Source organism: Schistocerca serialis, chromosome 1, assembly GCF_023864345.2.
Source record: "Schistocerca serialis cubense isolate TAMUIC-IGC-003099 chromosome 1, iqSchSeri2.2, whole genome shotgun sequence".
Lineage (NCBI taxonomy): Eukaryota > Metazoa > Arthropoda > Insecta > Orthoptera > Acrididae > Schistocerca > Schistocerca serialis.
The window spans coordinates 568,544,705-568,788,497 of record NC_064638.1 but is presented as its reverse complement, the minus strand read 5'-3'; the positions used below and the strand labels follow the sequence as shown (position 1 = coordinate 568,788,497).

At 43.4% G+C, this 243,793-nt stretch overlaps 1 protein-coding gene across 1 annotated transcript; it reads right to left on the bottom strand.

Moving 5' to 3' along the window:
• Window positions 1–518: 518 nt before the first annotated feature.
• LOC126416272 (peroxidase-like) lies at window positions 519–181,825 on the bottom strand. Its single transcript, XM_050083951.1, has 13 exons — window positions 181,762–181,825; window positions 167,488–167,707; window positions 152,493–152,707; window positions 141,749–141,934; window positions 130,120–130,301; window positions 116,513–116,717; window positions 64,727–64,924; window positions 53,714–53,861; window positions 26,954–27,110; window positions 21,190–21,363; window positions 10,657–10,855; window positions 2,920–3,025; window positions 519–2,563 (listed from the first exon to the last, which is right to left on the bottom strand). The coding sequence occupies exons 1-13, from the start codon at window positions 181,817–181,819 to the stop codon at window positions 2,497–2,499; spliced, it is 2,115 nt and encodes a 704-aa protein (XP_049939908.1). The 5' UTR covers window positions 181,820–181,825; the 3' UTR covers window positions 519–2,496.
• Between the last annotated feature and the right edge of the window lie 61,968 nt (window positions 181,826–243,793).

The following is a 243,793-nucleotide window of genomic DNA, read 5'->3' as shown; positions in this document are numbered from 1 at the left end:
TGTCTGTCAGCAAAACGTTCATGGTAGAATTGCTGAATATTCCAGGTTTCATCAAAATACCAAAAGTTTAGTACGAAAACCAAGGAAAGATTAGTGCGAAAATGTCTGTCAATATCAGGGTTACTAAAGATGAAAAAACGGGAAGGGGAGGAGTAATTGTTTGTGGTGCAATTGAAGGAATCATAAAGGTAGGAAGCCTCCTGAAACTATCAGAATAGCAATCCAGAAGAACAATGCGAAATGAAAATCAAGATCACAGCAGTGATTTAGATCCTGTTCCTACTCAATATGAGTAATCACTGCACCATTCCCCTCTGTAAGGATTCTCATCTTCATAAAAACTAAGTGACATTGATTTAATCCAATACTTTCAAATAAGTTATCATAAAACTTATAGTGTAAAAAAACAGAAAGAAACATTTATTGAAAAATGATCATTTTACATATTTGGTAATATAAAAGTAGCCTCTTTAGAACCCAGTCTTAAATAAAAATAAATAACTACAAACATAGTGATTCATTACTCTAACAGATACAAAGATCTGACATCTGGTTGTTCAAGAAATGAACATACATAAAAACTTAGTTTAAAAATCACAAATATCACATAAATTTATTTCAATAAATTAATGATTAATTGTTCCATAGCTATGAACAGTGACAAGTACAAAGTGTTGCCTCTTAGTATCAACTTAATATTCATGACATATCTAGTACAAAGTACAGCTACAAAATAACCTATCTGCATTTATTTCCTGAGAATTGGCAAAAATGTCAAATGATATGACTGTCAGTTGTGATGTTTATCTATAATACTTTTCCATCATTATTTTAGTTTCACAGTGCAGTCGATTGTGCAGTCTTTGGAAGACAGGCATTTATATATAGAGTATATGCATTACAAATGTGGAACCCACATGCACATACTATTTTTGCAACTTATCTTGATCACTGAGATTCCCACTTATTAAGTTGTATAAGCTATAAGGCCTCAAAAAAAAAGCTTCAGAACATTAGTGTTTTGTGTCCAGCCACTGCCAATCTTACATATCTAATAGTAGCAGTACTGCGTTTGTAGCATCGTAGGTGGATGAAATGTATGTTGTGCTATGCTGTCAGTTTATTTGTTTAAAAATGAGAGATGAAGCAATTTCAGGTCCACGTGGGCACCACTTACAACTCTTTTGAGAAGAGGGTTATAGTAATTAGTGAAACATAGGTTAACTTCTGTTTTTGTAGGTGCTTGGCACAAAATACAAATTGACAGCTTATGTGCTGGGTGCAGATTACATTCTCTGGTTACCCTAGCTCCTTTGAAAGAAATCAATAAAAATGCAACAAACACCTAAATAATCAGTTCTATGGGCTCTTCTGACGCAAATCAAGGCAATGTTTAAAATTTAGAGCAACACCTTTTGTTACATAGATTGCTTAGATGATGGATCCTTATACTCTTTCATGCTGAAAAAGTTTGCACTAACAAGCGAAAGTTATGATTAGATATCTGTACAATTTTCTTTTAAATACTGCATTAAATGTCATATATAGTATGCATGTTCCTGTAAACTGAGTCTGATTGATGGGATGAAAAAAATTCAAAAATATTTCGCTATGACTCAAAGTGTCAAATTTAGTAAGGGAAATGTAGTATAGAGGTGTGCAGAACAATTACATGAAAATCGTGGGAAGAAAGGTAACTCGCTTTTGTTATCAATTTATGGAACACTGAGTTGGAGATTTGTGTGAAAACCCTAGAAATGTACCTCTTCTTCTATTTGCTTACAATCACATGATGTAAAAATGCAGCCCAGCAAACAAACGCCATAGTACTCCAACAACAAAAATTACAAAGGTGATACAGAAACTGGAAGATGCACTTGCAGAGCTAAAGGCCTTTCAAAGGTACTTGCTAGAATCCTAAGAGGAGAAGGCATGGCTGTTACCAGGGCTTATCACAAAAGAAGTCCACTACAGAGATATTATCTGTAATGTGGAATGAATCCATAAATACATTTTTAAATGATGTGCATGGTTACACCCATCCTCACTTTGCAGTAAACAAAATGGTTATGATCTAAAAAACTCTTCTGAAATGCTGATGAGTAGCTGTTTCATCACTTCAGAGAAGTTCTGCGGGAATGAAAGTTAGTGTAAAGGGCTGCACTTGTGGCTCACTACTAAGTTAAAAACTTATTTCTGTAGGTGCAGTCTAGTATGTCAGCATGATTAAAGGCCTTGGCCTTTATTACATGAAAACAATCTGGCATTTTTCGTTTCTTAAAACTGAATTAAATATGCCTCACAACTACAGTACAAAAATTGTATTCTGTTCCCAAATTATTACGATTTCTGTACCAACATATGCTGCTTATTACCTAAGAAGATGAAAATGTGGACATTTTTAATTGACATAGAGCTTTTAGGTAAATCACAAGATTTCCTTTGGTGACAAATTTTCATATGAAAGTAATATAATAAATTTCTTGTGATAGTGAATCACTGTTTCCATGGGCCAAGATCTAGCTCTGGAATTGCTGGACTATCACATGGTTTCAGTGGGTTCCTGCAAAAATACAAACATCATGATAATACAAAGTTACACACTAAAACTGGGTGAGTAACATGAAAAACAACATAAAATACTGCAAATATAAAGAATACTGCTAACTTTACAGATAATTAAGTTACAGAAGACAGATAAAAGCAAAAGAACTGTTCAATCCTTTCAAAATATTTACCAATATCTCAAAAAACTTCAAATTTCTCTAAAAAGAGGGCCAGGGGGTACAAAACAATAGGAAGGGAGCCCCAAGAATTAAAACAGTCACATTATTGGAATACGAAGTGATACACCACTACAACAAAGAGAGGGCTATTAAACAGATAGAATTCTACATTATTCAGAGAAATACAACTTACTTATCAGAAACAAGGCGGAAAGCATCAGGTTGAACCATAGTGATATTGTCACCATTGTCACATAACATCCGAGAAAGTGATGATTTTCGTATCTGCTTCAATTGGGCTGCAACATACAGACAATTACGTAAGCTCATGTTGCTCAGAAACAAATTTACAAAAGAATACATTGTGAGATAATCCACAGCTCAACCTGCTAGAGCATAGACAAGAGAAGGTTTTGTAGGCACTATTGTATAGGCATATCTTACTACAATCTTTCTAATGTATTTCAGTCTGTAATCCACTTTTCCCACATGCATACTTGATCACTTTTCATCCTTTGCCAGTTTATCCTATCCATAAACATTTCATTGGTTTGAGACTACTACAATTTAATTCATGCCTTTTTTCTTCAATATATACATATTACTCGAGTTTACTTGTGCTCAATAAAACATTATATTTCCTTATTTTCAAATGTTTGTGAGTGATTTTGGATTTTAGTCTCAGTTTATCACAATATTTCTTTCCTAACTGCAGCAATATTACATATAAAACAGTCAGGATAAGGAGATGCAGCAATGAATGCTAGCCTCTTAATGGAAACATTAGTAACTGTAATTTACTCAGGCACTTACATGGATGTTTTGAGTGCTTCCAACGTGTGCTGATAGGGCTACCAAATTTTCACCAAAATAATTGAATACCAGATATTCAGTGACAAACTGAACAGCTTGTAATGGGGGAAACTGCAGGATATGCTTAGCACATTTCCTTCATACACGATTAAATCATCCTGCACTTGTGAATTCAGTGTTAGAGAGCCCTATTTTATTGAACCTATTTCAGAGTGGTTAAGGAAGTACACTAGGTGTTTCTTTCACGATTCTTTTACGGTTTTGGGTGGGAGAGAGCGAGGCTTTAAGTTTTTGTGGTGGCCCTAACTCATTCCTGGACCGATTCCTTAAATAGACCATGTTTGCTTCGTTTCCTGATCCAGCATGTACTCCAACATCACTGACGTAAGTGTCAATGAGGTGCTGAACTCCAGTTTCTTCCTCACTGTTGATACACATTTTTCACATACATGAGCTTTAAAGCAGTATCTCCTGATGTCAACACCTGGTATCAGACCTTGTAAACGCAACACACAACACTGAGTTATCTTCTGTATAAGGCAATTGTCACTCTGGAACAAGAGCCGGAAGGGAGACATGAGTCTCCCTTCCAGCTTATCACTGATCCATGAGAATTGTCCAGGCTATGCACACTGTTGTCAAATTCATTACTTTAATACCCTAAGTTTGAAAATCACATGAGCTCCAGTCTATCTACCTGTACATATTGTTGTTAGTCATAGTTACAATATTATTTTTTATTTGGTAATGGAAAGTCCTTAGTGAAATATAAATTTTAGAAGTAGTGTAAGCAAAAATTAGATAAGTGTTGAGGTGTGGATTCATTGACAGGGACATAAACACCACTGAATACCTTTTCAGTTTTCGGATGAATCCTAATTCAGAGCTATAAGGTACACATAAATACATATGCACAGCTACATTGTCCAGCTACCTACATTGTGCATTCACAGCAGCTCACGTTTGAAACAGTTCAGTTTCTTTTCCTGCAGGTGTGTGATACATCTGGTGTAATACATTCGTGAGACAGAGCTTGAAATTGGAGTCCCCTGCCCACCTGAACTATTGATTGGGGTAACAGATTGATCTGATATGAAACTTCCTGGCAGATTAAAACTGTGTGCCAGACTGACACTCGAACTTGGCACCTTAGCCTTTTACAGGCAAGTGCCCCACCGACCGAGTTATCCAATCACGACTCACGAGCTGTTCCCGCAGCTTCAATTCCACCAGTACCTCGTGTCCTACCTTCCAAACTTAAAAGAAGCTCTCCTGCGAACCATGCAGAACTAACACTCTGGGAAGAAAGGATATTGCAGAGCTCACGGCCCGAGATCGAGTTTCTTTCCGGCACACAGTTTTAATCTGCCAGGCAATTTCATATCAGTGCACACTCCGCTACAGAGTGAAAATTCCATTCAAGAAACATGCCCCGGGCTGTGGCTAAGCCATGTCTCCGCAATATCCTTTGTCCCAGGACTGGTATTTCTGCTACGTTAGCAGAACTCCTGTGAAGTTTGGAAGGTAGGATATCCTTTGTTCCAGGATTGCCATTTCTGTTACGTTTGGAGAAGAGGTCCTGTGAAGTTTGGAAGGTGGGAGATGAGGTACTGCTGGAGTTGAAGGTGTAGTGACGGGTCGTGAGTTGTGCTTGTGTAACTGACTCCTTACAGCACTTGCCTGCCACAGGCAAAGCTCTCGAGTTCGAGTCTCGGTCCGACACACAGTTTTAATCTGTAAGGTTGTTTCAGATTGATCTGTAGTAAAGGGCGAGGTCTACGTTTTGTTGGACGGCGATAATTTGGTGCAAGTTGGTGAAACAAATGAAAGCGAATGCAAAATAAAGGTTGCAGTTTGGGACTAAGTGGAAGCATAGCATAACGTTTACGTTAGGGTCATCTTTAAATTCACTTTGTCCTATTTTATGCACTTTACGTCATGAAAATTAAAACTTCAAGGGAAATTCAATTGGATACGTCTCCGACGAGTATTTTGATGCATATTATACAGGGCGTTACAAAAAGGTACGGCCAAACTTTCAGGAAACATGCCTCACACACAAAGAAAGAAAATATTGAAAGGTCTCTGTTGGATTCCTTTCATGTTTAATTTCTTAAATCTGTTGCCATTTATGGAATAAATTCCTCTTCTAAATGTACTGTGGCGTTTCTGACTATCTGGGAGGAGACTAAGCAGTGGAACGTGTTACTTTTACACATAAACAAGAACGATCTGTCACACTACTACACTTTAAAACACAGTTTATATGTAATTTATGTCACACAGTCTCATACGGAACCTACATCCGCTTTCTTTTATATACTGTATATGATAAGATACTGTCATCCCCCTTCCCTTCTGTGTGAGAGTATGAATGAGCAAATGTATTTGTAGTTGCATGCTTGAGGGTAGCAGACAAGCCTGTCTGCTAGAGAACAGTAGGACCAACGTCGGAACAGGTAGCTACGCTTCCTAAAAGCAAAGAGGTTTCTATCCTTAGTATGGTCCTGTCCGTCCGTTGTCATGTTGGTATAGGAAGCTGCCCCTCTGGCCACTTCCGTTGGTCTTTGTGAGCCACCCTCAGGAAGCACGCTCGGCTGTAGGGCAGTTGCTGTGGGACCGTGGCGAGCGTCTGAAGTGGTAAGATCTCCAGCTAAGCGCGTGTCTGCTAAGTCCATAGGACAATGGATTTGTTAAGTTCAGCCTAACTGAAAATTTAATCATCTTTATTTCGGGTTTAACTCTAAAATATCCAAGGTTATCTTAAATTGCAGCGTAGTGTAATTCTCGTGTGAAGTTCATATTATTTTGCGGTAGTTGCTTTGTCATTACTTTGTGAGTAAAGTGGAACCACGTGTTGATCAGTAACTCTAAGTTCATCAATCTTAAATGTGAATGCTTGTGTGATTATAACGTCTCGTCTTGACAATATTTTACAAGATAGCAACTTTTCTTTATGTTCAACCCACGTGGAGTGTACTTTGCGAGACCAGTACCACGTGCTTATATAACTGTTTGACCCATCAGGTTAATAGTAAGACGTTAGTAACCAGTTCAAGGTTTTCCTTTTGTCAATTGCTTTTCGATCGAATTTATTTTAATTATCAAAATTACTGTGGAGTTATACGCTTTCTGTAAACCAAGTTGACCACGTGGAGCATGTGGTGTAATCATCAAAGTAGCCTTCAGCTATTCCTTTTGGGAAGATTTTACAAAGAGTTAATATGAATTTAGTATACCAGTGTGTGTTAATTACATGACGGACAGGATTGTGTTACGAACGTAATTTCTTTGGGTGAAAACTGAATCTGTTGGTTGTGGTTAATTTCTCCTTGCTTATGTTTCAACGTTCTTTGGGTGTTGTTTTGTGAATGCAGTGTTGTAGGCAGTCTCCCAATCTTGGCTCCATATTTGATGTGTTCCGTAAGATTAAAATCTCACATTTTTACAATCCTTAAACAAGGCACCAGCTCAGTTATAACTCACGTATAATATGCTGAAATTTCAATGAACAATCTTAAAATAAATTTCCAAATATAAAGTGATTTCTTTCTTTTTATTTAAATTCTCCTTTTTATATATAGATATATTACCGGTTGTTGTATGACTGTAAAAGATTATAATCAATGTTAGTCTGATTGGTAATATGGTAAACCTAGACTAGTTACCTGGTGAAACAGTTGGGCAGTAATGCACGGTTAACTTCTCCCCAGACAGCTCACAGCTTGTAATCCGGTTTTGTTGTCAGTCAGTACCGCTTTCATCATAGCGAAATTATGTAGCTATATTACAATATGTTATGTGGACATGTGTCCAGAAACGCTTACTTTCCATGTTAGAGCTCATTTTATTACTTCTCTTCAAATCACATTAATCATGGAATGGAAACACACAGCAACAGAACTTACCAGCGTGACTTCAAACACTTTGTTACAGGAAATGTTCAAAATGTCCTCCGTTAGCGAGGATACATGCATCCACCCTCCGTCGCATGGAATCCCTGATGCGCTGATGCAGCCCTGGAGAATGGCGTATTGTATCACAGCCGTCCACAATACGAGCACGAAGAGTCTCTACATTTGATTTGGTACCGGGGTTGCGTAGACAAGAGCTTTCAAATGCCCCCATAAATGAAAGTCAAGAGGGTTGAGGTCAGGAGAGCGTGGAGGCCATGGAATTGGTCCGCCTCTACCAATCCATCGGTCACCGAATCTGTTGTTGAGAAGCGTACGAACACTTCGACTGAAATGTGCAGGAGCTCCATCGTGCATGAACCACATGTTGTTCCGTACTTGTAAAGGCACATGTTCTAGCAGCACAGGTGGAGTATCCCGTATGAAATCATGATAACGTGCTCCATTGAGCGTAGGTGGAAGAACATGGGGCCCAATCAAGACATCACCAACAATGCCTGCCCAAACGTTCACAGAAAATCTGTGTTGATGACGTGATCGCACAATTGCGTGCGGATTCTCGTCAGCCCACACATGTTGATTGTGAAAATTTACCATTTGATCACGCTGGAATGAAGCCTCATCCGTAAAGAGAACATTTGCACTGAAATGAGGATTGACACTTTGTTGGGTGAACCATTCGCAGAAGTGTACCCGTGGAGGCCAATCAGCTGCTGATAGTGCCTGCACACGCTGTACATGGTACGGAAACAACTGGTTCTCCCGCAGCACTCTCCATACAGTGACGTGGTCAACGTTACCTTGTACAGCAGCAACTTCTCTGACGTTTACATTAGGGTTATCGTCAACTGCACGAAAAATTGCCTCGTCCATTGCAGCACCGAAGTCAACATTACCTTCCTTCAATTGGGCCAACTGGCGGTGAATCGAGGAAGTACAGTACATACTGACGAAACTAAAATGAGCTCTAACATGGAAATTAAGCGTTTGCGGACACATTTCCACATAACATCTTTTCTTTATTTGTGTGTGAGGAATGTTTCCTGAAAGTTTGGCCATACCTTTTTGTAACACCCTGTATACATACGACCTACATAGACAACAAAAAATACAAGGGGGGGGGGGCACTAGGTAACTTTTATCCATTCATGATCGTGGAGACAGCAGAAAAGTTCTTTTTCTTCTAGAGATACTTCACTTTTAAACTAACTATGAAAGCCATTACGTATGAGAGTATCTAAGTGTGTGACTATGCAGAAAATATTAATGGTAGAAGTATTTGTATTTTAAATATGTCAGTTTACAAATTTCGAACTAACCTAAATTTCGTAAAGGAGTATGAAAACTAAGAGTCTCTAAAACGTCAGGAATTCTAGGAATTAGAAGCTATGCTTAACACAGGATACTTCTCCGTTTGCTGCGGGAGGGACTGTACTTATGGGTGGGCTTGTGGCTTGCCAGTTAACATTCCAGCCAGCTAAAAGCGCCCATTTGCAATCTTACTGTACCTCCTCTTAGCAACATATCCGTTTTCTTGAGTCTACTAGCAAGAACTGGCAAATCACAGGAAGATGAGTAAAGAAAGACAGGAGGGGAAGCATTATATACTAAGAAAAACGAAACATAAACTGATATCCTGAACACAGGTGAAACTTCAATTTTATATATTGTCAATTATGGTGTTGTCAAAATTGTGAGAGTTTGTTGCTACTATGGGACATGTACTTGTCAAATATAGTGGTGATGCTTCTCAAATGCTGTATCTCTGAAGTGTAAATTATAGCCGGCCGGTGTGGCCGTGCGGTTCTAGGCGCTACAGTCTGGAACCGAGCGACCGCTACAGTCACAGGTTCGAATCCTACCTCGGGCATTGATGTTTGTGATGTCCTCAGGTTAGTTAGGTTTAATTAGTTCTAAGTTCGTGGCGACTGATGACCTCAGAAGTTAAGTCGATCAGAGCCATTTGTAAATTAATCGCTAAAGTGAAACTATTATTATTATTATTATTATTATTTTACAATCGTATTGACCAGCTAGGATCACGTTAACAACTTCAGTTCCTCTTCTTCTTTTGTTGTTGTTTCCTATTTTTCCAGTATTCCCTCATTTGCTCCCCATGAAGTCACTTCCTTTCTTCTGTCCATGTTGTTCCCGATTTTTTATTTCTTCTGCTTTGAAAGCCTTCCAAATTTAGTATTTTGTTTTTAAAACGGTTTCTTTCTGCTGTTTCTGATTCTTTGGTGTTGCTTCTTTCAAGACCTTTTCTTACTTCTGTAATCCACGCTATTGTCGATTTCTTCTTCCAGAAATATAGGAGCATTTGTTTTGTTAGTCTATTTCCATCCATTCGGTAGAGATGTCCAAAAAAGGTTAATTTCGTTTGGCCATTAGTTCAGATATTTTCTCTATATTTTTGTAGATCTCCTCATTACTTCTTATTTTCCAACCATCTGCAGTTTTCATTGCACCCGTTATTTTTTTAATAATCCTTCTTTCCAGTACCTTTATTTATCCATCTTATAGTTCATCGTTAGGCATTCAGATCCATATAAACATTGTGGTCTTACCACTGTGGTGTAGTGTTTTAGTTTTGTTTTTATAAATATACATTTACAACAAGAAATTATTATTATTATTAATATTGTATTAAAATACTGTATATATTCTACTATATTTAAACAAGTTATTATTACATATTTCTTTTCGCCCTCTGTGGAGCGTGTGCAACAATTACTTAGCACTGGCCATCTTGTTCTTCTTATCTTCAGAAAAATTCCACAACTTTTCACTTCGGGCCTGTCTTCTTTCTTGAGTCTCAAATTCATTCTTGTTGGGTATAAAGTTATGTTATTCATTTTCTGCATGTAGACTATGTAATTACCAGTGGGTCAATACTGATTTCTGTGAGATCACTTTGGGCATCTACCAGCCGCTATGTTTTGGATTGCTTATTATTAATAAATATGAACTTTTTAGTATTTTACTGTTTATATTTGTTAAACCATAAGCATCTGTGGCGTGTTAAATGTAAGGGTAGCGGCGAGAATATTTGGAGGGACGAGAGGGGAGGGGGAGTAGACAGTGACAACGTGTGACCCTTCTGGAACGAAACGTCCATCAGTGCCTGCTCAGCCAGCTGCTGTTCAGCCTGAGGTCAGGCAGCTGGTCAGGTGTGAGTAAAGCAGCTCGTGGTTTGGCGTTACCTGGGCTGAAGGAGTGCGGCAGCTGTCCCATCTCGTAGTAGAAGCGGTCTCCGCGCTTCCAGCGGTGGAACTGCTCGGCCACCAGGCAGCGGAACGTGGGCCCCAGCAGGCTGCCGGTCACTGGAGGCTCCAGCAGGCCGCCCACGAACACGTCCACGTCCTGAGGGCTGTCGTACAGCTGCGACAGCCGCCGCGCCGACTGTGGAAAACCACGCAAAAAAGTGTAACACGCTCTTACATCTTACATTGCACTATTCATATATTCACTGTCTCTCAAAGGATCTGGGATATCTTAAGGTCGGTTCACACTGTACGCAGCCATCAAAACACTTAACAATGCATTTAGAATTGTGGCATTCACATAAGCCGTTAAGGGCAGGTGATAGGAACGAGACGGTACAGAATTGGGTGCCAATATCACGGTTTCGAGCCATAAACACTTTCGCACAATGAAGTATAGTTCAGGCGTGTCTGCAAGTATTCATTACAGGCTTACGTCAGGTAAACTGATTGAAGATAACACCACGCTGAGGACACACTGACCTGCTCATCCAGTACCCCCGAGGAACCGAATCGGGTGTGACGAACTACAAGTATCAGATAACAGTTAGGAAGGACACATAACGAATCATCCGTTTTCCACCTAAGCACATCAGTTTGTATTAACACTTAAACATTAGGTATTCACATTATTCCAAATCAAAAAAGAACCCAGTACATTGTACGTACAAACAGCACTGATACATTACAACAGCGGCTACATATGGCGACCATCAACATTGTTACAGACATTGTACCTACGAAGCATGTTCTGTACGCATTCTCCGTCATAGCCGATGTCTCTTCCATTTCTTGTACAGCAACCATAATTCGTGCCAGCAGATCTTCCTATGACGCTGCGGGAGTCTCGCAAATTACACTTTGCATACGAGCCCAATTATGAGACTTTTCTCTTTCCCTCCAGCAGGAGTGGGCGTGTTACACACCTGAATTGAAACCTTCGTATAATGGAAACGGTAAGTATGCGGACATGGAGTCCCATTCAAAGCATTGTGTACTCATACACCTCTACAAGCCCTAGAAGTTTGTACCGGGAATTTCCGAACACCTTATACACAACAAATAGTTGAGCATCGTAAGTGCTACTCTGAAATGAAAAGACTGCAACAGGAAAGGACATTGTGGTGAGATGCAGCAGGTAACTGAAAAGGAACTTATCTTTCCAGACAGATGGGAAGATAGAAAGTGCACAACAAAAAGGCAAGACTATCGTCATGGTACGGCTTTCAGTAGTGGGAAGGAGCGCCTGGGCCCCAGCAAGAATCCGCCCCGCGGACTTGTGTCGAGGTCCGGTGAGCTGGCCATTCTGATATTGGTTTTTAAGCGGTTTTCCATCTGCCTCGGCGAATGGCGGCTTGTTTCCCTTATTCCGCCTCAGCTACATTATGTCGGTGATTGCTGCGCATTCAAGTTCTCCACTTACGCGTTCACCACCATTACTCTACCACGCAAACATAGGGGTTACACTCGTCTGGTGTGAGGCGTACCCTCGGGGGGTCCACCGGGGGCAGAACCGCACAACAACCCTGAAAGAGTGGTTCGGTGTGGGGCGGCGAAGGGGTCAAGTAGACTGCGGTACTCGTCGTGGGGTTGTGGACTGCTGCGGCTGCGGCGGGGACGCAGCCTCTCCGTCGTTTCTAGCCCCCCGGTTAACATACAATACAATACAATCGTCATGGTCCTAATGTTGCATGAAAATGTGTGTGTGTAATTTAGGGTATGTGTACTGTGTGTGGTGCATAAAGCGTTTGTGTAAAATAGCGATCACTGAAGCAATGTGAACTCTGTGTGTTAACTATAAGTTGGCTAATGCCTCAGAGGATTGCAGGAAGCAGTGGAAGAAAGCCTGCCCCACACAGACTGCTACACCGTAAGAATCTGTGCGGTGAGGGGGTGGGGAGGAAGGGGGGACAAGACACACTTGCCTTCTTGTCGCCTGCAGTACTGGCACCTTAACCCTATGCTTCATGCATTCTCAAAAGCAGAAGCCACGCAAGGTGGTAAGAAACGCTTAAATGGTGTCATGATCAAAATTGAAATCGTCTCATGTTTTGAGATCCGCACATGTGATAATGATGGATGTGTGTGTGTGTGTGTGTGTGTGTGTGTGTGTGTGTGTGTGTGTGTGTGTGAGCAGTTTCATATCTCCTCCTAACCGACTTCAAGACTTGGTACACATGTCTCTTACTGTTACGCAACAATCGCTGTGGGGGTTGGTTGGTTCGGGGGAAGGGACCAGACAGCGAGGTCATCGGTTTCATTGGATGAGGGAGGGATGGGGAAGGAAGTCGGCCGTGCCCTTTCAAAGAAACCATCCCGGGATTTGTCTGAAGCGATTGAGGGAAATCACGGAAATCTTAAATCAGGATGGCCGGACGCGGGTTTGGACCGTCGTCCTCCCGAATGCGAGTCCAGTGTGCTAACCACTGCGCCACCTCGCTCCGTCGCTGTGGGCGTAAGAACCACTTACCTATCACAGTTTAGGAGATACGACATCATAAACAATGAAATGTGTGAAAAGCTGTCGCTCCATGCGTGACGGTTAAATGTATTACTTCTGTACTAATAATTTTTATTCGTATTAAATTTCAAGACGGTATCCACATATGCTGCTAAATGCACCTACAAAATTACGAGGGCGAGTCAAATGAAAACCTTAAATTTGTAATAACAAATCGAAATTTCGCGCCGTTATCCTGTAAGTTGGTATGCGTGCTACAAACAATGTGCAAAATGGCCTGTGGGTGGCAGCATAGTGCAGATGCACACATACCGTCGCAGAAACAGTATAAAGATGGCCGCCCCACTTGCGACTTCCACCAGGGAAGAACAGCGTTCTGTTATTCGGATTTTGCGTAGTGAAGGTGTGAAACCTATTGAAATTCATCGACGAATGAAGGTTCAGTACGGTGATGCATGTTTGTCACAACAGCAAGTCTACGAATGGAGTAGGAAGTTCGCAAATGGTGTGACTTCAGTGGAAGATGCCCCTCGTCCAGGTCAGGCACAACGAGTTGTGATTCCACAGAACATTGCAGCAGTTGAAGCCATAGTGAAGGAAAACCGCCGAGTGATACAGAATGACATTGCAGCATGTTTACAGATTAGTCATGGGTCAGCACACCACATTGTGCATGATGTGCTCCAGTTTCACAAAGCGTCTGCAAGATGGGTGCCACGGCAGTTGATTCCTGAAATGAGAGAACGACGTGTTGATGCTTATGAAGAACTTCCTTGGCGCTTTGAAAGGGAAGGTGATGGCTTCCTTGCAAGAATCGTTACTGGGGACGAAACCTGGGTTCACTTCCACCAACCGGAAACGAAGAGAGCGAACTAGGAATGGCACTATTCCTCATCACCAAAACCAAAGAAGTTTCGAACAGAACCATCAGCAGGGAAGGTTATGCTGACTCTCTTTTGGGACGGAGAAGGCGTCATTTTGGAGAATTACATGCCTAGAGGGACCACTGTCACCAGTACATCATACACAAGATCTCCTAAAAAAATCATCTTCGGCTTGCAGTCAAATGAAAGCGACGTAGATTGTTGTCAGCAGGTGTCCTTTTGCAACATGACAATGCAAGGCCCCACACTGCCCGTCCAACAGTGGTAACAATCACAGACCTACATTTCGAGTGTCTTCCTCATCCACCATACTCACTAGAACTTGCCCCAAGTGATTTCCATATGTTTGGACCACTCAAAGACGCAATCGGAGGAGAGAAGTTCCGTTCTGATGAAGAGGTACGCCACGCGGTGCATGAGTGTCTGTGCGGACTACCAAAAGAATTTTTTTCCAAAGGAATTTATGCACTTTGTAAGCGCTGGAGGACTTGCATTGAGCGTGGGGGATTATGTACCACTTCTGCACAATAAATAACATTTTAAAATATTTAAGGTTTTCATTTGAGTCGCCCTCGTATGTCATGACGCCACACATAGTTCAGGAGATATGACATTCTAAACACTGAGATGCGTGAAAAACTGCCGTATTGTGCATGTAATTTAAATGTGTTACTTCTTTGCTACCAACTCTAGCGGCAACACATTTTGCAGACAGTATTCACATATGCCGCTATATGTACTTATAAAATTATGCCATTGTATGACATATATGTCAGGAGACATGACATCATAATCAGAGACGCTTGAGAAAATACCGCATCATGCATGAAGTTTTAGTACATTTATCTTCATTACTAAGACACTCCTGTCATCGAGTCAATCTAAGAAAATCCCTGACACGTTGCAGCGCTTTTTACAGCTTTCAACTGCGAAGCGCAAACGGCTGCAGGCGAAAATAATAGCTGTCTGTGAGCTATGAAGGGGCGTTACCATAGAGGCACTGTAGACAAGCGGAACAGCTGCTCCCAGCGTACAGAAACTGTTTCATAATTTAAAAGATGTTTCCACGAATGTATGTAAATGAAATTCTTTCGAAATTACCATTTCTAGTACAAAATTGGCAAAATGACTACCTGGACAATGTTGAGCTTGTCAGCTAATGTTTAACGAAGATCCTAACTGCAACAATTCTCTACACTTATCACGAGGAAAAGAAACTCCATGTCACTATGAAATACAGCCAAGTTCAATGCAGTAACATGACAGTCAACAATGGCTGGCTGACACAGTGCTATCTGATCAGCTAACCAAAAATAAATGACTACTGGTCGAACCCTTCCAACTCCTGACGATTTTTACCTTTTCACTATTAGGGAGATGACCGGCCAACTTAAATTTGTATGAATTAGTTCACTTTTTAGTTGTTGATCACTTTGCTCTAAGATGATATTTAAGCATCATTGTTTAACACGTTGAGCGAGGAGCCGATTTTATTGCGCTCTTCATTGAGGCGGCAGTCCCGCGTGCCGGTGACCACTTGACATGTGTTGAGCTAAACGATCGCGTAATGTTGCGCCTGCAGGCCTGCAACCCGTCTTACGGACGCGCAGTATGTGCCACCTGGCGCACAGGCGTTGCCCTCGAAAAAATTCGCTCGGCAGCTGCCGCCGAACAGGGCAAGTAAACAAAATGTAAGTGCACCACTCGACGATTGTTCAGCTGGAGTATAAATGGGCGTGGCATGGTAAGAAGACAACCTCCAAGGGACGTCCAGTTTGAGAAAGGGACCAGTTCACATGGATTACTTTCAAAAAGCTTTGTTGCCCGTAATGGCAAAAATATCGCAAAGAGCATACAGTGATTAATCGAATGCGTTATTTTTACCACGTAAACGTCACTGTGTAATACGATTGCCATCATCCGAAAGTGAGACTTCAGCTGATGTTCGATCAAAGTACGTGGTTTGACCCTTGAGGCAAGAAGCCGAACCTTGTGCGTTTTATGAGTACCAACGTGCCAAAGTGATGAAAATGTGCAGAAACAAAGTCGAAGATTTTTATGGACTTTTTGTCACATGAAATATTTCAACAAATCAATGGACAAACAAGTATTAATGCTACACAAACGACAATGGATTCCAAACGTTTGAATCAATGGATGCCAACAAGCAAGGACGAAATAAAGCGGTTGTTTGGATTGATTTTGTGGATGTGATTGGTGAAACTCCCACGGATAAATTTCTACCGGTCCTACGATTCACCGTTTTTCGAACATTCCTACGAAAGGTAATGAGTAGACATCGTTCTGAAATTATGTAGAGAATGCAGCACTTCGCAGACAATTCAAAAGTTGATACTTTATATCATCTGTCAGAAGTTCAATTTATCATCGACGCCACTTGGACGAAATGACACTGTGGCAACAGCGTGCGTTTCCATCGCGGGCCGAGGGTAAAGGTTCTTCTAGTAGGTTTTTCTTTCTTGACTGTCCTTTTCAGTCAGTTTTTGCGCCCCCTCTGTCGCTGCGCCTTCACCGGAGGCGCATATCTCACCCTGCCCGCGATATGGTACTGCTTACATAATTGGAATATCGATTTTTTTGTGAATATTTTCCAACCGTATTTCGTAAGATACTTCTTACTCTGTGTGTAATATTATGACGATAGAATTTCAGGTTGCTGATTATGAAAAGATTGTATGCAATATTGAAATACGCAAATCATTTAGGTATCAAAGTGATAAATCGTAAAAGTACTAAATGGATAGTTATCCATCGGTGGAGGTACAGAAAACGTTGTAAGTGTCATTGTTTTCATAAAACGCGTCTTCAGTGCTATTGTGTTCTTGGTACTCTGTTGTATGTTCCAAAACTTCATGTGGGGCTAAACCATGAAGAAAGTGTTTGAAACATGTGTTAGTAGATGGCACATGATATTCGAGTCACAGTGTGCGTCTATCTACAGCTCCAAAATATAAAATACATGAGAAGTGGTGCTTGTTGATTACAGTTCTGCTAGTTAAGAACCTAATGTTATGTGTCTGTGCTCGTATCATCACAAATGAAACGTTGTGCGTCAGTATTAATGGTATTTGTATCGTAGCAAAGTCTTTCTTCCTGCTATTTTGTGGAAAAATGACATTTTTGAGGCAGTTGCTGTATAGAAAATACAAGTTGATCCTTGCAAAGAAGAAAACAGCAACTAGCCACCGTTAATAATGGCATTTATTCGTACAAATAGCACTGCTATCAGTCTCGAACCGAAAGGTTTATCGTCAGAGGGTGTTCACGTTTATATTACATCTGATGTTGTTTACATTAGTTGTTGAAAAAACCAGCCAACAACTAATGCAAACAACAACAAATCTAATACACAGCCCTTTGATGGTGAACTTGGCGGTACGTAACTGGTAACGGCCCTGTTTGTGTAAATAAATAAAGTTACTGACAGTAGCTGGTTGATGTTTCCTTCTCTGCGAGGATCAACTTCTAAATACTTTTTTAGTGTCACATAGAAGGACTGACAGTGCCTATTCATAAATCGAATGGTGGGTCTCATGTCTATGATTGCCTGCTCTTGACGCTGCTGAATAGTGACATAAAATTTTTCACCGGATTGGTGGCTACACGTTTCAAGAGGACAATACAGTACGGTGTTTCGCAGATTCAAGCATTGTTGGCGGGTCCCCAAAACATACGTGTAGCTCTCTGTCGATATAGGGACGTAATAACGCTCGCGAAGGTTCGATGAATACCAAGTGCGCAGGCATCTATCGACGTTATCAACCGTTTGACCTAGTTGATTACTCATTCTTCATTGCTGTTCTCCGGAGCATGTGTTACCTGGACCGCTTTATCGAAGTGATGATCCGCTTACTTTGCGATGCGTCATCGAGGGTGCTCTTGCCATACAGCCTTTTAAATTCGAGCACTTCGTTCTTCGTCGTTAACTCTTATTATTCCTTCTTGGCTCTTGTATATACTGTATATTACCCGTCTATTCCTATACGTTAACCCCTATTTATCTAAGAATTTGGAACATCTTGCACCATTGTACATTGTCGGACGCTTTTTCCAGGTCGACAAATCCTATGAACGTTCTCTACAACATCACTGAAACTCTTCAGAACATTAACAGGCCTGATGGTACCTTGTAAGTGCCAACTCCGACATTTGTCGTCATAGACGTAGTGTCTGATGGCCAAGACCAATGCCTTCACGTGGATACGAGGCCATGCAGTCCATTACTTATTCAGTGACGGTCCAAAGAATGTACTCGATTTTTGAAAATACGTGCAGGAATGGCATTGCGCGATAGTTAGGAACCACAAATATAGACAATATTTTTCGAACTACATCTGGAGTGCACTACACAACCCGCTGCGCAGCTGCATCATCCATGGCGAGCAGTAATTCAACAAAAGACACTAGAAAATACTCGAGAATGATCCGGCAACGCGAGGACTCTACTTAGCAATTATTAGGAGAGTGAATGTTTATTTTAGTCAATCGGAGGATGGACCTCTCTTTCCTTTTCTTTCTTCATAGCACAACGTGAATTTGTATACGTGCAAATAAAATAAATAAAAAAATCCTACTTGTGGATAGCGTTTAGTTTGTTCTTTTTCTCCTGAACCTACCTTTCCCTCCTTTTTCCCTTCGGTGCGAAGTCACCGTAGCCAGGCCTCGAGACGACCCCTGCACATTGTGCCCTCCGACCCAATCCTTCCACAAAAAAGTCGGTAGAGCACTTTCCCGGGAAGGGTAAAGGTCTCCTGTTCGAGTCCCGGTCCAGCACATAGTTTTAATCTGCCAGGGAGTTTCATACAAGCACACACTCCGTTGCACAATGAAAAATTCACTCTGCAGATACATTGTTGATCATTCTGGTGACAAATGTCGGATTTGGCACTGTTAAGGGGACCATCAGGCCTGTTAATCTCGGATTCTGTAGAGTCTTAGTAGTGGACCTGTCCAGTACCTGGGAAGCAGCTTTTCGTACGAAGGCCCCCAGTTTCCGAGAAAATCGATACTGAAGTTTTATGCGTGTCTCCTATCTGTGCAGCTTTGGTCATGTTTCGACCAAGCGAGCGTAGGCCAGCGGCTAAGTTTCATGGCTACCATGCTGGCTATAAGGCTTCAAATCCTGCCCCCGTATACTATATTTTTTCAAGTTCATCGAACAGAATATCATTAAATACTATAAGTCATGCAAAATTATTCAAAAATAACCTTTATCGCCGTCGGGCGGTTACGGATTTCCCGGACGGTGTAAACCGCCATCAGGCATCTTTCGTTAGCATCAGGTGTTCGCAATGCATCGTCAGTGCAGTGCGTGTCGAAACAGTACAGTGAAATGGAACACGCAAGCGTTTCTACAGCAGGACAGCAACAAGAAAATCCGTCAGAAGTAGAGAATTGTGACGAGCAATCGATGGGCGGACTCATTAACGTCACCAGATGTACCGATCTACGTGACATGTACTGTATAACGATATTATCTACGATTAAATTGAAAAAAAAGTATTTGATCAGGATTGAACCAGTACCGCCAGCATAGTAGCTACACTACTGGCCACTAAAATTGCTACACCACGAAGATGACGTGCTACAGACGCGAAATTTAACCGACAGGAAGAAGATGCTCTGATATGCAAATGACTAGCTTTTCATAGCATTCACACAAGGTTGGCGCCGGTGGCGACACCTACAACGCGCTGACATGAGGAAAGTTTCCAGCCGATTTCTCATACACAAACAGCAGTTGACCGGCGTTGCCTGGTGAAACGTTGTTGTGATGCCTCGTGTAAGGAGGAGAAATGCGTACCATCATGTTTCCGATTTTGATAAAGGTCGGATTGTAGCCTATCGCGATTGCGGTTTATCGTATCGCGACATTGCTGCTCGCGTTGGTCGAGATCCAATGATTGTTAGCAGAATATGGAATCGGTGGGTTCAGGAGGGTAATACGGAACGCCGTACTGGATCCCAACGGCCTCGTATGGCTAGCAGTCGAGATGACAGACATCTTATCCGAATGGCTGTAACGGATCGTGCAGCCACGTCTCGATCCCTGAGTCAACAGGTGGGGACGTTTGCAAGACAACAACCATCTGCACGAACAGTTCGACGACGTTTGCAGCAGCATGGACTATCAGCTCGGAGACCATGGCTGCTTTTACCCTTGACGCTGCATCACAGACAGGAGCGGCTGCGATGGTGTACTCAACGACGAACCTGGGTGCACGAATGGCAAAACGTCATTTTCTCGGATGAATCCAGGTTCTGTTTACAGCATCATGATGGTCGCAACCGTGTTTGGCGACATTGCGGTGAACGCACATTAAAAGTGTGTATTCGTCATCCCCATACTGGCGTATCACCCGGCGTGACGGTATGGGGTGCCATTGGTTACAAGTCTCGGTTACCTCTTGTTCGCACTGACGGGACTTTGAACAATGGACGTTACATTTCAGATGTGTTACGACCCGTGGCTGTACCCTTCATTCGATCCCTGCGAAACCCTACATTTCGGCAGGATAATACACGACCGCATGTTGCAGGTCCTGTACGGGCCTTTCTGGATACAGAAAATGTTCGACTGCTGCCCTAGCCAGCACATTCTCCAGATCTCTCCCCAACTGAAAACGTCTGTCAATGGTGGCCGAGCAACTGGCTCGTCACAATACGCCAGTCACTACTCTTGATGAACTGTGGTATCGTGTTGAAGCTGCATGGGCAGCTGTACCTGTACACGCCATCCAAGATCTGTTTAACTCAATGCCCGGGCATATCAAGGTCGTTATTACGGCCAGAGGTGGTTGTTCTGGGTACTGATTTCTCAGGATCTATGCACCCAAATTGCGTGAAAATGTAATCACATGTCTGTTCTAGTATAATATATTTGTCCAATGAATACCCGTTTATCATCTGCATTTCTTCTTGGTGTAGCAATTTTAATGGCCAGTAGTTTACATATAAAACTCATGAAAATCCGTGATTTAAAGGTCTAATGGTCCTCTCGTTATAGCGTTATCCACTTGCGCTCTTCAGATGTTCGACACGTAAAATATACTGGAGAAAATGGGCCAGGAACTCAGCTGGGATAATGTCCCAGTAAATGCGACTCACGTTGTGGCCCAGCGTGTTGGCGAGGTCCCTCCAGGTGTTGGCGGGTGGCAGGCCGCACAGCTCGCGGAAGGCGGGGTACGGCGGCAGCCCGTGGTCGCGGCCGCGCGTGATGTCCAGGCTCTCGCCGTCCATGCCGAACGCAGCGTCCTCGGCGCGGAACAGCTGCTGCGTCACCTGCACACGCCCACAACTCACCACTGTCCAGACACCAGCACACGAGCTCTAACACGGGCAGGCACAATACTACTCTGCAGACTACTCCCACACTAGAGGTACAACAAATGGCGTCTCGTGTAGATGGATCATCACCATACTGTGTTACATGACTGCTTTTTCCAAACTGCCTCGTAACTTATACAAAAAAGGGAGATTAAATGTAATTCTAATAAATTAATCCTCGCCGGATAATGAAGTGTGAATCAGTACCAGTGATTGCCAATACTTAACTACTTCGATTAAAATTTCCTGTTTAAATTGGATCCACAGGCAAATGAGAAGTCACTATGAAAGCACGATGGACTCCGCAGAGAACGTGGAATAACGCAGTAGGGGCCTAATCTGCAGGGAGACAATCCCCCACCCCTACTCACAGAACACGCGCTGGCCCGCGTGCGGCGGAAAGCGCCAGGCAGGTATAGAGACAGGCAGGGCTGTGTTTTGAAAGGAGGCTGCCCTGGCACCAACCGTCCGAAGTCAAATGGCTCTGAGCACTATGGGTCTTAACATCTGAGGTCATCAGTCCCCTAGAACGTAGCACTACTTAAACCTAAGGACATCAAACACATTCATGCCAGAGGCAGGATTCGAACCTGCGACCGTAGCTGTCGCGCGGTTCCAGACTGAAGCGCCTAGAATCGCTCGGCCACACCGGCCGGCGTCCGAAGCCAAGCAATGCACATTACATCTCCAGTACATGCAGGGACAACAGAGATTACTTTGAGCAAGCTATGAAGTCACAGAATGCATGCCACTTAACGGCAGAATCCAGGAAGAACCGCCATTGTCGAGAGTAACAGCCAGCAAAATTCGTTGAAAAACACGGGATGTTAAGGTAATATCTTAGAAAGAGGAATGAGAACAGAAAGTTTAGGGCCACATTGAAGGCCAACACTGCGTCCAGATGCCGCCAAACCAAAATATTAAGGAAATTAAAAATTCTTTGTGATGACAGGTTCAATCTGCTTTCAAATCCGCCAATAGATGCACACACCTCTCCTTCTGCACTATTTTCTGTCTATATGCACTAATCTTCGGCATACACATTACGACTCTCGCAAATGTAGATGTATTGTCCAGATAGGTTTTCACTTGAATCACATTCAAGATCTCCTATCCAATTGCCACGGCATTAGCCTTCCCACTTTTAACGTTCATTCCATTTCTTTATTATCAATTTAATTATGTACATATGCAATAAAATGAGTTTATTGAGGTCTTTCCCTCATTTCATAGTCGATGAATTCCTTTATCATTGTTTTGATGTAATGATTTGCTCGTGTCACACATAAAGGGCGAAATTCAGATATTTAATTAAAGATTCCAATTAAGGTACTCCAACCACGCTTCTGCGATATGGGATAAACTGACAGCTGCATCCACAACAGATGTGAGGGTAGTCATAAAGTTCCGTCAGTTTGAAAAATCGAGCTGTGACCATGAGATCTCGTGATAGAGTTACTCCTCTACATGGAGACCTGAAGACCACAAAAACAACATGGATGAGTTGAAAGAGACCTCGGTTTTACAAGTATGCCTTTTGACCAAAACATGTTCAGCCAGCCGCTGTGGCCGAGCGGTTCTAGGAGCTTCAGTCCGGAACCACGTGGCTGCTACGGTCGCAGGTTCGAATCCTGCCTCGGGCATGGATGTGTGTGATATGTCCTTAGGTTAGTTAGGTTTAAGTAGTTCTGGGTCTAGGGGACTGATGACCTCTGATGTAAGTCCCATAGTGCTTAGAGCCATTTCAACCATTTTTTGATAGTGCCCTACGCGAATCTGATGGCCAAAGCACGAACATGATTTCACTACCGTGCTTCTCAGTCTACTTAAGTACGATGGCCTAGTGACATGGCCAGTTATCCTGCTGGAAGATACCGTAGCCGTTGGAGAAGACTGCAAGCATAAAGTGATGAAGAGGGTCCGCAACAGTGTTCACGTAGTGCACAGCTCGTGGTGCCTTGGACTACTACCGCAAGTCTCATGAAGGTCCAGATGAATGTTCCCATAGCATAACACTACCCTCATGACTTGCGTCTGTGGGCTAGTGGATCTTTCGAGCAAACTTTTGCTTGGATGACGGAGCATCCCGACACGACCACAGACCTCGAGTAACAAGGAACGTGATTCATCGCACAAGTTGAAACGTTTCCACAGATCCACGGTCAAATTAGATGCCCTCTTGTCCAGTTCAGTCGTAATTTAAGGTGTTGAGTGTGCTCTGAAAGGTGTGCTCCGAAACAGTTGTGCTTGCACTCAACACCTGCACCAGCCTCTGTCGTCAAATCTGCCACAAATGACCGCTTTCCTGTTTTAAGGATCGGGCACGCTTCCTCTCCCCCCCCCCCCCCCCCCCCCTCCCCCCGCTGTCCCCCTCCTCCACGTATTGCGATGACGCGTGTGCGTTCTGCCTACTCGTAGTTCCACCGTTCCCAGGCGTCGGGTCATAAGTAACTGACCCTTTTCTAAGTCGTTTATCTGAGTGGATTTACCGATTTGAGGCCAGTATCGTCGCTAGAGTGGTTCCCCACTCGTCTCTCCTCTGTTTATACTCTTTCCTTACCGCGTCACGTACCCAAAAATTGATATTCAGTATCGCGGTGGACAGCGGTCATGATGTTTTGTCTCATCAGCATCTGTTGTGAACAGAGCAGTGGTCCATTGTGGTAAGTGCAGAGTTAGTACTACGCCTGATGATTACTTAAACTATTCCCTATGATCTCTTCAGCCCAAGCTCATAGTTGGTCTGACATTCGCTACTGTCGTATATTGTCGATTAGCTGACAGTTGGCAACTGCATAGGACACCTCCGGAAGTCAAAGAACGCGACATTAACGTTGGCGTCCGTATGTTTGCTTTCTGTGTCTAGTGGCCGAACAGCACGAGCTGGAGTCTGAGATACTCTTATTTCCAAAATCCATGTAGTTCCTGCAGACTGTGTTTCGTTCTCTATAAAGTTTATAACTTGTGAGCATGAGCTTTAGATCGGAAGGTGCCACATAGCCATACAAAACAAATAAAGTGCGACGAGAGTCATTCTCAAAATTAAAAAAAAAATTGATCTGACGGGCTGCGCAATGTCCACTCCTCACCCCTTCCCCCTCCCCTCCACCACCCCCCTCCCGCCCACTTACGTCGCCGTGTCGTAGATGTAAATAAGCGTTGGAGCAAGCATAATGAACAACGGTAACAGTGGCCACGAACGGTCGTATACAGTTTATTTGTGAGAGTTTAAAATATGTGATAAAATTAGAGATTCCGTCACGTGTGAGGTACCTAGTGTAATACGGTTTCTCAATGCAAGAAAAGTCCCCCCCCCCCCCCCCCCCACTCTATCGGAACTTCAGATAGCAAAAGCTTATGGAAATAAAGATCATTTACTTGAGGAACGAATATTCTTGAATGATCAGATCGACTATCTACTGAAGGAGTGATGAAAAAATTCAGCATTTCACTATTCATAGATTGGCCTCGTGCTTCTCTAAAATTTGACGGTCAGTTCTTTATGAAATTATTGGTGAATATTTGGGCTATATAAAAGTGTGGAATTCTCGACTTTAAACAGAACACAAAAAACTGCAAATGGGAACTCCACTGCCTTTTCTCACTCGGCACGACAGCAATGGCAAGCATTTTTTGAACTACATTGTTACTGACAATGAGACCTGGGTTTCGCATAAAAGCACTGAAATAGAGCGCCAGTCACTGGAATGACATCACCATGCCCAACAAAACCGAAAAGAGCCAAATAAATTCTGAGCACCAAAAACGTTATGGCCATAGTGTTTTAGGATCGAAAGGACATCCTACTTATCGGCTTTACACCTACCGGAGAGACAATAACGCGGTGGTCAGCTGCCAGACCCTTCACCGTCTACGTAGCGTCGTTCAAAACAAAAGGCGTGTGTTGTCGTCCAGCGGCATTAGCCTTCTTCGCCATAAGGCTCGCCTGTATTCTACTGTGTTAACGGCAGATTTTCTACGACAGTATAAGTGAGACATTTTTGAACATCCACCTTATAGCCCCGATTTGACTGAGTGATTACCATGTTTGTTCCTAAACTGAAGGCTTTTTTGAACGGAAGTGACAACGAACTGAAAGAGGGCGTCAGTGACTGTTTCAACAACTTGGTAGCAACTGAGTATGGAGGAGGCACAGGAAAACTTGTTGAACGGTACGACAGATGTTTGAATTTGAACGGCGACTCCGTAGAAAAATAACCAAGATATCAATATAAATTGTAGAATAATTGTGTGAAATCTTATGGGACTTAGCTGCTAAGGTCATCAGTCCCTAAGCTTCCACACTACTTAACCTAAATTATCCTAAGGACAAACACACACACACACACACCCATGCCCGAGGGAGGACTCGAACCTTCGCCGGGACCAGCCGCACAGTCCATGTAGAATAATTTTATTACTTGCTTTTGAATACATTGTGGGAGTGAACAGTGATCAAAGTGTTACAAGTATTTACTATCAAAAACAGTCTTGATCACAATTTATTTATTACGGTGACCGGTTTCGACCACTACTGTGGTCATCTTCAGACCTACAAGTCGTATACAAATATTTAATTAGAGGGCTACATACATTAAATAAAATACATAAAGTTATAAAGCTATAAAACGATGAATTACCAATCAGTAAGGACTTCCTTCCGCTGGAGAATCACTACTGGAGAAACCAGTGCACGTCTTACTGTATGTAAAGGAGGCTCCGCCCATTTCTGACGGAATGATGTCATTACTAACCAATGGGTTACAGGTCGAATAACAATGTAAAATTTCTTGGTTAAAAAAACATTGTCACGAAAGGAAAATAAACACACACTAAACTTAGCTTAATTAACAGTTATTGTCAATTAAGAAGCGTTAAAAATATTTAAACATGTAGGATAAATGAACTTCGTTTTGACAGTACATGGGTTGCCCTCTCAAGGCCTGTTAGTGAACCATTTGGAACCACTGGTTGCCAAGGCGAAGTTGGACGCCGTTCCAAAGATGTAGCAGCAGGCTTCTTTCCACTGTAGTTGTTGTAAAGTCGATAGGCAAACTAGTGCTTGCCATGGTAAGGATAAACGCCAGTGCAAAGATGTGGCAGCAGGCTTCTTTCTAACGAAGTTGTTGCGAAAGTGGAATGGCAAAGACTGTCACGTCAGACGATGTACAATTAAGCAGCAACATGTCTTTACTGAAACGATTTTCAATGAGTAGGCTGCAATATTGTTAACTAACATGTATAGTACATGCTGCACAGATACGATTTACTGGTGTAGTAAGAGACCTCCATTTACATAGATTACATAATAATTCTTACAGATCAACACTCAGAGAAAAAAATTAAAGCTTTGTATACGACTTGTAGGTCTGAGGATGATCACAGTAGTGGTCGAAACCGGTCACTGTAATAAATAAATTGTGATCAAGACTGTTTTAGATAGTAAAAAATTTTGTTACGATATGTTAAAGTCCGGAGTAACAAACGCTCTTTACTTTTTAGAGTCGTTGTCGCTAGAGGATTAGTGTGGATGGCTGGGGAGTACCTCTGTGGTGAAGGAGTCATCGAGCTTCTGCGCCGGCTGGTGGGCCATGCCGTTGAGCAGCAGGTCCAGGTTGTCCTCGCGCTGCACGGCCGCCGGCCGGAAGTAGCCGTCGCTGTACCGGTAGTGGCGAACCGGGCACCGCGCCCCGTCCACCAGCCTGTCGGCAAAAACACCGGCGCTCGTCACTAAGCGCCGCACTGATCTGCATTAAGGTCATACAAACTTTGCATACATTAATGCACTAAAAACACCAGATTTATGTATTAGAGTTCAGCAAACTTCAACTGCAGTATAGGAAGTACGGCTACTCGCGGGCATGCATTCTAAATGGCAGTCTACTTGATATACGTTGTTTCATATTCAACGAAAGCACGGTCCCCGGCGCTGAGAGGGAAACTGTACTCCCATAAACCGGCACCAATCACCACACGACGCTCTGCCTCGTTGCTCAGACAGTGTGGCAGGTGGTATATCGATTGCAATCAAAAAATAAACTAAACTAGTTCAATCTTCCTAGTACATTAAAACTTTGTGCCGGTCAGGACTCCATCTTGCAACCTTTGCCTTTCGCGGGGAAGGGTGGCTACCGTCTAAGTAGGCTGTTTAGGTTTTTATGTTGGTGAAGCCACGTAGGGCTCTGTATGAACATCGCTGACTGCGCTGTGTGCAGTCTGTGGCTGGCCGGACTCATTGTTGGAATATTCGCCAGTTTAGTGTTGGGCAGTTGGATGCGAACAGCGCGTAGCGTTGGGCAGTTGGAGGTGAGCCTCCAGCAGTGGTGGGTGTGGATAGAGAAATGGCAGAGTTTTGAGAGGTTACTATGAGCGGACGATCTGGATGTGTGTCCGTCAGAAAAAGGAAATGTCACGAACTGATATATATATATATATATATATATATATATACTTTTGAACACTATTAAGGTAAATACATTGTTTGTTCTCTATCAAAATCTTTCATTTGCTAACTATGCCTATCAGTAGTTAGTGCCTTCAGTAGTTAGAATCTTTTATTTAGCTGGCAGTATTGGCGCTAGCTGTACTGCAGTAGTTCGAGTAACGAAGATTTTTGTGAGGTAAGTGATTCATGTAAGGTATAGGTCAGGGCTTATCCTTTGGTAGGGATTATTGAAAGTCAGATTGCGTTCCGCTAAAATATTGTGTGCCAGTTTAGTGATGATCAGAATAAGCAAAGACAAAACTGTCTGAGTACGTTGAGTTTTACTCAGCTGTTTCTGTATCAAATAACGTAGTGGTTTACCAGCAGAGTCATTCTTAATTTTCAAAGGGGACGTTACAACCGGCTCACGACCTACGACCCAACCTCAACGCTTTACATCCGCCAGTACCTCTTCTCCTGCCTTTGAAACTTCAGAAAAGTCCTTCTGCATACCTTGCAGGACTATCACACCTGGAAGAAAGGATATTGTGAAGAAATGACATTGCCGCAGGGGATTATTTCCCGAATGAAACGGTGTAACTAATTAATTTCTCCACAATATCCATTCTTCCGGGAGAGATGCCATTCCGATGACTGGTACTTCATTTCCGGACTTGTATGCAAATGTGGAAGAACGTGGAAGAAAGCATACTACCGGAAGTAAAGCTGCGAGGGCAGATCGTAAGTCGTGCTTCGATAGTTCAGTCGCCAGTACACTTGGCCGTGAAAAGCAACTGTATGGGTTCGAGTCCCATCCGGCACACGGTTTTAATCTGCCACTAAGTGTCAAATCAGCGCTCACTCAGCTGCAGACTGAAAATTCATTCTGCAAATTAGGCCTTGCGCTGTCTGGCACTTCAGACTCCTGAAGCAGAATGGTTCCTATACTCAAAAAGAGCTGTATTATAGTCACAAAGGCAATGGCGAAGAGTGTTCTTGCTTTGTCCTCACGAAATAACTGTATAGCTTCATTCATTGTAAGCACTCAAGATAGATTGCAGCACGTTGTTCATATACAGGGCTATTACAAATGATTGAAGCGATTTCATAAATTCACTGTAGCTCCATTCATTGACATATGGTCACGACACACTACAGATACGTAGAAAAACTCATAAAATTTTGTTCGGCTGAAGCCGCACTGCAGGTTTCTGCCGCCAGAGCGCTCGAGAGCGCAGTGAGACAAAATGGCGACAGGAGACGAGAAAGCGTATGTCGTGCTTGAAATGCACTCACATCAGTCAGTCATAACAGTGCAACGACACTTCAGGACGAAGTTCAACAAATATCCACCAACTGCTAACTCCATTCGGCGATGGTATGCGCAGTTTAAAGCTTCTGGATGCCTCTGTAAGGGGAAATCAACGGGTCGGCCTGCAGTGAGCGAAGAAACGGTTGAACGCGTGCGGGCAAGTTTCATGCGTAGCCCGCGGAAGTCGACGAATAAAGCAAGCAGGGAGCTAAACGTACCACAGCCGACGGTTTGGAAAATCTTACGGAAAAGGCTAAAGCAGAAGCCTTACCGTTTCGAACTCATTGATGGGGACATGCTGCGCCGAGTGTGGGAGGAACTTGATTATCGGCTTGATGTCTGCCGAATCACTAAAGGGGCACATATCGAACATTTGTGAATGCCTAAAAAAACTTTTTGAGTTTTTGTATGTGTGTGCAAAGCATTGTGAAAATATCTCAAATAATAAAGTTATTGTAGAGCTGTGAAATCGCTTCAATCATTTGTAATAACCCTGTACTTACCAGAGTTTACAGTTTGGTGGAAAAAGATCGGTGCAGTAATCTGTGCTCCACCAACTCCACCCCATACTCTTATTTTCACATCATGCAGAGTCTGCTGATGTAAATGACGGTGATTTTCCGAACTCCATTGTCGATTATCCTGCCCCACATATCGCAACAAAAGGGACCGTGTTTCATAAAAAGAAAAGGGCATTTCCGTATCAGCCTCTCCATCATGCACGGACTGCAATAGCCAGTTGCCGCGCTGATACTGAGCGAGGTGGTGCAGTGGTTAGCACACTGGACTCGCAGTCGGGAGGACTTTTCAAAAACCCTCTTCCGGCCATCCTGATTGAGGTTTTCCGTGATTTCCCTAAATCGCTTTAGGCAAATGCTGGGTTGGTTCCTTTGAAAGGGCACAGCCGACTTCTTTCCCCATCCTTCCCTAATCTGATGGGACCGATGACATCGTTGTTTGGTTCCTCCCCCAAACCAACTAACCAACCAAGCAGTGCTGATGTGGAGTAATGCTACCTCAATTGCTCAGTCGGTGCTCTAACGCTACTTCGTTATATTTCAGTTTAACTCCATCCACATCTCTGTTTACACATAATACTGATAGAGCAATGGGAAGTATTAAGTGCCGAACCGATTTTCTCTGACTTCCTTACTAGGTAGCTCCTAACTCATCTCTTTTTTTAGCACCTTTTCTTCCCACCCTCCCTTCTCTCTCTCTCTCTCTCTCTCTCTCTCTCTCCCTCTCTCTCTCTCTCTCTCTCTCTCTCTCTCTCTCTCTCTCTCTGTGTGTGTGTGTGTGTGTGTGTGTGTGTGTGTGTGTGTGTGTGTGTGTGAGTGAGTGAGTGAGTGTGTGTGTGTGTGTGTGTGTGTGTGTGAGTGAGTGAGTGAGTGTGTGTGTGTGCGTGTGTGTGTCAGGCAGTGCATGTGATACCGATGAACATATGTAATAATGAACCATCTACTCATCACAGACATACAAAAATACTTTGGGCACACTACACCATATAAACGTTTAAACATAAGTATAGTTGTAAAAATACGGTGGGCTATCGTAAGTAAGTGTAGACTACGGCACTCTTCCAACTAACTTCGGTCAGTTAAGTTTGTACCCGCGTTACCTATATGGTAGGTGTGTTGCATGCCTATCGGTAGTTACCTGGATCAAATGGCTCTGAGCACTATGGGACTTAACATCTGAGGTCATCAGCCCCAAGAACTTAGAACTACTTAAACCTAACTAACCTAAGGACATCACACACATCCATGCCCGAGGCAGGATTCGAACCTGCGACCGTAGCGGTCGCGCGGTTCCAGAGTGAAGCGCCTAGAACAGTCGGTCACTCTGGCCGGCTTACCTCGGATCGCTTTCTTTACGTTTACGATCAGTGTCTTACCAGATTCCCCTAGAAACCGGAACCGCTCAACTGTCTAGAAACTGAATGCGGATATGTAAATGGCCGCGTAACCAACAGAACATTTTTGTTCTACATATTAACCCTCTTTTCTGATACTTAAAAATAAATAGTATTTATATCAAAATTGAAATTGTCGATGTTTAATTCAAATTTCATTCGGAAACTGTTGAAATGTAAAGTGAAATAGAGGGATGTTTCAGTAAGAATAAATAAAATCATACAGATGTATCATATAGCACTTCAAAATGCAATTTTCTATTAAAAATGGTAAAATAAATGACCCACAAAACAAAAATATATGAAACAGTGATCCAATACTTCGTTGAACTTTCGTAAAAAATGTTTCTGTTATTCATAAAAAAACTTTCACATTATCACTAATAACAGGAAACTCTTTCCTTTGATCATGATGAAGAACGTTCTATTGAATACAAAATAAAAACAGTGATATATAGGGTATAATAATAATGGCGTGTGACGAGGGCCTCCCGTCGGGTAGACCGCTCACCTGGTGCAAGTCTTTCGATTTGACGCCACTTCGGCGACTTGCGCGTCGATGGGGATGAAATGATGATGATGATTAGGACAACACAACACCCAGTCCCTGAGCGAAGAAAATGTCCGACCCAGGCGGGAATCGAACCCGGGCCCTTAGGATTGACAGTCGGACGCGCTGACCATTTTTTTTTTTTTTTTTTTTTTTTTTTTTGCTATGAAAATTTATGCCGGACCGTGACTCGAATCCGGATTTCCCGCTTATTTTTTTAAGTGCTCTACCATCTTTTTTATGGGGTAACAATAGCAAACATAAACTGCTGCTAGCATTTTTTTTATATAAGACGATGACCTTTAGAAAATAAAATATTTCTGGGAAACGTAAATAAGTGGATTTTTTTTTACATAATAGTAAAAAATATCCTACTTCTGTGAGTACAAAACAATAACGGTCTACATTCCTCTTTTGGGCGCGTACCTCGCTAATCCAGTTATACCTCGCGTTGGTGTCGGGTACGTCTTCACGTGTGGTTGTGGATCCTCTCCACTGTCCTGGTCCTTTCTTGTTCTGCTACTTATAATCAATAATTACATTCTCCTACCCGGGACACCCCAACTGGGTGGGGGATCAAGCAAGGCATTCCCTAAAAAATTTGCGTAATATGTTCGATATCTCGGATGTCTCATAAGCTGTGAGTGATGATCTTGTAGTAAGGCCCAAAAGTCGAGCACATTCTTACTGCCGTCTCGGAAAAGATAACGCACAGTCAAACCTCGAATCCAGGTCACTGCGTTTGTCTTTGTTCGGGGATAATATGTCCTATCTGGGAGAAGTAGTGTGCGTGGTTCTATTGCCTGCGGCCTCACCCGAAGGAGGAAGGCTATCATTTTTTTGACCAAACACCATACGTCCGCCGAAGGTCCGCATATCAGGCGATGGTCCTCTGTGTCTATAACATTGCACTGCGGACACAGTGGCTCGTCCGCCATATGAATTGTATGCAACCTGGGACGAGTCACGTATTTCCCATTTACCACCTGATACCACAGTGCGCGCGTTCCCGTATCAAGGTGTGAGTGGTGCACTGTACGCCATACCACTGACCACGTAACTGTTGGTTGGCGGCGCTCTACGGCATTATTTGGCCGTCGTCGAGTCAAGATGTGATATATATCACGTGCCGTTGCCGTCCTGGTAGTCGGTAGTTCCATATGTATATAACTGTGTTCCACAGAAAAGGTTTGCATGTGGGCAAGCGATGGTGAGATGTGAGACACCGCTACCGGAGCCGAACGTGAAGGTGGAGCGAGTTCGTCCATCAAGGTGCCCGTCAGACTTGTCTGGTGTCGTGTCCACATCTTTATCATTGTGGTTACATAAATAGCCACTGCTCGGTCGCGTACGTGGACTAGTCCAAGACCTCCACGACTGCGAAGAAGGGTGAGGGTTTCGTATCCGACCTTAAAAAGCAGACCTGTGCTCACAAAATATCCTAGTGCCGCCAGGATTCGGCGGGCCAACACCACCGGCATAGGAAGAACTTGTGCCAGGTGGGGGATGCGAGAAGCTAGATAAGTGTTGGAAAAGGTGACCTGTTGTATCATATCCAGTGCCCTTAACCTGTGACTTCGGACACTCGCACGAATTGTTTGCAGACGATGTCTGTAACTCAGTGCCGCCATGCGTCGAACGTCTGTAGTGAAGATAATTCCTAGGCATTTCATCTTGTTAATCGGCTGTAATGGTGCTACACTTCCTGGCGGGAGTCCTCTCCCGATGTTCATCGCTCCCGTCTTTGCCATGTGCAGGCGACTTCCCGTAGCCATATAATACAAATTAATCCAATGCAAGGCCACTCTTGCCTCGTCGCCTGACCGTGCTAAAAACACTAGGTCATCCGCGTATGTTCTGCATATAAACTTGTTGTGTATTATGGTCATTCCTTGGAGTCGATTCCGGAGCCCGCAGAGCAGCGGCTCGACAGCGATGGCATATAATATCGTTGCAGCGGGCACCCTTGTCTGACCGATCGTGAGATGGTGATGGGCCCCACCAAGCGTCCATTGATGAGCACTTTGGATGTGGCGCCGTGGAGTAGTCTCATGACGACGGTGACAAAACTTTCCGGAAACTTCATTTGCGTCATCACGTCCGTGAGATAAGCATGGCTCAGCCTGTCAAATGCGCGATCGAAGTCTATCGATACCAATTCTCCCCGGAGACGACATGTTGCTGCCAGTGCGATAACATCGCGGTAGTCGCTGAGTGCCGTTTGTATATTGCTATCTCCTCCTAGCTGGCTTTGGTCGAGTGATATAACTTGGCGTATTACGCGTTTAAAGCGTGCTGCGAGTATCCTGGTGTAGATCTTGTAGTCGCAATTAAGAAGGGTCAGTGGCCGGTAGGCCTGTATCCCTGTGCCGCCGGATGGTTTGTGGATGGGGATGATCATTCCTTCCACGAAGGCGGGTGGAAGAGGCACGTTCGGAGACATCAGTTCGCACAGTACATGGCAGTCCATCGTGGAGTCATGCGATCTTTAAATGTACGATAAAACTCCAACGGAAACCCGTCGGGCCCCGGCGATTTGTGCGACGCTCCCTTATTAATCGCTTCCATTACGTTGTCAACTGTGACTTCACCTGTTAACTCCAGGTTGGCCGTCTCGTCGAGACACGCGGAGATCGTTCGTCGGACATCATGAAAGGCTGCCTGATCGTGTTCCGCTTCGTCATAGAGATGACCGTAGTGTTCCACAAAAGCGTTGGCAATGTCTTTTTGCGTTGTCATACGGCGACCATCTGGCAGTACGACCGTCTGTATTAAGGTTCTGCGGCTACATTGTTTTTCTCTGATAATGTGATACATCGACGGTGATTCTCCACGGACTCGTTCAAGGGCCCTTGCACGGATTGCGACACCCTCCAGACGGCGGCGCGTTATGGAAATTATTTGGGCCTGTGCTCGTTTTATACCGGCACGACGCTCCTGTGAAGGTGCTTGTACAGAAAGTTCGCGGAGTATCGTGAAATAAAATTCCGTTGTGTGTCGCTCCACATCATCTGCTCTCTTCCGTATGCAATTAACGCTCGGCGCAATGCAGGCTTAACGCATTCCAGCCACCACTGCAATGTCGTCGGATATGTCGGGATGCGTCGTTCACACACGTGCCAAGTGTCTTCGATTAAGCGTCTGCACTCAGGTTCCCTGAGGTGTGCTGTATTCAGTTTCCAAACACTGCGACTCCTCCACACTTGTTGACGACTCAGGGAGACCGTGCATATATATGCTATGTGATCTGAAAAGGCGACAGGCCACAATTCCGCATCGAGGATCGCAGGTTCGAGACGACGTGTTACGTAAATGCGATCGAGACGACTTGCAGAGTGACTCGTGACGTAGGTGTATCCACGTCTGTCGCCATGTATCGTCTCCCATGTATCAATGAGATTCATGTCCTGTATGAGTTGCCGCAGCTCCGGGCATGAAGTGTAACGTGGGTGGTGATCTCTCTGTGCGACCACGCAGTTGAAGTCGCCTCCAAATAAGACACGTTCATACCGACCTAAGAATAGTATTACAATCTCCTCTGCGTAAAATCGGGATCGATCGCGCCGTCTGTCGGACCCCGACGGTGCGTAAATGTTAACGACCCGTACTCCTAGCACTGTGAGCGCCAGTCCTCGCGCTGACGGCAGGTACACCACGTCCTCGGCTACTATGCCACTACGTAGAAGTATCGCTGTTCCGCTTCCGCCGTCGGTAGTAGGTGTAATGTATCGTACTCATATAGGTCGGGGAAGCTCTCAACACATACTTCCTGCAGAAGAACGATGTCGAAGTCCGACGCATGCAACGTAATAATTGCAATTTGACAGGCGTTCTGATCGTATTAATATTAATAAAGGCTGTTCGAATTACCTGTTCCTCAGTGCGTAAAGCACACATGAACGCTTATGTTAATTTGTGTGCCGCTGCTCGGCGACATGCTGTCTGTGCGGCAGTCTGCATCTTCTGCGTGGTTAACATCCGGTGGACGCAGCACTCGCCATTGCGGGTGCGTCGTCGGTCTGTGGGTCAGTATCGGATTCGTCGGCCCAGTTCTTGTACTGGAGGTCCAGCTCCCGCCGTGTTTCTCCGGCATGGCTGACCGATGGCGGTGGCGTTGCTCCGGTGGGTGGAGGGACTCCTTCCGTCGGCTTTCCGTCCGGTGTGTCTGTATTCAACCCCTGTCTAGCATGATTCGCGTCGTACTGCTGTGTGGGAGGTAGAACCTCTCGTTGCACATCCGGATGCACTGTATCGGCGTCACACCCAAGTCCGTCTGACGTGGACTGCAGTAAGCAGGTATCCGACGGCGCTAGTCGTCGTTTCTTGTGGCGCTTCGGCGATCGTTGTTTGCGCGTGTACGCCTCCGTATCCGAGTGCGGAAGTGACTCCCGGTGCTCAGGGACGAAAGCAGCTGTCGGCACAACCGCAGGATCAATTTCCGTACCTCCTACCGATCCTTTCCGTCCAGTTAAGGTCGTCATCGTCTCCGGAGCGGTAGAAGTGTGCGTCGTTTCGTCACTGGAGGCGGTCTCTGCTGCAGTCGGTTGCCGTAAACTGTCAGGATTCTGTAGCTGGTCATTCTTCGGGATGGGATCTATTCGAAATGCGTCCACATACGTTAGTGTCAGCGGCGTCAACGTGGACTGAGGCAAGGGTTCGCCGGTTGGAACTTGCACTATCCTCCGCTGCATACATTCGGAACGGACGTGGCCCTCTTTCTCGCAGCCTGAGCATGTTTTGGGTTGTCCATCGTAGATGACTATAGCTCTACATCCGCCGATGAACAAGTAAGAGGGTACATGTTGTGTCAGTTCTATTCTGATTTGACGCACCCCATTGAGAACGGGGTAAGTCGTGAAGTTGGACCATTTTCCCTCAACGTGGCTAAGCACTCTTCCATATGGGCGTAAGGCGTCAATGACCAAGTCAGAAGGAACCTCGAAGGGAAGTTCGAAAATACGTATGTCTCGTAAGCCCAGTCCTGCGTGATCAATAGTTACTTCTCCAACATGTCCATCAGAGTGACGAAATTTGAGTCCATGTTTAGTATCTCGGATGATTCTGTCACATACTGCATCGTTAATCAGCTTGACGTAAAGGACACTGCTCACTATGGAGAGGTGTATTCCGACAAGTTCGTTGTAGTCAAGTTTAACTTCGTCTCGTAGGAACATTTCGATTTCGTAGGCTTTCGGTCTCGCATATTCATTCGAAAAACTGATCTTGAGAGTCGACTTTCGGTATGCATGTGCCATTCTATATCGAGTCGTCTAAACGCGCGAGTACGCCGAAGAGGTAAACAACTGCGCGAGCGCGAACGTCTCCAGCAGGGACGTAAACAGATGCCCGTGCCGTAGCACCGCCGAAGGCAGACTGTGACCCACTAAACAAAAATATATGAAACAGTGCTCCAATACTTCGTCGAACTTACATAAAAAATGTTTCTGTTATTCATAAAAAACTTTCACATTATCACTAATAACAGGAAACTCTTTCCTTTGATCATGATGAAGAACGTTCTACTGAATACAAAATAAAAATAGTGATATATAGGGTATAATAATAATGGCGTGCAACGAGGGCCTCCCGTCGGGTAGACCGCTCGTCTGGTGCAAGTCTTTCGATTCGACGCCACTTCGGCGACTTGCGCGTCGATGGGGATGAAATGATGATGATGATTAGGACAACACAACACCCAGTCCCTGAGCGGAGAAAATCTCCGACCCAGGCGGGAATCGAACCCGTGCCCTTAGGATTGACTGTCTGACGCGCTGACCACTCAGCTACCGCGGGGCGGACATACATAGGGTGATTCACGAAGATATTAAGATATTTCAGTATGCTACTCTACAAGTAAAACTAAAGAAAAAAGTCCATATAAACATAGGTCTGCAAATGTTTGGTTGCGGAGTTACGGCTAATAAAAGATTTTGCTTGAAATTTAGCAACTTCGCTAATATGAAGCCATCGCAAAACTGTACGAGGTTAAAGTAAAGCACGATATCCATTTATTTTGTTGTTATTGGTCTGGTGAATCTAATGCAATAGTTTTCCAGAAGCAAAGATTATTGTACAAGCAAATTTAATTACTTTCCATTAAGAATGTAAAAACGTTTATGTCATTGTCGGCAACCGATAGTGAGTTGTTTTAGTCGGTTCCTAACCTTGAAACGTGTTAGTTTTCCGGTTTAACATGAATTCACGTGTGCTATGCTATTAATAAAAGCAGATTATCTGACACTTTCATACAATTTCAGTTCACGTAATTACTATCATATTTCCAAAATTAAATTCTCTACAACTTCTTTTGAAAACTTTGCGCAATTGTCTGGAATCTAAAAAAGAAATTGGGCGAAGTAGTTAATAAATTAAAAATTTTACGACATTACGTCTTTGCTTCTCTGGATGTTCTGGAAAACTATTGCAGATACACGTCTGGGACATGTTCTATTAGATTCACCAGATCAATAACAACAAAATTAATGAAATCGTGCTTTACTTTAAGTTTTGCGATGCCTTTATTTTAGCGAAGTTGCTAAATGTCAAGCAAAATCCTTTATTAGCCGTAACTCGGTAACCAAACATTTGCAGACCTATGTTTATATGAACTCTTTTCTTTCCTTTTACTTGTAGAATAACATATTGAAATATTTGCGAATCTTCGTGAATATATATCGTTGCTGTGTAGGGAAGCAGCCTACTCACGCTGTAGTAAATTCACATCAGTTTCCATTGTGTGCCAGCCAGTCTGCTGTAACTAGCTCTGACGTCATAAATGTTGCGCAATACCTTAAAAATCAAGCAAATGAACTAAAACTTTTCTAGCATGTCAGGAATAATACTAAATTAATGTGTGTTAAATATCAGTTCGATAACTTCAGCCAATTTCGAAATTTGGACGTTTTTCTAAAAAAATCATTGGCGCAACAGAAAAGAGCTAGAGACTTCAAAAGTTATATTTAGATTCATCTTTTATAATGATTTAATAAAAACAGTACTTTGGATTTCACAAATTAAGATTTTAGTGGAAATTCATGATTTTGTGGTTTTCGTCTCAAAACTGAAGGAAGCAAGATAGATTAAGTAGGCTAGTAAATAAGGCTAGGATGTTTAGATTTAAATAGGTTGGAGGTCCGCTATGACTATGAAGATGTGAAAAGTTTCTTTTGAATACCTAATAAATTATAGCGATAGCGGATCTCAAAAGGGCCATTTCAGAGCTCATCTACTGCGTGCAGTGTAATTAAATTAATTCTCTCGCCCAAAATATTTAACTTAGCCACGTCAAAATTTTATTATCAATACTTACCTGCGTGCTGAATGCACGTTCAAATTAAGAGCTTCTTCGGCCATCAGCAAAAGAAGCTATAAATTATTATGTAACTTGAAGTGGTGCGTTACTAGCCCAGCGGCTAGTCGGGAGAGCCGAAAAGATCAGGCGTTCCCTTAGCCGTCCGCACCGCGGCTTTATATATAAGAACGCTGCGCGAGGAAGCAAGGCCCCAGTTCTCTCCAGACGCTGAATGACACGCCATCTGTGTCGGGAGCCGCGTCGCATCAGTGTCACTGCTACAAACAGCCTCGGGTGCCGTATTAAGTTACTAGAGATACGCGGAATCATGAAAACATTTCAAGTGAAGTGTTAATTGTGGGATGATTTTCATTATCTAGCTTCAGTTTGCGTATTGTCGTATTTTCACGTGCCGTCGTGGGACAGACATTCTACCAAATATTTAGCGTGGCGTTTGATGAAGTATTTTCATCAAATTATGGCGAGCATTCTTTTTTTTTTTTTACATTTAATTCGGACATTTATAGTTGCATCAGCGCATTAGACTCTGAACTGCTCTGTTAGTTAGGTTGTAGGGATACTTGGGTTTTGTTATCAGTGAATTTCAGAATATACTCAACTATTTTGGAAAACCGTTTTTGATTAGAAATCCCGGACAATCTCCTAATTCCTCAGAGCTATAAGCTGCAGCTATAATAACATTCTCAGATAAAGTGGGCACTAGGATCTCTAATTACTGGTTCCATGTTTTATTAAATCACTTTCTGGGTGCCAAAAAAGTAAATAAAGAGCCAGTGTTGAGAACGGCGAAAGACAGCATTAACAACATTCTAAAAGCCAGAAACTGATTCAACATGCAAGCATTTATACAGCAATGCAATTTAATTGTTTTTACAAACTTAACCGCCGCCCCACATATGGTGCATCGGCCGGGAAATCAACTAAGTGAAAATGATTTTTAACTATTCGGATTCGCGAGTGAAATGCGACACGCAACTGAGTATAGAACAGTGAATGTGTTACGTGTGCATGTGGACGACGCAATTGGATTAACAACGCATCTGGATTGACGGAGCTGGCACTGAGTCTAGCGGTGCTGCCGGCATCGCGAGAAGCCAGTCTCGCCGCACCGCAGTCGTCCGCTGGAGCAGCCGGCGCAGAGCCTGCAATTGCGGGCCACGCAAACACACAACAGCCGTCCGAGAGCCGTCTGCAGTTCAACGTGCCACGTCGCATCAGGAATCCTGGTACGCCGCGCCGGCAACGCCATACGTCGTGCAGAAGGAACTAAGTTGAGTGAAAAGCTGTTAAAAATTTTACTAACCTGCACTAAAAGACTGTTGGCGATGGAACCGCCAAAAGAAACTGAGTTTAAACTTAAATTAGAACCTATGTCTGTTGAGGGAACTGTAAATTCAGACAACGTTTCAAGTATAAACATGCATGAAAGTAGTAATGTTAAAGTGAAAAATGAAGTATTGTCTCCTGACAATAGTGTGCGAAGGGGCAATGATTCAATAATAGAGACCCCTGTAGTAAAGCAGAAAGTAGAAATTGTAAATTTATTGGATGATAGTTTCTCTGATGAATTAAAAATGAAACAGTCATCAGAGATGGTAGAGTTTAAGAAGGAGCAGTTAGATATGACTAATCAATCAGAAGTTTCATTTAGTTTTGATGATTCTGGCATTGGAGCTAGTTTTTCGTCACCTGAGTGTGATAAAAAGCCAGCTAGTGAGCAAACCAAAGATGCTGGGGCTGTTGATCTAAATGTTATATTACAAGTAATAGCTGCCAGTAATGCAAAAATAGCCGCCAGTAATGCTAGAATGACAGCTGAATTAAAGTCTGAAATAACTGAGGTCAATAGCAGTAATGCTGAATTAAAATCTGATATAATTGAGGTAAATAATAGGATTACGGCCAGTCAAACTAATTTTAATAAACGATTGGAGGTAATGGACGATACCTTCAAGGCTGGTTGCAATAAGTTGAAAGAGGATCTAGACAGTTTGAATTGTAAAATTGATTACAATCATGAGGATATTAAGAAAAAGGTTGCTCAACAGTTTTCTGAAATGTATAAAACAGTTAAATCTGAAGTTGCTGAGGTTCGCAAAGACTTCCAAATGGAAGATGCGAAGCTGGAGCACAAGTTAACAGAAAAGATCGAGGCGGAATCTGAACTGTGCTTAGATAGATTTAAGGATGTTAATATTAAAGTAAACATATGTCAAGCAGAAGTAGAAGCAATCAAAACTGACACTACTCATATTGTACAAAGAGTAGATAATGTTGAAATGAAAGTAGAAAATATCAGTACTAACATTGCTAACATTGAGAGTAAAGTAGCTTCAGTAACTTCTGGTAATGGTAATGTACAACAAGTTGTAGCTGCAAACGCCGCTTTTATCGGGTGTCGGCAGTTCTTGCGGTTCGATCCAGATAAAAATATCCATCCGCTAGATTTCTGGAACGATTTTGAAGATGTGATTCCACCAACTTGGTCTGAACGAGAGAAAATCTCGTTTGTTAGAAGCCATTTAGCAGGTGACGCCATGCGTTGGTCAGCTGATGTTATGTTGAAATGTAAAACATTAGCGGAATTTAAAACAGCTTTTATTAATGAGTATTGGTCTACCAATAAGCAAAATGAAGTGTTGAGAGAATTTTGGAGTTGGAAACGCTTCAATGCAGGCAAGGAATCAATTAAAGAGTTTCCTAGGTCATGGATTTCACGTTTATCACATTTGGACGAAAAGCTAAAACCTGAAATGATAATACTGGGTCTTGAAGCCAAACTGCCATGGTACTGGCAAACTAGAATTATATCAGCCCCTAGAGACAATCTTGATCGTTTCATTGAATATTTGGAACGTGTAGAACGTGTTGCTGCCAATGAGGAGCAAGCACGTAATAACAGAAATGCCAATAACAATAATAGTAATTTTAGGAACGAGCAAAATGGCAATGTAAATATCAGAACAGTAGGTATTCGTAATCCTAAGAGAGGTAGGAATTGGGGAAATAATTATCAGAACCAACAATGGCGTCCTAGGGTTAATAATTTTGTTCCAAACAGAAATATGCATGTAAACAACAGTACGGAAAGTAAGGCTATGCCAGCTAACTATAATGAAACTAAAGGAAACAGTAGTATGCCGAGGCAGGAAAACTAGTTCCCGTCTATGAGGACACTGGCGCTCACCAGGCGGTTACTTTTCCTATGCCAGTAGTTAAGGGAATTGGTAAGACAGATCAGAATACTCAAACTGAACATTTGGATGAAGAGTCGGTAGCACCTAAGGATACAACAGAAATATTAGATCACTCCCAGTATTTGATAGATACCGTGTTAGAGACGCTTTCTAAGTGGGAAGAGAAAGAGAAGGCGCAGCAGTGTAACGATAGGGACGAGCTACAAAATACTGAATTGACAGGTGAAGAAGCAGAAGAAATTCATGCTTATATTTACGATGAGAATGATGTGCTCTTATCTAAAGTGCCTGTGCAGGATGTTGATAATGTACTAATAGATTTAGGACAGGAGATAAGTGGGGATGTAGAGGATAGGCTGTTTGGGGTCAATGAACCCAGTAGCTGTGACCAGTTGTCACTTGAGAAGGAAACCGACGATAATGGTGAAAGTGGTTTAGCTGTAACTAATGTTATGCCCGGTCTGGAGGCGCAGAACCGCTCAGACTGCAGTAATTTGGGTTATGTTCAGCAAACTAAATGTAATGAAGTCGTGCGGTGTTTCGATTTAAAATTAATAGACCGACTGGAAAAGGCAGCTGAAAATGTAATTCAGGAAACCCCTACACACTGTGACCTAAATGTAATGAAAACAGATGTCGACCACTTTAGTTGGAGACAAATCCAAAAGGAACTACTAGATGAATTAGAGGAACCACCTGTACAACCTAGAATAAGCCACCCTATAATAATAGTGAATATGTTGGGTATCAATGTACGTTGTCTCTTAGACAGTGGAAGTGAGGTGAGTGCAATATCTCAGTCCTTCTTTGATGCATTACCTGGTAAAGACAAGCTTACAGTAATGAGGGTATCAGGACTAAGAATAATTGGTGCTACTGGCAAGGTGTCAAAAACGGTAAAGCAAGAAGCTTTGCTGCCCTTTAACATTAATGGTAATTTAATTGATCATCCATGTTTAATTGTAAACAATCTCAGTATTGAGGTTTTAATTGGCATAGATTTCTTGTCAAAATATCAGAGTGTTGTTGACTTTGAAAGAAGCCAGTTAAAAATGGTCTTGCCAATAACCGGAGTAATTATAGTACCTTTTAGTGATAAACATGTAGTAACTGATCATGAAACTTGGGAGCTGCCTATACGAGTTCTGAAAACTAGGAGGTATTGGGACGAGGATGTTGATCTTAGTACAAGTAAGCTGAACACAGAAGAAGAAGAAGAAGAAGCAATTATTTTGGACAAAATAGAAGCTAAATTGCAGGAAATCGATAAGATTTCAGCCAATCAGAAGGAAGAACTGAGACAGGTTCTAAAAAGGCATCATAAGGTATTTTCAGATCGACCTGGCATAGTCAAAGGTTATGAATGTCAATTAAAGGTGAAACCTGGCCAAGTGTTTTTCAGGAAGCCATACCAAATACATGTAGCTAGGAAGAAGGCAGTTCGAAAGGAAATACAGAGAATGCTAGAATGGGGTGTGATTGAAAAAGCGGTCAGTGAGTACAATAATCCTCTTGTTGCTGTACCAAAAAGAGACGGGAGTGTCAGATTGGTCTTGGACGCTCGTTGGTTGAATGAAATAGTGGTTAGGGAAAGTGATAGACCACAGAACATGGACGAGTTATTGCAAAAGTTCCGGGGAGTAAAATTCTTAACTTCTATGGACATCACGTGTGGATATTGGAATTTGCCACTGGCAGAAAGTTCAAGGAAGTACACAGCTTTCTTGTACGAAGGAGTTTGTTACCAATACCGTGTGGTACCTTTCGGACTTAATATCTCTGTTTGTGCCTTCGTACGTGTGATGTGCCATGTTTTAGGACCAGCTTTAAGTAATAAAATAACAGTTTACGTAGATGATCTGTTAATAGCAACTCCTACCTGGGAAGAACACATAGCTTTATTAGAGGAAGTGTTAGAGGCTATTCAGAGAGGTGGCATGAAGCTAAAGATCGAAAAGACAGAGTGTGTTAAAGAGGAAATAGGTTTCTTGGGATATAGGATAAGTGGAAAAGGTATTCTGCCTGACCCAGGCAAGCTAGCAGTCATTGAAAAATTTGAGGCTCCCAGAAACAAGAAGCAGTTGAGATCAATGTTCGGTCTTTTCGGCTTCTATAGGCGTTTTGTTAGTGATCAGGCTTTTAATGCTCCCTGTCTTCACCTCCTGCTGAAAAAGAATACCCCTTGGGTTTGGACAGCTGAATGTCATCAGGCGTTTGAGGTGCTTAAACAATCTTTAATTAATAGTCCCATTTTACATCATCCTGATTTTGAAAAACCATTCTGTATGTCTGTTGATGCTAGTGGCTATGGTATAGCTGTGGAGATATTCCAAGTAGAAATAGAGAACGAACAAGAAGTGCACAAGACTATAGCTTTCGCAAGTCGATCTTTACAGGCAGCTGAGAGAAATTATGGCATCTCAGAACTGGAAGCATTAGCAATTGTATTTGGGGTACAGAAGTTTGAGCAGTATTTATTAGGTCACAAGATAATTGTTTACAGTGACCATAAGGCGTTGACCTTTTTAAAGACCTGTAAGTTGAGGAATTCTCGTTTGGTAAGATGGTCATTGTATCTCCAGCAGTTTGACCTTGAGGTTAGATATATTCAAGGGAAAGACAATCTGGTAGCTGATGGGTTATCTAGAAGTGCGGAGCTCTGTGATGACGCGGGAATAACAGCAACAGACCTAAATGAAGTTCGAATGTTTGCATTGCACGAAGTAAAGGAAGAAAGTGCGTTAAAGAGAGTGATTAAGAACTTGAGACGTGAGCAGAATGCAGATGACCAACTGAAATTAGTGAAGAGCTATTTAGGAAATGCGAACTATCCTAAGGTTTCGCAATACTATGGTTTGCATAAAGGTATTCTGTTTAGGAGGAAAAAGATAGGTGTTTCTGAGTGGCAGCTGTGCAGTCCCAGCTGTGTGAGATCTTCTTTCCCTTTCAGGTCTCACTCATTCTTCCTCTTTCCTATCCACCTAAAATTTGTAACTCTTCTTTACAGCATTAAACCAATGAATGCTGTAGGGAGGAGGTTGTTCTGTAACCTCTACACAGTGTGGCAGCTGTGCAGTCCCAGCTGTGTGAGATCTTCTTTCCTTTTCAGGTCTCACTCACTCTTCATCTTTCCTATCCACCAAAAATTTTCTAACTCTTCTTTACAGCATTAAGCTAATGAATGCTGTAGGGAGGAGGTTGTTCTGTAACCTCTACACAGTGTGGCAGCTGTGCAGTCCCAGCTGTGTGAGATCTTCTTTCCTTTTCAGGTCTCACTCACTCTTCATCTTTCCTATCCACCTAAAATTTTCTAACTCTTCTTTACAGCATTAAGCTAATGAATGCTGTAGGGAGGAGGTTGTTCTGTAACCTCTACACAGTGTGGCAGCTGTGCAGTCCCAGCTGTGTGAGATCTTCTTTCCATTTCAGGTCTCACTCACTCTTCATCTTTCATGTCCTCAAAAATTTCGACCTTTTCTTTCCAAACATGAAAATTTTCTGTCATGGCTATCAAGCCATGAGTTATGTAACCATTCTATCTACCGATTAGTGAAGAAAAATACCTAATGTGACAAACCTAATAGTGACAAACAATAGAGAAGTATGACGTAATTAAGATACAAATGTATTTGAGTAACAATTATGTATAGTACCCTGGTAATATAGTAAGTACAAAGTGTTGTTTTATTGGAAATGGTCCACCAACAGTAATTTAAAAAGATATATGAATTCATGTACAAGCAGGATCTGAAGTGGTAGTGAAACCTAGTGTATGCATTAGAGCTAACTAATTAATAGTAAAAGAGAGTGCTTAGTGTTATGAAAAATATGCAGACAAGTTGTAAGAATAAACTCACCTTGTGTAGCAAGGAAGGGCAGTGTAATAGAATTGAACAGTGTTTGTGGTTGAGACGTGAAGGACACGTCCCTGAAGTATTTATAAGGTTGGAGCTGGCCGTTATTTGGTGTAGTGTGTGACAGGACACACCTACGCATTTTGAGGTTATGAGTTGGAGGTGTGAATGCGACCATAGGTACCCTTATGTTATATGAGACAGAGCAGCTCATGGTGTCCTATAGGTTTAAGGAATTAGCATTACGCTCGTCCATTATTACTTGATGCACCTTAGTGGTAGGTCTGAGAGAGACTACCTGTGGTTTCAGCATCCGATCGAGTGGAAATGGATTGCCACGTGAGCAAACTAATCAGCTGCAGTACACTATGAATATGAAATGAATGTGCTATCCTATGCTTTAAATATTAATTGAGTGAGTATTACTTAAATTCATACACTAGCAAAGTAAGTAAGTACATAATATCAGATGTGAAACATTATTTTAGCTCCGCATAAATACACTTCAAAGTAAGTAAGTACCTAATTGCAGATGTGGAACTGACAACAGCAGAGGACCAATTAGTGGATTTAGTAGTCAACTAAACGTAGTGTGTTTTGAACACTCACAACTGTACTATTACCAAAAGTTACTCACATGTACAAAGAAGCTGAGAAAACAACCACTAATCATACTCATACTATCTCTAAGAATAAGGTAATCAAAGATGAGTCAGTAAGTGCTTAAAATATAAATGTATCAGGAATGTACCGAGCATTGGTTCAGTGTTCCAGCCCAGAAATAATAAATTCAGATTAAATATTGTTTAAAAGGCAGTGAACATGCCCACAATTTAAATAATTAATGTAGGTAATCAGTTTTCTTTAATGTTTCTACAGGTTTATATTTCAATTTTGATTTTTTTTATAGGGAGTTAGACTGTACTCTTGCTTCCCTTTTTGTAATTAAATTTTTTTTCATTCATTAACATTCATAAACAAAAAATTTAAGTAGAGGGTGATGTAGGGAAGCAGCCTACTCACGCTGTAGTAAATTCACATCAGTTTCCATTGTGTGCCAGCCAGTCTGCTGTAACTAGCTCTGACGTCATAAATGTTGCGCAATACCTTAAAAATCAAGCAAATGAACTAAAACTTTTCTAGCATGTCAGGAATAATACTAAATTAATGTGTGTTAAATATCAGTTCGATAACTTCAGCCAATTTCGAAATTTGGACGTTTTTCTAAAAAAATCATTGGCGCAACAGAAAAGAGCTAGAGACTTCAAAAGTTATATTTAGATTCATCTTTTATAATGATTTAATAAAAACAGTACTTTGGATTTCACAAATTAAGATTTTAGTGGAAATTCATGATTTTGTGGTTTTCGTCTCAAAACTGAAGGAAGCAAGATAGATTAAGTAGGCTAGTAAATAAGGCTAGGATGTTTAGATTTAAATAGGTTGGAGGTCCGCTATGACTATGAAGATGTGAAAAGTTTCTTTTGAATACCTAATAAATTATAGCGATAGCGGATCTCAAAAGGGCCATTTCAGAGCTCATCTACTGCGTGCAGTGTAATTAAATTAATTCTCTCGCCCAAAATATTTAACTTAGCCACGTCAAAATTTTATTATCAATACTTACCTGCGTGCTGAATGCACGTTCAAATTAAGAGCTTCTTCGGCCATCAGCAAAAGAAGCTATAAATTATTATGTAACTTGAAGTGGTGCGTTACTAGCCCAGCGGCTAGTCGGGAGAGCCGAAAAGATCAGGCGTTCCCTTAGCCGTCCGCACCGCGGCTTTATATATAAGAACGCTGCGCGAGGAAGCAAGGCCCCAGTTCTCTCCAGACGCTGAATGACACGCCATCTGTGTCGGGAGCCGCGTCGCATCAGTGTCACTGCTACAAACAGCCTCGGGTGCCGTATTAAGTTACTAGAGATACGCGGAACCATGAAAACATTTCAAGTGAAGTGTTAATTGTGGGATGATTTTCATTATCTAGCTTCAGTTTGCGTATTGTCGTATTTTCACGTGCCGTCGCGGGACAGACATTCTACCAAATATTTAGCGTGGCGTTTGATGAAGTATTTTCATCAAATTATGGCGAGCATTCTTTTTTTTTTACATTTAATTCGGACATTTATAGTTGCATCAGTGCATTAGACTCTGAACTGCTCTGTTAGTTAGGTTGTAGGGATACTTGGGTTTTATTATCAGTGAATTTCAGAATATACTCAACTATTTTGGAAAACCGTTTTTGATTAGAAATCCCGGACAATCTCCTAATTCCTCAGAGCTATAAGCTGCAGCTATAATAACATTCTCAGATAAAGTGGGCACTAGGATCTCTAATTACTGGTTCCATGTTTTATTAAATCACTTTCTGGGTGCCAAAAAAGTAAATAAAGAGCCAGTGTTGAGAACGGCGAAAGACAGCATTAACAACATTCTAAAAGCCAGAAACTGATTCAACATGCAAGCATTTATACAGCAATGCAATTTAATTGTTTTTACAAACTTAACCGCCGCCCCACAGCTGGGTGCATCCGAAAACCAAACTGCTGCTGCTGCTGTTGCTCATGCGTACGCTGTACGGCATCTTAAAGGCGACATACCGATAAGAATGTTTTTCGTCGCCTGGAGCAACGCCTTCTACAAAACGGTAATCTTTGTCCATAAGTAGTGTACAGAGGTCGTCCAAGAACTTGACGTATTTCACAAACAGAGGACGCGTTTCTTGAAATCATTCACATCGGCGACGTATCCACGATATTGCAAGGCAGTTTCAAATATCTCAAAGATTAGTTGTTGAAGCGTTGCACGATGAAGGACTGCATCTGTATCATTACACGGTAACACCAATGGCCAGAAGACCACATTCGACAAGTACAGTTTTGTGAATGGCTTTTGCACCAAGTGGAAGATAACGAACATCTTATAAATAACGTGACATGGACTGACAAACCTAGCTTCACTCATGGAGGAATTTTCAACCTCCATAACAGCCATTATTAATCAGAACACAAACCACATGTCCCCTTGAAAGTGGATTGACCGGAACATAACTCACACGTCACCCATGAACGTGGGTTTCATGCTTGCTTTGGCGTAGACCTATTGGCTGCAGTCGTAGGAGGAGTGTTTTTGGGCTCTTACCTATCGCCGGAGAAGTTGAATGCGCCCCTGTATCGTATGTTTCTTTGCAAAAATTCTTTGCCTGACGCAATAGAAAACGTTCCACGTGGTGTTCAGCGGCAGCTATGGTTTCAGCATAATGATGCACCACCACATTTTGGAACGAATGTGCACAACTATTTAAATATAGCCTTTACAGGGAAACGGATTGGTCGTGGAGTTCCAATGTTCTGGCCTCCACGTTCCCCGGACCTTAATCCTCTATATTTTTATTTGTGGGGCCATCAGTTTATAGCACTCCACCCATATATGCATAGGACCTGATAACTCGTGTGCCTGCGTAGAAGGCTCCAGCAAAGTACGATACAGCGAACGGCGAAGTGTTTGCATATGCAAGACGTCGCTTTGAATATCTTTAAACTGAATGTTGCTCGTACTTTAAGTAGCGGAAAATGTACATAATGGAATTATGAACATAATGGAATAATGCTATCTAGTGCTGTCTACCTATTGTGTTTCTTCGTACCTTATTCGATACCGACAATCTTTGTGAATCCACTATTATTTTCTGTTACCTGTATTTCTGTCTTTGACGAAACAAAGTGATCGTTTACGTCTGTAATAAGTTCGTATCATTTCCTAATGTTTAAATAAAAGTAACAGTAATAGAAAGAAATATACAAGATACGGCATTGTGGAGGTGTAAACTAGATACAGTTTGGTGCTTTGACTGAAAAGAAAAGCCGGCCGAAGTGGCCGTGCGGTTAAAGGCGCTGCAGTCTGGAACCGCAAGACCGCTACGGTCGCAGGTTCGAATCCTGCCTCGGGCATGGATGTTTGTGATGTCCTTAGGTTAGTTAGGTTTAACTAGTTCTAAGTTCTAGGGGACTAATGACCTCAGCAGTTGAGTCCCATAGTGCTCAGAGCCATTTTTTTGAAAAGAAAAAGTCTGGCGCGAGCGCGACTCGAACATCCGCGAGTCTGCTTATCCGTTTTCGACGGCGTTGCTTCGTCTCACTAATCTAATGGTACAGCTCCTGTACAGCACATAGTTCATGCTACCTCTTCTTGGCAACGCTGCACGCAGTTACAACGATGCCAGAACCTCGTTTTGTAAATTACATTTCTATTAAACCTATTGGCAGGACTAGGTTTTGATACAAACACTTTTGTCTTGAACTTGGATGAGGCATCACATGCCATCGGCCAAGTAATAATATACACAGGGTATCCCAGAAACGTTGCGACAGCCTTAGAAGGGTTGTAGAAGGTATCTTTGGACACAAATAGAGGTAGGAACTCATATCAAGAAACGTCTTCCAACGACGGCACAGAGCTTAGAAGTTACAGGCGCTGGCCTTTGTACACTGACGGGCGGAGGAAGGGACGTTTCGCAATGTTGTTTGTTATTCTGCGATCTCGACTGATTGCCACGATCACCAGTGGAGAAGATGGAGCTAGTTGCTGCGTAGACAGGCCTTATCTCCTACGAATGCGACGCTCTGTTGCCTTGGTGGATGACAGCTCCGGACACGGATTTCCGTCTGCGGTTTATTTTTCTCGTGTATACCCAGAAACAATGGAAATTTTAGAGGTTTCCGGGAGAAAAATAAACTGCGTATGGAAACCCATGTCCGAAACCAACAACCACCAAGGCAACAGAGTATCGCATTCGTAGGAGGTAAGGAGTTTCTACGCAGCAGATAGCTCCGTCTTCTCCACTGGCGACTGTAGTACTCACTCGCGATCACTGATTAACAGACAAAACTGCGAGACGTTCCGCCTCTGGTCCTTTCGCGAACAGAGACATGGTTGCTGGAGAAGGGGCTGATATTGTGATCATTGGTACTCACTTCAGTGTGTTCGTTATTTTTTCTCTGGATTTAACAGTCTTCTCATAAACGCGTCACATAATTTACTACCTGATGCTTTCACAGTGTAACTGCACCACTAAGTGGACTACGGCTGTCGGTGTAGACTGTTTTGCGGCCACGTGATCACAGTTCAACACCTGACCTGCTGCCCACGAGAAAATAAGCATTAATGGCTTGCTCTTGCCACATGTCTTTGGAAGTACAAACCAATCTAAAAACATAGTATTCCTAATAGCTATAGTTATTAGTGTAAATGAAGTAATGTTTTTCAGTACTCTGCTCTCAGTCACTAGTAAAAAATACCTGCTTTTATACCCCTAAAAACCTGCGTGGCCGGCCGCTGCGGCCGAGCAGTTCTAGGCGCTTCAGTCCGGAACCATGTCCTTAGGCTAGTTAGGTTTAAGTAGTTCTAAGTTCTAGGGCTCTGATGACATCTGATGTTAAGTCCCATAGTGCTCAGAGCCATTTGAACAAAAACCTGCGTGTATTCGAAACTCCATAATTGTCTCCTATTGCGAAGCGTAAGTTTGAAATTTAGTTCAAAGGTGCCTACAACCTTCCGCTCTGATGGTACAAAAGCATGGCGTCCTGCGACGTCACCCTTGGGCACGGTGACGCTTCAAACAACAAGATCAGAGTTCAGAAGTTTGCGTGAGCTGCCCTGACGTCACATTGGCAGTAAATTACACCACAATTCTCCCCAAAGCCACCGTGGACGTGTCACACGATGGGAAGGGCGTCACACCCGCTGTTACCCGCATGTCATCCCTTCTTTCGATGCCTTTGCAGTGTAGGTCGGAACTGCGACAACCAGCGTTGAAATCAAGCCGTTTTCTTATGGGTGGGCGAGAAAAACATTAGAGACATATCGTCACTTAGAATCGACACGAGAATGCCTCAGAGGGTGGCACAAAGGACGTCAATTGAACGACCCCTTCCCTTAGGAGTTTGATTCCCATACATTTCGCAGTCGAAAATGGCAGTTCGCAGTGCTATGAGCACCAGGACGAAATTCTTGATAACGTTCGCACTGCTGCCACCCCCTAGGTGTTTCACCGTCTAAGAACGTCGTAGGGCTGCAACCCCCTTGAATGTGATCTGACGCCTTTGGAGTGTAGTGCGACCACAGTTTTTGCTCTGGCATGCAGCATGGAACCACTAGATGGCCGTTCAGAACGATTCTACGAAATTCGAACATGATCCGAAGAAGCAAAGGGAGTACATGGTTTTACAGCTCTCCTGTTTCGAGGCCTCCTGTGCCACGACCACCTGGGGGGGGGGGGGGGAGGGGGGAGAGAGGAGGGGCGGCGCAGAATTAACACCCTCGTTAATGAGCCTGTTAAAAACATTGCTGTCAGAAATTTCGAACAAAATCAGCGTTGTGGCTGCTCTGGCGCCTGAAAGTAGGCAAACTCCACCTACAGGGTTTCGAAGGGGTTGCCTAACCCTCAAGCGCTACAGTAGAATTGGTATCGGGGTTCCTGACAAGTGCTGAACAATGCTGTGTTGGTGACATCAACAATGTTCATGAACTGAGGGCTCTTAGAGGCTCTTTGCCGTTTTATTCACGCACATGTAAATTTTGTAACACAATTTCCTCATTACGTTCTTGTTGAATTTGGGTAGTGACACACAGCTAAAGGAAAAGTTAGACGCAGTATAGAAGGAATTAATGTGTACATGAAGTGGCCTATTCATAGGTAGAGTAAGAAATGATAGGATAAAGATCAGCAGATGAGGTGGAAAGAAGAAAACAGAAATAGAAAAGGATGCGAAAACTATAGATAGTTTACATTGTGACACAGAAAGAAAATAGGTGAAATATACCAAGTGTGAAGCTAGTGATAATAGATAAAGTAGATAAAGTTTTAATATCTTCTAGGGAGCTAAGTGGTATTCAATAACAAGTAGGGTGCTGTTCAAAGGTTGAAGCAATATATTGGACGTATCCGATCTGGCATCGCAGTTATGAAATGATGATAGGTATTTGAATGGCTTGAAAGGTTTGAAATGATGCTAGTGAGGAAATCAGCTAGATTCATGGAAAAGGTAGCGATAATTCTTGGTATAATGCTCTTTCGGCCTGACACGGATACTTCTTTACTCGATGCTTTTCAGTTGGTACTATTACGCATCTCAGTAATATACACTGTAGAGCCAAAGAAACTGTTACACCTGCCTAACATCGTCTAGGGCCCCCGCGTGCACGCAGAAGTGCTGCAACACGACGTGCAGGGACTCGGCTAATGTTTGAATTAGTCCTGGAGGGAACTGACACCGTGAATCCTGCAGGGCTGTTCATAAATCCGTAAGAGACGAAGGGATGGAGATCTCTTTTGAGCAGCACGTTGCAAGGCAACCAAGATATGCTCAACTATGTTCATGTCTGTGGAGCTTGGTGGCCAGTGAAAGTGAATAAGTTCATAAGATTGTTCCTGGAACCACTCTGTAGCAATTCTGGACGTGTGGGGTGTCTCATTGTCCTGCTGGAATTGCCCAAGTCCGTCGGAATGTAAAATGGACATGAATGGATGCAGGTGATCAGACAAGATGCTTATGTACGAGTCATCGGTCAGCAGCCGCATCTAGACGTGCCAGTGGTCATATCGCTCCACTACACACGCCCCACACCATTAAAGAGCCCCCACCAGTTTGAACAGTCCCCTGCTGACATGCAGGGTTCATGGATTCATGAGGTTGCTGACTGGCTCTAGCAACTTTGATACGTGGGAAGATGTGCGTACTCACGTGAGGTTGCCCTCGATCATGCTGTGGAAGGCGCGGAAGGCGGCGGCGTTGAAGCCGTTGATGGTGGCGGGGTGCAGCGACACGTCGTAGTCGTACGTGTAGCCCTGCCGCTGAGGGCGCAGGCCCAGCTGCCGCATCGCGCGCTCTCCTGCAACACAGGGCCCTCCGTGTACAGAAGCATGAACTACAGGGTATAAACAAACATACACCGACACACTTTGACGAGTTTAGAGAATTTATTGAGGAACAAAATGATTATAGGGACGTGCGTTATCTTACCACAAGGACCTGGATATTCTTATGTAATTCGCAATGGAAAGCATTGTGGCTAGAAGCCGCTTGTGAGGAATTATATCAAAAGCCTTTTTGGAACTCTATAAATACGGAATCAATTTGAGAGCCCCTGTACTCAGTACGTCTTGCGAATAAAGTGCCAGCTGTCTCTCACAAGAGTGATGCTTTCCAAATCGATGTTGGTTTGATGTCGATAGGTAATGTATTTCGGGGTATTTCACAACGTTGAAACAAAGTATTTGTTCACATGTCCTGCTAAATGTCGCCGTCAATAAAATGAATCTGAACTCAGTGGATTACGATTGTTTCCTTTCCTATGTATTATGACACTAGGGAAGCAAGATTCCAAGTTACTTTCTCAGTGAACCTCTGGTGTGATGTGATTGATGACCTGCAACCTGGTAGTCTGTGCAACCTTCCATCCCCTTTTATCACCATAAATACGAGAAAACTCCTCACGCCATCGTAGGAAAAGTAATTAAGCCGTTGCAACATTGATGCATAAGATGCACTCCTAAATTGTCGGCCCATTCAAGAAAGACATTGCCTGTAGAAATATAATCGTCCTACTACGACTACAATAGGATGGTGATAACATAGTGGAACATGTCTGGTGACGCTGTGATAGTTTTCTTACGTCTTGGGATGATAGAGACTTAGCTCGCAAGCTTCACTTGATATATTCGTGATATACCAATCAAAGATGCTGAATGATTTCCACTCAGTTTGGTGTGTCATCGACTTATGAAATATATGTTTGTAGACAAAAGACATTACTTTCACGCAGCAACTACAACTAAACTCGTTGTCTACATTGTGAATTATCTGTATCAGCCGTCACAGGGGCAATGAGGAGGCGATGAACGCTTTCAGCTCTGAACTGGCGTGAGGGTATCATTTTACCTGCTTTGTGATAGAGCTACAAACAGCTATATCGAACTCAGAACATCTTTAGAAATTTTGACATCATACGACATCTCGCTACGTTCAGTAACCAGTAGATCTAGAGGTAAGAAACATAAAGACTACGGAATTGGTTCAAATGGCTCTGAGCACTATGGGACTTAACTTCTGAGGTCATCACTCCCCTAGAACTTAGAACTACTTAAACCTAACTAACCTAAGGACATCACACACATCCATGCCCGAGGCAGGATTCGAACCTGCTACCGTAGCAGTCGCGCGGTTCCAGACTGTAGCGCCTAGAGCCGCTCGGCCACTCCGGCCGGCACTGCGGAATTGTTACTGAAAATAAACAAATATGTTAATCAAATCGTATCACTGATTACTCTGTTAACTGCGTTTCATTCAGCAACTACTTTCACAGCCACAATGTTGCATTTACGTGGTATTCCGGTAAAGATACTTGAGTATAATAAAAGACTTCACGTGTAATTAAGACAGCGATTCGTTGTATGATATATGATGAGACACTAGACGAGACTAAAGCTCAATCGCTGAAACAAAACAAGCAAACAAACAACAGAAAACAAAACCACCTTTCTTGGTGGTTGGATAAGGGACGAGCAAGGTAAACATATGCGGGTGCCAGATCAGAAGCAGTGCAGTAGGCATGTTTCCCAGCCAAGCTCCTTGATGCTGTCTTCCAGGTCGAATTTGTTACTCAGAGACTGCAGGGCATTTCACTTGTTGGTACAACTTGTCAACTGCAAAGGACACATCCCCGTGAAGAAGTCAGTAGCAGACAACACGTCCTTTGCGCCACCAGATGTATACCAGTAACAATATATTTTGTGGACGTAAACAGGCTATCGTCTGAGATAATGTTTGTTGTGGCTTTCCCACTGTTTTCTCCTTATGAAGTTACCATACAGCACTTCAAACTGTCATCAGGCTGCTCTGATTAAGGTTAACGATGACCTTCTTAAATTTATTACGTAAATGACAGGAGTAATCCTTTGAGGGGGCACAGATGACTTCATTCCCTATCCTTCCCAGTTCGAGATTCTGCTTCACGTTCAATTTCGCTTACGACGAGACGTTGTAACGTAATCCTCCTTCCTCCCTTTTAATCTCAATATGACTACTGAAGGCAAAATAGCACAAAGGTTAATTGATCATCACACTTGCCAATTACCGGATACACTATCATTGACCATAGTAGTAAGTCGCAGAAATGGAATAAAGATTTTCTTTAAAAATAAAATAAAAACAAAAAGTTCTCCCTCTGCCGACGGTGACTGGGCGTAGCCTTCAGGCGGCCTTTGGCTATTATCTCACGGCTGGTTCCATGTTTAAAGTCCGTTATGAGACACTTACCCTGCTCCTAAAGGATCGTGGCCTCGGGCTCGTCAGTGTCGGTATGCGAACTGTGGCCTTGTATATGAGTACCATGAGAAGACAGTGGACCAGACGGGGCACACCACTAACACGCAGCTTGCTTGACGTCCTCCTGCCTGCTTCCACCTCACCACCGGTGTCTGTCGGTCACATCATGCCTCATTTGTCTCACATTTCGACCTTTTTCGTCGACTACAGTCACACTCATACCAGTCTACCGGATACGCGCCCGCCCAGGACTAAGGATTTTTACAGTATACTATTGCGCCATGTTCCTCGGAATGTGATGGAGACCAAGCATCCCTCCAACCAGTGGCCCGTAGTGTGGACTACCACCCACCAGCCCTTCCTCCCTACGGACGTCCGGGCACTGTGCTATCACATAGTCAACAGGAAGTTTGCCACGAAACAGCGGCTGCAAAACATTGGTTTGTCCAAGTCCCTTCTTTGTCTCCTTTGCCAGCAACTCGACACTGATGACTACTGTCAGACACGCGCCTCTTCGCAAAATGTCTGGCACTTCGTGCAGCAAATCATTGGTTGCTATCTCCGAGTGTCCGCCCCCGGTAGCTGAGTGGTCAGCGGGACAGAAATGTCAATATTAAGGGCCCGGGTTCGATTCCCGGCTGGGTTGGACACTTTTTCCGCTCAGGAACTAGGTTTTGTGTTGTCATAATCATCATAATTTCATCCCCACTGACGTACAAGTCGCCGAAGTGGCGTCAAATCGAACGGCGAACAGTCTACCCGACGGGAGGCCCTAGTCACAAGACATTTACATTTTTTATCTCCGAGTGCCACCAGACTCGATCGAACCGCGAATGTTTCTATTCCCGGGGACAAACATTTTCTGCCGCCAAATGTCATGCAATTACGTGGATCTTATCTCTTTCATGAGGGACCTGAATCCCACCTCGACTTCTGGAACTATTTACGAACAGCCCATGCAGCTCTCAGAAACAGGCTACGTTACCGAACATTATTTGCTAATTATCTTCGAGTGATCTTTGTTAAGCCTCCACTAAGTTGGGGGTGCCTGGAGCTGAGGGCACCTACCCCCTCCCCCCCCCCCCCCCCCTCCCTCAGGCTGTGTCGGAGTTTAAGCCACGTATGATCGATTGATCAATTCTACCTCCGACCTCTGCGGATGGGAGAGCGCGTCGTAGATTTGCACGGATTTTTTTTTTTTTTTCTTTTCTTTTTCTTGCTCAGCATTTATATTTTATTCTCTGTCACTGGTCAATATTCCACATAAATTCATAATAATAATGAATATTACAAAGACCAAATGCAAATAAATAAACAACAACAACGCCTTCCACTTCTGTTGATTCCTGTGTCTGCCACTTTTCTGTGCCCCACAGGGTCGGTGGTGATGAGGGGACACTGCAGTCAGGCCTCGGGTTTCGACCCCTGCCCACTTTGTACCCTCAGCCCCCACCGGTCCACTATCCCTTAAAAAAAAAAAAAAAGGAAGCAGGAGATCACGGATTCGAACCCCGGTCCCGTACACAATTTCACTCGTCGCCGCCGATTCCGCGTAATGTCCCAAAGCAGCTCACAACAGCGATCCCTCACCTTTCCTGTTCTTTCTTTCCCTCGCCACCTTCAATTTACTGACAATTACCCACACCCGTCAGCAGCATCACGAAATAGCCGCAAGTTGATGCTCACCCTGTCCATCAGACCATTTACACGGGGTGCAAGTGCAGATATTTTCATTTGTGGCACCTTAAGATGTTCGTACATCAGCGTGTTGGTTGTTTTTTCTTGATTTCGAACAGTCTTCCCACAAACGCTTCACAGTCTTTACGACCTGATGTTCTCTGCACAGTCGTAACTTCACCAAACTTCAACATCTGACCTGCTTCCCAGGGGAAAATAAGCAATAATGGCTTGCTCTTGTCATGTGTACTTAGAGGTACTAAAGAACCTAAAGTCATAGAGTCCTAATAACTCATTATTAGTCTGAAAATGACGTAAATGCTAATGTAATGTTGTTGAGCACACCGTCCTTAGTCACCAATAGAAGTATCTGCACTTACCCGTCACACCCCCAATGTATGGAGAATAAGACCTATCCTACCACATTACCCTGAGGCGTTCTTGATGATAGCCTTGTCTCTGGTGAACACTCACCGTCAAGCACAACATACTGGTTTCAATTACTTAAGAAGTCTTCGAGCCACTGACATATCTGGAAGCCTAATACTAATTCCCTGACCTTCGTTAACAGTTTGCAGTGGGGCACCGTATCAAGACAGTAACCCAGTAACAGTATTAATTTAATAGTTACACTAAACGTATCACATCCCTAGGAATTGTCTACGGATTTTTAGAAGTGTTCACCCTTAACTGAAACATCCTCTATTCTTCCCCACCCCTATCTCATCTGGCTAAGAAGGCTCGACGTCAGTGCAGAAAATCTGTTACTCTGGTAATGAGTTTGAAAGGCGTCTACTGGGGCACACTTGTATGTGGCACCAGAATAAGATAAGAATATTAATAAATTAAAATGAAACTAGTATACTATAAACGATGAATGCCTCTGATAGACTCGATAACGTGGATCGCTGACTGCGCGCGACTGCAAAGCCAAAGATACTGCTTTGTTGGAGTAAGAGATCGCTGGGCGCTCAGTCGTAGGTAGCTGTCTGTGATGGAAGGACGATGGAGTAGGCAGTTTTTGTGGTGTGCTGTGTGGAGCCACCAAGAGTTAGATTAATGTAGGTATGTCAATATTGTTGAACAAGGAAGCAGAAATCTTCAGGCAAATAAGGATGTTCAATAATTATTATTTCTGTTTTTTCCAGCCCGTTAGTATAAGTGATTCGGCTGATAATTTGTAATTGTTGAGTAACCCCAGAATGTACGTAAACGGTTTTGATAAAAAGTCTAGTTAGATATTTCATTTTTGTAGTGTTTTTAAGATTTGCTGACAGAGCTATGTGTAATTTGATGATTTGCATTTATGTTGGATTAATGAAGTTATATAATACTTGCTGTTTAAATTTCATTGTTTGTGAATCAGTTGTGAGTAATGTAGTTTCAATTGTCAGATTTTTTTGAAAAGCCAAACTTAACTTGCAATATAATTTTGCTAAAAAACTGAGTGTTAGTAATTCTCCATAATCAGTAATCAGTACCGCCTCCCAGTCGAGGTCATATATATTTAAAGAAGCTGAATTTTCTTTCAACCAGTAGAATTGTATGTGCATTTCAAGTATTATGGCCAGCATTGCACACTGCTGAGTCTGTAGCTAGAATTCATATTTTTTTGTGAGAGACCAGAATATGTCGCGTTCCACCGTTGCTGCTTTAGAGGTAAGACAATTTAATTTATTTGTTATATGCACAGGGACCAAACTTATTAGTTTTGAACAGGGCCTTAGGATTCACTGGTTAAGGGGCTGAAAGTATTTTGCAGTGACTTTATTTCTTTATTGGTATTGAGAGTTGCATTGCCCAACCGATTCGTGTAAAGTTTTGAAAGCAATAACATAGAGTAAGAACGCCAATTGCAGTTACATCACGTCACACGACAGTTCGAGTTTTCTATCCATTCTACATTTCAGACAACATTCAACATAACATTTAAGCCATTTATTTTTTAAAAGAACGTTACACTTGGCGACAGCTCTGCCAGTCATTCGCTTTGAGAATTCTTTCATATTATAATAGTCATATATATATTTTTATTCTGTTCCCTCAACCACTCTGTAGCAATAATAGTAGTTACATTTCTTTTTTTCGCAACGCAGATTACTAACTTGTATAAAAATTCTTCCACAGTTCATCGGCATTCTTATGCTCCGCCTTGTTTTCCATTGATCTCATAGTTCAGTGTTTTTTCTCTTTGATTTTGTACCCTGTATGTGATTTACGTTCCCGTTGCACTCTCTTAGAGGTAGGATGTAAGACTTTAAGCCAGTGGCTAGCTGTGAGAATTTAGCTGTTGGCCTATGGACGCAGCATAATACAGTTTTGTAAGGTAATGAAATTTTGTATATTTAGTTTTCAGTAAGCAGCAACGCAATGTGGCTTTTGTTAATTCTAACAGTACCGTCCCTTTAATGTAGAACCCAAGTATTTGCCATCAGATTTAATGTATAGGTTAATTAGGTATACCCGATTCGTAATACTTTGTGCGTTTTTTAACCCTGATACAGACAAGTTAAATTTTGTACTTTGTTTTGTCAAACGATGTTAGACCTTTTGTCATGTAACAATCCAAGTATTGTTAACTACGTCAGTAAGTGAGAATTGTAGAACAATTGAGAAGTTCACTGATTTTGAAGTTAACGTAAAATGTTTCATGTTAGATTTTGTGAAGAAGAAACTTTATTTTGAATACAATTTTCGAAATGAAGAATTCGGTTTTAGTGTGTGTGTGTGTGTGTGTGTGTGTGTGTGTGTGAAATCTTATGGGACTTAACTGCTAAGGTCATAAGTCCCTAAGCTTACACACTACTTAACCTAAATTATCCTAAGGACAAACACACACACCCATGCCCGAGGGAGGACTCGAACCGCCGTCGGAACCAGCCGCACAATCCCTGACTGCGGTGCCTTAGACCGCTCGGCTAATCCCGCGCGGCAATTCGGTCTTAGCATATCCTGTTATCAGTACCTCGTCCTCTAAGATTTCGTTGACATTCTTTGCATGAAGCTGTTTTACGGCCGGCATTGCACTTCGTTGAGCCAAGATTGAATGTTTTGTATGCCTACTGTGGAGAGAACAGAATACCAAGATTACATCCGTTGCGACTCAAGAGCTAAGAAAATTGTATTTCATTGTTTTTTTGGATAGGGAATTTTATCAGTTTATTGCACAGGGCCATGAACTCGGTGCTCACGAGACTGAGTAAATTTCAGAGGGATTGATTTCATTATAAGCGTTACATGCTGCTTTTCCAGATTAAGTTGTTTAATTTTTCTTTGGATTACAATAAAACTGATTAAGCACACCATTTTGTCAACAGCACATCACTCAGTAAATTTGGATAACACAAAGTTATATTATTAAAGAGAGTTACAAGTTTTATTAATGAGGGAGTTTGCGTAATCCCTTTTAAGGTTTCGTCAATGAAATAATGAGTAATGAGTGCTGTCGACAGGAAAGCTTAAGCTGATTCCATTTTTCTAGGTTTTCAGAAGTTTTTGTCACCGCTCCTCACCAATGTTCTCTATAGAAATTGCGTGGCCACAGAGTGTCGTCTTAGTTGTTCGAGTGCGAGTGGATTCGTGATTTCCTGTCACAAAGGTCACACTTCGGAGTAATGGGCTGGAAATCACACAGTGAAATAGAAATGACATCTGGGGTTCTCCAAGAAGGTATTATAGGCCATATGCTATTCTTGAACCACGAGGTGCGTCTGAAAAGTTCGGTGAATGGTTACAGAAAATAAACCAGGCTTAAATACAAAATAGATTTACTGACTTTCAAAGTGATCACCATGAGCTGCAGCAAACTTCTGACATCGGTTGTAGCGCTGTTGGAAACTTACTGCGAACCACTCTGTGGAATCGCTCGTGGTCACGCTTTGCTGGAGATGGGCATCATTACAGGAGACGTGACGGGGTGCTACCAATACGATATGGGGACCAATCGACAGTCAGTGGCACAGTGTTCATCGTATTCTTCACTTTCCTCGAATAGAAATCATTACGGATTAAGTCGTTGTCTAAAAAGACAATCAACATCTTCTTGATTTTGGATTTTGTCAGCCGTCTTTTTATGAGAGGCGGGGAAGACGATGAACACCACGCCACTCACTGTCGCTTGGTCGCCAGATCGTATTAGTAGTACCCGGTCCCATTTCTTGTAATGATGCGGATATTTCAAAATGCGTGGCCGCGGTGCTTCGAGCGGTTGCACAGAAAGCGTTTTGCTAACAGTTTGCAACAGAAATACAATCGGTGTCAGAAGTGTACTGTAATTAACGATGATTCTTTTGAAGGCCACTAAAGGCGTTTTGTTTTTAGTTTTTGGTTCAAATGGCTCTGAGCACTATGGGACTTAACTTCTGAGGTCATCAGTCCCCTAGAACTGAGAACTACTTAAACCTAACTAACCTAAGGACATCACACACAGCCATGCCCGAGGCAGGATTCGAACCTGCGACCGTAGCGGTCGCGCGGTTACAGACTGTAGCGCCTAGAACCGCTCGGCCACTCCGACCGGCTTAGTTTTTGGTTCCTTTATTTTCTGCGACCATTTACGAAATTTTTCAGACACACCTTGTATATACATGATTTAGGGGACGATACGAGCAGTCCTCTAAGACTGTTTACAGATGATGCTATCGTTTACCGCCTAGTCAATTCGTCTGAATATCAAAATGGCTCTGAGCATTATGGGACTTAACTGCTGAGGTCATCAGTCCCCTAGAACTTAGAACAATTTAAACCTAACTAACCTAAGAATATGACACACATCCATGTCCGAGGCAGGATTCGAACCTGCGACCGTAGCGGTGGCGCGCTTCCAGACTGTAGCGCCTAGAGCCGCTCGGCCACCCCGGCCGGCGTCTGAATATCGATAGGAATTACAAAATGATTTACACAAGACATATGCATGATGCGAAAAGTGGCAACTGACGCTGAGCAATAAAAAGTAAGATCTGCTCCACACCAGTACTAAAAAAAAAAATAATAATTTTCGATTAGACGATAAATCACTCGAATTTAAAGAACGTCGATTCAACTAAATACCTAGGGATTACAATTACGGACAACTTGGAACGATCACATATATAATGTTGTGGGGCAGGCGAACCAAAGACTGAGTTTTATTGGCAGAACGCTCTGAAGATGCAACAGATCTACTAAAGGAACTACCCACATTACATTTTTTGTGTCCTTTTCTAGAGTATTGCTGCGTGCTATGGGATCATCACAGATACGAGTGAAGAAGCACACTGAAAAACTTCAAAGAAGAGCGGCTCGTATTTGTGTTATTGCGAAATAGCGGTGAGAGTGTTATGGATGTGAGACGCGATTTTTAGTGGCTGTCTTTAAAAGAAAAGCGTATTTCGCTGCAGCCAGATCTTTTCACGAAATTTCAATTACCAACTTTCTACCCCGAATGCGTAAATATTTCTTTGGCTCCCACCTACACAGGGAGAAGTGATCACGGACATAAGAGGAAACAGAGCTCCCACGGAAAAATGTAGGTGCTATTCGAGAGTATAGCGGTCATGAAAAGCCTGAAAGCGGTTCAAAGGACCTTGTTACGTAGGTACCTCTCTTAGGTGCTAGGTGTTTTAACTGCTTCGTCAGAATACATATATTAGCCCGCCCGATTAGCCGTGTAGTCTAACGCACGGCTTTCCAGACTGGGAAGGAGCGCCTGGTCCCCGGCACGAATCCGCCAGGCGGACTTGTGTCCAGGTCCGGTGAGCAGGGCAGTCTTTGGATGGTTTTTAGGCGGTTTTCCATCTGCCTCGGCGAATGCGAGTTGGTTCCCCTTGTTCTGCCTCAGCTACACTAGGTCGGCGATTTCTGCGTAAACAAGATCTTCACGTAGGCGTACATCCCCATTACTGTACCACGCAAACATAAGGGCTACACTTGTCTGGTGTGAGATGTTCCCTTGGGGGGGGGGGGGGGAGGGGGGAGGTGTCCACCGGGGACCGAACTGCACAATAACCCCGAAAGAGTGGTTTGGTGTGGGGAGGCGGAGGGGTGAAGTGGACTGCGGTAGTCGTCGTGGGGCTTGTGGACCACTGCGGCTGCGGCGGGGACGGAGCCTCTCCGTCGTTTCTAGGCTCCCGGTTAACATACAATACAATACCATTAATATATTGCAATAAAATTCGTCATAAACGGTTCATGACAATTTAAGAGAGAACAGTGAGGTCCGTAAGCACAACTCTAGAAGAAAATATAACCTTCACTACCCACTATTAAATCTGTCAGAGGTTCAGAAGCTGGTTCACTTTGCAGCCCAGTAACAAGAAACTTTAAATCCAACCTAACATAAAATCATTTGTCCTGCACAATTACTTCTACTCCGTGGACGAATTTCGATTTAAAAACTGTTGGCGCTCTTTTTTTTTCTAAAAGAGACTGAGTGAGAATAAAGAGTGAGACCGAGAGAGAGAGAGAGAGAGAGATACGAGTAGAGAAAGAGAGAAAGGAGCTACTTTTTCGTTTAGTTGCTTGAGTAGAACTAAAAATGACATGTGCTTATTAATGTTGCCACTAATCACTAGTGCATATTTTGTAAACTGACTCGTTCCACGTAATTTCGATAAAAGAATCGTGGAAACGATATGTGGAACATGTATATAACTAACTAACTAATCTTCTCCAAGCACTTAAATGTGAAATGCAAAGTCGTCATGTAGATGTAATAGTGTAGAGCTGCAGTAGACAGCTGTGTGACTGACAGCTGCCAGACCTGTTGCTACGCACCCAGTATGGGCGGCAGGTAGTGGGCGTACGAGATGTGCTGGTACTGGGCGATGAGTATGCGGCGGGCCTCCTGGAAGAGCCTCTCGTCGTCCCAGCGCGGGTTCAGCTCAGCCAGCCCCCTGGCCAGGCGGTTGTGCTCGCGGATCAGCACCGTGTGCAGCGAGGCCAGCTGCACGTTCTGGTTCAGCCGCAGGTCCGCTGCAACACGCGCACACAGACGACCGCGTTACGCTCTCGGCGAAGCAAATCAGCACGTCACACTTCCAGGCACACTAAAACATTGTGCCGCACGCAGACTCGAATCCGAACTCCAATTCATTCGGAAAACAATTTACACGAATTTCTTTCCAAACGAATTAGAGATAAATTACGGGTAGGGATACGGTTGCGGCTCCATTATGGCGTTTGAGACTATTACGACCGCACCATCGCAGACAGAGTCATGCGCTCCGAGGCGCCTCATCAATTTTTTCAGTGCCACATCTTTCAGTCGCTCCGTGTACTTAATGGTGGATCAAAGTCAAAGCGTTCCCACACACTTGAATTGATTGTAGGGGAACAGATGCAGGAATACTGCATCGTCGTCCTAGGCAACGTCCTAGTCGAAGTACGAGGGTGAGTCAAATGAAAACCTTAAATTTGTAATAACAAATCGAAATTTCGCGCCGTTATCCCGTAAGTTGGTAAGCGTGCTACAAAAAGTGTGCAGAATGGCCTGTAGGTGGCAGCATGGTGCAGATGCACACCTACCGTCGCAGTATCAGTATACAGACGGCCGCCCCACTTGTGACTTGCACCAGGGAAGAACAGCGTTCTGTTATTCGGTTTTTGCGTAGTGAAGGTGTGAAACCTATTGAAATTCATCGACGAATGAAGGTTCAGTACGGTGATGCATGTTTGTCACAGCAGCAAGTCTACGAATGGTGTAGGAAGTTCGCAAATGGTGTGACTTCAGTGGAAGATGCTTCTCATCCAGATCAGGCACAACGAGTTGTGACTTCGCAGAACATTCCAGCAGTTGAAGCCATAGTGAAGGGAAACCGTCGAGTGACACTGAATGACGTTGCAGCATGTTTACAGATTACTCATGGGTCAGCACACCACATTGCGCATGATGTGCTCCAGTTTCACAAAGTGTCTGCAAGATGGGTGCCACGGCAGCTGACTCCTGAAATGAGAGAACGACGTGTTGATCCTTGTGAAGAACTTCTTCGGCTCTTTGAACGAGAAGCTGATGGCTTCCTTGTAAGAATCGCTACTGGGTACGAAACCTGGGTTCATTTCCACCAACCGGATACGAAGAGAGCGAACTAGGAATGGCGCTATTCCTCATCACCAAAACCAAAGAAGTTTCGAACAGAACCATCAGCAGGGAAGGTTATGCTGACACTCTTTTGGGACGGAAAAGGCGTCATTTTGGAGAATTACATGCCTAGAGGGACCACTGTCACCAGTACATCATACACAGATCTCCTAAAAAATCATCTTCGGCTTGCAGTCAAATGAAAGCGACGTGGATTGTTGTCAGCAGGTGTCCTTTTGCAACATGACAATGCAAGGCCCCACACTGCCCGTCCAACAGTGGCAACAATCACAGACCTACATTTCGAGTGTCTTCCTCATCCACCATACTCACTAGAACTTGCCCCAAGTGATTTCCATATGTTTGGACCACTCAGAGACGCAATCGGAGGAAAGAAGTTCCGTTCTGATGAAGAGGTACGCCACACGGTGCATGAGTGGTTGAGCGGACTACCAAAAGTGTCTGGAACCGCAAGACCGCTACGGTCGCAGGTTCGAATCCTGCCTCGGGCATGGACGTTTGTGATGTCCTTAGGTTAGTTAGGTTTAACTAGTTCTAAGTTCTAGGGGACTAATGACCTGAGCAGTTGAGACCCATAGTGCTCAGAGCCATTTGAACTACCAAAAGAATTTTTTTCCAAAGGAATTTATGCACTTTGTAAGCACTGGAGGACTTGCATTGCGCGTGGGGGATTATGTTGAAAAGTGATACAGCTTTGTACCACTTCAGCACAATAAATAATATTTAAAAAAATATTTAAGATTTTCATTTGACTCACCCTCGTAGTTTGCCGTTGCCTTCCTCTGACTTGTGTGTGTGAGATCTGTGTCCTGTGGATGACTGTGATGAGTGGCTATACAGTGTAGTGTTGGGTTTCTATTGTTATGGATGAAGGGACAGGGTGAGACCGAGTGCTGGCACACAACCTGTTCCTTTCACGTAGCACCAATAAGGCTGCCGAGCTTAAGGTCGCCATCCGATGGATGGATCACCATCAACTGTGTCACACACTGAGGGGATTAAAGTCTTGGGACTGCGATATGCACATATAGAGATGACAGTAGTATCGCGTACACAAAGCACAAAAGGGCAGTCAACTGGCAGAGCTGTCATTTGCACTCAGGTGGTTTATGTGAAGAGGTTTCCGAAGTGATTATGACCGCACGACGGGAATTAACCAATTTAGAATAGATGGAGATGTACTAGATGTGTGGAACATTCCATTTCGAAATCGTTAGGAAAGTCGATTTTTCAAGGTCCACAGTATCAAGAGTGTGCCGAGAGTACCACATTTCAGGCATTACCTCTGATCACAGACAACACAGTGACCGACGACCGTCACTTAACTACCGAAAGCATTGACGTTTGCGTAGAGTTTCAGTGGAAATGGAAGTGAGCGTTTGGCGTCATTGGCCGGGAGGCCCCTTACGGGGTAGGTCCGGCCGCCGTGGTACAGGTCTTATTACATTCGACGCCACATTGGGCGACCTGCGAGCCGAGTGCAGATGAACTGATGATGAAGACCACACAGCACCCAGTCCCTGTGCGGAGAAAATCCCCGACCCAGCCGGGATTCGAACCCGGGCCCGTAGGACGGCAATCCGTCACGTTGACCACTCAGCTATCGGGGCGGACAGAGTTTTCAGTGCTAACAGACAGGCAACACTGCGAGAAATAACCACAGAAATTAATGTGGGACGTACGACGAACGTATCAGTAAGGACAGTGCGGTGAAATTTGGCATTAACGGGCAATGGCAGCAGAAGACCGACGCGAGTGCCTTTGCTAACAGCACCACTTCGCCTGCAGCGTTTCTTCTAGGCTCGTGGCCACATCGCTGGGGCCATAGATAAATGGAAAGCCGTCACCTGGTCGAAGGAGTGCCGATTTCAGGTGGTAAGAGCTGGTACGGTGAGAGTGTGGCGCAGACCCCACAAAGCCGTGGACCCAAGTTGTCAACAAGACAATGTGCAAGCTGTTGGTGTCTCCATAACGGTGTGGGCTGTGTTTACAGAGAATGGGCTGGGCCAACTCAGCCGATCATTCACTGGAAATGGTTATGTTCGTCTGCTTGGAGACCATATCCAGCCGTTCATAGACTTCATGTACCCAAACAACAATGCAACTTTTATAGATGACGTGCGCCATGACACTGGGTCATAACTGTTAGCGGTTGGTTTGAAGAACGTTATGGACAGTTAGTGCGATTGATTTGGCCACCAATATCACCCGACGTGAATCCCATTGACCATTAATGGTAAATAATGGAGAGGTGTGTTCGTTCACAAAATTCTGCACCGGCAACATTTTTGCACTTTTATATGGTTATAGAGACAGCATTCTCAATATTTCTGCAGGGGACTGCCAACGACTTGTTGAGCCCTTGCTATGGCAAGATGCTGCGCTACGGCGAGCAAAAGGAGATCTGACACGATATTACGAGGTATGCCACGACTATTGTCACGTCTTTCTATGCCTTCACTTCACAAGACGCTACGGAGAGGTTTGGCATTTAATCCACTATACTGGCACAAAGACTGGTGATGAGGTATTGTACGCCACCACCTCTTCTCTCGTTGATGAGCAAACACTAGCACTGAAGGGTTTCCACCACCAGTATTCGAATCGCTGTTTCTCCGAGTCGAGCGCCACTACACAAGCCTGAATTGAAGGCCTCGACTACGAAAGCGGGATACTGATGAGTGAAGTGGCGGCAAATGCAAATGGCTCTGAGCACTATGGGACTTAACTTCCGAGGTCATCAGTCCCCTGGAACTTTGAACTACTTAAACCTAACTAACCTAAGGACGTCACACACATACATGCCCGAGGGAGGATTCGAACCTGCGACCGTAGCGTTCGCTCGATTCCAGACTGTAGCGCCTAGAACCGCTCGGCCACCTGGGCCGGCTTGAGTGAAGTGGTAATGTTTTAGTTATACACGAGCTGTAGTCATAAAGTTTTAATTACGACCTCGAAAAAGTAAGGCTACACAATTAATATTTTGATTGTTTACTGGTACATTTCAGCAGTCCTGGCAAATACTGAAATCTCTGTGCCACAGTACCGTGGCACGTCGCTGGAGGAAGGAAAACAAAATGACGGATACCATGAAAGAGTGGAGTATCATACGGAAATTCGTTTTCGGCCGCAGCTGTGTCACGCAAATCCAGATGATTTTTTTAACCTCGTGGATTGTCTTGACACAGCTGTGACACTTCCGTCGCTGCGGAAAACGAATTTCCACAGGATACACCACTGTTTCAGTGGTCTCCGTTATTTTGTTTTGCGTCCTCTAGCAGCTTGCTACGGTACTCTGGCGCCGGGATTTCAGTGTTTGCCAGAGCTGCACGTATGTACCAATAAACAAACAAAATATTAATTACGTAGCTTCACTCTTTTGAGGTGATAATTAAATCTTCATGACCTTCCCTCCTGAAAAGTGACGCGCTGGCTCACAAGTAGCGATTGCCCACTGGGTGGGTGAGGGTGTTTATCAGCAGACTGCACGTTGAAATGAGAGGGCAGTGCAGTGACGTGCAGGACGGTCGTAGTGGTTCCTTGCCAGAACGTTTAGAGCCTGGAAAGCCACAGTCACAGTTATCAGTTTCATAAACCAACTGTTGTCGCTGCATGTTTTGCTAACGAAATCCGGCGATCAGCAGGTACTCCAGTTACCATGGGGACGTCACCAACAGTTTCTTAATGTTGATGTGTTCCTTCCTTACAAACAAGGGACTTGGCACAAACTATCGTTGTAACCCTGTAGTTAATAGGATTTGTAGATTTAGAGAATGCTTCCGACATGGTTGACTGGAACGTGGGCTCTTAAACCCTTATGGTAGCAGGTGTAAAACATAAGGAGCGGAAGCTTATCCACAGTTTGTAGGGAAACCAGACTGCCTTTTTAGGTGTCGAAGGACATGAAAGGGAAGCATTGGTTGAGAAGGGAGAGAGACAGGGTTGCAGCCTATCCTCGATATCATTCAATCTGTCCTCTGTTTCAGCCTATCCTCGATATCATTCAATCTGTCCTCTGAACAACCAGTAAAAGAAAGAAAGCGGATATGTGGAAAGGGAATCAAACTTTACGGTGAAGAACTAAAAGCTTTGACATTTCCCGGTGACATTGTAATTCTAACACAAAGGGAAATGACCTGGAAGAGCAGCTGAATGGAGTGGGCAATGTCTTGGAAAGATATTATCAGATGAACATAAAGAAAATAAAACGAAGCAATTGACTGTAGCCGAATTAAGTGAGACGGTGCTGAGGAAAATTAGATTTGGAGATGAGACACTAAAAGTAACATTTGGGCAGAAAAATAATTGACGATGGTCGAAACAGATAGAATATAGAATGCAGATTGGCAATTAGCAGGAATAGCTTACAGAAGAAGAGAAGTTTGTTAATTTTTAAAATACATTTAAAGGTTACAAAGTCTTTTCTGAAGGTATTTCTCTATAGCGTATCTTGTACAGAAGTAATTCGTTGACGACAGATACTACGGAGAAGAAGAGTACAGAAGCTTATGAAATGTGTTGCTGCAGGAGAACACTGAAGATTAGCTGGTTGGATCGAATAACTAATGAAGACGTACTGAATCGAACTGGGGAGTAAAGAAATTTATGGCGTAATATGATTAAAAAGAGGGTTCGACCGACAGGACACACTTTGAGCTTCAAAGAATCACCAATTCGCTGATTCAATTAGGTGTAGTTTGCAATAGTTATGCAGAAATGAAGAGACTTGCACGGAATAGAATAGCGTGCGGAGTTTTGTCAAACCGTCGGATGGAAGATCACAACAACAACAATAAACCTAATGAGTCTCTAATCATCGGGAGCTGCGTGGAGGCTAATATAGGCCGATGTTTCTGAGTGTCTTGTTGCCTGTTTCAAAGACCATTCCTAGATAAAGGGTTTTCTTATAAAGGCCTCCAAACATTCTGGAACCAGTTGCCTTCTGTTTTAGTCCTCAATTTTTATTTTCCATTACCGGTTTCGGATCGTCTGGCGATTCATCTTTGGGTAGTACATATTTACTGCATGCATGCAGCACTGTGGGGTCGTTCATCCGTGGCGAGATGTAAACAAGAAACATGTAAGTACAGAATGTGGCGGGATATATTCACATTATGAGATCTGTTTAGTGGAATCACTTACAGTTATAAGTGGCTATCGGTTTGTTCTTAGTGCACACATTATTCTGGGAAACATAACGAATGTTTTCCAGTGAAGTTAATTTTACAGCACTTCACGAACTTAGCCACAGCTATAGTATTGATTATTCGGAGAGTTTCTGTTATGGATATGTTGGTGTAGAGGTTAACAGTGTCAAGGGATGTAAACTTCGCTGTACTGCTTATTGTAATATCTATGATTCTATCAGTCAGCTCATTTTTTTTTTTTTTTTTCAAAGTAGTTGGTTGTAAATATCTACGATTTATAAGAACTTCATGAAGTATTTTAGTCATTTTTGATCCACTGCTGCTACTGAGTTGACTAATGAACATATAAGATGCCCTTGTTTGTGAATTGTGGACTATGATCTGGGATATGGAGTTGTAGCGTTCATTGTTATGCAGTGTTTGGTTCCTTGGATGTTACGAGAAAATTGTAGCTTTCCATCAGTTTTTTTCTTATTTTAGCTTGGTATTTTGGGGTAGAATCAGATTCTATTTTAATCAAAATATCCACGGGTGTACTGCCGGTCTACAGTGTCCAACGGGCACAATATTTCGGCGATCATACATGTCGCCATCATCAGGTGAACTGACGGACTGAGCTCCTGTGAACGTGCCGGTACGGCAATAAATATGCACCTTCTGATGATGAATCGCTAGGTGATTCGAAACCAGTAATAGGAAACAAACATTGAAGACTAACACAAAAAACGACTTGGTACATTAATTTCTGGAAACCTTTATTCATCACAGTCGCAGTGTTCCACGTCGATAATGGATAAAAGTTTTATTTTGTTATGTATCTGCAGGTAATGCTAGGCAACACCAAACAATTCAGTCAATTGAATTAAGGATATGCGCAGATGCTGTATCCTAGAGCACTGGTAACACCATGGGTTTAGGGCCGTACGAATATACACAAAGAGGGAGAACCACCCCGTCCGATAGTGTTGAACACTTTAAGTATGTAGCGCCAAGGCGACGCCACGACACCGGTGACAACATGGAAAAATTTCATCAAGTTAATTAAACAAGACAATATTTTCGTAAAATTTTTTGTAGGGAGCACATTGTGCTCATGTGGGAGCGATCTAGATGGTTGTAAAACAATAAACTGGTAGCCAAGATCGCAGGAATTCTTTTTATTCCATGATTACCGGTTTCGGCGAAACTAAGGCCGCCATCATCGGATCTTCGGACACATACAGGTTACAACATCAAGGCAAACAATGGTGATATTAATAGTCGCCTATAATACGCAGGCCTTACAAAATTATCGAAGTAGCACATCTCTCATGGACGCCTATATGCTACTCACGACAATTTTGTAAGGCCTACGTGTTATAGGCAGCTAATAATATCACCATTGTTTGCCCTAATGTTGTAACCTGTATGTGTCCTAAGATCCGATGATGGCAGCTTTAGTTTCGCCGAAACCGATAATCATGGAATAAAAAGAATTCCTGCGATCTTGACTACCAGTTTATTGTTTTACAAAAATTTTTTGTTTTACGTGTTTCATCTTTTCATGTCAATATGTATTTTATACGTATATAGTATTTCGATTTAGCCTCTGACCATTTGTATTCCTAGTGCTCCTGTTGTTTTCGTTTTGTTTATTAACTTACGTTGGCAGAACAATTAACTCTGGTAAATAGCAGTGTAAATTTTTTCCACAGCTTGTCTAAATCATTGTTAAATGCATATGTGTATATTTTTAAGAGTATTTGTCCCCCTACAACACTGATAATTGTTAATGTTGTAATATTGTTCTTCCATTTTTTCCTTTAAAATACGAAAACCTATTCTAAAATATATTACGTGCATGTTAATCACAGTTAGCTTCTAAAGTCCTCTGTTATAATTGTACCGCTACTATGTGATCAGTTTATGTTTTGTAACATACGTCAACTATTTGCCTTTTAAGTTGCTAAATGGCTGTATGTTGGCGAGAACCAAATAATTAAATAATCTTAACAGTAATAGACAGTGAGGAAAATGATACCATCCAGAGTAGCAAAAGTAGTAGCTGAAACGAGACACTGCCCAACGTCAGCCAGCTGCGATCAAATAAATCGTAATAGCACGTTTCGTTTCCATGTAAATAGAGCTCCATTACAGATTCAAGAGAAGGCAAAACCTAGTTGACAAACAAAATCTGAAAAAGTGAAAATGAGTGTAAGGAGAGCAATGAGAGAGGCGTTAAATGACTTTGAAAGTAAAAGTTTGTCAGTCGATCTGACTAAAAACGCTAAGACGTTTTGGTTTTACGTAAAATCGTAACTGGTTCGAAATCACCCCTTGAATCACTCAGTAATCGTACTGGCACCGAAAGGCAAGGTAACAAACAGAAGGCCCAAATACCGAATTCGGTTTTTCACCGCGGAAAATCTTAATACGGTCCCTTCATTCAATAATCGTACAAATGTCGAAATGGCAGATATTTAGATAATCGGTCGCGGAATAGAAAATCAGCTATAACCGCTTAGTAGTGGAAAGGCATCAGTACCAGATGAGATACCTGTAAGATTCTACAAAGATTATGCGAAAGTACTTGCTGCCCGTCTGCCAGCAGTTTATCGTAGTTCGCTCGAGCAACGAAGTGTATCTAGCGACTGAAAAAAAAGCGCAGGTCATTCCCGTTTTCAAGACGACTCGTATGAGAGATGAACATAACTATAGGCCATTAACGTTGACGTTAGTCTGTTGCAGAATTATGGTACATGTTTTATGCTCAAGAATTTGACGGTTTAGGAGAACGAAAATCTCGTCTATAAAAGTAAACATGGTTACTGCAAACAGAGATTTTTGCGAAACTCATCTCGCTCTGTTCCTTCATGAGATCTGTGGCGCCGTAGACAACGGCGCTCAGCTTGATGCCGTGTTCCTTGAGTTCAGGAAGACATTTGACTGGCGTTTACTGAAAAAATACGAGCTTATTCAGTATCGGTCCAAATTTGCAGGTAGATTCAAGACTTACTTGCAGACAGAACTCAACACATCGACCTTAACGGAACAAAAACGACAGACGTATAGATAATTTCCAGGGCACTTTAAGAAAGTGAGTAGAACTGTGACTGTTTACAGTGTATTTAAATGATCTAGCAGAAAGCTTCGAAAGCTCGTTAAGACTGTTCATATCTACATCTACATGGATACTCTGCAAATCACATTTAAGTGCCTGGCAGAGAGTTCATCGAACCATCTTCACAATTCTCTATTATTCCAATCTCGTATAGCGCGCGGAAAGAATGAACACCTATATCTTTCCGTACGAGCTCTGATTTCCCTTATTTTATCGTGGTGATCGTTCCTCCCTATGTAGGTCGGTGTCAACAAAATATTTTTGCATTCGGAGGAGAAAGTTGGTGATTGGAATTTCGTGAGAAGATTCCGTCGCAACGAAAAACGCATTTGTTTTAATGATTTCCAGCCCAAATCCTGTATCATTTCTGCCACACTCTCTCCCATATTTCGCGATAATACAAAACGTGCTGCCTTTCTTTCCACTTTTTCGATGTACTCCGTCAGTCCTATCTGGTATGGATCCCACACCGCGCAGCAGTATTCTAAAAGAGGACTCATTAGTAGGTCTGTTACATTTTCTAAGTGTCCTTCCAATAAAACCCAGTCTTTGCTTAGCCTTCCCCACAACATTTTCTATGTGTTTTTTCCAATTTAAGTTGTTCTTCATTGTAATACCTAGGTACTTAGTTGAATTTACGGCTTTTAGATTAGACTGATTTATCGTGTAACCGAAGTTTAACGAGTTGCTTTTATCACTCATGTGGATGACCTCACACTTTTCGTTAATTAGGGTCAACTGCCAATTTTCGCACCATTCAGATATTTTTTCTAAATCGTTTTGCAGTTTGTTTTGATCTTCTAATGACTTTATTAGTCGATAAACGACAGCGTCATCTGCAAACAACCTAAGACGGCTTCTCAGATTGTCTCCCAAATCGTTTATATAGATAAGGAACAGCAAAGGGCCTGTAACACTACCTTGGGGAACGCCTGAAATCACTCCTGTTTTATTCGATGACTTTCCGTCAATTACTACGAACTGTGACCTCTCTGACAGGAAATCGCAAATCCAGTCACATAACTGAGACGATATTACATAAGCAGGCAATTTCACTACGAGCCGCTTTTCTGGTACAGTGTGAAAAGCCTTCCGGAAATCCAAGAATACGGAATCGATGTGAAACCCCTTGTCAATAGCACTGAACACTTCATGTGAATAAAGAGCTAGAACAGATGATATTATGGTTCATAAGAAAGTAGAAACGCCAGAAGACAATATGAGTTTGTAGCACGACCTGCAGAGGATTTATGAACGTTACAGGCTCCGGCTATTGATCCTAAATGTAAATAAATGTAACGCACTAAGCTTACATAGAAAAAGAAATCCAGTAATGTACAAGTACACTACTGATGAAAAATTACTGAGGACTGTACCTGCCGTAAAATATCTAGGAGCAACTATAGAAAATGGCTCTGAGCACTATGGCACCTAACATCTGAGGTCATCAGTCCCCTAGAACTTAGAACTACTTAAACCTAACTAACCTAAGGAGATCACACACAGCCATGCCCGAGGCAGGATTCGAACCTGCGACCGTAGCGGTCACGCGCTTCCAGACTGAAACGCCTAGAACCGCTCGGCCACACCGGCCGGCAGCAACTATAGAGAGCGACCTTATGAGGAATGACTGCATAAAACGAATAGTAAGAAAAGCAGATGCCAGACCTAGAGCCATAGGAAGAATCTTAAGGAAACGTAACTCATCCATTGCAGAAGTGGCTTATAGGGCGCTTGTTCCAGTGATTCTTGAGTGTTGTTCATCAATATGGGATCCTTACCAGTTAAGACTGATACAGAGAAGGTCCAGTGAAGAGCGGGGCGATTCGGCACGAGGTCGTTTGGTCGGCACGAGAGCGTTACAGAGATACCTAACAAACTCCAGTGGCAGACGTCACGAAGCGGTTTACTATTGAAACTTCGAGAGAGCAATTCAAGGGGAAGAGTGGTACAACATATTACTTCCTCCCACGTACATCTCGCGAAATAGTCACGACCAAAAAATTATAGCTAATTCAGAGGCTTACCGACAATCATTCTTCCCAGGTTCTATTCGCGAGTGGAACAGGGTAGCGGGGATCAGTTAGCGGTACCAGAAGTACCTTCCGCTGGACATCGTCAGGTGGGTTGCAGAGTATTGAAGTAGATTTCCAGACAGGTTATAAAATCACCAAGTGATCACTTGTTGAGATGTTGCTACCCTTCGTTCCAAAGCAAAGACTGTCGTTACATAAACGGGAAGTGATAACGGCTGTCGTTCTGTTGACTAGAATTCCCGTGTGAACCTGCCAAAACAGTCGAGAGCTTCTGAACGACTGCTGGTTAGATTGAAGCACGCGCACCTAGTGCCAACGGAGCGGGAACTCCGCAGCCTCCTCAAGGTGACCGCCGCGCTCTCTGTGGGAATGAAAGGGCGTCGCTGATCCGGCAAGGAAGGGCAGCCGTATTTACGGTCCGGGGAACTCGAGAATATACGGAGAGACCGGCAAGACTCGTGGTAATTCCCAGTGCTGCGATTACAACACGGCGCGCCCTGTTTACAGCTTTACGGGCTCCTTGAATGATGCCGAGTAATCAACAAAACCGTCAGGGGGTCACGATTTGTGTGAAGGTCCGACAATAAAGCGTAGGATCCAAGCAAGCGGTCTCGGCCGCTCAGTGTTGCCATCAACAACAGGCTGCGCTGCCTGTGGATAGCGACCACTGGTAGATTCTGTACCGATATTTCCAAGCTTATAATTTTTCTTTGAAGTAGATGAGTCTGCTCTAAAAATACAATGGCTGGCAAAAAGAATGAAGCATCCAGAAGCCACTGCCGGTCGTCAATATGACTACGACTTGTGGCAAGCAGAACGGCCACCAGAATGCGTTATTGATGTTGATGTTTAGTGTTGTTTTCAGGACTGACAGGGCATACAAGGAGAGTGAACAGCTTCAGATATTAAATGATCACCGTGAAGAACACAGAGATGCTGCTTACTCGCGTCAGACAGCGTCATCAGTCCTGAGAGGGATTGAAAGGGGCGCCATTGTGGCTCTCCATTTGACCGGCTGGTCGAATAGGGCAATACCCAGATTTATGGGGCATTCAGATGTGACGATGACTCCATATTAGAACGTATGGGAATGTGTGAGCAGGCTTATTATTCGTCAAGATTGCGGTCAATCACATTGGACCATCACAGGGGAGGATCGCCTTATCTACATCTACATAGATACTATACAAGCCACCGTGTGGTGTATGGCGGAGGGTACCGCGTACCAATACTATTCATTTCCTTTCCTGTTCCATTCGCACATAGAGAGAGGGGCCTGTCTAAAAGCCTTCGTACGAGCCCTAAATTCTCGTATCTTTACTTTGTGGTTCTTACGCGAAAAGTACGCTGGCGGCAGTAGAATCGCTCTGCAGTCGGCCTCAAATGCCGATTTTCTAAATTTCCGCAAATAGTACCATGCGAAAAGAGCGTCGTCTTCCCACCAGCGTTTACCATTTGAGTTCACGAGGCATATCCGGAATACTTGCGTGCTTATGGAACCTACTGGTAACAAATCTGCCTGCACACCTCTGAGTTGCTCCGATGTTTTCCTCTAATCTTACTGCAACAGTACTCCAGAAAGGGTCGCACTAGCATTCTATAAGCCATCTCCTACATGGATGGGCAACATATCCCAAAATTCTTCCAATCATACGAAGTCGAGCACTCATTTTTCCTATTACCAACCTGACGTGCTCATTCCTTTTCATATCGCTTTGCAGTGCTATGCATAGACATTTAATCCATCTGATTGTGTCAAGTAGCACCCTACTAATGCTTTATTCGAACGTCACAGGTTTGGTTTTTCTATTCGTCTGCCTTAACTCTACTTTTTTTTTTTTTTTTGCTTTTAGAGATATCTGTCATTTAGCAAACCAATTAGAAATTTTGTTTAAGTCATCTTCTGTACTCTTCCAGACACTCAGCGACGATACCTTTCCATACATCACAGCGTCATCAGCAAACAGCAGCAAATTGCTGCCGTCTCTGTCCGTCAGATCATTTGTGTATGCAGGGCGAATTTCCTACAACTTGCATCGCAAATATTGCGGAAATGGAAAGTTCTATTGATGTGCCGTTTTCACGGAATGGACTGCTAGTCAGGGGCTCGTATTGTTAGCCAATAAACAGACCGTAATAATACTTAGAAAGTGTATTTTTTGTGCAAACATACGCTTTTTAAATGGAGAAATGCCTATTGACAATAACAAACTTAAAGTAGGGTAAATTAGAATGTCAGTGATGTTTCTTGCAGGACTCTAATGCCAGGCATTTACAAGCTCTCGTATTTTGAAAAGTTCCCACGCTGACATTTGTACAATACGTAGCACATACTAAGGAACAACACAAGTGCATATCTAGTTATGTGGAGTCTCACGAGTAAGAAGACAATTGACCGTCGCAGGCTGTGTTCAAAATGACCACTGACTGCGGAAATAAGCGCTTCCAGTCTGGTATGGAACGACTGGCGCATACGTGCTAGCATTGCAGCGGATATGACCGAGCAGGCTGCAGTAACATGTCATTGCATACTACAGGGAGCAGTTGGTATGTCCTTTTATAGAGCGTCTTTTAGCTTCCCCCACAGAAAAAAAACTCTACATGCGTCAAATTCGGGGAACGTGCCAGCCAAGGTACAGGTCCTCTGTGCCCAATACAACGATTTGGAAGCAATTCGTGAAGACACGCTGTAGTACTTCATGCACTATGGGGCTGCACAGCCACATGTTGGTGCAACAGGTTCCTCCTATTAAGCGGAGGAATGTCTTCTAGTATCCGTGGAAGATGATCGGTTAGGAGACTGCGATACTTGTGGGCGTTCAGTGTTCCGTCTAGGAAAAACGGGCCTATGAGCTATTAGTTCACTACCCCACACCACATATTTACATTACATGAACGCTGAGGTTCCACCCGACGAAGCCAAAGGTGACTGTCAGCAGATACATGATGTATCTGGAGTATCCTGTCTTAACGCTTATGACAAAAGTTAACACGATTCTCATAATCGTATCCATGCAGCTCTTGATAGAGAGAAATGTGATAGGGATGGAACCTATATCGATGGACAATGCATAGACATCTGCATGAACCATGCCACTTTGTCGTGCGGTTCCGCGGGCGCTAACGTGCGAATCAACTGTTACAACAGCAAGAACATTAATTTCCTCTCTTCCCCTCTCCTGTCGTCAGTTGTTTCTTTCTGTTACGTTGTTTAGGTGTTGCACTGCCACTCTCACGTAACTGTTTGAAGAGACTGATGAACAATTGCCAAGATGGTTGACGTCTATTGGGATACCTTGCCGCATACGCCGTACAAGGATGAACAGCATTCTTCCTACGCTCTCCGTACACCATGAACATGTATGCTTCTTGTGCATTGATAAATCCCATCGCCCAGTCACGACCTACTGCTTGGACTGTTACATGTAATTGACTGGCAAGTCGCAATGCTCTCACAGAACATACAAGCACACCGCAAACAAACAAACGAGTGTCGGTGCTGCAGATTTTCGAAATACGATATCTCGTAAACGATGCGCACTATAATCCTGCAGCAAATACCACTGACATTCTGCGTTCCCCTACTTTTAGTCTGTTAATGTCAACGGGCATTGTTACGTTTGAAAAAAAGTGTATGTTTGCACAAAATACACTTTCTAAGTCTTATTAGAATCTGTTTATTGGCTAAAAATACGAACCACTGACTGTCAATTCATTATGTAGCACTTCCCATTTTCGTAATATTTGCGGTAAAAGTTTTAGGTGATTCAGCCTGTATGGTCAGTAAGAGTGGTCCTATCACATTTCTTTGGGGCACTGTTAACAATAAGCTTGTCTCTGACGTACAGTCGCCGTCGAGGACAAGGAACTGGGTTCTATCACGTAAAAAGTCTTCGAGTGACTCACATATAAGGGAATCTGAACCGTATGCTCGGATCTTCGTCAAAAGGTTGCAGTGGGGCACCGTTTCAAACGCACTCCGGAAATGTAGGAATATGTAATCTGCCTGTTTACCTCCATCCATCGTTTGTAGCATATCACGTGAGAAAAGAGTATTCTGAGTTTTGCACGAGCGATGATTTCTAAATCCGTGCTGATTTGTGGACACAAACTTTTCTCTTTCAAGAAAATTTTTTACATTCAAACTCAAAATTTGTTCAAGAATTCTGCTGGAAACCGATGTTAAGGATATTGGTCTGCAATTACGTAGGTCAATTCTCTGGCCTTTCTTGTGTACACGAATCACGTGCGATTTTTTCCATTCGCTTGGGACTTTCCGCTGGGCGAGAGATTCGCGATAAATACAGGCTAGATAAGTGGCCAATGTTGCAGCGTACTACTCTCTGTAAAACCAAACTGGGATTCCATCTGGACCTGGCAGTTTATTTGTTTTCAGCTTTTACTCTGCGCCACGGATGCCTATTTCTGTGTCATCCACGTGGGAATCTGCACGACAGTCAAACGACGGTATGTTTGTACGATCCTCCTACGAGAATGGTTTCTTAAACGTGAAATTTTAAGACTTCTCCTTTCCTTCTGCTGTCTTTTATTGCATTCCCAGACTGGTTGAAAAGTAAGTGGATGAAGACCTTCGACGCACTTAATGAGTTTGGGTGCGATAGAATTTTTCGGGCTCTCAGTAAGACCTTTCGCTAAGGTTTGGTGGTGGAAGTTGTTGCAAACCGTTCTGTGCATCAAGTACAGCTTTTTGTCTGCCCCTGCCATCCGAGAACAAGTAATGGACCCCCCCGGATAATTTCGTGTTCTCCCACACTATTAGTCGGAGACTAGCAGAAGGCGGACTAGAGAATTGCTGACCCATGCCTATGCTGCCGGTAACGCGACCATACAAAAACAGCTGCGTTTGCAGGGGTGCCTTAATCGAGGTGCATTGACTGCTGATGAATGTCCTCGTACAGTGTTCAGCGATGAACCGCGGTTCTCCACTACCCCAGGTGACCATAGCGGGCGAGTATGGCGGGGACATGGAGAGACGTCCCATTCTTCAAATCTTTTGAAGAGGCGCAGCGATGTTACTCCTGGCGTGTCGGTATGGAAGGCCATAAGGTATGATTTCAGGTAACAGCTGGTAGTGAGTGATGGAACGCTCAAATGGCTCTGAGCACTATGGGACTTAACATCTGAGGTCATCAGTCCCCTAGAACTTAGAACTACTTAAACCTAATTAACGTAAGGACATCACACACATCCATGCCCGGGGCAGGATTCGAACCTGCGACCGTAGCGGTCGCGTGGTAGGGAACGCTCACGACACAATGATACGTCATGGGCATCGTGTGTCGTCATGTGTTACCTCCCATACGACAAAACTGTGGTTGAGCGTTGAAGCGCCCACTTCCAGAACGGGTAGGCCCGGCGGTCCCAGTTCGGATTTACGACGAGAGCCGGTGTGCCGGCCAGTCTGGATGATGGCTTCAGGCAGTTTCCTACATCACACTAGATTAATACCAGGCTGGAACACACGTCCCGCCTAAGATATACGTTACGAAAACAGTTACAACACTACGGTCGCAGGTTCGAATCCTACCTCGGGCTTGGATGTGTGTGATGTCCTTAGGGTAGTTAGGTTTAAGTAGTTCTAAGTTCTAGGGGACTGATGACCTCCGATGTTAAGTCCCATAGTGCTCAGAGCCATTTGAACCATTTTGAACTTGCATTTTACTCTAAACGCAAACATACGGGTTACAGTGATTCCGTCCTGGAGGGGGGCGGCGGGGAGTGAATAGGAGACTGATGGCATTAGATGTTTAGTATCCTTAAACGCATAGCGAGCTGCAGCGGCAACATTGTCGTGGTGCCATTTTTCGATAGGTTAATGCTCGTCTACCATAGCACTTGTTTCTATGACCTGACTGCATGATGGTAATGTTCTCGCGCGGCCAGCAAGATCCAAGATCTGTCCCAAATGTGGGCGACCAGTCCGGACATCATCTCCATTCAAGCACCAGTATCCAGGATATTAAGAACCAGTTGTGGGTCAACTTGCCTCATGAGAGGATACAACAGCTTTCTGGTATCCTTCCCAAACGAAACAGGGCCAGGGGAAGCGCAACGTCATACTGATAAGTAGTCTCATATTGATAAGTAGTTCTTCGTGAATTAGACTCGGTTCTGTAGTGATCGAAATATCACCATATGCCCTCTCACACCGTGAAGTTTCGTTTCATTTATTGTTCCCTTGCTGACAGCTTCATTTCATATTTTCAGGCAGTGTTTTAGAAACAAAATTGGTGCTTTGTAGCGAACCTTCTTGAAATTAAATCCATGAAAGAATTGGTACTTGAATCTTATACCGGCTGGTCACATTCCTATCTCCCCTCGTGCACACTGAACACATCTACATATCCTAGAATTATGCTATGCACTCTCCCTTACTACAACAATACTATTCTCTCGTCCGTTTTTCAGTCCTAACACGCTTCCACGTCTGTACCGACAGATTCTACCAACCCTAAACCTACACACATTCCATATCCTCCTCCCCCCCCCCCCCCCCCCCGAAAACTCCATCTCGACAATGTAATCTGGCCCTACATCCTATTTGCTATAACTCTATCCCTATCTGTCGCACCCCACATCAAGGTTCGTCCTTCCCTCTAAATCCTTTCCTGCTCCTTTCCTCTTCATACTCTGGCCCTGTCTCAACCTCTTATTACCTTTCTGTATTATCGGCGTCCACACCAGCAGCTACCCTCATCGCCACAGATACAACCCAATACACCTATGCGTAAAACATCACTCCACCTAATGCTTCTCTCCCCTAAATATTCTCACCCCACCTTTAGTGAGGCTTGTCGGTCGGTCGCTCCGTATAATCACGAGCCTCCTGAGCGCACATAAATGACTGCCGTTCCTTGGCGGATCAGTGTTGCCCTTCAAGCAGAGAGTGGAGCGGTCACCTTGAGGAGGATGCACAGTGTCCACTGCAGCTGCCCGCCGGACTTCCGTACTTACTAGCTGTACACGAATCTAACAAAAAGCAGTTCACACGTTTTATTCCATCCTGGCGGGAGCGGAGAGGAATGGGGAATCATTCTAACGGCCAATAAGAGACGCAGATGAGGACTGGCATAAGCAACTTTGACAAAGGATCGAGTGTTATGCGACGGCGTACTCGGAACATCTCGGAAATGGCGAAGCTGATCGTGTGTTCGCGTACTACTGTCGTGAGCATCTACGGAAATTTGTTGTAGAACGGTGGAACCACGAGTAGGAAAGGTGTTGGATGTCAACTCTTCACACACAACATGAAAGACGAAAGCTTTCCCTCCCTTTGGCAGAACTGACGACCGAATTCAGTGCTCGTGCAGGCACATTTGTTGGGGAGTACATCTTTCAGTAGGCATTGCCGAGCATGAAGGTCCGCAGCAGAAGACGCCTACGTGTACCTTCATTGACCCAACAAAATGGTTCAAATGGCTCTGAGAACTATGGGACTTAACATCTGAGGTCATCAGTTCGCTAGAACTTAGAACTACTTAAACCTATCGAGCCCAAGGACATCACACACATCCATGCCCGAGGCAGGGTTCGAACCTGCCACGGTAGCGGTCGCGCGGTTCCGGACTGAAGCGCCTAGAAGCGCTCGACCACCGCGGCCGGCTGGCCCAACAATTTCGTCGATTACGATCGAGATTTGACTACAGATAATCTGGCCGTATCAATCGATGGTCGTGTACGTATACTCCGTCATCCAGCGAATGGCTGCAAGAGACATCCGCAATGCCACGGACGCAGGCTGGCGGGAGAGTGTTATTCTATGGGAGACATATCCTCCGGGGCCTCGTGGGACCTGTGGTAGTAACCGCAGGCGCCATAATAACTGTGGACTACGTGAACATTATTGCGGACCACCTGCATCGCCACGGGTCTGACGTCTTTCCCGACGGCGATGACATACTTCAGCAGGATAACTGTCCGTATCACAAGGCCGCAATCGCAATTTGTGGAGAGGGACAGTGAAGCCATGCTGATGTAATTGCCATCAGACTCGCCTCATCTGAACGCAGTGGAACACACCCAGGTCGCTCTCAGGCGCCACAGGGGAGGGGGTGGAGGGGGAGGGGGGGGCAGAGGATGTTCCCCAGAGTATAATACTGCGCCCACAAACCATCGGTCCGTAATTTAAGGGAATTGCGTGACCTGGCGTAGACATGTGGCGCTACATACATCTGGAAAACTGCCATGGACTTGTCGAATCCATGCCACACGAATCCAAAGATGAACCAGCACGCTAGTAAGCATGTGGTGATAATGTTTTGGCTCATCGATGAACAATCTGCCAGGGTCTTTCAAAATAGTGCATCTTATATTAGTTCTGTGCAAAGGGGAGGAAATCGGGATAGAAGAATCGAAGCACAATTTCTTACAAAATAAAATTCAAAACTATTGAGCTACTATGTTTATCAAATGAATCACGAAAGCAAACCAATGTTGCCACTTGGCAATAAGTACCTACTGTGTAAAATGTACTTAACTGAGAGAATATAGTTTCTATGGGATTTGTCCATGTTATTCTTCTGCGAGGCAGAAGTCGTTAAGACACATACGAATACTTTATATATTAACATTTTTGAACTTTTTGATATTGACTTGTTTAACCAAAAATTATCGATAGTTGATGTCTCGCTAGTGGAAGCTTTTAGAATCCAGACCCATCTCGCATTTCCAGTTACATGGAGAATTCTGGCGAAATAGCTTCGAGATTTCACGCTAAATTGCGCTACGTACACTTGCTTCTAGACAATATCCATTACGTTTCTGGCCTTCTCGAGATTGCTACTATGATGATAAATAGATCTATCTGTGTGCAATGCTATTTGTGAACTTTCTTGGGACGGTGCGGGTGGGGGCATTGCCCTGCCCTGACTCCTCGCTAGATACGAGCATGTATTTTTGGAGTGAACAGTAAGTAGGTACTGATGGCAGTATGACCGATCGAAAGAAATGATTCTTTGAAAGAAATTGGTTGATGCTTCTTTGATTACAACATACAGGTAACATCACGTTATTTGAATGGTTTGGCAGTAAGGTAACTCACGTTATATCAAAGCATTACAGTAAAGAGCCCATCGAAAATGGCCGACGATTATCTGTTGCTAGTAAACAAGACAGGGTTACTGTTTATAACGTACCACAGCGGTGTGAGAAAAGTCCACACAAACAATTTTATGCAAGACATTTGGAGCGAGAAACCATCTGAAATCGGCTTACAAAAACTGCTTGAGATTTTCTAAATCCTTTCCCTCTCTAATGCCTATGCCTTGGTTATTTTGTTAACATTATTGCTTTAAACTTTTCGATTAGCGTAATGGAAGAAAAAAGACTTTTACAAACGTTATGCAGAAACTAGTTACGTTTACAATTCGATCTAAACTTGTCCCCTACAAACGCAGTAATTTCGTACTAGGTCTAAGACGGCCAGGCAAACAAAATTTTTAATTGCCAATTAAATGCTCTTAAAGTGGCAGTAATTTAGGTCAGATTTACATAAACGTCAAATTTAGATTTTTTGGGTGCAAGAACAAGAGATTTTTAACATTCAAAGACGATTTGAAACAAAATCTCGGGCGGTGGGCATGCGCTGCAGCTTAGGTGGCTTTTGCAGGCCAACCTGAGGCTGTTTCGCGACTTGCCAGTCCACAAACGTCCTGTGTCAATTTGTTCGTCTCAACTTCAGCTACACCACTCAGGTACGGTGTGAACAGGTATCGTTTATAGCTTATGTCCCTCGGTCTGTAATAGTAAAATAATAGTGTTTGGGAGGTTTCTTGCTTTCCCAAACACGTTACCCTGTCGCTATGAAGTCTTCTGGAATTATTTTTGGATTTCTAATCTGAAATGGATTTTCCTGGAGATATTTCATTCTTCTCTTTTCAGACGTAAACACAACATAATTTATAAGAAAATAAATTTTTCACTCCGAAAAAAGTAAAAGATCTGAAAGGGTTACGCACAGGCAGTCAGATGCAATACGCGAAACGCGTAGCTTTGTGTTGGCATTGCTTCACTGTGTGCTGTATGGCGATGACGCAAATAAAGCAGTCAAAAGGAAATACAGACGCCTAAAACATAAAATTATCAGGAAATGCAAAGTTACAGCATGAATGGCTAGAGGACAAATGCAACGCTGTAGAAACGTACATGGCTAGCGGAAAGATTGATACCGCCTGCAGGAAATTTGAAGAGCTCTTCGAAAATAAGAGAAGTAGCTGTACGAATAGTAAGGGTTGAGATGGAAAACCGATACTAACTAAAGAAGATAAAACTGAAAGGTGAAAAGAATATATCGAGAGTCTATACAAGCCAAACAAACCTGAGGACAATATGATACAAGAAGAAGAGGAAGTAGGTGACGATAAGATGGAAAGTACGTTGGTAGGAGAAGAATTTGACAGCAAACAGAAAGGAATTTGTGAAAACAAGGCCCCTGGAGTAGGCGACATTCCCTCAGAAAAATGGAGAGCTCGAATGACCTGGAAGGGAAGTTGAACGGAAATAATAGTGTCTTGTTATAATATTATATGATAAACATCTACAAAAGTAGAACAATGGTAAAGGAATGTAGTCGTTTAAATCAGGCGATGCTGAGGGAATTATATTATATTAGGAAATTAGAGACCAAAAGTCGTTGATGAGTTCTGCTGTTTGGGCAGCAGAGTAAATGACAATAGTGAAAATAGAGAGGATATAAAATCTAGAGTAGCAACAGCAAGAACAGAGTTCTGAAAAACAGGAATTTGTTAACACCTAATATAAATTTAAGTGCAAGAAAGTCTCTACTGAAAGTACTTGCATGGAGTATAGCCTTGTACGGAAATGGGTCGTGGACGATAAGCTGTTGAGACAAAAAGACAACAGTAGCTTTTGAAATGTGGTGCTACAGAAGAATCATGAAGATCAGATGGACACATCAAATAAATAATACGGAAGTAATGAGTGGAACTGAAGAGAAAAGAAATTTATTGCATAACTTCACTAAAGGAAGGAATTGGTTGATAGGACACAAACTGAGGAATCAAGGACGATGACGCAGGGAAATGTGTGCCTGGCGAGCGCGAAGGAGGGAGGTGAGTAAAAAATTGTAGTGTGTGATGTAAACAGCCGGCCGGAGTGGCCGTGCGGTTCTAGGCGCTGCAGTCTGGAACCGAGCAGCCGCTACGGTCGCAGGTTCGAATCCTGCCTCGGGCATGGACGTGTGTGATGTCCTTAGGTTAGTTAGGTTTATGTAGTTCTAAGTTCTAGGTGACTGATGACCTCAGAAGTTAAGTCCCATAGTGCTCAGAGCCATTTTTTTGTGATGTAAATACTGGCCGCGCGGCGTAGCCGCGCGCTCTCAGGCGCCTTGTCACGGTCCGCGCGGCTCCCCCCGTCGGAGTTTCGAGTCCTCTCTCGGCCATGGGTGTGTGTGTGTCGTCCATAGCGTAAATTAGTTTGTTATATTAAGTAGTGCGTAAGTTTAGGGGCCGATGACCTCAGCAGTTTGGTCCCATTAGACCTTACCACAAATTTTCAAAATGTAAATACTTCAAGCAGGTGAAAGTAGATATAGGTTGCAGTAGCTACTCATAAATGAACAGGCTTAAACAAGATTGACCAGCGTGGAGGGCATCCGTCTTCGGTCTAAAAATCACAACAAAAAGAACGCACTGAATAAATGCATGAGATTTAAAAACTTTATCCGGTTTCACAATACTAACACTTCCAAACGAATGGAGATCTGAGTTTGGAAGAGTTTTAACTTACGCATCGAAACAAAAAGTTTAGCTTGGCTCCATTGCAAGTTGTCAGTTCATTTGATTGCCGGTATAAGGATCCCACTGGTGCACGCAGCGTTTTCGCTAGTTCATTACCCACCGGAGGTCGAGTCGTGATGGCAATAACACAGCTGTGAAAGGTATTTTACATTCTACGTTTCAACAGGTGCAGCTCAGATTCAGTTGCGCGACGTGATTTTCGTCTAGATTGCTGCACCCTACCTTGTGGAGCCCAAATCACTCGACGATGACACTGGTTGCCTCCTCAGTGCCTAAGGCCGCTTGACCTCATGATATGTGAATATTTACAATGAAATGAACGCCCTTAGCTGCTTACAGGCGTTGACATACGTCAACGGGGACAGATGAAAATGTGTGCCCCGACTGGGACTCGGACCCGGGATCTCCTGCTTACATGGCAGACGCTCTATCCATCTAAGCCGCCGAGGACACAGAGGATAGCGCGACTGCAGGGATTTATCTCTGGCACGCCTCCCGCGAAACCCACATTCTCAACGTATTGTCCCGCACTACATTCATAGTGCATGGTCACCGAAAGAACAGATACCATCATAGTATATATATAGTTAAGGCTCACCGGCCACTTGACCATCTTCTTCTTCTGTGCGGATGCACAAACAGTGCCCGAACTCTTACGGGAATCGGCAACGCGCCGCGAGTAATGAGTATAATGGGCGGGGGCACTATGAATGTAGTGCAGGACAATACGTTGAGAATGTGGGTTTCGCGGGAGGTCTGCCAGAGACAAATCCCTGCAGTCGCGCTATCCTCTGTGTCCTCGGTGGCTCAGATGGATAGCGCGTCTGCCATGTAAGCAGGAGATCCCGGGTTGGAGTCCCAGCTGGGGCACACATTTTCATCTGTCCCCGTTGACGTATGTCAACGCCTGTAAGCAGCTAAGGGTATTCATTTCATTGTAATTTCATTATAACGAGCTGCATGGTCACCGATGATATCTATGCTTTCGGAGAAGTCCGAAAGAACAGATACCATCTTAGTATATATAAGTGAATATTTATTGTCAGGGTTTGTGAGAGACTTGGTCCATGTACCTCCCCCCTAACAACTTTGGGTGAACTGTGACGTCACATAGCAAGAACAATAAATGCACAGACTTCAGAAATGCTCCCAAAAGTATGAGATGATGGAAGGCACATTGACCATTGAAAGATAAGTGAAAACTTTGATTGTAAACTTGATTATATAAAGAACTCCATGGTTGTATGTCGATACGTGTAAAAGTTGCACCTTATAAAATCTCTGGAGTCCTATCCGTAAGTTTAGTTCTAGTTTCTATCTTCGCTCATCTAGAAAATAGTCTTTTCCTACAGCATGAATCGTTTTGAGGTACCCCATATAATGTTTTATTATGTTTTACATCTTTTAACAGTGCCCATCTTAGCTCCAGTTTTTTTTTATGATGTGTGTGAAATCTTATGGGACGTAACTGCTATGGTCATCAGTCCCTAAGCTTACACACTACTTAACCTAAATTATCCAAAGGACAAACACACACACCCATGCCCGAGGGAGGACTCGAACCTCGGCCGGGACCAGCCGCACAGTCCATGACTGCAGCGCCTGAGACCGTTCGGCTAATTCCGCGCGGCCCAGTTTTTTTTTTTACGTGTCTATACGTATTCCTCAATTAAAATCAACCACTACGTTTTTCTGTCTGTATCTGGAGACTAATGTCAGGAACTACTGTAGGGATTTTGATACGGTTTTGATTAGTAGATGGACTAAACCACGAGGAAGACTTATGTATACAATTTTTTATAATTATTATTAATGAGTGTGTATTGTATGTATTGTTATCTGTTCCGTATTTAATTGGCAACGTGTCAACGATGGGGGCTTCAAATTAGTCAGCTACAGAGAAGGTAGTATCTGGCGGGAAAAACAGTAAAGTAAACAGTCGCCGTAACTCTAGAAAGCGACAATGGTTGACCGAAATCTATATACGTGGGCGTCAGCAGAAGTTTATCCGGCGGGGGTGCAAGACTTAAAACTGCAGCTTTTTATATAAATGAGTTGGTCAGTCTCAAGACATGTCGTACCATAATAACTAAATTTTATAGATAAAACAAAAAAACTTATTATATCCCAGAGGATTCTAGAAGTGCATAAGAATTTTGTAACGATTTTAATGGATAAAAACTCTGTATTCCAGATTCTAGGGGAGATGGTAAGTGTTTCCGCTTGTGGACTGCTATGTCTACATATCCTTACATATCATCTATAGATGTTATAAGTTTAAGACCCCAGCCCTTTTTATGCAGTCTGTACGTGAAGCCTAATTTCTGGAACTATTGTAGGGATATTGACATGGTTTTCACCACTAGATAGAGTGATTCACAAGGCAGGTTATTACCGCTACGTCAGAGATGTCCGTCCGTAGATAGTGCTACCCACGCGAAGCTGGGGTGGGTTGCAAGTTATATACTACGAGGGACATTTTATAAGCAATGCAACACTTTTTCCTGAACGCAGGTTGGTTTTGTTCAGGATTCCAATACACCATATCATTTCCCACGCTTTTGGCTACAAAACCCCATTTTTCAACATAATCTCCGCTCAATGCCAATGCATTACGTCACCTTACTGGGAGGCCCTGTAAGCGCGTACGGTACCACTCTACTAGTCGATGTAGGAGGCAACGTCTTTCTGCATGAATAACATCCCCGTCACCCAGGTACTGCTTCCCGCGGAATGCATCCTTCATTGCGCCAAGCCCATGGAACGGGGATGATGGAAGATCCAGGGTGCAGGGTGAATGAGGATTTGTGAGCTCTTCTCGGGTGCGCAGATTTACGTGAGGTCTTGCGTTGTCATGGAGAAGGAGAAGTTCTTTTGTACTTTTGTGACGAGGAAGACGCTGAAGTCGTTTCTTCAACTGATGAGGTTAGCACAGCTGTGTGCGGCCGGCCAGCATGTGGGGAATCGGACCTTGTTTCGATGATGACAGACGCCTCTCCCAACGAGTCACCGTGCTTTTGTTCACTGCCAGGACTCCGCTGACATTCCGCAAGTGACTGTGAATATCTGGGATGCTCTGGTTTTCCGCCAAAAGGAACTGACTGACAGCTCTCTGCTTGGAACACACCTCCATTACAGACGCCATTTTGAAGGCTACTTATAGCTCCGTCCCGTTGTCGGAATTTCATGAAGCTATAGGAGCTGAAGTGGGAATATTTCACGATCCACCACAAGAAATTCCGTATTTTTTCGACCGAAACTGGCAGAGAAAAAAATGTGTTGCATTACTTATTGAACGCCCCTCGTAAATTAGGAACCCAAGTGTGTTGCCCTTTGGCGACTTTTAGCTCCTTGTCATGTCATTTACTTGAACACAGGGTGGCGCACGAAAATCCGGCTCCGAGTACAGACTGCTCGCCAATTACACAATAATTGTTGATCGCCACGAGCACATACAATAAAAAATAAATAAAAACAATTAGATTATAAGGGAATTACAAATAAGCTAATGTAAACAATAACTTCAAAACGTAGACGACAGCTGACAGGCGACAGTGAGCAATCCAATAATCTCGACCGGTTTTTCGTGCGCCATCCTTTAGCAGTTCCAGTACTACTCTGTATCAAAGGTAACCAAATAGATTGTGTTCTCTTGTTTTAGACATATCTGATGATGGGTTCCTCGATCTAAACCAGTAATAGAGTGAAGAAACATTTTTGCAACCAAAGACTTTTAAAAATTTTGAAATAATTGATAGCTGTGACCCTCAATGTGATTATGTCACAACGCATCACGCTGAACACTAACTATAGCTATAGCTGTATGTAGCCTAGACGTCTGATTGTTTCTTAGGACATTGACACTATCCCAAAGATCTTCGTGTGAACATGGAATTGAGCGTACGGCAATGTCGACCGGGCCGGCCGAAGTGGCCGAACGGTTCTAGGCGCTACAGTCTGGAACCGCGCGACCGCTACAGTCGCAGGTTCTAATCCTGCCTTGGGCATGGATGTGTGTGATGTCCTTAGGTTAGTTAGGTTCTAGGGGACTGATGACCTCAGAAGTTAGGTCCCATAGTGCTCAGAGCCTTTTGAACCAATGTGGGGCCGGGAGTCCCCCATTCCGGGAAGTTCGGCCGCCGAGGGTAAGTATTTATTGCATTCGATGCCACATTGGGCGACTTGCGCGTCGGAGAAGGGGACGAAATGATGATGAGGACAACACAACACCCAGTCTCTGAGCGAAGAAAATCTCCTGCCCCAGCCGGGAATCGAATCCTGGCCCCTTGGCTTGGCATTCCGCCACGCTGACCACTCAGCTAACAGGGGCCGACTCCCTGTGAAAATAGGAGTCAACACGATGCACTTTATCGTGAGCTTCCACCCGTCGACCATTTCCCAAATCGTAAACGGCCGAGCAGTGAAATGGCACAGTAAGCAGGATCTGCTGACGATGTGCCCTGTTACCAGAGCAGCGGTCCCGTTACCGCCACACCTGGATCCGGCCGTCTGCTGGTGAATCAATTGCAGCCGTCGCGCCGGCATTTCCGCGACCGCTCTCGGCTGCCCACAGCCTAGGCGAGGTAACGGGTCCTGACGGCGGCTGGTGTGGGAGTACTCGTGTTGCATGTCTTGGCGAGAGGACAATCGTGCTGCTCCCACCAGGCGCCCCGCGCCACCTCTGCAGGTGACATGAACTCTGCGCGTTGACCCTCACCTCGTGCTGCCCCTGCACGAACACAGCTAGACGACTCACAAACACAGCTCTTATGCTGGAGCAGTGGGGTTCATGTTACCATCGGACCACCCTGTTTTACGCTTCCCGTGGCAGTTACAAGGCAAGTGCGTGACTTCGAACGCTCAGAACCCCACAAACATGTGCTCTGAACATAAGTCGCTCATCACAAAGGCAATGGTGTGAACAATTCACATATAAAACTGCACCTCTTACCAGAAGAGGAATCGCATATACAAGATCTAAGAGAGGAACTTTGATAACGCGAAGAAAAAAATATCGATATAATAGGACGAAAAGCACACATTTCTTAACGTAACCAGCAACAAATAAACCAACAGCTGTATTTTCATCTCTGATTTATTCCAGAGGCAACATGTTTCGTTTTTTCATTATTCCATCATCAGGACCTATGAAAAACATAGTAACATCAGTGAAACACCTGAGGGGACATAATGTTGTGGGTAACAAAGTTCATTCGATTTGTATATTAACATTACACATAATTACATTAAGGCGAGTATTTCAAATTTGCTAATTTAACGACCCATTTTCTCAAGAAGTATATCACGCAACTTAATGAAATTTTTGTAGGTTACTTATACATGCTTCGTGTACTTAGTCCTCTAGCTTGGCTTCGTATATATTCTAGGAGTTAGGATAGAACTTTTTTTCTTTTGTATCTTTCTGTTATATTTTTTCTACAAATTTTTGAGCATTATACTGAAAATATACAGGCAACATTTACCATTGTAGAGATGTAGTATCACAAATGCGTTATAAATTTACTGTAAAAAAAAATCGAAAGTCTATTCCTATACTTCCTGAGAAAACGGTTCATTTGTCAGAGAAAATTTAGATTTTCGGAAATTGCAGTTACAAATTATTTTAAACTGAAATTCACGTTTTACTAGAAACAATAATTAAAAGCGGAATCACTGGAGTCTTTATCATCTACATTGTTGAATGCATCCTCTTCCCGCTCTTGTGAGATCTTGCCTCCATGCACACTTTTTGGGCTCGTAGCTCAGCTTTGGTAGTTCACACCCTGTCCAGTTCCTCCAGTATGGTTTGAGTATTCCAACCAGTCTTCACTTCCAGTTCCAAGACTTTCAGTCTACCAGTATTATCATCATTAAATGTGATGACAGTATGATACACACCAAGCTTCAGTGTATGGAATTCCACAAACACGTTTTCAGGTGTTCTTGTTCACACTACATTTCTGCATGACTCATTCACATTTTGTGTTTTCCCTGCCAGGCATTTCTTCTCAATAGATCTGCATTTGTTAAACGTCTATGAACTCTAGTAGCCTCAGGTAAAGAGTTCTTGTGGGTAAACTTCTGATGCAGCTTTTTTTTATATATTTACAAGACTCACCTGAACGAAGGTCATGGATCGGCTTGTCATATCTTGATATTTCACGGAAAAAGGTAGCCTACACAGCCTTCTTCATGTCATCTAGATTATTTTCGATGCTTCTTATGGCTTGAATTTAGTATTCTGATAGTTGATAGATGGTATTGTGTAATAGATGACTCCTGATAGTCTTGCCGTCAGACAGCTCTGCTTCCTCTCTTATACCAAGAATATTGCATGCACGACGTAAACAAGAACCGAAGCTGTTATGCCAGTCCTGCAAACTTACGTAGCTAGGTTTCCACTTGAATTTAAATCATACTACACGCTTCTAGACCTTAACGTTCTTGAGGTGCTAATTTTTAACTGTGCAATGGTTTATTAATTCCTAAAAAGATCTACACGTGTAATTAAACTAAATTAAATTAAATTAAATATATTTAAAGTCACAAAATTAATCAGCAAATTCCACGTAACGTTTCCACATAAAAATTTAATTTTTTCAAGAATTTGGCTATTTATACTTCCCGTAAGGACCCTAAAACTAAATGTAACAATCTGGCATAGTAAATTTTAAAAATAGTACTATATCATCATATCAATATGTGCAGAATCCAAATATGTTACTTACTGAAAGAAATAAAATAAGACATGAATAAAATAAAACTATCATCCTAAAATCTGGACCAATAAAGGCAGCGAAACAGAAAAAATTACTGTGTGAGTAAGCAGTAAGAGATATACATACACAACGCCACATAAGTCGTCACTGAAAAAATAGAATATGCGGTCTGTAACAGATAAAGATTCGTCTCAAATATAGTGTGTGGTGCCAAAAGAAAGAAGATTCTGATCGGATATACATTTTACACGAGCGCAAGAACCGACCAAGAAAATTAATGGCACAAAAATGAACAAAGTCGCTTCTCAGTTTCGTCAATATTTGCTTATGTATGGGACGTAACATCTAAATCGAACAGTTAGCGACACTCTTCAGCATCATAAAGTAGCAGGCAGACGTGGTACAGAGTAAAAATCCCCCAATCAAAACTTCTCTGAAACAACAGAAACACAAGAAACACACTTATCAGCCAGAACATTACGACCACCGGCCTATTATCGATACAAATTTGTCCAGGCGTTAGCAGTGTCACTTGGCGAGGAATGACTGCAAATCAGACACACGCAGTGTGCATGTCGTATCAGTGAGCCTGCTATCCGTCTGTAGAATGGGGAAGGAGTGTGATTTGTCTGAGTTTGACCGAGCGATTGTGATGACCTGGAGGCTCAGCGCTTGTCGGGTGTTCGAGAAGTACTGCGACGAGTGTCTTCAACACCTGGCGAAACCAAGGTGAAAACATAACCAGACGTCGTGGGGTTGGGTTGCCACCAACCATTGCAGATGTTGGACGTCGTAGGTTGGGCATACTGGAAAAACGCAACAGGCGCTGAACAGTGGTGGAACTAACGTCAGACTTTAATGCTGGCCAGATTACAAGAGTGTTTGAACACACAGTGCCAACGTTAGCACCACGACATCGGCAACTAAGACTGACATGGGCACGTGACCATCGGTACTGGACACTGGTGCACGCCGTGACCCGCATGGCGCAGTGATCACGTGCCTAGTAGGCAGGAGATCTCGGGTTCGAAACCCGGTCCGGTACACATTTCGCTCGTCGTATTTGATTCCGCTTAGTGTCCCGCTAGCAGTGATCCCCCTTCAATTTACATATAGTGTTTCACAGCAGCGGAATCTGCGTGTGTCTGTCTTACGAAGGAACAGACACTCAGATAGCATATTATGACCACTGACCTACTATCGATATAAACCCGTCTAGGCGATATTAGCGTCACCTGATGAGAAATGACTGCTAGTCAGACACATGCACGGTGCATGTAGTACCAGCGAGTGTGCTGCTGTCCGTGCGTAGAATGGGGAACGCGCGCGATCTATCTGAATTTGATCTAGGGCAGATTGTGAAGGCCCGGAGGCTCGGCACGAGCATTTCAGAAAACCTACAACTTGTCGGGTGATCGAGGAGTGCTGTGGTGAGCGCGTTCAACTCGTGGCGAAACCAAGATGAAACCACGTGCAGATGTTGTTGGGTTGGATGGCCACCCGTCGAAGGTGGTAGGCTGAGCAGACTGGCAAAACAGAGCAGGCGGCGAGATGTGCTGGAACTAACATCAGACTTCAGTGCTGGACAGAATAGAAGCGTGTGTGAACACACAATGCACCGAGCACGGGTAACGATGGGCCTTCGTAGCCGACGACCCATGCATTTGCCAATGTTAACACCACGACGTCGGCACTGGACGTTGACGCAGTGGCAGAGCGTTGCATGGTCTAATGAATCCCGATATCTTCTTCATCATGCCGACGGGGGAAGGGCGGGGGGCGAATCTGTCGCCTTCCAGGGAAACAGCTCCATGATACCTGTACTGCAGGACGGAGACAATCTGGCGGCGGCTTCATTACGCTCTGGGGAACACTCACGTGGGCGTCCATGGGTCCAGTGGAGCTCGTGCAAGGCACCATGACAACCAAGGGGTATCGCACACTGGTTGCAGACTACGTACACCCCTTCATGACGATCATGTTTCCCGACTGCAGCGGCATTTTTCAACAAGGTAATGCGCCATGTCACAAAACCAGGAGTGTGAAAGGAGTGTTTCGAGGAACACAGTGGCGAGTTCCAAATGATGTCCTGGTTCCCCAACTCATCAGATCTGAACCTGATCGAACACATCTGGGATGTGATTGGACGTTGCGTCATAGCTCATGCCCCCCCCCCCCCCCCCCCCCCCTGCACCTCAGAATTTAGGGAATTAAGTGACTTGTGCGCTCAGGTGCTGTGCCAATTCCCTCGAGAGTTATACGAAGATTCCAAGAGCGTCGGCGCTATTGTCTCTGCTACAGGTGGACATACCAGCTGTTCGGTAGTTGGTCATAATGTTCTGGCCGGTCAGTGTATTTTATGGAGTAAAGGGTAAATCTCTCGATAATATTTGTATGTAGCCGCAAGCCACAGTTTACATGTAGCCGAAATAATGTGTATAAAATAAACCCAGTACATCTGAGAAGAAACAAGCTCATTGTTGTGGAACAGTGTCATAAGCTCCTTAATATAATTATGTATAATGATTATGTACAATTCATATGAAGTTTGTTACCCACAATTTTATGCGCCCACAGATGTTTCATTGCTGTTAACATGTTGTTCACAGGGCCGTTTGCCTCTGGAATAAATCAGAGATTAGTATACAGCTGTTGGTTTATTTATTATTGCTTATATTTATATCGGCTGTTGTCCCGGCACCCCTCAGAGTAAGGATGGATGAAGTGAAAACATATTTTCATGTCGTGGCTTATAGAATGAAATTTCTGCAACGAAGTACAAGCACTTGTTACTACATGTTTGGAAAAGGCACATTACGCTTGAACGTAGAAGACATGTTGAATGCGAAAATGTTGCTTTAGTCAGTTGTACACATTCTGTTCCTGTTTGCTTTGAAAACCGCATTGCAATTCCACACCTATATTTTGAAGACCTATACTTCCCTATCAGGACAGCAGCAACAGTTTGAATTTTCTCATTTTGAGAGAGCTGAACAGCGATCTGTTTAATTGTTGAAAACCATTCAACAGCCAACATCGCATAAAATATTTTTTAAATTTAAGACAGCCGGTTTCAACATACTATACTGTCATCTTCAGGTCTTAAAACCATTTTCTTGTAAAACATGTTTATTTTACGCTGACCTCGTACACAAGATGTCAAGTGGATAAAAACATCACATTACATCATTTACCTACTATTTTCCGGTAATCTACAAATCCGGCAACAAGATGATAACTTTTATTAAATAAGATATATTACACACTTACTTTACAAATACTGTTTCGTATTAAAGCTTGAAAACCAGTCTCATTCTAAACAACATGTTTAAGGCCACCCCTCCCCCCCAGAACAGTTGGTTTTATTTCCAACATGGCCTAACAATGCTACATAAACTGAGGCAAATTAGCAGGAAAAATCACGTTGCGAGTAAAGTTTTAACTTTATATCTCGTTCATTATGGGCATGACAAACATGAAACATTGAATACACCAACTAAGCAACATTAGATTTTCTAATATAAAATACCATTCACGTACTGCTTTGTAAATTTTTGCAAAATCAGCTCAGACTTCATTTTCATATAAATTCCGAAAACAGATCATATTCATTTTGCTTTTGCAAAATATGTTTTCCACAATAGGTTTCAAACTAATCTCAGCTGAAAAGAGCACGTTTTCAAGCATCCAAAAATTCACGTTCGATTTCCCAACGTGCTTAAACGATGTCTGAAAATGACGGACAAGTTTGAGGAAATACACCACAGCAACATGCTACATTGCGCCAATCTATGGTCCGTGTTTCGTGGCATCTAGCTTTTATTGCCACGTAATATCTCAGTATATTGCGTTGGTTCCTTGTGACAATATCTCCACCACTTCAAGAAAATGAACCAGCAAATCCATCGTCATAGGGGTCAGGCAATGCCACCCATGGGTGGGTGTCTTCATCCAGATTTTCAGGCCTGTAATTTGGTTTGGAGGAAATCCGTCAATAACTTTTCCATATTTTTGCTAACAACGTTTCCGTTTCTGTATTAAATATATATTTATATATTAGATACATTAAAAATCTATAGCCTATGTCTGTACTAATGTACTTTGGAGTATAATGTAAAATTTTGAAGTAAATCTGTCAAGAACTTTTCGATATATCTGACAACAACGCTTTTTCTAAGCAGTGAACGCATTATTGTGGCCAAGATAGATACGAAGCCCACGCCTGCTACAGTAGTACAAGTTTATATGCCAACTAGCTCTGCAGATGACGAAGTCATTGAAGAAATGTATGGTGAAATAAAAGAAATTATTCAGATAGTGAAGGGAGACGAAAATTTAATAGTCATGGGTGACTGGAATTCGGTAGTAGGAAAAGGGAGAGAAGGAAACGCAGTAGGTGAATATGGATTGGAGCTAAGAAATGAAAGAGGAAGCCGCCTGGTAGAATTTTGCGCAGAGCACAACTTAATCATAGCTAACACTTGGTTCAAGAACCATAAAAGAAGGTTGTATACATGGAAGAAGCCTGGAGATACTGACAGGTTTCAGATAGATTACATAATGGTAAGACAGAGATTTAGGAACCAGGTTTTAAATTGTAAGACATTTCCAGGGGCAGATGTGTACTCTGATCATAATCTATTGGTTATGAACTGTAGATTAAAACTGAAGAAACTGCAAAAGGGTGGGAATTTAAGGAGGTGGGACCTGGATAAACTGACTAAACCAGAGGTTGTACAGAGTTTCAGGGAGAGCATAAGGGAACAATTGACAGGAATGGGGGAAAGAAATACAGTAGAAGAAGAATGGGTAGCTTTGAGAGATGAAGTAGTGAAGGCAGCAGAGGACCTAGTAGGTAAAAAGACGAGGGCTAGTAGAAATCCTTGGGTAACAGAAGAAATACTAAATTTAATTGATGAAAGGAGAAAATATAAAAATGCAGTAAATGAAGCAGGCAAAAAGGAATACAAACGTCTCAAAAACGAGATCGACAGGAAGTGCAAAATGGCTAAGCAGGGATGGCTAGAGGACAAATGTAAGGATGTAGAGGCTTGTCTCACTAGGGGTAAGATAGATACTGCCTACAGGAAAATTAAAGAGACGTTTGGAGAACAGAGAACCACTTGTATGAATATCAAGAGCTCAGATGGAAACCCAGTTCTAAGCAAAGAAGGGAAAGCAGAGAGGTGGAGGGAGTATATAGAGGTTTTATACAAGGGCAATGTACTTGAGGACAATATTATGGAAATGGAAGAGGATGTAGATGAAGATGAAATGGGAGATACGATACTGCGTGAAGAGTTTGATAGAGCACTGAAAGACATAAGTCGAAACAAGGCCCCGGGAGTAGACAACATTCCATTAGAACTACTGACAGTCTTGGGGTAGCCAGTCCTGACAAGGCTCTACCATCTGGTGAGCAAGATGCATGAGACAGGCGAAATACCCTCAGACTTCAAGAAGAATATAATAATTCCGATCCCAAAGAAAGCAGGTGCTGACAGATGTGAAAATTACCGAACAATCAGTTTAATAAGACACGGAATCAAAATACTAACGCGTATTCTCTACAGACGAATGGAAAAACTGGTAGAAACTGACCTCAGGGAAGATCAGTTTGGATTCCGTAGAAATGTTGGAACACGTGAGGCAATACTGACCCTACGACTTATCTTAGAAGAAAGATTAAGGAAAGGCAAACCTACGTTTCTAGCATTTGAAGACTTAGAGAAAGCATTTGACAATGTTGACTGGAATACTCTCTTTCAAATTCTGAAGGTGGCAGGGGTAAAATACAGGGAGCGAAAGGCTATTTACAATTTGTACAGAAACCAGATGGCAGTTATAAGAGTCGAGGGCTATGAAAGGGAAGCAGTGGTTGGGAAGGGAGAGAGGCAGATTTGTAGCCTATCCCCGATGTTATTCAATCTGTATATTGAGCAAGCAGTGAAGGAAACAAAAGCAAAATTCGGATTAGGTATTAAAATCTATGGAGAAGAAATAAAAACTTCGAGGTTCGCCGATGACACTGTAATTCTGTCAGAGACAGCAAAGACTTGGAAGAGCAGTTGAACGGAATGGATTGTGTCATGAAAGGAGGATATAAGATGAACATCAACATTAGCAAAACGAGGATAATGGAATGTAGTCGAATTAAGTCGGGTGATGCTGAGGGAATTAGTTTAGGAAATGAGACACTTAAAGTAGTAAAGGAGTTTTGCTATTTGGGGAGCAAAATAACTGATGATGGTCGAAATAGAGAGGATATCAAATGTAGACTGGCAATGGCAAGGAAAGCGTTTCTGAAGAGAAATTCGTTAACATCGAGTATAGATTTAAGTGTCAGGAAGTCGTTTCTTAAAGTATTTGTATGGAGCGTAGCCATGTATGGAAGTGAAACATGGACGATAACTAGTTTGGACAAGAAGAGAATAGAAGCTTTCGAAATGTGGTGCTACAGAAGAATGCTGAGGATTAGATGGGTAGATCATATAACTAATGAGGAGGTATTGACTAGGATTGGGGAGAAGAGAAGTTTGTGGCACAACTTAACTAGAAAAAGGGATCGGTTGGTAGGACATGTTCTGAGGCATCAAGGGATCACCAATTTAGTAATGGAGGGCAACGTGGAGGGTAAAAATCGTAGAGGGAGACCAATGAAGAGGCTTGCACAGGATAGAGTGGCATGGAGAGCTGCATCAAACCAGTCTCAGGACTGAAGACCACAACAAGAACAACAACATATATTAAAAGAAAATGTAGGCTTTGCCAATCTGTTTATTAGATTGTCGTGCAAAAATCTGAAGTATATCGATCAATAGGGCAAGTTCTTTTCGAGATTTTTGATAACAGCAATCCTTCTTTATATATATTCAAAAAAATATATGTAGCCTCTGTCCATCCGAACGTTTATTAGAGTATCGTGTAAAAAGCTAAAGAAACTCGGTCAATAAAGATTCGAGTTTTTTGGTAAGAACGTTAAACAACGACTTAAATTCATGTAGTAGAATAGTTGTCAATGAATATATACCACATCGTCACTCATTAAAAGATACTGACAGAGCATATTAATCGTATCTGAAAATGGCAATCAGGTACCGAAATCGGTAATGTGAAGAATGTTATTTTTAAGCGATTTTGGGCGTAATAAATTATTATATAATCCCTAGGTATTTAGATGAATGGACTACCTTTAAAATTGTGTTATTTATCATGATCGTCCCATGTCATGTTGTTGGATATTAATACGAGGTGATATGTTCAAGATGTTCACTGGTAATCCTTCAGTCAGACACTAAACGGTTTTGTTTCCTTTGATGAAGGCATTCTGGGAAGGAACGTCCTGTTTCGACAACGTTCGCACCTATTACACTATCACAGGGCTTCCCAACCTTATCAGCTGGTGGACCCCTTCTTGAGTCGAAAATCCATGGCGGATCCCTAGTCAGTCAAGAGCACAGTAACTTTAAATTTCAGAGCGAAACCCATGGGAACTGAAAGCTTCTTAATGCAAGTTCCATGTTCTCAATGACTCCCCTCGCCCCCCCCCCCCCCCCCACCCCGAAGTATCTATAGTCTTTGGTTTAGAGATGAATGAAAACAACTTGAAGATCAAAAGTTGACTTATGAAATAGGTAGTGCACTGACAAAGCAAGTTTAACGTTTAATGATGCCTGGGGCCGCATACGTGCCAGCGAGCACTGTGATTGGTTGACAAAGCTTGCTCCGCGCATGCGTCAAAGGTTTAAGCGCACCTACCGCCGTGAGCCAGCGCTCAAATGACCCCCGTATTGTTGCGAAACAGTCGATCAGAGAAGCCTTATTCTCCGGCACTAAACTGTGTATGCGTTCTCACTTAGGAACCGCAAAGGCTGCTTGGGAATACGACCTGAAGTACGAAAAAAAAATAGTGATGAATTTTTCACATTTTTATTCAATAATTTTACTCATTATTTTACACGATTTGGTGAAGGGCGACCGCGGACCCCCTAAAAAGAGCCGGCGAACCCCTAAGGGGTCCGCGGACCACAGATTGGGAAGCCCTGCACTAGCATGTGCGTAGCGCGCTGGCTACGACGGAGGCCGGAGCACTTCGCTAATAACGGCAGGGGGAGGTGGCGGAGCCAGCGAGCGGCAATAAGCGGCTAGGAAGTGCTCTTACAGGTTGTCCCGGCAGCTGACTCAGCGTTCTCGCGTGGCCCAGCTATGGCTGCGGCCGTGACCTAGGAGAGCAGGGCGCGGTCGCATGCCTTGGGCTGCAGTTCGCTAACCAGTCCGCCGGCTGGTCGCACATTAGCATAACCTGCCCTGCTGAGCACGTCCCGTTAGGGTGACCGACCTAGCGACGACCTCGCCCAAGGCTGCTCGTAAACAGACAGCTGGACGCCCGCACAGGGCCCTCTAGACTCCCATATGATATATTAACAAGAGCGTAGCGAAGTTAAGGCTACTTGGTCAGTAAATGACATTTTTACGCACCATTGTTGTATGCCAAGATATGTTATAAGACATCCACAAAATTTTGATGGTATTGTGATTGCTTGCTAAGTTTTAAAATTCCTAACAACCACTAAACCGTGTTATTGTTTAGTGCCATTAGCGGTTTCGAATAGTTCATTCATTATCGGATTAGAAATGATATAAGACAGGGATGTAGTCTTCCGCCCCTGCTGTTCAATCCGTATATCTAAGAAGCAATGATGGAGGTAAAAGAAAGGTTCAGGAGTGGAATTAAAATTCAAGATGAAAGGATATCAATGATACGATTCGCTGACTACATTGCTATCCTGAGTGAAAGTGAACAAGAATTATATAATCCCCTCAATGGAATGAACAGTCTAATGGGTACAGAATATGGATTGAGAGTAAATCGAAGAAAGACGAAAGTAATGAGAAGTAGCAGAAATGAGAACAGCTGGAAACTTAACTTCAGGACTAATGGTCACGAATTAGGTGAAGTTACGGAATTCTAGTACCTACGCAGGAAAATAACAAATGTCGGATGGAGCAAAGAGGACATCAAAAGCAGACTAGCATTGGCAAAAAGGGCATTCCTGGCCTAGAGAAGTCTACTAATATCAAACATAGGGCCTAATTTGAGAAAGAAATTTCTGAGAATATGCGTTTGAAGCACAACATTTTACGGTAGTGAAACATGGACTGTGGGAAAACTGGAACAGAAGATGTGGTGCTACAGACGAATGTTAAAATTGGACGGACTGATAAGGTAAATAATGTGGAGGTTCTGCGCAGAATCGGAGAAGGAAGGGATATGAGGAAAAAACTGACAAGGAGAAGGGACAGGATTATATGGTGTCTGTTAAGACATCAGGGAATGACTTCCATGGCACTAGTTGGAGCTGTAAGGGGCAAAAACTGTAGAGGAAGGCAGAGGTTGGAATACATCCGGTAAATAACCGAGGACATAGGTTGAAAGTCCTACTCTGAGGTGAAGCCGTTGGCACAGGAGAGGAATTTGTGGCGGGCAGCATCAAACCAGTCAGAAGACTGATGACTCAAAAAAAATCATCATCTGATGGCTACACTGCATTTAAAGAACAAACAATCCGCAAATACATCAAGACTCCACAAGCCACATTAAGGTGTGTCATGCTGGATAGTTCATTTATCATTATTACTTCTATCTTTCTTGCTCCAGTAATGAATGGTGTCCAAGAGGAACGACTGTTGGTACGCCAGACAGAAATCGATTTCGATCAAGAAAATCATCCATGAAAACAGCCATTGATGGAACGGCATACGTTTCAGTTCAACTTAACAGACTCATGGAAACGAGACTAGACAGAGGCTTGACCTCCACATTGCCAGAACTTGTCCTGCATAATAAAGAACGCCCCTGTCTTTGAACAACTGTGCAGGACATAGACAATGTTTAATAGAATAGACACCAGTCATGGCAGAAGCATGGACTCTCTTCATACCTGGAGTAAGACTCCTTCTGCAAAATTCGATTGTGGAGCAGCCAGGTAAACCGTTCCTCACATAGTTACAGAATATCCCATCAGATGGCAACAAGCGACATAATTGATTATATATATCATTGTTTATATTATGTTTAATATTCTGCTTAAAAACCACACGATAAATAAACAAACATTGTTGTTGTGGTCTTGAGTCAGAATACTGGTTTTTATTTATTTATTTATTTATTTATTTACACGCCAAGTTCTCCAGGACCAAATTGAGGAGCAAATCTCCAAGGTCATGGAACGTGTCACTACACGAAATTACAACAGAAAAGCAATAACAGATAAAAATAAATGTTAATGAACCCGAAAAAATCAATCATCAGTTTCAGTAAACGCAATCAACAATACAACAAGAATCAGATTAATTTCTTAAGGAACTCCTCGACTGAATAGAAGGAGTGGCCTATGAGGAAAAACTTCAGTTTAGATTTGAAAGTGCGTGGATTACTGCTAAGATTTTTGAATTCAAGTGGTAGCTTATTGAAAACGGATGCAGCAGTATGCTGTACACCTTTCTGCACAAGAGGCAAGGAAGTCCGATCGAAATGCTGGTTTGATTTTTGCCGACTATTAACTGAGTGGAAGCTGCTTATTCTTGGCAACAAGCTAATATTCTTAACAAGAAATGACAGTAAGAAATATATACATTGAGAGGCCAATGTCAAAATAACCAGAGTCGTAAACAGGGGTCGACAAGAGGTTCGTGAACTTACACCACTTATTGTCCGAACCGCCCGTTTCTGAATCAAAAATATCCTTTTAGAATGGGAAGAGTTACCCGAAAATATAACACCATACGACATAGGCGAATGAAAATAAGCAAAGTAGACTACATTTCGCATTGAACGATCACTCACTACAGATATCGTTCGAATAGTAAAAATGACAGCATTATGTCTTTGAAGAAGAACGTAGGTTTTCCACGACAGCTCACCATCTATCTGAACACCTAGAAATTTGAACTGGTCAGTTTCACTAATCATATGACCATTCTGTGAAATTAAAACGTCAGGTTTCGTCGAATTGTGTATTAGAAACTGTAAAAATTGAGTCTTACTGTGATTTAGTGTTAGTTTATTTTCTACAAGCCACGAACTTAGGTCATGAACTGCACTATTTGAAACAGAGCCAATGTTGCCCACAACATCCTTTATTACCACACTCGCGTCATCAGCAAACAGAAATATTTTAGAGTTACCTGTAATACTACAGGGCATATCATTTACATAAATAAGGAACAGGAGTGGCCCCAACACTGATCCCTAGGGCACCCCCCACTTGACTGTAACCCACTCAGACCACACATCACAGCCATTCTCAACACTGTTAATAATGACCGTTTGCTGTCTGTTGCTAAAGTATGAGGTGAACCAACTGTGAGCTACTCCCCGTATTCCATAATGGTCCAACTTCTGGAGCAAAATCTTATGATCAAAACAAAAAGCCTTATTTAAATCAAAAAATATACCAAGCGTTCGAAACCTTTTGTTTAATCCATCCAGTACCCACAGAGAAAAGATGGTTCAAATGGCTCTGAGCACTATGCGACTTAACTTCTGAGGTCATCAGTCGCCTAGAACTTAGAACTAATTAAACCTAACTAACCTAAGGACAGCACACACATCCATGCCCGAGGCAGGATTCGAATCTGCGACCGTAGCGGTCACGCGGTTCCAGACTGAAGCGCCTTTAACCGCACGGCCACAGCGGCCGGCACAGAGAAAAGAAAATATGCTTTTCAGTAGTTAAACCACTTCTAAACCCGAGCTGTACATTTGACAGCAAATTGTGTGATATAAAATGTTCAATTATCCTCACATAAACAGCCATTTCAATAACGTTTGCAAACACTGATGGCGTAGCAGTAGGTCTAAAATTATCAACATTATTCCTTTCTCCCTTTTTATAGAGCGGCTTTACTACTGAGTACTTTAATCGTTCAGGAAATTGATCATTCCTGAAGGAAAAATTACAAATGTGGCTAAATACTGGGCTAACATGTGCAGCACAGTACTTTAATATTCTGATAGACACTCCATCATAATCATGAGAGCCCTTAGTCTTCAGTGATTTAATTATTGACTCAACCTTCCTCTTGTCTGTAACACAGAGGAGTATTTTAGACATCAATCTCACTGTAGAAACTAAATTTTTATTTAATTCACCAGGAGTGCTCAGAAAATGATTGTTAAATACCGTATATGTATTGGACGTATCAGTAGCAGAAATATTTTTACTGCGAACTGACTTTATATCGTCGACCTTGTGCTGCTGACCAGACACTTCCTTCACAACTGATCATATGGTTTTAATTTTATCCTGCGAATTAGCTATTCTATTTGCATACCACATACTTTTTGCGTTCCTAATAACATTACTAAGCACCTTACATTACTGTTTGTAATGGGCCACTGTAGCTTGATTGTGACTACTTCTAACATTTTGATATAGTTCCCGCTTTGCTCTACAAGATATTCCTTATCCCACTAATCAGCCACCAGGGCTGCCTATTACTGCTAGTACCCCGTTTAGAACGTTCTAATGGAAAGAAACTCTCAAAGAGCATGAGAAATGTGTTGAGGATAGCAATATACAGGGAGGTCCATTGATCGTGACCAGGCCAAATATCTCACGAAATAAGCGTCAAAGAAAAAACTACAAAGAACGAAACTCGTCTAGCTTGAAGGGAGAAACCAAAGGGCGATATGGTTGGCCCGCTAGATGTCGCTGCCATAGGTCAAACGGATATCAACTGCGTTTTTTTAAAATAGGAACCCCCATTTTTATTACATATTCGTGTAGTGCGTAAAGAAATTTGAATGTTTTAGTTGGACCACTTTTTTCCATTTGTGATAGATGGTGCTGTAATAGTCACAAACACATGGCTCACAATTTTAGACCAACAAGTGGTAACAGGTAGGTTTTTTAAATTAAAATACAGAACGTAGGTACGTTCGAACATTTTATTTCGGTTATTCCAATGTGATACATGTACGTTTGTGAACTTATCATTTCTGAGAACGCATGCAGTTACAGCGTGATTACCTGCAAATACCGCATTAATGCAATAAATGCTCAAAATGATGTCCGTCAACCTCAATGCATTTGGCAATACGTGTAACGACATTCCTCTGAACAGCGGGTAGTTCGCCTTCCGTAATGTTCGCACATGTATTGACAATGCGCTGACGCATGTTGTCAGGCGTTGTCGGTGGATCACGATAGCAAATATCCTTCAACTTTCCCCACAGAAAGAAATCCGGGGACGTCAGATCCGGTGAACGTGCCATGGTATGGTGCTTCGACGACCAATCCACCTGTTATGAAATATGCTATTCAATACCGCTTCAACCGCACGCGAGCTATGTGCCGGACATCCATCAGGTTGGAAGTACATCGTCATTCTGTCATGCAGTGAAACATCTTGTAGTAACATTGGTAGAACATTACGTAGGAAATCAGTATACGTTGCACCATTTAGAATGCCATCGATAAAATGGGGGACAATTATCCTTTCTCCCATAATGCCGCACCATACATTAACCTGCCAAGGTCGCTGATGTTCCACTTGTCGCAGCCATCGTCGATTTTCCGTTGCCCAATAGTGCATGCTATGTCGGTTTACGTTACCGCTGTTGGTGAATGACGCTTCGTCGCTAAATAGAACGCGTCCAAAAAATCTGCCATCGTCCCGGAATTTCTCTTGGGTCCAGTGGCAGAACTGTACACGACGTTCAAAGTCGTCGCCATGCAATTCCTGGTGCATAGAAATATGGTACGGGTGCAATCGATGTTGATGTAGCATTCTCAACATCGACGTCTTTGATATTCCCGATTCTCGCGCAATTTGTGTGCGGATTAACAGCGACAGCAGCTAAAACACCTACTTGGGCATCATCATTTGTTGCAGGTCGTGGTTGACGTTTCACATGTGGCTGAACACTTCCTGTTTCCTTACGTAACGCAACTATCCGGCGAACGGTCCGGACACTTGGATGATGTCGTCCAGGATACCGAGCGGCTTACATAGCACACGCCTGTTGGGCATTTTGATCGCAATAGCCATACATCAACACGATATCGACTTTTTCCGCAATTGGTAAACGGTCCATTTTAACACGGGTAATATATCACGAAGCAAATACTGACCGCACTGGCGGAATGTTACGTGATACCACGTACTTATGCGTTTGTGACTATTGCAGTGCCATCTATCACAAAGCGGAAAAAGTAGTCCAACTAAAACATTCATATTTCTTTACGTACTACACGAATATGTAATAAAAAATGAGGGTTCCTATTTAAAAAAAACGCAGTTGATATCCGTTTGACCTATGGCAGCACCATCTAGTGGGCCAACCATAGCGCCATCTGGTTTCCCACTTCAAGCTAGACGAGTTTCGTTCTTTGTAGTTTTTTCGTTTGATGCTTATTTCGTGAGATATTTTGTCCGGTCACTATCAATGAACTACCCTGTATTTATCATCTATGTTATCGGCACTATAAAAATCCTGCCACCCTTGTTCCTTGATAAGGTTTAAAAAACTCTCTATTGTTGTTAGATTAACTTTCCTACATAGTTTGTAATTAAATGTGACATTTGTTTGAGTACTAAAGGCTTTAGTCATAAAATTTGTGCATCATGGTTTGAAAGGCCATTCACCCTTTTACTAACAGAATGCCCATCTAGTAATGATGAATGAATAAAAATATTGTCTATGGCTGTGCTACTGTTCCCCTGCGCCCTAGTTGGAAAAAACACCATCTGCATCAGATCATATAAATTTATGAGATCCACCAGCATCCTTTTTCTTGCACAATCGTGTAGAAAATTAATATTGAAGTCACCAAATATAACTAATTTCTCGTGCTTCCTACAAAGTGAATCAAGAACCCTCTCTAGCTTGAGCGGAAATGCTCTGAAGTCAGAGTTAGGGGGCCTATAGACAACAACAATTAGCAGTTCAGTTTCGCTAAATTCAACTGCCCCTGCACAACATTTTAATATCTGTTCAGTGGAGTGCAGTGACACATCTACGGAGTCAAATGGAATACTGTTTTTTACGTGCATAGCCACTCCCCTATCCCGCAAGGAACTCGTTGAAAAACAACCAGCTTATCTGTATCCTGTTAAAGGAAGCCTCTGAATTGTGAAATTATTTAACTGCTGATCTGATATACCAATAATTTCAGAGACAACATCTATAAGCAGTTCACTAACTTTATCTCTAATACCTCTTATATTTTGATGAAATATGTTAATTCCTTCTCTACTTGGAAACATTACATCCTCAGGAGGCGAGCCCTTAGTTAGAGGAACTTCCTTAAAGCAGGTATACTTGTCAGCTGAATTAAGTCTCAAAATAGGTGCAACTCTAACACCAACTACTAAAGGAATTTTTCCTTGAGTGACCCCATCACACCCTACTACACTGTCACCTACAAGCTTTGCCGCCTCCCCTTCCCATACCTATTGAAGCAGGCCGTGCCTAGTGAATCCCGATCTACTGATAGACTCAACTGGCACCACTGAGATGTGACCTATGCCCTCTGCCATCAGCGCCCTCCCCAGCGCCATGTTAACGCGCCTAACAGCCGCATTCAGATGAGGCCGATCATGACGGTGAAACAGTTGCACGAAATGCACATTTGTGCAACTAGTTTGAGTAGCTATCTCCACCATGTCAACACATTCATCATATTCCCCATCCCTATCAGGACTGTTCCCTGCACCGCCCACTACCACTACCTCATCCTCCTTCGTAAAATCCGTACGCAACTCCCCTATGCTGTCAGTCACTTGAGCCAAACCTGCACTAGGCTTCACAATGCTGGTGACGGGATACTCACTCTGATTCAATTCTTTACACTACTCTATCCTGTGCAATTTTCTCCATATCTGCATAACTACTGCAGCGGCATCCATTCGAATGTGCTTACTGTAGTCAAGCCTTAGTGTCCGTCCACAATTTTACCTCCGACTCTTCCCTCTCCTACCGTACTGACAATCCTTTGATGCCTCATGGTGACTATCAATCGACAGCTTCTTGTATTCAACTTGTGTCGTATATTTCTCTTCTCCCAAATTCCACTTACTATCTCTTCTTTAGTTAGCCCTCTAAACATTTAATCCGGCATTCTTCTATGGCACCACATTTTAGAAGCTTCAAGTCTTTGTCTGAACTGTTTATCGTTCACGATTCACTTCTGTATAACGCTACACCCTTCAAAAATATATTCAGATACTACACCGAAGAGCCAAATAAACGGTTACACTTGCCGAATATCGGATAAGGCCTCCTCGAGCACGAAGGAATGCGTCAACACGACGTGGCGTGGACTCGGCTAATGTCTGAAATAGTGCTGGAAGGAACTGACACCACGAATCTTGCAAAGCTGTCCATAAATCCGTAAGAGCACGGGGTGGGGGGGGGGGGGTGGAGAACTCTTCTGAATAGCACATTACACATTGCAAGGCGTCCCAGGTACCCTTAATAATATTCATATCTGGGAAGTTTGGTGGAAGTGTTTAAATTCAGAAGAATGTTCCTGGAGCCACCCTGTAGTAATTCTGGACGTGTGGGGTATCGCATTGTCCTGCTGGAATTGCCCAAGTCCGACGAATGCACTATGGACTTGAATGGATGCAGGTGATTAGACAGGATACTTACGTACGTGTCACCTGTCAGAGTCATATCTAGACGTATCAGGGGTTCCATATCACTCCAACTGCACACGCCCCACACCGTTACAGAGCCTCCACCAGCTTGAACGGTCCCCTGCTAACATGCAGAGTCCATGGATTCATGATGTTGTCTCCATATCCGTAAACGTCCATTTGGAACGAGACTCGTCCGACCAGGCAACATGTTTCTGGTCATCAACAATCCAATGTCGGTGTTGATGCGCACAGGCGAGGCGTAAATCTTTGTGTCGTGCAGTCATCAAGGGTATATGAGTGGGTCTTCAGCTCCGGAAGCCTATACAGATGATGTTTCGTTGAATGTTTCGTACGCTGAAACTTATTGATGGCCCAGTACTGAAATCTGCAGCAATTTTGCGGAAGGGTTGCACTTCTGTCACTTTGAACGATTCTCTTCGGCAGTCGTTGGTCCCGTTCTTGCAGGATCTTTTTCCGGCCGCAGCGATGTCGGAGATCTGATGTTTTGCCGTATTCTTGATATTCACGGTACACTCGTGAAATGGTCGTACGGGAAAATCGCCACTTCATCGCTGCTTCGGAGATGCTGTGCCCCATCACTCGTGCGTCGACTATAACACCACGTTGAGACTCACTTAAATCTTTATTACCTGCCATTGTAGCAGCAGAAACCGATCTAACAACAGCGCCAGACACTTGTTGTCTATTATAGGCATTGCCGACCGCAGCGCCGTGTTCTACCTGATTACATATCTCTGTATTTAAATACGCGTGCCTACACCAGTTTCTTTGGCGCTTCAGTGTATTTTCTGACACGTAAATTTATATTCGATGTTAGTAAATTTCCTGTTGTTAGAAGCGTTTTCTTTACTACTGATAGTCTTCGTTTTATATCCTCTCTACTTCGCCCATGGTTAGTTATGTTGCTACCCAAATAATAAAACTCATTTACTACTCTTAGTGTTTTATCCCCTCTACCATAACCTGATCTCGCTCAATTGCATTCCATTACCCTTGCTTTAATTTTGTTAATTTCCATCTTATAACATCTTTTCAAGACACTATCCATTTCGTTCAGCTAACCTTCCAAGTAATTTGAAATTTCTGACAAAATTACAACGTAACTGGCAAATCTCAACAGTTTTATTTCTTTTCTCTGAACTTAAATTCCGTTTCCAAATTTGTCATTCGCTTTCTACTTGTTCAGTGTACAGACTGAATAACATCGCCTGCAGGTTACAATCCTGTTTCATTGCCTTCTCACCCACTGCTTCCTTTTCGTTAAGAATCCTGATCGTATTGAGCACCGCAGCTGACAGATTTTAATGATTAATGAAAACCACTTCAGCTGTATAATTACACATCTATTATGCTAGAAACGTTTTCGTTCTTAGAACTTCAATACAGATCTTCTCAGAACCAAAGCGGTCATCGGACAATAAACTTATAATTATACAACTGAGGTGTTTTTCATTAGTAATTACAATCCTTTTCATGTCATTCGGCTCTCATAACTGCAATGTGGTTTCAGTACAAGCTGTAGGTAACGTTCTTGAGGCTGGAGCTCCTCTGTCCGCGCTTCCTCGCAAATCCATTTTTTTTTTTTTTTTTTTTTTTTTTGGGAGACGATCCGCCTTGAGCAAAACATGATTTTTATCTTTACTTTTATTTCCCAGACATGTTTCGCTAAAGTTCCAGCATCGTCAGTGGCGTTTTATCATCTTTCTACAAAGCTGGAGAAAAGCTCATTAATACTTGAACGCACATAAATTTGAGTTTTAAAACAGTATTTACAAATTGGAAAAACAAACAAAGTATTGTATATTTACTTTTTTACTACATGTTGTGGTTTTCTTGCATTTTAATGTTTCTTTTATTGCAGTTGTTTTCTTTCATAGTTTGTCATCTGCAACACTATAGCACTTAATGCAGAACAATAATTAATTTCGAAATTCTACGCCTGGGAACATTATGGTTACGCCTAGCATTAAATAATTCTGTGTGGAAGACTGCGTGCGTGTGTGTGTGTTTGCTATGTGTTTCACTTACTTTCTCTGGTTTCACGATTATCTTCAATAAAAATTACACAGTGAAGATAATGGGGAAACCAGAAAAAGTAAGTAAAATCTATTGCAAAAACACACACACAATCTTCCACATAGAATTATTTAATGTTAGGCATAACCGTAACATTTCTGGTAGTAAAATTTCGAAATAAATTACTGTTATACGTTAAGTTCTATGTGGTTGCAAAGGGCAAACCATGAAAGAACACAACTGCAACAAAAAACATAAAAATCCAGGAAAACCACAACACGTGGTGAAAAGGTACACATACAAAACTTCATTTGTTTTTCAAAAATGTAAATACTGTCTTAAAAACTCAGATTTATGTGTGTACATGCAATGTTGCTTGTGCAGGATTTTGTGCGCGAACTGACCTCTCAGTCATGTCCCATAAATGTTCGATGAGTGGGTAGATCATTCGATCGAATTGTCCAGGATGCTCTTGAAACCAATCGCAGACAATTTTGGCCAGCGACATGGCGCATTGTAATCAATAAATATTGCATCGTTGTTTGGGAACATAACAGCCATGAATGGCTGAAAATAGTCATCCAGAGGACACATTTCATTACTTACATTCCACAGCGTTACGGAGCCACCACCAGTATGCACAGCTCCTTGTTGACAACTGTAGTCCATGGCTTCGTGGTGTCTGCGTCACACTCGAACCATACCATTAGCTCTTACCATCTGAAACCAGGACTCATCTGACCAAACCACGTTTTTCCAGTCGCCCAGGGTCCAATGGATATGCTCAAGAGCGCAGGGGAGGTGCTGCAGGCGATGTCGTGCTGCTAGCAAAGGCAATCCCGTCGGCAATCTGCTGCCATAGCCCATTAACGCCGAATTTCGCCCCACTATCTTAAAGAACAAGTTCGTCCAACACCCTAAATTAATTTCTGCGGTATTCCTTGCGCTAAGGACTGACATGTCTCTATAAACGTCACTGCTCTAGGTCTTTAAGAGGAGACAATCGGCCAATGCGTTGTCCGTGGTGAGAGGTAATGCCTGATATTTGGTATAAGCAAATGCCACCGCACTCTGTTGTTGAGTGATGGCTGTCGGTCACTCCATTGTTCGTGGTGAGAGGTAATGCCTGAAATTTGGTATAAGCAAATCCCACCGCACTCTGTTGTTGAGTGATGGCTGTCGGTCACTCCATTGTTCGTGGTGAGAGGTAATGCCTGAAATTTGGTATAACCAAATTCCACCGCACTCTGTTGTTGAGTGATGGCTGCCGGTCACTGCAATGTTTGTGGTGAGAGGTAATGCCTGAAATTTGGTATGAGCAAATGCCACCGCACTCTGTTGTTGAGTGATGGCTGTCGGTCACTCCATTGTTCGTGGTGAGAGGTAATGCCTGAAATTTGGTATAAGCAAATTCCACCGCACTCTGTTGTTGAGTGATGGCTGCCGGTCACTGCAATGTTTGTGGTGAGAGGTAATGCCTGAAATTTGGTATGAGCAAATGCCACCGCACTCTGTTGTTGAGTGATGGCTGTCGGTCACTCCATTGTTCATGGTGAGAGGTAATGCCTGAAATTTGGTATGAGCAAATGCCACCACACTCTGTTGTTGAGTGATGGCTGCCGGTCACTGCATTGTTCGTGGTGAGAGGTAATGCCTGAAATTTGGTATGAGCAAATGCCACCACACTCTGTTGTTGAGTGATGGCTGTCGGTCACTCCATTGTTCGTGGTGAGAGGTAATGCCTGAAATTTGGTATGAGCAAATGCCACCACACTCTGTTGTTGAGTGATGGCTGCCGGTCACTGCAATGTTCGTGGTGAGAGGTAATGCCTGAAATTTGGCATGAGCAAATGCCACCACACTCTGTTGTTGAGTGATGCCTGTCGGTCACTCCATTGTTCGTGGTGAGAGGTAATGCCTGAAATTTGGTATGAGCAAATGCCGCCGCACTCTGTTGTTGAGTGACAGGTGCCGGTCAATGCATTGTTCGTGGTGAGAGGTAATGCCTGAAATTTGGTATAAGCTAATGCCACCGCACTCTGTTGTTAAGTGATGGCAGTCGGTCACTGCACTGTTCGTGGTGAGAGGTAATACCTGAAATTTAGTATTCTCGGCACACTCTTGACATTGTGGATCTGGGAATACTGAATTCCCTAACGATTCCCGAAATGGAATGTCCCATTCGCCTAGCTCCAACTACCACTCCGCGTTCAAAGTCTCTTAATTCACGTCATGCGGCCGTAATAACCTCGGAGACTTTTTCACGTCAATTGCCCGAGTACAAATGACAGCTCTGCCAAAGCCCTGTCCTTTTACACCTTGTGCACGCGATACTACCGCCATGTACTGTATATACGTGTGTATCGCTTTTTGTCGCCTCAGTATATTGGAAACTGTCTTGTTCTGTTTTGGTGTCTGGGGCCTTTCAGGTGTCACAAACTATTTCCGCTGCTGTACTGTGACTTATTTCAGTGTTTACTGGTCCGCAGCTCGTGGTCGTGCGGTAGCGTTCTCGCTTCCCGCGCCCGGGTTCGATTCCCGGCAGGGTCAGGGATTTTCTCTGCCTCGTGATGAGTGGGTGTTGTGTGATGTCCTTAGGTTAGTTAGGTTTAAGTAGTTCTAAGTTCTAGGAGACTGATGACCATAGATGTTAAGTCTCATAGTGCTCAGAGCCATTTGAACCATTTGTTTACTGAATCAGAGTACTCGTCAACTTCAATGTCAAGTACTTAGGTGGGAGTTGGGATGAGTCTCGCAACGAGGACTGAAAAGAACAATTTTGGAGGAAAATGACTTCTTCCTCAATACATTTACATTATGACGGTTGTTTTACATTTTAGTATCTTTCGTGCGATGGTTTGGACACTGGCAGCCTGACTGTGAGACCGTCGATCCTCGAAACGCTTTGTTATGCGATTATCGCTTTAAGAGGCGTTGAATGCCAGTGAAGTATGACTACTTGAGAGAAGCGCTCTCGGCCAGTCGGCGGTACGTACAGGAGGTGTAGCAGGTGTCGTTCTGCGCCTGCAGGAAGCACTCCTGGTCGGGGCGCGCGCTCTGCGGCGGGAACTCGCGGCCGCGCCCGTCTCGCTGTGACGTCAGCAGGCCGCCGCGACGCTGCCGCAGCCGCTGCCGCTGCGACGCCGCCTCGTCGGCGCCGTACATCATGGACAGGTCCAGGAACGAGCTCATCCGGTTCATCTGCCGGGCACACACGCCGCACCTTACTCACACCTCGTGTAGCTCCTCAATGTCCCTTACAATATTAAGGGGCTCCGGAAAGGCTCAAAATCATGAAAAGTTCAATTTCTACTTTTTTGCGTTTTCTGAATCTGCAGACTATTACCTTTTAATAGATATGTAATTTATTCAATTCCGAAGACTACAACTATTTTTAAATTTTTTTTGAAATGTGTTCTACATGGGCGTGACCCACTGTGGCGCTGTTAAACTGCTGTCAAATGGTGTTATTATTAACGTCCGTGTTCATCAGGTACATTTTAGTGATGTGAGATAAAGTATGTGTTGTGGCTAACCTGTGATGGTTCAATATATATCGCTGGTGTGATTGTCGATTGTTTCATGTTTATTTACTCTGTCGTTATCTCGAAAATATTCGTAATTAATTCTGTTTCTTGAGTCTCTGTTTTGTTGAAGTATAATAATGAGTAAAAGTAAAGTTATTAGAAATCCTCTGAAGGCTTTTAAGAAAAGGAGAAATGTTGGAAAGCCAAAGGTATGTGTTATTAATGTAAACAATAAAGACGATAACCAAGTGAGTGAACCTAACCTCTCAAGTATACCTGCCCGTAGCAGTCAAAGTGGGAAAGAAAATACTTCACAGAAGAAGCTTGGTTCAATGAGTGAAAACTATGAATGTTTTATGGGCGAATTGGATGTGAATGAATATTTGATATGTCGGTTCTCAAAGGAATTTTTTCAAACTGTGTAAGATGTATTCATTGTAGTGAAGTTGGTCTGGAACTCTCCATAATAAAGCACGTAGGACTTGCTAGTGAAATACAACTGAAATGTGATAAGTGTTCATACATGACCACCTTTTGGAACAGTGTTGCAGTAACTGCAACTGAAGAAAATGGTAGCAAAATCTACGAACACAACAACGAGCGATGCTTGCTTTAGACAAGGAACGCCTTCGGGCTGCAGACAGAGCTGTAAAGAGTCTAGAAATACAAGCAAAAGTAAACAGGAGGAGGAACAAGAGGAAGCTGGAGGAGGAGTTTGCAGAGGATGAAGATAATCCATCCTATGGACCTGGAATGCACTAAAAAGTTAATCCAATCTTTGTCGCTCGATTCGCAAAACTTTTATTTTCTCATACTAATTACATGTTTTCTAAGGCTCTTCCAAACATATTTGTTTCAAACTTTCAGTAAATGTTACACAGTACCTTCTGCATAATTTAACACAGCCTTTTTCCAAAAAACTGTATATTTTTGAATATATAAATAAAAAATTGCAAAAAAATGTTGTCAATTTTCATTACAATTGAAAAAAAATCATCTTTAATAACTGAACAAAAATTTTGTAAAATCCCTGTGTTAAGTGTTAGCCCATATTCCAATAAATAATCTGTAAAAAGTTCAACTTCCTACCTCAAATACTTTGTGAGGAAAGATGTAATTTATAAGCGTTATTTTAACATTGCAAGTATAGGGCGTTCCGGAGCCCCTTAATAGTAACGTAATTTTTATGTTAATATGCTGATTGGTTTAGATTCATTAAAATTTTACGGTCGAATTTTATCTACATCTACATTTATACTCCGCAAGCCACCCAACTGTGGGTGGCGGAGGGCACTTTACGTGCCACTGTCATTACCTCCCTTTCCTGTTCCTGTCGCGTATGGTTAGCGGGACTGCCCGAAAGCCTCCGTGCGCGCTCGAATCTCTCTAATTTTACATTCGTGGTCTTCTCGGGAGGTATAAGTAGGGAGATACCTCATCCAGAAACGCACCCTCTCGAAACCTGGACAGCAAGCTACACCGCGATGCAGAGCGCCTCTCTTGAAGAGTCTGCCAGTTGAGTTTGCTAAACATCTCCGTAACGCTATCACGCTTACCAAATAACCCTGTGGCGAAACGCGCCGCTCTCCTTTGCATCTTCTCTTATATGTTTAATTACGTATGACTGAGCAAGGAGAGTGATCAATAACGTCCCCAAGTACAGGAGTCACTATACAGAGAGTAAATTTTAAGTTGACAAACCAGAATAACTCGAAAAATAAGCTTCATACGAAAAAATGTGTAGAATCCAAAGGTGATTATTTTCGGGGGGGACATCTGCTGGTGCTAAAATTAGCCCGCCAACCCATCCCCCTGGGGATGGGGCGAGAGGCAACTTTAAAATTTCAAATGGGAACCGTCATTTTTTATTGCAGAATCAGATTATACATAAAAAACTACGTACATGCTGTCTCAAACATTTGTTTTTATTCCTGGTAGTTGGCGCTATAATTCAAGAAAACCAATGTTCTCAGTTTTGCGTGGAAAATGGTTACGGATAAATAAAAAATACTTAATTCCTTCGTAAATTTTGATTCGCTAAAACTAAAACTCTCCCTCTCTCCCCATTTTACAAATATTGAGCCGAATATGAAGTTGTGTGGCCTCGTGACCACGAAACAAACAAAACTTGTCTGAATCTGCGGAAAAAATTAATATTTGGCTCAACATTTGTAAAACTCTAATTCCTCTGTCTTAAACCCCACCCTATGGGGAGAGAGGGAGAGTTTTAGTTTCAGCGATTCAAAATTTACGTACTTAATAACTATTTTTTATTTATCCGTAACCATTTTCCACGCACAAATGAGAACATGGCTTTTCTTGAATAACAGCGCCAACTACCAAGAATCAAAACAGATGTTTAAGACAAAATGTACGTAGTTTTCTTATGTATAATCTGATTCTGCAATGAAAAATGGGGGTTCCCATTCGATATTTTAAAGTTGCCTCCCGCCCCATCCGCAGGGGGCTGGGGTGGCGGGCTAATTTTAGCACCAGCAGATGTCCCCCTCGAAAATAATCTACTTTAGATTCTACACATTTTTTTCGTGTGAAGCTTATTTTTCGAGTTATTCTGATTTGTCAACTTAAAATTTACACCCTGTATACAAAGTTTCAGTTTGATGCAGTAGTCGTTAATTGTTTAATTAAAATCCACAAGATGGCGACTAGTGAGAAGCAGCCGTTGCGCGCTTTGAACTCGGCTGCTTGCGAGGAAAATTCCCTATCGCACCACCCTCAGATTTATTGGTAAGAGTGCGTAGTGGATAGCCCGTCAAAACTTGAACAAAGGTCAAGCATGAAAAGAGGAAGAAGCTGCACTTAACTGTGAAAAACAGCTAAACAGAAAGCCTGAACGGTCCGGGGACAAAAAGTGCAACTAGCGCAATTGGGAAGAGCAACGGTGTCGTGGTTAATTCCCCACCTGTGCTCCTAGTAAAGAACAAAATATGATCATGGTGTTGGACTGCCAAGCACATGAGCCGTGTTCAGACCTCTGTTGTGTCACTTTTTCTCCCTGTTCGCTGCATTCAAACTTGTGTCTGTGTCGCGGTGTAAGGTTCATTCGCAACAGCGATATGTAAGGAAGGGATACATAGTGTCAGTTGATTCCACACAACTTCTCTATTAATAGCCGTAAGCAAGTGGCTTTCGAATGGAGCCGGCCGGTGTGGCCGTGCGGTTTTAGGCGCTTCAGTATGGAACCGCGTGACCGCTACGGTCGCAGGTTCGAATCCTGCCTCGGGTATGGATGTGTGTGATGTCCTTAGGCTAGTTAGGATTAAGTAGTTCTAAGTTCTAGGGGACTGATGACCACAGATGTTAAGTCCCATAGTGCTCAGAGCCATTTTGAACCATTTCGAATGGGAACCGTAAACGTTTGATGACAAGGCAACGAGTCAACCAGGAAACACGTCTGGTGTGTCACACACAGAATTAGTGATAGTACATGTGTCATATGATAGGAGTTTCCTACCGGCACACCTAGAATGGAAACCTGGAAAGTAAGTAAGATTTGTCTTCTTGCTCGATTTAGGTATTCATTTGTATGTGAAAGTGACCACTGCCAGGGAAATGATGAAACAAAATAGTTATCAAACAAGCTGCAACAAATGAATGCAACAGTTTCACAATTAAACAGTTTCCTTTTTTGGAAGTTCTGACTTGAATTCTTTTGTTGTAACATAGTTCACACCCGACTGTTGTTTTCATTTCATTGAGACGTGTGTGTGGTATTTCGCCTGCTCACACTATTCGTTACATTTACTTGCGACGGTAACGTATTCTTACCACAGACCCATATTCTATAACCAATGTATAGTGCGCAACTGCCAAGACTACAGAAAGAGAGCAAACGTTTCAGTGACCGGACGGACAGTTCATAATGTTGTGAAACAAAAAAATAAATACCACGAGAGAGTTTTGAACACAGCTCCCCCCCCTCTCCTTTGCGGCCGAACCTCGAGACCACTTCCCCACGACGCCGCGGCTATTCACGCTTGCTCAATATTACTCTTCCATAGCTTTCATCCTTCACTGTGTCCATTTTTTTTTCGTGGTTCAGTACACCTTCTTCCTGTTTTTTTGCTTGATCTGTGTTCAGATTTTGACGGTCTGTCTGCTGGGCCATCTTACCACTAACTCCGAGGGGATTGAAATGGGGAGTTCCCCCACTTAGAATCTCCTCCCTACTATGTACAATAGGTGCTTGCCGAATGCCATTCCACCAGTTCCTCCCAGTTCCAGAGGGTGCTTACAGGCGCGCGTGCAACGTCGCTAGAGGGTTGATAACAAGCAGACGTAGGCGCTCATCTGTTTTTCGGAAGTGGAACAAATAAAACTGCAAGCACACTTAGCCCCACTGTCACTCTGTTCCTGCTCTTCGTTCAGATCATATGTCACGCAGGGCAAAGGAGACGGACCATCAGTTCAACAGCTGTTAGCCTGGGGCATCCGTCTTGGTCTGTTTCCTATACAGACTGGAGCGCATGTTTAGCAAGTGTTGTCTAGCCCAGGAATTGAAGCAATCCTCAGTGCATTAAGCCGCGTTTTACGCAATATTAATTTCACCAACCATGACGCGATGTTATTAGTAATTGACCACCGCCGTAGCTGCCGCATCGTCAGATATTGCCGCTTACTAGTCATAACTCGCAGCCAAGCCAGGTAAACAACCCGTGTCGGGAGCTCACTTCTTCACAAGAGTTCTCATCCTTGCTAAACCTCCCTTGCTCTTCCCAACCATTTATCAATACATCGGGCTTGGATATTATTATTAAGTTGTGTTTCTCATATCGGTAGTAGGCTTGGGGTACAACCAGTTATGGCTGTGTTCACTGCCTTGCTTGAGATTGGGACAGACCCTATTTTAAACTCTCGTTTAAAATTTTTGTTAACGATTCCCATGAAACATTACGCTGCAGTAGCTGCTCTGCACAATTGTCAGTACTGTACGAGGTCTGTCCGGAAAATACGTATAAAAGTTGAATAATAACTTTATTTTACAATTATTCAGGTATTACAATATGGTCTGCTTCAAAGTACTCGCCCTGAGACGCGATACACTTCTGCCAACGCCGTTTCCACTGTTGATAACATTGCTGAAAGTCTTCAGTTGTGATGTTGTTCAGTTGCCGTGTCGTTTCCGCCTTGATGGCTCCACATCTCCCAAGTGCCGCCCCCGAAGTACCATTTTGCATTTCGGTAACATGAAGAAGTCACACGGGGCTAAATAGGGGGAAAAAGGCGGGTGGTCTGTCACGGTGATTGAACTTCGGGCCAAAAACTCGCGCACAACGAGCGACGTGTGAGCGGGCGCATTGTCGTGATGAAGGATGCACCTGCCCCCTTTTGCCAACTCCGGTCGAACTCGGGCCACACGAGCTCTGAGACGTGTCAGAACTTCAACGTCAATATTTCCGTTCCCTCTCTGGCCGGGAGGGACAAATTCCTTGTGAACAATGCCCCTAGAATCAAAGAAAACGATCAACATTGTCTTCACGTTGGACCTTGATTTTCGCGACTTTTTTGTTCTCGGTTCTCCTGCTAGTTTCCATTCCTTGCTTTGAGATTTGAGCTCCATATCGAATTCGTAAAACCAGGACTCGTCTCCAGTGATGACTCGGTTGAGAAAGTCCCCTCGTTCCTCTGTTTCCAACCAATCCTCACAGCACTCAACCCTCTTTGCTTTCTGTTCTTGCGTCAAGAGCTTCGGTACGATTTTCGCACACAATTTCTTCATTTCAAGTTTTTGTGTCAGGATTTCGTGAACGATTGTTTTGGGGATTGACAGCTCGTCAGCAATCATTCCGACTGTCAATCTACGGTCTTTAAGAACACAAGCCCGAATTCGTTCAACATTTGCATCGGAACTCGATGTCGACGGGCGTCCTGGACGAGGGTCATCGTTCACTTCTTCTCGGCCATCCCGGAACCTTTTTAACCACTTGTTCACGGTTGGTTGCTTCAGAGAATTGTCTCCGTATACCTGTTTCAAACACTCAAAAATCTCACGGCCATTCTTGCCTAGCTTTGCAAGAAACTTGATGTTGACGCGCTGTTCCTCAATCAGAGAGAGCCCCATGCCGATGGCAGGTGAAAAACGGTAACTGTCAACAAGCTGCCGCACACTCCCACCTTCACGCAGAGTGCTCTGACTCGAACTGAGCGTTGATGGGATTGATTACAGCAGTAGTCCCACCTGGCGGTGACTGCAACTTGTAACATAATGACATTATTCAACTTTTATACGTATTTTCCGGACAAATCTCGTATATTGTCAGCGACAACCTTTCTGCACAAATTTCGTTATTTATTGAACACTTCAACATTCTTACTTACCACATGTCTGCCTTCTGATTATGCTATTTTGTTGAAACTGCTGTAGTGGTGTTCTCATATTTTCTGCTTTGCTTTCATTCCAGCCAATTTCATGTTCTGGGACAAAACGGTCATGTCTGTAAGTAAGTGAATGGATCCGATTGTTAATTTCCAACAGTTTTAGCAAACAACCGCAGCCGTCAGTTTACCTATCACATATGCAATAATAGCAGCATTCATTCATGCTATGCCAGTTCAACAATATCGGCTCCTTCCCGCATACGTGTGCATACTGGAAACTCAGAAACCTTGAGATAGGTACGTGACAAGGAAAATACCCTCACTACCTTTAATCAAAAAATGCTCAAATGTGTGTGAAATCTTATGGGACTTAACTGCTAAGGTCATCAGTCCCTAAGCTTACACACTACTTAACCTAAATTATCCTAAGGACAAACACACACACCCATGCCCGAGAGAGGATTCAAACCTCCGCCGGGATCAGCGCCACAGTCAGTGACTGCAGCGCCCTAGACCGCTCAGCTAATCCCGATGATGACAATGGCATTGTGAGACAGATGGTATTGTGACACCTTTTTCTTCTTTTTTTTTTTAGGTGGGTTTATGCAATCCTCCGCGAATTCCTCTCCTGTGCCAAACCCTTCATCCCAGAGTAGCACTTACAACCTACGTCCTCAATTATTTACTGGACGTATTCCCACCCCTGTCTTCCTCTACAGCTTTTTCCCTCTACAGCTCCCTCTAGTACCACGGAAGTCATTCCCTCATGTCTTAACAGATGTCCTGTCATCCTGCTCCTTCTTCTTGTCAGTGTTTTCCACATATTCCTTTCCTCTCCGATCCTCTGCAGAACCTTCTCATTCCTTATCTTATCAGTCCACATAATTTTCAACATTCGTCTGTAGCACCACATCTACTGTTCCAGTTTTCCCACAGCCCATGTTTGACTACCGTAAAATGCTGTGCTTCAAACGCATATTCTCAGAAATTTCTTCCTCAAATTAAGACCTATGTTTGATACTAGTAGATTTCTCTTGGGCAGGAATGCCCTTTTTGCCAGTGCTAGTCTGCTTTTAATGTCCTTGCTCTGTCCGCCATTGGTTATTTTACTGCCTAGGTAGTAGAATTCCTTAAGTTCATCTACTCTGTGACCGTCAGTCCTGATGTTAAGATTCTCGCTGTTCTCATTTCTGCTATTTCTCATTACTTTCGTTTTTCTTCGATTTACTCTCAATCCACATTCTGTACTCATTTGACTGTTCATTCTCTTCAGCATATCCTGTAATTCTTCTTCTCTTTTACTCAGGATAGCAATGTCATCTGTGAATCGTATAATAGACATCCTCTCACCTTGAATTTTAATCACACACTTGAACCTTTCTTTTATTTCCATCATTGCTTGTTTGATATATAGATTGAACAGTATGGGTGGTATACTACATCTCTACTTTACACACTTTTTAATCCGAGCATTTCGTTCTTGGTCGTCCACTCTTATTATTCCCTCTTGGCACTTGTACGTATATTATATTACCTGTCTCTCCCTATACCTTATCCCTATTTTTGTCAGAATTTCGAACATCTTGCACCATTTTACACTGTCGAACACTTTATCCAGGTCGACAAATCCTATGAACGTGTGATTCTCCTTTAGTCTTACTTCCATTATCAACCGCAACGTCAGAATTGCCTCTGTGATTCTTTTGCCTTTCCTAAAGCCAAACTCATCAACATCCTATCGAGTATCAATTGCAGAAAAATGAACCAACTTATTTTTGCAGGCCTGGAAAAGACATTTGATAATGTTATCTGGCAGAAGCTGATCGGAGCGCTGAAGAAAGCACGTGAAAATACAGAAACATGAGAAAGTTACCTGGGCTCTACAAAGACGAAGTGACTGACTAGGAATATTCGTAAGGAACAAGAATAAAAAATTAGGAAAGGCGCAAGACAAGGACGTGTTTTCTCTCCTCTTATATTCAATAACTATATCTATAAAACTATAGAGTAAGTTCGCGAAACGACTGAGATGAGTATCAACATTAATGGACGGAAGACAGACTTCCTGTTATATGCAGAAGATATTCATAGTCCTCTGGTCACGGAGACGAAAAAGTACTAGAGGAGGTCCTCAGAATAATGTGAATGATTTCCCGTAAACAGCATGGTATGAGAATTAACAAGAGAAAGAGCTGAAGAAGGATATTAACCTCTAAGAATAAGAATTGGAAGAGAGCAGTTAGAAGTACTGCAGGAATCTGCCTATTTTGGAAGCAGGATGACAAGGAATGGTAGAAGCAAGAATGATAATTGTGAAAAGAGTGCAGCAGACCAAAATTTCGTTTAGTTTGGGAAAGAATTTACTAGCAAGAACATCAGTCTGGAAATCCAGAAACGGACTATGAAAGCATTTAATTGGTGTGTGATCCTATAAGATTGTGAAATTGGGACAATAGGAAACAAGAGAGAACACGGCTAGAAGCCTTGGATATTTGGTTCTAAGAGACCAGAAAGAGAGTAAGAACTACCCGTGAAGAAGTGCTGATAAGAATATAGGTAGCCAGATGTCGGTAAATGCACACCCAAGTAAGAGAAGAAAAACTCATAGGACACAAAACATCATTGTAACACTAGCATAATGAGGAATCGCCAGGGACGACCGAATATGTAATAGATGCAGCGGGGTGTTAATGATATAGGCTGTGTTACGTATGGGGAAATCATGGGGAAATAAGGTAGAAGAGTTGAATGGGGTACAGATGCAAACCAACATCAGGGTCGAAAAGTAAAGAAGAAGAAGAAGAAGAAGAAAAGCTTTGATAAAACTTTTTCAGTTGCGTAGGCGCGTAGTCACGTTGTTTTATAGACACTAAGTGGCGTATTTGTTACTCGGCCAGTAACGCGAGTTCTTTCATGTTGCTCGTTCAGTTTGTCGGCCTCCATAGCTGACTAGTCAGCACAGCTCACTCACATGCGGAGGACCCGAGTTCGATTCCCGGTACTGCCAGGGGATTTTTTGCTGGTGAGAAAGGCACGGGGTGCGCTCAGCCTCGTTTTGCCAGTTAAGGGGCTGCCTGGGAGAGCAGTGGTGGCACCAGGTCACCAAAACTGACGACGGCCGGGAGAGCGGTGTGCTTACCCCACGCTCCTTTCTAGCACATCAAACTGGCAGAAGATGACACCGCGGTGGCTCAGTACCGATGGGCTGGTCACGAACTGTGGTGTGTTTTGCATGTACGTAGAGTCATTTTGGAAAGATCATCAGTGATTCCGTTTTCTGTGATCTCTTAGGTTTTCTTTGCGGGACTGGTTAATGGTGAGCGTCCAGGCGTTCAGTCAAGTTGTTGTTTCCGTATTTAATGTTACTTATAATCCGTCTTGATTGCAAAAATGTTTATTCAGATGACTGGTTTCAGTTCCTCCAGAACCATCTTCAGGTCTGAAACGATAATGATACTGATTTACTGTTTCACAAATGCAAAACTTTTTTTATCCTGGCCGATCAACATCAAATGTACCAGAACGTACCTGTAATTTCTTTTACAGGAATAACCGTCCACACACAGCAACCTTCACATGCTGCGTCACATAAAATTGGTTAGCAGAATTCACGTCATTTATATTAATTATAAAACTACACTACTGGCTATTAAAATTGCTACACCACGAAGATGACGTGCTACAGACGCGAAATTTAACCGACAGGAAGAAGATGCTGTGATATGCAAATGATTAGCTCTTCAGAGCATTCACACAACGTTGGCGCCGGTGGCGACACCTACAACCTGCTGGCATGAGGAAAGTTTCTAACCGATTTCTCATACACAAACAGCAGTTGATCGGCGTTGCCTGGTGAAACATTGTTGTGATGCCTCGTGTAGGGAGGAGAAATGCGTACCATCACGTTTCCGACTTTGATAAAAGTCGGATTTTACACTATCGCGATTGCGGTTTATCGTATCGCGTCATTGCTGCTCGCGTTGGTCGAGATCCAATGACTGTTAGCAGAATATGGAATCGGTGGGTTCAGGAGGGTAACACGGAACGCCATGCTAGATCCCAACGGCATCGTATCACTAGCAGTCGAGATGAGATGCATCTTATCCCCATGGCTGTAACGGATCGTGCAGCCACGTCTCGATCCCTGAGTCAATAGATGGGGACGTTTGCAAGATAACAACCATCTGCACGAACAGTTCGATGACGTTTGCAGCAGCATGGAGTATCAGCTCGGAAACCATGACTGCGTTTACCATTGACGCTGCATCACAGACAGGTGCGCCTGCGATGGTGTACTCGACGACGAACCTTGGTGCACGAATGGCAAAACATCATTTTTTCGGATGAATCCAGGTTCTGTTTACAGCATCATGATGGTCGCATCCGTGTTGGGCGACATCGCGCTGAACGCACATTGGAAGCGTGTATTCGTCATCGCCATACTGGCGTATCACCCGGCGTGATGGTATAGGGTGCCAATGGTTAAGCGTCTCGGTCACCTCTTGTTCGCATTGACGGCACTTTGAACAGTGGACGTTACATTTCAGATGTGTTACGACCCGTCGCTCTACCCTTCATTCGATCCCTGCGAAACCCTACATTTCAACAGGATAGTGCACGACTGCGTGTTGCAGGTCCTGTACGGGCCTTTCTGGTTACAGAAAATGTTCGACAGCTGCCCTGGCCGGCACATTCTCCAGACCTCTCACCTACTGAAAACGTCTGGTCAACGGTGGCCGAGCAACTGGCTCGTCACAATACGGCAGTCACTACCCTTGATGAACTGTGGCACCGTGCTGAAGCTGCATGGGCAGCTGTACCTGTACACGCCATCCAACCTCTGTTTGACTCAATGCCCAGGCGTATCAAGGCCGTTATTACAGCCAGCGGTGGATGTTCTGGGTACTGATTTCGCAGGATCTACGCACCCAAATTGCGTGAAAATGTAATCACATGTCAGTTCTACTGTAATATACACTCCTGGAAATGGAAAAAAGAACACATTGACACCGGTGTGTCAGACCCACCATACTTGCACCGAACACTGCGAGAGGGCTGTACAAGCAATGATCACACGCACGGCACAGCGGACACACCAGGAACCGCGGTGTTGGCCGTCGAATGGCGCTAGCTGCGCAGCATTTGTGCACCGCCGCCGTCAGTGTCAGCCAGTTTGCCGTGGCATACGGAGCTCCATCGCAGTCTTTAACACTGGTAGCATGCCGCGACAGCGTGGACGTGAACCGTGTGTGCAGTTGACGGACTTTGAGCGAGGACGTATAGTGGGCATGCGGGAGGCCGGGTGGACGTACCGCCGAATTGCTCAACACGTGGGGCGTGAGGTCTCCACAGTACATCGATGTTGTCGCCAGTGGTCGGCGGAAGGTGCACGTGCCCGTCGACCTGGGACCGGACCGCAGCGACGCACGGATGCACGCCAAGACCGTAGGATCCTACGCAGTGCCGTAGGGGACCGCACCGCCACTTCCCAGCAAATTAGGGACACTGTTGCTCCTGGGGTATCGGCGAGGACCATTCGCAACCGTCTCCATGAAGCTGGGCTACGGTCCCGCACACCGTTAGGCCATCTTCCGCTCACGCCCCAACATCGTGCAGCCCGCCTCCAGTGGTGTCGCGACAGGCGTGAATGGAGGGACGAATGGAGACGTGTCGTCTTCAGCGATGAGAGTCGCTTCTGCCTTGGTGCCAATGATGGTCGTATGCGTGTATGGCGCCGTGCAGGTGAGCGCCACAATCAGGACTGCATACGACCGAGGCACACAGGGCCAACACCCGGCATCATGGTGTGGGGAGCGATCTCCTACACTGGCCGTACACCACTGGTGATCGTCGAATAGTGCACGGTACATCCAAACCGTCATCGAACCCATCGTTCTACCATTCCTAGACCGGCAAGGGAACTTGCTATTCCAACAGGACAATGCACGTCCGCATGTATCCCGTGCCACCCAACGTGCTCTAGAATGTGTAAGTCAACTACCCTGGCCAGCAAGATCTCCGGATCTGTCCCCCATTGAGCATGTTTGGGACTGGATGAAGCGTTGTCTCACGCGGTCTGCACGTCCAGCACGAACGCTGGTCCAACTGAGGCGCCAGGTGGAAATGGCATGGCAAGCCGTTCCACAGGACTACATCCAGCATCTCTACGATCGTCTCCATGGGAGAATAGCAGCCTGCATTGCTGCGAAAGGTGGATATACACTGTACTAGTGCCGACATTGTGCATGCTCTGTTGCCTGTGTCTATGTGCCTGTGGTTCTGTCAGTGTGATCATGTGATGTATCTGACCCCAGGAATGTGTCAATAAAGTTTCCCCCTCCTGGGACAATGAATTCACGGTGTTCTTATTTCAATTACCAGGAGTGTATTTGTCCAATGAATACCCGTTTATCATCTGCGTTTCTTCTTGGTGTAGCAATTTTAATGGCCAGTAGTGTATTACCGACAGGTGGCGTCTGGTACATTTGTTACAACGGCTTTGTCGTGCCGCGACATTTCAGGTCGTACAAAGTACTATACCAACCGAGAGACCAGAGTACGGTTTTCCACACAACATGTAGAGTAGAAAGAAAAGAAAAAGCATTATTGCATTTTTGACCGGGAGACCCCCGTCTGCAGTAGTTGAGCCACCTGTTGCAAGTTTTTGTATTTGGCGCCAGTTGGGCGACTTGGACACGCAGCGCTGAGGACAGCCGCCAGCGGTGCTGCGTACCGACCTGGTCGGAGGGCGCCAGGGTGCAGTCGGCGGCGGTCAGCGTCCTGACGAGGGTCATGCAGCGGCGGCCGTACTGCGAGTAGAAGGCGTCGTCCCGCGGGATCTGGATGGCGATGCACGTGTCCGGCGGGTCCTCCAGCAGCTGGCCCGTCTCCGAGCAGCAGCTGATGGGCCGGCCCTGCTCTGTGGACACCACACGACAGCAGCTAGCGGTGGCCGGCAAAATGGAAAGCTGCACGGAGTCGAAAACAGTGTCCTCGACAAACAAAAACGAACTGATACATGTGCAACAACTTTTAGGAGTACAACCTGCTCGCTGGCGGCACAGTCCACTTCAATCTCGGATGATCCTGAACTGGCAAAGCTCACCGAAGCCTGATTAAAAATGTGAAGCATCCATAAGACAAAGTTGATTACCAATGTAACTCCGTTGACGTACTCACCATCAGCGGCTCTGTAAATGATTAGAGTTGTAATTGTCTGTGGCAGGAAGAACGGTCACTAGAGCACTTTAATGTTTTTCGTGTTCTGTGCAGTTACTGGTCCTCGTACGGCACAAAAGGAGCGTGAATAGCGTCAGAAGTCTAGTAACCATACTCGTGACAGCGTTATTAGCACCTGACAGAAACTGGCCTCTGTGGCACTTCCGTCGGCAATCGCGCTGCTGCTACTGTCGCAGGTTCGAACGCTGCCTCGGGCATGGTTGTGTGTGATGTCCTTAGGTTAGTTAGGTTTAAGTAGTTCTAAGTCTAGGGGACTGATGACCTCCGATGTTCAGTCCCATAGTGCTTAGAGCCATTTGAGGAAGTCAATAACGCGCTGATCCACCTCTGGCCCTTATGAAAGCAGTTATTCGGCTTGGCAATGATTGACAGAGTTGTTGGATGTCTTCGGGAGGATTATTGTGCCAAATTCTGTCTAGTTGGCACGTCATATCGTCAAAATCCCGAACTCGTTGGAGACCGCTACCCATCATGCTCCAAACGTTCTCAATTGGGAAGATCTGGTGATCTTGCGGGTCCAGGTGCGATTTGACAAGCACGAAGGCCAACAGTAAAATATCTCGCCGTCTGCGGGCGGGTATTATCTTGTTGAAATGTAAGACCATGTTTGCCTACCATGAAAGGCAACCGAACGGGGCGTAGAATATCGTCGACGTAGCGCTGTGCTGTAAGGATGTCGCGAATGACAACCAAAGGGGACCTGCTTCGAAAAGAAATGGCACCCCAGACCGTCACTCCTGGCTGTCGGGCCGTATGGCGGGCGAGAGTGAGGTTGGTATCCCACCGCTGTCCGGGTCATCTCCAGACACGTCTTTGGCCTGAAATTTCATTGGCTGGAGGAGAACTGCCGCGGTGACCGAGCGGTTCTAGGCACTTCCGCCCGGAACCGCGCGGCTGCTACTGTTGCAGGTTCGAATCCTGCCTCGGACATGGATGTGTGTGATGTCCTTAGGTTAGTTAGGTTAAAGTAGTTCTTAGTCTAGGGGACTGATGACCTCAGATGTTAAATCCCATAGTGCTTGGAACCATTTGAACATTTCAAACTGACAGAATGTCAAAGGAGCCCCACTGAAAGTCTTCATTTCCCCGGCTGGTCCAGTCGTACAAATATCCAGATTTTGGGGCATTCCATTCTGACGACGGCCCACTGCTGGATTGCAAGGCAGCGTGAGGGCAGGTATGCTCGTCATCAAGATTCCAGTCGACCACGTCTGACTACCACAAGGGAGGATCGCCGGTTCATGCACCAAATACATCATAGCCCCTCCACGTCTGCGTCTGAGATCAGAGAACAAGTAATGGACTCTCTCAGACATTCTGGTTTGAGACTATCAGCAGCCAGACCTGGGAATTACCGTCCCACGTGTAGGCTGCCGTTAACAACACGACACAAAAAATCTGTATTCGGAATGGTGCCGTGACCGGGAACCATGGATTGCTGATGAATGGCGTCGCATTGTGTTCAACAACGAATTGCGGTTCTTCACTATCCCGGGTGTTGGTCGTCGTTGCTAAGTATGGAGGCCACATGGGAAGAGGTCCCATTCCACAGTCCTGCCCCCGATAGAACATATCTGGCAGGACCAGGTTGGATCAAAACTCCATCCCACTGACGATATCCAGCATATCAAGGACCAGGTTCAACAATTGTGGGTCAGTGTACATTAGGAGAGGTTACAACAGCTCTACAATACTAAAGACAACCGAATCAGTGATGCATTTATGCTAGAGGGAGTCCAACTTCATACAGATAAGTGGGCACCTTTTGCCAAGTTTTTTGTAAGTTTGACTCGTAATTTTTATCACTGAAATAACACCACACATTCTCTCAACCCCTGAAGTTTCATTTCATTTTCTCCTCCCCTCCTGAGTGCTTAACTTTTTTTTTTTGACAGGTGGTATACAGTGAGGCGACAAAAGTCATAGGACAGCGATATACACATAAACAGATGGCGGTAGTACCACGTACACAAGGTATAGAAGGACTGCTATTTTGCGGAGCTGTCATTTCTACTCAGGTGACATGGTTATGACCGTACGGCAGGAATTAACAGTCTTTGAACGCGGAGTGGAAACTGGAGCTATACGCATGAGACATTCCATTTCGAAAATCGTTACGAAATTCAGTATTCCGAGGTCTACAGTCTCAATAATGTGCGAGAATACCAAATTTCAGGCATTAACTCTCACCACGGACAATGCAGTCGCCGATGGCCTTCTCTTAAAGATTGAGAGCAGCGGCGTTTGCGTAAAGTTGTCAGTGCTAACAGACAGGCTAAACTGTCTGATTAGCAGCAGAAAGCAATTTGGAACGTACGAAGAACGTATCCGTTAGGAGAGTGCGGCGAAATTTCGCGTTAATGGGCTATGGCAGCAGATTGCCGATGCGAGTGCCTTTGCTGACTGAACGACGTCACCTGCAGAGCCTCTCTTGGGCTCTTGACCATATCCGTTGGACCCTAGACGCCTGCCCGGGTTCCCGGGTTCGATTCCCGGCGGGGTCAGGGATTTTCTCTGCTTCGTGATGGCTGAGTGTTGTGTGATGTCCTTAGGTTAGTTAGATTTAAGTAGTTCTAAGTTCTAGGGGACTGATGACCATAGATGTTAAGTCCCATAGTGCTCAGAGCCTAGACGCCTGGAAAACCGTGGTTTGGGTCGATGAGTCCTTGTTTCAGATGGTAAGAGCTTGTAGGATTGGAATGTGGCGTAGACCCATGGACCCAAGTTCTCAACAAGGCACTGTGCTACATAGTGGCGGTCCCAAAATGGTGTGGGCTTTGCTTCATATTGAATGAACTGCATCGTCTGGTGCAACTGAACCGATCATTAACTGGAAATGGTTATGTTCGGCTACCTAGAGACCATTTGTAACCATTCATGGACTTCATATTCGCAAACTAGGATGGAACTTTTATAGCTGACAATGCTCCAGGCCAGAACATGGCGGACAGTTCGAGCGAATATTTTGGCCACATTGATCGCCCTACTTGAATCTCATAGAACATTTATGGAACATTACCGAATGCTCAGATCGTGCACAACATCCTGGTTCGGCAACACTTTCGCAATTATGGACGGCTATAGAGGCAACGTCGTTCAATATTTCTACAGGGGCTTCCAACGACTTCTTGTGCCTATGTACATACATACATACATACATACATACATACAGTAATCCTTGTTCCATAGATCATGAATACGAAATTTCGCGATGGTGTGGAACGTCTCACGTAAAAATGGTGTGGAACGTCTCACTTAAAAATAAGTTTTCTTTAATTTTTTTTTTTTTTTTTTTACATTTACTACTTCATATCTAAGAATTCATCTATCGAGTAGAATGAGTTGTCATTCAGAAATTCTTTTAATTCGCTTTTAAATGTTGGTTGGCTATCTGTCAGACTTTTATTACTATTTGACAAATGACCAAAGATTTTTTTGGCAGCATAATTCACCCCTTTCTGTGCCAAAGTGAGATTTAATCCAGAATAGTGAAGATCATCCTTTCTTCTACTGTTATAGCTATCCACTTCACTGTTATTTTTAAATCGGGATGGGTTGTTAATGACAAATTACATAAGTGAATATATGTATTGCGCAGGTACTGTGAATATCCCGAGTTCCTCAAATAAATGTCTGCAAGATGATCTCGCATGGACTCCAGCTTTAATTCTGATTACACACCTTTGTGCAATGAGTACTTTCTTAATGACTAATTGCCCAAAAATATGATGCCATAAGAAAGCAGTGAATAAAAATAGGCATAGTAGGCTAATTTACTGATATGTTCATCACCAAAATTTGCAATAACCCTAATAGCATAAGTAGCTGAATCTAACCTTTTCAGCAGATCATCGACGTGTTTCTTCCAATTGAATTTCTGATCAATGCACACACCCAGAAATTTTGAGTATTCTGCCTTAGCAACAGACTTCCGTTCATAGTCTGTATTTATCAATGGTGTTACGCCATTTACTGTGCAGAATTGTATAATCTGTGTTTTCTCAAAATTTAGGGAGAGTCCATTTGCAGTAAACCACTTAATAATTTTCTGAAAGATATTATTTGCAATTTCCTCAGCTGAGTCTTGCTTCTTGGGTGTGATCACTATACTTGTATTATCAGCAAAAAGAACTAGCTTTGCATCATCATGAATATAGAGTGGAAAGTCGTTAATATACACTCCTGGAAATTGAAATAAGAACACCGTGAATTCATTGTCCCAGGAAGGGGAAACTTTATTGACACATTCCTGGGGTCAGATACATCACATGATCACACTGACAGAACCACAGGCACATAGACACAGGCAACAGAGCATGCACAATGTCGGCACTAGTACAGTGTATATCCACCTTTCGCAGCAATGCAGGCTGCTATTCTCCCATGGAGACGATCGTAGAGATGCTGGATGTAGTCCTGTGGAACGGCTTGCCATGCCATTTCCACCTGGCGCCTCAGTTGGACCAGAGTTCGTGCTGGACGTGCAGACCGCGTGAGACGACGCTTCATCCAGTCCCAAACATGCTCAATGGGGGACAGATCCGGAGATCTTGCTGGCCAGGGTAGTTGACTTACACCTTCTAGAGCACGTTGGGTGGCACGGGATACATGCGGACGTGCATTGTCCTGTTGGAACAGCAAGTTCCCTTGCCGGTCTAGGAATGGTAGAACGATGGGTTCGATGACGGTTTGGATGTACCGTGCACTATTCAGTGTCCCCTCGACGATCACCAGTGGTGTACGGCCAGTGTAGGAGATCGCTCCCCACACCATGATGCCGGGTGTTGGCCCTGTATGCCTCAGTCGTATGCAGTCGTGATTGTGGCGCTCACCTGCACGGCGCCAAACACGCATACGACCATCATTGGCACCAAGGCAGAAGCAACTCTCATCGCTGAAGACGACACGTCTCCATTCGTCCCTCCATTCACGCCTGTCGCGACACCACTGGAGGCGGGCTGCACGATGTTGGGGCGTGAGCGGAAGACGGCCTAACGGTGTGCGGGACCATAGCCCAGCTTCATGGAGACGGTTGCGAATGGTCCTCGCCGATACCCCAGGAGCAACAGTGTCCCTAATTTGCTGGGAAGTGGCGGTGCGGTCCCCTACGGCACTGCGTAGGATCCTACGGTCTTGGCGTGCATCCGTGCGTCGCTGCGGTCTGGTCCCAGGTCGACGGGCACGTGCACCTTCCGCCGATCACTGGCGACAACATCGATGTACTGTGGAGACCTCACGCCCCACGTGTTGAGCAATTCGGCGGTACGTCCACCCGGCCTCCCGCATGCCCACTATACGCCCTCGCTCAAAGTCCGTCAACTGCACATACGGCTCACGTCCACGCTGTCGCGGCATGCTACCAGTGTTAAAGACTGCGATGGAGCTCCGTATGCCACGGCAAACTGGCTGACACTGACGGCGGCGGTGCACAAATGCTGCGCAGCTAGCGCCATTCGACGACCAACACCGCGGTTCCTGGTGTGTCCGCTGTGCCGTGCGTGTGATCATTGCTTGTACAGCCCTCTCGCAGTGTCCGGAGCAAGTATGGTGGGTCTGACACACCGGTGTCAATGTGTTCTTTTTTCCATTTCCAGGAGTGTATAATAAAAACACTAAGGGACCCAAGACTTAACCCTATGGGACACCGTTCTTGATACCTCCCCAGTTAGAGGACTCTGCTGGTTTTTGCAGACTATCTGTACTGTTAATTTCAACCTTCTGCATTCTTTCATTCAAGTATGAATTAAACCATTTGTGCACTGTCCCACTCATACCACAATATTTATGCTAATCTAGAAGAATGTAGTGATTTACACAATCAAAAGCCTTTGAGAGATCACAAAATATTCCAATGAGTGATTTCGTTATTCAACACATTTAATATTTGACCAGTCAAAACATATATAGCATTTTCTGTTGAAAAGCCTTCCTGGAAACCAAATTGACATTTTGTTAGTATTTCATTTTTACATATATATGATGTTACTCTTGAATACATTACTTTTTCAAGAATCTTGGATAATGCTCTCAGAAGTGAGATTGGGCAGTAGTTGTTAGCATCAGATCTATCCCCTTTTTTATCCAATGGTTTAACAACTGTGTATTTCAGTCTATTCAGAAAAATGCCCTGTTTCAGTGAACTACTACATATGTGGCTGAGAATCGTACTTATTTGTTGGGAACAAGCTTTTAGTAGTCTGTTGTAAACGCCATCAATTCCATGTGAGCTTTTACTTTTGAGTGACTTTACTGTTTTCCTAATTATAGTAGGAGAGGTGGGTCGAATTTCAATTTTATCAAATTGCATAGATACTGCCTCTTCCATATACTGCCTTGCATTTTCTGTTGAATAGCTGGATCCTGTTTTCTCTACAATACTTAAAAATGATTATAAAAAATGTTTTCTACTTCTGATTTTTCGTTAACAAACTTTGTATAGTGTTTGATAGAAATACAGTCTTCCTATTCTCTCAGTTGCCCTGTTTCCCTTTTAACAATATTCCAAATTGTTTTACTATCAGATGTGCTAATCTCAGACTAATGGACATACTTCTGGACTTTTTAATAACTTCTCATAAAACAGTGTAGTAGTTTTTATAATGTTTCACTGTTTCTGGATCATTACTCCTCCTAGCTATAAGATACATTTACCTTTTCTGTTTATGAGACTTTTTATCCTTTTAGTAAGCCATGGATTTTTACATGGTTTCTTACAATTATATTTCACTGTTTTCTTAGGGAAACTGTTTTCAAATATACTCAAAAAGGTATCACGAAATAGGTTAAATTTTAAATTAGCATTTTGTTCCTTGTACACCTCATCACAGTCTAACTGTAGCAAGCTTTCCCTAAAATTTTGAATTTTTAAATTATTAATTGAACGCACTATTTTGGAGGATTGTTTTGCATTACTCTATAGAGCTATATCATGTACTGTAACTAGCTGTGCATCATGATCAGACAGACCAATCTTAACAGGAAAAGTTTTTATTTGATTACATTTATCTTGGTCTGTGAAAACATTATCTATCAATGTGCTTCTTTCCTGTACCACCTGAGTAGGAAAATCAATAACTGATGTCAACTTGAAAGAACCAAGTAATACTTCAAGGTCAAGCATTCTATTGGACTCTTTCAGAAAATCGACATTGAAATTCCCACAAACAATAATTTGCTTTCCTCTGGCTGACAGAAAGCATAACAAAGAATCCAAGTTTTTCAAAAATAGTTGAATATTTCCCAGTGGGGATCTGTACATGGCTGCAACTATAAAAGTACTATTATTTAGTTTAAGCTCACATGCACATCTTCCATATGTTTGTCTACGCAAAATTTTTTTAGTTTCCAAATTTTTCACACTATGGCAGATTTTAACATATATGGCAACTCCTCCCCTTTCCATAGTGTCTCTACTTACATGTGCTGAAAGCTTATATCCAATTACATTTACCATTTCCATACCTGTGTCTATATGATGTTCAGACAGGCATAGTACATCTATTCCTCCCTCAGTTTCTTAATCTTCTAAACAAACAAGAAGCTCATCTACTTTGTTTTTTTTAATCCCCTGATATTCTGATGCAATATATTAACTTTATTTTTCACTGTCCTTTCATGTGAATCTTGTGACATACTAACAACATTTTTCACTGTATGGTTGTGAGAATCTTGTGATATTTTCAAATCCCTAGTACCTGCTTTCTGAACTTCTCATTAAGCTTAATTTCAATCAATGTAGGATAATTGGACAGTGATATTAACCGAAAAAAATACTCCCATGAGTTTCAGTGCCTCCCTTCCCCCCCTTGAAGATTTTCCTATCATCCCAACCAGTTTACTCTTCCCTTTCCTACAGAGATGCAGGCCATGTCTTGTGAAGTCCCACCTACCAATTCCATCAACAGGAACCAAACCTATGGCTGACAAACCAGCCGCCTGAAGCAGCAGATATAGCTCCATATTGACCCTACTAAGAGAGCTGTTCAATTGGGGCCAATCATACTGCATGAAAGCAGGGACCAAGCCAACATTTGTACTGTTCATTGCAGATGCTTTTTTTGCTAGGTCAAACTCAATATTGTAGCCCTGATCCCTATCGATACTGTTTCCCACCCCACCCATTACCACAACATGATCTGGCTTTGTAAAACCCTTGCACAATGATCCTACATCCTCTATCATGGCGAGGTGCTGCATTACGCCGGCAACAGGCTGTCGGACACGATATTAGCAGGTATCCCATGACTTTTGTCGCCTCCGTATATATCTAACGTGACTGTGTCCGTACTGTGGCATTACATACCAATTGATGAGCCTCTAAAGATGATAATTTCATGCAAATAAAACAGAGCCACATATGAATGTTAAATTCATTTCCTTAAATCTTCTTCGAGGCGTTGATTACTTTCAGTTAGTGATGCTTTAAAGTTTTATGTACATTATACTGCCATGAAAGAGTTCCACATTTGATGGAAATTATAGTGACGTTTGTGCACTAAAACGAATACTGGACTCATGAAAAGCAGTTTTCCTGTGTTTTAGGACGTATTGCAGATCTTAATAAAAGTTCTGGTATTATAACCAGTCGCCGCGTACCATTCCGTTCCGATGCGTTGACAACTAATGTTAATCGACCTTAAGTTACTTCTTGCTGAAGTATCATAGTTATGAATGTTACCGTAGTTTTCAAGATGTTATTGCTTGTTCACGATGACCTTCATAAGGGAGTAGATGTACTGTGAGGCGTTTTTGAGTATGCCCAAGTGTATAACGAATTTCCACTTGTGGTACCTCTCTACAAGGAGATTGATTTTGCGCTGAAGGAAGACATTGGGGAGTTGGGGGAGTGGAGGGGGGGGGGGGGTGACGCGTAGCTAGGTAAGTGGTGTCTCAACGTTTCTGAGGAGACAGATTGGAGGTGGAGTTTAGGAGTGTCTATAGTGTACAGAAAATATAGGAGAGGGAACACGACAGATAACTTATCTATGTTAGCAGCAGGGTGAAAGATCTATGAGTTGGTGTGGTTGATTGTGACTAACCTAGGACGATGAAGGCGAAAGGGTGCTGTTAGGCAGACAAGACGGAGCGCCAAGCTTAAGTCTCACAGGTCGCCCTCAAGCACTGCTGTATGTCTAGGTGGAGACCAGACTTGGAGCTACAGGGACCTAGATATGTACACCGCAGCACAAGCTTTTGGAACAAAGGTTTCAAACGGACAATTTAGGAGATTTGGAGGTTTCCCAGGAAATATAATCCACAACAGTGGAGGAATTCTTTAAACGAGAAACTTTGTATTTGTGTATGTCTGAGTATGTCCGTTTTTAGCGTGGAGGAAAAAGGGGACGGCACAGAACTACGGAAGTGTATGTGAAGTAATTCGATTGGTGAGATTAATAACCTGGGATGGCCAATTACGTGCATGGGCACAACCATAGAAATCGCTCCTAGTGGTGCAGCTTGAGTGCTAGCGTTTGCAAGCCACTTCCCTTCAGATCGGAATTTGTTCGTTACATTGGTCCCGAGTGCAATGATCATTAGCGGAACAGAAGGCGACGTCATGTCAGATAACATTTATCAATATAAGTAAATCAAAAACTCTTGTATGGGCCCAGAATTCATATTCGTGCATAAATTTTAGCATAATTTCCTGTCATGGCAGCTTAATGGACATATTTTCTTTAAAACAGCACTAGTTGAAACTGATCCACGTCACGAAATTGATTTGTGAAAATTAATTTAATATTAATATAAGGCTTTGCTGCCCGTATCAGTGTGGCCCAGTCGCAGATGCTAACTCGTTAGCAGGTGGCTCTGTTCCCCTCTGGACTTATAGTTTGATTGCCAGTCGTACATTTGTCTCAGGGAACCAGTAAGTAAAAGCTAGCAAATGACCGTGATAGGTTCTGATTAATACCATTGGCAAAAGAGACATTACAGCCCATATCCTAATCAATAGCAACGAAAAAGAAGGTATATTAACTGTTGTGTTTACAAAATCACTTGCAGTGACTGCAACAGACTGCATATTGGTCAAACAGGCAGGGCCATAACAACTAGGCTGACTGAACACGAACGCAGCTGCAGCTTGCATGTCAGACTCCACCTTTGCCGAAGATGCGCTGAAGAAAGGACAAAAATACCGTATCCATACTTAAGTAGTACACGTAGCCAAAAAAGGAATAAAACTAAGACTTACTAGAAGCACTTCAGATAAATTGTCATCTAGCTCAAAATACGCAGCTGGTTCTAAATGATGAATTACAGTTGAGCGGATCCCCACTTTTAAGCTTCACTTGATGCTATCAACCACCATATACACACAAACGGTCACTGTGACACATACTGATACACAAAACTAAAACATTATAGACCTTTCTATTCCTTACCCCACAGACTTCAACAATATAGCATGTAATACTTTAATACTGTATATTTTAAACTTGTACTATGTTCAATATAGCCCATTGCATAAAATTGTTATTTGCAAAGTGAAACATATTTGTTTCTCAATATAAGTTGCTACTTCTCAGTTATGGCGTCATAACCACATATCCTATGATAAAGTAGGACTTTGTGTTATAATTATTGTGTATAATAGCGCCTATTACCTAGAGATAAGTTTACAATGTAAAAAAACATGTTTGTTACAAAATCCTTTGATGTGCATTGTGCATTCCGACGGACTTGGGCAATTCCAGCCGGAAAATGCGACGCCCCACACGTCCAGAATTGCTAAAAAGTGTCTCCAGGAACATTCTTCTGAGTTTGTAGGCTTCCACTGGCCAACAAACCCCCAGACGTGAACATTATTGAGCATATCTTGGATGCCTTGTAACGTGGTGTTCAGAAGAGATCTGCACCCCCTCGTACTGTTACGTATTTATGGACACCCGTGCAGGATTAACGGTGTTAATGTTCAGACATTAGTCGAGTCAATGCCACGTCGTATTGTGGCACTTCTGCGTTGTGGCACACGATATTAGGCAGGTGTACCAGTTCCTTTGGATCTTCTGTTTAAAAATAAGGACTAATTAGAGCTGAAACGGTTCATTAATACCCATTTGTGTATTCGCTTTTAGTGCTCGAGGGTGCTGGGTGTGCGTGGTGCGTGTTGGGGTCGGTACTCACCGTCGGCGGTTGGGATGGCGGAGAAGGCCGTGTCGTGGGCGAGCAGCTGGCCCCACTGCATGTGCGCCAGCGTCAGCACCTCGTCTCTAGAGGCCGGGCCCGGCCGCTCGCGAAACAGCTGCGCGCTGAGCAGGCGCGCCGTGGGCAGCGGGCCGCCGCGAGCAGACTGGCGCGGCGCGTGCACCCCTGCAACACCGGCGCCGCTCTGTAAGGCCAGCTCGAACCAAACGTTTAACGTCAGCAGTTAAAAACTTATCGTGACAAGTACTATCTCCAGACAGTCACCGGCCTGGCTGACTGAGCGGTTCTAGGCGCTACAGTCTGGAACCGCTCGACCGCTACGGTCGCAGGTTCGAATCCTACCTCGGGTATGGATGTGTGTGGTGTTCTTAGATTAGTTAGGTTTAAGTAGTTCTAAGTCTAGGGGACTGATGACCTCAGATGTTAAGTCCCATAGTGCTCAGAGCTATTTGAACCATTTTTGTGACAGTGGTCCGACATTGGATTGCATGGAGATATGAGGCAGGCTTACTTGTCGGCAAGGTTCCGGTCGACCACGTCTGACTACCAAAAGGTAGCGCTGCAGTACCGCGCACCAAACACATCACACCTCTATCACTTCTGCGCCTGGCATCCCAAGACAAGTAAAGCATTTCCTGCAACATTCTGTGCCATTCCTAACCGTTGCTCGAAGAGTAGCAGCAGACGGACTAGGGAATTACAGTCCTATGCGTAGGCTGTCGTTAACACCTCTGCACAAACGGCACGGTTTGGCGTCTGGTAAGCGTGGGTTGCTGATAAATGGCATCGCACTGTGTTCAGAGATGAATCGCAATCATGCACTATCCCGAATGGCCATCGTCAGTGAGTATGGCGACGACCTGAGAAGAGGTCCCGTTCTTCCAGTGTTTCGGGGAGGAACAGCGATGTTACTCCTGGCATCGTTGTGTAAAAAACCATCGGGTGCGACTGCAGATAGCGGTTGGAAGCGATAGAGGGAACCCTGACTGCGAAACATGAGTTTTCTCCGATGCGACAGTATCTTGGCGCAATTTTCAACAGGTTAGTGCTGGTCCACGACACGACGCTAGTCTGTATGAACCGACTGCGCGGTGTTGAGGCATCCACGTTGCCGGCAAGATCCCCGGCTCTGTCCTCGACAGAACATGTATGTGAACAGAGCAGTCGTCAAGTCCGTCCTAGTGTCGCTAGCCAGGATATCGATTACCAGTTACAACTGTCGTGGGCACCTTGCCTCAGGAGAGGACGCAGCGGCTCTGTAACACCCTGCCCCACCGAGTCAGTGCATGTATCCAGGCGAGAGAGGGTGCAGTGTCACAATGACAACTGGTCTCACACTGCCAAGTTCTTTGTAAATTTGAGTCGATTTTGTTATCAGTGAAATAATATCACGTACCCCCTCAGTCCATGGCATTTCATTTCGTTTCCTCATCCCCTTTTAAGTGCTTTTTCTGTAAGGCAACGTATATCTATGTGGTTCTGCTGCTCCTTCAAAGAATTTGTACATTACTTTTAGACAGACTGCACTGATCAGAGGCCGGTGTATCACACGCAAACTTCAAGGGCCCGTATGTACAATGTCTCGAATACCGGTCTATGTCCATTTGAAAGACTCTATAAAATGGTGAACAGCAATTGTTCTGTCACACAATCTTGAGGCATGCTGCAGGTTACTCTCGCTTCTGAAGATATCTTCCCACTGAGGAAATGGCAGAAGGAGTGATATTAAAAATATTTTAGACAACTGACACGAGAACCAGTTGACTTGTGATAGGAGCCATCGCGCCTTATCAATATCAGTCTGAGACCTGAGTTCTCCCATCTTTGTATCCGCCTCCATAGTTCATGTTGCTAACGCAACGCCTGTGCACTAGCGCTCAGTTTGGAGGTAGTTCGAATTCTGATGGTGTAAGAAATATTCAGCGCCAGTATATGAGCAACGTACATGAAATATTCTCAAGGATGTAGGTGTCATAAAAGAACAATACATAAAATATATATGCAAAAGAAAGAGGTTTGCTAATATATATATATCATAGCTCTTAAGTGAAATAGCCCCCATGGGTGCGGATTAAGATAAAAAACTGAAACATATTTTCATTTAAGAAAGAATCACGAGTTGTCACAAAACATATAAATTTTCATACTCTGAGGTGAATATGATAATCCTTAGGCCATTGTGTAATCAAGTAGAAAATCATTTGGCAGGTTGTTTACATTGAACATATTACATATATGTGCAAAAGTCAGATTTATGCAACACTTATGTTATTTGATATTATTAATACTACAAGGGTAACCCCAAAAGTAAGGTCTCCTATTTTTTTGTAAGTACATAGACCTGTTTATTTCTACAATTATCACCATTTCTGTCGATGCATTTTTGTAGACGCTGTGGCAGTTTTTGTATGCCCATGTCATACCAGCTCGCCGCCATGCTGTTCAGAAAGTTATGAACCTCTTCTTTCACCTCGTTGTCGGAGCTGAATCGCTTTCCTGCCAAATGTTCTTTTAACCTAGGGAACAGGAGATAGTCACTGGGCGCCAAGTCAGGACTGTAAGGTGGGTGGGTGATTATGTTCCACTGAAACTGTTTCAGGAGAGCAACGGTTTGCCTAGCGGTGTGTGGGCGAGCGTTGTCACTGAGAATGTGTACGCCCTTGCTCAACATTCCTCTTCTCCGGTTCTGAATTGTCCGTTTGAGTTTTTCAGAGTGTCACAGTACCTGTCAGCGTTAATTCTGGCCCCAGTGGGTATAAAGTCGACCAGCAATACCCCTTTCGGACCCCAAAAAAAGGTTGTTATGACTTTACCGGCAGACTGTGTTTGTTTGAATCTCCGCGGCTTTTGTGAAGAAAGATGCCGCCACTGGTGTGATCGTTGCTTGGCCTCAGGTGTAAAGTGGTATGCCCAGGTTTCGTCACCCGTGACAATCGAGTCCAGAAAGTTGTCCTGTTCAGCTGCAAGGCGGTGAAGAAATGCGCGGGAATCACCAACTCGTTGCCGCATGTGGTCCTTAGTCAGCATGCGTGGCACCCATCTTGCGCACACCTTCCAGTAGTTCAATGTTTCTGTTAAAATTCTATGAGCGGTGCTTCGGGAAACCTCAGGAACCAACATACAGAGATCATCCAGGGTGATCCGCCTATCTTCACGCATGCTTTGTTCAACCTTCAAAACTGTCTCCTCGCAAATTGACGGTCTCCCGCTCCTTTGTTCGTCGTGAATTTCCGTCCGAACAACCGCAAACTCTCTACACCACTTACGACCATTTTTGAGATCCATGCACGACTCACTATACAATTCCGTCAATTGGCGATGGATTTCAATCGGCGCAGTGCCGTTTGCGTTCAAAAACCGAATAACTGCACGCAATCGCACTTGACGGTAACATCCAACGGGAGATCCATTCTCAGCGGCTGCAAAGCCAAGACTGAGCGCCTCAACGCGGCGTGCGCATGTTTACACACAGCGCGTGAAGCACTCTTCATAACAGTGTGACCAACTGCCACACAAACAGAGTTCTGTACTTATAAAAAAAAGGAGACCTTGCTTTTGGGATTACCCTCGTGTATACGTTAATCATTTGTACAAAGAACTTCCTACCCCCATGAACGATGGACCTTGCCGTTGGTGGGAAGGCTTGTGTGCCTCAGCGATACAGATAGCCGTACCGTAGGTGCAACCACAACGGAGGGGTATCTGTTGAGAGGCCAGACAGACGTGTGGTTCCTGAAGAGGGGCAGCAGCCTTTTCAGTAGTTGCAGGGGCAACAGTCCGAATGATTGACTGATCTGGCATTGCAACACTAACCAAAACGGCCTTGCTGTGCTGGTACTGCGAACGACTGAAAGCAAGGGGAAACTACAGCCGTAATTTTTCCCGAGGGCATGCAGCTTTACTGTACGGTTAAATGATGATGGCGTCCTCTTGGGTAAAATAATCCGGAGGTAAAATAGTCCCCCATTCGGATCTCCGGGCGGGGACTACTCAAGAGGACGTCGTTATCAGGAGAAAGAAAACTGGCGTTCTACGGATCGGAGCGTGGATTGTCAGATCCCTTAATCGGGCAGGTAGGTTAGAAAATTTAAAAAGGGAAATGGATAGATTGAAGTTAGATATGGTGGGAATTAGTGAAGTTCGGTGGCAGGAGGAACAAGACTTTATTCAGGTGAATACAGGGTTATAAATACAAAATCAAATAGGGATAATGCAGGAGTAGGTTTAATAATGAATAAAAAGATAGGAGTGCCGGTAAGCTACTATCAACAGCATAGTGAACGCATTATTGTGGCCAAGATAGACACGAAGCCCACGCCTACTACAGTAGTACAAGTTTATATGCCAACTAGCTCTGCAGATGATGAAGAAATTGATGAAATGTATGACGAGATAAAAGGAATTATTCAGGTAGTGAAGGGAGACGAAAATTTAATAGTCATGGGTGACTGGAATTAGAGAGTAGGAAAAGGGAGAGAAGGATACATAGTGGGTGAATATGGATTGGGGGAGAGAAATAAAAGAGGAAGCCGTCTGGTAGAATTTTGCACAGAGCATAACTTAATCATAACTAACACTTGGTTCAAGAATCATAAAAGAAGGTTGTATACATGGAAGAATCCTCGAGATACTAGAAGGTATCAGATAGATTATATAATGGTAAGACAGAGATTTAGGAACCAGGTTTTAAATTGTAAGACATTTCCTGGGGCAGATGTGGATTCTGACCACAATCTATTGGTTATGAACTGTAGATTAAAACTGAAGAAACTGCAAAAAGGTGGGAATTTAAGGAAATGGGACCTGGATAAACTGACTAAACCAGAGGTTGTACAGAGTTTCAGGGAGAGCATAAGGGAACAATTGACAGTAATGGGGGAAAGAAATATAGCAGAAGAAGAATGGGTAGCTCTGAGGGATGAAGTAGTGAAGGCAGCAGAGGATCAGGTAGGTAAAACGACAAGGGCTAGTAGAAATCCCTGGGTAACAGAAGAAATATTGAATTTAATTGATAAAAGGAGAAAATATAAAAACACAGTAAAAGAAGTAGGCAAAAAGGAATACAAACGTCTCAAAAATGAGATCGACAGGATGTGCAAAATGGCTAAGCAGGGATGGCTAGAGGACAAATGTAAGGATGTAGAGGCTTATCTCACTAGGGGTAAGATAGATACTGCCTACAGGAAAATTAAAGAGACCTTTGGAGAAAAGAGAACCACTTGTATGAATATCAAGAGCTCAGATGGAAACCCAATTCTAAGCAAAGAAGAGAAAGCAGAAAGGTGGAAGGAGTATATTGAGGGTCTATACAAGGGCGATGTACTTGAGGACAATATTATGGAAATGGAAGAGGATGTAGATGAAGATGAAATGGGAGATACGATACTGCGTGAAGAGTTTGATAGAGCACTGAAAGACCTAAGTCGAAACAAGGCCCCAGAAGTAGACAACATTCCATTAGAACTACTGACAGCCTTGGGAGAGCCAGTCCTGACAAAACTCTACAATCTGGTGAGCAAGATGTATGAGACAGGCGAAATACCCTCAGACTTCAAGAAGAATATAATAATTCCAATCCCAAAGAAAGCAGCTGTTGACAGATGTGAAAATTACCGAATATCAGTTTAATAAGTCACAGCTGCAAAATACTAACGCGAATTCTTTACAGATGAATGGAAAAACTGGTAGAAGCCGACCTCGGCGAAGATCAGTTTGGATTCCGCAGAAATGTTGGAACACGTGAGGCAATACCGACACTACGACTCATCTTAGAAAATAGATTAAGGAAAGGCAAACCTACGTTTCTAGCATTTGTAGACTTAGAGAAAGCTTTTGACAATGTTTACTGGAATACTCTCTTTCAAATTCTAAAGGTGGCAGGGGTAAAATACAGGGAGCGAAGGCTATTTACAATTTGTACAGAAACCAGATGGCAGTTATAAGAGTCGAGGGGCATGAAAGGGAAGCAGTAGTTGGGAAGGGAATGAGACAGGGTTGTAGCTTGTCCCTGATGTTATTCAATCTGTATATTGAGCAAGCAGTAAAGGAAACAAAAGAAAAATTTGGAGTAGGTATTAAAGTCCATGGAGAAGAATTAAAAACGTTGAGGTTCGCCGATGACATTGTAATTCTGTCAGAGACAGCAAAGGACTTGGAAGAGCAGTTGAACGGAATGGACAGTGTCTTGAAAGGAGGGTATAAGATGAACATCAACAAAAGCAAAACGAAGATAATGGAATGTAGTCGAATTAAATCGGGTAATGCTGAGGGAGTTAGATTAGGAAATGAGACACTTAAAGTAGTAAAGGAGTTTTGCTATTTGGGGAGCAAAATAACTGATGATGGTCGAAGTAGAGAGGATATAAAATGTAGACTAGCAATGGCAAGGAAAGCGTTTCTGAAGAAGAGAAATTTGTTAACATCGAGTATAGGTTTAAGTGTCAGGGAGTCGTTTCTGAAAGTATCTGTATGGAGTGTAGCCATGTATGGAAGTGAAACATGGACGATAAATAGTTTAGACAAGAAAAGAATAGATGCTTTCGAAATGTGGTGCTACAGAAGAATGCTGAAGATCAGATGGGTAGATCACATAACTAATAAGGAGGTATTAAAGAGAATTGGGGAGAAGAGGAGTTTGTGGCACAACTTGACAAGAAGAAGGGACTGGTTGGTAGGACATGTTCTGAGGCATCAAGGGATCACAAATTTAGCATTGGAGGGGAGCGTGGAGGGTAAAAATCGTAGAGGGAGACCAAGAGATGAATACACTAAGCAGATTCAGAATGATGTGTGCTGCAGTAAGTACTGGGAGATGAAGAAGCTTGCAGAAGATAGAGTAGGATGGAGAGCTGCATCAAACCAGTCGCAGGACCGAAGACAACAACAACAACAACAAAGAACTTCGTTATTGCAGTAGAAGAAATTGTCCACCAATAAATTCTATGTGCACTTTTTAAAATGAGCTTTATCAGTAGTTGAACTATTTATGGCTAATGAAATGTTGTCGTAAATATGTCTTTCTGGATAACGGGCACCTTCTCCTTCTTCTTTTTTTTTTCTTTCTCTTCTTCCTAAACACTTCATGGTCTAAGCAAAACACTTGTTCTGGCGGCCGCTGATGTCTGTAGCAGTCATAGTTTTTGAGAAAAGTGTACTAGAAGGTCAAAAAATGTAGTTTTGAGAAAAATGGTATTAAAGTTTTACATGCAAGAAAGTAATGTACAATGTCGTACAGACACACTTTTAAAACATTCCAGGGCTATACTGTGGCTCAGCTTCTTGATCTTTATCTTCTTTTCTTTAATCTTCTGGCTCTCCTGGCCTCCTTGGTAGCATTTCCTGCAGAAATATCAGCATAACGGATACGGCCCATGTCAATCTTTTTCAGTCCCCTTTCAGTATTGATACCATCCTTTGTTCCCAAGAGTCTTAATACATCAATCAGTCTTCTTTGACACACCAGCATTGAAGCACATCACTGTATCATGATCACCAAATTTTAGTGTTTCTTTTCTAACGTAAACAGTTTTTGGTAGCCTTGTCCAAATGACAGAATTCAAACTTTCATTTGGGTTTTGAGTTTTTCCATGGAGACACTTTTTCAAGAGCTCTTGTTGGCTAAGGTCTCTGAAAATGGGTTTCACAGCTAGCAGGATTTTTTCTGGAATTGAATGTTTGTGCTTATAGCTGGAAGATGTAGCTGGGTTGTTGAATTTGCACCAGCTGTCAGGTCCCCGGGGGCAAAGGTTATGTTGTGATTCCTCATCTGTTGAAATTTTATGAAAGAATATAGCCCAGATGGCTCTCCTCATTGCTTCTACATTGTTCCAGTTATTTCTAATGGCCATACCATAATAATCTGGATCCTGTCTATTTCAGCCTTTGTCAGGCCCCCTTTACCACCTAACTTTTTTTCCTTACATATCTTTAGAAGTCGTGATCCCATTCTTTTCTGTACATGTCCTATACATTCCAGTTTATTAATTTTGACTCTAGGCCCATAAGGTTTATCATCTACAACTTTCTGATAAGCCTTACTGTCCCCGTCTCCAAGATAGTCTGTATAGAGGATACCTCTTGACTGCACAGACCCTTTGAAAATGTTAGCAACACCAGCCACTTCCATGCCTCCACTAGAACCATCATAGTCCTTTTTACACACATGTTGTATACTGGGATTTTTGCTACAGATGTCACAGAACTTAGTAATAATTTCAATATCCAGAACCTTCCCAGTATCAAAAGAAGTTGCTGACGCAATGCCATTTACGGATGTATGCCTACGTTTCTGCCAACTGCCATCAAAACCAGCAGTAATTTGCCTTGGGTCAGATTTCGTATCATTCAGCTGAACTGCTTCTTTGGCTGGTTTCAACATTGTAGATTCACTTACCTGAGCTACAACTGCACCAATAGTCTTGTTGTAAACATCAAACTTTCTTGGAGGTGGAGGAATGTTCATCACTAAACAAAGAACAGCACCTGCACTTCGCCCTTTTCCAATAGATCTAAGTGCATATACTAATCTTATATTGTTTTCGTACAGTCTGCTTCTTGTTACGTGGGATGACATTGTATTGGCAGTACAGCTACATTCCAAACATGTCAAAACTAAATTACAAACAATTCCCTTGGTTTTCACCACATCTTAGTGCAAAGTAAAGTTTCCACCACTGTTTTTACAATTTGTGTGTTTTTCGATAAGTTCACGTAATAACCTCATGGAGATCAGAATGTTTGTGTCAGTAACAACAGAAACACTGTTCACACCACATATTGCATTGTCACGCATTTGAGAGGCACTTGGAAAACCGGCAGCACCTAGAAGGTTCTTGCTTGAAGCACTGACACTCGCATTGACTTCACTTACAATATTATTTTCTACCCTCTGTTCAAAACTAGCAGTTTATTTTTACATATTTATTTCCACGAAACTTAGGCTTATATCCAAACTTCCTTATTCTACCCATTGTGTTATAACGTTTCACAAAATCATTACATTTGTATCACCAAAACCTAAACAACTAGGATGAAGAAACTGACAAACGATAGTCGACAATGCAGACAGGCTGCCAAACATCAAAATAACAACTCTCTCTTGCAACCCAAATAAAGAGTATTTATATCCGTGGAACATATTTGATTGCTGTACTATAGTCAATGCTGACTACTGCGCAAGACACAGCAAAAATGGATGTGGCGCTAGTTACCATGCTTCACGAACAAATTAATAACTCCGAATCTAATAATCAGATTTGTATAAAACAAACGGCATTTTGTAACCAAATAACTGGAGCATAGATTAAGACTAAAAAAATCGATTTTTTTGAGCCTGTTCGCGACTGTGTCCCCTTAAAAGTGTTACGGTTGGAAGTATTAGTCAGAAGTCGGACTGAAGTAAAATCATCTTCACCATTTAGACAGATAACGGGATAGTTGATATATGACACAGAAAAATAGCTCGTGTGATTGCTGATATGTGATTCGACTTAGCCTTCGTGATACTTAATAGACACGAACATCAAAGGACACAGAAAGAGACTGATCGTCGACATAAACTCAATTATTAGACTTGAGTAGGCAATAGATAAATATCATGAAGTACTTACAAATGCGCCGTGTTGTCAGAAGCTATCGTCAAAGTGAAAATTGCTAATGCTAACAGACGAAATTTACTGAATGAAAAATCGATGTGTGTGCTCAGTGTAGGGACAAATAATTACGAAGAACAATAAACTTTAATTCAGCTTTAATTCTTCGTATCGCATACATCATTTAATGGACCTTTAAAGTGTATTTGTGAAATTAACTGATTCTTCGGATACCATAAAAGTGAAAAATGATTTAGTGACAATTTAACTGTAAACAGCAATAAGTTTACGCCGAAATACGACGCATTCTGAACATTGCTCAAGGGTATGTTATTTCTGGAATTACGTTGTGTATTTGTCGAATACACGACGTAGTGACGCCTTGACGACGGAATAATAATTAACAACTCAATATCCTCGCAAAAATCATGATGTGACATCGGCTTGGTTGATGGATTGATGATTCACGACGTTATATTCTCAACGTTTGAATACCCATTCTCAAACTGAGCATAGGAACTACAGTCAGCAAGTTCGCGCAAACTGAAAAGTCTGACGCGAACACCCAAAGGACTTTTGGTTATCATTTCATATCAAGGGAGTCATCGCGTTATCGAGTGGTGCAGTCGCTGCATTTATAAGTGGAGAAGATCGATAGACATCGAACACCATTGCTTTAATTACAATCAAGGGCGGCGCACACACTCCAGCGTACTGCTCCATCGAGACGTTGATATCAGTTTTGAGAGACAGTATCTGAAAATTAACCAAACCGTGCGCGGAGTTTGCTTTTATAATATTTGCAGACTGGCATTGTCGTGATCGACGTGCGCCGTTCCACGTCATCTCGACTGGGACAACCATCACCATCGAACCGAGACAAAACGAAACGTCACAATGTGCAACACAGTGATATATGCTGGTACAGTGTTCCTTCTGTCATCATCATACAACACAAAAATGACATGTCGATACTCAACTGATACAACTATGAGACGACTTTGGCTCTTTCCAAAGGCAAAAAAACCTTTTGAGTTAGGAGGCTGAATCTACCTATTGGGATTTCCCAGCTATGAAGTCGATCAGTTGGGCTGTACAACAACTGTCAAGTACGCGGCCGAGTTGGTACTCACCGTCGCTGTAGACAGGCGGCAGGAGGCGCGTGTAGGGGGTGTTGGCGGCGCCCCACACGGGGTTGAGCGGGTTGTTGCAAGTGCCGTCCAGCGTGCGGTAGCGGAGGCTGCGCCTGCAGTTGGGCCGGCGGTCGTACTGGCAGTCGGCGGCGGGCACGGAGCTCAAGTTGAGCGCCCCCAGCAGCGAGCCAGCCAGGGGCAGAGGGGCAGGCCACCTGCAGCACACGGCACTCCGCTCAAGGGGTGGACGAGGCGCGCTGCGCCACAACACGCGATCACACGGTGGGCGCCAGTTGCTAAAGCTACACTGCTTATTACGATACTTTAAACTATGGATCCCACTGTCTGTGGAATACAGCCACATTTACATCTACATCTTCTACATCTATAACTACCATCTGAAAACTGATACGAAGTGTACCGCTGAGGACTCATCTTTTACCACTTTTTCCTATTACGAGGGTCACTCCGAAATAAACGCACACTATTTTTTTTAAATTCATCTCTTATTCTACATGTCTGAAAGTCTTACAGAGTGTAGATACATCCTTTAGGAACAATATTTTCATTTCTCCATATAATTTCCATCCCTCTCGACTATCTTACACCATCTTGGAACCAGCGCCTGTATACCCGCACGGTAAAATTCTGGACCAACCTGTTGGAGCCGCTGTTTGGCAGCGTACACAAGGGAATCATCGTCTTCAAACCTTATTCCACGAAGAGAGTCTTTCAGTTTCCCAAAGAGATGAAGGTCACATGGAACCAGGTCAGGACTGTAAGGCGGGTGTTTCAGTGTTTTTTGTTGGTTTTTTGTTTCTTTGTGAGCCACTGTCAACATCCCGGGAACCCACCTGACACAAACCTTTTTTAACGCCAACACTTTCAGTATTCTGCAAACACTTCCTTCGCCTATCCCAACGTAGCGTGACAATTCGTTCACTGTGATGCGTCTGTCAGCAGTTACCAATTCTTTAAATCTCTCCACATTGTCTGGAGCGTGTGCAGTACGAGGCCTGCCGCTGCAAGGACAATCCTCAATATTGCCGTGCCAGTTTTCATCACGTAACCTGCTTGCCCGCAGACTAACTGTACTGCGATCGACAGCAGCATCTCCATACACCTTTTTCAACCTCTTGTGGATGTTTCTCACTGTCTCGTTTTCACAGCACAGTTATTCTATGACAGCACGTTGATTCTGACGAACATCAAGTGTAGCAGCCATCTTGAAGACATGCTGTGACGGCGCCACTCACGGTAACAGGTTGAACAAAGTTTGAAAACAAGCGGGAAGGATGTATCTACACACTGTAAAACTTTCACACATGCAGAATGAAAACTGTATTTTTACAAAAATAGTGTGCATTTCTTTTGGAGTGACCCTCGTACATCCACATATGGAGTATGGGAAAAATCATTGCTTAAAAGCCTCTGTGTATTGTAATTAGTCTTCATGGTTCCTACGAGGGTGACGCAAAGGGGCAGTAGAATATTCAGAGATTCCTTACTCCAAGTACATTCTTGAGGTTCTGCAGGTGAGATTACGCAAATGCTATATTACTCCTCTTCGATGTTACAAAAATCATGTTGCCTTCATCAACTAATATTTAGAGTCAGGCATTTCAGTAATTTCTGTGTGAGGAAATAAAATGTGATGATGAATTTCCTTGCACTGTTTAGCAGTTATCAAACAACAGATTTAATTAACTGCACAGCATTTATGTGTGCCTGTAAGAATAAGCAACAAAATAAAACTATAATCACATTTCCACAGATTCTAGAATATGAGTAAGTGAACTCAGAAATTTGTAGCTGAACTGTAAAAACTTCTGCTAACTAATGAAAATTTCTTTTCACTACCCTTCGCATAAATTATATACAGTAGGTAAAAAAGCTGACAGCTGTAACCACCATTTTAATCACATAGGTAAACTCGGCTTAATGAAAAAAAGTAGTTTCAGTCTTTAATCTTGAGTACTAAATACATTCCAGAAAAAATTAGGGATAAGAGGGGGCAAAGGGATATATCGGACAAACAAATCTAGTGTTTATCCTACATGTAAGTGTAGTGTGGCAGCTCTGCAACTTCGGTTGAGAGCTTTTATTGTGGAAGAGTCAGGTGTATTGTGTTAGTGGGTTGTGCTTTGAAGCTTTCGGGATATGATGTGAGTTAGGGTTTTGGAGCTTTCGATCTAAGTATTTACCATGTAACTGATGGGTATCTGCTATAACAAAATCCCAAAGAATCACTAACACCTCGTATTGAAATATATAGCCTAACTCACGCTTAAGCTTCTTGTTAGTTTAGCAAGTTGCCATATATGGCAGCTCATACCGGAAGTTCAGAAATCAGCGCCACAGGGCAAATGTCCACACGTGTACCTTTGCCTGAAAACGTTTTTCTTTTACTTCTTTGGTTTTAATGTTATTTAATATTTTTAATGGACCTTAACTTATAGTTCACTATTTCACAGGGGAAACTAAATTGGCGGAGCGCTGTATCAGTCCGGATTCTATGTTCTATGGCCTTACGTTTAAACACTTCCAACATTTACCATACCAGTCTGTCGAAACTAATGACGTAAAACACCCACTGAATATAGAAACCCAAGAGGCAGGGGAAGACTGGGCTCTCTCATTCATCGCTTCTCATAATTTAATTTTGATACAGCCGAAGAAAAGTATCGGGATGACAGTCGGGTTCAATAAAATAAAAATGAATCCTCTTTCAGCAACTTGGAAACTTTGTAATCTAAATATAATTTTCCGCCACATCAAGTCTATAATGAAGACGCAACAGAAATACGGGCTGCACCGTAAAACTTCAGAAAATGGTGGCACGAAAAGGCTAAATAATAATAGTAATAATAATAATAACAATAATAATAATACAATGTGTTTCCTTATGTTAAAATGCTTTGTATAAAAATATGTTAGTGTTATGTTTGGATACTGAATAGGAGCACGATGATGGAGACAATGATGATGATGATGACTGTGATGATTTTGCTATAGTTAAACATTATACAAGTTAATAATGGCAGTAACTTGACAAATACTGTAATTCTCCTTTAGTCTGTTATAGTTGTAATAATTTCTTTTTGTGTAGAATTTTGCCCCATAACAATGGATTGTTGACTCCAGGTCTAGGCAAAGGTCCATTTTCTTCATTTGTAATATTTTGTTAAATATAACTTTAATACATTATACAAGCAATATTGAAATTATGGTATCGTATAAGGTATGATCCTAGGTGTATTACGCACAATTTCCATTGTCATGTAACAAGGGAAGCAGAAATAAAGAATATGAAAGCGTTAAGTGCGTCATGGAAAGCAGCGTCTGTAGGCCCCCTTATTTATAAGTTCTTGTTAGAAAAGCGTTCTAAACAGATAGGTTGAGTATCAAATTATTATTACTGACAACACAAAACTCGTTTAAATCATCAAAGCAGTGGAATATCTGTGCCACGCTAATTTAACGAGTAATTGAAGTAAGTCAGAAGATATATCGGTAGGCCCCCTGTTATATGTATATTAGTTTCGATCGCCATGTTAGTGCTACGCAACAATGCAGTCGTGTGAAACCCAGCTCACGCTATTCGTCCACGAGACTCAGAGGGCCATAGACACGGGTTCCTAGGTAGATGATGTGTTTCTTGACTTCCGCAAGGCGTTTGATACAGTTCCCCACAGTGATTTAATGAAGAAACTAAGAGCACATAGACTATCAGAACAATTGTGTGATTGGATTGTAGAGTTCCTAGATAACAGAACGCAGCTTGTCATTCTCAATGGAGAGAAGTCTTCGGAAGTAAGTGTGTTTTCAGGTGTACCGCAGGGGAGTGTCGTAGGACCGTTGCTATTCACTATATACACTCCTGGAAATGGAAAAAAGAACACATTGACACCGGTGTGTCAGACCCACCATACTTGCTCCGGACACTGCGAGAGGGCTGTACAAGCAATGATCACACGCACGGCACAGCGGACACACCAGGAACCGCGGTGTTGGCCGTCGAATGGCGCTAGCTGCGCAGCATTTGTGCACCGCCGCCGTCAGTGTCAGCCAGTTTGCCGTGGCATACGGAGCTCCATCGCAGTCTTTAACACTGGTAGCATACCGCGACAGCGTGGACGTGAACCGTATGTGCAGTTGACGGACTTTGAGCGAGGGCGTATAGTGGGCATGCGGGAAGCCGGGTGGACGTACCGCCGAATTGCTCAACACGTGGGGCGTGAGGTCTCCACAGTACATCGATGTTGTCGCCAGTGGTCGGCGGAAGGTGCACGTGCCCGTCGACCTGGGACCGGACCGCAGCGACGCACGGATGCACGCCAAGACCGTAGGATCCTACGCAGTGCCGTAGGGGACCGCACCGCCACTTCCCAGCAAATTAGGGACACTGTTGCTCCTGGGGTATCGGCGAGGACCATTCGCAACCGTCTCCATGAAGCTGGGCTACGGTCCCGCACACCGTTAGGCCGTCTTCCGCTCACGCCCCAACATCGTGCAGCCCGCCTCCAGTGGTGTCGCGACAGGCGTGAATGGAGGGACGAATGGAGACGTGTCGTCTTCAGCGATGAGAGTCGCTTCTGCCTTGGTGCCAATGATGGTCGTATGCGTGTTTGGCGCCGTGCAGGTGAGCGCCACAATCAGGACTGCATACGACCGAGGCACACAGGGCCGACACCCGGCATCATGGTGTGGGGAGCGATCTCCTATACTGGCCGTACACCACTGGTGATCGTCGAGGGGACACTGAATAGTGCACGGTACATCCAAACCGTCATCGAACCCATCGTTCTACCATTCCTAGACCGGCAAGGGAACTTGCTGTTCCAACAGGACAATGCACGTCCGCATGTATCCCGTGCCACCCAACGTGCTCTAGAAGGTGTAAGTCAACTACCCTGGCCAGCAAGATCTCCAGATCTGTCCCCCATTGAGCATGTTCGGGACTGGATGAAGCGTCGTCTCACGCGGTCTGCACGTCCAGCACGAACGCTGGTCCAACTGAGGCGCCAGGTGGAAATGGCATGGCAAGCCGTTCCACAGGACTACATCCAGCATCTCTACGATCGTCTCCATGGGAGAATAGCAGCCTGCATTGCTGCGAAAGGTGGATATACACTGTACTAGTGCCGACATTGTGCATGCTCTGTTGCCTGTGTCTATGTGCCTGTGGTTCTGTCAGTGTGATCATGTGATGTATCTGACCCCAGGAATGTGTCAATAAAGTTTCCCCTTCCTGGGACAATGAATTCACGGTGTTCTTATTTCAATTTCCAGGAGTGTATATAAATGACCTGAGGCTTTTTGCTGATGATGCTGTAGCATATCGAGAGCTTGTAACAATGTAAAATTGTACTGAAATGCAGGAGGATCTCTAACGAATTGACGCATGGTGCAGGGAATAGCAATTGAATCTCAATGTAGACAAGTGTAATGTGCTGCGAAAACACAAAAAGAAAGATTCTTTATCCTTTAGCTACAATACAGCAGGTCAGCAACTGGAATCAGCTAATTCCATAAATTATCAGGGAGTAGGCGTTAGGAGTGATTGAAAATGGAATGACCATATAAAATTAATCGTCGGTAAATCATATGCCAGACTGAGATTCACTGGAAGAATCCTAAGGAAATGCAGTCCGAAAACAAAGGAAGCAGCGTTACGGAGATGATAGATAAACTGCAATGAAAGATTCTGCAAGAGAGACGTTCAGTAGCTCGGTACGGGCTTTTGTTGAAGTATCGAGAACATACCTTCACCGAGGAGTCAAGCAGTATATTGATCCCTCCTAAGTATATCTCGCGAAGAGACCATGAGGATAAGATCAGAGAGATTAGAGCCCACACAGAGGCATACGGACAATCTTTCTTTCCACGAATAATACGAGACTGGAATAGGAGGGAGAACCGATAGAGGTACTCAGGGCGCCCTCCTCCACACACCGTTGGGTGGCTTGCGGAGTATGGATGTAGATGTAGGTAGTCCTATGTGGTATGGGTCCACACACTTGAGCAATATTCTATAATGTAACGCCCAAGTGATTTGTTGACTTATTTATCCATAATAATAATAATTATTATTATTATTAGATCTTGGGTTTCCTTAGCAAGATTGATTAATGGTGTGCTTTCAGGCATATAGATGAGTTGCGGTTTAATTTTATGCACAATATTTCGACAACTGACGCAACGGCATGTCTTACGTTAGGGAGGCTATTGCTGCACTCGAGGAGACGCACACAGAACATTAGCGACACATCCGACTAAAACAACCTAGCAAACCAGTTCTGCCTTAGCACTGCCTCAAACACAATCAAAACTGAACACAATGAGACGAGTATCACAGCATAATACTTCCAGTTTCCGCGACAACGTAATTAAGGAGTCTATCGAAATATAGGAGTCGCTAAACATATTAATCCATGACGGAGTTTTAGATTTAAACAGGGTTTTGGGTCCAGTACTCACTTTACTAACATCACCACGGCCATCCCGTCCATCAAAGATGGAAAACGCTAAGGGAATATAGACATATGTCTCATGGAAATAAAAGTGAGCTCTCTGAGTAGCAAAAGAACATCAAACTTCGTAATGGGTGCTGGTACCCTAACTCGGCCATAAATAACGGCTCGACACCAACAGTACTTCACAATCTGGTTGGAGACGACCGTGCTGGTTGTCGAAACGTGCATGAAACTGAGTCTGCTGTACACCCAAAAAAACATTAATAACAATAATAAATAATAACCATCATTATTCTGAACTCGTCGATAATGTCCTATGAAATTGTGAGAGGTGTCACAGTAGTTAATTAAGTAATTAGTATTCACAGGAGGGGACTTGAAATACTAGTCCATTTATCCAGGTTACATATAAACTATGCTGGCTTTGAAGCCGCACTAGTACGTTAGTGGGGTATAGCAGACCACATAATTTAAAAATCAGAACGAAGTTTGGGAAAACGGCAACGATTATTTATTGCAATAGGTATCTAGAAAATATACAATGATCTATCTGATTAGATGAAACTACTTGTAATTTTCACATAAAAAAGCACAAACGGGGACAAATAAAAAAACCACACTTTTGCATAGGTTTTGTTTTTCTGTCAACATTCCACACACACACTTCATATCTTAATTTTCTTTGTGCATTTTCTTTGTGCCTCTTGAAGTTTACTTATCCCTAAAAATGAGCTTATGCTCCTTCCTGAACTTTTCACTATTTGCTCTTATTTTGTTACACGTACGTGAAAATATAATATTTAACAGGTGATCAGAAACAAGCAAATACCAAGCTTGCAAGGTATGATCAAGTTCAATGTATCCAGCACTTTTTATCTTCTTAATCGCAAAAGTGTGGATCATTGAGAGTCATTTTCAGAGGCTTTAAGGGACCTGTCATATCGCGAAATCACATAGCCAATGGAAACTTTTATAAGAAAGATATTGCGAAGTGAGCGGAGCAGTGGGGAAAGGAAAGGTGTACACCTTCATGCTGTTTGGCTCCAAATTGAAAAATTTTCTGATATTTCACATTTTAACAGTAATAATGGAGAACACTTCCTTCAGCGTTCAAATAAAATATAAACTTGTGGCGATTTACCCCTGCTTTGCAGAGGTAGCAGTAAGTATTTATAGCCGTATGATTTGTCTAGTATAGTGGTAATAAATTATAGATTCTAACCCTCCTCGAGAATCAGTCTGTCTGTAACAAAATCCCTACAGTAATTCATGTGATTAATCTTTATATTCCGACAGAAAAACGGGACTAGTGATTAAATTCTTAGAGTTTACCCATTTCCTACGAAATATTTATTAGTTACACACAAACCCTCTTTGTGAATGAGTGTATCTGTTAGTGGAAAATGCATAAAAATCCTTCCAGTATGTACTGATATTAGACTTGACATACAGACTTGAATCATCTGTGTTCAGTCAATTTGCACAAAATATTTATAAATCTTCCTTGTGAATCAGTATGTCATTTAACTTTCAAATACTCAGAAGAAAAACCCAGTGGGGGGATGGCTTTAATTTAGAATATATAGTGGCAGGCATGTATAAATTCTGGTCAAGCTTCACCGCTCTCTGGAGTTGTGGTGACTATTATTCTGCTTTCCCAACCAGATACCACCTCCTCCATAGCTGATCGGTTGCACTGTTATGAATCCTTCAGCACCACAGTTGTGAACATAACCTAAAATTCACAGGCAGAGTTGCCTGATGCGACCTACTGTAAATTCTCAGAGCAGCCCAACTTACAATATCAACAAGAAACTGAATTTGGTTTACAGCAATATGTACAGATTTGAAGAGACACACTCAGTACAAAATGAACTAATGAATGATATAAAGGACATAAAGATTCCAAAGACAGCTAACCTTTACACAAATGTACCTGTCAAGAAAACAATAGAAATTAGTAAAAGTGACTTGCTTAAGCACAAATCTTGACTTAACTAGAAATATTTGAGTACATTGATTTGTTAACACTAGTACTATCACATACCTACTTTTCATTTAACAATGAAATCTATCAACAGAAAGATGGCCTAGATATGGGCAGCTGCCTTTCTAATTTACTTAAAATGGAAGTTATTTAAAGAAAACAGCCAGATAGTTAATAAAAGCTATTATAAAGGATATGTTGATCAGATAATAATTTTATTTGGTGGCACAACAGAAAAAAATTGAGGACCTTGCAAAAGAAATGAATAAAATAAAACAGAAAATTATCTTCATGTTGGACACCAGGCAGTCAAAGATTTAAATTTCCGGGATTTCCAAAGTAGCTTCAATAACAGACATAAACTTCAAGTGTACAGAAAATCAACATATACAGATGCCACAATCAATAAAAACTCATGCCACTCAGATAAGTACTAATTGGCTTCATATACAGCAATGCTCAAAAGAAAGCACAAAGTCTCATAATAAACTGCTGACCAAATTGATGAACTAATGCTTGATAGTGTCAATTGTTTACAATAATAACTACAGTCCAAATGAAATGAAATGAATTCTCATATAACCAATCAAAAAGACAAACCAACACCAAATAACACCACAGCTCAACTAACATCCAAATATGTATGCAGGCACTTTTTAGGAAAACTGTCGTATAAACTAGCAAACTTTTTCTGAGGAACAAATATCAGAATCAGCTTTTGCACAAATAACGAAATAAAGGACAAAACCATCCATAATATTAACAATAACAGTAAGTCATTCGATCTGCCAGAAATACACAAACTTAACGTCATTTCACCTTCGAAGATATACATTGCCCAAACAGGAAGAAATTTCAATATACGATTCTGATAATACATGGATGCTCTTCACTTAAAGGAACTTAATCAAATCCACATTTGCTTTATATATAGCTGAAGACGAACGTTAAGTGACAGACATAGCACACAACCTACACGTGCTTCACTTGGCCAACAAAGGTAAAAGAATGAACCTACTCGAAGAAATTTAAATTTATTTTCACAAATGTGCATCGCCAGATGACATTATACACGAGAAGCGGTACTGAACAAAGTGTTTCTAAGAAACATCCATAATTATTTATATGACTGTTGTCATATCCATTACGAGCCCATCCAGGCGAACATTATCTAAACTCACAAACTGCTGGTACGGATTCCAGACTGGAAATGGAGGAAAGATGGTCATGTGAAGATGTGTCCAGAAACGGACGGTATGCGTGCTACAACAACAAATCGTCCCAGAACACAGTACAGAGCAGCATTGCAATCAAGTCACAACAGACGATCAAAGGGCCTCCATGGGATTTCAGGTGGTAGGGATTGTAGCAGTTGTCATGCAGGATACACAGAATCGTACTGTGGCTCACATCATGTTGGCGGGCCACGTGGCTGGAACTTGTAGCAGGATTCGTCCTAACATCCTGTAGAACCCGGTCCTCCAAATCTGTTGTTCGCAAAGTGCGCCACCTCTCTGCATATTCGTCCTTCTGAAAGATCCCATGATCACACTAACGTCCGGAAACAGCTTGAAATGTTGTGTAATGTGGTTGGAGTCTGTGAGAGTACTTGCTTTTGTATAGCCGTGCTGCGTCTCCGCCGTTTGTATGTGCTTAGCCGCACGCAACACCATCTCAGCTTGTCCCCGACATGAATACCGGGCCATTCTGCTGCTTACAGTAGGCTACGTCAATCACACAGCTTGCAACACACAAGGAACACAGGGCACGTGGTCAGAGAAACTGTCATTCGACAGCGCCATCTATCGTGGCAACAATGCATTTTGAGAACACATGTTCATAGGACCTGAGTTTCTCCTGGCGTATACAACTTTCAAATAACTTCCGGGAATTCAGCCAGGTAACACTTTCAGCGACCGCCGATATTTCGGCGGGAGAACACCCAGCCATTTTCAAGGCAAACTGCAACGACAGGCGGCGTACATGCAAATTTAATACCTCGGTTCTCCCACAGAAGCAGGAAAGATAACACACACACACACACACACACACACACACATACACGCACTCTGAACACTAGTGCCACCAAAGATGACCAAAGTCAGAGCTATCGATAGTGAGACTATGAATTCGCAAGTGAGGCAGCATTGACTCTGTTCCTCCGTTTTTTGACAAGGGAGAGAGCCGGATTCCAAACAGAGTTTAAACAGAAACCTCCATCCCTGTTAACGAGGTTGCTCGCTAATTTAATCTCAACTGCTGGACGTACATGCCAATATCTTGGTGTTATTATATAACATGGGGTGACCAGTATCCAAGCAATGTTCGGCAATAGCAGATCTATTTGGCTGCTGTAACCGTGTGTGCCGTTTATGCTCAGTACATCTGTCCTCCACGCAGTTTGCCTTGAAAATGGCGGGGTGTTCTTCCGCCGAAATATCGGCGGTCGCTGAAAGTGTTACCTGGCTGAATTCCCGGAAGTTATTTGAAAGTTGTATACGCCAGGAGAAACTCAGGTCTCACATTGTTTACCTCTACGGGGAGGAAATGTATCGGTGTTTACGTAAGTTGGATAAGCTTCGTAGCTGTCGAGTTAGACTGCAATGTGCTTTGTCGTTTTTATTGAGGTGTCGTGATGAAAATCATGTCCCAACATTTGCTAAGGTTGTGCACCATATTAATTCTCCTGCCGCCAATCGTATCAAGTAACGTGCTGGCTTGGCTCTTGTTCGAGAAAGGATTCGTTTTACTCGTCGACGTTTGGATTCTGTTTCCAAAGAATTGTATCGTTTTCATTTAATGGTTGCAACTGAAGTGTCTGATTTCACTTGGGATTGGTTGGACGGTGCCTCATGGACCCAAGCTGACTGGGAGTACAACTCCGCTACTGCCCGGCATTTGGCAAAGTTTGAACGTTTTCATCGCGCGGAGTCGGATGTTATATCTCGACGTTCTGTGATAAATCTCACAGAGAAATCTTTTGACGACGCAACCTTATCCGTGCTAGGGAAGGGTTTAAATTTTGCACCCACTCCGAAGAATTTGCCGGTAGTTGATTTTATTAGTTCAATTGAACAGGCAGTTTGCAAACTACCTCCTGACGCTGCAGAGGAAGTTAGGAGGGAGGCATGCCGTGTTTTGACTAGGGCTCGTCCACCCAAGAGTAATGTAACAGCAGCAGAGAGGGCTGCTTTACGCTCTCTCAAAGTTGATCCCAGTATTGTTATTTTACCTGCTGACAGGGGCAATGCCACCGTTGTTTTACATAAACATGATTATGTACAAAAGATGCAACGTTTACTATCTGATTCAGCGTATCGCAGGATCGATGCTGACCCCACGAAAAGTGTTGAGAGAAAGACCAACAGCCTCCTGAAGAAAAGTGGTTTGTCGCAGGGCACAATCAAGAGGCTTAACACCTATAGTGCCGTTCCCCCTAGGTTATATGGCCTTCCAAAGGTTCATAAGGAAGGGGTTCCTTTCCGTCCTATAGTGAGTAACATAGGCGCTCCGACATATCGTGTATCCAAGCATCTTGCTTCTCTGTTGAGTCCACAAGTAGGACGGTGTGAACATCATATCAGGAACTCAGCTGATTTTTTACGTCGTTTGGAGGGACTGAGGCTGAATGACTCTGATATTTTAGTGAGTTTCGATGTGGTCTCTCTCTTCACTCGTGTTCCTCTGTCTGATTCGTTGCGGTTAATTGAAGCCAGGTTTGCTGCTGATTTAACTAATCTCTTTAGGCATGTGTTGACATCCACGTACTTTTTATTTAATGACCAGTATTACGAGCAGACAGATGGAGTTGCGATGGGTAGTCCGTTGTCTCCTGTGATCGCAAATTTATTTATGGAAGACTTCGAGGAACGTGCATTGGAGTCGGCGCCTTTAAAACCCGCCTGTTTCTTTAGATACGTTGACGATACCTTCGTTGTTTGGCCTCACGGTAGGGAGAATTTGAATGTCTTTCTAGAACATCTGAACTCGGTCCACCCGAACATTCGTTTTACGATGGAGGTGGAAGAGGATGGTTGCCTTCCCTTTCTCGACGTGTTGGTTAGGAGGAAGGATGATGGATCATTGGGACATGCAGTCTACAGGAAACGTACTCACACCGACTTGTACTTACAAGCTAATAGTTGTCACCATTCGGCTCAGCGTGAAGGGGTACTTCGTACCTTGGTACACAGGGCACATGTCGTTTCTGACGCTGAGACTTTGCCAGCTGAGCTGTCCCATCTTGAAGTTACATTTCGTCAAAATGGTTATAGTGATAAACAGATTGAACGTGCGTTGCGCTATCGACCAACTGTACATCGAGTGATTGATGATAATTCTGAGTCAACACCTAAGTCTACTGCCTTTTTGCCTTACGTAGGAAACACGTCCAATAAGATCGGTCGTATTTTACGGAAATACGATGTGAAATGTGTTTTCCGACCTCCATCTAAAATTAGAGCACTTTTGAGTTCCGTTAAGGATGATCTTGGACTGCGTAAGGCGGGTGTGTATCGTATTCCTTGTAGCTGCGGCATGGCATATATTGGTCAAACTATCAGGACCGTGGAGGACAGATGTACTGAGCATAAACGGCACACACGATTACAGCAGCCAAATAGATCTGCTATTGCCGAACATTGCTTGGATACTGGTCACCCCATGTTATATAATAACACCGACATATTGGCATGCACGTCCAGCTATTGGGACAGTGTCATTAGGGAGGCAGTTGAGATTAAATTAGCGAGCAACCTCGTTAACAGGGATGGAGGTTTCTGTTTAAACTCTGTTTGGAATCCGGCTCTCTCCCTTGTCAAAAAACAGAGGAACAGAGTCAATGCTGCCTCACCTGCGAATTCATAGTCTCACTATCGATAGCTCTGACTTTGGTCATCTTTGGTGGCACTAGTGTTCAGTGTGTGTGTGTGTGTGTGTGTGTGTGTGTGTGTGTGTGTGTGTTATCTTTCCTGCTTCTGTGGGAGAACCGAGGTATTAAATTTGCATGTACGCCGCCTGTCGTTGCAGTTTGCCTTGAAAATGGCTGGGTGTTCTCCCGCCGAAATATCGGCGGTCGCTGAAAGTGTTACCTGGCTGAATTCCCGGAAGTTATTTGAAACATGTTCATAGGACCTTCCTTCCTACATTTACAGTCAGGAATCCGTCCCTGTAGTTTCTCGATTTTATTAATGTTCACTCTGTAATAGCAACTCAGCATCATGTAAGTCAGCTGTTCTCCCATTATCGACTATAAATATCACTCCAGAAATGGTAGTCGACATGAAAGTTCCGAAATGAGTTTCTGATAGCGCAAGTAAGTCAGAATATGGTGTGCCAGTAGGTTCCGATCAGCTGATAAACCAAAGGGACACCTAGCGCATGTCCAAGCTGAACATTTCGAAAATTCTCATCCCTGTGGCCCTCATTGTTGTATATTAACACCACACTGCTGCTTTCTGAACTATGTTTCGATTTTCCTCCACCCCCCTCCCCCCCCCCCCCCCCCTCCGATTACCCTTGTCACCTATTGAATGAGGTCGTAAAGTCTCTTGTCACGCCAGTTAATATTTTGTTGAAGCATATTGGTAAAATTACCAGCCCAAAGTTGGCACATTTGATGAGCTTCTGACTGCAGATGTATCAGTTTATCTACGTTGTTCTTAATATATTATACGGAAATACTTACCTAATTATTGAAGATTAATGTCTTTTTTTTAATGTTGCAGCCTTTAGGTCCTTGTCCCGCCTATTTTTTAAACTTATCTGTGTACCTATGAATGGATGCATACGGTCACATGTAAAGCGAATCACTTCAGCTCTCTGCATATCAACGTATGGCACGCTGTACGAAAATGCTCTTACATGACTAAGCCTGTTGCATGTTTAACAGAGTGAAGAAGGCTCGATGCCTTATAAAGGATATTTGCAGAAATACACTGGCACACCGTCACGCCATGGCAAGCACTGGGTGCTGCCGTTCACTTGTTGGTCAGTGCCTGGCTAATTACCAAAACCAGGGAAGTGTCCGGACAACCAACTGTAAGAATTGTGTGTTGCATTAGAAAGTACGTCCAGGCACAGTTCTTGTGATAGCGACTAACGTTTTTCTCGTCCAGTTACAAATTACAATGTGTTCCATGCATAAAACAACATGAGTCATATAGTCGCCTCCAAGTTGCAAACGTTAGAAAGTGTACTAGGAATCAAGTGAAGTCTATGTTTTCCTTCTTCTTCCCAGTGTCAGAACTGTGTCTTGGACTACCTTGTACAGATGGCTCTGACATTTTTGGTCAGGGCTGGAAATTGAATTATTTTTTCAATGTGAGGTCAATATGTTCATGGATGATTGACAAACATTGGGTGTCAGGTTGGATGTCTCGAACTAGCATTCGGTTAATCTGCATCGTTATTAGGCTTGAAACTTACTCTCTGAGGTAACTTGATTCTAGGAACAGCTTGGAGCAAGAGCTGCTGTGGAGACTGAAAAGCTTTAGTAAGATGTGGCTTGTGAGAGGCAGACATGTACACTCACAGGCTGGAGATGTGTGCGACCAGCTGCCTGGCTCGCCTCCTGATGTTGGCGGCGCGCTGCAGCAGCTGGCGCACCTCCGGGGAGTCCGGCAGCGCCCGGTGCCCGGCAAACACCAGACCGTCAGCAGTCCCCGAGCTGGCCGCAGACCGCGCCGACACCGCGTCCTCGGGCTCCTCTTCATCATCAGTCCATGCCAGCCGCGACAGCTTCTCCACGTCAGCTGCACGTACAGGAAACTAACAACTTGCTGGAATCGTAACTCTAAACAGAATATCAACATAAGCTCACCGGACGCTATATAGCCATCCCTTAAAAGAGCACACCCGTCGCTGTGGATCACTGGTCCCCAACCTGGGAATAATTATCCCCTGAGGGCTAAAATGAAGTTTTCTGAGTGACAAAAACTAAACGATTTGATTCTGTTTCACTCACGAAACTAAATCATTTTCAAAATATCACTGCTATTATTACCATTTTGTAAGACTCTAATATTGATTGTATAAGTTAGCAATAATTAGATTTTCGCAGTTAATACTATGGAGGTTACAGATTCCTCACATAGTCCATCCACTAAACACATATGCTGTGCTTCGTCCAACACACGGCTGATGATAAAAGTGAGACATATACACTGAAGCGCCAAAGAAACTAGTTTAGGCATTCGTATTCAAATACAGAGATATGTAAACAGGCAGAATACAGCGCCGCGGTCGGCAACAAGTGTCTGGCGCAGTTGTTAGAATCGTTCAACGTGACAGAAGTGCAACCCTTCCGCAAATTACTGCAGATATCAATGCTGGGTCATCAACAAGTGTCAGCGTTCGAACCATTCGACGAAACATCATAGATATGGTCTTCCGGAGGCGAAGGCCCACTCGCGTATACTTGATGACTGCACGACACAAAGCTTAACGTCTCGCCTGGGTCCGTCAACACCGACATTGGACTGCTGATGACTGTAAATATGTTCCTTGGTCGGACGAGTGTCGTTTCAAATTCCGTCGAGCGGATGAACGTGCACGGTATGGAGACAACCTCGTGAATCCATGATCCCTGTATGTCAGCGGGGAACTGTTCAAGCTGGAGGAGGCTCTGTAACGGTGTGGGGCGTGTGCAGTTCGGGTGATATGGGACCACTGATACGTCTAGATACGACTCATAGGTGACATGTACGTAAGCATCCTGTCTGATCACCTGCCTCCGTTCATGTCCATTGTGCATTAGGACGGACTTGGGCAATTCCAGCGGGACTATGCGACACCCCACACCTGCAGAATTGCCACAGAGTAGCTCTAGGAGCACTCATCTGAGTTTAAGCACTTCCGCTGTCTGCCAAACTGCATATCTGGGATGCCTTGCAACGTGCTGTTCAGGAGAGGTCTCCACCCTATTGTACTCTTAAGAGTTATGGACAGCCCTGCAGAATTCATTGTGTCAATTCCCGCCAGAATTACTTCAGACATTAGTAGGGTCCATGCCACGTCGGGTTGCGGCACTTCTGCTCGCGGGGGTCCTACATGATATTCGATAGGTGTACCAATTTCTTTGGCGCTTCAGTGTAGTACTTGCAGTAGTCCAGAAACTGTTCATTACTTGCTTAGAACAGAGAAATGAATTAATTGACAGCATGACACAGCGGTAACTACATAAGAGCTGCTATAGTGCTGTACACAGTTTCATTATAGTAATAGTGGTATTAGCGTGGATACACACAAAGCAGTAACAGCTTGAAGTCTTCCAATTTCTGCCAGTTCAGAATAAGGAGTGCAGCAATGAAATGACTTACGAACAGTGAGTATAGTGCACCCATCTGAACTTGTTTCATGTTAAATGATGTTCCAGTGCGCAGGTCAAGCAAGTACCCAGAGTAGTGGAGCAATACACGGGAAGCATGTTTTGTATCAAGTGTATACCCTTACTGTGGATAGTTAGCCTTCTCTTCTGAGAAGGAGTTCTGGGTAGCACTTGTGATACACCACGAATTCCTTCATCACCTTTCCAACACACACACACACACATAACTAAATATCATTCATCTTTCATCATTTTAAAAATAAAAGTGTTCCAAGAAAGGTCTTTCATTCTACAATTTAGTTGGATGCTAAAGTTGGAGATAAATGTTGGGGAGGGGTCAACAGATGGCGGGGGGGGGGGGGTAATGATCTAAGAAAGGTTAGGAACCACTGCTGTAAATGATGTACACTTTATGCGGTTCTCGACCACTGACGTAAGTCATGCAATGAAATTGCGTGCACTCAGCATTCGGTTGGGTGGAAGCAGTGTAGTAAGATGGGCCGACCTGGAGACGTGACAGAATAGCATAAGGAAACTATTCTGTTTGGGCGCCCACAACCACACCGAAAGTCAAGGTACCCGATTTGTTGTCGCTTCAACGCAGACTGTCCAGTACGTTTACAAGGAATGTTTACCACTCACAGTCATGTAATATGATCCTAAACATATCCTGACCGACAGGGACTGGAGTCAATTGCCACGCCTTGTCACTAACATTCGGTTTCAAACGAGACAGAAGTCGCCGCTGTCAAAGAATGCAATGCCATCTCTACCAGTTTCCGAGTGAAGATTACGAAGGGAAATACAATGCACATTCGGAGCTGGATAACTCGGAAAAAGGTCATTGTTCACAGTGGTAGATAATGCTGAACATCTCCAGTGGTCTCCAGCGGCTCAGACAGCACTCATAATTGAGGAGAATATTGTGGTTGGATGAGTGGTGACTTTACTTCTCAAATAACGCAAGGCGTCGAGTGCACTGGAGAGCCATTGCCGAGGTGCTTAACAGACAGACTTTGTAGGGTGTAGTTCATGTGAGAGGTGTTTTCCTTATTGTGACTTGGGTCCACTTATTCAGATTACCGTGAACATGAACAGAGTTGTTCAGGTCACCTTATTAATGGCCAACTGTCACCTTTACTTCCACTTCCGCATGATAAGTAAGCTGTGGGTACTCCCATCTTCTAAGACGACAGCAGTTTTTCGTTTTGACGAACATCAGGCACCTTATCACACCCTGACTAGCCCCCTACGTCGCCTGATCACAATCCCACAGAAAATGTGGCGAGATATTTGGAAACGAGGGTTAACATGGCAGTCACTATCAATGCAATTTGGTAGCTCTACGGAATCTAATGAGTGGCTTCAGCTGGATGCGTCATACCGGAATAAACTTGTGGACTCTCTTCCTCGCAGAATCAAGGACATTATGAGGGCTCGAGGCGGTATTACATCGCATTTGCGTGATTTTTCCTATGGATGCCTAGCATTTTGTCCAGTATGCAGGTCTTTCAGACTAAAAATTTCTTCAAGATAAATTCTACATGCATTCTGCCACATGGGCAGTGAAGGGCTGGCTACTGTTCGAAACACGGTACTTGCCCAGCTGTGTTGGTAACGTTCGCTGAGTAACTACCGTGTAGTAGTCAGACGCTACAATTCTGCAAGCAGTGAGTGAGACGTTCCTGTGCATATGCAAATATAGATGCAGACGCTTCTGTGGATTCCGTGAATTTCTTCATTTACCCGTAGGAGACAGTTTCTTAGTTTCTGGTAGTTTTGTTAGCAACTTCGCAGTCACGAACAGTTTGCTGATGGCTGAAATCGGTAAAGAAAGTAAGAATTCCATCGTGGAAGGGTGGGAACCGATGCTCATATCCTGAGGAAAAATCTCAAGTAAATGAGTGAAGCATTAAGAATGAAAATCTATAGACTTGACTTTCGACAGTTTATGTGTTTAATTGATGATTAATTCAATTAAGCTGCACAATTATTGTAAATGCACCACTTCACTTCTCAGTCCCATTTTCCCCACTGTTCATCTCTAAGTGACTTTTTACCTTGGAGAAACCAAGCGATTTCTGGAACTCATCACTCTTCCGAGTGTTGACTGATTTTCCTATAAGGAAACTGTTCGCTCCACGATCTTAGCGTTTCGTCTGCTAAACATGCGACAGAAGAAATTGCAGCAACTTGTGAGAATGTCAGATGGCGTCAGCGTTACAACTCGAACTGCTGACATTGACCTACGTACCATAGTGAAAGTAAGACAGCTGATGTATGCTGCTGGGACTCCGTTACTCATGTTGCGCATGCATACAAGGCACTTTCATCCAAGTGCGGTTCCCACTGAAGTGATACAATATGCGATGATACTTGATGCGATTCGCGATACGATACAGAAACAACCCATACAGAAACTTAGTTGAAGCGACTTGACTGACTCAGACTGGGACAACAGTGAAACAACGCCCTCATGTGTTTCTGTCACATCACTCGGCGCAAAATGAGGTGCTGGTCGCTCCATGCAACAGTGTCACACCGTGGATGGACAGAGGAGGGGAAAACCAAATTTTAAGCAATACGATTTTCCTGAAAAGAGATTGCTATCTGCGAATAAAGTAAAGCTATATCCATGTGTCTACTTAGTCTCTCAGTAAATCTTTTACTACTTGCATAAAAAATTAAAAACCATTGATCTTAGGTTCGCTTGTGTTCTCCTGTACGCATTCTTTCTCATTCAGTTCTAAGGAAACTATTCACTAAAACATGATTTTTCCACATATTATAGTATTGCATCGTAGCTCCTTAATGAACTGGATTTATTTTCGCTGTTTATGCTTTAGCATTAAGTGGCGCATATTTTGAAAAGCTTGCAGTGAAAAACGTAGTCGATCACCAGTTTCCTTTTGATGGATTTTAGATCTTATATTGCTGCATACGAGATGTAGTTAATATATGGAAATTATTTTTAATACTGGAAGGAGAGCCGTACCTCTTTCCAGTCTTCAGTACAGATCTGATATACAGGGTGTCAGGGGTACAGGTACAGATATTGTGATAATTAGAACGTTAATACGTACCCACTTCACTGTCTAGTTGTTTTTCATCTGCATCTAACAGTTTTCCTACAAACACAATGCATAATTTACCACCTGATGTTTTCTGAACGGTCTGAACTGTCAGTATATACTATTCACTGTACATTCACACTTCAATAACTGACCTGCTGTTCGGGGACAGATAAACATTAATGGCTTGCTTGTGCCACATCTGCTTGGAGGTACTAAACAACCTAAAAACATACTACTCATAACAGCTACAATTATTAATCTGAAAATGAAGTATATGCTGATGTAATGTCGTTCAGTACAGTGTCCTCAGTCATGAGTAGAAATATCTGCACTTACACCCCTGACACCCTGTATAGGTGAAGGTTGTCCTCTATGAGGTCAGCAGTGACGCACCAAACATGAGCGTGGAGAAATCTCATGTTTCTGTTTCGCACATGCTGATGTTGCCAATACAAGCTGAGGCATTCACTCACGTATGTGTATTCAAGCTGGATAGATGTCTGCACCTGTGCATAGTTCGCCGCCCACTACTACACAGATCCAGCAACGTTGCTTCTGAATTCGCGTTAAGCTAAGTGGAATCATATGCTACCTTGTGAAATTGAGCAGTTGTAGAAATACCTTCTTGTGATGAATAGCTTCTCAAAAGGAGAAACAGTAAGTCAAAATTTTTTGTCATACTTTGTCTGAATAGCTGATACTTGTGTAAAAAGTTAAAACTGTCTGCATTAATTTGGTAGAATTCGTGAACTTTGTGTTCATCTTGAGAAAGATCACAAAAAACCACAGCGAAATTACATTTTGGATTTGCAGCATTGAATTGGTGCACCCATTACTTCCTTTTCTTTTTCGGCTTTTGGAGCTGTAAATAATGATAAACAACAATAATGTCCTCTTCAGAGGAGCTGATCATTGGAACAGAGAGGCAGATTCGTGAAGTCTGTGGCTGGTCGAATTGGTCCAGTTGAAACACGAGTGTCGCATGGATAACCAACCTGTCACGCGACCTTTATTGCAACGTGTCGTACTGCGTATTGTGTCGCCACAGCGGGGACTGAGCCTTACCGTGCACATCAATGCTCACGCTGCAGGCGTCTCGTGGTGTGACCGTACCTCACTTCTCCGACAGTAAGGGCTCAGCCTTTTCGCGTGCCCCGTTTGACCCAAGCTCACCAACACGGGGGTAAACCGGCACTGGCTAGAACAATGCACTGCTTGAGAATTGAAACTGAAACATTGCACAAGGCACCACCAGTGCTGCGTAGTCTTACCCTGAATTGGGGGCTGTATTCAGATTTTAAATAATGTCATTCCAAGATTTCGCGGTGCAGAGCCGGATGGCACAGATCACTCACCTGACAAACCTAGACTCAGAACTTAAACCCACCATTCAAGATTGGTTTTCGAGCGTATTGCGTACACTTACCTTGGCTGTCAGTTCCTCTAAAACCAGAAAGCAAGCGAAAAAAAAAAGAGAGATCCATGTAGCCTCAAAAGTATCTTACTACATTCTGCTTACAGACTTGACTACGGGATTGTTATATTAGTTAAGAAAAAGAGCATCGCTTAGCATTTCTGAGTGAGGTATCCCACGGGGTGGGTTCAGCCGCCTATCGGAAAGGGTATTCTTCCTCCATATACACTGATCACTTTCCTTGCCGATATGTGAAGAGTTGTTCTGTATGTTTAATAGTGGAGTGTAGGTGAGTGTAATGGATGCGTGTGTAGCGTAACGCTTTATTTGTGTTGTATAAGGATGATCAGAGAACACAGAGGGTGAAACCCAGTACCGCCACATAGCCTACTGCTCTCGAATAGTACCAAGGGAAGTCACCGAGTTTAACGTCCCCATTTGACGCATGGATCACCGTCAAACACCACCATATCTCCTCACCAAGCCGTCCTATTATTGGCCATGTAAATACCATCCGTCACCAGGATTCGGAACGGCTGAACACCGAGTCATTCACCACTGCGCAGACGTGCACGAGCAACTTCGGCTATAGAGCTGGGTAACTAATTAAGGGGGGGATTCGATCGAAAAGGAAGGGCGACATCACTACCATAGTGTCAGGAAGAACTCATATTGCACTCGAGAACTGAGTATATTGTACAACAGATGTTGTTGTTGTTGTTGTGGTCTTCAGTCCAGAGACTGGTTTGCTGCAGCTGTCAATGCTACTCTATCCTGTGCAAGCTTCTTCATCTCCCAGTACCTATTGCAACCTACATCCTTCTGAATCTGCTTAGTGTATTCATCTCTTGGTCTCCCTCTGCGATTTTTACACTCCACGCTGTCCTCCATTGCTAAATTGGTGATCCCTTGATGCCTCAGAACATGTCCTACCAACCGATCCCTTCTTCTACTCAAGCTGTGCCACAAATTTCTTTTCTCCCAAATTCTATTCAATACCTCCTCATTAGTTACGTGATCTACCCATCTAATCTTCAGCATTCTTCTGTAGCACCACATTTCGAAAGCTTCTATTCTCTTCTTGTCCAAACTATTTATCGTCCATGTTTCACTTCCATACATGGCTACGCTCCATACAAATACTTTCAGAAACGACTTCCTGACGCTTAAATCTATACTCGATGTTAACAAATTTCTCTTCTTCAGAAACGCTTTCCTTGCCATTGCCAGTCTACATTTCACAGATATCTACAGTTAATTAAACAAACAAGGATTTTGCACAGAAATAGACGGCAAAGAATACGCTGGCCTTGATCACTTAGTTTCACAGCTGAAAAAAACATAAATTTTGCAAAAGTTGCTATCTGGGTACATTGTAATATATTTATGTAGGAAGTATGGGGTTAAGAGGGGCGAGAGAGATAAATGCGAGAAGTGAGGAGAGGCCATTATAACAGATGAGTAGGTGACTCAGGTCTGTAAATAGCATGGACTACAATTCTTCCGATGCTACACAGAACAAGATCGCTTTCCTTGCGTTTCGCTCGTTAGAGGAACCGGTGGGCACAGTAGCTTTATTACCAGGATTTTTAGTGCCAGTGTAAACGATCAAACAATTTCTCAAACACGACTAGTGTGTCATATTACTTGGCAGCGAGCAGGTTTGTTTGATATGCTTGTCAAAGGTGCTGTGACTGACGTGTTTGAGAGAATTTTTGATTGACGGCCGGTTAGACAAGATGTCGGACGCTGTTGTGTTGATGTTTAGCCGCACTCGTTCAGCGAGAAAGAGCTTTGTTTCAGTTGATCTGAGTGTGTAGTGTGTTTCCACAATTGTGCAAATAACGATCAAGGATAAAAACAAAAGATCACTGACAATTACGAAAATGGTGGAAGTGTTGCGTCTTTCGCAGACTACGCACAGCATGCAAGCGAGAGTGTAATAAAATTAGGAAAAAAAAAAGAGTCGAAGCTCTGGTTCTTCGACGGGCGATATATTTCCCACGTTGCGGAGTTTTAATAAACTTTCATTAGAGGACCATGTGCAAAAAGATAAATTTTCGAATAACTGTGTCTTCTTTTTCAATGTGAGTGCGAAGTAATTCTAACTAATCATTAAAAGTTTGACGCTCCGTGCGGAGTAAGTTGATGCCGTCAGGTTACCTCTAGCAGATTTTCATGGATATGTTTATCTCTCAATTTCATCGCTCCCTGGGGCACCGCAAGCACGAAGCCAGGATTTTGCATAGGGGAGGGGAGATCTGATTTGTTAAAGAGGGCTTTAAAAAGACCCCCTGTTTTTCATTTTTTCTTAAAATTTGCATAAAGAACGATAAACCATTTTATTCGACAATGATCTTGGAGCTTTCATCAAGTGAAGAGATAATCTCGTTACTTAGGAGTGCTGTATTGTGGCAAACCACTAACAATCAGGCACGCTCCAGTCTCCCTTCAGCCTTCAGGGTCATTTTTAATTCTTCTTCTTTCAGCCTGGACTTGAGCTGAGGAAGTGATCAGGAACGGACGAGCGCTAATTTTGGGGAAACCGGGAGACCGTAATTGTTGTCGACAGGGCTTTTGGAATAAAGAGACCTCTTTTCTACAAAAAAGCTAGAACAAATTTTGGTAGCGAAAACGCAAAGCATCTGGAATCATTCAATGTTAGACTTTCCCAAATTTCCTGATTTAAGTACGCTTCTATCTCCTCTTGCCGTGTAAGAAAGATCATTTTCTGCGTTAAAGAATGTCGCTACAGACAAATACATGAGCTCAAATGTGGAGAATTTTGCAGAGAGGCTGCATGTTTAAGGAAATTGGAATCTTTCAGAAAAGAAGGGTATCGGAAGGATTTGGTTGCGGGCCTATTGTAAGGGACTGAACGTAATATTTGTCCAAATTGAAAAAAGGGAACTATAGAAAGTATTTTCAGTGTTGCTGGCTGATGGCTCAAACCAACTCGCCTCCTGAATCCATGGATTGCTAGCTCAGCGACCTGACTCTGAGTTACCTCAAGTCGGTGGAGAATTTAGAAAAACTGGTTGTACATTATTTTAAAATAACATAAAATGCATCACAATAAAGACTTAATGCTGACTTTGCTTCTTTTTCCTTTAATTGTGCATATTTAGTCGTTTGATAATGTATGAATGCACGCATACTTTAAGATTTAAATGCACATGGAATTGCTAGTTTCAGTTATTACAGTATTACTGGAGCATAAATAGATTTTGGACGAAAGGGGGAGGGAGGGATTCAGATCTCAATCGGTTTGGACGAATTCAAGCAACCCGCTGGAAAAATCTTTTAGAAACTAACGATCTAAAGAGCGTACTGTCAGCCCGTACCTCTTCCACTCTACGCAAGCTCACCACCCATTGTTCCGTATCAGAACTAGTTTTCATAATTGAGTACCGCCCAGGTGACCAGACTGGGCGATATTTTGCCTTATGGGCTACTAATGATAGAACATTGAGGAATTTTTTTAAAGATATGCAACCATTATCGTTTGGGCGATATTTTTATTAATCAAAGTGAGTTTTGGACGACACAGACGAATCCAAGTGTATTTTTATGCCCTTATTTTAATTTAATGTTATTTGTAATGACATTTACCGCTCCGTTGCCTTGTGAAATACTGAAATACAGCTCTACCAGCCTCCAAATAATGAATCCAGTGCTTACGCTATACTGCTACAGATAGGTAATTAGGCTATTACAGTAGTGCGTAGTTATCTTAATGCTAGTGGATGAAAATCGATTTTCCTCTTCTTTCTTGTTACAAGCTTATCCATAATTAGAAATTATCACAAAAACACACAGCACAAAAACAATAAACGGCAGCACTTAACATTAAACACAACTACAAATAAGAGCTGAACTGATTAACGAGCGACAACTGAGCTCAAACAAGACCAACAACTGGCCTTCGCTAAAATAGGGACGGGCGATAGCCGATGTAGAGTATACCGCCATGAGCAACTTCAAGTTTTCTTTTTGTATATGATTCATGTACTAAAGACGACGCAAGACATGCATTGTCTGCGTTAGTAGCAGTTCTAACTAGTGTCAAAATATTTCGTTATACGATTTGCAGACCTCCCCCCAATGAACCATGGACCTTGCCGTTGGTGGGGAGGCTTGCGTGCCTCAGCGATACAGATAGCCGTACCGTAGGTGCAACCACAACGGAGGGGTATCTGTTGAGAGGCCAGACAAACGTGTGGTTCCTGAAGAGGGGCAGCAGCCTTTTCAGTAGTTGCAAGGGCAACAGTCTGGATGATTGACTGATCTGGCCTTGTAACAATAACCAAAACGGCCTTGCTGTGCTGGTACTGCGAACGGCTGAAAGCAAGGGGAAACTACAGCCGTAATTTTTCCCGAGGGCATGCAGCTTTACTGTATGCATGGAGAGCTGCATCAAACCAGTCTCAGGACTGAAGACCACAACAACAACAACAACGATTTGCAGAGCGTAACAGCTGCTTAAAAAGTGAGGTTAAATTTGACAAACTTTGTCGCTACGTCTGAGCCCTTGTTTGGGAAGTCAGTGGATAGGAAACAGCGAATTTGACTAACAAATCAAATCGTTTACAGGGGACTTAAAGCCTACCCTGAATGGTTTGTTTAAGCATCTATACTGAGATTGCCTAACGAGAGTTTCTTGTATTCGGAGTCTACAAACACCGATACCACCGTGTTGACTCTAAACTATGAAATCCTTGCGATGAGCGTCTTTGCAGTCTGAGTATTGGTTCCTGCTCAAGGCGTTCTGTATTGCAGACCTATTCAGTACTGGCGGTGGGTGCCGGGCTACCCTGGTCGCGGTGTCAAATGGGCCTCAGGGCACAGCTGCTCATCTCCTGCCTGAAAGCTGACACAGATACGCACCGAGGCATCATCTCTTTTAACTGATTCCAGACCGAATGCTTTCGTTGCAAACGATTTATGGCGATGATAGGCTCCAGAAATAGCGTTTTTTCCACAAAGAAATAAGCTTCAAGAATGAAATTTTCACTCTGGAGATCAGAGTGCGCTGATATGAAACTTCCTGGCAGATTAAAACTGTTAGTCGGACCGAGACTCGAGCTCGGGACCGTTGCCTTACTAGAACAAATGCTCTTCCAACTGAGCTACCCAAGTACTAGTCTTCACAGCTTTACTACCGCCAGTACCGCGTCTCCTACCTTCCATTCTTCACAGAAGCTCTCCTGCGAAACTTAAAGACTCGCGGAAGCAAAGCTGTGGGGACAGGTCCCATGAGTTGTACTTGAGTAGCTCAGTTTGTAGACCACTTGCCCGCGAAAGGCAAAGGTCCCGAGTTCGAGTCTTGGTCCGGTACATATGTTTACTCTGCCATGGAGCATATCAGCACACACTCCGCTGCAGAGTGAAAATTTCACTATGGGAACATTCCCCAGGCTGTGGCTAAGCCATGCAGTAACGCAATATCCTTTCTTGCAGCAGTGCTAGTCTTACAACCTTCGCAGGAGAGCTTCTGTGAATTCTGTAAGGTAGAAGACGGGGTACTGGCGGTAGTAAAGCTGTGAAGAGGGGGCGTTAGTCGTGCTTGTGTAGCTCACTTGGCAGAGCACTTGCCTGCGAGAGGCAAAAGTCCCGAGGTCGAGTCTCGGTCTGGTACACAGATTTAATTTGCTAGGAAGTTTCAAATAAGCTGCCAACTGAACAGATGATTGGACGTTGGAAAAAATTGGACTGATAAATAAAATGGAATTTTTGAAATGTAATTACACAGCTTAACTGAATCAAATGCTTTAACTGAAAAACGTAAGTGCTATTAGAGTATTCCCTCCCGTATCCTACAAAAATCGTCCTTTTTGTTTTTGGTCACCAATCTTTTGACTGGTCGATATGAGCTGCCACAAATTTCGCTCCTTTGTAGGATACATTCCAGTCTCTATCTTCTCTTATAGTATTTGCGCTCTACAGTTCCCTCAACCCTCATGGAAGTTTTACTGTACGTTTTAAAACATGTCCTTTTAGCCTGTCCCTTCTTCTTTGCACTGTTTTACACATATTCCTGTCTTTGCAGATTATGTGGAGAAACTCTTCGTTTCTAACTTTTCAACTAATTTTCAACATAGTTCCACATCTAGATACTTCGATTCTTTTGTTTTCCAGTATGTCTACGGTTCATATATCAGTTCCATTCAATGCTGTGCCCCAAACGTAGATTCTACCATCTTTCTTTCCACCTAGAATACACCACATTGCACAGTTGCTAACAAAACCAACAGAAAAGAAGAACACACACCTACAGTCACATACACAGCCAATCAACGATGACGGAAATGTGTGACTGGCTGATCCGGATCTGCGGAGGAACGACGTATTTTTGCGGCGTTGGCGCAGGTAGTGTCCGCAAACGTGTCGCAGGCTGCCTACGACGTGACAATTAAGGAGCGTGCCACGTGGTGATGATGCTGTTTGGTTAGTGGGGCGCTCAACTGCACGGTCATCAGCGCCCGTACAGATTCCAGTTTTTACACAGTTCAATTTTTCACGCAATCCAATCGAGCCACTATCACGAATGATGATGATGATGATGAAATGATGAGGACAACACTAACACCCAGTCCCCGGGCAGAGAAAATCCCCAACGCGGCCGGGAATCGAACCCGGGACCCCGTGATCCAGAGAGTGTGCCACGTGAAGACCATAGACAGGACATCTTCTTGTAGCCCCTGTAAATGATCAAACATTCCAGAATGAATTTTCACTCTGCAGCGGAGTGTGGCTAATATGAAACTTCCTGGCACATTGAAACTTTGTACTAGACAGGAGCACAGCATTGTATGGTAGTGAAAAGTGGATTGTGGGAAAACGGAACAGGTGAGTATCGAAGTATTAGAGATGTGGGCTGTAGACGAATGCGGAAAATTCGGTGGACAGATAAGGTAAAGAATGAGGAAGTTCTGAACAGAATCGGAGAGGAAATTAATATGTAGAAAACACTGACAAGAAGTAGGGACGGTATGACGACTGATGATTCAAAAAAAAAAAAAAAAAGACGAACTCGAACCTGGGACCTTGACCATTCGTGGCTACGTGCTCTACCGGATGAGGTATCGAAACACGACTCAACGCCTGCCTCAAAGCTTTACTTCTTCCAATACCTTATGTTCGACATTCCAAATTTCACAGACGTTCTCTGGCATATCTTTCAGGATTAGCAGTCCTGCAGGAATGGATGTCGATTTAGACTTGTTTGTAAGCTTCGCTGTTTCCCATCCACAGGTTTGTACATAAGCGCGCACATGAGCCAATAAAGTTCATCAAATTTAACCTCATTTTTGACGCAAATGTCACAATGTGCGTATCGCGTCGAGTAATATTTGACACTACTTTAACATTGTGTATAAAGAAGAAATAGAAAACAAGATGATGGCTCAGGGGATGGTTTAAATTGAGAGATAAATACATCCCTGAAAACTTGCTAAGAGATTTAGGAGGTTTATTAAAATACCTCAAGATGGGAACGTATACATCGCCTGTGGAAGAACCAGAGGGGTTCGATTATTTGTTTAATTTTATTGGCTATGTTCACCCTAAAATACCGGTTTGCTTAATAACGTTTCCCTGCCCAAATTATGGCTGCGAAAGACGCAACACCTCTACCATTTTAGTAACTGCAAGTGCTCTTTTGTTTTTGTTCATACAATCTTTTGCTAAGTGAGATAAATTGTTATAAAAACGCTTTCTCGCTAAACATGTGCGCCAAAACATCAAACACAAACAACGTCCGACATCTTCTCAAATCGATCGTCTACCAACATTTCTCACAAACAGATGCAGTCTATGTTTGACAAACACGTCAAAAAAAGCCTCACACAGTATAATAATTTGTGAAAGTAGTGAAGTTTAACAAACTGTTCGCTCGTTTACGGGCGCCTTTAGCTGAGGCACTGAGCAGGACCCTGCACTGTACTGTCACCACAGCTATCTTTGCTATCAGACTGCAGTTACAGAACTCACCCTGTTTCAGCAGGTCTGCGCCAGGACAGGGGGTAGCGGCGCTGCGCACGGTCGCCATGGCGACCACGTTGGGCCCGCACACGCCGCCCCACGCCGCCACCGCCCCCGCCGCCGCCCCCGCCGCCGCCCCCGCAGCCGCCGCCAGCACCGCCGTCACCGCCAGCAACATCCTGCAACACTGCGCACGCCGCCTGCCTTGAGCCGCGCTCCGCTGAAAACGCGCCGCCGCCGACTGTTTTGGGAGTCCCGGCGCTCACCGGTCTTTATTTCACTCGGTGGACTGCCATTACAGCCGCGGAGGGACTTGCAGCTGGGCGGTTCACGTCCTTCTCCATTTCCTTTCTGTTTTTGACTGTCCCGAAGGGCATCCCGTCCCCCAAGCGGTCCTATAGGTCGGTGTAACTGAACGGTAGGCATAATGTGACAAGCTCATATAAGCAAAATGTTGGTACGGGAGAGTAGGGGAATTCGATAGTGCGGGAAATATGTCACAACTTTGTATATTGTCATTTTCTTAACCATTTAACTCGTACAGAAAGTGGACAAATATATGGAAACATCAAAAATAACGCCTCCCCCCCCCCCCAAGCCTAACACGGTGTAGGAAAACCGTTGGTATTCAAAACATCATCCAGTGGTCTCTGAATTTGTAAACACAGGTCCTGTATGGATTTCAAGGACATCTTACACCACTCTTCCTGCAAAATAGTGGTGAGTTCAGGTGACGATGATGCGAATGGACAGCGATAGCGCACCCTTCTCCCGAAAGTAGACAACAAAATCTCAGTGATACTGAAATCTGATGACTGGTGGACAGGAGAGACGAGACACTTGATGGTCGTGCTCTTACAACCGGTCCTGGATGATGCCGGCAGTATGAAACGGGGCCCTGTCATCTTGAAACACGGCATCACAACTGGGGAACAAACACGGTACCATAGGATGGATCCGATCAGCCAGAATGATCAGATGATCCTTAGAAGTAATGTAGACTAATCATGGGACCCATGGACAATCACGATATGGCTCCCCAGATCATCACAAAACTGCCGCCGTGTTCCGCTCTTGGGACAAAAACTCGGCCACAAGTCGAAAACACTGTGGACCAAAAATCATCTGACCAAATGACATCCTTCCATTGCTCGCTTGTTCAGGTTTTATGGGTTCGGCACTACGTTTTACTGTTATTGCATTTGTTTTACTGATCAATGGTTTTCGAATTCCAGCTCGCTCTGTAATTCCCTGCTTATGAGACTCCGTTAGCGTTGTTTTGGTGCTGACGTGGTTCACGAGTGTGACATTCAATTCTGCAGTTAGTTTTGCAGATGTTGTACTTTATTTTTCACCACAAGCCTTTCCAATCACCATACGTTACAATTACTCAACCACATACTTCGTCCGCATTGCGACTTAGCAGATGGTGTTCTTCTGTTTTGCCTGTAGGCGGTATAAATCTTCGATATCGTGTCTCTTGAAACACAATTACATCGCCTGCCATGCTTACGAATGCACCCACTATACAACAGCATGATGCGCAGGCTTGGCTAGCATCTGCATTTATGTTCAAGCAAGCATTTGTCGCAATGTTTCCAAATTTCTGTCCACCGCCCCCCCCCCCCCCCCCACACACACACACGCCCCCTCCCCATACACACAAATACACTGACTGAAAAAGATTTCAGCACCAAAAAATAATAAATTTAGTGTACTTAAATCTCGGGAATTCATTTGTATAGGTAACATATGTAAGAGGTTAACATTGCAAGATCATAGGTTAATATAAGCACGAGATTCGCCATTGTAAATGTGAAATGCAGGTATGAATATAACCGGTGTAACCGGCAAAGTGTTGAATGCAAGCATGCAAACGTGCATGCATTGTGTTGTACAGGTGACGGATGACAGTTTGTGGAATGGAGTTCCATGACTGTTGCACATGATCGGTCAATAGAGGGACGGATGACGTTGGAGCTGTCGTCATACGTCATACGTGCTCAACTGATTGTAAAACACCTCCTGAAATGCTGTTCACGAATGACTAACAGCTCGAATCGCCAGACTGACTTTCAGATTCGCAGTCAGAGCGCGTAGGATGACCACGAGAGTGCTTCATCTGTCATATGAAATCCCACTACAGACTACACTCCTGGAAATGGAAAAAAGAACACATTAACACCGGTGTGTCAGACCCACCATACTTGCTCCGGACACTGCGAGAGGGCTGTACAAGCAATGATCACACGCACGGCACAGCGGACACACCAGGAACCGCGGTGTTGGCCGTCGAATGGCGCTAGCTGCGCAGCATTTGTGCACCGCCGCCGTCAGTGTCAGCCAGTTTGCCGTGGCATACGGAGCTCCATCGCAGTCTTTAACACTGGTAGCATGCCGCGACAGCGTGGACGTGAACCGTATGTGCAGTTGACGGACTTTGAGCGAGGGCGTATAGTGGGCATGCGGGAGGCCGGGTGGACGTACCGCCGAATTGCTCAACACGTGGGGCGTGAGGTCTCCACAGTACATCGATGTTGTCGCCAGTGGTCGGCGGAAGGTGCACGTGCTCGTCGACCTGGGACCGGACCGCAGCGACGCACGGATGCACGCCAAGACCGTAGGATCCTACGCAGTGCCGTAGGGGACCGCACCGCCACTTCCCAGCAAATTAGGGACACTGTTGCTCCTGGGGTATCGGCGAGGACCATTCGCAACCGTCTCCATGAAGCTGGGCTACGGTCCCGCACACCGTTAGGCCGTCTTCCGCTCACGCCCCAACATCGTGCAGCCCGCCTCCAGTGGTGTCGCGACAGGCGTGAATGGAGGGACGAATGGAGACGTGTCGTCTTCAGCGATGAGAGTCGCTTCTGCCTTGGTGCCAATGATGGTCGTATGCGTGTTTGGCGCCGTGCAGGTGAGCGCCACAATCACGACTGCATACGATCGAGGCACACAGGGCCAACACCCGGCATCATAGTGTGGGGAGCGATCTCCTACACTGGCCGTACACCACTGGTGATCGTCGAGGGGACACTGAATAGTGCACGGTACATCCAAACCGTCATCGAACCCATCGTTCTACCATTCCTAGACCGGCAAGGGAACTTGCTGTTCCAACAGGACAATGCACGTCCGCATGTATCCCGTGCCACCCAACGTGCTCTAGAAGGTGTAAGTCAACTACCCTGGCCAGCAAGATCTCCGGATCTGTCCCCCACTGAGCATGTTTGGGACTGGATGAAGCGTCGTCTCACGCGGTCTGCACGTCCAGCACGAACGCTGGTCCAACTGAGGCGTCAGGTGGAAATGGCATGGCAAGCCGTTCCACAGGACTACATCCAGCATCTCTACGATCGTCTCCATGGGAGAATAGCAGCCTGCATTGCTGCGAAAGGTGGATATACACTGTACTAGTGCCGACATTGTGCATGCTCTGTTGCCAGTGTCTATGTGCCTGTGGTTCTGTCAGTGTGATCGTGTGATGTATCTGACCCCAGGAATGTGTCAATAAAGTTTCCCCTTCCTGGGACAATGAATTCACGGTGTTCTTATTTCAATTTCCAGGAGTGTATAATTTCAGATGTAGGTCCAGTATTTATAGCACGTAGACAGGTTGATTCCAGGCCCTGAACTGGTCTCCTCCCAAGGAACACGCGGTCATCATTGACAGCGAGTTAGCAGCAGCTTTCATCAAAAAACGCAACAGACATCCACCCTGCCATCCAACGAGCTCTCGCTTGACACCAGTGAAGTCAGAAATGGCGGTGGTTTTGGGGTCGGTGTAATGCGCGCTACAGGGCGTCTGGCTCGGGGCTGTGCTTGGAACAACCGCTTTGTAACAGTTCATGGAGTCACTGAGCTGCCAACTGCTACTCAAATTGCTGCTGCAGATGCAGTACGATGCGCCAGAGCCTTACGCGGAAGACGACAGTTCCCTCTCGGCAGCGCCAAGCGGCCGTCAGAAGCCTGGTATTCTTGCGTCCATACATACTCGTGACCACCGCTGCCAAGAATCGTGTACAGTGCCTACATTTCTGCCAAGTCCTTCTGTAATATCGCAGAAGGAGCATCCAGATTCGCGTAGCTCTATTACAATGCCTTGCTCAAACTCAGTGAGGTGTTGACAGTGGCTTCTTGGTCCCCCTAAAGGCATTCTTGTTTAAATCAACTCACCATGTCCTTTTTCAAATGTAACTAACGTTCACGACCGTTACAAAGTGTAATTAAAGCAAACCTGAATGCGTCCTCACAATAGCGCTACTAATGCCACTCTTTCGTGACAGGCGCTAAATTTGAATAGACATCATCTTCCAGATGTAGAACCACCTGTACCTGCACAACTTCTTCTTGGTGTTGCGATTTTTTACATCAGTGCGTAAATGGCGCCAACGGCCTGGCCGCAGTGGTAACACTGGTTCCAGTCAGATCGCCGAAATTGAGCTCTGTCCGGCTTGGCTAGCACATGAATGGGTCACCGTCCGAGTTGCTGAGTGCTGTTGGGAAGCGGGGTTCACTCAGCCCTTGTGAGGCCAATTGAGGAGCTACTTGATTGAGAAGTAGAGGCACCAGTCACTAAAACTGACAACAGCCGGGAGAGCAGTGTGCTGACCAAATGCCCCATCATATCTGCATCCCGTGATGCCTAAGGTCTGAGAATAATACGGCGGCCGGTCAGTACCGTTTGGCCTTCATGGCCTGTTCAGACAGTGTTTCTATATTTATAGTCTATAAATGGCATATGACACCGTTGGGTGAGAGATTCCACAGATTGGGATCAGCCTAATGTCAAAAAGATGGTGTTCTTCCTCGCACATTGACTCTTTTTTGTGATACGTGAGAGCTGTGTCGTATGTGTATTTGTAGAGTGTCATGTTGTGTTTGTGTTGTGTGATCATGACGAGAGAAGGATGAAACCCGGCGCCGTCATATAGTCTATACCTCTCGAATACGTCAAGGATCAGCCGAGATTGACGTCCTCGACCGACAGGTGGACCACCATCTACAGTGTCTCATGCCCTTACCTCATGAGGCACAGCCGGGAGGTCTGGAACTCCGTCCAGAACATTGGTGCGAAGATTGGTGTCAAAACTTTACGCCATAACCTCTCACCTCACTGTCCGCCGAACACTGGGGGTGAAAATTTCACCCATCATTAGGATTGGCATTGCCTTATCCCCAAGTTGAGCCCCACCGCACAGGCGAGCGTTGGCTACCTCGGCTAAGGAAGCGGGTCCTTACCTCCTGAAGGTTGCTACACTCTAGTCATATAACTCACTCAACAGGATGTAGACGCTATTAGTCGCCGGTGATTTAGTGCAGAGAATGATACGTGTTTGTCACTGTCTGTTGTAATTGTTGTACTGTGAATTTTAACAGGTAAAACCAGCTGTGGTTCAAACGGTTCAAATGGCTCTGAGCACTATGGGACTTAACTGCTGTGGTCATCAGTCCCCTAGAACTTAGAACTAATTAAACCTAACTAACCTTAGGACGTCACACACATCCATGCCCGAGGCAGGATTCGAACCTGCGACCGTAGCTGTCACGCGGTTCCAGACTGTAGCGCTTAGAACCGCACGGCCACTCCGGCAGGCAAACCAGCCGTGTAATTTGTTACTAAATGCGCGGGTGAAACTGATAATCAGGTCCGATACTTATTCTTTGTAACCTATTTAGTAAAATAATATACACTGCATAGGACTCCAAATGCGTCACATAAACCCACAGTATTATATGTGTATTTTCATTATAAATGTACGCTTGCAAATATAATAACACGTGTAGAAAGACAATCAGAAAAAAGCAACATGCTATAATTTAACAACTACGCCATACAAAGAGGTGTTGAAAACAAAAGAAGTAGAACGCAAGATGAAAGAAAGTGCGAAGATCGCAAGCAATAAAAATTGCGAAGAAGAGAGAAGGTTTTGCTAAGACACACTTTCAGATTATAAGAGAAATCTTGAATTTTCAACATCTGAATCTGAATCAGAGATGGGCTTGAAAAATTTTTGTGACGACAATGCACTAGATAGATCGTACGGATGCTTATTCGAAAAACTAAGTTTCTTCGTGATGAATTCGAAACAGAAGAGAAGTTTGATGCAGATGTGCATCCTACTCTTATTGGAACCTTTTAGAATGCATTGGATCGGACAGTCCACATAATCATCTATGTGATCTATGCTTCTGCAAACAGCGAATTTCTTAAGTTCTGATTGAATTTGTTCAACACAGGACTTAATTTCTACAGTTCACTTCGATGTGTCCTACTTTTAGATTAAGCTTAATTCCAATCAGTTAGAAAGCTAAAATTAAATTAAGTAGTCAACGAAACTACATAAAGTAAAAAATGAAACACCTTACAATGCTTTATTTAACCACACATGATGCATCAATTTTGTCGCCATTTTCTGGTAAAATGGCGCAGTGTAAAAGTTAGGACAGGTATGATGTCAAATAAAAATTAGTTATCCATGATTTTAAGAATACTGTCTTATGATTAATAACAACATTCCTTTGGCTGCACCACCTTTCCCCATCTTCCCCTAATCTCTTTAGTATAGCGGACATCAAGATCTAATACACTACTGGAATATCATTAACACCCTTAGTCAGTAGCCCCATACAAGAAAACAGGCTGGTGACTTTGCTCCATCAAATAATTTCTCTAAGTTTTCCAGGTTGTTCCAGGTTGAAATTTCAAATTTCCCTGAGTAAATTTCTGTTGTATGTGACAGCTAATTCAACGTCTTTAGTTTTCTGGCTGCAAAAGTAATTTGTTGAGTTGCAGCGTCACGCACTAGTGATTATTCCAAATTCAGCTAGAATTTACAGTTTTCTCTACAATTGTATAATTTATAAGGTCCTGTTGTCCTGGAAATTCCTTCATTTCCAGCGTCCGTTACCAGTCCCTGCCGTGGAATCTCACATGAGAAATCCTCGTGGAAACGAACTTCAAATTGTTGTCACTGGAACGTAATACTAATCCACATTATAACAACGAATCAGAGTGTTTCAAATTGAGCCTCCATCTCACTTTGGCCATTGTTGACTTGAAACACGACACTGCGATGAAGTCGGCAAAGTACCACTTTGCATAGCAGTTACTAAAAAAAGAAACCAATCCTCATTATTCAGAGTTGGTCTCTAAAACATGCGTGTTGAGATATAGATCTGTAGTATATTATAAAAGAATATTAAAACCAATTTTTGCTTTTGTGTGACGACGAACTTACAGTTTCGATGACAAATACATACTCCGTTTTACTTCAAATTGTGATGTGTGAAGTGGGCATGGAGTCTGAGATCCCACGCATAATTATCTGAATCCAAAACAGATTGTTCCTGAAGCAGAACCTGAACGTGATTCGTAACAAAATAACTCAATTTTCTTTTTTTTTTTTTTTAGCGAACAGTTAAACAACGCGTAGGGTTTCTCAGCCTTTTATGAGTCTTTCAAATTTCCTCAACTTTTCCAACAAATTCAGTGTCCTGAGAACTTACGATTCCCCAAGTTTTCCAGAAAAGTCACCACCCTGGTCAAGTTGAATTCGTATGTTACACACCCTGTTAACCGCGGCCGATCGTAATTAGATTATGATGCGTCTATGGACGGAGTATATTCTACATCAGACATATTTTCCGAAATCAAACGAAATATACAATAGCTTCTGTTGTTTGGGTATGAAATTTGCATCACTTTCTGCAAGAAAAATGGAGGAACGTTGCGCTGCCAAGATACTGGATATTTGCAGTCTCAAGTACGACTTAGAATTTGGAGGTCTGTTACCGTATTTAAAAAAAAGATGCTATAGTGATCATATCGCTTCTTTGTCGGTAATTTATGCAAGTGTGTAATTTTACACGCGTGAATAAGCATCGATTAGTGCAACTGAACCGAAAACAAAGAACGTGTATGGCTGGTTCACAGATTAGTCATTAAAACAAACGCAGTGGCGATAACGGTTTATCATAGAGCTTCGTTAGCAAACGAAAGGAAATGGGTCATAAATTTTGCCATTTTACTTAACCGCGGCGGGATCAATTACATTCTTCACCAAATCTTTTCTAAACAGCATCAAAAAACTACTTTTCAAATTATGATGCGACTTGGAACAACTGTTCAAATCTACAAAATTTCATGGACGTAAAACTTAGTCATAAGAATCGTCAGGACTACAATGTATTTCTTCCTCTGTTGCGTAAGTTCGAGCACAGCACGGCTCTTGGTGAAGGACGAAGGCACTTGGTGAGAAATATTACGCAACATCCTTTAGCGGCAAAACATGTGAAGAGAATGTAAGTCTTGCAAAAATAATCTATGACTATCATAAAATTGTAAGTACTCTTAATTCTTCTTTTCAAGTTTCATAACTGATTCACTTTTAAGTATTAAAGCGTTACGCCAACTAGAAATATTCTTTGCATTTATTAGTATTTCTTTGCTTTCATTTTGTGTATTTCATTTTTCTGTGGGTGAAAGCTTACGATGAATCGCCAACGCTTTTACATTGAAGATTGTGGTGATGGGGTTTGCCACAATTGCTCATGGGAATTAAGATGACGAAGAAAATGCAGAATTTGAGTAACCAAATCAAACAATGATGAGATGAATTTCTTTCGATCATTGAATAGCTATTTTCCTTTGTAGACACGACAACAGACATCGCACGAATTCAGACACGTGCTGCTAGGATCGTAATAGTTCGGAATAGACCACACTGAGGTACACGTAGCAGCAAAAGTTTTGCATCACACCTTTATTTCGAAATTAATGTCATGGAAAACAAAAACTGACTCTGCAATGTGACCATATAACCAAACCAAAAAACAAACATTTTTGTAACGGCATAGTCGTCTGTTTCTCATGGAGGAGCTTTCGCAGCACACCTAAGCAACGCCAGTACTTGGTGGAACGGTCCCTTGCTCGAATGCAGGCTTGACACTGTCATGGCATACCATCGATGAGATCGTCAAGCCAGCCCTAGTCCAAACTGTCCCACTCTCCAATGGCATTTCTACAAAATGTGTGGTAGCTGTCGTCGTCCAAAAACAGCTCGTTTCAATCGATCCCACATACGTTCGATTGCGTTCGTGTCCGGGATCAGCCAGGGCACTCCATTCTTGTGATCTTAGCATGCTGAAGGACCTTGTTCATGAGAAAATAGCCCTGAGCACGTAAATTTCCGTCCATGAAAATAAAATTGTCACAAAAATATTAATGATATAGTCTGTTGTTTCGGAATCTCATCCCTGCACCGTAGAGCAGTAAGATTGCCGTTAGCAACCACGAGAGTTGTACTGCGGTCTGATATTATGCCACCACAGAACATCACTCCATCACCACCTTTTTGCACATCTGGGACACAGTGTTTGAGGCATTCGATGTTACAGCGTTATCTCGAAACACGTTATTTGCGATTATCAGGGTGCAAACGGATCCGAATTTCATCCGTAAACAACACTCAGCGCCAATCCCTAGACATCCATTTCGCATGGTTTTTTACCCATCTGTAACGGAGTCCACGGTCTTGCGGTGTCCGACGTAGTGCTTATTATGGTCTTCGGTAATGAATATTTGCATCATGCCATTGTCTCCTAACAGTCTGATGCGATACAGGAAGTCCTGTAGCCTCTTTAAACGGCCATTTCTGTTCTGGAGCACTCAGCCTATGGCTCACAGAGCCACCGACAGGTACACAAATGATCGATATCTACAGGGTATGATTCAATGACTAATCCCCGTTATAAGTCACTGTGCCCCCTGAACGACCCATTCTGTTGTTTACGCTTCTCTACTGAGAAAACAATACATCTCGCCTCCTTTGATACTTGCGGGTCCGTCTCTCGTGACATGCAATGGTCAGTTCCGCATTACACACGGTTGTCCGGATTCTTTTCTGTAGATAATGTTTGTATACGTAGACCTACATGTATATCGCATTACTAGAGGCGCTAAAGGCAACTAGTCCAACGAAAGATCAAAGCGAAGATGGTTCACGGTATGTTTTACCGATAGTTGTGAGGATAAGGCGTAGTTCAAAGCCGACTATAGCTTGACTCATGCCGGTGTGATATGCGTCACATGCTGACCAGTCCCAATCGACAGTGGTGCCCAAGCTTCTCCAAGACGCCACAGCCTCATCTGGAAGATAAAGACCTGCACCGTAGATTGTATTTGACAATTACAGCATTTACGTAAGGATGTGGCACAGGAAACGCGCTGGCAGTCCTTTGTAACTATACGGGTGGTCACCACGCTTCTTGTTTCACACACTCTGCCCACAGAGGTTGCTAGCATCGTATGGGCGCTGCGCACACAGGGAGGTAATTGGCAAGGGCCCAACAAGGACATGGCCGACACGGTGGAGGGAGTCCGCTAAAGAGCATGTCTAAGGTCAAGGAACTGCAACACGGCGCAGCGAAAGCCGCTTCAACTGAAGCCAACGCCTCTTATACGCCTGCAGGTGCTGATGCTGGAAGACAGTCGTTGCAGTGACTCAGTATGACCTGCCATCAGCTATCGGCTACTCATTGAGAACAGAAATAGGGAATCACACGAGGTACTACGCTTTGACGGAAAAGATAATTCACGCCAGTATTATCATCATCATCATCATCATCATCATCATCATCATCATCACCACCATCGTCTTCGCCCTCATTATCAGCCATTCAAATACACTGGTCTACTCTTTCCCATGCGTTACAATCTTCAGCGTATCCACGTTTCTTTTTTTTTTGTGTTAACTCGGTGTAGCGGTTACGTTAATTCCCTATCAAACTCTGAGCTTTCAACAATGTCCACCAATGTCTACAAGGAAAAAACCGACTGTCGAAGAAGAGCATCAGAGTCCCAGTGTTTGTATTCTAATAATACACCTGAATGTGGCAGTAGCTACATGATATTGTCTAATCGAACCATTTCCTACCACTGTACCGAACATCAGAGGCGTATCAAGTCCACAACTGTGGAAAAATTTGCTGTCACCTTGCACAGTCTCACGAATAACGATAAAATCTTCTTTTTTTTTGGTAGTACGCCCCTTATTATACTTCGTGATACAAACATAGACATCACCCGTGACGCCTCATGGTTGGCAGTAGTACCACATCATTTACATCTGCGTGATTTCGTTTCTTCTTCGATAGTCAGTGACGAAGGCAATGGTGAATTTGGTCGTAAGATCGGATTTTCACAGAGAACTGACGAGACAAGCGCACAAAGAACATTTGATATAATAGGTACGCCATAAGAGACTTCGTGGTTAAGACACTTCTTTGTTTTAAAGTGTCAATTACCTACCTGCCTTCAGGTAGTCATCTTGGTCTTATCTCTTTGAATTCTCTAAGGAACTTCTTTGTGCTCGTTCCTTGCCCAACTCCATTTCATTGTCGTTACAATCGTGATTACATCTTCCACTGCAGCCTTTTCTTTCATCTTTTTGTTCGTTTTCCTGTCTCTCCTGCTTACTCCCATGAGAGATATCCCCGTTGCTCACCAAGCAGACCTCAGTAATTCAATGACTTCCACATTTAGGCTGTCTCTTTACTGTAAGTCAAACTGGTAGCATACACTGATTGTAAATAAAACCCTTAAAAACACTTCGCAGCTTGGATTTGAAGATTCAGCATAGATTACCAGATTCTTTCCAGGCCATTGTTAGATTTCTGCTTAATTCTTCTGCTGTCCATCGAGCTGCTGTCCTCAACTTTCGCAAATGCAAATACTCATCAACTTGATGAAAAAGAAATATTGACGTCAGCCGCATGAGGCCAATGAAATAATTCAATAGCTGCAAATGAAAATTTGTGCCGCGCCGAAACTCGAACCCGGATCTCCCGCTTTAGGCGAGCGGTCGCTTTAATCGCTTCCGTTATCCGAAAACACTTCACGTCCTACCCAAATTCCCAACATCTCTCACACTACTTCTGTACATCTACATCCACATCCATATTCCGCAAGCCACCTGACGGTGTGTGGCGGAGGGTACCTTGAGTACCTCTATCGGTTCTCCTTTCTATTCCAGTCTCGTATTGTTCTTGGAAAGAAAGATTGTCGGTATGCCTCCGTGTGGGCTCTAATCTCTCTGATTTTATCCTCATGGTCTCTTCGCGAGATATACGTAGGAGGGAGCAATATACTGCTTGACTCCTGGGTGAAGGTATGTTCTCGAAACTTCAACAAAAGCCCGTACCGAGCTACTGAGCGTCTCTCTTGCTGAGTCTTCCGCTGCAGTTTATCTATCATCTCCGTAATGCTTTCGCGATTACTGAATGATCCTGTAACGAAGCGCGCTGCTTTCCGTTGGATCTTCTCTATCTCTTCTATCAACCTTATCTGGTACGGATCCCACACCGGTGAGCAGTATTCAAGCAGTGGGCGAACAAATGTACTGTAACGTACTTCCTTTGTTTTCGACTGCATTTCCTTAGGATTCTTTCAATGAATCTCAGTCTGGCATCAGCTTTACTGATGATTAATTTTATATGGTCATTCCATTTTAAATCACTCCTAATGCCTACTCCCAGATAATTTATGGAATTAACTGCTTCCAGTTGCTGACCTGCTATATTGTAGCTAAATGGTAAGGATCTTTCTTTCTTTGTATTCGCAGCACATTACACTTGTCCACATTGAGATTCAATTGCCATTCCCTGCACCATGCGTCAATTCGTTGCAGATCTTCCTGCATTTGACTACAATTTTCCATTGTTACAACCTCTCGATATATTAACCCCCCTGTTCATTTTCCACATTACTCGTAGCATCTCGCTTGATTCGCGCAACTATTCGGAGGTAGGGTACATCCACACTGAAGATACCATGAAATGCCGTGAAGGCGAAGATATTACTATTATATGTGCACGTCAACTCATTCTACAGCTTCGTTGTTAAGGTGTACAAGACTCTTTTCCAGATGTTGATTACACTGGTTTATGAATTCACTGACATGACAGAAGTCATGCCATAGTGGTATGCACAATACCAATGTCGGTAGTAACGCGTACACAATGGAAAAAGAGCAGTGCATTGGCGAAGCTGTCATTTATACACAGGTGATTCATGCGAAAAGCTTTCCGACGTGATAATAGCAGCACGATGGGAATTCACAGTCTTTGAACGCGGAATAGGAGTAGGAGCTAGACCCATGGGACATTCATTTTCGGAAATCAGTATTTCGAGATCCACAGTGTCGAAGGTATGCCGAAAATATCAAATTTCAGGCATTACCTGAAGGCAGTGGTCGACGGCGTTCACTTAACGACCGAGAGCAGCGGCGATTGCGTAGACTTGTCAGTGCTAACAGACAAGCAACACAGAAATCAATGTGGGACGTACTACGAACGTATACGTTAGGACTGCCTGGCGAAACTGGGCGTCAATGGGCTATAGCAGCAGACAACCGGTGCGAATGCCTTTCCTAACAGCACAAAATCGCCTCCAGCGTCTCTCTTGGGCTTGTGACCATGCCGGTTGGTACGTAGACGACTGTAAAACCGTGGCCTGATCAGATGAATCGCGATTTCAGTTGGTAAGAGCCGATGGTAGGGTTCGAGTGTGGAGCAGACCTCATGAAGCCACGGACCCAAGTTGTCAATAAAGGAACTGTGCAAGGTAGTGGTGACTCCATAAAGGTGTGGGCTGAGTTTGCATGGAGTGGACTGTGCCCTCTGGTCAATATGAACCGATCATTGATTGGAAAAGTTTACGTTCGGCTACTTGGATACCATTTACAGCCATTCGTGGACTTCATGTTCCCAAACAACGATGAAATTTTTATGGATGATAATGCGACAAGCCACCAATTGTTCACACCTGGTTTGAAGAACATTCTGGACAATTAGAGCGAATAATTTGGCCACTCAGATCGCCCGACACCCGTCTCATCGCATCGATCATTTATGGGAAATAATCGAGCGCTCAGTTCGTGTATGAAATTCTACTCCATCAATGCCTTCGCAATTATGGAGGGCTACAGAATGTAGCGACCATTTTTTCTATCCCGACTTCCGTATCTTGCATGAAAGTAGGTATGTTAATTTATCTATACATTGACTGGTATTGAGGGGTTTTGTTTTATCCCAGCTAGTTCTTAAATTAACCCCAGTGAGTCACTACACGTATTGTCTTCCCAGTTCTGAAGGAAAGAACCATAAGTAAATTAATACTAGTGTTTTCAATATATTCTCGTTCACTTGTTTCAGTTACTAGTCTGCAGTTTATTCTTGGTGAAAATCCCGTAACCTAATTATTTATGAACCTAAATCGAAGTAAAGTTCAAGACGAATAGTCAGTTTCAAATTAACACGTTATTTTATTTAACAATAATTATTAATAAATCAGTTCATTCACACGATGGCATTCAAAGGGGTTCTATGAATAAGTATCTAATCTGGAATCCCGTCAATATCAGAGATACTAAACAATGTTCTGTCACTTTCGATAAAAAGATTGTTCCCGTTCAATATCCATAAACTGTCACGAACTATGATTACTAGTCGCGTGAAGTAAAGCTTTTCCACTATCACAATACAAAGTCCGAATCTGTCCAAAAATCGTTAATTCCGTAAAATATTTAAATCTTCACAAGAAGTGACGTTAAAGTCAGAGAGATTATTGATCACCTCCCCGTTCCTCTAATATGACAAAAGTTCTAATCCTGATCTGAAATTAATGCCTCCCAAAAAACAATCTCGTCGCGATTTATTCTTGTGCCTTGGTTTAATAAAGCTCCAATTGTTGCTTCCTAAAGCTGTACGTCCTAATTGACTTCGAACACACTAGAGGATAGAGACTGGAGTATCATAATTGCATTGTATGTCTATTTATACTTTAGTAAACGCTATCTTTGGTGTTCAAGACCTACGTTCTGTGACTATAACATTGATTTTCTCATACATAAGAATAACTAATAATTTAACCATTTCTATCGTTTTCCCCCCTCCCATGCTTCCAAAATTTATGATTAAAATTCTTTTCTTTTTCTATTATTTTTCTACTATAGATTTCCCTCTATTTGTCTCTTATTTCTATTTCGTAAATTACTACTTGTGGAGGGGCTGGGGACATTTTCTGAATTTATATTTCGAGGGAATGGGAGTTAATTTGGGAACTATTTTGGTTTATTAACACCGAGAGGCGTTGTAGGTGTTACAAGAGCCTGTATGGATCAGTATTTCTGGCGGGGGCTTCCAACGACTTGGTTGAGTCCATGTCACGTCGAGTTACTGCACTACGCCGGGCAAAATGAGGTTCGATACGAGATTAGGGGGTACCCCATTTTTTTAATCGCCTCAGTGTAGCTACCTTCTAGATTTCAGAAGAACACCGCGCGAAAACTACAAGACTTATCGAAAATAGACAAACGTCAGTGGATGGGACACCTTTCCAAATTTTTAAGTAACATTTCAGGTACTCAGGTTGAGCACCATTTGTGACATGAAAACGCCGGTACGGTTCCTTTGAAAGGATGGCGTACTCCTACTTGCCTCACCGGCCTATTGATGAGGTCCCGTAGCCCGAGCTCGCTCGTTGCGCCAGCGCCTTTGACAGACGTCCCAGCTCCCTTTTTTTTACTTGAGTTATTTCTTTCTGTAATACAGCCACATATGAACCGCGCTTCTTTCTTCCCGTCTACCGAGGCCAAGACAGTGTATGCCACGGTGCAGTCGCGGCTTCCGCCGAATGTGATTGAAGAGAAACACCGTTTGGTCCGGTGGAATGCCGTGTAGCGGACAGTGCGCGCCCCTATTCTTGCGTCAGATGCAGTCCACCTGCTGCGTGACGGTCAATGGGAAGCACGTTACCAGTCGCGTTTCCACCGGATACATCTGGTGGCACCGCCATTTTGTACCATGTGTGGCGTGCAAGACGTCGATGACCTCCGACTTGTCTGCGACGCGGCGAACGATATTCGGCGTTTGGTCCGCCAGATTTTGACGCTGATCCCACGCACGACTTCTCACAGCATCACTTCACAAATGCTTCTCTTCCCGGACACGGACTGGTCCCCGCGAGCGAAGACCCACTCAGTAACGTTGATTAACGGGCACACCGTCCAGTACCTGCTTGGTGGCAGTGACAGATCTGTCCTCGATTTCTGGCAATACTTTAACGACCGACACTGTATAGTTGTAAAGAACCCTAAGTACCAATAACATTTCTCCGACTTCCACAGGAATGCTTTCCTCCATCTCCTTGCAGCTGTATCATCCATGCTAGGAGCAGCTGACATACGTTCCTTCTTCCTTTTTACGGATTCCAGGATCGATTTCCTTTCCCATCCTTGAAACATTCCGAACTTGTGCTCCGTCTCCAATGACCTCTAAGTTGAAGGAACGTTATATCCTAATCTTCCTCCCTTCCGCTGTCGCAGTAGACGCAATGACAGAAGCCCTTTTTGGCAGTCCGTTTATTTGGTTGCCTATCTGCTAGAGCGAGCTAATTGAATGGGAGCCCTCAAGTGGTTCGCTCTGCAACTACGTTACGATATACAGGGTGTCCCATTTATCTTGACCACCCTAAATAACTGTTTGTCCAAAAGCAAATTACAAAATGATTCAAGCAAATCTTTAGCCATGAGGGGGACATCAATCAGCATGATTGCTTTCGTTGTAGCTTTCTTTTTTTACAACAATATGAACAGCGGTATGACTTTTTAGTCGATAATTAATTTCTTGTCCTAAAGACCTATTCAAAAATGTATCACAGTGTACCATTCACTGAAACACAACGTTATTAATTACATAACACTACATTGACTCTGATTCCGTGACCACAAACTCGCCCGCTTGCTGGAGTTGTCAGAAAACAAATGAAAACCAAGTAAAACATAACACAGAATTGACTTTGACTCTCCTATACCATTACCCAGGAGCAGAACATTCAAAGGTGCTCAAAGTGGTATCCCTGGACACCGATACACTGGTACACTCGTTGAAGGAAAGAATTATTTACTGCTTCCAGTGTTGCTTGCTGAAGAAAATGACAAGCAAGCACGATACGTCCCTGCATGTCCTCTGGAGTTGTTGGAATACTGCAATAAACAACGTCTTTAATGTATCCCCAAAGAAAAAAGTCCAGAGGATTTAAATCAGGCCAAGTAACTGTTCCTCCTCGAACAATCCATCTGGCAGGATACCTTCGGTTCAGAAGACGACATGCACGCAAGGCATTATGTGCTGGACATCCATCGTGTTGATACCACATAAGCATTCTGGTTGTTAGATGCAATTCATCCAGAAGAGGATGGAGAATTTCCCTGAGGAAGTTGGCGTACGCTGTGCCGTTTAGACTACCATTGATGAAATAAGGACCAATAATTGTAGTACCAAGCATCCCACACCGGACGTTAACTCTCCACCTGTCTAAACCGTCGTGGGTTGCCACTGGACCAATAATGCATGTTCCTTGTATTTACCTGTCCTTTGTTTGAGGAGGAACATTCATCGGTAAATAGAACATCAGAGGAGAAGTTCGGGTTGGCGAGGATTTGCTGCTGTGCCCACTGACAGAACTGTACACGGTTCAGGAAATCATTATCATGCAGTTCTTGATGTAGGTGTACATGGTAATGATGGAAACGGTGACGTGTAAGAATACGATGTACACTGGTTTTAGGAATGCCAATTCGTGTTCAAGCTGTCGTGTGCTCACTTGTGGATTCATAGCAACGGGAGCGAGAACAGTACCTTCAGCAGCTTCGTCTGCGCGAGTGCTACGACGATTACGTTGTCCTGGTTTGAAACTTCCCGTTTCCTGAAGCGTCGCAAGAAGACGAGAAAAAATCCTTCGGGAAGATGGGTTCTTATTAGGCTACCGCTCTCTGTATAGTTCCGCTGCTTGCGGAGCATTTCGCTACCTTCAACAACAACAACAATAAAAGAAACGTCGTGTCGATGCAGTTTGTAGGAAGGACATCCTTTACTGTATGCCTAATCTACACAACAGTATTTACTAAATGTATCCGTACAAAACAAAACAGTATTGCAATTACTGTTCTGCCAACTTACATTCCCCAGAGATGAGTAGCATTTCTACCTTCTCTTCGTTGGTGTACATTCTACTTACACAACTCTTCAACTGACGGAATGACGGGTGTGCCTCCTACTCATAATTACATTTGTCCTTTGTCAACGTCAGCAAGTGTATGTGTTCCATTACCCCGAGTACCTGCACTAAGCGCTGGGAGCGTCAACGTCAGTGTTGTGTTATGTAATTAATAACGTTGTGTTTCAGTGAATGGTACACTGTGGTACATTTTTGAATAGGTCTTTAGGAGAGGAAACGAATTACCGAATAAAAATTACAGGGTGCCTTTTAAAAAAGTCATACCGCTGTTCATATCTTTGTAAAAAAACAAAGCTACAACGAAGGCACTCATGCTGTTTGATGTCCCCCTGATGGCTGAAGAACATTTGCTTGAAACATTTTGTGATTTGCATCTGGACAAATAGTTATTTAGGGTGGTCAAGGTAAATGGGACACCCTGTATATTACGAATCGATACTTCGAACAGAGGAGATACCCTGTCTACTAATACTTGTCACAGTGTTCGTGTGGTCGTCTTCTGAAATCCTGGAGGTACTTATTAACAAATCTGTACTTTATTTTAATCTTACTGTAGCCGTAATTGATTTTCCGCCAACTTTCAAACTTCCTCTATGGTTCCTCCATTAGCAGGCGAAGTCTGCTTGCTCCATAACCAACCGGGCCAATGCAGTCAGCAAAACGAAGATGGTCCAGTTACATTCCATTAATACAAAATAGAATATTCGTCAGTAAACCCCCGATTCCCTAAAAAATTGAACTCCCACGTGGAAAACACCTACAAGCTCTGATTACGTTACAAATGAGTTAATATGTTAAATATTTGACGTTAAGCATGTAAGCGAGGAAAAGCATAGAAAAGGTTTGAAACTATGCTTAAAGTTTGTTGGAAGTCGGTAAATGATCTCGTTATGAAACAGTGGATGAACATAGCCCGGGTATTTCGCACTCCATTATAAGCAAAAGCATGTTTTTCACACCTCTCAATGCCTGTTGCGTAATATGTCCTGAACTATGTGTCGTAGGATGATAAAATTTTTCAGGTACATTCAATACTATATGTAGATACTGTCTGCAAAGTGTGTTGCGAATAGATTGCGAAGTAAAGAAGTGATAAATTAAAAAGTCATGTCTGGCCCCTAAATATTTACAGCACGAACAGCGAAAATGTAGTAAACAATAAACTTTTTTGCATTCCTCATTTTGTGGGAGGTATCAGTGAGAATAGGTTTCGTAAATGTTTCAAATTATGTGTGAAGTTTGTTGGACGTCACTTAGTGTAGTCATTCTCAAATAATGGATAAGCAAAATCCGGGTATTTGTGCGCCTTCATTTACACTGCCTCAAGATAAACAGACAGTTCCTAACTGTAATACTTGTCTTAGAGTGCTAAACTTTTTGCGTAAGATTCTACCTCTTAATGAATAGATTATGGCGACATCTTAATTTTTTTAACTCGGTCAGTAATTACGCAAAACAATAAAATTTTTCTTGTTCCTGGAAACCATTAGATAGCCAACCTGCAAATAGTACTGGGTCCCAGGATAGTCGCCTAGTGGCTGTGCGGTTCTAGGCGCTACAGTCTGGAACCGAGCGACCGCTACGGTCGCAGGTTCGAATCCTGCCTCGGGCATGGATGTGTGTTGTGTCCTTAGGTTAGTTAGGTTTAATTAGTTCTAAGTTCTAGGCGACTGATGACCTCAGAAGTTAAGTCGCATAGTGCTCAGAGCCATTTGGACCATAGTCGCCTAGTAATATAGATTAGTTTCTATAAAATAAGGAAAAATGTAATAAATTACGATATCTCGAAACAATATGCGTATGAAGAAACCTCGCTAAAATGTAGGAATGATAACGCAACATACAAAAAGTCATGCAAACACGTATCCAGAGAAAGGATTTGAATTTTCAGTCTTTGAATGTCTTGGAAATATATGAAGTTGATTCATCAGTGTATGTAGCCAAGTAACGTGTGATTACCCCAGCGTCAATCATCATTATCATATCTGGTTTTGGTTTAGGCATCCTTGCCTGTTGCAATTTCAAGTACGATACAGCTAATATTTGCATCTCTTCTTAGGGCGCCCAACATCCCTTTTTCCTTGAGATGCATATTTGCATATTAATTTAGGTATTCGTTCTTCTGAGATCCTTTGAATGTGCTCGTGCCATTTCTTTCTTACTCCTATATTTTCTGAAGTATCCTTTTTACACTCGGTTCATTCCTTATTTCACTATTTTGTATCCGATCTATGAGTTTGTAGCAAGTTATAGGTCTTAGGAATATCTCTGCTGCCTCAGTCCTCTTCTTTTAATTGGTGTTTAGATTCCAAGTCTCTCACCCATTCATTAGAACTGGTACTACCATAAAATTACAAAATTTTAGTACTGTCTCTTTCCTGGTTTTTTTGATGACTCTGCGAGTTATAGTAGCTATCAACTGTTGGAACTTTTGGAGTTTGTATTCTTGATCACTGCCTGTAATATATGCGTTCTCACATACCAAGTATTTAATAGTATTTATTTATTCTAGCGGCTTATCATCAATTATTATTTTTGCTCTTAAATACTCCTTACAACGGAATATCATCATCTTAGTTTTACATTTAGATACTGTCATATCATAATCATTTGCTACCATGCGCAAGGACGAAATTTCTGTGTAATTCAACTACTGAGTCCGCTAAGGTTATTTGTTCAAATGTTCAAATGTGTGTGAAATCTTATGGGGCCTAACTGCTAAGGTCATCAGTCCCTAAGCTTACACCCTACTTAGCCTAAATTATCCTAAGCACAAACACACACACCCAAGCCCGAGGAAGGACTCGAACCTCCGCCGGGACTAGCTGCACAGCCCATGACTGCAGCGCCTGAGGCCGCTCGGCTAATCCCGGGCGGCGCTAAGGTTATTTAATCATTTACAAACAGGAGTGTATTTATAGCTTTATTATTAAGCTTATAATGGTGCTCTACATTATTCTGCCATGCCTTTGTGACTGCTAACTTTATCAAAAGCTCCCTCGTACTCAATAAAAGTTGTGTATCTGGGATTACTGTATTCTTTGTGTTCTTCAATAATTACGCGGACTGGGAAAACACTGCCTACGATAGGTCTTCCTATACTAAACCCATTCTGTTCTTCTGTAAGAAACGTTTCCGAAATTACTTTAGTCTATATACAATTATGTAACGTTTTCGATGACGGAGTCCAGGAGTTTCGAAGAAATCCACCCACCAAAGTCCCAGAGCTTGGAGCACTCTAAAAATAGTGGGATTCATTCAATATAAGGTACAAAAAGCTGGCAAAAACGTGAATTTGTTTGTAGTGAGATTTTTGCGATAAATCTATGTTTACACTGAATTGTCTGGGATGAAGATGTTATACACACTCCTTCCACGCGCACTTGGACTTCCGTGCTTAGTACTCAGTAATCAGCCAAAGAATGTAATACAGACTTAAGTGCTCTGATATTACTATACACCAGCTGATCAAAAGTATCCGGACACTACTACGTATTAGCTAACTCACTTCCCAGTTCATGAAATCTGCTAACTGACGGACAATCATGATGCGACTGACAGCTCTTCATAGAAATTTCCTACATTCATTCCCCACGCAAAACGATAAGAGCGGTGACCTCAAGCGCACAATGTACAGTTCTTTGTCCCCCTGCACGGGCGTAGTGCTGTTAAACTCAATGTACTTGTTAGAACACACGTAACCGTCAAGGTTTCCGCGTTCTCTTACCTTCTGAAAACGTTTGCTACTCGTTGCTGCAAAATCCTGTCCTTTCTATTAGCATAAAGTTTCTTTTCCATGTACTGGCTTGGCCTTGCTTTCACTCTTCATGATACAGAACAAAACTGCAACTAGGTTGTATAGCACAATCACTGAAGCTCAGAGCTTTGTGACTATGTGCAAGAATTTTCCGCACGTTTCCGCTCATTTGGTCGCAAACAGCGGATTCGTCCCTAATGGAACTCTTACTATGCTCAGCAGTTAAAAAGGAATGATTTTCTCTAGATGTTAATCTTTTGTGAAGGGTGACATGCGGTGCTAATTGCGAAGGAATGTAAAGTTGTGCATTTAACTAAAAGTAAACTTGTGATAGTTTTACCTTATAGTACTATATGGTATCGAGAGTCAGCCACGTCACACAATAACTTGAAGCAGCAGCGCTTTGTGATATCATATATACCAATCATATATGTACAGTTGTAATTAAAACAAGTAACAGGTTTTGTTTCATTGTTATGATATCGGGAAAATTAATGTCGTACAAGAAAGAGAAACTATATGACATTTTTGTACGGTTTTAGTCAGAATAACAAGTAATTCTGCTTCACTCATAACAGGTTGCACTAATAGCGAATTTAAATGAGGCCACTACGAATGGTCAAACAAATATTGATCATTTCGGCCAGTTCCACAAATCATAATTCATATTCTGTAGGATAAGCCACTTTCTTCTGCCTCCTGTGCAGCTTATCATCACTTCAAAGTTTCAGTATCTCCGAGTCCTATTACGAATTCTTTTCTTCGTCTACTTTTGTCACTTCTCTCTAGAACTTTGCCACCAAAAATTTTAGTTACGCGTTAATGTGGTTTCAGTTTATCGCTATCAAGTATTCATCTACTTCTACATCTACATGGATACTCTGCAAATCACATTTAAGTGCCTGGCAGAGGGTTCATCGAACCGCCTCCACGCCGGCCGGAGTGGCCAAGCGGTTCGAGGCGCTACAGTTTGGAACCGCGCGACCGCTACGGTCGCAGGTTCGAATCCTGCCTCGGGCATGGATGTATGTGATGTCCTTAGGTTAGTTAGGTTTAAGTAGTTCTAAGTTCTAGGGGACTGATGACCTCAGATGTTAAGTCCCATAGTGCTCAGAGCCATTTGAACCATTTTTGTAATTGTAGAGCGCTTCAGTCAGAGCTTTCAGAATATCATTAGTAATTTTCCTGATCATGCCGTTGCAATAGGGGGTGACTTCAAGTTACCAGGTATAGATTGGGAGTGTTACGGCATCAAAACTGGTGCCAGAGACAGGAAATCGTTTGACATTGTTCTGGATGTCTGGTCCGAAAATTACCTTGAGCAGATAGTCACAGAACCAACTCGTGAGGGTAACGTCTTAGACCTCCTGGCAACAAACAGACTTGAACTTACCGAATCAGTTAACGCAGAGGAAGGTCTCAGTGATCATAAGGCGGTGACAGCACCTATGACGACGGGTCCTACAAGGATGTTAAGAAAAGTAGGAAGATATATTTGCTCAGCAAGGGTGACAGGATACAATTTTCAGAATATCTCAGAAGTCAGTATCAAACATTCTGTGATGAGGACGAAGCTGTGGAGAACAAATGGAAAAAAAATTAAATGCATCGTTCAATATTCCCTAGACAAGTATGTTCCGAGAAAGGTTTTAAGGGATGGGAAAGATCCACCATGGTTTAATAGCTGTGTTAGAAAAGCGCTACGTAAACAGAGCACTTCATCTCAGATTCAAGAGAAGTAAAAACCTAGCTGATAAACAAAAGCTGAACGAAGCGAAAATGAGTGCAAGGAGAGCAATGAGAGAAGCGTTCAATGATTTCGAAAGTAAGACTTTGTGAACAGACCTGATTAAAAACCCTAAGAGATTTTGATCGTATGTAAAATCAGTTAGTGGGTCAAAATCATCTATTCATCCTCTAAGCGACGACACCGGCACCGAAACGGAAGATAACAGAGAGAAGGCCGAAATACTGAATTCGGTCTTCCGAAGTTGTTTCACCGCGGAAGATCGTAACAGTATTCCTCCTTTCAATCGTCGTGCGAACGTCGAAATGGTAGATACTGAGATAACCGATCGCGGATCTGAAAAGCAGCTGCAATCGCTCAGTAGCGGAAAGGCCTAAGGGCCAGATGGGATACCTATAAGATTCTATAAAGATTATGAGAAAGAACTTGCTCCCCTTCTAGCAGTAACTTATCGCAGGGCGCCTGAGCAACGAAAGGTACCTAAGGTACCCAACGGCTGGAAAAAAGCACAGGTCATTCCCGTTTTTAAGAAAGGCCGTAAGACAGATCCACACAATTATAGACCTATATCGTTGACGACAATCTGTTATAGAATTATGGAACATGATTTATGCTCAAGAATTATGGCGTTCTTGGAAAATGAACAGCTCCTCTATAAAAATCAACATGGAATCTGCATACAGAGACCCTGCGAAACTCAGCTCGCTCTGTTCCTCCATGAGATCCGCAGCACAGTGGACAACCGCGGTCAGGTTGATGCCGTGTTCCTTGATTTCAGTAAGGCATTTGACATTGCATTGCCGTTAATGAAAAAAATACGAGCTTACGGAGTATCAGAGCAGACCTGCGATTGATCTCAAGACCTTCTTGCAGGTAGAACTCAACACGTCGCTCTTAACGGAACAAAATCGACGGATGTAAAGGTAATATCCGGAGTACCACAGGGAAGTGTGATAGGACCTTTGCTGTTCACACTATATATAAATGACCTAGTAGAAAGCGTCGGATGCAGATGATACAGTTGTTTATACCAAAGTGGCAACGCCAGAAGACAGTAAGAATTTGCACAACGACCTGCACAGAATTGATGAATGGTGCAGACTCTGGCAGTTGACCCTGAATGTAAATAAATGTAACATATTGCGCATACACAGGAAAAGAAATCCACTACTGTACAGCTACATTATTGATGACAAACAGCTGGGGACAGCGACTGCCGTAAAATATCTAGGAGTAACTATCGAGAGCGACCTTAAGTGGAATGACCATATAAAACGGATAGTGGGAAAAGCAGACACATGACTCAGATTCATCGGAAGAATCTCAAGGAAATGTAACTCATCCACGAAAGAAGTGGCTTATAAAGCGCTTGTTCGCCAGATTCTTGAGTACTGTTCATCTGTCTGGGACCCCTATCAGGTAGGGCTGATAGAGGAGACAGAGAAGATCCAACGAAGAGCGGCGCGTTTCGTCACGGGATCGTTTAGCTTGCGAGTGAGCGTTACAGAGATGCTTAACAAACTCCACTGGCAGGCGTTACAAGAGAGACGTCGTGCATCACGGAGAGATTTACTAACGAAATTTCGGGAGAGCACTTTTCAGGAGGATTGAGGCAAAATATTAGTTCCCCTCCCCCCCCCCCCCCCCCCAAATACATCTCGCGTATTTACCACGATGAGAAAATTCGAGAAACTATAGCCAGTATAGTGGCTTAGTGACAATCATTCTTCCCGCGCACTATTCGCTAGTGGAACAGGGCTGGGGGGATCAGATAGTGGTACCGAAAGTACCCTCCGCCACACACTATTCGGTGGCTTGCGGAGTATGATGTAGATGTAGATGCCACTGGCCAGCGTTACTACGATATGATTCGCCAGCATGCCATACCCGCCCTACAGAGAGAGACACATTGAACTCAACTGTTTTCATGCAAGATGGGCCTCAACGCACCTTGATCGTGAAGTTCACCTGCTTCTCCGAAACACATTTGGAAACGATCGAATTAAAGCCTATCGTTTCCAAATGCTTTGTGGGGCAACCTGAAGGACAGGGTCCACCAGGGGAACATTCACACATGCGCTGATCTGAAGCGTGGCATATCAAGAGAGGTAGCCAGCATACCTACGGAATTGCATCGTTCTGCTGTGCAGAATGCAATCCTGTGCTTTCAGACTCTTCTGGACACTGATGGGTGCCATATTGAGCCCCTTTTGTAGCAGCAAACGGTATGATGTACCGTAGCAGCACATTAAAAGTGTTGAATTGATTCTGCATTATTTCTCTTCCCTATGTCCTTGACATTAACGCTACCAAGCTTGGTCCTCGTACGGTAATTAGTTTCCGTGTTATAACATGTTAAATAGGGAAGGTTTAATTATAACCACCCTATATTATCAAAGATTTTCCTCAACTCGATGCTCATGTTTATGTGCGTGTGTGGGTGTGTTAGCCCCTAACTGGTTCAAATGGCTCTGAGCACTATGGGACTTAACAGCTGTGGTCATCAGTCCCCTAGAACTTAGAACTACATAAACCTAACTAACCTAAGGACATCACACACATCCATGCCCGAGGCAGGATTCGAACCTGCGACCGTAGCAGTCGCGCGGTTCCGGACTGGACGCCTAGAACCGCGAGACCACCGCGGCCGGCGCCCCTAACTGGGCCCTTCTCCCAGTGGTCTATAGGGAAATACCTCCCAGGATGGGTGGTAATGGAGAAAAGAATGGTAATCGAGTAACGAACTTTCCTGGATCGACAAAATTTTGGGATGAGACGACTTCTGGCTTCTTTGTCAGACGCGACTGCAAATATCTTATTTTTCGAGGCTGAGTGACGGGTGGCAATAAAAACGGAAGACAACGTCAGTCCGCTGCATAAACTTCCCATAAAAGCAAACTTCACACTAGTTTCTTAAAATCTGAACCCGTGCTTTAAGAAACACACAGAATATGTGACAAGCCCCTACGTACTCATTTCGAAGAGTCAGTTTTTAGCTAAGTAGCTAGTCCCCGACAGGAAGCTTGAGTCTGTATCACAAAGACGTCAGATGAATAACTCACCCAGAGACGAATAAGCAGCCTCCTTACTACGAAATACAGTAGCACACAACTAGAATTCGTAGAGGTGAAGACACAAAACGGAGACTAGGATGACAAGGTACTGACACTATCTAATTCAGATCGGCATGGAACGTATTGACAGTAGCATAAGTCAGGACTGAGAGCAAAGTCAGCTGACCCGACAGATCATAGGTTTTTATGGTACTACAGTTTACGCCACCGTGGTGTACAGACAGCGTCTTTGAGTAACAGTAGAAACGCCCTCGGTTCCGAGTTCGAACACAGTCACTGCTGGAATTTTGAATAAAAGTAACCAGCAATGGTGCCCGAAGACTTACATGTAAGCAGTTGCCCAAAGGCCTTTTCGAAGAGAGTGGAGAAGCGGGTAGAGGTTCAGGATATCCTCTTGTCCTTGGGGCAGGGAACAGTACCTGAAGACAGAAGAATAAACCATGATCAACGGTATGATGGTACAGAAGCCAATGGAAACCACTGCATTAAAGACGTATAATGTGACCTATAGTTGAAAAGTGTCGTGATGATTCCGGAATTGACAATAAACTAGAAATTATTTCCCCGTTCGTATTTCCGGGTGGGAAATGCCAAGCCCAGGCGATCATGAAAAAAAAAAAAACATTACACACATTAAGTTACAGAATTACGGAAATCAATGAACTTGTCACATATTAGTTTATTAAAATTCAAATGGTTCAAATGGCTCTGAGCACTATGGGACTCAACATCTGAGATCATCAGTCCCCTAGAGCTTAGAACTACTTAAACCTAACTAACCTAAGGACATCACACACATCCATGCCTCGAGGCAGGATTCGAACCTGCGACCGTAGCGGTCACGCGGTTCCAAACTGAAGCGCCTAGAACGGCACGGCCACACCGGCCGGCCATTTAAAATTCAATACATATTGCCTGCATACCTAAGTGTCGCTGTTACGCTTACTGGATGTGACGACAGCTGCAAAGCCGAAAACAGTCGTGAATTTTAAGAAACTACAAGGCGTACAACTTTGCTTCCGTCGTTTTTTCCCCAACATTTGAGGCTTTAAGGAAACAAATTGGTTACACACGTGTCATTCAAAGTATTTTCCATCGCTGGCCACTACTTTCTCCCATCTTTCGGTCAGTCTACGAATCCCGCGTCGAAAAAATTGTTCATCTTTTAAAGCGATCCACGAATCGATCCAATTTGTGACTTCTTCATGAGATCGGAAGTGTTGGTCAGCCAGTCCAAGCGCCATTGATCTAAACAGGTGATAGTCAGAGGGAGCAATGTCTGGAGAATACGGCGGGTGGGGTAGGACTTCCAATTTTAACTTTTCTAAGTACGTTTAGACCTCTTTTTCAATGTGGGGTCGAGCGTTGTCGTGTTGAAAAATCACTTTATCGTGCCTATCGCTGTACTTCTGCCGTTTGTCTTTTAATGCTCTGCTCAGACGCATTAATTGCGTTCGATAACGAGCATCTGTGGTTGTTTCACTTGGTTTTAACACCTCATAGTACACGACGCCGAGCTGGTCCCACCAAATGCAGAGCATGATCTTGGATCCGTCAATATTCGGTTTGGCCGTCGATGTGAAAGGATTGCCGGAATATCCCCATGATTTTTTCTTTTAGGGTTATCGTAATGAACCCATTTTTCGTCCCCGGTCTCAATGCGATGCAGAAATCCCTTCCGTTTTTGCCTCTGAAGCAACTGTTCACAAACACACAAACCCCGTTCAACGTCTCTTGGTTTCACCTCACACGGGACCCAAGTTCATTATTTCTGAATCATGCCCATAGCCTTGAGACGTTTTGAAATGGCTTGCTGTGTCACTCCCACTAATCGTGCCAACTCTTCTTGAGTCTGGCACGATTCAGTCAGCAATGTCTCCAATTCTGTATCTTCGGAAACACTCTCTCTTCCACCACTATGCCGGCCTAGACGTTAAAATCACCGTTCTTGAAGCTTGAAACCACTCACGACACGTTATTTCACTAACAACGTCCTTACCATACGTACTTGAGAGCATTCGATGAGACTCAGCCGCTGTTTTCTTCATACTGAAACAAAACAGTAACACCTTCAGCAAATGACGAGAATTAGCCTTGTAAACTGACATATTCAACCAAGAACAACTTTATGATACAGACACAAATCGACCAATGTTTGAATGAGGTTATGTTGACCGAGGTCCAAGCTAAATGCCTGACGTCTACGATCTATTTCTTTCAACCGCTACTTACCGTTGTCACCACCTATCGGCAAACGGCGGATGCAAAGTTGTACACCTTGTAATATGCGACTAAGACAATGATTTCTATGATTTAATTCGTCACAAAGGCACCCGTCTCCTCCACGGGGCCAAGCGGCATTTCGCAAACATACTAAACATCTGACGGTGGAATATCAAAAGTCTGAATACGGTAGGGATGCTAGAAAATCTGAAGAGGGAACGTAAAAACTCATTCTGGATATAGTAGGAGTCAATAACGTGAAATGAGAACATGGTAAGTATCCCTTGAGAAATAAATATAGAGTAATATCAACAGTGGAAAAAAATGACATAAGGGGGAAAAGCTTTGTTACGAGATGGAGAGAAGGATAAGTCATTGTTTTCATTAGAAAAGAGAGAAAACCAACTTCAACAACAATACTGCTGATATACAGGCCGATGACAAAAACGGAAGATGAAGGGACAGAGTATATGAGGGAACTGAAAGAGTAACTCAGAAAGAAAAGAGAAATGAAATCCTAAAAAATCATACGTAATTGAAACGCCATAGTCGGCGAAAAAATAGAAGACAGAGTTACGGAAGTATACGAGCTCGATAGTAACAATAAGAGACGAGAAAGACTTTGAGTTCTGCAATAAATTTCAGCCAGTAATAGCGAATACACTGTTCAAAAATCACAATAGGAGGAGGTATACTTGGAAAAGAACCCGAGTGACGGGAAAATTCCAGCATCATAGTCAGACAGAGATTTTGCAATCAGATGTTGAATTGTAACACGTACCCAAGAGCAGATACAGACTGAAGTTTAAGAACATTGTCTGGAAGAAACAATGTGTGAGGGGGTGAGATACTGAACTATTGTGGAATTATGATGTGCGCCTGAAGTTGTTTGAAACTGTAAATATTGCGGTACTGAACACCTCGGCAGGTAGTTCAGTTGAAGAAGAAAGAACATCCCTAAAAAGACGATAAAAGAAGTTGGACAGAGGTATACATGGTGAATCACTCAAAAACTGCACCCCAGACACCTTTGAAATGGAAGATGCTGTTGATATGCTGTTCCCTCATAAATGAAGAGTAACCAAGGGTCCACAATTGCACATAGATTTTAATAATCTCTAGAATGTGTACTTCTTCTGGAAAGTCACATTTCTTTTAATGGAATAATGCCTATTGACATTAAAAAATGAAAATAAATTAAATGAGAAAATCAATGGTCTTTTCTTCTTTTTTCAGTATTCTGTTACAAGTAAATCATGAGAGACCGGAGTTTGAGAACTGTAAATACCGGTAGTTCTCTCCTCTGTATGTCAGGGCTAACTCAAGGAAAACAAGCGAATAAATAAATCTGGGAATCAGAAGAAGAAGAGAATTTGTCTTCAGCGGTGGTATTCAAAACGCCGACCACCGGCTCCTCGCACCTTACGACTGATGCACACGTTGTACCATTTCATCGGACATTCACCGCAGGGAGCAGTGGTACGTATCGTCTCAAACGATTTGCAAAGAATCGGTGAACAAAATCTGTAATATATCGTGCACTATGGGCTGGATAAGCCATCCTGGAAACGCTCTACTCACATCCTAATTTACTCTAGTTTCATTTTTTAACGTTAGTACCTGAGGCATTTTCAGTCCGGAACCGCGCTGCTTCTACGGTCCCAGGTTCGAATCCTGCCTTGGGCATGGACGTGTGTGATGTCCTTAGGTTAGTTAGGTTTAAGTAGTTCTAGATCTAGGGGAGTGATGACCTCAGATGTTAAGTCTCATAGTGCTTAGAGCCATTTGAACCATTTTCGGACCTGAGGCATTGGTCCATTTCAAAAATGCGACTTTCTATAAGAAATAAAAAATGTTGATGGTTATATCAATCTGTATGTAATCTGGAATTGTATGCCATTGGTCAAACTTCATATCTGTGAAAAATAGCACATTAATAATACATTCCATTTCAGTAGAATTTGGATTGCAAATTTTAAGTGATTCACTCCGAATAGGTACAATGAAGGCCACTGTGTAAAAAACTCCATGCGCGATAGAACATATACTTTATTTGGTCGAACAAAGAAGGAAACATACAAATGTTTAGGAAAAGAAAGGAACGCAATAGTCTAAGTCACGAATGAAATCAGTGGAGGCCCCAGCGACCCCTCTCCCTAAGCAGTCAGGAAAAGAAGAAAATATAGCGTAGACAAGCGTTTTTCTTTGAAGAAAATGATTTGGAATTCGGTATTACGCAGGTTCTTAACACAGTCGAAACTGGAATTTGTTATGGCACTTACAAGCCGCCATTCGTCTTCCACAATATTAAAAATACTCCTTAACCCCAGATATAGCCCTCCCCCCCCCCCACCCCCCCCCCCCCACCCCCCCACCACCCCGCACAATCCCCACTATCGTATAGGCGCCATTAGGTGGAACAGATTCAGCATACCGAAAATAATACAAGATAGCAAGGAGTGTAAAGACAGCTGCTGTTGAGAAAAATCACATAGCGGTTCATACCATTGCAAGTGACGTAGGTGAAATATATATTATAAGTATTGTCATAGCTATTAAAAATTCACAAACACAAATTTTCAGGAATATCTGAATGGTGGTAGGAATCTTTATGGGGCTGGGAGGAATTACTTTATACTTTTTACTCTGTTTTAATTACGTGTTGTATTAAAAAGTTTTTATTTAAATAATTAATTTCTGCTTTTTGCTCTTACGTATAAAATTTTGTAACCGATTCCGAACAGTTTGAAGTTATAACAACGGAGACATGTAGAGACATGTGGGAAATGTCAGGTTTATTGCAGTTTCTCTTCAATCGAATCAATCAATATATTCCTTGCTCCTAAGTCTATCTCGCGAAAAGATCACGAAGGTAAAAATGGGATAGAATCGATCTCACATGGAGGCTTATCAGCAACCCTTTTTATCGCGAAACATTCTCGACAGGAACAGGGAAACGGGGAAACAGCAGCGGTGCACAAATCACTCTCCATCATACACCAGATAACAAAGCGAGTTTCTATTGCGTCGTCTTCAGTTCTGAGCTATGTTGAAAGTTCCAGATCTCCAACTCTTCGGGAAATAAGTTTAAAATCAGCTGCCTATTTTGCACCGAACAAACAGACAAGAAAGCGACCTAATAAAAAAAGTGTTAATAAAAAATTTGGCCAGGTACGAGCAGCACTCTCACACTGAGGGTTCCGTACAAACTTAATTATGTATACAGACAGATCATCCATTCGAGAATCTCGACCAGTTTTGTCTGTTATTGATACCGGCAAGGTATCGATCCCAGGGATTCCAAGGTTTTTGAGAATGTTTTAATTTCAATAACATAAATGAGACATAGAGCCATGCAGGAGACAGACGACTATTATTATAATAAGCAAGCTGACTGAGTAGAGGCTAAGATCTATGTTACTTGGAAATATTGTGTAGGAAGGCTCCGATAGTAAAGATGTGGAATGTTTGAGTAAAAGACGAGCCATCTGTGAGCCTTGTAAACGCTGAGTCTTAAAATTCATAGTATTCAAAAGCCGACGTAGGGCTTCACATTTTCGCCTCCAGGCAGTGTACTGTTCTGCTTAGCATTGTAAATCACATGGGCCCGTATTTATTGTGCGTCCTTTTTTTAATATACACTCCAAGCGGAAAAAAAAGAGAAAAAAACCAAAGTAACGAGAAGGAATTATTCAAATGTGACGGAAATCCGTAGATGTGACTTGCAAGTGCGTACAAAGAAATTATTACAATTTCAGGAAAAATCGCATGATTTGTTCAAGAGAAAGAGCTTCACATACATACCAAGTCAACAACGTGTTGGTCCATCTCTTGTCCTTACACAAGCAGTTATTCGGCCGGGCGTTCATTGGTACAGTTGGTCGGTGTCCTAGTGAGGAATATCGTGAAAAAATAGTGCCAAATTCGCTCGTAAGGTGAACAAAATCCGGAGCAGGTTGGAGGGCCCTGCCCATAATTCTCCAAAAGTTCTCAGTTGGGGAGAGACCCGGCGACTTTGCCGGCCAAAACGGACTTTGGCAAGCACGAAGACAAGTAGTAGAAACTCCCGCCGTGTGCGGCGCGTGTTATCTTGCTGAAATGTAAGTCCCAGGTGAGTTGCTATGAAGAGCAACAAAACGGGACGTAGAATGCCATCGATGTACCACGTGCTGAAAGGGTGCACGGATGACAGCCAAATGGTTCCTGCTATAAAAAGAAATGGGATCTGAGACCATCACTCCTGGCTGTCGGGCCGTAAGGCGGGCGACAGTCGATTTGGCATCCCACCGCCGTCCGTGTCGTCTCCAAACACGTCTTCGCTGGTCGTCTAGGCTCAGTTCGAAGCGGGACTCATCACTGAAGACAATTCTACTCCAGTCAATGAGATTCCTGGCCGAAGACGTGTCTGGAGACACACAGAACAGTTGTAGCATATCAACCTGACTGTCGCCCGCTATATAGCCCGAGAACCAGGAGTAATGTTTAACTTCCTGGCAGATTAAATCTCTGTGCCGGACCGAGACTCGAACTCGGGACCCGAGTTCGAGTCTCGGTCCGGCACATAGTTTTAATCTGCCAGGAAGTTTCATATCAGCGCACACTCCGCTGCAGAGTGAAAATCTCATTCAGGAGTGATGTTGTGGGTACCATATCTTTTCATAGTAGGACTCGTTTGATTGTCATCCGCGACACCTTTATAGCACAGTGGAACGCCGTCGATATTCTACGCTGTGTTTTGTTGCCCTTCGTGGCAAGCCATTTTGCGCTTAAATTTCAACAAGATAATGGCCACCCGCACACAGCGAAAGCTTCCACTGATTCTCTTCGTGCTTGTCAAACCCACCTTGGCCAGCAATGTCGCTGGATCTCTCCCCAAATGAGAACGTGTAACACTACGCTACCGCGCACGATACTTATTAAAGCCTGTACTATGGTAAGTTAACGGGCTTCACCTTAAGAGAAAGGATTTTTGTATAGATTTTGACCGCGTGTACCTGAATGGAGGCAAAATCAGACTTTCACCCACTCAGTAACAACAATGATACGTCAAGCAAGTCTGAAGTGCAACTACACGTTAGGACGGACAAGAAACAACACATCAGATGCTACCAAATTGTTAATAATACGGTCGCCAGCCTAATTTGGCATTAATTGAGTTTCTTCCCTGTACAAGTTGAAGTACGAGTATGCAAAACAACACGTAATAACAATGCATAATATGGTAAATTTTAGAACCAGAAAATCTACTGAACTAATAATTTCACTTTCTGTACTAATATGAACAAGCCATAAATACACAACAATACACTATAATGTTTACTACAAACTTCGTACAGTCTATTGACCTGATTAAAATCGGGCATAGGTTACCCTAGAAATAGCACTTTCGAAACACACATACAATGTCAATTTTGAAAAGGGTAAAACACTAATAACTTTTGGTTTTATCTTGACTTTAACTTTGCTGGTCAAATCAGTTCAGTACATTTCAGAATTTACATGAATAGAAAAGAAAAAGGGGGGGGGGACCCTGACACTGTTGTGATCACTGTACCGAAATTTTTGATTATCGAAATCGTTAAGCACTCAAGATTTCCAATATATGAGTTACTACTCTTTTTGTCTTATTTCTTGCTCATTTAACTACCATTATTTTTGTCTCAAATTAATTAGCCTTCATTACTAAACCAATTTCAACATTATCTTCCAACTTTGTCAGACCTATATTATTTACCTATATATTCATTAACAACAAAGTTCTTTAAACATCATTCTAACATAAATAGATCTGCAGGTAATTATTATTAACATAAACTTTAAATCTTCATCTCGGGACACTCGGATTGCACAACATGTGGAGAGGATCCTGTCTAGGTTAGTGATGAGGATAATTAAATGATAGGATATTTCTGGTAAAAGTTAAGTTGTTATTGAACAGTAAGGAACAAAAGTAACACTGGTCCACACGAATACAGTACTAAAAGATTCAACCTATTCGTATCGATGCGGCGGTTGGCGGGCGGCGAGATGGCGAGGCGCAGAGCACACATACAATCACAGCTATGGCTCTTGATGTATCGGCACTTTACTTCTTCATAGCGTCGCAATATTTTTCCATTTAGTGCCTATGTAATTTTGCCATGCTGTATAGTCGTCGGAAACGGCACATCCGAGGCTCAATGAAACTACGTCTTCCAGGAGAGCCTCCTCGATCCAGAGCGTATTTCTCAGACCGATGCCCAACTCCGACTACGACTGCTGAGCCCGCTTTGCCGTGCCGCGCCCGTGTGCATTTTCCCGCGCTCGCCTGCCATCCACCTTTTACCGCTCCCCTACAGACAGGGTATTCACCAAAGGTTTTGCATTCTACATATCCTAATACATTGCCTACGTATGGACCAGGCGCACAATTACAATTTCAACATTTCTTAAATTTCCATTTTGTTATAATATTGCTTGCAATTTGACATAAACATTAATATTCACATCGAAAATTGTTTACAGTTTCTTTAACATAATGACATGAAAAGAAAAAAGAAATGAAATCAGAACATCGCTTACACTAATTTATCGAAAATCAGAAGAAAAAATTATTATATGTACAGTTGTTGTTGTTACAAACGTTTGGAATATCATCCGCCGGTCCTTCCAAATAGCTACAGATTTTGACGATCTAACGCGCCAGTTGGACAGGATTTGACACGATGTCCCGTGGGCATACATTCAAAAACTCTGAAATTCAATATAAGTCCTAATAACTGTTTGCGAAAGAGCCGAAGGTGGACTAACGAATTATTGACTTGCGGAATTAGCGAAGCTCTTTCTTTTGAATGTATCACCCAATTTTCCTGACATTGTAATCATTTTTTGCATGTACCTGTAACTCAGTCTACTAATTTCCATTCCACTCGGATAAATTTTTATAGTGCGTCGATTTTTTTTATTAGAGTGTAGTTTAATTAATGTGTGCTTACAGACCGTTATTGACTGTTGTCACGCTGCCTGTGGTAGTTTCTGGCCCCAATCTCAAAATTTATCTTAGTATCGTAATTATGTAAACTGTCCTATTTCATTAAAAAAGACTATCAGAAATTTGTATTACCCTAGAAAAAAACTTGACAGTTTAGTTTAGTTAGAAAGTCCATCAAATCTGTCTTTTGTATAGTGATGTAACGGAATCAGATTTTCATCAGAAGTCAACCAATAGTCTCAAAACGATTTTATTCTGACAAGATTGTTCAACAAACATCCAAGGTAAACTATTTTTAAGCATTTCATTTTTTGAGTAGTCTGAGAGGTGCATGTTCGTTTATGTAAACTTATGGGACATCTAAGTAAGTATAGTAGAGCTGAAGATTAATTTCCTTTGTTACTTTCGACATTACAAAACTCCAGCTCATACACAAAATTTTCGTAACCTGCAGCTCAGTCAGTGTCTCACAGTGAAGTACACTGTGGTGAATAAAGTCATGGAATAGCTCCTAATGTCGTGTCGGGCCTCCTTCTGCCCTGCGTGTGCGGCAACTCGACGTGGCAGGACACGGCGCTTTGAAGTCCCCTGCAGAAATATTAAGCCACGATGCCTCCACACCCATCCATAATTGCAAAAGTGTTGCCGGTGCAGGATTTCGTGCACGTACTGTCCTCTCAATTATGTACCATAAATGGTCGATGGGATTAGTCGGGCGATCTGGGTGGCCAAATCAGTACCTCGAATTCTTAAAAATTTTCTTCAAGCCAATCGCGAACAATTGTGACCCGCTGTCGTTATACACTCCTGGAAATGGAAAAAAGAACACATTGACACCGGTGTGTCAGACCCACCATACTTGCTCCGGACACTGCGAGAGGGCTGTACAAGCAATGATCACACGCACGGCACAGCGGACACACCAGGAACCGCGGTGTTGGCCGTCGAATGGCGCTAGTTGCGCAGCATTTGTGCACCGCCGCCGTCAGTGTCAGCCAGTTTGCCGTGGCATACGGAGCTCCATCGCAGTCTTTAACACTGGTAGCATGCCGCGACAGCGTGGACGTGAACCGTATGTGCAGTTGACGGACTTTGAGCGAGGGCGTATAGTGGGCATGCAGGAGGCCGGGTGGACGTACCGCCGAATTGCTCAACGCGTGGGGCGTGAGGTCTCCACAGTACATCGATGTTGTCGCCAGTGGTCGGCGGAAGTTGCACGTGCCCGTCGACCTGGGACCGGACCGCAGCGACGCACGGATGCACGCCAAGACCGTAGGATCCTACACAGTGCCGTAGGGGACCGCACCGCCACTTCCCAGCAAATTAGGGACACTGTTGCTCCTGGGGTATCGGCGAGGACCATTCGCAACCGTCTCCATGAAGCTGGGCTACGGTCCAGCACACCGTTAGGCCGTCTTCCACTCACGCCCCAACATCGTGCAGCCCGCCTCCAGTGGTGTCGCGACAGGCGTGAATGGAGGGACGAATGGAGACGTGTCGTCTTCAGCGATGAGAGTCGCTTCTGCCTTGGTGCCAATGATGGTCGTATGCGTGTTTGGCGCCGTGCAGGTGAGCGCCACAATCAGGACTGCATACGACCGAGGCACACAGGGCCAACACCCGGCATCATGGTGTGGGGAGCGATCTCCTACACTGGCCGTACACCACTGGTGATCGTCGAGGGGACACTGAATACTGCACGGTACATCCAAACCGTCATCGAACCCATCGTTCTACCATTCCTAGACCGGCAAGGGAACTTGCTGTTCCAACAGGACAATGCACGTCCGCATGTATCCCGTGCCACCCAACGTGCTCTAGAAGGTGTAAGTCAACTACCCTGGCCAGCAAGATCTCCGGATCTGTCCCCCATTGAGCATGTTTGGGACTGGATGAAGCGTCGTCTCACGCGGTCTGCACGTCGAGCACGAACGCTGGTCCAACTGAGGCGCCAGGTGGAAATGGCATGGCAAGCCGTTCCACAGGACTACATCCAGCATCTCTACGATCGTCTCCATGGGAGAATAGCAGCCTGCATTGCTGCGAAAGGTGGATATACACTGTACTAGTGCCGACATTGTGCATGCTCTGTTGCCTGTGTCTATGTGCCTGTGGTTCTGTCAGTGTGATCATGTGATGTATCTGACCCCAGGAATGTGTCAATAAAGTTTCCCCTTCCTGGGACAATGAATTCCCGGTGTTCTTATTTCAATTTCCAGGAGTGTATTTTGTTTGGGAACATAAAGTCCATAAATGCCTGCAGATGGTCTCCAAGTTGCCGAACATAGCCGCATCCAGTCAATGATCGCTTTAGCTAAACCAGAAGACCCAGTTCATACATGTAAACACGGTCCACACCATTATGGAGCCACCACCAGGTTTCATAGTGCCTTGTTGACAACTTGTGTCCATGGCTTCATGAGGACTGCGCCGCCCTCGATCCATACCATCAGCTCTTACCAACTGAAATCAGGACTGAACTGAGGTGGTCACGGTTTTCCAGTTGTCTAGGGTCCAATCGATATGGTTACCATCTCAGGAGACTCGCTGCAGACCATGTCGTGCTGTTAGCAAAGGAACTCACACTAACGCCAGATTTCGCCGCACTGCTCTAACGGATACGTTCGTCGTAGTCCCACAATGATTTCTGCGGTTATTTCACGCAGTGTTGCTTGTCTGTTAGCACTGACAACTCAATGCAAACGCCGCTGCTTTCGGTCGTTAAGTGTAGGTCATCAGTCACTGCGTTGTCCGTGGTCAGAAGCAACGCCTGAAACTTGATATTCTCGGTACACTCTTGACCCTGCGCATCTCGAAATATTGAATTCCCTAACGAATTGCGAGATGGAATGGCCCATGTGTCAATCTCCAACTACCATTCCGGGTGCAAAGTCTGTTAATTCCCGTCATGCAGCCACAGTCAAGTAAGAAACCTTGTCACATGAATCACATGAGTACAAATCACAGCTCCGCCAACGCACAGCCCTTTTATACTTTGTGTACGCGATACTATCGCCATTTGTAAAAAAAAAAAAAAAAAAAAAAAAAGAAAAGTGTTTGAAATCTTATGGGACTTAACCGCTAAGGTCATCAGTCCCTAAGCTTACACACTACTGAACCTAAATTATCCTAAGAACAAACACACACACCCATGCCCGAGGGAGGACTCGAACCTCCGCCGGAACCACCCGCACAGTCCATGACTGCAGCGCGTAAGACCGCTCGGCTAATCCCGTGCGGCCTCGGCATTTGTAAATGTGCATATCGCTATTCCATGACTTTTAGCATTTCAGTGTATGTAGTCAATATTTCGCGTAAAAGTTGATTCAACTGCTCTCTCATTAAATAGTAAACACAGACAGGTAATTGTTCACTGAAATTTTGGTATCAGTTACTATAATTCCTTTATTCATTAAAAATAATTTCCAATGAGACTGACGACGGTAATTTTAGCAAGCTACAACACTAAAATACAGATTTGTGTAATCTAGCAGAAATGATTTGTGATTTGCATTATTTTCTTCACTGATCATGGTGTGTTCTGGTAAGGCCGTTTGCGTAAATTAACCATTACTTACAAGATCGCGAACAATCTTATTTAAAAAATAACAGTGTGCAGCGTTGTGCAAGACAAGATGTCATAAATACAATATTTCGATTTGCACAAGAAAATGCAAGCGTTCGAGCAACTAGGACATATTCAGTGGCGCCATGGCATTTTAAGCATTCAGCAGCTGATTGATTGTTCTTTTTGTAAATACAAGCCGGCCGGGGTGGCCGAGCAGTTCTAAGCGGAACCGCTACGGTCGCAGGTTCGAATCCTGCCTCGGGTATGGATGTGTGTGATGTCCTTAGGTTAGATAGGTTTAAGTAGTTTTAAGTTCTAGGGGACTGATGACCTCAGAAGTCAAGTCCCATAGTGCTCAGAGCCATTTTTTTGTAGATACAATGCAACCATCTGATGAACAAAAGTGTTCGAAGTCGGTAATGGCAAGGAAGAATAAAATGTGTTAAAGAAAAATGTCATCGAGTTAAAGGTTGATAGCTGAGAAGCATTTTACAGTGGTTTGCGGGGAATGTATATAAATGTATATGCAGAATGAAACAGCGGCTGCTCACTATCATATGCTGTGCAGTGACGGAGGGTAGAGCTTAACGTTATGTCGACAACGACGACGACTACGACGACGACGACTGGATTGGACAAGAATGGGGAAGAAACTGGTGGCGCTCTAGCTTTTGGAAACATACCGGCACCCTACCCATGTGATTTAGGATATCTGCGCGAAGATTTCTACCGCGCTTCTTTAAAATCGAGTCCACCATCAGAATTATTGGTTCAAATGGTTCAAATGGCTCTGGGCACTATGGGACTTAACAGCTATGGTCATCAGTCCCCTAGAACTTAGAACTACTTAAACCTAACTAACCTAAGGACATCACACAACACCCAGTCATCACGAGGCAGAGAAAATCCCTGACCCCGCCGGGAATCGAACCCGGGAGCGGGAAGTATCAGAATTATTAACCATGCTCAGTCTGAGGATCTGAAACTCTCTTATGAGCTGCATACCACTGACAGACAAATCTTGTATACAAGAGAACGGGCACGGTAGAATATTCCATCGTTCCGGCCGCAAATATAAATGAATAAGCAGTGGATAGACAGTTAGCTTATGAATGTCTTCGTTCCACGCCAACAGTACCGCGGCTCGTAACTCCACTGCTACTTAACTAGCGGGTTCATTGTACGAATAAATGAGACGTTCGCATTCTTCACATGCTTGACAAACTGCATCTCTTCCGCGGACTACGTACTTCTCAACGAAGTTGTTCCAAGAATCATTAATTATGATTCATGGATGTGGCATAACTATGCTAATTTACAGTTTCAGGCTCTCCGAACCACTTAGTGGTACCAGTTCCGGGAAAGCAGTAGAACTGCAAACGCGTGTGGGAAAGAGTAACGGTTTTCTTGTATTCTGCTTTCGGCTGAGATTTCCTGGGGCGACGTGTCAGCGCAGGAAACTGCGCTGCAGGACCATACATTGATCCATCGACCGTCAAAGTTTACAATTTTACATTTTCCGTCGATACCTGTAGAATATTAGTTTTTGACCCATTTGCATAACTCGTTTGTGGTGAGCAGGATGTTTTCTTTAAAGTGTAGAAGTACTTCTAAGAACGAGAATTTTTTAACGTCTTATAGAAGTTTGTGTTAGGAAGTCGTTTTAGATGTTATGTGTCTGGAGCGTAGTATTATATGGAAGCTAAGTTGAACGAGTACGGTAAACATTTCTGACAATTAGGTTCAAAAATCTGATTAAAATTCAAGTGAAATGATATGATTATTAAGATTCGCCGATGGTACTGCTGTATTTAGTGAAAGTGAAGAAGAATTATAGGATACGGCTGAATGGAATGGACTAATGAGTACAAAATACAGATTAAGAGTAAAAGGAAGAAAAGCAAAAGTAATGAGAAGTAGCAGAAATGAGAACAGCGAGAAACTTGACATCGGATTTGGTGATCGAGAAGTTAAGGAACTCTGCTACCTAGGCAGGAAAATAAGCCATGACGTACGGAGCAAGGAGGATATCAGAAGCAGACTAACAATGGCAAAAAGTGTCTTCCTGGCCAAGAGAAGTCACCTAGTACGAAATACAGACCTTAATTTGAGGAAGAAATTTCTCAGTACGTAAGTTTGGAGGGTAGCATTGTGTGGTAGTGAGACATGGACTGTGGGAAAATCGGAACGGAAGAGAATAGAAACTTCTGAGAGGTGGTTCTACAGAAGATAGTTGGAAATTAGGTGGACTGGTAAGATAAGGAATGAGGAGGTTCTCTGCAGAATCGGTGAAGAAAGGAATATATGGAAGACAGTGACAACAAGAAGGGACAGGGTGATACGGCAGCTGTTAATATGGTTCAAATGGCTCTGCGCACTATGGGACTTAACGTCTGAGGTCATCGGTCCCCTAGAACTTAGAACTACTAAACCTAACTAACCTAAGGACATCACACACACCCATGCCCGAGGCAGGATTCGAACCTGCGACCGTAGCGATAGCGCGGTTGCAGACTGTAGCGCCTAGAAGCTGTTAATACATCAGGGATTAACTCCATGGTGCTAGAGGGAGCTGTAGAGGGTAAAAACGGCAGAGAAAGACGGAGATTGGGATTGGGATACATGCAACAGATAACTGAGGACGTATGTTGCAAGTGATACTCTGAGATGGAAAGGTTGGCACAGGAGAAGAGTTCGTGGTGGGCCACATCAAACTAGCCAGAGGACTGATGACAAAAAAAAAAAGAGGGGACAGGTGTTTTTGAAACATGGTGCTACAGGAGAATGCTGAAGATTAGACGGTAGACCGAATAATTAATCAGATGGAAATGATTCGAATTGGATAGAAAAAAATTTATGACACTGTTTCACTAAAATAAGGCAGCGGTTGATAGATGGCTTGCAGAAACAGTCAGTTTGATAGTGGAGGAAAGTGTGGGTGGTTAAAACTGTAGATGAGGACCAATACGGAATACAGTAAGCAGCTTCAAATGGATGTAGCCTCTAGTAGCAATGTAGAGATGAAGAACCTTGCACAGGATACACTAGCATGGAGAGTTGGATGAAACCACGTTTTGGACTGAAGACCACGATAACCACAACATTTTATAGCTCCTAGCTACAGATCTATTTAGGCAACTATTTCATTACTGTACGTACTTACGCCGGCCGGAGTGGCCGAGCGGTTAAAGGCGCTACAGTCTGGAACCGCACGACCGTTACGGTCGCAGGTTCGAATCCTGCCTCGGGCATGGATGTGTGTGATGTACTTAGGTTAGTTAGGTTTAAGTAGTTCTAAGTTCTAGGGGACTTATGACCACAGCAGTTGAGTCCCATAGTGCTCAGAGCCATTTGAACCATTTTACGTATTTACAAATCCGGATAATTGTCTGACATGCAACAGTTGGATTCATCATTCTAAATTACTTATTTTAACTTCTTATACGATAAGGATTTAAGCTTATTTTTTCTACACTATCGTTCCTTCTTCTGTGATCGGTTGACTAGTGTATACCTGTCTTGGTTGGTTGGTTCGGGGGGAGGGGGACCAAACGCACCTATCTTGAATTGATCAAGTAATGCGATTGTTGTGGCTCTGTGTTTTCTCATCCTCGAATTTTCGAGCGAAGGTGTACTTTCTATTAGGGAACAATCCGATAGCATTGCTGGCGCTGCCTGCTAAACCGTTTACGTATGCCCCATTACAATTCCGTTCAGGCACGCCTTACGTTGCTTCTATTAAACGTTTGCGGTCCATTTTAAGATAGTGGGTTCTGGTCGTTTAAAATGCATCGAGGCAATAGTATTTCTAGAATGAGATTTTCACTCTGCAGCAGAGTGTGCGCTGATATGAAACTTCCTAGGAGATTAAAACTGTGTGCCGGACCGAGACTCGAACTCGGGACCTTTACCTTTCGCGGGCAAGTGCTCTACCACGAGACGAGGTACTGGCGGAATTACAGCTGTGAGGACGGGGCGTGAGTCGTGCTTGGGTAGCTCAGTGGTAGAGCACTTTCCCGCGAAAGGCAAAGGTCCCGAGTTCGAGTCTCGGTCGGGCACACAGTTTTAATCTGCCAGGAAGTTTCAATCGTATATCTGTCTAGATACTCCGCATGATCGTAGTTTTAATCAGTAAACCCCAGATATATTAAAGAATCGAACTCCCTTGTATAAAACAGCTTCAAACCTCTGATTACGTTACAGATCAGTTGATATGTTTAATAGTTGACGTTACGCACGCATGCTGCAAGAAGTTTATAAAAGGTTTGAAATCATGTTTCAAGCTTGGTGTTGCCAAGTGCTCTAATTATTAAACGCTGGATGAATATAGTCTGGGTAGTTTACGCTCCATTTTTAGCGAAAGCTAGTTTTTAACGCATCCCATCAACTATAAGTTGTACAGTTATATAATTTAGTAGGTTCATTAAGCATTATGTGTAGATTTTGTCTACAAAATGTGGTGTGAATAGTGTTCGTACAAAGAAGTAATAAATTACATCGTATTACCTCATGCGGCAGTTTTACTGCACGAAGATCGAAAATGTAGTAAGCTACAAACTTTTTTCCTTTCGTCATTTTGTGAGGAGGTTTATAGGTTTGAAATTGTGTATAAAGTTTTTTTTCAGTCATAAAGTGCTCTCATTCTTTAACACTCGAAGAATTTAATCTGGGTATATGCGAGCGGCGAGTTACGCTGCCTTAAGACGTATACACAGTTTCTAAGAGTAATATTTGTCTTGTGTCGTAAATCTGTAATGTAATATTTTGCCTCTTAATGAGTAAATTATGACAGCATTTTAAATTTTTAGATTCGGTCAGTAATAACGTGGAATATTGAAAATCAAATTTTTTGTTGGAATAACCTGAAATTGTAACTGTGAGCCACAAACCATGAATCATAAACCATGCACCGGAATAGCCAGTTATAAATATAGAATTATAGACTATTCTGCCTCGTATACCATGGATCTCCTTTCGGAGACTTATGCATATGGGATCCACCTTTTCGCCCCTATCGATTGTTTGCACGACACCATTTGCACATAATGTAAGTGAGTTGTATTTCCTGAATCTGTGCTGTTATTAGAGAGATGCTTGTTTACCTCCAACAACGTCATAATGTTGAAAGGGGCGTACTGACATCAGACACATGAGTGCACTGAACTAATTCAGTGGCGACAATTGAAAATTTGTGGTCGACCGGGGCTCAAACCTGGATTTTTCACTTGACACGAGCGCTCGCCTTAAGCGTTTCCGCTACCTGAGCGCGCCTTCCAACTCGTCGTACACTACATCCGTAGCGACCCCCTGTCCATATTCCTCATTGCTCGCATCATCTCGCGTGGTTCCTGCAAAAGGCGGACCTAGGGTGCATCTGCACTGTCCGAAAAGTCTGAAAGAACAGACATCACACATATAATAGTAATGTCGTAACATTTGCACTTAAAAATGCTCTAGGATTAGGATCTTGCAACAGACGGACGTCAGCGGCATTGGAGACAGAAGGCACGGCACCCGTTCTAGTGACAGGCAAACCGCTATTCACGCTAGAGGAAACAGTACATCAAAATATTCCACAACACTCATCAAATGGTGACATTCACACAACTAAACGGGACGCCAGCGTCAGGATTTTTAGTGTAGGAAGTTTTTACGTTGGTGTTGATGAGTGGACAGCTGTGACATGTGCTAGCATCGGAATTTAAACCTACTCTTTCCGTGGTCCCTACTGTTATGGCAGTGTATTTTGTTCTTTTGTATCTTCTCAGTCTTTATTGTTTGCTTTGTTCTCGCTACACACTGAAAATATCCCATGACGACTCGGGTATTTTTTCCATGAGTGTTCGTCCACAAAAGAGACCAGATATCGCGACACAAAAAATTAAATAGCAGAAAGAAAATCTATGGTGAACTTAAATAGAAACATAAATATGAGCTTCCTAGACAGTATGAGCTTCCAAAACTATGTAAGTAAGGTTTACTCCTAAGTCCAGCTGCATCGTCATTCACTGCTTCATATTACGAACTGGCTAGTAAACTCGACACTTTCGTTTAAAGTAAGACAAAATTTAAATCAGAGATTGCTATTTCAAACTCAGTGGGCCTGTAAATAAGATAAGAGATCTTTCTGTCTAGTTTACAAAGTGATAAATCGGTATTCTTTGATTCTCCAATTTATTTTCCAAGCTATTGGAAGAGAACGTGGTGATATTCTAACAGAGTTGGTCTACAAATCTAATTTCAGCTCTGTGGAAATGAATGATTTGTGACTGGCCATTCAGACATGCTTAGCAGAAAACTCTTTCCAGTGCCAAGGGACTAAGTATTAGTACACTACTGGCCATTAGAATTGATACACCAAGAAGAAATGCTGATGATAAACGGGTATTCATTGGACAAATATATTATACTAGAACTGACATGTGTTTACATTTTCACGCAATTTGGGTGCATTGATCCTGAGAAATCAGTACACAGAACAACCACCGCTGGCCATAATAACGGCCTTGATATGCCTGGGCATTGAGTCAAACAGAGCTTGGATGGCGTGTACAGGTACAGCTCCCCATGCAGCTTCAACACCATACCACAGTTCATCAAGAGTAGTAACTGGCGTATTGTGACGAGCCAGTCGCTCGGCCACCATTGATTAGACGTTTTCAATTGGTGAGAGATCTGGAGAATGTGCTGGCCAGGGCAGTAGTCGAACATTTTCTGTATCCACAAAGGCCCGTACAGGACCTGCAACATGCGGTCGTGCATTATCCTGCTGAAATGTAGGGTTTCGCAGGGATCGAATGAAGGGTACAGCCACGGGTCTTAACACATCTGAAATGTAACGTCCACTGTTCAAAGTGCCGTCAATGCGAACAAGAGGTGACCGAGACGTGTAACCAGTGGCACCCCATACCATCACGCCGGGTGATACGCCAGTATGGCGATGACGAATACACGCTTCCAATGTGCGTTCACCGCGATGTCGCCAAACACGGATGCCACCATCATGATGCTGTAAACAGAACCTGGATTCATCCGAAAAAATGACGTTTTTCCATTCGTGCACCCAGGTTCGTCGTTAAGTACACCATCGCAGCCGCTCCTGTCTGTGATGCAGCGTCAAGGGTAACCGCAGCCATGGTCTCCGAGCTGATAGTCCATGCTGCTGCAAACGTCGGCGAACTGTTCGTGCAGAGGGTTGTTGTCTTGCAAACGTCCCCATCTGTTGACTCAGGGATCGAGACGTGGCTGCACGATCCGTTACAGCCATGCGGATAAGATGCCTGTCATCTCGACTGCTAGTGATACGAGGCCGTTGGGATCCAGCACGGCGTTCCGTATTACACTCCTGAACCCACTGATTCCGTATTCTGCTAACATTCATTGGATCTCGACCAACGCGAGCAGCAATGTCGCGATAGGATAAAGCGCAATCGCGATAGGCTACAATCCGACCTTTATCAATTTCGCGTCTGCGGTACGTCATCTTCTTGGTGTAGGAACTTTAATGGCCAGTAGTGTAGTTAGATGGATCAGCCATGGGGTCCACTCTAAGTGCACTTTTGGCTGAAATATTCGCAAAAATTTTTGGACAAGATGTTTTAATAAAGAACCTTTGAGTGCAAATATTAAATATAGGTCCCATACGTACATGATGTACTATATATGTGGACAGGCACTATAAGGCAGGTCAACAAATTTTTTCGAAGTTTATACATTCAACATAAAAATATTTAGTTCGAAATGGAAACTGGCAACGAATCCATAAACTTCCTCAATCCAAGCATTGACATCAATATACAGACACATTGTTTCAGAATTTATGGAAAAACTACACCTACAGACACAATAAAACCTTTATGCTCACAAGACCCAGTAACAAACATACCAACATGTAGCTTTCCACTCAATAGTGTGCTGTTCCAATTCAAAGAAGATTACAAAACAGAGTTAGACATAACAAAATTTATTGTTTCAAACAATAGTTACAACTCTTTCTTTACTGACCACATCTTGCACAGAAAATAAACATTGAAAGCTATACCCATCCTAGATTCTTAACTATGATGCGCTTGAACGGTGCTACGAGGTGGATAGCGCGCTACGGTGAGTTGAGCACCTTCTTTGCCGGTTCGAGTATCTTTGATCTTTCTCGTTGGTAGGAAGGAAGGAGTGGAGAGGGAGAGAGAGAGATGGCGAGACGGACAGTTGTTGGCAGTGGAGTCCGGCGGAGTGAACGTCCTTCATGGTGAACAACTGGCTAAAATTGCTGGCGTACGGATTTTCTGGTGCGAGAGTCATGAGCCGGCGTTTACTGTACTAGACGGGGCGGTTGTTGACGTGGCGGGCTTGGCGAGGCTGTCCCCTTTTCCGGCCGCGCTAGTTCGCGTGGTTTCCTCCTGCAGAAGTCTGCGCGATTCGTCGAAGCCTACGAATCGTGCCCCGGTCTGTTCTGTTCGCTCAGAATGCCTTCATCGTGGGATTTTGCCGCACACCGAGTCAACTTTTTTTTTTCCTCTCTGGTCGAGGATACAGCCACGTACTGTCTCCTTCTGTTCATTGGTGAGCGTCATTTGTAATGTTCGGCAGAAACTTATCTGCCTTGCCTGCAGTTTGTCTGAAGCAGCATGCCTTCCGCTTGTTTTTCAACTTCAGTTTGTGCTGCGTCCCCCTGCATTTTACATTTAATTGGTGATTATTTGAAGGGGCGTCTGGCATGGGCTCATCTCGCCTCTCCCGCTCCCCCTCACCACATGCCAATTCTCTTATCTGTTTAGAGTATATTTTCTAAAAGAATTCGGTCGCCCGATTTTAAGTAACAGTTCACTGTTCTTTGCTTGTGATTTTGAGTTTAAGGCCTTGGGGCTTATGCTCAATTTTACTTTTAGATTTCATCTTGCCACTTTGTTGAACTCAAGAAAAGGGATCCACTTTAGTCAGTGGCCGTGACTTGGTTACGGTAGCCAACTGCATCTCCCTCCTCACACAGCACAACTACTCTTTAGCAGAATTAGTGGAATGTTTTATATGGTATTCAAACTGAGCTAATCTTTGTTGAATCACACATGAAATTGTACACCCGAAGGAAGTACTTAAAAAGCCAGTCAGGGTTAAGGAACCTTTTGAGTTGTGGATACTAGTTTGAAAGCGGATTTTGCATTTGTCAAGATTTAGTGACATTTAAAGAATAATTAATCTATGAATCTTGCATTTTCCAGAGTTCTTACCCGCTCTCAGTGTGATATCTTTTAGAGCAGGGCCAAAGGCTTTAGTTTTGTTTCACCCTTTCACTGTTTAAGAGTGTTTGCTCTACATGTTGTTGCGGTCTACTCACTCTGGTTTGTCTTGTTGTCGCCGGGGGTCCAGTGCCCTACGTCTACGCCTGGATTCTGTTGAGCCACCAGCGGGCTAGTAGCCCGATATGACGTCGGGTTGTTCAGTTCTGATTTATTAATGACCAATCCCTCTAAAATAGTGGTTATCACTTTATTAACGTGTTTGATCTTTTATTATCCTTTTGAAATTATGAATCATGTCCAACCTGTTTAACATTTGGCATTTTGAGTTTAATAATTTTTCTTCAAAATGATCTTTAACAGCCGGCCGAGCGGTTCTAGGCGCTACAGTCTGGAACCGCGCGACCGCTACGGTCGCAGGTTCGAATCCTGCCTTGGGCATGGATGTGTGTGATGTCCTTAGGTTAGTTAGGTTTAAGTAGTTCTAAGTTCTAGAGGACTGATGACCTCAGACGTTAAGTCTCATAGTGCTCAGAGCCATTTTGAACCATGTTTAATGTTTTTCCCAGCCCTTCCTCTAGAACCTGGCTGTTTCTGTCATCTAACTAGGCGCAATCGTTTGTTGATGATATGTAGTAATCTGACGTTCGCCATTCCGTACTGGGCTGAGTGAAGCGTCGTTGTGTTGACGTTACTTCCAATATCAACACACCAGCGTTTGCGTTTCGTTGGCATCCAGAGTGAGTCGACGTTAACGGCCCTAGGGACCGGCGACCCCTCAGGCAGAGTTTTTGCGTGGTGTGCGGCAGGAAGCGGCGTGGCCCCATGCCATCCTGTTACGCGTCACTGAGCAGACCAGAGCACGGCAAAAGGACGAGCGCGGGTCCCCGAGCACTGCTCCCGTTACTCCGCGACCTGCCTCCATCTGGAGTCGCGTGACTCGCAAAACCGGCCGAAACATACGAGAGAGCAGCCCCACCGGCGAGGCGACTCATCCTGCTTCCTCCTCTTCTCGCCGCGGGTTGCGCCATTTTCCTCATTCTTCTCGTTTCGAGCCACTCCCAGCTGCGCGGTCATTACCTCTGTCTTCCCCTCAAACATGGCCCCACGCGGAGTATCGGCCCCCTAGCATTCGCTCATCTGGTTTCGCCACTGCCTTCTGTCGTCGAATGCGTCCCGGTTGCTACAACTTTGCCTCGTTCAGCACGTAGCTTATCTCCTCCTTAGTCAGTACCATCTGCCTCATCGATGGACCTCGCTGAGAGCTTTTAATTGAGACTGGTCTCCGCCACTCCGTAACAATACACTTAAGTTTAGGGACATTGAGGAAATAAAATTGTAATCGAACCAGGGATCGTTTTGAACACCAGTGTTGGGATAGCGATACGTTCACACACAGACGGCACTAGTATCACGCACACAAAGTATAAAGGGGCAGTGCACTGGCGGAACCCTCATTTGTAGTCAGGTGCTTCATGTGAAAAGGTTTCTGACGTGATTGCGGCCGCACGACGGGAATTAACAGACTCTGCACGCTGAATGGTACTTGGAGCCAGACGCACGAGACATTCCATTTCGGAAATCGTCAGGAATTTAAATATCCCGAGACCCACAGTGTCAAGAGTGTGCCAAGAATACCACATTTCAAGCATTACCTCTGACCATGGACAACGCAGCGACCGATGACCTTCGCTTAACGACCGAGAGCAGCAGCAGCAGAAATCAAGGTGGGATGGACGACCAACTTATCCGTTAGGACAGTGTGGCGAAATTTCGCGTTAATGGCCTTTGGCAAAAGACGACCGACTCGAGTGCCATTGCTAACAGCACCTCCCTCGGGCTCGTGAGCATATCGGTAGGAACCTAGACGGCTGGAAAACCGTTTTCTAGTCAGATGAGCCCCGATTTCAGGAGGTAAAGGGTGATGGTAGGATTATACTGTGGCGCAAATCCCATGATGCCATGGACCCAGGTTGTCAACAAGGCACTGTGGCTTCATAATGGTGTGGGCTGTGATTACGTGGTACAGATTGGGTTCTCTGGTCCAGCTGAACCGATCGTTGACTGGAAATGGTTATATTGGGTTACCTGGAGACCATTTGTTCCCAAACAACCACGGAATGTTTATGGATGACAGTGTTCCATGTCACGTGGCCACAATTGTTCGAGACTGGTTTCAAGAACATTTTCCACAATTCGAGTTAATGATTTGGCCACCCGGATCCCCGACACGAATCCCATCGAACATTTATGGGACGTGATCTAGAGGCTCTGCCTCTTGATGACTGGGTGTTGTGTGATGTCCTTAGGTTAGTTAGGTTAAGTAGTTCTAAGTTCTAGGGGACTGATGACCATAGCTGTTAAGTCTCATAGTGCTCAGAGCCATTTGAACCATTTTTTTATCGAGAGGCCAGTTCGTGCTGATACTCCCGCACCAGCAACACTTTCGCAATTATGGTCGGCTACAGAGGAAGCATGGCTCAATATTTGTGCAGAAGACTTCTGACGACTTGTTGAGTCCATACCACGTCGAGTTGCTGCACTAAAGAAACAAGGAGATCCGACACGATATTGGGAGGTATCCCACGGCTTTTGTCACCTCAGTGTATTTCAGATGGTATCTCGTTGACTTCCTCTGGCTTTCGAACTTTTGGAAGTTGATGATATCTGTGGAAATCTCCGACACCACCTTTCTTGACAAACAAATAAAATTTTGCCTATGTAAAGTAACATGTTAATGAACCCTGAACTCAAATCCTAGAGTAAGTTTATTAGGAGAAAGCACCACTCAGAAATCGAAATCATTGAAAGAGTATGGCATTCATCGTTAAATCATGTGAAGATGTATGTTTTAATAAGAAGCAATCATCACATATGACGGAAGGACACCACCCACTGGCAGCAGCCGAGAAGATATAAGTTTGGAGAGTGGTACAAGCGGAGCAGTTGACGGCAGTTGGGAAAGAGAGGAGGTTCGGATCACACATCATAAGTGGACATTGGGGAGTTTGGTCGAATTACATGAAGAAATAGTCAGGGTGTTAACAGTTTTGAGTCAGAATACTGTGGGGGGGGGGAAATACTTCTGAATATAAAAATACTCGAACAAGTTTATTTTTGACATAGTGCAGCAGAATTAAATCGTGTGGCGCAATAAATAACAGTTGGTGTGGTAACATAACAGAGGAAATAATAAGTGATGAGGCAAAAGGAATGAGTGTAAGTTTCTCTTATTTGGATAAATCATTTGCCTACAAATTTACCTCAAGAAAGGATCGAAGAACTCCATCGCAGCTCAACCCCTCTTAATTTAACACAGAACCGAATTTTATTGCATCAGTTGCAGCATAGTTCTTCAGACGAAGAAGATTCTCAAGAGAACGACTTGGGAAGGCTCACGGGTTCTGCATGCCGCACAATCTCTTGCAGTCAAATTTAATCCATAAAAGCAGTCACGTTCCGTAATAGAGACAGACACATAAACTCTGTTGGACATTAGCATTTTTTCCAGGAAGTTACAAGTTTACTTGACTTGCCATAGCAAAAAGTGCTAAGCAAAGAAGGGAAAGCAGAAATGAGGAGAAGTATATGAAGGGTCTATACAAGGGCAATGTACTTGAGGACAATATAATGGAAATGGAAGAGGACGTAGATGATGATGAAATGGGAGATATGACACTGCGTGAAGAATTTGACACAGCACTGAAAGACTAAGTGAAAACAAAGCCCTGGGAGTAGACAACATTCCATTAGAACTACCGACAAATGTTCAAATGTGTGTGAATATCTAAGGGACCAAACTGCTGAGGTCATCGGTCCCTAGACTTGCACACTACTTAAACTAACTTATAGTAATAGCAACGTACACACCCATGCCCCAGGTAGGACTTGAACTTCCTGCGGGAAGGGCCGTGCAACCCATGACAAGGCGCTTCAAACCGCGCTGTCACTCCGCGGGGCAACTACTGACAGCCTTGGGAGAGCCAGCCATGACAAAACTTTACCACCTGGTGAGTAAGATGTATGAGACAAGCGAAATGCCCTCAGACTTCCAGAAGAATATAATAATTCCAATCCCGAAGAAAGCAGGTGGTGAGAGGTGTGAAAATTGCCGAACTATCAGCTTAATAAGTCACGGCTGCAAAATACTAACACGAATCCTGTACAGACGAATGGAAAAACTGGTAGAAGCCGACCTCGTGGAAGATCAGTTTGGATTCCGTAGGAATGCTGGAACACGCGAGGCAATACTGACTCTACAACTTATCTTAGATGATAGGTTAAGGAAAGGCAAACTTATGTTTCTAGCATTTGTTGACTCTCTTTCAAACGCTGAAGCGACCGGGGTCAAATAAACGGAGCGAAAGGCTTTTAAATTTTTACTGAAAGCAGTGAGTATTTATAAGTGTCAAGGGGCATGAAAGGGAAGCAGTGGACGAGAAGGGAGTGAGACAGAGTTGTAGCCTATCCCCGATGTTATTCAATCTGCATATTGAGTAAGCAGTAAAGGAAAGAAAAGAAAATTTTGCGGTAGGAATTAAAATCCATGGAGGAGAAAACTTTGAGGTTTGTCGAAAACATTGTAATTGTGTCAGAGGCAGCAAAGGACCTGGAAGATTAGATGGGTAGATCGCGTAACTAATGAGGAGGTACTGAACAGAGCTGGAGAGAAGTGGAATTTGTGGCACAGCTTGACTAAAAGAAGGGATCGGCTGGTAGGACACGTCCTGAAGCATCAAGGGATCACCAATTTAGTATTGCAGGGCAGCGTAGAGGCTAAAAATCGTAGAAGGAGACCAAATACACTATGCAGATTCAGAAGAATGTAGGTTGCAGTAGTTACTCGGAGATGAAGAAGCTTGCAGAGGATAGATCAGCATGGAGAGCTGCATCACACCAGATTCTGGACTGAAGACCAGAAGAACAATAACAACGAAACGGAAAGTTATACTTGGTTCAGGCGGACAGGATGAAACGCAGTACCCACGTTATACTTGGCTATCCATGCCAGGATAAGAAGTAGCACCCACATTAAACGTTTGCGCCCATCCATTTACAAGCGTATCTGCAAATTAGCGTGGACTCTGTCACACTTTACGACTTAATGTTTTTCATATCGGTATTTATATCTATTGATTTATTTATCCTGGCAAGTTTAGGGCCATCAGGAGCCCCACTACGTCAAACCAAACCTTTTACATAGCTCATGTGATGTTCATTACGATAAGCACGTTTTAAGTTGCATGTAATATAGTATACAGCATTTAGAAATTACTGTAGTGCAGAAAACAAGGCAGTGCTCATGAGCAGCACAACGATAAACACAAATTACAGGAAAGTCGGTTAAAATTATGAATGCTAGCAACAATGTACATGAAAGAAGGGGTAGAAAATGGAGAGAAAGGGTAATGAATAAAGGGTAGAAGAAAGTGCCATTGCCGAGAAATGACAAGAGAAAGAAGTGGAACTCGGAGAGCTATGCTACGTATCGAGAAATTTTTGACCTTCAGTGCCTCAATGAATAGGTGATGGCTACGAATCTGAAGCACTTGATTTATTATTTTAAAGAGGCAAAAATGTTCATACATGATAATTTTCAGGAACCGTTATGAGGATAAGAGAAGAAAGATTTCCGCGTCTTCCTAAAAGCAACATGCCATATAACTGCGCGCAGAGTTCAGGGTAGTTTGTTCCAGAGGCGGACAGCAGCAACTGAGAAGGAATTTGCAAAGGTGAAAGTGGCGTTAAATAGCACAAGAAATACTCCGGTTGACTGTGGGATTGAACCCCACACCTTAGGATTCGTAATTTATGACCTAGTAACTGAGACACTAAAACTCAATAAATTGTCGGTAAGAAACACAACCCACGAAATACTCGAGAAGATAGTACACTTCTTAGGACACGGTCTTGTTCTTTTATTTGTTATCTGAAACAATTTCTTAGAGTTATTTTGATAATTAATTGTACAAAGCAAACAAATAAACAGTTTACAATTTGATTCCAGCTTTACACAACATCGTATACACTTGTGTCCTAGGAGTCTTTCGCAGTGGCAAAAAATGGTTCAAATGGCTCTGAGCACTATGGGACTTAACTGCTGTGGTCATCAGTCCCCTAGAACTTAGAACCACTTAAACCTAACTAACCTAAGGACATCACACACATCCATGCCCGAGGCAGGATTCGAACCTGCGACCGTAGCGGTCACGCGGTTCCAGACTGTAGCGCCTAGAACCGCACGGCCACTCCGGCCGGCTCGCAGTGGCAGACATGATTAAAATCTTCTCGGTGTACAAACCGTATCAGTTCGAATAAATCGAGAAGAAGGAGAGACGGAAGCTTGACGCTTGTAGGCAAGTGGACGCGACAGTTTCAAACGTGGCGCCGGTCCCTAACGGCACCTGACTCCACCAGTACGGCGGCGACCCGGACCTCCTGTAAGCTCTTCAGCTCGCCTTCCCGCGCATGCGTCATTTCGGCTCTCATGGAACGTTTCAGACGCTCCAATCGCGCCTTTAACAGTGAAATACCGTCTGAGTCCTGAGAGTTGGCAGTTTATTACTCCCGACGATGATAATGGAGATAACCATTGAAAGCCTGAATGTTTTACTCGAAGTGACGCCCCTTCTAAATAAGAAGATTTTATTAACCGCATGCACTTCGACATCAGTATGGGGAACATGCTGTCTGATTAAAACTTGTTGACGGAACGGGGATCGAACCAAGAACCTTGTCTTCTGCAGGCCGTGCTCTTACCGACTGAACTATCCAAACAGTTCAGCTTAGCCGGTGAGAGCCTGCTTGCAGAAGATAAAGTTCTGAATTTTTGTCCCAGCCTGACACAGTTAAATGTACCAGGAAACTTCAAAACAGTACACACTCCACTGCAGAGTGAAATATTCGTCTTAGAATACTACGAGTAAAAGAGTCTGCACATCTCGTAGGCTTCCAACAGTAAGGATGTGGGCAGTTTCTATTTTGTATATCTTGCAGTATAGCGTCTGTGGCATCACATTGATTAATGCAAGTGATGAAGATACGTGTGGAGTCCTCTTCAGTACGTGGGTACAGCCGGCCTGGCATAGGACCTATGCAGACTACAAGTTTCTTGATGCAACAGTGTCCGAAACTCAGGCTTCAGATGGTAGTTCTCAAGCTCCTTGTCCATCAGTAGTTGTCGTATCAGTGGCTTTCTGCTACCAAAGTGCATTATTGGGTGTAAGATCTTCCCCTACTCACTCAGTACACCAAACAGTTTACCTCATCCCTCTCCGGCTACATCTCTTATCAGTACGTGGGGTTGCGTGTGACTAATTTCTCCATCATGAATGACATCCTTACCCAAACTAGGCCAATTTTACAAGAACGACAATGGGGCAGGCAACCCATCGTCTTCGTATAAGCAGTGATCAGTGAACGTGGTAGGTCTGCAATGCGGCAGGAAGAAATCGCATTTCGTTTCTGCCTCGTCATTAGACTGACGTCAGATGGTAGATGTGACAGAGATGTGTAGAAATCATGGAGGTATAATAAGGAGAGTTGTCATGACGTCACAAACTTGAAGCCGACGTCCGCCATATTAATTGCCGCAAACATTAGCTTCTGGTGGAAGTGTCTTGCACAAAATTTCTAGTTTGCGTCATCTGCGTGTGTAATAATCACTCTGATTATAGTTTACATTGTAAAGGAATCACATTTCATTCCTTTGTGAACTCGTTCTAGCGATAAGTTCCTTTTTGTGCGTGTATTTAGGTTGCGCTGTTCACTTGCATTGTAGCGGTTCTATTTCTGTCATTTGACTTTAGATTTTCTATAGTCCATCTCGAAAAACTCTCTGGGTGAACGCTCTGAGTAGAAAAGATTGGAAACCGACCAAACACAGCATTTTCGGGAAGAGGACATAGGCGGAACATCAGTTTCATCAGTCCATAGTAAGGAAAATGCTGGATTAAGAAAGCACCCTTTCCACATCACAGTATTCTGATCTTGGTTACTCGAAACGTACAAAAGAAAGAAAGTTTCAATGACAAGGCGAAATATGTCGTAGTATTGGACCATACACATATAAAACCACAAAAACACCTGAAAATGTCTCCCTTATGCTGTGTCATTCAAGAAAGCACTGAAATATTTTTATTTGAAACAAATGTTAACTGCTCAAGACAGAAATAAAGAACAGGAATCAACCGTAAATACTCATCTGTTGATGTTTTGGAGCATCTAACATGACGGCGGCGGCTTCAAAGCAACGTACAGCGTATGTATGTAGCACCGTCTGCCCTTATTATACTTCCAACGCAGAAATTACGTGGAACTCATCTGTAAGCTAAAGACTACTGCCACTGGCTGTTGATCTGAAATTTCAATGCTCAATCACCAGTGACCATATTAGTGTTATACACACTCGTAGATCCGCACTCACAAACACTGAGGGGAGTGTTTGGGAGATATTGTGCTAGAAATCAATTAAAAATAATTCCTAGTCCCAGGTTCCGACTACGGTTTTCAGGAGACTTCTCTTGGGTGGAAGGAACTGGAAGTCCATCCTCAAATATTCCTACTTGGGAAGCAACCTGGCAGAATTCCATACCTCTGGAATTTGGCTGAAAAAAAAAAGAAAAAATACTCCGTTTCAGAAACAGAGAGCTGTGAGGACAGCCAAATTAATTAGAAAAGAATAGAGCCTAAACGACGACTGGAGGAACAACCAATAGATTTTAAATGCTGCAGCTCTGTGTGTGTCTGTCATCCATCTTCGTGGCACTGATTCGTATGCTGCCTGCATCTCTAGCGATCTACACGTTAAATTTTAACCTGACTTCATTATTTAATTTTTTACGCTACTGAAGAAGTATTTAAAGATGCGTTTTATCACCGTAGCTGATGATATAAACTTGACACTCGTAATCGCTTATTTTCTTTCGACAAACAGTCTTGAGATGCAACCCAATTTTAACGATATACATAGTATATGATTCATTTCTAGGAACTTGGAAAAGTGCAGCAAACGGGTAGCATGTTTACTCGGTGCTGTCATCCAGTCAGAGAAAGAAATCACTACGCTTATTTAGTAGCGAAAGAAAATGTTACAAATACAGGGTGTTACAAAAAGGTACGGCCAAACTTTCAGGAAACATTCCTCACACACAAAAATGGTGCAAATGGCTCTGAGCACTATGGGACTGAACTGCTGTGGTCATTAAGTCCCCTAGAACTTAGAACTACTTAAACCTAACTAACCTAAGGACATCACACACATCCATGCCCGAGGCAGGATTCGAACCTGCGACCGTAGCGGTCGTGCGGTTCCAGACTGAAGCGCCTTTAACCGCGCGGCCACTCCGGCCGGCATTCCTCACACACAAAGAAAGAAAATATGTTATGTGGACATGTATCAGGAAACGCTTACTTTCCATGTTAGAGCTCATTTTATTACTTCTCTTCAAATCACATTAATCATGGAATGGAAACACACAGCAACAGTACGTACCAGCGTGACTTCAAATACTTTGTTACAGGAAATGTTCAAAATGTCCTCCGTTAGCGAGGATACATGCATCCACCCTCCGTCGCATGTAATCCCTGATGCGCTGATGCAGCCGTGGAGAATGGCGTATTGTATCACAGCAGTCCACAATACGAGCACGAAGAGTCTCTACATTTGGTACCGGGGTTGCGTAGACAAGAGCTTTCAAATACCTGCCCCCTCCCCCCCTCATACATTAAAGTCAAGAGGGTTGAGGTCAGTAGAGTGTGGAGGCCATGGAATTGGTCCGCCTCTACCAATCCATCGGTCACCGAATCTGTTGTTGAGAAGCGTACGAACACTTCGACTGAAATGTGCAGGAGCTTCATCGTGCATGAACCACATGTTGTGTCGTACTATTAAAGGCACATGTTCTAGCAGCACAGGTAGAGCATCCCGTATGAAATCATGATAACGTGCTCCATTGTGCGTAGGTGGAAGAACATGGGGCCCAATGAAGACATCACCAACAGTGCCTGCCCAAACGTTCACAGAAAATCTGTGTTGATGACGTGATTGCACAATTGCGTGCGGATTCTCGTCATCCCACACATGTTGACTGTGAAAATTTACAATTTGATCACGTTGGAATGAAGCCTCATCCGTAAAGAGAACATTTGCACTGAAATGAGGATTGACACATTGTTGGATGAACCATTCGCAGAAGTGTACCCGTGGAGGCCAATCAGCTGCTGATAGTGCCTGCACACGATGAACATGGTACGGAAACAACTGGTTCTCCCGTAGCATTCTCCACACAGTGACGTGGTCAACGTTACCTTGTACAGCAGCAACTTCTCTGACGCTGACATTAGGGTTATCGTCAACTGCACGGAGAATTGCCTCGTCCATTGCAGGTGTCCTCGTCGTTCTAGGTCTTCCCCAGTCGCGAGTCATAGGCTGGAATGTTCCGTGCTCCCTAAGACGCCGATCAATTGCTTCGAACGTCTTTCTGTCGGGACACCTTCGTTCTGGAAATCTGTCTCGATACAAACGTACCGTGCCACGGCTATTGCCCCGTGCTAATCCATACATAAAATGGGCATCTGCCAACTCCGCATTTGTAAACATTGCACTGACTGCAAAACCACGTTCGTGATGAACACTAACCTGTTGATGCTACGTACTGATGTGCTTGATGCTAGTACTGTAGAACAATGAGTCGCATGTCAACACAAGCACCGAAGTCAACATTACCTTCCTTCAATTGGGCCAACTGGCGGTGAATCGAGGAAGTACAGTACATACTGACGAAACTAAGAGGAGCTCTAACATGGAAATTAAGCGTTTCTGGACACATGTCCACATAACATCTTTTCTTTATTTGTATGTGAGGAATGTTTCCTGAAAGTTTGGCCGTACCTTTTTGTAACACCCTGTATATGGCAAAAATTAGTGAGTGGTTGCTGTCCTTATTGACTCATGCATTCCAGTTAACAGTCGTGGAGTTGCTGCTACCCGGTACGGAGAACACAGTTTACTGCCTTAAATTTTACATTGAATTCGATGTGGGTGACGCCTTACAGTATACGAATAGCGCATGAGCCATCAGCTAACGGGAGCCGCTTCCTTTCTTGGGTCTACGTCAGCGCGATGAAGCAGGATAATCGAAATGGAAGTGGCTGACGTGCGGGAACTGGTGCCCTCATGGTTACTCACGTCTAGGAGACCACAAAGAGGAAGCAGGCTCTTCGCGAGGTTCGTAGCGGAGGCTGCGCACAACCTCCAAGGTCCCTCGTTGTTAATCTGCGGGTAACTCATTTAGGCAGCTGGCCCAGTGGATTGAAATTTGTAAATAGTTCTGTCCGTGGTGTACGTTCGAAGGAGAAATGTGGTTTCTTGCTAGAGAACAATGGAAGTTTTGTGTCATGGCCAGCTATACATTTAAGGTAATTTTAGAGACTTTAATAACGAGAATTTAAGGAGACAAACTGACGAAAACAGAGGTTGTACAGAGTTTCAGGGAGAGCATAAGGCAACAATTGGCAAGAATGGGGGAAAGAAATACAGTAGAAGAAGAATGGGTAGCTTTGAGGGATGAAGTAGTGAAGGCAACAGAGGATCAAGTAGGTAAAAAGACGAGGGCTAGTAGAAATCCTTGGGTGACAGAAGAAATACTGAATTTAATTGATGAAAGGAGAAAACATAAAAATGCAGTAAATGAAGCAGGCAGAAAGGAATACAAGCGTCTCAAAAATGAGATCGACAGGAAGTGCAAAAAGGCTAAGCAGGCATGGCTAGAGGATAAAAGTAAGGATGTAGAGGCTTATCTCACTAGGGGTAAGATAGATACTGCCTACAGGAAAATTAAAGAGACCTTCGGGGAACAAAGAACTACTTGTATGAATGTGAAGGGGCTGTGTGGCGTCCGTGGTACTCAGCAGTGGACTGCCACCACCAGTGGCGCAGGAGCACCACTGCCTGCCACCACTGGCAGAACATTGTTTCCAGCCGCGGCCTTCACATGACGTCACTCGCTTGTGCTGGGATTGTTGCTCATCGTTATTTGGAAGTACGATCCTATTGGTCACACCGTTAGCTAGAGATGAACGTCGGTACAGAAGATTTCATCTGCGAAGTTGAAAACGTTCAATAATATGCAACAGAGTGTGAGGAATATCCAGAGAAACGGAACAGCAGGTAAAGCAAGGGAGGCAGTCACCGGTCTTTTTTAGGCAGAAGTGCTTCAGAGAAGAGTGAGTGTCACGACAACAGTGGTAAACTAAAAAGACATGTACTACGTTTTCATTTTTATTAGGCTGTTGAGAACAAAAACGACTTAATTCAAATGAGATTTTTTTTATCTCCCACAGTAATTTCTCTCAGGAACGGAGGGATGTATCAACTTGAAATTTATATGATATTTTTAAGGTCTACGGTCCCTTGGAGTATAATAAATCAAAAGATATGGCAATTTGTGTCACTTACTTTGACACTCGCAGACTCACTCATCAAACCTAAAGGGTAATTCCCGTCGACCTACAATCATGAAATTTGCGAATAAGCATGGTTTCAAAGTGGAATGAAAGGAAAAATGCGCAAATTGTTAATTTATAACTATATAACACGAATATACATCCGGTTGTTTGTCTGTCCGTCTGTTACGAACCCTTTCTCTATTGAATACATTGACGTATCAAAGTGGAATTTATGTCACGTACTAATACTATGGTCCCTTGGAGGTATAATAAACGTTAGCTTCTAAGTCAGTTCAGCCAAAAGATACGGCTATTTATGTCACATATTTTGACACTTTAAAACTCACTCCTCAAAACATTTGGCAAGAACAAAATTTTCACACCTTAACAAAAGGAAAAAAAATAGCCAATTGTTAATTTGCAATTATAACAGAGGAAGAAAAAATTTTTTGCGATTTGTTATCCACCGGTATCTTGCCAGTATCAGTGTCGAAAACGGGCAAAAATCGTCAGTATCCCTTTTGGACACAATAAGGACGGTGACATACTGAAACCTGCATCACAAACGATTCTAACAGGAAGATAATCACAGGCTCCACACAAGTGCCTGCTTCGAGAAAATTTGATTTCGCCCTCAATTAGCTTCATGTTAAAGCAATGAATTCTTGAACACAATTGAGTTTCACAGCATTCCTTATGGACCAACGTCAATAAACATGAATCTGTAGTGGGAATCACGCGTGGTCAGCACTAATATGGAGGAAAAGATTTTGAAGTTGTTAACAAAGCGACCCACTGTCCGCTGTCTTGACGACACGTACATGTTTATCGGCTATAGCTGCCAACCTGGTGGCTGCCGTCTTAATAAATCTACTTCCTTCTAGAAATGCAGAGAAAGGTGCGTCGAGAATCTTGTTTTAAGTTTCCTCTTCCTGGTCTTCTT

Coding starts and splice junctions, on each gene's coding strand:
- LOC126416272 (XM_050083951.1), bottom strand. CDS start 181,819: ATGGCGACCGTGCGCAGCGCCGCTACCCCCTGTCCTGGCGCAGACCTG. Junction 141,935..152,492: donor GCCGCCTGTCTACAGCGACG/GTGAGTACCAAC, acceptor CCGGTGTTGCAG/GGGTGCACGCGCCGCGCCAG. Junction 130,302..141,748: donor CGCCATCCCAACCGCCGACG/GTGAGTACCGAC, acceptor TGGTGTCCACAG/AGCAGGGCCGGCCCATCAGC.